General features: G+C 41.1%; 12 protein-coding genes and 1 non-coding gene across 19 annotated transcripts in view; 11 read left to right on the top strand and 2 right to left on the bottom strand.

Annotated features, from left to right (window-relative positions):
- Nucleotides 1-16,493, top strand: part of LOC111226900 (dedicator of cytokinesis protein 11-like) — a 68,305-nt gene extending 51,812 nt beyond the window's left edge. The window contains exons 41-53 of the mRNA XM_022752208.1: nucleotides 333-515; nucleotides 921-1,034; nucleotides 2,364-2,579; nucleotides 4,030-4,087; nucleotides 6,096-6,202; nucleotides 6,355-6,477; nucleotides 7,202-7,315; nucleotides 7,461-7,607; nucleotides 8,478-8,688; nucleotides 9,339-9,529; nucleotides 9,686-9,786; nucleotides 9,942-10,080; nucleotides 14,522-16,493. Of these exons, the coding sequence (XP_022607929.1) occupies nucleotides 333-515; nucleotides 921-1,034; nucleotides 2,364-2,579; nucleotides 4,030-4,087; nucleotides 6,096-6,202; nucleotides 6,355-6,477; nucleotides 7,202-7,315; nucleotides 7,461-7,607; nucleotides 8,478-8,688; nucleotides 9,339-9,529; nucleotides 9,686-9,786; nucleotides 9,942-10,080; nucleotides 14,522-14,611 (1,794 nt within the window). The 3' untranslated portion in view covers nucleotides 14,612-16,493. The remainder of the gene's footprint in view (nucleotides 1-332; nucleotides 516-920; nucleotides 1,035-2,363; nucleotides 2,580-4,029; nucleotides 4,088-6,095; nucleotides 6,203-6,354; nucleotides 6,478-7,201; nucleotides 7,316-7,460; nucleotides 7,608-8,477; nucleotides 8,689-9,338; nucleotides 9,530-9,685; nucleotides 9,787-9,941; nucleotides 10,081-14,521) is intronic.
- A 1,183-nt stretch (nucleotides 16,494-17,676) lies between these two features.
- Nucleotides 17,677-30,766, top strand: LOC111226972 (interleukin-13 receptor subunit alpha-1-like). Of its 2 annotated transcripts, none has more exons than XM_022752307.1 (10): nucleotides 17,677-17,990; nucleotides 19,587-19,738; nucleotides 21,199-21,355; nucleotides 21,456-21,555; nucleotides 23,930-24,105; nucleotides 24,285-24,412; nucleotides 24,733-24,868; nucleotides 26,437-26,536; nucleotides 28,027-28,111; nucleotides 28,225-30,766. In XM_022752307.1, exons 1-10 carry the CDS (start codon nucleotides 17,918-17,920, stop codon nucleotides 28,315-28,317), a joined length of 1,200 nt encoding a protein of 399 aa, XP_022608028.1. In that variant the 5' UTR covers nucleotides 17,677-17,917; the 3' UTR covers nucleotides 28,318-30,766. The 2 variants fall into 2 exon arrangements, with proteins under 2 accessions (XP_022608028.1, XP_022608027.1); XM_022752306.1 differs by having other exon boundaries at nucleotides 24,282-24,412.
- A 2,660-nt stretch (nucleotides 30,767-33,426) lies between these two features.
- Nucleotides 33,427-46,624, top strand: LOC111226971. Of its 2 annotated transcripts, XM_022752305.1 has the most exons (10): nucleotides 33,427-33,746; nucleotides 35,553-35,701; nucleotides 37,256-37,379; nucleotides 37,539-37,638; nucleotides 41,304-41,509; nucleotides 41,859-41,989; nucleotides 43,468-43,591; nucleotides 43,815-43,911; nucleotides 43,999-44,074; nucleotides 44,594-46,624. In XM_022752305.1, the coding sequence occupies exons 1-10, from the start codon at nucleotides 33,674-33,676 to the stop codon at nucleotides 44,699-44,701; spliced, it is 1,188 nt and encodes a 395-aa protein (XP_022608026.1). In that variant the 5' UTR covers nucleotides 33,427-33,673; the 3' UTR covers nucleotides 44,702-46,624. The 2 variants fall into 2 exon arrangements, 1 of the variants encoding a protein (XP_022608026.1); XR_002665322.1 differs by lacking the exon at nucleotides 41,859-41,989.
- Nucleotides 46,625-49,096: 2,472 nt separating this feature from the next.
- Nucleotides 49,097-49,170, top strand: trnar-ucu. The gene has a single exon. It is a non-coding gene; the product is annotated as a tRNA-Arg (tRNA).
- A 2,575-nt stretch (nucleotides 49,171-51,745) lies between these two features.
- LOC111226937 (kin of IRRE-like protein 1) lies at nucleotides 51,746-83,451 on the top strand. Its single transcript, XM_022752254.1, has 15 exons — nucleotides 51,746-51,857; nucleotides 66,137-66,286; nucleotides 69,962-70,111; nucleotides 70,202-70,359; nucleotides 70,481-70,631; nucleotides 70,964-71,069; nucleotides 71,377-71,525; nucleotides 71,805-71,932; nucleotides 73,325-73,451; nucleotides 73,695-73,795; nucleotides 75,776-75,992; nucleotides 76,925-77,032; nucleotides 77,267-77,394; nucleotides 77,720-77,797; nucleotides 82,236-83,451. The coding sequence occupies exons 1-15, from the start codon at nucleotides 51,812-51,814 to the stop codon at nucleotides 82,896-82,898; spliced, it is 2,460 nt and encodes an 819-aa protein (XP_022607975.1). The 5' UTR covers nucleotides 51,746-51,811; the 3' UTR covers nucleotides 82,899-83,451.
- Nucleotides 83,452-85,390: 1,939 nt separating this feature from the next.
- ndufs2 (NADH:ubiquinone oxidoreductase core subunit S2) lies at nucleotides 85,391-94,711 on the top strand. Its single transcript, XM_022752258.1, has 14 exons — nucleotides 85,391-85,531; nucleotides 86,515-86,618; nucleotides 87,114-87,304; nucleotides 87,792-87,912; nucleotides 88,422-88,534; nucleotides 90,072-90,146; nucleotides 90,480-90,557; nucleotides 90,677-90,762; nucleotides 90,892-91,011; nucleotides 92,982-93,111; nucleotides 93,401-93,496; nucleotides 93,763-93,846; nucleotides 94,302-94,359; nucleotides 94,502-94,711. Exons 1-14 carry the CDS (start codon nucleotides 85,425-85,427, stop codon nucleotides 94,537-94,539), a joined length of 1,401 nt encoding a protein of 466 aa, XP_022607979.1. The 5' UTR covers nucleotides 85,391-85,424; the 3' UTR covers nucleotides 94,540-94,711.
- Nucleotides 94,712-94,963: 252 nt separating this feature from the next.
- LOC111226944 (high affinity immunoglobulin epsilon receptor subunit gamma-like) lies at nucleotides 94,964-102,923 on the top strand. 2 transcript variants are annotated; one of them, XM_022752265.1, is made up of 5 exons: nucleotides 94,964-95,152; nucleotides 98,851-98,942; nucleotides 99,738-99,785; nucleotides 101,604-101,627; nucleotides 101,747-102,923. In XM_022752265.1, the coding sequence occupies exons 1-5, from the start codon at nucleotides 95,086-95,088 to the stop codon at nucleotides 101,798-101,800; spliced, it is 285 nt and encodes a 94-aa protein (XP_022607986.1). In that variant the 5' UTR covers nucleotides 94,964-95,085; the 3' UTR covers nucleotides 101,801-102,923. The 2 variants fall into 2 exon arrangements, with proteins under 2 accessions (XP_022607986.1, XP_022607987.1); XM_022752266.1 differs by lacking the exon at nucleotides 94,964-95,152 and adding an exon at nucleotides 95,584-95,743.
- Nucleotides 102,924-104,129: 1,206 nt separating this feature from the next.
- LOC111226943 (nectin-4-like) lies at nucleotides 104,130-120,248 on the top strand. Of its 3 annotated transcripts, none has more exons than XM_022752263.1 (11): nucleotides 104,130-104,508; nucleotides 108,433-108,618; nucleotides 109,175-109,342; nucleotides 110,371-110,649; nucleotides 111,219-111,336; nucleotides 114,991-115,145; nucleotides 115,253-115,412; nucleotides 115,742-115,814; nucleotides 116,159-116,221; nucleotides 117,424-117,615; nucleotides 117,768-120,248. In XM_022752263.1, the coding sequence occupies exons 1-11, from the start codon at nucleotides 104,454-104,456 to the stop codon at nucleotides 118,158-118,160; spliced, it is 1,842 nt and encodes a 613-aa protein (XP_022607984.1). In that variant the 5' UTR covers nucleotides 104,130-104,453; the 3' UTR covers nucleotides 118,161-120,248. The 3 variants fall into 3 exon arrangements, with proteins under 3 accessions (XP_022607984.1, XP_022607985.1, XP_022607983.1); XM_022752264.1 differs by having other exon boundaries at nucleotides 115,742-115,817; nucleotides 117,424-117,591; XM_022752262.1 differs by having other exon boundaries at nucleotides 115,742-115,817.
- A 425-nt stretch (nucleotides 120,249-120,673) lies between these two features.
- On the top strand, nucleotides 120,674-124,624 carry otub1 (OTU deubiquitinase, ubiquitin aldehyde binding 1). Of its 2 annotated transcripts, none has more exons than XM_022752261.1 (7): nucleotides 120,674-120,734; nucleotides 121,952-122,013; nucleotides 122,519-122,617; nucleotides 122,747-122,865; nucleotides 123,158-123,242; nucleotides 123,643-123,837; nucleotides 124,043-124,624. In XM_022752261.1, the coding sequence occupies exons 1-7, from the start codon at nucleotides 120,692-120,694 to the stop codon at nucleotides 124,238-124,240; spliced, it is 801 nt and encodes a 266-aa protein (XP_022607982.1). In that variant the 5' UTR covers nucleotides 120,674-120,691; the 3' UTR covers nucleotides 124,241-124,624. The 2 variants fall into 2 exon arrangements, with proteins under 2 accessions (XP_022607982.1, XP_022607980.1); XM_022752259.1 differs by having other exon boundaries at nucleotides 121,952-122,040.
- A 783-nt stretch (nucleotides 124,625-125,407) lies between these two features.
- Nucleotides 125,408-126,804, top strand: mettl12 (methyltransferase like 12). Its single transcript, XM_022752300.1, has 2 exons — nucleotides 125,408-125,561; nucleotides 126,067-126,804. Exons 1-2 carry the CDS (start codon nucleotides 125,480-125,482, stop codon nucleotides 126,747-126,749), a joined length of 765 nt encoding a protein of 254 aa, XP_022608021.1. The 5' UTR covers nucleotides 125,408-125,479; the 3' UTR covers nucleotides 126,750-126,804.
- A 4,966-nt stretch (nucleotides 126,805-131,770) lies between these two features.
- Nucleotides 131,771-134,564, bottom strand: LOC111226965 (ependymin-like). The gene is made up of 6 exons (XM_022752299.1): nucleotides 134,314-134,564; nucleotides 134,078-134,112; nucleotides 133,844-133,978; nucleotides 132,542-132,728; nucleotides 132,362-132,449; nucleotides 131,771-132,215 (listed from the first exon to the last, which is right to left on the bottom strand). The coding sequence occupies exons 1-6, from the start codon at nucleotides 134,378-134,380 to the stop codon at nucleotides 132,089-132,091; spliced, it is 639 nt and encodes a 212-aa protein (XP_022608020.1). The 5' UTR covers nucleotides 134,381-134,564; the 3' UTR covers nucleotides 131,771-132,088.
- A 1,964-nt stretch (nucleotides 134,565-136,528) lies between these two features.
- On the bottom strand, nucleotides 136,529-143,664 carry alpk1 (alpha kinase 1). Its single transcript, XM_022752284.1, has 13 exons — nucleotides 143,465-143,664; nucleotides 142,563-142,717; nucleotides 142,279-142,477; nucleotides 141,977-142,036; nucleotides 141,792-141,878; nucleotides 141,641-141,717; nucleotides 141,423-141,518; nucleotides 140,749-140,856; nucleotides 138,757-140,584; nucleotides 138,154-138,301; nucleotides 137,912-138,074; nucleotides 137,015-137,201; nucleotides 136,529-136,911 (listed from the first exon to the last, which is right to left on the bottom strand). The coding sequence occupies exons 1-13, from the start codon at nucleotides 143,568-143,570 to the stop codon at nucleotides 136,709-136,711; spliced, it is 3,417 nt and encodes a 1,138-aa protein (XP_022608005.1). The 5' UTR covers nucleotides 143,571-143,664; the 3' UTR covers nucleotides 136,529-136,708.
- Nucleotides 143,665-145,676: 2,012 nt separating this feature from the next.
- Nucleotides 145,677-184,392, top strand: rasgrp2 (RAS guanyl releasing protein 2). The gene is made up of 17 exons (XM_022752225.1): nucleotides 145,677-146,114; nucleotides 158,682-158,816; nucleotides 159,012-159,114; nucleotides 159,378-159,434; nucleotides 159,776-159,907; nucleotides 160,307-160,457; nucleotides 161,816-161,989; nucleotides 164,400-164,516; nucleotides 164,952-165,233; nucleotides 169,675-169,749; nucleotides 170,344-170,466; nucleotides 171,657-171,769; nucleotides 171,920-172,064; nucleotides 176,729-176,765; nucleotides 179,819-179,977; nucleotides 180,966-181,028; nucleotides 182,682-184,392. The coding sequence occupies exons 2-16, from the start codon at nucleotides 158,747-158,749 to the stop codon at nucleotides 181,022-181,024; spliced, it is 1,797 nt and encodes a 598-aa protein (XP_022607946.1). The 5' UTR covers nucleotides 145,677-146,114; nucleotides 158,682-158,746; the 3' UTR covers nucleotides 181,025-181,028; nucleotides 182,682-184,392.
- Nucleotides 184,393-202,500: the final 18,108 nt, after the last annotated feature.

Genomic DNA, 202,500 nt, shown 5'->3' with positions numbered 1-202,500 from the left:
AATTAAGACTTAAGTACATTTTTTATTGTAATTGTAAAACATCAACATTGTTTCTTTCAAGACTAGACAAAATATCTTAAAACATGAAAACATCTGAAGCGTATTTGGGTCATAAAAGTTTAATACACATACTCATTCTAGGACAAACCTAATAATTTTATGTGCATGTATAAAATGTATATAAACGCCATGACAGTCAGAAATGTGAGTCCTTTTTGGGTCACTCAGTCACTGCCATTTCCCTGCTGTCTCCCCTCCATACTTACAGCGTTTTCTAATCCCATCCCTGCCCACAATATGACCTTTAATACACTAACACTCTGTCCCGTCAGTTCCCGTCGGTGCTGTTCAAGGGCCGCGTGACGCTGTGCGAGGCCCTGTGCTGCGAGGTGCTCAAGTGCTGCGTCTCCAAGCTGGGGTCCCTGCGGGCCGAGGCATCTGCCCTGCTCTACCTGCTGATGAGGAACAACTTCGAGTACACCAAGAGGAAGACCTTCCTGCGCACACACCTGCAGGTAAAAGTGTTGGTTTTGTGGGGCAGAGGGAGCGTTGGAACATGACAGCCCTCTAAACACCTGGCCTCTGTTCATGCACGTTAGCATGAGACCAACCTCAGTCCTTATTCAACCTGATGTTCATCTTTGACCTTTTAGCTATTTTCCCAATACTTCAGCTGCTTTCATAACAGAGGTGAAGAATGTAAAGAGGGTGTTTAAACAGTTTAAACACAGATGGCCCGCTGAGTTTCCCAGTTTCTGGCTTCTGCTAGAACAGTGGCAGAGAGCTGTCCAGATTTCCATTAGCTCTTGCTGAATGTCAATACATGTACTACTGTGTCTAGCTTGTTTTCCCTTCTTATTTTCCTCTCCTTTCTGTCCACCCCTGCACCTCATCATCCCCTCGCTTCTCCCTCTCTCCAGATCATCATTGCAGTGAGCCAGCTGATCTCCGACGTGGCGCTGACTGGCAGCTCCCGCTTCCAGGAGTCTCTCTCTATCATCAACAACTTTGCAAATAGTGACAAGGCCATGAAGGTACGTTGGAGGTCAACACTCTTACAACAACAGCTCTGAATCCCATATAAAGCACCAAAGTGATAAATTCAAGAACATAAAGTGGCTGATTTTAGGTCCAATACACACATACATGTGTTTATTCTGAGATGAATCACTGGTGACAGTTATTCTAGTCAGCTGTGCATCTTCAGTAAAATGTGACAGGGCATTGGTTTCTATTCACATAAATGGTAATATGCCATCATACATCTGTTCCTCATTAAACTGGTTCCTTAGTCATTATCCGACCAGTTTAAGTGATTGGCTAATGCTTGAAGTCCCGTGTGCAAAAACTAATTTGTGAAAAACTGCTTTTAGTTTCTGTGCTGCAATCACTTGGGACATTTTACAAAACACATTAAAACGAAAGACAGTTGCACTTGTACTTCTCCGCTCTTGAATGTTACATTTATCTGAAGTTACCATGTGTATTTATTCCGTTTTAGTCATTGAAAATGAGGGCATGATGCTAATGATTTTTCATGATTTAAATAAAGGTTAAATGAATCCTCTCTTCAGACCGGCCACTGGATTCCAATTCTAAATCACTCTGTTCCCCGTGTGAGATTAAATCTGTAGCGCTGCTTGTTATCGTTTGTTTAGACTGTAAATATGTAGGAGGTGAAGATAACAAATATAAAACACCACAAAAGTGTAAAATATGGGACCTTTAAGTCATAATATATTTATGATAAGACTTTGTGTCGCTGGAAGTGTCAAATATAAATATTTCCCAGCATACAGCAGAATTATTGGTTGCAGCTGTCTCTAGATTATCACCTCAAAGTCTCTTGCACTTATATTAGATAAAGCCATCAGTCGTTCACCCAGCGTCACTTGCAGTTTAACCACATTCATGATTTTTATCTAGTTATATAATAGTAATGGAAGTTTGGAAGCACAATAATACCACTAATAATGCATAAAATAAGACTTGTGCAGAGGAGTCTGTTGCCACAATGCATCCTGGGAGGCTTCCCTACAAGACTGCCTCATGCAACTTAATCAGCGCTCATCCAATCAAATGAGTATCATATGAATTTGATTCTCTTCATGTTGTCATTATTTCAAAATAAGAGCATATTGTTTCAAGATCATTTCTACTAGGACTGAAACATCAACCCTCAATCTTCACTTAAAGAACTAAGATTAGCTGGATGAGAATTAACAGGTTCATTTTAGCCTGACAACAACATGTCAGATTGGTGAAGCCACATTTAAAGAACAGGACCATGTCTGTATTTTTCTAATAGATTTGATCATGTTTTCACAATAATATCTTTGTTTGCTCTTCTCTGCACGACGCAGTCTACGGCGTTCCCCTCAGAAGTGAAGGGTCTCACCAAGCGGATCCGTACAGTGCTGATGGCCACGGCCCAGATGAGAGAGCACGAGAAAGACCCAGAGATGCTGCTGGACCTCCAGTACAGTCTGGCCCGGTCCTATGCTAGCACCCCTGAACTGAGGCGGACCTGGCTGGACAGCATGGCCCGAGCGCACCTAAAGAACGGCGATCTCTCTGAGGTATCAACAGAGGCGCTTCACTTAATATCCGCTCCACTTTGTGCTACATGTTTACCTGTCTGTCTCTTCATCTTTTATTATTTTTGTTCTTCTATTGTTACCTAAAGATAACAATAAGGACAAGCAGACTCTTTGACCTCTAAATCACTTTTAGACATCTTTGCATATTTTGGCCTCTGGTTTTTTGTATCTCAGTTGCTGACTGAATTGTCTTGGTCTTGAATAAAAAGAGAGATGTTGGAGATGGAGCACCGGAGATTTGAATTGAATGGAAAACCAACAAGGTTTCAAGGAAGAATTACTCACCCTGTATCACTCCTGGTAACAACGTCATAAGCTGTAACAACATAACCACAATACAGTGTAATAACATCCTGTATTTTGATGCTTTTCTGTAGCATTTTCAATATTTTTATATAATCCTGCCGAACATGTTTGTTTTTGGTTACTAAGAATAGTTTTTGCGTAAACATGGGAGGCTGACACTCAGTTAAAAGTTTAGTTTCTACTTTATTTTTTTGGGGTTGTAATTACAATGTGTTTTTTGTTTTTGTTTTTATTGAAGGGAGAATCTTTTGATCCTCTCCAGATGGAGGTCAAGTCAGATGCAGAGCTGAAACCTGGGTGGTCCAGTTGATATAATATTTGCCTGAGTCCAAGTTCATTTATTTATTTGATCCGACTCACTTTTTCACAAACAAACTAAATGAAACAGCAGCAAACCCAGTTAATTTATCTAATGTAATCTTTTAGTTTTTTATTAATTTTTTTATTCAGTTTTATTTAATTTGTTTTTGTGTTGTTTTAAAGAATTTTGAATAAATAAAATAATCAGTTATTATCATTTATTTTATTTCGTTTTGTTTTAGTTTTATATTCTGTTTCAGTTTGTTTTATTTATTTTGAGCATTTTTTTTAACAATGCTTTTACACAAAAAGATAAAACCGGACATTGATAAATTAAATTCCTCATAAAACATTTGGCAACTTTCAGGCTAAACTCACTAAACGGATAAAAAGAATCCCCTCACTATCAGTCATTATAAGTAAAGACGCAATTAGATATGTCTTAGTAGGGTGAGGGTTAGGTTCGTAAAGGGAAACTGCAGTCATAAAAACAGGTGACCTTTTTCCTTCGCAGCTTTCAGGCCTTTGTGCATGATGTTGCTTCACAGGTGTTGGCTGTCAGTTTAATGGAAGGTGTGGCAAGTAGGTAGGTATGTATTAGTCACACAGTAATATGTTCAAAGCTGAAGAGTTAAACACAACAGATCTCTCTTCACAACAAATCAGCCAATTTAATGCCATGTAAAACGTTACGGTGTCTACAGTGTGCCTTTGTGCCACTCACTCTGTTTTCCCATTTCATATTTCACATAAAGCTGCATGTTAACGTGTTTTGCTGCAGAAACTAAATCTTCCTGTGTTTGTTGTTTTTCTTTCTCCACAGGCGGCCATGTGTTACGTTCATGTGGCTGCACTAGTAGCAGAATACCTGCACAGGAAAAGTAAGGCCCTGCACACTTCTACACGCACACACACACACACACACACACACACACACACACACACACACACACACACACACACACACGCAATATTTTACCTGCATTTGTGGTTTACACATATACTGTAACTAAACACTGCAGCAGTGTTGATAAAAAGGCCCTGTTTGCTGAGTTCATTCAGGAAGGACTTTGGAAAAATATTTGCTTAAGGAGTTGAATTACACACTTAACTGACTCGATGAGGATGTAATTTAAGGTAATTTAAGACCGCACACACAACCATACCATGCACCTCACCTTCACCAGGAAACATCCAGTGATCCTCCAGGAAGATTTGCCTGCTCTGGTGATGAACAACATGCCAGTTAGTTCACTGACTGTTGTTGGATACAGCATGCAAACACTCCACAGACTGATATTATTAGATCAGCGCAGTGACATCTAGTAAAAACAAAGCCACATAACTGCGGTTAGTGTTTTTTTTTGTTTGTTTTTTTTTTCTTTCACAGTTCATTTTAATCTAATGCAAAACCTGCTGTTAAATAATCCTTTAAACAAATGTGATAGTCCTTATCTTTGAGGCGTGTTAACGGACAAAGAGGCTGGAGGTGCAGCAGTTAGCGACTGCAGGCTTATCTCTAGAAAAATTTGTTTGGCATCTAGACCAGAGACGGCAGTGTGTATACAGTGGCTCTGCTTTTATCATTGGATTTATTATTAGCTTTCCCAAACCAAGCATTGTTCAATATTTTAGCTTTCTCTCTTTAACACGTGTTTTTACAAAGCAGGTCAAAAGTTAGATGATGTGAATGTGACTGGCACAGATTTGGATCTCGACTAATTTTCATTGTTTTTAGAGCCAGTTGCTGAGACGCTGCGAAACCTCAAAGCTTCCAAAACGAAATACAGCATTTGCCCGCCTGCCTTTTAAAATTCTTTTACTTGTTTTTAAAGCATTTCATGGTCTTGCACCAACATATATGTCTCAAATGCTTACATTCTGTGAACCAGTACGGCTCCTTAGCTCCTCTGGCGTGAGTCAGTTTAGTTGCTCAGGGCTTCCTTTGGCTTAGCAGCTTTTAGCTCTTAGTCTCCCTGAGGACCTGAGAGCAGCGGAAAGTGTTGAAATCTCAATCAAAATTTCAGCCTGATGTTTATTTAGATATGATTTTTACTCATTAGTCACTTTATTGTATTGTATCTATGTTTTAAATTGTATTTTATTCTATTTTTATCTGTTATTTTATAATTAATATTTTGTGTTATGTTATTTTTGCCTGTTTGTTAATGTAAATGGTAAATATCTGCATTTATATAGCACTTTTCTGGTGTTATTTCTAGTCTCATAGCGCTTTACCCTGCAAGCCACATTCACACACATTCGTATACAGCGCTTCTACCATACACACTCATACAGGGTTAGATGGAACAGCCTTCAGAGGCAATTTGGGGTTCAGTATCTTGCCCATTTTGACGACCTGAGCCACAGCTCAGAGCACATGTAAAAACAGCTTGAGCTGTAAAAAGGACATCAAAATAAATGTAAAAGTAAGTAAAACAAATGTATAAAATAAGTAAAAACATACTAAATATACTGCATACAGAAACATATTAAACATACCGACAAAAACAAGAAGCGCTGTGGAGCATATACACAACTATGAACATGACAATGGAGCTAAAAGGTTAGTTAGCCACAAAGAGCCAGTGAATAAAAATGTGTCTTTAATCAAGATTTGAAAATAGACATGGAGCCAGCACATCTAATATCTAATGGCAACTGGTTCCTTAATTCTGGAGCAGTCACCTATGAAATCTATTTTATTACATCTCATCATCATAATTTCTTATTTGTTTTGGCTTATCAGTCATCTGTGAAGCACTTTGAACGGCATTAACCTGTATGAGAAGAGCTGTACAAATAAAGTTTGATTTATTGCTTGATTGATTGATTGATTGATTGATTGTGAGGAAATGTTTGAGCTTTTCTTCGTTGTTCATTCATCAGAGCTGTTCCCCAGTGGCCTCGCAGCCTTCAAGAAGGTCACCTTGAATATTGACGAGGAAGCCGCCATGAAAGAAGACACCGGCATGCAGGATGTCTATTACACTGAGGTGTGACCTGCACACAATAACTTTCTTGCACAAGACATTCATAAGTGACAGAAGTACATTGTGCAATAATTAGGCAATCCAGCCATCCTGATCTGTGTTAACTTCTTTATTTAAATCATTAGTCATTTAATCCGAAATTTTGTCTCTTCCAGGAGGTGTTGGTCGAACACCTTGAGGTCTGTGTGGAGGCGCTGTGGAAAGCCGAGCGCTATGAGCTCATCACGCACATTGCCAAACTCATCATCCCTATTTATGAGAAGCGTCACGAGTATGAGGTAGCAACACATATCACACATAAACGTGCAGCCAATGGTTCTTCATCTTCACCATCTTCGTGCTCAAATAAACATATCTGTGTGACGGCATCGTTTGACAGGATTGTCAGCATATCTTCATCTCATTTTGTACCAGCAGACTGAACTGGTGGCATGACACCACATTAAAGCAGCCATGTCACTTGCACAACATGATTCCAGTCTGATCTGTCAAACCGCGCGTGTTTCAGTTTCTCACCTTTTGAGAATGTGGTTCGCTTACCCTCATCGAATTCTTCAGCTGTTGCCTCTTGCTATGGAAAACGCTGCTTGTCCTGTTCAGGATCATGGAGGCCTTGAGCCTGTCTGCACACACTGGGCAAGAAGTGAGGCTGCCAGTCTCTAATTTAAATAGCCTTTTAATCTTAATGGGTTTGGCGTACGGGAGGAAACCCACACAGAACATGCAAACCCCTGTGGATGTGTACCCAGGAGCGCCTTGTGGTGACACGACGAGCCACCTCCCACTATTGAGAATTACAAGTTTGGAAAACGCGAATCACTCTGTGTTTGTCATCTGTTGGTCTCCTCGTGCCTTTACATAAACACACACGTCCCCCGTTTTGTTGGGCTGTGACATAACTGAAATGCTCGTGCTTGTCTGTGCATGCAGACTGTCTGGTTGAGTCACTGAACAAACAGAAAGTTGGCCATATCTGATCCTATATTTGTCCCATTTCTCCAGAAACTAAGCCGGCTGTATGACACTCTGCACAGAGCCTACAATAAAATAATGGAGGTGATACAATCAGGACGCAGGCTTCTTGGGACATACTTCAGAGTGGCTTTTTATGGACAGGTGAGACCTACAAGCAGCTCCAAGAAAGAATACTTTAGTATTCATACTAATTGGCATGTTTCAATGAACAATTCTTCCAGCACACATCACTCCCATCATAACTGAACCATCAGTCAAATGAACAGAGTTGTGTGTTTTTCCACAGGGCTTCTTTGAGGAGGAGGACGGAAAGGAATACATTTATAAAGAGCCCAAACTCACAGGCCTGTCTGAAATCTCCCAGCGGCTGCTGACACTCTATGGGGACAAGTTTGGGCCGGAAAATGTCAAGATAATTCAAGACTCAAACAAGGTGCTGTAGCTAGATTGGAGAGAGGAAAGGGTGGGAGATGTTTGTATTTATTTTTTCATAGCCTTAATGTGTTTTTTCTGACTTTGAATGGCAGGTTGCTGTAGTGGTTGAAATCCAGTCAGAAATGAAAATAAGTAATTTGGCTTCACAGCCTGGCTTTCGTGTTTATTTAGAAAATATCATTTGTCCAACATAATGTGGGAAATATTCAGATTCTGTCCTGAGGAGTTACCATGAAGTCTCAGCTGAGAAGTTTGGAAAGAGATTTCTTTCACTGCTTTTATTGTGTGTGTTAGTTTAACCCCGTGTCTGTCAAATACTCACTGGAGGTGGATGAGGCAGCATGTGTCATGGCAGCCAAGTGTTTAGAACTGGGGACGTTATATCTCCATGGAGATATTAGGGAAAGATTGAGGTTCTATTGGATGATTACAATGGCTACAATCTGGAATGTCCCTGACTGACGGGCTGACTGAGTGATCATATTTCCACAATTGGTCAGCCAAATGATTGCAGTTTCTGGTGCAAATAGAGGGTTGCCAATTTAGCACATTGTCAATAGATAGAGACTTTTTTTTCAAACAATAAGCAGAAATATTTGCATAATATCTGAATAAAAGTCTTCATAGAGGCATATGTTCTGAACTCAAACCAAAAGACCATCTCAAGACTAATTCATAATAATTCATGTGTTTGGTGATGTGTCAGACAGGGTTCTAGTTATAAAATCCATCCATATACTAGGTTTTTTTATTATTCACTTTCAACAAGTCTGATTTAAGTCTCACCAATATTTAACTACTCTCCTGTTTGTTTTGGACATTTGTTTTGCACGCCTGTAGTTTATTAAAGCTGACCGCTCGCCCACAGGTTAACCCTAAAGACCTGGACCAGAAGTTCGCTTACGTCCAGGTGACATTTGTCAAGCCGTACTTCGAGGAGAAGGAGGCGCCGGAGAAGAAAACCGACTTCGAGAAGTGCCACAACATCAACCGCTTTGTGTTTGAGACTCCGTACACGCTGACGGGCAAGAAGCACGGCGGGGTGGAGGAGCAGTGCAAGAGGAGAACCGTGCTCACAAGTAAATGAAACACTCTCTCTCACACACACACACACACACACACACACACACACACACACACACACACACACACACACTCATAAACACTCTGCTGTAGTGTTTGACATTTAGATTCAACACTGATCCAACAGCTTCATCAAACCTGCAGGAGAGACTTGACAGTTTTCATGTGAAGAGACAGTTTATGTGTTATTTTTTTAAATGCCCTACAGCATTAATGTACTAAGTTCTCCTTTAATCACTCATTGCATTGTGCTTGTGTGCAGGGAGTAAACATTAAAACAGCTGGTTACTGCAGCAAGTGGCAGCTGGATGTTAGGATCCCTCCCTATTCAAGCATCTCCAGCTTATCTCATTCTATTGACAAGCACCGTCAAACAGTGTTTTTCTGTCTTGTTAAGCTAATACATGTCAGTCTCATTGCGTGTAGTCGTTGCCAAGTGAGACAACTGTACACACTATAGAGCGGGAAAAACAACAGATGCTTTTGCGAATTTTTCTGCTTGTTTACCGCAATGTCAAAACAAAACTTCTCCTTCTTGCCTCTGTCATCACTTTTGAATTCACACAACTATTAAAAGCGGGAGATCACATAAAGATGATCCCATGACTCACTCTCAACCGGTTTTGCCTGCACCTCTCATCTCCAGCTGCCCACGCCTTCCCATACGTGAAGAAGCGAGTGGAGGTGGTGGGAGAGAAGCAGGTGGAGCTTAAGCCCGTGGACGTGGCCATAGACGAGATGAAGGCGCGGACGGCAGAGCTAACCAAGCTCTGCTCCCACCAGGAAGTGGACATGATCCAGCTGCAGCTCAAACTGCAGGGCTGTGTGTCTGTGCAGGTAAAAGTTTGAGTCATTCAGAGTCACACTTAAGATCTCAAATCAGATAATATCTGGTCAGGGATCAGTGTTTGAGAGCAATGAGAAATCCAGGGTGGTACATGCTTGTTGTTGTCTGTTTGAGTGCCTAACATTTTCAGACATGTCTTGCTGCAGGTGAATGCAGGTCCCATGGCCTATGCGAGAGCATTTCTAGATGACAGTAAATCAAACCAGTCTGGTAGTAAGAAAGGGAAAGACCTCAAGGACATTTTCAGGTGCCTTTTTCCCCTTATAAATAAATTATCATTATTTTAATTATTCTGTAATTGTAACAATATAACAACAAAAACAGTTTATAAGTGATCTAATGAAAAAGTCATTTGTCGTTTTATGTTATAAAAGTAATTTAAGTTATTTGTGGTAATTGCAGGCGTTTCGTTGAGGCTTGCAGCATGGCCCTGGATATAAATGAGCGTCTGATTAAAGAGGACCAGTTCGAGTACCACGAGGGCCTGAAGGGCAACTTCAAAGAGATGGTGAAGGAACTGTCAGACATCATCCATGAACAGGTAATCATATTTGTCTGGTCCCAGCCCAGACATCAGTAAAATGAAATATTCTGGAGAGGTGACAATTTAGTGTGTATACCACACCCTGACCTCATCACAGCCAGACCAACGCCTTTTTTGTGTTCAAACTTGTTTTGCTCTGATTTGATATACTATTAGTCAGAAACATCAAACATGAGCTTTCTCTCTGTGGTAAATAAGATATCAGTTACATCAGCAGCCAGGATAGTAAAATCTCTCTTTAACACCAAGACCAATGTTACAAACTGTGTTTTCTGTTCATGGGTACAGAGGGATTCATTTGTTTGAGTTTAATATTGCGGTTGAGGCCTTATACCTGTAATTCCTGTCCCATTAAGTTACACATTCAGTTACAACATTCTTTAATGGGCCTGTAAAAAAGAATCAAGAAGCATTAGCTCACGTTAATAAAACCAAGCTCAGACATCACAAGACCATGAAAAGCTTGAAGGGCTCTGTTCACCCAAGTTACATGCAAATGCACTTTCTGACTTACATGTGGTGGTATGTCGCCCTGCAGATACATTTGAGTTTTCCGTCTTCACCCTGATACAATGGACATGAGAAGAGTTTTGTTAGTGGTGCTCACTGGATTAAAAAAATGTAACATGAATGTAATTTTTAATCTGGATAATTTCACTGGAGCTACCTGCCACCAAAAGAAATTGTCCTGTGTGTTCTCTTGATTTTCCAATATTGATGAATATTGATTAAACCGAAACTACCTACAGAGTTAGATGCCACTAGAGTTAAACGCTCAGTATGTAACTTCTCCTTGCAGGGATCTCTCGATCAACCGTTTGGTGACTTTGTGAAGTAGCGTGGGATCATGGAAGTTTTTGTCTTTACCACCTTTGTTGTCAGCTTCTCCCAGTTTGGATTCCTTCAGTTTTAGTCGTTCTGGAGGGTTTTTAGTTGAAAACGGCCGAGGTGTAAAAGGTGTATCTTAAAAATTGGGCTTAAAACTAGATAAAAGTCCATTTTGAGCATCTGGCAGACAAACACAACACTGACACAAGCACATGGGGGATATGATGCTATTGACAGGTGGGCAAATGAAATGGACCATTACCATGATTAAAATCACAGATTTCTCTAGATTGTGAAGTGCTTAAAAAAACTGGGATAATGTAAGAACACAACTTAAAAAAAAGACATTTTAATGTGGGAAAGTTACATTTTATAACTTTAGGTGCCAAAGCATGTTTTTTCTGAATTTGGGTGAACCGATCCTTTAAGAGTATCTATAAAGTTATTATAACACCACAGAATCCCATTAATGTTGCATTATAGTGAGTCATGCCCCATATCAAAGGCATGCCAATTAGGTTATTCAAATCCCGGTGGCACAGTGTCCATGATATTATTCTCTATCCACAGTTAATATCTGTTTTTGAAATATTTTTTATGAGTGACTATTATTCTATTGTAGTCTCAATTACCTCAAGCTGCAGCAAAGTTCATTGCTCTGTAGTTTATTTATATGAATAACTTACAATGCAAATGATGAGTGTGGGGTTGATAGAGCAATAAAATGCAACGAGTAGTCACCACGTGTCAGCTACTTTTTATGGGGGAACATAACTGGCATTAAGCCCACTGGTTGTGTTTATTAATGTGATTTCACAACTTGCCTAATGTCAGGTGCTGTGTAGATGTGGCCGTTAAAAATAACTTGCTGATACATCTTGATTCTTTGAACACAGCTCATGAGCAGACTTGAACTGAATCATAATCAGCTGCAGCGGAAAGCTGTACTAATGTAGCGTCATTGAAGACTGAATTTCCTATTGTACATTTCCTGGAAGAATTATTCCCAGAGCCACAAAAGATGCCTCACACACTCATCTGTCCCTTTTCTTAAAATCTTTGTGAGTAGAATTAAGCTGATTCAACCAAGGGTGAGTTGAATTGAACAGTGGATTGTACAGACTGGATGCTCCTCATGTTACAGTCAATTTGTATTCAGGGGCGGGCACTTAGTTTCACTGTTGCTCAATAAGATTGCATAGTATTTTTTTTGGTTCTCTTCCCATCAGTGGAATGTGTCATGGTTGAATTGCAGCACAACTATTTAACAACTACAGGTTCTGCTCGTACTATCAGGTTGGGTTTTGTTGTCTGATTGTATCAAACTAACTGGTGTGACTTTTTCTCTCCAACAATTGCTGACCTTAAGCTTTAAGGAAAAACAGGTAATGTAATCATTAAAGCCTCAGTTTGTCTTTTTTTTTTTTATTCAAATGAATTAATAAATCTGTACCTTCTTGTTGTGGTTAAAGTGCAAAGATAATTGAAATCAAGTCATCTGGATATGAAAAAGAAAACAGCAATCAAAGTGGAGAAGCTTTTGAAATGGGTCGTTATATAATTATAAACAAGTGACAGTAAAAGAGAATTTAAATCTGGGTGGCGCCCCAATGGATCACCTGATGGAGTCAATGCGTATAATAAAAAGGCTAGAGTCCTAACCGCAGCGGCCCAGGTTCAAGTCCAACCCGCAGCCCTTTGCTGCATGTCATCCCCTCTCTCTAACTTCCTGTCTCTATCTCACTCTATCAAAATAAAGGCAAAAACATAACTTAAACTTCCTCCTTCCTCCTTCCTCCTTCCTCCTCGCGTCACTCTCAGTCATGAAAAGGTTTTTACCAACTCTGGTGTTGAAAAACAAATGAAATTGAGAGATGATCAACTGATCAAACTTGTTTTACAGACATGCTAGCATCCTGGTCGAGGGATGGAAGCATTTGCATGTACACACAAGTGTAGAAACAAAGCATGCTGGTAGTAGACACACTGCAACCTCGGTTATTCCAAAACAAACCAGGATGCTGGTAAACAAACACGTCCACCCAGGTTTCTGCCTTCATGTCTTTGTCTTGGTGGCTGCGGTTTTAGCAGTAAAACCTGTCTGCTCTGGAGCAAAGAAGGAATCTCATTTTTAATCATGTAGAAATAAAATTAGCAACAGACTGACATGGGGAAGTTGTGACTGGGATGATGGAGAAAAGAAAAAAACTGAAGCAGAAGCAGAAAGGACACTGCAGTTGAATCATATATTCTTAGATATCCTGAATAAAGTCCCAGATAACATGAAGCTCAGTTTCCACATGATTCTGGTTTTGTATTAGATCTTTCTTTAAAGAGAATCTTCTACTGTTTCTTCCTCAGACATGTTCAGCTGAGGTATGGTTACTATAGCAGACTTTTGACAGGCTTTAGCAGAGTTCAGTTAAGTGAAACTCGCATCTATGGGCAAGTTGTAGCAGATTCAACCCCCGAGTTATTTAGGATTAAGCACGGCATGGATGAAAGCCTGTTGGCTAGGAACAATGTGATTTCATGTTGTTGCAAATGAAATATCACTTGCATACATCTACTGTGACAAATAGCAGAGGATCAATTTCTGGTAAATTCTTCTAATGATGGAAAAGAGAAGGTCAAAACTCCAAAAAGCAAAAACTTCATTGATGTCATAGTAGTTTTTTGTTTACAATTTTAAGTGGGCAGCCTGTTTGTAATGGATTGTTTTGTTTTTATTATGCCCAATGCTTTTGCTTTTGGTTTGAGATGAGGATGAGATAATGAGTAAAAAATGTAGTAATTGCTCTTCAAGCTACCTGAATGACAACCAAATATGTTGTTCAGAGGACAGTACAATAACAATTATCATATAATCATCCTGCTCACACAACCTGTTTGAAGACTCACGAGCGTAGCCTAGCAGGGTGCGCAAACTGTCCCGCACCAAATAAATGAAAGTGTGTTGTGTTGATGTCTCACAACGAAAACATCAAAATTAATAGAAAATAAAATATACAAATGTCATTCACCTCATTTCACCCTGTAGACGAGTGTCTCATGTCTGCAGACGCTTCTTGTTACACGACTCTACTTCAGCAGCAGCTGTTTGGAATAAATACAACTGTGTAGTAACTGCTTCCATAAACACAAGTAGCAGCAGTGGAAACCTCTTCCCAGACCCCTGATTCGCCGCCCACCTCTCAGATCCGTCCCCACTTCAATGTACAAGAAAGAGCTTGTGCGTACTGACGTGATAGTAAGATCAGAGAAAAAGAAGATAAGATTTTTATTGATAAGAATGAAAAAAAACAGTGGGGCAAGGACAGCGTGACTTTACACACAGCAGCAAGGAATACTGTGTGTGCATGAATTTCATGATCATATTTATGTTTGTTGTCAGGTAATTGTAGAACTGGTACTTTAATAGCTTTGTTTTATGTATTTCAGCCTGTAAACACTTTTCTCCCTTCAGCTTTTATTTGTAGAACCCCATAGTGTGTCACATCCTATCAGCCTGTGTAGTTGTGTGTGTGTGTGTGTGTGTGTGTGTATGACCCTTTTATTTATGTAAGGGCTGACACTCATCCTGTGTGTGTTTTTTTTGTTGACTCCCCAGATCTACCAGGAGGATATGATGCGCTCGCTGTTACAAAACTCGCTGCATGTGTTTCGTGCCATCAGCGGGATGTCCACCGACCTGGGTTGACCCGCCCACACCCAACACCACCAACCCCCACCCCCCCCCACCCCATCTTCCTTTATGTATATCCTCTCACCTCCTCCCTTAAGGACCCGGACCAGGATGATGACAGGGCAGCTGCCTGCCCAGTTACGCCTGCCTAAACACACCCCCAGCAAAGACGCCATCTGGTCGTGGTACATGGTCCGGGTGAAAGATCGCAGTACAGTTGGATATAATATTCAAACCACAGCAGCAGTATTTCTAAGAATGTATCCCGGCAACACAGACTAAATGTCAACATGTCAGGTTGACGTGTTATGCTGAGTCACGCTAGGTTGCATTGCACTTTTTTTCTGCCTCGGCGACAACCTGCAGGATTGGCTGTCATTTCGTTAGAGAGAGATACTGTACTAAAGCATTGTTTTTTTTTTTCTTTCTGTCCTCTCTCTCTCTCTGCAATGTTTCCCTTCAGATCAATGCAGGACACAACACTTTTAGAAGATGATAGCATCTTTCCACAGTGTTTGTGCGCCTCTGGCAGGATGATCAATAACCCCACCTTGACCGGTTCTGTAGCAGACTTCCAAACCGAAAGCACTGAGGTACTCTGTTAAGCTAAGGGTTGGTGTTTATTGGCTTAGCAGCACATTCCAGCCAGGTTTACAGATTGCCATAAACAGATAAATCATGTCTAAAGAGCAGCAGCTTATAGTGAGCACTGGGCCAAAGTTACTACCCTGTTTCTTTAATGTAAAAGCCTCAGTCTGTTCCAAAGTTAAAGAAGAGAAAAAAAAGACAGACCTCATGGTTGTATTGAAGCTATATGATAAAGCTGCTCTTAAGAGGTTTGCGACTTAAAAGCAGCTCAATTAAATTGTACATGTAAAAAAAAATGTTATTGGTATGACAACAGTGTGTTGTAGATTTGTAATGAATCAGTCAAACCAGGAAAGATTATGATACAAATTCTATCAGAGCTTTGCAACAATCATTGACACAGTTTCCTCTGTGGCCAGGACAGGACACACTGATCGCAGCGGTGTGATAGTATTTTCTTCAACAACGATTAAGTGTCGAGTTCCTCTCATCTGGGTTTAGATCCAGTGCCTTTGTGCTCTGCCTTCTGAAAAGACTCTCAATGAATAAGAACCACCACATGCTGGTTATTCACAGTATTTCACAAGTGCTACACTGAAATTAGCAGATAGATGAATAATATTTAAGCAGATGTACATAATTTGTTCTGATGCTGTAAATTGAATTCTGTACCCATGTATGTTTGTACGTACTGTATGTATGTATTTATATTTGTAACGTTTTGGACTCGTGTTCAGTCCAAAATCTGTCCAGCAGAGAGATTTTTTTTTTTTTTCCATTTTTACTGCGTTGTATACTAAAGTGCTGCTGCCTGTCAAACTTACTTTGTAAAGCCTTTTTCCAATAAAACCTGGAAAAGCTATTGAGCTCGAGGACAGTAAATGACAAAAAAGTTTAATAGCTGTTCTGGAGCTTTCAGAAGATCTTCCTCTCCACAGGCGGCCGAGTTGTCATGGACTTCACCACTGAAAGCTCCAGTACAGCCACTATAATTAACCAGGTGGTTTGGTTAAAAAGCCACTCAAACACACAAACACACACACACACACACACACACACACATACACACACATGCATATACACACCTCACACAAAAAATTCATTGTTGCCATACCCATAACATTTTGTGAAATCAGCCACTGAATCAACTCCACGTGGTCCTAAAGTTGTGGGATGGGGTTGACGTCATTTATCTGTCCGTCATTCAGGTTTCTGGGAAAACTCGTTTTTTTCTTTATAGGGTTGCCATTGTGTGCGGGGGCAGTGACTGGCAAAAGAGGAACAGAAATTATATATGAAACCTTTTAGAAATTGGAATATCTTCTAGCCCATACAAATAAGTATGTTTATGTATGTATGCTTAAATCGTAGACATAAATATGTATACATCCCAGAGCTTGTCAGTAAATGTTTATATTATATACAGTACAGTCCAAAAGTCTGAGACCACTTTACTAGAATGGGAAGATAGATATGTTATAAATGAATGAGAAATGAATAAGAAAAATATAAATTAGCAGCCAAATATTTGCTGTGGGAAATGATCCGGCTGAGAAATAATGTCTTGTTTGTGAGACCTCATACCATTTTTAGACGTTTTTTTTTTTTTTTTTTAATTCAGTCCATCAAATGACTAATTTTATACTTACTTACTGCACCCTAGGAGATTTCAATTATATGGAATTAAAGGGTCCAACCCACACAGTTATGTGCCCGAATACTTTTGGCCATATAGTTTGTACTTCTTCTGAGAGGTGTTGGGTGTTACCCAAATAGTAAAACATACCGATGCCTGGGTCCTCGGCCCAAGTCTGGCCCATTTACTGTACTCCCATATCTGGGTTGTTACCTGAAATTGACTGACAGCCAGAATTGGTCCAGATAGTAGCATTTTACAATCATGCTGTTTATGGGCCAGATTTGGGCCATGGAACTGGGCGTATACTGGGCCGGAAGAAAACAAACATGTTGCTCCAGTATGGGCCGGATTTATTTCTCTATCTGTCTAACTGGATCAAGCTTGTCATTCATCCTTACTCTTAACTTCAAAAATGAAGCTGTGCTAAAGATGCACAGTTTCTCATGGCTTTGTCTTCCTGGCCTTGATCCATCAGTTTGTCTCTCTATCGTTTGTTGCTGCACAAAGCCATTACCATACAGATAATCAGCTTAATGATTCACAGACTCATTTAGTTCCTGACGACTTCCTGGAGGAATGGATGGATCTCTTGGTGGTTTGTGATATCGCACTTAACATCGCACGCATGCGTGGTCTGCGTTCATGAAGAGAGGCTGTTTACTTTGACTTCTTAACTCTTACTCTCACTGGTCGTACCCCGCTGATGAGACGCTGTTTGAGATGAGCGAAGGTAGTTTTTCATTCCCACTGACTCACTCTCATTCCCGCGCTGTCATCAACAGCTTCCCTCCCACTGCTTACATCGGCCCCGCCCCTCTGTTCCCGGTAGACTACACACACCGCCGTCGCACCGACTTTAAGGAGGTGCGCTTGTTGGCTGTTTACCTTTCACTTAACCGTTTGCCCCCTGTTCATATTTTTTCTTCTTCTTCTTCTTCTTCTTCTTTCTATCTTCAACACTCGCTCCTCGGTGTTTATCTGCTGTATGTCTCTATATAGTCACTTTAACTGACTTTATTTACTGGGGGAACCGGAGGATCGCGGGAGTTGACCCGCTTCCAGATGGAATAATTGCTCAGGCGCTCGAGGACAACATGACTTTCACTCGGGAGTTCTTTGCCATCTTGTCATGCACCGCCATGATAATGCTGCTCCACTGTAATGCAGGTAAAGACCCAACTTCTTCATTGCTATCACTGATCTCTCATGACAACTGATTGTTACCTTATGTGAGATTCAGAGACAACAAGGTTAACATGAAATACTTTCAACCTTTTCTTTAAAATGGTGCATTGATTAGGCCTATTGATTATTTATTTCAGGCACTTTGGGTTGGAGATGAAAACATCTTAGTTTAATAATGCGCTATGATTTTTCAATCTTTCTTCTATTATTATTACTATTATCTATATTTATTATTCTATTCTTCTTCTTTTTACTATTACAATTATTATAATTATAATTATAATATTAATTCTAATAATTATTATTATTATTATCATTCTAATAAGGGCATCCTTATTTTAACCCCAACCTTAAGGGGGGCTTCTCACAGCAGGGGTCCTGTATTTACCTTTGTACGTTTTAGATTTTGACACTGATAAATCAGAGTCATGCGAGTACATTTTTCCGCTTTTAGGTTATGTCGAAGAAAAAAAGTTGTATCACCACTACAAATATTATTTAAAAGCTCTTTCCAGGTTCCCTAAACTGTTTTCTGTCGAGTTTTGATTAAAAATAATGATCTTTTTCTCCTCGCTAACGACATTTTACAAACTGCGATCGGCCCCTCACTTTGATTTTGATGTGGCACCTCTATTTCGCCATTACGGTGCAGGCGCTGAGCGCAACCTGAAGTTTCCGACCACGGCGCTGTATATGGAGCTAAAACCAGAGTGAGTTACTGTTGTAAAAAGGTGTTTCACAAAGTGGTGTCGCGAAACTTCCGTTTGGTTCTCAGATTTCTTTCTAGGGATATAAAATCATTTTTAGCTGTAAATCCACAATTTATAGATAGTTTTATACAGTGAAGGCACCAAACACAATGAAATACACACATGTATCTAGAATAAACATTTCTATCATTATATTGAGTCTACATTATTCACTGGATTCACTGTATTTGAGAAATATCAAGATATATTCACCTTTAATGTAAAAAAAAAAAAAAAACACAAACCAAAAAAGTCTTTCATCATATTTGAAGTCTCATTTAAAGTTTTCCTGTATGTTGTTGTGCCTGTCTATGCAGTTCTTCTCTATATCCATGACGTCATTTTACTGTAAGCTACCTTACTGGCCCTTTTACCATAAGGGTTCAAATATGAGGAACATTTGTAAGTTCAAAAGCTCATTGAGTTTACAGGCGATTTTGCCTGAGTTTTCTCATTACTGGTACAGTGAGATGACGTCATCTTTAATGTGGACATAGAGAGGATTACGCTCTTAGAGGAACGTAATAGGAATCTATTTTTGGGACTTACGGTAAAGCTGCCAAGGAAAGGTCTTTATGAGCCCTTCATTCCTCTTTGGTTACTAATCAACTACCGTGATTGTGGAATAGACAAGCAACAAAAACATTTAAAACAGCGGTTATATGCCCACCTTGTCCGCGCTGTGCTGTTGCGAGTTTGTTCAGAGGCAATCGTTGCCTCTGGACAAACCCCCGGAACTAACGGGAGCCCACCGTGGTTCTCTCTGAGCAGTATCGTTAATTCTGTAAAGGTGATGTGAATTTCTCCTTTTTAATTTCTTGTCCCACAGATCCCCTTCCTCCGCCTACAGATCTGTCATATAAGTGGCTAGACCCGTTTACTGTGAACGTGTCCTGGTTATGGCAGAGGCCCAGGAATCTGCCACAGGACTGTGAAATCATGTATGAGTGTGCGCAGCAGAACGCCAAGCCTGAAATCCGGGTAAGACTGGGTCTCTTGGGTATGTTTGGGAGGTCCCGGGGTCCCCTTGCAGGCTCTTCTTCACTGTTAGATTGATGTAGGCGATTAGCTGCAGATCACATGCATTGTGCTAAATGACATTACTGCCAACCAGTAAAATACATTTTCCTTCAGATTGATTCCAGGCAACTCATTGGTTTCACTTAGAGGGACACGCCACCGACTTTACACATCAAATTTAATTTACTCATTATGACTACCACTCAAAACAGTTGCACATTGCTCTGTACGGCTTTGGAGGCTTTTGTCTTGGCTTAGGTTTAGAGGCTACAAATTGTTTACACGTAGCCTGTGTTAGAAACCAGTGTTTGTGACACAGATGAGTGCATTTACCAGAGAGGGAGGTTCAAAGGAAGAGTGCAGTCGAGTTGCATTATGGGAAGTGTGAGGTCCAGGGTTTCTGGGACTAATTACACTATTGAGTTCTGTTTCACGAGTCCTTCATTTTTGTGGAACTGCAATGAATGAATTAATTTACTCAGCAGGAAGTATTTTGAACAATATTGGTCATGTGGCCACACATAACTGGTGATTATCATTGTTTTTAAACAATGTAATATTATGTCTGATATTCTTCAGTAGAGAGCAGATACACTTTCTCTGACAGCACTGCTTCCTTCCCGCTGCTGTCAGGCTTTACAGTCAACACTGCCCCCAAGACCACACATGTACAATATCAACGTATACAAAACAGTGCAATATCAATATTTCCTTTCTGCAATAATGTGATTTCAACTGTTCAATCTGTTTATTTGTTTATCTTATTTGTTTTATATTAATCTTGCTTATTATGTTGTTACCTCTGTTTACTTATTTTTTATTCTAATGATGCTCTTCCAAGTGCCATCAGGATTATCCTATTTTATCAAATTACCACCGTAATTTATGTTGTCTCGATATGAAGCCCAGAGGACACAAAAATATATAATTATATATATATATATATATATGTATATATATACACTGTTGCCCATAAAGTTGGAATAATTTTGTTTTCAGTTTAATTGTGGTTTCATTTTCATTGTAATATGTTTGGAAGAGATTGACTACTAAAGTTTTGAGAATAGATACACTTTATCTGTCTAAGAATAAATCACATTGTCACAATCATTTCATGGAAAGAGGTAAAAAATATTTTATTCCAACTTTATGAGCAACAGTGTATATATATATATATATATATATATATATATATATATATAATTGGAAAGATGGCAGCTGTGTAATGGGGAAAGCATATCCATTTCAAACAAATCTGAAGCCTGTTATGCTGAAAAGAGCTACTTGGTGCAGGATTTGTAAATTTCTGACTTAAATAATATTTAATAGTGGATCTCCAGCCTGTGGTGCTTGGAGGAAGAAGACCTGTTTCAGCAAATGTCATTAAAGCCCATCTTGTTTTCTCCATGTTGTTTTTAAAGCGCATAGAATCAAGAAATGTCAGTTGGAACTGTCTCACAGGAGAAACAGGTTCTCAGAGCTGCACCTTCACCATTCATACCGTTGGCACTAAAGGGTCATGTCTGGATTGGAAAAGCAAATTTGAGAACATAACCATCAAAAGCCCAAAGCCACAAGGTAAGAAAACTGAAATGACAAGGATAAAATCATTTATTTATGATGATTAAGAGAGCAGACTTGAATCTTAGGTGACACCTTTTCTTTTTGTCCTGTACAGCTAAAGTGGTGGAGGACTTCAAATGTATCCTTGACCCCATGGGAATGAACTGCTCCTGGATCCCAGTATATCCGGATTTCGATCTGACGCTCTCCTACAAGTGAGAATTATACACTATGTCTCTAAATTTCTGCATTAAAGTTTTAATGATGATGGGGTATTATCATCCGAAGCTTATTAGCATGTGGGATTTAGCATAAAGTTGCTTATTACGAAGGCCTCACAGTACAAAAAACGATTCATTTTGGCGTAATACACGCCATGTTGACCAGCGTAGCCCCTGTAGTTTCTCTTAAGGGAAGAGAAAGATATCTAATTTCTTTGTTTACTGCATTTAGCTCTTCAGCAAACACAAATGAAATCAGGAAGTTAGCTCTAGAATATATTCAGAATAAATACAACATCCTCTTTTCTTACTGCTCTGCCTGGAGTCTGTGTCGGCCCCATACAGCCTGAAAGCCAGCGATAATGTAGCTGTTGTTGTTGTTGTTGTTGTTGTTGTTGTTGTTGTTGTTGTTGTTGTTGTTGTTGTTGTTGTCTAAGTAAAGCACATAATTCCGCTTTCCCGATATGCTGGCTGGGTCTTAGTCAGCTCACTGAGCGCATCCATTGTGTTCGCTAAGGACCTCTCATGTCTCATAACAACAGAGGGATGAAAGGCTTTATCCTTCCTCCTCCTACGTATCTACATCAAAGTGCTCATGTGGCCATCAGCTGTGCAGGGTGAAAACATGTGGATGGAGTTTCCCCGCTTCATTCAGGGCTGCCAAAAAAACTAAATCCCATTCTCTGAACCAAAGGCTGAGCGGAGTTAACCCATTTATTGAATCAATCACCATTTTGGCACAAACATAAACAATTTTCTCCTCATTAGACAGAAGTTGTATATTTCATTTAATCTTTTTGCCTAAGCTCTAAACACATTTTCACTCAGTAAAACAGTTTGTGGTGGTGCATAATGGTAGCAGAAGTTAAACACAACTTGATCATGGCTCTAAATTGTTCACACTTGTTGCTAATGATGCCAATATACCAATATAAACCAGGTCAGAGTGCACAGGTTGATGAAGGTTGAACGAAACAATGGAGGAAAATAATCTGAGAGGTAGAGGAGGAAGAGGAGGAGGAAGACCAAGACCGAGACCAAGAACTGTAATGTTTAGATTCGAGCAACCTTAATAGACAAGGCTCCTGTTCATGGAATAACAATGACGGATGCAGGTCAACCCTCTGTCTCTCTCTCCATAATCAGGAGGTTGAGAGAAGAGAATGTATGTTGTCATCGAAGGTTTTCTGTACATACATACAGTAAAGACCCGATACCAGGGAAAACCTCCATTGGCCTGTGGTGACATAAATGCGGAGCCCCAACGGGAGTGGATCCAGCACACCAGAGGTCCGGTTTTTCCCTCATTACCTGGCTAGGGGGGAATATAGTCTGTGATGTAGACTCCAGTTTCTCTGAATTGCGAAATCCCTAAATTCCATTCTCTGAACCAAATCCTCAGTGATCGGAACCCATTCACTGAATCATCGCTCTTTTTGTAAAACCATAAACAGTACTCAGCTGTCACAAGTTGCAGATCGCATCTCACAAATGTTTTTTGCCTCTTTCCATGAAATGATTGTGACAATGTGATTTATTCTTAGACAGATAAAGTGTATATCTTCTCAAAACTTTAGTAGTCAATCTCTTCCAAACATATCACAATGAAAATGAAACCACAATTAAACTGAAAACAAAATTATTCCAACTTTATGGGCAACAGTGTATATATGTATGTGTGTATATATATATATATATATATATATATATATATATATGTGTGTGTATATATATATATATATATATATATATATATATATATATATATATATATGTGTGTGTGTGTGTATAAATATATATATACAGTATATATGCATTTGCTGATACTACTAATACTAGGCTGAATGAATCACTTCTTGAGTTTGATTTAGCAGTTATATTTACAGTGTGATGTATTTTTCGTTTGTCTTTGTCCTTTTTGCCATTTGTCACACTCAGGTTTTCCAGTTTGTAAGAGCTGAATCCAGACATTTATTACTTTACTGCTTACAGTTCTTAAAGTAGGTTATACTGTAACTGTTACTGAGTTGTGAATATTTTTTCAGAAAACATAAAACGCCTTTACTTTATCACAAAGAGTAAACATTTCTGGAGCTACATGCTCTGAGTCAGCGGTTTGGTGAATGTAGTTTGAAAACTGGGTTTTGTGTTTACAGTTTTGAGAAACGCATTGAAGGTTTTAAAAAGAATGTGATTGAGTGACTGTGAAAAAACTGTGAGCTGTGAGGGCACCTGGTGATGACTGGAGGAATTGTAGCAACCATAGTCACTACTAGAACAGAGAGGACTGTGTAGTTTTTATTTTGGTGAAATACATACCGGCTATAACTTTCCCTGTGTCCGACTTCTCCCCATTTTGTCATTGCAGGTCTGGTGGAGTTACTGAGGGAATTACAAACTCAAAAGACTGTCATCAATATTACAGCAGTGGAAGAAGGAATGGCTGTTACCTGGAGGTTTCTGATCAGCAACTGTTTAAAACCTGCATTCTTGTGAATAATGACATTGGAAGGAGCACATTTGAAGCCCTCAACACTTCACTCGGTTGGTGTTGTCTCTAATAATTAATTATTGATGTCATTACATATTGTGAAATCAAATATAAAACGTGCTGTTAAAAATAATTTTATTACCAGTGACTGAATCTTGTTTTTAGTCTTTTGCAGTAAGTAAAATGTTGGATTTTATTTTATTTTTTTGTCCTTTTACAATCCTTTCAGTAGTACCTTCACCAAAGCTGAACATCACACAAGACAAGCATCTCCTCAACCTGAGCTGGGAAACTCCAAAGGTCGGGAATTTGAAATGTTGGACTTATGTATTTAACTACACAGAATGCAACAAGTCCATGGTAAGTTGTCAATTTTTACTTTTTATCCTAAAATTTTAAAAGTTCTTCCTCTTTTCTGTAACTAGGTTTTACATTTGCTACACCAACACATGTTGATGAAATGTGTATTTTAAGCAACACAAATGTGTTGGATTTTTATAAATTTCTGTTTAAATGATTTAATAATAAATAATGATTTTTGATTTTTATTGTTAATAATTAAGAATGATTTAATTATCTAAATTCAGATGACTATATATTTTTATTTCATCAAGGGTACATAGTTTCTCTATGACTGACAAAGTGCAACACTGTGGTTCTGTGTGCTTATTGTTTTTTAGAAAAGCCAGAAGACGACCACGAACACTTACAGTATACCCTACGATGAAAACTGCCTCTATGAGATCCAATCCAGAGTGGAGACTACAAAAATTTGCCAAACAATGAGGAGCGACTTGAGTGAAGTTGTAACTTATGGTAACTGTCCAACCAAATGTACTTACTATGATTTCTTTAAATTTATTAATACATCAGAACAAGATTTGTTGTAAGTGACATTGTTTTGCATTGTGTTTTTATATCTTATTTAAATAAGCTTCAAGCTTCAAGCCAATTGAACAACTACATAATTCTTGATATCTCATGAAACATGCACTGAAAAAAGTGGAATGATTTTGCCCAGCAGAACAGCAAACTGTACAATAAACTAGAATATACAGTGGCTAAAAAAGAAAGTGAGCCCGTTGAAATTATCTCCATTTATGGATACATTCGTTTTAAAGGAGCTAATTGTAAGTTTTGCTCTTGCTACATTGCTAATGTTAGCATTAACAGCTGTTTACTTACCTTACGTAGTCTAGAAGAAATGTTGCGAGATCAGCATCAAACTTCATTCCTTTACTCACAAAGAGCTGTGTCCAGTGGTGGAAAGCATCCCACTTGTTTAGTTTCTATTTCCATCACTTCTTTTCTTCTGCTGAAGTCGCTTTCCGATACCAAGTCACTATAGCATCTAGGCTGCTCAAAGGACGTGTATAACCTCTTGCATTGTAAACACAACAATGACAAAACATCTACTGATATAAACAAAAAAATGATCTCAGAAGTCTTACATTCATGTGGATTTGCACAAAGCTGGTTAGAGTTTAGATACTCATCAGTCCACAGTCAGACAAACTGTCTATAAATGGAAAAGATCAGCTAAACAGCTGTCCACCAGCTGAAGCTCAGTAGAGGTCGATGTAGCAGGACAATGACCCGAAACACTGATATAAATCTACTACAGAATGACTTCAGACAAAGAAAATGTTCCTTTTGGAGTTGCCCAGACCTTAACCCAACAGAGATGCTGTGGAATGACCTAAAGAGAGTCGGCCAAAGCAGACATCCTAAGATTATGTCTGAGCCGAGGCCGCTCTGTGAGAAGAATGGTCTGAAATTCCTTCTGAACATTGTGTAGATCTGATCTGCAGCAAGGGAAAGCTTGTTCGACGTTACTGCTGCCAAATTGCTGTGCTGAGTATGAACACAAAAGATTACAACTGCTGTTGAATCAGTGTAGAGTTCGGTCATGGATAAAAGGACATTTTAGCAGACGCCAACAGAAAATGTGTCTTGCACTGCTTGCCACGAAACGGCCGTGTTTGTAATAACCTGTCTCTGGATGTGTTCTGCAGAGGTAATCATCAGCCAATGAAGTAATTCACTCACTAATATTAATATAATGTTAACATCAATTTACATGTTGTAAATCTTTCCCAGATTTACACTAGGAAAGGGGGAAAAAAAATATTAAAAACACTAATTGATGAGAAAAAAAAATGACATGCTGAAAGACTGCAACTATTGCAGTGGGAGTTTCTCCACTTCCTTGCATGTTGCAACGATTTCCTATCAAGTATCACATCAGAATTGATTTGAGCAATCACAATGATGCTGCAGGATCTAGTGAGTGGGTTTGGGTGTGGGATTTTAGTGTCAGTGATCAAATTTCTGACTTGAGGGAGAGGGTGTGGAAAAGCTGACTTCTCTGATGTTCTTCACAGGTACTAACCGGCCTCGTGATGGGACGCTGACCGTGGTTGCCATTGTCATCCCCATCATCCTGTGCGTCTGCGTCATCCTGTCCTGCTACTGCTTCAGGAAGTATGTTTGCGAAACAGAACGCTCGGCTTACGTCTTAGAGTTTCACCTATCTGCCACAAAGTCTCACGGTGTCCAAATTGCTTTATGCTAAATTTTGTGGAACAGCGTTTGAGATGTGCAACAACAAAAACACATAACCGAGGTTATTGCAACATCTGAACCTTGTTCACACCAAATAACAAGCAGATGCTAATGCTTGTGGGTCACATTAGCTAAACACCAAAGAGAAAAATGGCCATAACCTGCCACAAATAGACAAACAATGAATCTTAAAAGTCATAGGAAGTTGCCTTTACTTTTAACCTGACTTTTTTTGTTTTATTTAATTTATTTATTTGGATCCCCATTGGCCACTACCAAAGTATCAAATGGTCTTCCTGGGAAAATTACATCATAGTGCAAAAACAGTGTAAATTAAAATTAAAAAACAAAAAAGGAAACAAGAGAATAACAACAAATATAAACAACAGTAATACTACTAATAACGATTATGACAACAGTGACTAGTTCCACGCTTTATCTAAAGTAAAAGTAGAACATTTGATACAGCTCAAAAAACAATAACAACACTGAAAAAAGCATATATAGTGACTGAAGAATAAAATGAGGTAAAAAAAAATTAAAAAACAAAACAAAAACAAGTTCCTCATTAATGATCATATTCAGATATTATGTAGTAAAACGTGTCCTGTTTGTAGAGGGGCTGGTGTTTGGTGCAATTAGATATTTCTTTAAACTCTTCATTTACTTGTTAAATGTTGAAATATCTGATTGCAAACCATTCCATGTTTTCATTCCTCTGTACATAGCAGTAGCTGCCTCGCATTAGTTTTAGAGACAGGAAGTAAAAAACAACCTCTTGATGCTTCATATTAAAGTTGTGGCCTTACTACAGCATAAAAATAGATTTTATATTGTAGTAACATATATTGTAGTAACAAATTAAAAATGTGTAGCTCTCAACTCGCCAAGAGTTGAGAAAGGTTCAACAGAACTTTATTGTGAGATGATTGGGCCGCCCCACCAGCAGGCACAAGCAGGCAGGTAGGTGTTTCAAATAGAACTGCAATAAAAAGAAGAGTTATAAGAAAGGAAAGTGCATCTGAAACTACTTCAAATTCTGTTTTCAAATTAAGATTCAAGTTACCTGTGGTAAGTTGCATATTGGACCGTCGTCAGCTGCCAAGCAAGTTGTGATGTCATAAAATCATGTTTGCACATGCCCGTGAGCAAAGAGAAAGTTTCCCATTGCAAAAGCAGTTCTCTTACAGCAAACTGCATACATGCGGGGGGACAGGGGTGGTGGAGGAGGGCGTTTCCAATTCACCGGAGGCCGTTCCAGAGATTCATGTCCCGGTCTGAACTCTTGCTGTCAGTGAAATCTAGACGTCTGGACACATTAAAAAAAAACATCTGTCGGCATAAATATTGTATTTTGGTGGTTCCTCTTGCTGTCTGTCACTGACATGCTTGTTGTGTTGTGTTCGTAGGCACAGTAACATCCTCTGCCCCATCATACCAGATCCTTCAGCAATATTCAAGGAAATGATGATGAACGGAAACAAAGAACATAAGGTGTGTCTTTAGGAGGAAAAAAAAAATGCAAATGTGTATGATGTACTCGCCTACCCTCTCTGTGTCCATAAACACTCATTACACTGTTCTTTTTTTTTTTGTTTTGTTTTCAGACAGGGAGTCTGTACACGCCGGTGCCAGAGCCCGTTGAACCGTGTAAAATTACCCTTGCAGCGGAAACCAGCGTCCTCCAGCAAAACTCCTGACATGTACATGTACACAGCAAAAAGCCTGCAGTCCAACTGGACGGCCGCTCCGGGCGAATTTCTTAAGGAACGTTTACAGGCTGAAAACCTTTGTTTCACTGACCTCCTCCGTTTGAAAGCATCTGCTGCACATCTGACAGGAAGTGCGGTTGGGGTGTGTGTTCTGTTGTGCCAGTTTTCTATCACCATGTGAGTACTTCATCTACTAGAGGGCAGCAAAAGCAAGGTTTTCGGCAGCTATTACAGTTAGTTTTTTTTCTTACAGTTGCTTAAGCACCATTTTGAAAACAGTTTTTTTCAAAACACTTAACACAATTCATAAAACCAAACACCCAAAGTGCAAAACTCCTCATATATCCAGTAAAATGAAGCACTGCATTCATAACTGAATAAACAAAATCAAGCTTTCAAACACTTCTTTCATATTACTTCTCAATTATTGTTGTTCAGTTGGTCAGTCAATCAACCAATCAATCAATCAGTCAAATGCACAGTACATCCTGCATTATGGTTGTAGGAAAAACAAAAAACCTTTATCAAACACAACAAACAGAAAAGAAAATTTGAGAGGAAAATATACAGAATTTTTTTTTTAAAAAAGACAAAAAAAAGATAGAAAATATTTTGGCTGCATCTCGCCACCTCACTGGGTCTGTCCACAGCGCCTCATCAATATCAGCGAGGGAAGAATCATATCCAGTCCTGGACAGCACCCACATCAGTATCATCACATGACTCTTCCATTGCCTGTTGAAGAGCCACATGCACATAGGGCTGACAGTCATACACCTTCCTCCACCGTGCAGAGAAGAACTCAACTGGACTGAGAAATGGAGAGTAGGGTGGAAGGTACTGAACAAGAAACTGTGGCTGGTCAGCAAAAGCTGTTTCGGATCAGGGCTGAACGATGGAAGCTGACGTCCGCCGGTATTGGTCTGTGTTGTATCGACCAAGGTTGGCATGGCAACGGAGGACAACGCCATCTACGTTGCGAACGATGCGAACGGAGAAGTGATGGACACAGTGCGACTGGCGGAATCCCGAACTGCGCAGAGTGAATGGTGTTCTGGTTACGTACCTGTGCTCAAGCCTAAATGTGTGGATGACAGAGGTAACAGTAACTAACGTAGCCCCGGACTTCATCTGAAAGCTGGGCCCTTTTTTGTCCTCGTCCTCTCCCTCCAGCTCCTCCTCCACCTCTCACTCTCACCTTCCCTCCACTTCTTCCTCTCACTGCTGCTCCAATTGTTGTTGTAAAAAATGCACCTTTTTATCATGCTTATATCCTGATAGATGAGTCAACAATGAAGCAGTTAGGTGTTTGGCCAGGTGGCATGTGTATTGGTCAGCTGGTCGGCATTTGTGGCATTTTTTCCAAATGGCAAACAAATGACTTCATGTCAGATTCCTGTGTTTCACATAGAGAATTGTGCGCAGTGAATTCCAAAAAGTGTCATGTTGAATTGCAATTTGGGTGCAGAGGTGAAAATGCGTTGAGAGTTTTGAAAGATGTGAGCTGAAGTTTTGCTCTATGAGTGTCAGTTCCAATCATTAAGCTTTTTAAATGTCTCATTTTTGTGTGTTAGCAACTGAATAAAAAACTGTAAGTTACTCTCTAAGGATAATCCAGGGACACGCTGTGATGACTGAGTGGGCTATTTCAAGGGTATTAACTGTCCTACCAGTAAGTGGAGCTGTTGTATGCCTGGATATCCGGTGTACAAGATACAAGAGCTGGCAAAGGAATTACAAGAAAATGCCCACGTGACTGCCATCAAGGCAGCCACACAATAGGCAGGAAGCAATAACCTCTGTGGTGGGAAAGTACTGCCTTCTTTCTACTGAGGGTGATCCCAAGACTATACTGTACTGTAACTGCCCCCATATGAGGAAGAAAGTTTGTTGTCTTGGCATGGATACAAACACTGTCTTATATGGAACTGAGGGGGTGAGTGCATGTCAAGTAGCACGGACCACTGTCCACTGTCAGTGCTGGGGGAAAAAAAAAGAAAAAAAAAAGGAAAAGAGACTTCATTTCTCAAGTGAAATTCAATGGAGAAGTGTGACTACGGTGGAATTCTGAATATCTAATCTTGAGAAAAATCTTAGCATCCTTATTTTTACTTTATTTCCCCCGGCAACTCATTATTAGTGCCTATCAAAAGGAATTACACTTTGTTGTCAGTCAGGAAATAAACCTGACCTGCATGAACTTTGCTGGCAAACGCTGATATTTCTGACATCAGCGTCTAGATACCAAATGTCCTGTATATTTGGGATGCTAATAACAACTTTTTCTTACAAGAATTAATGTGACTTGTCTCTTCAAAATCAGACCTGTATTGTTAAGAAGTGTTTTCGACCTTTGTACACAACCTTTTGGACAGAAAAACAAAGATACATAGAATTGTGAAAGCATCTGAGCATACATTAAACTTATTACAACATGGCTGTTAGGTCTGTTGATTTTGTGTGATCTTCTGTCTGCTTTCTCATTCACCACACACCCAAATACAAAATGCCATTTCATCATTCATAATGCACTGTTACTTCCTTAAAGGTGCTATATGAAAGATTGTGAAGCATTTAATCGCTTTTTTTTATCGCCAATATATGTGAACAGATTGTTACATAACTTAAAACTTAAGACTTTCTCATTTGCCTATAACAGTATGTGGGCAGAATTCTATGTAAATGGCCAACAGTGTGCAACACTATAAGGCTGGGATATATGACTTTATATCAATATTACGATTATTTCAATTTTTTTTACCTCAATAACTTAATGAGCAATTACTTTGGTACTTATCAGACCTCTCTTTTTTTGAGCCATTCGTTCTTCATATTTGGCAATGTGATTCTGTTTAAAATGATTAATCCCATATGTTGCATTCACCACTGTCACGTAGAGTTGTGACAAATAAAACCCGATCAGAAGGCGAGCCTGGTGCGTCATTGTCTCCAAGGGTCTCTGTTCCTGCATGTCTGGACTCGGGACGTAGCCTGAGGCTCAGTGTTTGCGCTCTTGTCATGCATATCATCAGCTTTGCTTTGAGTAAACGCTGACTAACATCAGTTGGATGGGGCCGGGGCATGTGACTGATCATAACATAGTATTTTTTAAAGGGCACAAGTACTTGAACGCAGCATTGGGGAAAGTATCAACCGAAATAACCGACATAAGCAGGACTTCAGTTTCTAAATATCGGTTATCAGTTAATTATCAGTAGAACGAAGAACCAACTCCCAGCAAAAAACAAAACATCAGTTCTTTAGAACCTGTTATTTACTAGATTTTTTTTTGTGTAATAACTGTTGTTACTTTAGCGTTATCATTGTCTCAACCCTCTGCCAGACCTATAACATTACATGACAATATGAAAGGTCAGTTCTATTATGCTCATCAGCACAACATCAGCTCTCAGTAATGAAGTGTGCCAACACATTTATAATAAAATGCTCTCGCTATACGATCCCTGTCATTGTAAACCACAGAAAATGCAGACAGCGAACAACTGAAGGGGGAGAGGACCTGTCACCTGCGCCCAGTGTCTCTCGCCCCTGCTGATGTCTCTGCTTAATGTTCGCTCCATTGCCATCGCTGGCGTTCCTCCAGTGGTTTATTTATTAGGGAGTACTTTCTGTTTCTCAGTGAAAGTTTGCAGAGGAAGGTGGAATATTCACAGTGAATGCTGTCCTGCAGACTGTGCTTTTTTAAATGTTTGGATGCTATCGAGATTTGGATGGCTGACTTTGCTGCCTTTAGCTAAACGTTAATAAGACAGATGCTCTACTAAATTGTTCCCGAAATTCTATTTCCAAACATCAAGAGTTTATGTAGAAGCTCTTGTTTATTATTATTATTTAGGGAACATTGGAAAATTAAGATCTGGGATGACCAAGGCTGAGATGGAGTTTATATTTCTTCTCATTAAGCTCAGCCTTTCACTATGAAAGATTACACATGACAGCAGTTTTGTCCTGTCTCCTGGCTTCCAATCAAATTCTCCATCCATTTTAAAATACTGCTGCTAACCTTTAGAGCCATGTATGGGGAAACAGCCCTGACCTCCTTTTCCAGTTCCAGTTGGGCTCTTAAATCTGCCGAACAAAAATGACTGGCTTGTCCCTTGGACCTGAGGTGACTGTACTTTCTAAGCTGTACCATCCAATTTAGGAAATGCTGTCCTTATCAATGCCATTGCCAGACTATTGTAAAAGCATGAAGCAGCTGACAGTGTTTTTATTCAGATTGGCTTTTGGTTAGCCTGTTTGAATAGCTGCTCCATTTTATTTTATTGCTTTTTACTGACCTATTTCCTCGTTTGTGTTCGCAACTTTTGAACTCCTTTATTGACGTAAAGCACCTTGCGATTTTGTATCTGTGAAAGGTGCTATACAAATACATGTTACTTCCCTGCTTACTTAATAGTACAGGCCAAATAGAAGAAGTAAGGATTGTCAGTGTGTCAGTGTGTCAGTGTGTCCTATCTCTCTGTCAGACTATACATTTTGATTTGTTTTTCCTAATATCCACATTTTAATTTTCTTCCCTGGATTGTTGGGTGGGGTGTTCACATCTTTGTCACCTTTTCACCATCTCTGGCGGGGGATTACATGCCTCTGACAACCAAGCAGTGGCACATTCCAGTCTCTGCTTTTTTCTTTGAGATAACAGTTTCATTGGAAATAATGGACCTGTCACAGCTTGTAAATATTGTTAATAGATTTTTTTTGGTTGTCAAAAAATGACTAGAACATGGCACCTTTTAAAAATGATTTAAGAACTGTATTGAACAGTTTGATTAATGTTAATGAATGATTTACTAAGAACCATGAATAACTCGGGTTACCATTTGCCATTTGTTACAACTCATTAACGCTTTACTGAAGTTGCTTTATTAGAGATTGGTACCAAAAAAGTCATATTGTTTCACTTGGACTGCTCTCTTTTTGACACGCCTGTAGACTAATATTTCAGGGAAACGCATCATAGCCTTTTGTTATTCTTCTTAGTCGCAGTAACTGAAAGCATATTCACTGGCGTAAGTCCTCATCAAAAGAGAAAAAAAAAAAAAGAAAAAGAAAAAAGGAAGCACTCCGCCCAGCTCCAGCCCTCTGCAGTTACATGACCTTATCCGAAGAAGCTGGAAGCGAAAATCGATGTGAAACACTGAAACAAGTACGAAGACTTTCTTCCCTTTTTTTTTTTCCCTTTGCGTTTCTTTGAAACCGGCGACAACAGGCTGGACAACAGACCGCTGTCTGTTTACAGGAGCGAGCAAACGACAACGCTTTTCGTCCTCACAGAAACAGCTGTGGAAGAAGAAACTTTATAGAGGACGTCTCCAAAACTATGAGCAGGATGTTTAACAGTTTGGACCTGTTCGTCGTAGGCTGCCTCTTTCTAATGGTTGAATCCCAAACAGGTAAGGAAGGACACGTATATCTCTTGCCTTGTTTGACTTCTGTGAGATATTGTCCAGTTTTGCCTAAGAGTAGCCTACGTGTGTTTCCCGGTACTGACGTCACGACTGGTATCTGTCGTTGAACAGAGAATCTGACCAGGCTAGGCTATATGTAGATCTATGAATTTCAAACACCTACATTTCAAATGACCTACCTCTTAGCTCATCAGCCCAGGTTGGTGGTGAGATGGTCAAGTTTAGGGTGGATGTATTAGTAGTTACTAAAAGATGTAATTTTAGCATCCATAATGGAAATGTTCAAATGTTTTACATGAATTTCCCCGAGGGGATAAATAAAGTATCTATCTATCTATCTATCTATCTATCTATCTATCTATCTATCTATCTATCTATCTGTGTTTAAACAAATGCCATACCCAAATGTAATATATGCACATATAATGAATTCCCATATATGAAACATAAAATAAAAACATATGTAAAAAAAAATGTATAAACCTATTAGAAAATTGGAACTTATACTTATGTCTAACCTATACAAATGAGTATGTTTAGGTATGTATGCGTATATTGCAGATACTGTATATTTGTATACACCATGTTATACCATAAAAAAATCATCATAGATTATATGATATATGATATATATTTTAACATATGTACATATACAAACTTTACTATGGGTATTTCATATATTTTATAAACTGATATCTTCATATATCCAGGACATGTATATATGTGATAATAATACAGCCCCTTATAGATGACATATATGGCAACATCACTCTTGTTATACACACTCACTGGCCACTTTGTTAGGCATGTAGACATGGTCAAGACAACCTGCTGAAGTTCAAACCGAGCATCAGAATGGGAGAGAAAGGCGATTTATGACTTTGAACATGGCATGGTTGTTGGTGCCAGACGGGCTGGTCTGAGTATTTCAGAAACGGCTGATCTACTGGGATTTTCACGCACAACCATCTCAAGGGTTTACAGAGAATGGTCTGAAAAAGAGAAAATATCCAGTGAGCGGCAGTTCTCTGGGTGTAAATGCCTTGTTGATGCCTTAGGTCAGAGGAGAATGGCCAGACTAGTTCGAGCTGATAGAAAGGCAACAGAGACATCAAATAACCACTCGTTACAACCGAGGTATGCAGAAGAGCATCTCTGAACGCACAACAAGTCGAACCTGTAGCCCTTCTACAGCAGAAGAAGACCACGCCGGGTGCCACTCCTGTCAGCTGAGAACAGGAAACTGAGGCTACAATTCGCACTGGCTCACCAACATTGGACAATAGAAGATAGGAAAAACGTTGCCTGGTCTGATGAGTCTCGATTTCTGTTGCGACATTGGGATGGTAGGGTCAGACTTTGGCATAAACAACACGAAAGCATGGATCCATCCTGCCATGTATCAACGGTTGAGGCTGGTGGTGATGGTGTACTGGTGTAGGGGATATTTTCTTTGCACACTTTGGGCCCCTTAGTACCAATTGAGCATTATGTATGGGACAGGACACTGATCAGGCATGATAGAGAGGTCAAAGATAAAGGAAATAACATAGGGTGACATGAGTAGATACCCTGCTCTCCCAGGTAGGAATATCACTCTCATCTCAAGCTACATGGGAGTCTTTACTCAGTTTTAGTTTGTTCACGTGATGATTCTCTGGAAGCTGAGACATTTCCGTGAAGCACAGCTGCTCCTTTGGGTGAACACATAATACAGCGTTGACAGAACAGAAAGGTACACAGAAGTCCTATGTTAACAGATTTCTGTAATTTCTCTTTCTTTACCTTCAGGCCAAATCTTACCACCACAAAATTTGTCTGTGCTGTGGAGAAAGGAATTTCAACCAGAGTTTACCTGGGCATCACCGCAGCATTCAGTATCAAATTGCACCTATCAAGTGATGACACAAAACAAGGACGTAGGAATCCAAAAAATATTTGTAAGTACGAACATTATTTCCCCACTCAGTAAACTAATTCTGTCTAAAAGCTATGCATGTTGTTCATTAAAGGTTTTATGAATGCAGCTCCTTTAAATCTGCATTGTGTTTGACCGCACCACCTACAAAGTATCGCACCGGTTGTTATATTATATTAAGTGAAGGGTCCTAAGATACAGCAGTTTAAATATTTCCAGGATTTATGTATATCAATGCACTCCTGTGAGCAGAGCTAATTCAACTATAAAAGGGTCGTTAATAAACGTACACTATCTTTAGTTTTTGCATAAACAACCACAATGATTACAGGATGAAGCTGGCTTTGTTATATTTTATCTATTAATATACTTTTATGTTATTAAACTGTCTGTGTATAGGAGAATTCCTGTGGTAGACAGCAATGTACACCATTAAAATCTCTTCAAACAAAAACTTAAGCTACCAGAATAAGACGCTGAAGCCTTAAAGGAGCCATTTGTAAGTTTTCCTATCGCTACATGGCTAGCGTTAGCATTAACAGCTGTACTTAGCAGCCTAGAAGAAACATAGCGAGTTCAGCATCAAACTTCATTCCTTTACTCATCAAGAGGTGGAACACCAGTGTTAACCCTCCTTTCTAACACGTCTTTTCTTCTACTGAAGTTAGCATGCTAACCAGCTAACCCCGGCCCGTCTCGTCACTTTCTGATAGCAACTCACTGTGGCCTCCAACCCGCCTTGAGGACATAGTGCTACTCACAGGGCTTATTATAATCTTTTGTATTATAAAGACAATAATAGTTGAAGCTCTTGTCAAGCGGCAATCACCTCCACCTTCCTCAGCAGCAGAGAAAACTTATTAATAGCCTCTTTACATAATTGAGTAAATGTAGAAATGCAATAATGTAAAATATATTCCATTACGATTGAAAATTCAAATTCTTGAACTTAATACATAAGTTTCATTATTGATGAGTAAGCAGCATTTAAATGTTGCAGCAAATTTGAACTATACTGCTGGGTATTTCAGTCCGTAAGAAAGAGATCAGAAGCTGATCGTGTGTGTTATATGTAAAATCTTATTCTGCAGAGTAACTAGTAACTGTAGCTGTAAAATAAAAAAAAACACAAAAACAATGTTTGCCTTTGAATTAGAGGGGAGTAGAAGTAGGTAGTAGTTGCATATATACAAAATACTTGAGTACAAGAGGCTCAGAATTGTATTTAAATACAGGTCTTGTGTCAATGTACATAGTCACTTTCTACCAATGACTATATTCAAATTCTAGATTTTGTCATAGAACACCTTAATGACCTGCCTTTCTTACAATGCTTGCTTGCTCATGCTAAAAAAGGTCAATAACTTTTTTTTTTAATTAAAAAGTTTTTTCTGACACAGCTCCACAGCTGCCTGTTACCTGTAAAGTGCTAGATTGTCTCAGTGTAATGCTACTGATGATGGTTTGACTGTTTTTATTTTTATTTGTGTGTGTGTGTGTGTTTGTGTGTGTGTGTGTGTGTGTGTGTGTGTGTGTGTGTGTGTGTGTGTGTGTGTTTCTCTGCTGTTGTAAACAGTTGAACGTTTCCCCTCCCTGGTCAAGCTACATAGTGATGGAAGGAGGATTTCTGCAGCTGTCTGTTCAAACTGTCTGTAATGGCAAAGAAAATGAGCGGGCTTTCTTCAACGTCTCTTACCCAGGTAGCTCATTTTGCTCACCATTACGGTGTTATTATTGCTAATAACACCCGATTTTGTTTTCAAACTTTGAATGCTTTTAAGTAGCTTTTTGAGACACATATCAATGTCTGTGTATTTATTTGTTCATTGAGATGTGTGTATGCATCCCCTTCCTCCCAGAGATGGTGAAGAATTTGCAGTGCTACGTACGTTCCTCCAAACAAACTGACTGCTCCTGGGAGGCAGCCATTCCCACTCCTGATCTCAGTTTTTTCTATCGGTATGTACTTTGTTTTATATTGTGTTTTTTTATATATATATAATGTATTATACTTATTCAAAAAAAGTACAGTGTGAGTATAAGTGCTGTACATACAAGTTTCTCTCAGAGAAGTTAAGTAAACGGAAACTCACTATTACACAGTATGTGTGAGTAAGCTGTATTGCAATATTTCCTGCTAGACATGGGTAAACTTTAGTTTCCTAACATATGAGTCAGTGTGGACCCAAGTGTAAGTAATGAGCTCGGGTTCAATTATTAATGGCTCAGCTTGTTATCAGTCCAGGTGGGTGTCAGTTGTTTATTGACTATATGAGGCTTATATTTGTTGAGGTCCAAGCCATACTTGGTAATGTAGCGTTAACTGTTATCTCCAACCAGCCATAACCAAACAACCATTAGCATGACTACAAATCCAAAGCTGAGAAGCAGATTCATGATCAAATGTTTAAACTTATAGCATCATCAGCATATACTCCTGTAAAACTTTCAATATGTTCAGTTTATTTTTGAATTCACAAGGTTAAACTTATGCAAGCCAATCTGCAGTAAGTCACACATGTGCAAGTCACAAGCAAGTCCCAAGTTACTATGGCTAGAATCAAGCAAGATAAGTTGAGACCCTGCTGTTTATCAAGCAAGTCACAAGTGAAGTTATATGAAATTCTGATGATCAACCCCAGTTTCCACATTTAAATCAGTTAAAAGACGGAGGTCATGAAAAGTTTAGTTTTACTTTCAACATTAACAAAAACTGTTGCAGCTGCTTACACCTGATAAATCTTGCGCATATTTGACATCTTGTTGCAATATGTGGCATGTATGACTGCAGCCACCCACTGCTTCAATTATTATTATTAGTTCCACCCAGGATGTTATGTTGTCACCCATGTCTGTATATTTGGCAGCAAAAAGCACTGAACCGATTTGCACCAATATTGGTGGAGGGATGGGACATAAGCCAGGGAAGAACTCTTTCAGTTTCGATTTAGATCTGGTTAAAAGGGCGGATCCGGGAGTTTTTTATCACTTTATTTGATGTGGAGGATTGTTTGGCCTTGGTGGAGATATGTGCTCTACTTGTGTGCCATTCTAGTTATTACTATTACTATACATCTCTATGTGGAACCTGCATTGTGCTCTGTTCTCTTTCCTCCTGCAAAACTAATTTTAGTATTTCTGGACTTGTCATGATCTCTCCCCGTGGTCACCAGTTTGCAGGCATCACACTAGAAATCACCCAATCATGTTTCAGAAACAAAATATAAGTTATCTAAAAAAAATAGCTCTAGTAAAATACAAGTCAAAAGTCAAGTCTCAAGTCATAAATACCAAATCAAGTCATCAGTGTTGGTCAAGCAAGTCTGAAGTCCTCAAAGTTGTGACGTTTATTATATATATATATTATTTATTTATTGAAACCTTATGTATTGGTTTTAAACACTTTATATCTACTTGATATAAGGTGTTTTGTATGAAAACCCCAAGTTTTTAATTTTACCAAGTGTCCTGTATTACAAAAACATGTCTGGCATTTTGTAACAAAGCAAACCGCTTGAAAATCAGTTGACAAGGGTTATGATGATTGTACTTGTGGATAGAGTACAGCACCTGCCTGCATTAGGAGGCGCGGCTTCACTGTTACAAACCTACAGTAAAATCAGTCAGTCCTCGCCGTTTTACTTGGCTTTACGGACATCTGTTTTACCAGAACAACTTAGCTAAAGGACAATAAAAGAATGCTGTTGGATCACACTACTGTGGCCCATTGTCTTAATAGCACCTGCAATCGAATCCTCATCATGACTGACTGCAGTGCCGAATATGATTCATATCATAAATCAACAGGAAAGTTTAATCATCACTGAGAAGTTACTACAGGCTTAATGGTTAACCTTACTCCTCTTTTGGAAAAATCCAAAAAGATTTAGTTGTTTTTTTCCCCCTTACATTCTACCATTTCTCCCTGAACTCCTCCAACTATAATTTGAGTCACGCTATTACGTCACTCACTCGCTCACTCGCTGACCACTGACCATCAGACTCTGCCACGGCCATGCACACAAACACAGAGCTGTTATGTTACAAAGACTACAAGACTTATGTTAAAAATTATATCCGGGGCTACACTCAAAGCATCTGAGGCTTGTGCCCTGGTAAATTACTGACTCACTTTCAAACATGGTTGATGTTAATACAGTTTGTCAGTTGGTCAGAAAAATTCTTATCTTGCATTCATGAGATTACACATGGTGAGAATTTTTGACTCAATAGAAACAAAAGATTTGAGCTTTGGAAATCTCAGGTCACAGCTGAGCAAAAAAAAACAGAGTAACAGACCCGCAGTGTTCAGCTGTTTTAGGAAATTACTGAGCGCTTTTAAAAAAGTAAAGCCTTTGCATTGATGACCTGAATGTAATGACTTGCATCTGAAGTAGGAAGGGATGTGCTTGGAGCTGATGGGCTGAGAGCCACAGGCATTGTGGGAAAGCATTGAGTATTGAGAAACAGAGGGACAGAGTAACAGCTGGTCCTGAAAATAACAAAGCAACTGTATATGTTTAGGCTACTGTGAGAGATTAGTTATGTTATTTTTTTTTAACTATTTCCCAACTAAACAATGAGCCTTTATTCTCCCATGCTATCTGTTGATCAGTCAGTGAGCGCAACCAGCTAGTTGTTACTTTGTTTGGCCGCTCAGGAGCCGCGGAAACAAGTTGTGAACACAACACTGGCACATCATCACCTTTGTGTTAATCTTGTTTGAAAACAAGCGTTAATAGTAGTAGTATTTATGGAGCAACATTAGCATTCGTTTGGAATTGTGTCCAGTGTTTGCTCTCTTTTTTTTTTTTTTTTTAGCTCTGTGGGAAATATCAGGCTCTTAAGCTGCTAAATGCTCCACTGTGTTCACAAGCTAGTTGCTAACTGTGTCTGCTTGCTTATTGGTGCTGAGTTTACAGTAGAGCTTTTTTTTTTTTCCACTGAGAACAGCTGAATTGTGCTGCTGAAAGTTACACAATGAAACTATCAAAACACGAGCACGTTTACAGACCGGATTGATTGGCTGAAACTTGTAAAGCTCCAGAGCAACAGATTTTTAGTGATAATTCTCTATGAAAGACCACACTACCAAAGATTTAATGTGTGTGTTAAAGTTTCAAAATCTCTGCAGAAGAACTAGTTTAACCTCATTTATTGTATTTCTTGGCAGGCTGCACTAACTTCCTGGAGTGTTGTTATCAACATGAGGCTGCCAGGCAACTCGCAGAAACTCCAGGAAATCACTGCACCCTGTCAAGACAATAGTTAGAGCACCTAACAGTTGGGTGGTTTGGTTTTTGTATGGATTAAGTAAGATATAACATGTTAGTTATCGAGCTTAAATGTGATAGAAGGCTATATTTGGGTAGTGTAGCTGTTTGCCCCTGTTTTCCAGCTGCTGGCGATGGCTTCATATGTAAGAGACAGACAAAAGAGTGGTATCAGTGAATAATGAAAAAGCATATTTCCCAAAATGTTGAACGTTCTCTAACTTTATTGAACTAGTAGTAGTAAAATCTGGCCTTATTTAAACATGTGTTCATTTTATCAATTCATTGTTTAATTTACTTCAGTAGTGTGCAGTTTGAAAGTTAATCACTCCTTTTCTTTGTTTTTCCAAGATTAGTGGATGAAGATTTCACTGTATCTGTTGGGGACAAGTCCTTGCCACCCTTACGAGAGTGCCCATCGTACAGTTCCACCGAGGGCGTGAGGACTGGTTGTAAACTGCAGGCGAAGGTCACACAGAACATCCACATCTTTTTTAACGGAACAGTGAACAACACAGTCTACAGGAACACCTTCACAAAAGATCTTTGGGATGATGGTACGCAACAAGCAGACTGAGCCGAGCTAATTTGATATCAGGAGTTCCACGGAGGAAATATTCTGTTGAAATATGCTGCGCTTCCCCATTGAGTCTCACGGTCGCTCTCTGTCCTTTCTTAGTTATTGTGTGGTGAGAATGTGTGTGCGCATGTGTCTCTTTGTGTGCCTGTACTTGTTCAACAAGGGGTGTGACGCAATCCAGAACTTACAGCTTTAGACTACACAGATTGCAGCCATTTTAGGAGAGCAAAAATGTGTGTGTTTGTGTGTGGGGGAGGGGAGAGTTTTATGATTGGGTGACACTGGATTGTGGTTACTATCGCTCTGTCTTGTCTCTCCCTGCACAGTGAGACCACCTCCCCTTAACTGGACGGTCATTAAGCATAGGGATAAATTCATCATCAGCTGGATTCCTCCTGACACTGGAAATCTGACATGGAAGTTCCTAATTAATTACACTGAGTGTGTTAATACAACGGTAACTGTCTTGAAATTCATGCTGTGTTTTGTTTAGTTGTTGTACACAATAAGTCAATGGACACAAACAACAACCATGAATAATTTGAACCGAATACTTAATTGTCAAATTGAATCACTACTGAATAGTTAATATTAAAATTAAAACACCACTGAAGTTTTAGCACTGACATTTTTTTATTTGAAAAACCATCTAAATTAAATTATATGGTTCTAATTTCCTGGTATGAAATTTCCAGATGGTAACCCAGTGTTGCCATGTGGTGTACTGGAAACATCCGGTGTTTCTGTCCCTGATGTAAAAAACATGTTGAATTATTTTTCTTCCTTCTGAAAACATTTGCAAAGCTGATGTTTTTGATATTTTAAAATCCTTTGAAAATGGTAAATGGACTTGGACTGCATGTACATAGTGTCTATATAATGCTTTACAATATTGCTTTTCACCTTCATTGAGTTACCACACAAAGCATTGGCGAACAACTTAGGGTTTGGTGTCTTGCCCAGGGGAACTTTGACAGCCGGGGGGTCAAACTTCAAGCCCAACCCTCTGTTAGTGCGTTGCTATTTTTCTCGTAGCATGACCACCACCAACCGTTGATGAGACGAATAGTGTCCAACCAGCAGCAGCAATATGAATTGCCTTGGCCACATTTTCCTCATGTTTAGAGGATGATGCTCCCTGGCTTTGGTGATCACCTGACTTTTCCAGCTATTGTATGGATTGTCATGAAATCTGATGCACTGATGAGCCCTACTGACTTAAGGGTCCCATATTGTATAAAGGAAGATTTCCATGTCTTCTTTGATTACAAAGCAGGTCGAGGTTCTATATTAATACTGTGAAAGTATCAAAGCGCTCAGTCCACAGAGAAATGAACACAGCCTGTATTCAGACACTGAGCCTTAAAACCAGCCGTCAGGACTTGTATCTAAATATCTAATATCTATGTATCTATGTGATGGATCGAGACCAAATTTTGTAGCAGCATCCCAGAGTATGAACTTTCCTCTGAATTTTCATCGGGCGACATTTGTTTCTTTTATGACCAATTTCCTGCAAAACTAACTAAACAAACTAACACAGAGCCACCAGTGTGATTTTAGACTCTTAGTCTTGTTTCAATATTCTATCCTCATTTGTAAACCCTGAAAAAGCTTAAATCAATTTTTGGAAGTGACACAACTTGAAATTACCTAGAGAACTTTAAGACAAACAGCATATAATCAGAATACATAATTGCATATAGATTGTTTTCAGAGCAATAGATGTTAAATTTAAATTCAGATTATATAAACTTAGTGGTTACATTCACCATAAGGTATGAAGGTGCCTCTAAGCTTAATATTTATTCATATATATATATATATATATATATATATATATTCATATTTGCCTCTATTGAATGTAGTCATATTGCCATATCTATTATAGAGCTGATTAATCACTATTACAATCGTGCCTTCATTTTCTCACAGACTAAGACCATTGAAAGAAAAACATCAGCTCATCTGAACCTGGTTGCTCACTGTCAGTATCGCATAAGGATTCGAGCAGTGCGTGGAAGATCTAGTACGCCATGGAGTGACGAGAAGTATTTTGGTAGGTCATCGTCTCTCTCATCTTTATAAAGGAACTGTTTAGAGCCTCCATGTGAAGGATTTGAAAATGTTGCTGCCATCTAGAGGCTGCTGTAAGAATGATACTGCGGCAGAGAGGAAATCTATCCCCCGGAAGCTGCACTTGGGTTTGAAGTTCTCTGTAAAAGCGCTGGGTTTAAATTGTTACTTGAAAGCTGATCATGGTGCTACTGATGTTTTTGCAGATGCAGATACAGATCCTAAAGCAATGGTGTATCTTGCCATTATCATCCCACTGATGTTTGCTGCCCTGGCAATCCTGATTTTTGTGTGTTGCAGGAAGTATGTGAACTCTGCACCTTTTTCGCTTGGCTCCTATTGATTTGTAGTCTTCTTCTTTGCCTCTAATATTTGACTCTCACTGTGCAGGAATAAGGAACATATCTTCCCCAAAGTACCACAACCTCGGGACTTCCTCAGCGATATTTCCGACAACAATAATAAGGTGACTGTTTTTTCTTAAAAATTCTCCTGTCTCCTAAAATAATTACAGGACTAGTGAGACATTTTGGGAAGTGCACATTTTCTGTCTTACCCAGACAGTTAAGGATGAGGAGGAGGACTGTGAAAATGACACATTGTGTTATTGTGCCAGGTGCGGTAACTTCATGTAGTCTGGCTGCCTGGCAACCCCCTTAAAATAACATCGTATCATTTTTACACATTGCCTTTTTTTCTTTTTTCTTTTACAGATTAAAGTGTCAAATATTGACCTTTCGTCTTTGTGCTAAGCTAAGCAAACAGCAAAAAAAGGAAATGCCCAAAATGTCAAACTATTCCTTTAACAATGACATCAGTAAAGTTAGTTAGAGAAAAAGATGAACTGGACAAAATAAAAATAAAACATAAATATATAAATACAATGGTATTTGGTGGTATGGTAATATAATGGTTGGGTTTTTAAATGCAACACTTGAGTTTGGCTTTCTCTGACACACACATTTTTTCTTCTTCTTTTCCTCAGAGCACTGTTTGCGATCTGTACATCCCAGCAAAGGAAGAGGAGAACTGTAACATCACTCTGGTGATGGATCCCCAAATCAATAATACAGAAAAAAAAGACACACAATAAGACACGATACTGCCAAGTCTGCAGTGATAGCAGCTCGCATCTGGAATAACTTCGGGGGTCTCCCAGAGTCTTGTTGATCTGACTGACTGAAGAATGGAAACTTTTACTGTTCAATTGATGAATCCAGGCACAGACTTTGGACCCTTTTTTTTGTGGCACGTTGAGTGAGTCAAGGGAAACGTCAACCCGAACCTCCTTTGCACAAAAAACACTGGCAGCTACCACATTCAGGTGCAATGTTGTTTGCAAATTGATGCAGCTGAAATCCAACTTCACTCGCTATTATTTAGACAGGTGAAGTAAGTTACACTGAATGACACGGCACTAAGTTGAATTCACATTCTAACCAGTCCTCCAGTAACAATTCCAGTCCTTATCACCATGTCATGTTTGCAACACCAGCAGTACTAACCCATTAGTTACAGTAAATTTGTCCTTTTTTTTTTTTCCTCTATAATTCCACCTTACTTACATTACTATAGCACCCGTGACGCTTCATGACCAAATAAATATGTCTCCTCGGACACATGCAGTTGCCGCAACCGCAGCAGCGAAGCATCAGTGGAAATGGCCAGCAATGGGGAGTTCGGTAATACTGAATGAAGAACAAACTGTGATCTATTCCACACAACCACGTTGTCCCTAGAAGTTCTGCAGCAATACATTTTCAATGAATTTACTTTTTTTGGGAAATCAGTTAATTGTTTAAGTATCTAACAAACATTACATACGTAAATACTAAACATTTGCTGGTCCCAGCTTTGCATGAGGATGCAAGAATTTCTTGCTTTTCTTTTCTTTTCTTTTTTTTTAATCATATTAAATGCAATATCTTTGTAGTAACAGAGTCAGAGAACACAAGCAACTTCATCTTTTGCTTTGGGGAACTTTTATCAGTGTTTGTTTGTTTGTTTTTAAACATATAACATACTTGGTTTGATTCTATTATAAAACTAAGCTATTAAGGCTCATTTACTGTTCAGCTTTTCTACTGATTAATGACTGTCCCTGTCAACTAACCAGAAAAAGTCAAATAAATAGAATACCAAGCAAGCCAGTCTGATGTATACAAATATACAATACTTGTACATGTCTCAAGGCCAACATCTCCTCTGGTCTACCATCATCAGTTCTCGTCCAGTCATCCTTCCTGACTTGGGAGATTAATAAATATCACAATTACAGCGCAATAAAATGTTTTGATATACAGGTACATTGTTGGTATTTCATTGTATCCAATCCAATGTTTGTGGTTTAACTTCTCCAGGGATTTCCTTTATGTCGGTGTTTAGGTGTTTGTAGAGCTAAAACTCACCTGAAAGTGTATTTCATTTGCTAGGTTGAGAACACAATGAAATACGTATAATTAAATTAATTTCCTCCCTCTCATGTACCATGAATGTGAAATGACTGAAGCACTTCTGTGTAAATACTGATGTATCAATATTGAAATTGTTGCCAGTTTGAATGTCCACTTGTGAACGGTTTATATTTGATTTTACGTTCTTTTTTAAAAATATTTTTGAGTGTTTGCTTTGTTGTGATTTCATTTGCATGTGACAGTGTCCATGTGATAATTATGCATCCGGAGCCAGCAGCAGGTTAGCTTAGCTTAGCTTACTAATACTTTTTTTTCTTTTTTTTAAGGTTATGAAATAAAAAACAGTAGATTGGATTTGCCATCATGTTGAGCTTTTAACACGGCGTTAATGACTTGGAAGATATGCAGTGATACTTTTTTTTTTTTTCTTGAGCTGATTATTTGACACCAGTTAAAGTTGAGTGTTTTTTAAATGTATCAAACAGCATAAAGTGTTAATATATCCGTTTTTGTTGTTGTTATAATCACTTATGAGTGTTTATGTTCTGTTTACTTATTTTAAATGCAAATGATGATCTGAAACAATGTACTGCATTTTTGATTTAAAAGTCTAATCATTTATTTGATGATGTTTGCCCTCCCTCAACTTATTTCTGTCCTGCTTTTGACTTTTATTGTTGTTGATTTGTTTGTCAAATCATTATTATTACTATTATTATTGTTATTATTATTATTAATTTGTACATTCTGTCATATATGAACCAAATCCAGAATACAAAGTCAGAGTTACAGTCATCTAGTTTATAAGGTGGATAGAGAGTTTACAAGCCTGAGCTCACAAGTTTAGTTTTGTGACTAAAAATAACAAGGTGCTGTATGATAACATTTTCACACTATTCACAAGTTTAAGAAGTTTCTCATCCGCTTCTGCAAATCATGATACTAATGAGTCTCATCTCGGTGTCATTTCCTCGAATCAACTGCAAGTTTATAAGTAAGTCTGCGTGTGAAGCGTCCTAAGGATTATTGATGAATGGTGAATACAGTTGTTTCCTCATGCAGACCCATAAGTAACCAAAGCACAGCATATGTGGGTAAGTAGACCGGCGTAGAGCGTCAGAGCTCCAGTCTTAAGAAAACCAATTTAGACAGATCAACAGAGTCCAAAGCAAAACGGAAATTTAAGAAATTGAAGACTTGTAGATTTTCAGATGTTTGAAGGAGGGGATTTTTTTAGATAAACAGAAAAGTTTCACTTCTCCTCAGTTTAAAACCAATGAAACTCAATTGGTCAACTTTAAAGTCAAACAGGGAAGTTTTGAAACTGGTTTAAAATGACTACATTCTGGGTCCAGTGACTTTTCCAAGAACAGTTGAACGAGTGCATTCCTGAAAATTCCTGAGATGCTACTTTCTTTTACCAAGCTTTTTTTTCCTGCTGTGTGGACATACTGTAATCTAGATACAGTCATCTTACAGTAATATATAACTTATCTCTCTGGGCCCATGTTGTGTGACAGTGATTCAGCATCAGTGGATAACTCCTGGCAGGTTTTAATGATGATTTGAAACTTACTAAGGCACATGTCTGTTGTGGAAAGTCACCATCCAGAGTCATTGGAATAAAGCAGAGGCCAATTTACAGCTGTATGCCATAAATTACAAGATTCTTGGGTTTCTGTCTTTTCTTTTTTTTCCAAAGATTTTCAAAACACAAATAAGACCAGATCCACTCTTGTTATATTCAGGCTTCAGAATACTTCAGAATACTGCAAAAACTTACAGAACTTCTACCCAGCTTTGTGTGTGTGTGTGTGTGTGTGTGTGTGTGTGTGTGTGCTTATATTGCTGTGGCTGTTTTTCTTTGCTGTGGGTGTTGCTACTTGCTTGTAGTTAAATTGAAGCAATGTGTCCATTCGACGACCTGTAGTGCAAAGTGTGCTTATGCTTCACAGTAGAAATATCTGAAACGAAAGTCATTGAAATAGAACAATTAATAGTTTCTTTTAGGCTGGATTTGCAGGACTAGGGGGCTGGGAGACTGGATGAATAAGAAGATGACTTTAGAAGTGGAATTATACATTATAAATTCCACTGACACCGCTAAAAAGTATGGGATTAGACACATGAATCACCAAGTACAAGAATTTGCTGGCCTACACATACTACAGTGTGTGGACACATTACTACAGTGTGTTGCCTATATGCTCAACACTGTAGCTGCACCAACACAAACATGCTGGACAGAACAAAAACCTGGCTTGTTCCACTTGGGTGTTCTTGACATGAAAAGTAGAAACACAGTAAAGTCAATGAGGGTGTCACACTGCGGTGAAGGGCGCGTGGAGGGAGGTGTGTGTAGTAGCCTAATTGGTTATCTGATGCAATCTTGGTGTAACCCCACTACTCACTAGTATCACTCCGCACAGTGAGAATCCTGCACCATTTCCACACAGGACCTCTGTTGACCTACATGTGAGAGACTCCATGACTATGAAGAGTAAAAATAAATGTGACTATACCGTACAAAGGCTAACTATTTCTTACAGGGATATCAAGCACCGTTCGCTTTTATTCCTGTTAACTGGAAACACGATTTATTTTTCTGTGAATTGGTTCAAAATGTCCGTAAATGACGAAGAATCGTATAGAATATAATTCCTTTTTCACTTAAATCCGTCTACTCACCCATACACGTAATATTTCATATTGAAAACGGATAATAAAAAACTCTGACAGACACCATTTGGGCAAGTAGCGTTAAGATAGCCTGATAGAAATTAATTTCCTGATGGTGCAGTTTCAAAATCAAAGTCTAGCTTGAGAACACATATTGGAGACTTTTATTTTTGTAAAATTCAGACTCTTCACTTCCTGTTATGCACCTGCTAACCTGACGCAATTCCGAGGACCCTCCCACCTCAGCATATAACAACAGCGCCCTCTGGCGGTCGGCCCCGGAAGAACCAACATGTCGGCTCAGACTGGTCCTGATGCTGCAGGGATGCAGAGAGCAGCGTTATGAGAAGATGTGAAGTATGTAAACCGTGCCAGTCCTAGGTTATTCTGGCGCAGTCTCTGTGGCGCAATGGAATAGCGCGCTGGACTTCTAATCCAGAGGCTCCGGGTTCGAGTCCCGGCAGAGATGAGTCACTCTGTGTGCCGCACGGCAGACTTGCGAATGTTTTTATCATACGGACACAGTAATGATGTTTTGGTAGCAGGCTAAAACGATGAAATAGCCGCATTAATGTAGCTATAATGTGAGCTACAGTGAAGAGAATGAAATACAACTCCATCACCGTTCTTCTTTGAATAGTGTGTTCTTTTCTGCTATACTCAAACTAATAGTAGCCTAACAAAAAAAAAAAAACAATCTTGAGTATAGATTTTATTTAAAAATGTCGGTTCAGACTGAATAGAGTTACTCATGTGAGCATCAAATAAGAAATATAAATTTTAACCTACATTTTTTCCTTTATTTTGCCTGTTGTCTGACTTTATACCCCATGTTCAGTATTTTCAGCTACATCTGTTTTAACAGGGGTGACATGGATTAAAAGCAGCTCCAATGATTTTTGAAAATGATATCTTGTACAAAACCCTTAAAGATGACGGTGTGGTAGATGCATTTTCATTTGTGAACATAATTTCACAGAGTAGCTACAATTTTGGGCTTCAGCTTAGAAAATAACCACTAAACGTGTCAAATTATTAAAAATGTATTTTTCCTTATTTCCCTTAAAATATTCTGTACAGTAGATTATTAATGACACATTAACATATGAATTATTACTATATTTTATGTATTCACAGCTCCTCGCAAAGGTTCCTGTCAGCCAGTAAAGATGGACAAAGACCGTATACGTTTGTTAATAACAAGGTGAGTGTGTCATAGGCCTATTGTAATGGCTTACATCTGAATCCTGCCAAGCCAGCGAAATGTGCGTGAGTGCGTGCGTGCGAGAGTGCGCGCGCGCGAGCGCAGATATTTTGGGATCCTTGCTCCAGTTGTGCTGGGAGCACATGCGGGGTCACTCTTCGTCGAAGACACAGGGGGGCGCTCCAGCATCTCTGTAAAATCACTCTCTCCTCCCGGTCTGTCTGAGACGGGAGGAACCGGCTCACTGTGGAGACCTGCTGAGCTGTGACACCCACAGTTTCGCAGGGAACCGTCCCCTAAAATCGGTAGCCTATATTATGTTACAGGAATTAGGATGTGCTGTGTTTATTCGTCAGTCGTTCGGGCTGTTTTATTATGGTGACATCACTGCTTTATCCTACTAAATAGCCAATATTATTTTAGGGAGTGATGTAAATACTCCTGCATTGTTTATTTATTCTATGGGCCCAACTCCTTTACTGACAGAACACAGCATCTCCTCTAATTGTGATTTTTTTTAAAATATAGAGCTCAGTGTGACACAATATCACCTTGGAATTATGTGTAATATCAGTCTAAATTTACTGCATGTTCTGTATTTACATTTGATGTACATGTTCAAACATTTCCCATGATATTCTTATAGATATCTCTATGTTTACAATGTACCCTGCATATGAATTATGAAATGAGGTGGATATAGGCTTAGAGGTGAGTTAAGGTAGGCCTGTCTAAAATTACTTCATTACCTAATGCCACACTGTGAAAAGCAGAAACCAAGCAGTCTCTGCTACAGCAAATGTGTCAAAATGATTATGCCTCTCTAAGCTGGTTTATTATTATTTTTTTATTTCATAATGTATTTTTTTGCCGGTGGTGGACTGTGCAAGATCCAGAGGGAGAGAAAAAAGGGGGCAGTGCTGTGGTGATGCTGACGTGAGAGAGAGAGAGAAAGAGAGAGAGAGAGAGAGAGGAATGCGCCGCTAATGAGAATATGACGTCAAGTCAGAGAGATTACAGCAAGCACCGGAAGTAGAACGTGATCACTTTGGGTGAAATTTTATTTTATATTATTTGTAAGAGAGGCGTCAAAAATAGCTTTATTATTGTTTGAAGGAGAAATGGCAAAGCAATAAGTAGCTAATACAGATAAAGGTTTTAAAATTATATATTAGGGTATAATTAATTCAATTTAATTAGAAATTAAATAAATCATTCTTTAGCTGAGTTCTACCAGAATGCACATTCTCTAAAAAGATGTATTCCTTAACGCCTCCAAAACAAACAAAAAAAAAATTAGAAAGAGGATGAGGATGAAGAAAATATACTTTATTCTTATAGAAAATATAAATTCATTATGAAAATAGCACTAAGAAGACAATCTGTGATCCTGTCAATAGTTACTACAGTGTTTTGTTAAATGGCTTACATCACATAGGCTAGGTTTGGGTGCCAAGCAAAAGTACAAAACACTGTGAATGTAAGAACAAACGTATTTATGAAATTGAAAGCCTACTACATGTATTTATTATGTATTATTGACAGATTTTATTTACACAGATGAAACATATCTCCATCAGTGTAATCACATTCTTTCATGTGGATTTTACTTTGAATATCACGACCGGAAGTTTGCGCTGTGTCATTACCGCTCGCTTACCGCCTCGGTGTAGAGTAGAAAACGGACTGTCGCTGGAGAGCAAAGAAGAGGAGAGAGGTGAAAAAAGCAGTGAAATGGTGTAAAAGCCGAGCGCGTCCAGCACGAATCAAGGGACCAGCGAGGAGGAGCGACGCAGGAGGATTATTGTCGTTTGTATAATTATTGTTAAAGTCAGTAAACTCCCGCTTTTTGATGCTGTCCTCACGGAGGTCTGAGCCAATAACGGACTTATTGGTCGGCTGAACCATGCAGAGGCTGCTGCTCCTGAGTTTGGTGTTGAGTTTTCAAACTGGTAAGACTGAATTTCTCTCTTTTTAAGCGCATCACTAACAGCGAGTATGGTTCAGATAAAAAATTCTGTGAAGCCACAGAGGCTTTAAAAAACAATCACAGCCCTCCGTCGGTGATCTTTGAGAAGTGTGTGTGTGTGTGTGTGTGTCTATGTGTGTGTGTGTCTATGTGTGTGTGTGTCTATCGTGTGTGTGTGTGTTTGTGTGTGTGTGCGTGTGTTGTGGAGAGGAAAAAGAGAAAGACATATAACATGATTGAATAGCATTCCCATATGAACCGCAGCGGTGGATCACCTTAGGCGTATGTGTGCGCGTGCGCGTGCAGCTGCGTGAGAGAGAGAGAGAGAGGGAGCGCGCGCGTGTGTGTGTGACTGCGTGTCCGCACCGCAGCAATGGATCACCACACTTTTTTTTTTTTTTTCTAATTATGATCATTGTCGTCTGTACGCTTGCGAATACAGGCGGTCGATTGTGCACGTGCGTGCGTGCATCCAACTTGAACATGAGCGGTTGCACGCGCGTCCACCACCGGCCTAAATGACCTTTTGCATATGACAAACCCACCGGTGCCGTTATTCAAACGGGCCGTGGTGAGGCGCTGAGGACGTGACGGGAATGACAGTGATTGACCAGCGCTGCTCTACATGCCAGCAGCACTTCCACACTGCTATCGCGTCTGAATGGCTTGTCAGTCAATGAGCCCACTGCTACCAGCCCCTGTAGTGATCCTGTAGTGAAAGGCAGCTTCTCTCCCCAAGCCCCCCCCCCCCCCCCCCTCACACACACACACACACACACACACACACACACACACACACACACACACACACACACACACACACACCCCTCTTGTGCTCCTATCCTGCTGTCCTACCTGAGTGCTTGACCATTTTAACCCTCTCTGTTGCATTTCAACAGCACAATGAGGCTGTGCAGCAGCAGCAGCAGCAGCGCCCATGCATCTGTTCCCCCTCCATACCTGTGGGGTGCCAGGTAGACTGTTGGCTTATGATAATCACAGCTGTAGCCGAGTTGCTAGGAGACAGGAGGCTGAAGGAGGAGGAGGAGAGGATGGTTGTAATTTCTCTAAGCTACCTGTTTGATCGAGGCATATCTGTGTGTCGTCGTGGCGGCACAGCCATAGCAGACCTCCCCTCTTTTTTTTTTTTTTTTTACACACGCACACACATATATACACACACACACACACACACACACACACACACCCTCATTGTCTACCATGGGTGACCGGGAGCGTGCACGGCTGGCTGCTGGCTTGCCAGTCGACCACTTCATCATAGGTAGGGGGCGTGTTCGGGGAAGCGAAGGTATAGAAAAGGATGATGTCACCGTGTCTGCCAGGCTTTGTATCGCTCAGCCTGGCTCACCATGCTCAGCATCCACCCAAAGTGTGTTGCTGGGGGTGGGGGGTGTCACGCAAGCACATCTACATACAGTCAAGAGCACATTTATCCTTTTCATCCACATATCGGGCGCTCCACGAATCCACATGTGACACAATCTGGCAACCGTCGCAACACACAAACACACGCACAGCCCCTGCTCTTTCTCCATCGGGACCCCTTGTTTCTGTCACATGCTGTTGCCCTGTTTGTCCACTCATAAACCGTTCATGACACACGCACCTACATAAGCACACACACACACACACACACACACACACACACACACACACAGACCAATTACATGTGTGAAGCCATGTGTCCCATTGTCTGTTGTTGCACTGTAGCAACGGTATAATCCATTGTTACTCCATGTTGGGCTCTCAAACACAAACATATTTGCTTCCAAAGGCTTTCCCGAAGACAAGATTAGCAGGCTGTAAGATTTTAAATTGCTGTAATAGATGTAAGGTCTCAAATCATCCACTGTGGCTTTTGCGTTGGGCTATGAAAACATAAGAGGAATAGGCATAATCCAGAGAGAGCAAGAGTGAAAATTAACCTCAAAAGAGATAAAAAACTTACTGTAGGTGCAGGCGCATTTTTCCAAGGAGCACGCAGACCCTTATCTCTTTATTAGACTAGTAAAACAGTATTCCATGGCCTGCAATTTGCACACATGTAATTGCCTACCAGTGCTAATGATTGCATGGTTATTAGTCGAGCAGCTAATTAAAGCTGTGGTGAATCAGAATGTTTTTAAGTTATTTAGATTAAATGATACAGCTGCAACTAGGACAAAGTCTCTACTAGCAACACCACTGTGATTGATTTAGTATCCCGGCCTTGTATCTACATACCAACCTGGTAATAAGTCCCAAGCAAGCGCCACCATTAACGCAGCTGTTAAATGTTCCTGCATAATCAATCATTGCAAACACACTCCCTTAACTTCCTAATGAGCAGCAGAGCCCTGAGGTCGGACTTGCGGCACTGCACCTACAGGCCAGACGGTGGTGTGAAATGCTGACTCGGACAAAGGCTCCAGTGCAGGTGTACCATTTGTCAGCCTCTGTCCTTTTGTGTGGACCGAGGCCATGAGCTGCCGCTGCCGCTGCTGCCCTTACTGTACGCTCTGAATCACAGCGAGCCAGCCGTGATTCATAGACCTCAGACGGATTCCTGAGTTGTGCTCGGCAAAAGGAAATATTCAGACGCTGGAGGAGTCAGACACATTCGGGGGGCTTTTACACCCAGAGAAAGAAGGGTTCCTCAAGGGTTGTTTGATCAGGGAAGTAGTGGTTCTACTACTATATGTGTAATGTTAATGACTCAAAGTCGACTGTAACAGTTCAAATAAAGATGAAGAATTAGGGAAGCCTCATAAAGAATCCAGTTTGGTACTAAAACACTCTGTTAAAACTGTCGATTTACAGCATTTCCTGCGTTCTTGCCTGTAATCATCTGTGACATTTTCATCTAAATGAATCCCAATTTTTCCTATCTAAGTCATGTACAGTGACTCTTTTCCATTTGCTGAGGTGGGGGAAAAAAAAACAATCCTCTATCACACAGCAAGTGATTTCTTCTTTTGTTCTCACAATAAATAAAAGAAGAACTGAGCAGTTAGCTCGAGCTAATCCCACATAGCCAATCCTCTGTCTCATTAAGCTCATGCAGATCTGGAGTGTAACCTCTAAAGTTCATTACAAGAGGGATGTGGACACAGTTGGCTATAATAACCACTAAAAGTGCTTGTTTCTGCTTGGAGAGATGATGTATGAGCAGTAGTAGCTGATAGAGAAAAAAGTGCCACCTACATAAACTCAAACTTGTAAGGATACTCCAACGGATTACTGCTTATAGAACTATTTATAGCAACGTGAAAGCGTTCCGCCATGGTTTCAAGGCTAACGAACCATTTTTGCGGTGCTATACTGAACCCTCTGTGGCTCAGAGTGTAGATCTGGAGTGACATATGTAGCGAGGCAGAAGTCTGTTTTTAATTTTGATCCCGGCGAGCGAGATGTGACTCCAGTAGGAGCATCCTACCGTTAATATGCGAATTCGGGTCATGGTTTTTTACGGGATCTGAATGAAGCCTATTTACCGAAAAGCATCTCTAATTGACATCAGCCACTGAAAGCAATCACTGAACCAGCTGTAAAGCTCAATCTGGGAATGGAGCCCATAATGTTATAATGTACATCCACGCCTGTTGTTCCCCCATTGGGTTCCATTCAATCAACAAATTCTTGGCATTTCTGTCCCGGCGGGTGTTTGTCAACGTGTGACATGTTGATTGCTTCTCTCAGTTGATATGTTTGTTTAAGGGCATTCCTCTGGACACGAGTGTCCTATAATGCTTTTTGAAGTGGTGCTTGGGAGAACAAAGAGGCTTGCATGCATGCTCTCAGATGATCCAGTAAAAAAAAAAAAAAAAAAAAAAAAGACCCTGATAGAAGTACAGAAGTATTTAGTTGGATAATTCGTTAGCAAACTTGTGGTCAGAGATAAATTAAATCAAAAGTATACAAGTGTTTCCTTTGAGCATCTTCAACAGCTATGCTGTGAATGTTTCTCAAGTGAAGCCCCAGGATTTAAAGGCCCCATAATCTGATTGTGCTTGACAGGCCGGGGGCATCCAAGTTATAAAAAGAAAAATGAAAAAAAAAAAACATCCCCTTAAAAATGTTTCTTTATGCAGAGTCCCCTGAGCAAGAGAGGAACACTTTATCACATCTGACTGAATCTATTGGCCTTGTTTTCCCAAATTGCGCGGCCACATTTTTGCAGCGAGGACCAATTTGGGGGTGATGGAGAGAGTTGGAGTGGGGGGGGGGGGGGGGCAGGTTACAGAAAAAGTTGTTTGGAGAGGAGAGGTTGGCAAGGGGCCGGGGGCAAAAGGGGGTAGTTCTCGTGGGCAGGTGGGTGGAAGCCTGATCGAGATTGATTCGACTTTTTTTATGTTTTGTTTTGTTTTGTTTTGGGTTTGTTTTTAGAGGTGGTGATGTTGTGGGTGGGTGGAAATGGGGGGGGGGGGGGGGGGGCGAGTATTTGTAGGTGCGAGGAGGAGGGTGCGCTGGATGAAAAGAAAAAGCGAGCCCGGAGAGGGGAGAAGAGAGAGGGACGAGGGACGGAGGAGGAGGAGGAGGAGGAGGAGGAGGAGGGAGGAGTGGTCGGGAGGCCAGCGGCGGAGAGAAAGGGACTATTACTCAGGCTTGGCTGCTCCCTCAGTGGGGACAGTGAAGCTGCTCATTCAGACAGAATATGGTCGAGGCCGGTTCAAAGGCTACATTTGCGCTGGAATCGGGAGTGATTGAACCCACATCTGAGGTGCCAGCTGAGCTCTTCCCCTGCCCCGTCCCCGCTGAGGTTAATTGGCATTAATCGGAGTTGCTGTTAACTTTCTTTTTCGTCTCTTTGGCTCTCTCTCGCAACATGAGCCTCTTTCTGCTTACCAAAGTTCATTCCTTCTCTCTTTCTGTCCCCTCCTGGACTTTTTCTTTTTTTTTTTTAATCTGACTTTTTTTTTCCCTTCTTCTTCTTCTTCTCCTCCTCCCCCCACCATTACTTTTCCGTCTCTTTCCATCTACCCCTTTCTCTCTCTCTCTCTCTCCCTCTCTCTCTCTCTCTCCCTCTCGCTCCCTCTCTCTGCTCTCTAATAAGTTCCAGATGTGGTTCTTGCATTCCTCTGGTCGGTGGAGAGAGAAAGAGGGGTTGAAGAGGGAAGGGGGAGTTGGTATGAGTTGGTGGGGGGGGAGGGGACAGGAGGAGAAGCACATGAATTAAAACAGGGAGCGCATGATGAGGAAGAGGAGCGCATGTACTGTAACACACACACACACACACACACGCACACACACACACACACACACACACACAGTAACGTGTACTGGAAAACATGCACACACAAGCAGAGGGAGGGAGAAAGGATGCATTGGTGTGTGTGTGTGTGTTTTAGGGGGGAGGGGGGGAATGTCGGTCCTGTAACCTCAAAAGTTTTGGGACATTCTCCCCCCCACACCCCCACACCCCCCACCCCTCTCCTCCTCCTCCTCCTCCTCACCCCCTCCCTCCGCAGGAATGTGGCTGACGCTGATGATGTCACTTCATTTCTCCGCTCTCCCAGTTTCTGCTCCTCAACAGGGACAGGGCCGAGAGAGAGAGAGAGAGATAGAGAGAGAGAGAGGTATAGAGGGATAGAGAGAGAGGGAGAGATTCGACTTTCTCCATCCATCTTCCTTTTACAATAACAACATTAGGGTCAGCCGTCTAACTAAATCGGTTACCACAGCACCGCAATGCTCGCTGTCTCCTCGTCATGTAATATAACAGCCTGCAGGCTCAATTGTAATGAGTGAGCAATCTCTTGGTAGTAATAATCATCAATGGCTCTGAAGTCCAGTCATTAAAACAATATTGTGCAGATGCATTATTTTGTCAGAGACCGCCACTGCCAGCTTAATGCAACACCCTCGAGGCTAAGTTTACCATAACCCGGTTTACCCATGTTCTTAGATCCAGATTTGATTTATTTAATTTACATTAGAGGAAGTCATCTCAAGTTGATGGAAGATACGCTACATGGCCAAAAAGTTGTAGTGGGAATTAATCTGCTGCCTCAACAGCCTCCACTCTTCAGGGAAGGTTTTTCACAAGGACCTGGATCTAGAGATTTGCTCCTGTCCATGTTGGGTGATTGGACCTGGCTCACAGTCAGCATTCCAGTTCATCCCAAAGGTGTTGGATGGGGCTGAGGTCAAGGCTTTGTGGGGGAGCCATTTTTTAATAAACCTAGCTTTGTGCACATGTGGTACTGGCATGATGAAAGAGGAAAGAACCCATCTCCAACCTGTTGCCACCAAGTTAGAAGCACATCATTGGAAAAAAAACATTTTATGCTGTAGCATTGGGATCTCACTTAAAGGTCCCATATAGTATAAAGGTAGATTTCCATTTGTTGTTTGTTTATAAAGCAGGTCTAGCTTCTATATTAATACTATGAAAGTATCAAAGCGCTCAGTCCACAGAGAAATGCACACAGCCTGTATTCAGACACTGAGCCTTAATACAAACCGTTAGAAATTCTGTAACTTTGTGATGTCACAACAAAGCAGTCATAGCTCTCAGCCACACCCCAAGCCCTGCCCACCTGGACCCATCAACCAAGTGTTTCAATCACTCAGAAAACAGTCACCAATCAGAGGAGAGGCTCAGAGCCTCCTCTCTGCTGATTGGCTCACTGACCTGTTGTTACTAGAGCTCCAGAGAGAAGCCTGAGAGAGGAGATGTAAAACTACTTCTTAAAACCACAGATATATCTTCTTATGAACAACACTTCAAATAAAACACAGGAAAAGTGTAAAGTAGGGGACCTTTAATTGGAACTAAAAGGCCTAGCCCAAACTGTATGTGGACATGCTGTTTGCCATATATACAGTATAAGTCATTTTATAAGTCATGTTATGAGAGACTGCTCCTCATTCATTAAACAAGCTGTTTTCTAATGCTACCAAAGTTTAAAAGTCTACAGAGCTCAGCCCAGCTTGATTATTGTTGCTCTCTAGTCTTTTAGTGTCTTCTCTATCAACAAAGACGCCCTGCTCTTCAAAGTGACAGTATGCACTTGATATGGCGGTGATATTAGCAAGAGGCTATGTATGAATATTACTTCACTCTCGGAGGTCAAGGCCCCGGGCTTTTATTGGATGGTTTGTGACAGATGACATTGCAAGAAGCTACAGTACATACCAATAAAATTAGATTGCACTGGATTGAATTAAAGCAGACCTTGGAGGAGGTGATTTATCGACGGGATGCTGCTTGTAAAAGTAGTCCTGCTGGATTCCATCACTGCGCCATGCTGTAACGTGAGGTGAATTGGTGGACCATCTGAAAGCTGTCACAGCTGATGGCGCTGATGTGCGCTTGCTAGATCACGTGGCGTTTTGGAGGCAGAGTGGCTCAAGGAATGGGTCGCTGCCCAAAATCAATGGGGAACCACTGCTGTGAATTATTGATTCATTATGATATCGATTGTGCCAGTTGAATTCAGTGGCGACCCCTGCGCTACAAGCTACACAAGCACTCTACTGCGGAGCAGCAGTTTGATATGTATGTTGTTGAAGCTTATCCAGAGGACAGCTATTGTTAGTCCTGGTCACCCTTGGTTACAGCAGAGTATCCTTTGTCAGCCGCTTGGCATGTTAGCTGCACAAAGACTCGTGGATTACCAGCGGCACACCGGCTTTCCAGCGCTTGAGCATATTCATGTGCCCGTAATGTGTCACATACCTCGTCCATGAATTATCATATTACCCACCACTGATCTTGGGGTTGCCATGGCCACCGTGTCTATCATTGTGTCAGTGGTCCTCACTGGCTGTAGCCATGGTAACAATGTCTGTAACAGGTTTGGTACAAATAAAGCTCTTCAGATGTGAAATGCGTGTATGAGAGGAACCCCGGAGAATGAAAGGGTGGCACGCGCACACACACACACACACACACACACGCACAAACACTCTGCCTGCACAAACTCACATTCATAGAAAATGAGAGCGTGCACACCTTCATAGGAGCACGTGCACTCTCATGCACATGGCAGTATCAAAATGGACAGACAAAGCACAGCGCTAAATTTCTTCCTGCCATTTCCAAATAAAACTGTTTCCACAGCAACCATTTTGGTAGTAATGGAGAGAGGGAATGAGAGGGAGGACTGATGGAGGGAGAGAGAAGCTACATGCTTGAAGGTGGAAAGGTAGCCCTAGAAGGGAATGAGGAGGAGTGTTCATTTCTAAGTAGATGCCTGCCAGACAAAAGGAAGTGAATAGGGAATGAGGAGGGGGCAAGGCCACAAAAGAGAGGAAGAAAGAGAGAGGTCGCTGACTGCTAGTAAGGGGGAGGATGGCAAGGTAAGATGACAGAGGAAGGGAGCAGGCAGGCAGACAATGCGGCAAACAAAGGAAGGAGTCTCGGAGTCTTTCTGTTTCTGGCTCTTTCTCCCCTCGGCCCTAATCTTCCCTCTGCTCCGTCCCCACCTCCAGGAGTCACCTTTGTGTTTGACTGACACGGTGTCAGCAGGCTCAGCGGGTCGCCTCCTTTCACTCCTCACTTTTTCTCCCATCTATGGCTCTCGCTTGTTCCTATAGCGCCGTCACCGTGGCGACGAGTTATTATGGCCATCCTGCCAGGCGGCCATGTTGTCGAGAGGAGACGGACACAGGTGCTAGAGTTCCCACGGCCAGATGAATAAACGAAGAGAGTCGCATGTGCTTGTGTAGTTTGTGGATACAGTTTAGAGCTGAAATGATTGGTCGGTTTATTGATTAGTCAGCTGACAGATAGATCGCTAATCCTTTGTCAAGCAAAAATGCAAAAAGTTACTGCTTCCAGCTTCTCAAACACGACATTTTATAGACTTAATGGGGATTATGAGGATTAAAATAATCATTACTTACAGCTGTATATACATTAAATACAGCATATATTAGATAGACCATGCATACATGTAAATATGGTGCATTTAGCATGTGTTTCCCAAGTGTATTAAAATCAGATTTCAAGGAGCCGAAACAAAAGGCTTCATCTGTGTTTGGAGAAGTTTTCTGAATTAAAAGGGAACTTTTAAAGAGACAGCTGCACTAGTAAAGTCCAAACACTCTCATGCACATACTGACAAGAGATGCACAGACAGACGTGTCAGTGCACGGACTGACTGACGGATTGACAACTAGATGTATGTACAGTCATATACAGCAGACAGGGAGAGAGTGAGTCAGTGCCGCATGACTCCTATGGCTGCAACTTTGTCCTGAAACAATGATGTCATCCTCCTCCATCACACTTCACAGTTCTGTGTCTGTGGACCTCCTCGCCGTCTCTTTGTTCTCTCCTTCCTGCATCTCATTTTCAGGCAGCCCCTCCGTAACACCAACACATCGGCCACACACAGCGGCGATATGGAATTAGACAGATAACAAAATCAATTTGGAGCGGATTGACTAACAGTGAGGAGAGTGGGGCAGGGAGGGAGGGGATGGGGTGGGGGGGGTGAAAGAGAGAGAAATAATGAGAGACCAGTGTGGCTGCCTGACTATTAATTGGATAGGTGGAGGGAGGATGAGGTCATTGAAAAATGTTTTTTCAGAAAAATGGGTGTACCGAGCACAAGGGAGGGTTTCATCAGACACACAGATGCACATACGCTCGCAGACACGCTCGTACAGAAAAACTTTTTTTGGGCAGTTACTTTACACGTCAGCTGTTGCTATGGTGACGCAAGTCTGTGATCCAGCTGAAGCGCGGGATTGGCTGGAGAGGAGCGAGGGAGAGGAAGGCAAGGGGGTGGGGGGGTGGGGGTTTGTTGGAGGGGTACAGAGGGGTATGGGGAGGGGGCCAGACACAAAGATAATTAGATCGATGCATAACAATCCATACAAATGGCATTTTATTTAATAGCATCTGATTCAATGAGGCTGAATGCCACCAGTGAACCTTTTCCCAGAACTCATCACTTCCAACCTTGTCTCCTGTCCCGTTCAGAGAGGCGAGGCAAAGCCTGTGTTTAAATGCTGAAAAGCAAGCTTTGACATTCACCACCAAACAGCAGGGTGTGTGGCAAATTAAGGAATACAGGGCATATGAACAGCACGCTTGCTAAAAATAGCCCAAACATCTTTGCATGCATATACCCTTTCAGTAATTTTCAGCAACAAATTGACGGTTCATTACCTTGCTATTAAAACAGCATCGCATGGTGCGAGAGGTGCTCTCGGGCTAAATTGCTGTGGTGGTTCACACTATGGCGGCGTGTGGCCATGCTTTTGGTGAGTCACCCGGCGAGGCAGTGCGTGCTTGCCTTTGGCTTTGTGTCTGCTTTGACAAGCCGAGGTTGGTGTCACAGTGTCTGCAGGGGCTGTTGTCCTCGGCCCCAGATTAATCCTAATCCCTTTCCAAACTTTGACTAGGGCTGTATTTAATCCCAGACTAAACTGAGACCCGTTCCCAACGGAGACGGGGATGCTCCGCCGGCTTGACGGTTTAGTCCGAGTCGTGGTGTAATCTTATGTTCAGGAAACCGCCTCTATGTGTCGATTATATGTTTGGGGTTTAGGCTGGTTATGTTTGTGTGTGTGTTGACAGGAAATGGTTAGCCCATGTGGTGAGGGTTAGGTCATCTGTGCTGCCTGTTTTTTGTGTGTGTGTGTGTTTCCATGTGCACATGGTCATGGTCACAGCTCTTTGTGACCGTGGTCTTTGTGTGGACAGGGTGCTTGGAGTCTCCTGGTGGTATCTTGGGGATCAGTGACTCAAGGAAATCAGGACACACTCTAAATTTGTCACTGCAGCATAACCCACATAATGAAAGAATACAAGCTCCCTCGCATACACTCCTTCTGCCTTGCCTTTGCTCTGGCTGCTCTCTGCGTGTAGATTTCCTTGTTTGAACACACAGACACACACACACACACACAGAGAGACACAAGCACACACACCGTGTTGACAAGTGGTAACTGGGTAATATGGAAATCAGAAGGCGATGAGCACATGTTTAAATGAGTCAGTGTTTTCAGTCCTCAGCCTTTTGCATGGGTGTTTTCTCCACAGATTGTGTAGCCTCCACTCAGGAGTATTCACTTTGGATTATGTTTGTGGTTTACTGAGGCAGTTGAGGGAATACCTCCAGCTAGCATATCTGAGGTGGTGGAGGAGAGGATTTGCTTGCCCTCAGGCTACTGTCGAGGTTGCGGGGTAGTTTAAACCCAGCTAAACTCTCTTTACACCCATGTATAGCTGAGAAAAGGCTTCTCATGCTTTTTAAGATGGTATAAATCCACGCTGTATGTGCCAGTAATTACATTACTGGCTGCATATAGGAAATGAAGGAAAAAAAAATTCTAAAATTACCCTTTGTTTATAATGCAATTCTTCTAAAATATCTCGCTAATTATGAATTCTCCAACTCAATTACCACTTCATGAAAGGGAACACTAACACTAACAAACCCACAGAGAATTACCACCCGACTCCGGAGTCCCCCTGGATTTGCTGAATGTCTGAATACGCGACTGCTTGCTAACATGTTAAGCCTTATCGTCTTCAAATAGATAACATGTTAGGATTGTGTTTACATCTTGGTTCATCTGCAGAAAACAGTCAGTTATTGCATGTTGACTTACGTCTTGCAAAAATAGTGTGTGAAACAATGAGTCATTTAAAACAAATCAAGGCAAATTATTATTGGGTGAATTTGAAGAAGTCACTTTGGACTCCTACTGTTATTTGAAGCCAGTTAATGTAAGTTTGAGTAGGGGGCAGGGAGCAGTAAACTGGGTAGTAGTCATCGACCCCAGAAGTATTATTTATTAAAAATCCGACACTCAAAAACTCTGTGCATGGACAATGGCTTTTTACTATCTGAACCCCTTAAAAAAACCAGTAACAGGAGCACAAAGAATAAAAGGAAATACAGAGTTTTTTCATGCGAAATGACCAAACTGTTAGTAATTTTGGCAGAAAATTGTTCGTGCACGTAGGGTCCCATCCTTCATAGTAACAGGATGATTGAAAAGATAGGTTTTTAGGCCTTCTAAGGGTTAATCTCCTCATCATTTTCAAAAACCTTCACCAAGACACACATGAAATGAAGTCAAATAAACCAACCATAACTTAGTGTAAGAAATATATTGATTTTGTATTGCTAGAAATAAGTTGGTAGTACCTCCATACAGTCAGCTTCTTGTAGCCATTGGAAGAATCATATAACTGAACTAATGTGGTTGCCGGCTGGTGAAAACACGTACTCTTGTGATGCCTTTTCATAGTGTTTTCAGTTAAATCTTTGTGACTCATTTGACATGTTTTACCTCCAAACTTCTCATAGCCAAATGGCTGTTGCTATGTTGTTTGCTTTGTTGATCTTAATTCATTAATCCAGTTAATTTGGGCGTTCCTCAGGGAACAAATTAAGGGCCTCTGTTGTTTTTTTCATTGGTTCACTGCTGAATTATTCTAGGTATGCATGCTCCAAAGCTCCATCTGCATCTGATTCCCCCCCTTTTTTTTTACCAACTCCTCTATCTTCAGAATATTAATGTCAGAAGCCATTGTTGTGATTGGTAAGGGAATCTTTTTGCATGACTGGGTTCTTTTGTATTATCAGGCGTATTATACCTCTGCAGATCACACCAAATCTAACATGATAGGGGGAGAGTGCATGTCCGTGTAAACCAAAAGGGAGGGGTAACGTGAGAGATAGGGACTGAGGGTCATGATGGGGGTGGGGGGTGGGCAGTGGGGTGCAGAGGCATATGGCAGTTGTTAAAAAAAAGTGAGAGAGATGGGAACCTTCAGAAAAGCGCTGGAGGGCTCTGAGGGAGAAGTGTAAGGGAACGAGAGAGGGCGGGTAAGGGAAAACAAGTGATAAAAAAAGTGGAGAGGACAAGTGAGAAGGAGAGATGTAAATGGTAGGAGGTGAAGAAAGGGGAGTGAGGGAAAAAGTGAGAGAAGAAAGGGACGGGCGAACAGGGGAATGAAAAAGAGAGGGAGAGAGAAAGTGCTGGAGGGCTGATATTTAATGTGATAAATGAGTTGTGACAGTCCGCCTCTAACCCCCTTCCAACCAGCGAGGAGGAGGAACACAGAAATAGAAAGCATTATGGGTAAAATGACATATACAGCATTATATATGTATATAGAAAGAAGGAGGCATGTACATACTGGAATAAGGGAGAGGTAGAGGAAAATCAGAGTGGCAAAAGGACATTCATAGACAGCATTATAGATGTACCAAGTGAAAGAGGCGAGTGGGGATGCATACATATAGAGGGAAAAGCAGAGAGTGAAGGAAAGCAATTTGGGTAAAGGACATACAACATTATAGAGAGAGAACAGAGGGAGAGAGGTAATGGCAGAGGAGGAGGAGGAAGAGGAGGGTGGGGGGGTGTACAATGCAGCATTGGGTTAATGATCTACTGTACGATATTCTTCGAAATAACAAGTGGGAGAGAGGAGAAAAATGAAAGCGAGAGACAGAATGGAGAGTATGAAAATTTAAAGGGAGATGCAAATCCTCCACAGTGATTGCCTCTCTTCTATTATACGAGTGTCATGTCTTCAAGGGACAGCTAATTACAACTTGTCATCATACAGTGTGGAACAATAGCAGAGAGGGTCTTTTTTTTTTCTTTTTTTTCCCCTGGTATTAGACAGTTGGTCGGTGGGCCAGCACGGCGCTGGGCTATCTGCTGTGGCAGTGGACTACAGACTGGAGGGAGAGAGTCTAGTAGACAATGACAGCCACTGTAGTTTTGGTTTGGGGAGTGGAAGCCTGTGAGATGACTCATAGGGAGGAATGAAGAGGGGAGAAACAAGAGAGGAGAGGAGAGGGAGGGACGGAGAGTTTTGAAGAAATAAAAGTCAGGAGCGAGAAGAAAAGGGGTGTGAGAGACCCTATGGCTGAAGTTGTGTGTTTGATCTCCCAGCTCCTCTCTCTCCTGAGTCAGCATTAACCGCCTCTTCCTCTTCGTTCTCTCTCTTTCTTCTCCCCCAACTCTGTTCTGATTTCCTCTTCTTCGACACCTCTGTCTTTCCGTGCCGTTCCTCACTCCTCGGTGCTACGGTTAATGGCCGCAAGCCACCATGTGATCAAAGGTGGCAATCATGGCGTTCCACTGCTGCCGGAGGGAAACGCAGTCACTAATCAATTAACCACAAAACCAAAGATACAATAACATGCTATAACCTTGTTTTTGTTTTTTTGGGTTTTTTTTTTTTTTTTTTATTTTTGCACAAACTTTCCTGCAGTGTGTACACGAGAAAGTCGCTAACCTATCCCTCTCTTTATTCCCCAATCTCCTCTATCTCTCCAGTGTGGACAGCGAGGTTCTCTCAGGAGCCAGCAGACCAGTCGGTGGTGCGGGGCCAGAGGGTGATCCTGTCCTGTGTTGTCTTCAACTACTCGGGCATTGTTCAGTGGACCAAAGATGGCCTGGCTCTGGGCATCGGAGAAGACCTGCAGGGTGAGGCATCATAAAGCCTCCCCAGGCTTCCTTCACTGTGTTCAGCAAGTGACTAAGACGGGCTTTTCAAAGCTGATTATGATATCATTGGATGGGAGCAGCTGATAGGCAAAATGTTATGCTGCATGTTTAGAGCTAGAGAAGTTTTTTTTTCTTTCTGTTACTCTACGCCATTCACTCATTTATCCTGTTATACAGTACCGCATTTCAGGGTGCAGAGGGACATACAAAGCCTTTGACATGCTTGGTACAGTCTAACCTGAGCAGTATTTTTATTGTCACACTACCACAAAACCACCAGCTACAGTAGGCTGACACCCTAACACCATGCCAAGTGCATGCAGGCTAGTTAGCAAGAGAGCGGTCAAGTTGAGTTGGCAGAGTTAGCAAAAAGTGAAAAATAGTGTTAAGTAAATAAAAAACAAACACAGTTGGTGGTGACGATGACAGGTAGAGCTGGAATCTGCCACTGATTTCTAGAATCGATTCAATTCCGATTCACAAGGTCCCGATTCATGTTGCTTAGATATGACTGTGGTTCTCAGAGGAAGTGATGCTGTAAATTGAACTGCTAACCTGGTGCATTATTCAAAATGTATATTTGGACGCAGAATGGACGCAAAGAAGTTACATTAATGCACTTTCTATTTAACATGACCAACAGTTTTAGACACACATCTGAAGAAATAATAGACAGGTAAATAATGTGATCTAATCTAGCCTGGTGCACCGGCTACAGTGTGTACCGACGGCTTCTTCTTGCACATCTTGCGTATGGCTCTGATTTTGTCCAGCTCTTCGCTGTCTCTCCATAGTTTTTAAATGTGAAGAGCAACCACACATAGACTCGCAGGCGCCTTCGGTGGAGCTGCGCCTGCCATGTTTTTGTCTCTTCGCATTACCAGATCTCGTTGCGCGAGAAGGGTGGTCACGTGAGACTATCACACATTCAGAGGAGACCGTATGAGGCTCATATTAAAATAATGAAAGGCGAATCAATATTGGGTTATTATATTTGAATTGGAGAATCGATTTCTTCGACCCAGCCCCAATGACAGGAAACCTAAGCTCATGTGGCAGGGCGATGCGGGTACGCAGGAACCACTGGTTTAAATCAAGTATGATTGAACCTTAAGAGACAGGGAGGCGAAACAGTCATAATGGAAGCTGAGTAACTGTAATGAACCTCTGTAAGGTGAATAGTTACATTTCCTATGACTGTTTTTTCTGGCCCCAGAATTACAGACTTGCTGGGCTTTGCATTTCCACTGGCTACCATTTGATCTACAGTCCAACAAAAAACATCTTTTTATCAGCAGATAATTTTGCAAAGAGTTTTTTACTGAGACAGAGCTAACACTGCTCTTTGTTAGCATTTGGTTTTTCCCAAATGCTAACAAAGCAGAACTCTTTTGCAGCATTTTTGAATCATACACAGCCAGACCAGTGTTTGCATGACGTTGCGTGTTTGTAACTGCGGTGGCTAATGTATGCTGACAATTTTTTTTTTTTTTTTTTTTTTTTTTTTTTGTTGCTGATTGTTTTAGTTACAGCTAGATTGAGCCAACGGAGCATTTTTTCCCAGGAGATGATGGAGGCTGTCATGCTACTGAAAGACAGCTTAACTACTACAGCAGCCATCCCATCACATCACACTGTGACACACTGTGCACTTGTTTAGGTCGATGTTAAATTTGGCTGCCTCCTGCACATGCCCTCAAATGTTTTGAAGGGAAATTCTACGCTCCCTCGGGCAACTCGGTCGAGGAGCATCACATCATCACCTTTGTCACAAAAGCAGTGGGTGATACTGATTGGCTGATATCTGATTTTTATTGAAAGGCAGATTCATCGACTAATATATCACCCTCAGCTCTCTGCGCTTCCTCCTCTCTGGTCTTTCTCTTGTCCCCAAGTGATGAAATCTTGAGTTTGATTTATTAAGTCCGCCACTTTTCCTCCGTCTGTCAGCGACAGTAATAAGACACAGCTTCTCCGACTTTGACAAAACTTGGGGGAATGATGCATCTCCAATCGCTGCATCGCAGCATTTGCAGAATTGCACTGATTAGCCCAAAGGGGACTGTGCAATCACCGGTCAAAACAAGTGGGCATATTTTGAAGTGATTGGTCCAGAGGGAGCCTGCATCATTTGTGACATGCTGTTGCCTTGTATTTGTTTTGTCTTATTGTTTTCTCCCAGACTTTTGTGCTTAATATTCTTGTTTTTCTTTTTGTTTTTGTTTAATTTCCTCTCCTGTTCCTCTGCTTCCTCTGTTACTTTTCACCATTCTTCTTCGCTCTCCTCTCCTCTCCTCTCCTCTCCACTCCACTCCTCCTGTCTGTCATGCTATTCCTTTGTGACCTCCTCATCTGAGATCCCTTGTTCCCCTCTCTCCCTCTTGCTCTCCTTCTTTCTTGTACCTCTGTTGTACTGAGCCCTCTCTACTATTCTTCATTTAACTTCTCTGCCTTGTCTCTCTTTCTCTCTCTCTCTTACCTTCATCTTGTTTGACACACTCTCAGTTCAGGCTCTCCTCTCTCTGTCAGCCCCTCTCTCCCTTCTTCCTCTCCTTCCCTCTGTCCTCGCCTGTCCCCTTCTCCATTCTTTCTGTCTCTGCCTTCCCCTCTTTTAATCATATTGTTACTGTAATGGTCCAGTGCTTCAAGCCAAAGCTTTTAAATAAAAACATGTGAATGAGCACTGGCCGCTTCATGCACACATACACTCCAGTGGGTGTGCATGTGTGTATGTTTGTGTATGAGCCTCTCCCCCCCCCCCCCCCCCCCCCCCCCCCCCCCCTTTCTCTGGGCTTTTCATACGCTTTCTCGCTCTCCACATTTCACATGCAAATGCACGCATATACAGGGGCACACACATGCACACACGCATGCAGGAACAAGGACACACAAGGTTAGGCAAGCGGCACGGCTCAGTTCAGACGCCGCACATGGAAACAGCGGCAGGGGAATTTCACATGTGATCTACGTCTGGGCAGCAAACATGAATTCTGCACCATGGACTGGAGTCGGTTTGAGTCCTCTAAAACGTTGTTGTCATAATGCATTCATCCCCCCCCCCCCCCCCCCCCCCCCCCCCCCCCCCCCCCAATGGTGAAAGAGAGCGTGGGTGCCACCTAATGGTGAGAATGTACAGCAGTGACACAGCTGGGGCTGTGTGTGGTGGATGGGGGAAGGGAAAGAGAGGACTGGAGAGGCCGTGTTGTGTGTGAGTGCGCGCATGTGTGTGTGTGTGTGTGTGTGTGTGTGTGTGTGTGTGTGTGTGTGTGTGAATGTGTATGTTTGGTCATGCGTTTGTGTTTGTGCACATCTTTGGCATCATGTGGCCTCGCGTCTCTCTGGTGTCATTTACCCTGATGAAGAAAAAGTCGTGTTACTGCTTCGTGCGTGACACAGATCTGTTGTTGTCTTATCGGCATGAACTGCAACAAGCTGTGTGTGGATCCTGAGACGGGATGTTGTATTTGAAGATATAGTGACTTAAGATTCACTTAAAAACAGCATTAACACAGAGGACTAACAGTAGGAGAAAGTAAAGTATCATGATAATAATGTAACTTTAAAATTGTTATTAAAAAAAAACACCCAAATGTTTGTGTTGTGTTATAATTCAACTGTTAATCTCCTATGTGTGTGTGTGTGTGTGTGTTCCAGCCTGGCCCAGGTACCGTGTGTTGCGTGTGCAGGAATTGGGGCAATACAACCTGGAGATCCTGTCAGCTGATCTGTCTGATGACTCCCTGTACGAGTGTCAGGCCCCCGACGCCGCGCTGAGGTCCAGGAGGGCCAAACTCACCGTCCTCAGTACGTCTGAGCGCATGTGCGTCTGCGTGCGTGTCAACCTGAGATGTTGTCTGTTGTCTCTTTAACACTGCCCTTCTCTTCCTGCTCCAGTCCCCCCAGATGACCCGGTGATTGATGGGGGTCCGGAGGTGCTGCTGAATGCGGGGGAGTCCTACAACCTCAGCTGCGTGTCTCGCGGGGCCAAACCGCCGTCTATGATCGAGTGGCTTAAAGATGGTCTGCCTGTGGATGGGGCTGCCAGCACCACTGTATGTCGAAGCCACACGTGCACCCAGACACACTGAACGCACAGGTTCATGAACTGTTACAACATCTTGTCTTGTCTTTTCTTTTTTTTTTAACCTTTGTCCGTCTTCCTCCGCCCCTCAGGAGGTGCTTCCAGACAGGAAGAGGGTGACCACACGCAGCTACCTGCCCATCCAGCCCGTGGACACCGACACTGGGAGGAACTACAGCTGTGTGGCCACCAACCTGGCTATTCCCACCGGCAAAAGCACAACTGTCACCCTCAACGTCCACCGTAAGCAATGCTGCTACGATGTGATATCGTTTCTTTTTTAATATATTATAGTTTTCCACAATGAAATATAGTTATATGGCAAAAGAAAAGACTTATTACACGACCATTAAACAATTATGTTACCTTTCCTACGACTACATAACTTGTTATTATCACATCTGGCTCATTAAAAGGCTGAATGTCTTTATAGCTATTACTAAGTGATACACGGCAGCCATTTTGCATTAACCTATCCTCCAGATTGAAGCATACATTAGATGTAGTAATGCTGTTTTATGGGACTCTCCCTTTCTTTCTCTCTCTCTCTCTCTCTCTCTCTCTCTCTCTTCCAGATCAACCGACAGTTACCTTGTCCATTGAGCCTCGCTCTGTCCTGGAGGGGGAAAGAGTCACCTTCACCTGCCAGGCTCACGCCAACCCTCCTATTATGGGCTACAGGTCTGCGTCCACATACAAGCACGTTCTCGTTTTCAACGGGCCTCTTAAAGCAACAGTTACCTGTCCAAACTGCATGACAGAAATGCTGTGTCACTTTTTTGATTTAGCTCTAAAACACAGGTTTTCCATACGTGTTTTCTTTCTTTTCCTGTGAAAAGATTGGTATTCTTAAATCTGCATGAATTGGCCATAACATGCAAATACATGTAGAGTTTCAACATTTTTGTGGATTCTATTTGTGTCACATATTCATATAAATATATGTATGTTTTTTGGGTGCATTAAATGTTGTGTGTTTAAATCCTAGGTGGGCCAAGGGTGGCGTGGTGCTGCAGGGTGCCAGGGAGAGTGTGTTCACCACCAAGGCGGACCACTCCTTCTTCACCGAGCCCGTCTCATGTCTGGTTTTCAACGCTGTGGGGAAGACCAACGTCAGCATCCTGGTTGACGTGCACTGTGAGTTACTAAAATCCTGACTCATATCGCAGTATCTGTCAAAATGATCACGTTATATTTTGCGTATCGTTCAGCCCTACCGGTGAGTCACACAACACTCATCTCACCTCGTTCCATCACTTGTGGCCCACTTCACTCACTACAGTCTGGAGTCAGAAGGATAAAACACACCTTTGTTGTGTTTCTTTTCTCTCAGCAGCATCTCCTCTTTTAGTCCTACTGCATTATTACTCAAACACAAGAAAGAACAACCCTCTCGCTCTTTCTTTTTGTCTCCAGTCGGTCCGATCCTGTTGGTGGAGCCGCAGCCAAAAACAGTGGATGTCGACTCTGATGTCACCCTCAACTGCAAATGGGCTGGAAACCCTCCGCTCACGCTCACCTGGTTCAAAAAGGGGTCAAACATGGTAAGGAGCTAAGAGCCCACGCGTTACACATGTTTCCTCTGTTGCTGCGTTCACACTATTTTTACAGTTCGTCATCCTGTGTTTACAAAAGCAGCCTGAGTGTTACCCTGTCTGCACACCTAGATATCTCTTCTCTTTTAACCTGTCATAATCTCTTTTTTTTTTCATTTTCAGCTTCTCTTTTTTTCCAATATTCCTTTATCACTAAAGGTTGAATTAGATTTGACTGACTGTAATATAGTCCTTCTATCCTGTATTATAATATGTGTAATGTAGTCCTACTAAATTTGAATGTGGCGGCAGAAACACAGGGCAAAGTTTATAAGGATTTAAGATGACATCATACACTGTTTGGCAGCCATATTGGTGGTCTTGAACAACCATTTTTGACATTTAGAAATGGTATAAGTTCATATTTGTGTATGTAGGTATGTGTGACATATTGTCTATAGAAAGCAAGTTGAGAAAAGAAGGGTTCTAGGCCTTGCTGTTCATTTGCTGCTGACTTCTAATATTCTTGGTCGGATGTTCTCAGTTTTTCTCTAAGTAAAGAATTGCAAAAAAAAAAGAAAAGAATGAAAACAAAGAAGTATATTTCCCACAATGTCAAACTTTAGCCTCTTTGTTCTATTTTTGAGTTCAATTCAGTTTGAGTTTTGTAAAAATCAGTTTTTACTTACGTTAACCATCACTGTTTTGTCATTAGCATCTATTGTGTTACACCTGCCAGAAGCTAAAGACATGGCAAGTAGGTGTATGTACACGTTAGCATTGCTTGCTAATGACTCACTAGCTCGTTGACTAATAAACAGTCTGCTCAGGTTAACTTGAGTAGCATAGTAGAGGTTTCTGGCACAAGTTCAGCTATTTCCAGGTGCATGGAGGAAGGATACAGTCTAAATTCTAATTGGACTGACTTATGTTAAGCTAATGTAGCATTTTGTTTTAGATACCAGGACTACAGACAAGACATTTACACTATGTTCTGATTTGGCCTTCACCTACATCTCTATAATCCGTCTTGTTCACCTATTTCTCTCTCTCTTGCTAGATGGTTACATATTTAGCCATAATTTTCACACAGCTAATTTTCTGATGGATGTGGTTGCTAGGCAACTGCAAAACCTTTGTGACTGGTTAAAAGCAGATGTGCAGGTTTGCATTGTTAGCCAGTTGGGGTCAGAGTAGTACATATAACACATATGCTGAAATTAGGCCAGACATCCACATACGCAACATGAAATAATAAGGTATACAGGCGGAGGTAGAATAGAGCATTAGCCTCTCCTCTACTTATGTGCATGTGGGCTTTTGTTTTGTTTATCCCCTCCTGTTGTTTAGCAGATTTGCCTTGTTTATATTTGTGTCATTTTTTTTTTCACTCCCCCACAGGTTCTGAGTAACAGCAACCAGCTGTATCTGAAGTCGGTGAGCCAGGCGGACGCCGGCCAGTATGTATGCAAGGCCATCGTCCCACGGATTGGAGTAGGAGAGACTGAGGTCACGCTCACAGTCAACGGTCAGAAAACAGCCACGTAATTTAATGTATCGCTGCTCGTAGATGAAAATCTTATGCTTTCGAAAAGGTCAGCTTGTCAGTAATTGAAAAAAAAAAAAAAAAAAAGTTGTGTCTTCAAAGCGGAGGCCGTTTATTTTTTAAAGTCATACAATTTCCTCTTGAATAGGCCTGGTAAGGTTTTTACAGTTTGCTGTATTTTACTGTGACATACTCTCACGTGTCCTGTCGTTTTGACCAATGCAGGTCCTCCCATCATCTCCAGTGATCCAGTCCAGTATGCAGTAAGAGGGGAGAGAGGAGAGGTGAAGTGCTACATAGCCAGTACACCTCCTCCAGATAAGATTGTAAGTGAAAAGATGAGAAAATGTGAAAAAAAAAAAAAAAAAAGAAAAAAAGATGGCACCAAACACGCTATTAAAATTTCAAAATTCAAGCCCTGCATCATTTATTCACACTTAAAAAAAAATGTCAAACAAGGAAAAGCTTTGGTCACAAAGAGCATGAGGTTGTAATTTTCAGTCTTACAGCGATTTGTATTTTACTGTTACTGTACCTGCACTGCTCCTAAATGGCTCCACTCCTGCGCGGTAAATGCTTTTAGCCACTGTCCCCTTTTTTCGTTCTGAGTTGGTGACTCACCCTTAAACTGTCCCAGAATGTTCCTCCATCCCATCACATAAACAAACCAACACTAACACTAAGCCGGTCCGCTTTTAGCTCCTGCGTCAGAAATCAGCTCGGATGCTTTCTCCGCTCGGCTGTATCACACAGACGCAGTAGTAGTAGTTCCTTGGCTCCCAGGGCCTCTGTGACTGATCCATCCTGACTCGCAGTGCGCGCTCCTAATGCAAGTGGTAGAGGTGGGGACAGAAAAAGATTTATAAAATATAAAGGACGGGAGAGGAACAGTTGTCCCAGTAAACGCCTCAGCCAGGAGATTCTCCTTCTCTGGAATAAGTGGGCAGATTATGGGAACATGTGGGCTTATACATAATTAACTTGCTTTAGTACAGTACTTCAATGCTGAATAATAGAGCTGCTTTTAGTGGCTTTAAAGTTGGAGAATGTGCAAGATTCTCGCCGGCTCAGTCAGCCCCCCCCCCCCCCCCCCCCCCCCCCGCTTCTGTCTGCAGAAACATACAAACTGTTGCTGGTCCTAGGAAGTCATGCAATGTGTGTGTCTAACATGCAAGTGTGTAAATTTCTTTTTCTTCAATGCATTTCTACGGTTTGTGTCAGAGTTGGACAGTTATATATGGCCTTTCACTTAATATCATATCAACCAGTCACTCTGACATGAGGAAATACTTTAAACCTGTAATCAAATAGTTTTTTGATTTAAATATCCAGTTATGTTTTTTTTAGCCTTTATTTTGAAGATTTCTGAAAGTTATACACAATATATTTTATATGGGACACAAGATAACAACCCATTAAACCTCAAAGAAAGGAATTATTAGACATTCTGGGTAGCTTCTCTGTAGCTTCACCTTTAGCGTACACATGTGAGATTAGCATCAATCTTCTTATTTGACTCTTAACAAGACGGCGAATAAGCACATCTCCCAAAACTATTCCTTTAAAGCATTTTAATATTTTTAATAAGGGCTTTAAGTTTGGAGGTCTCCCCGATGTTTGCTTGAGTTATTGTTGCCAAATATTTCAGACATTTTATCTACATGAATCAAATGGGTGCAGCATAAAATTTCCCACATCCACATTACATCTGGGACAGGCTGAAGAATTCATTTGTAGTCTCAGATACACTGTATTCTCAAATTAAATGTAATTCCTGTGTCTACTTTTTGGCTGCTAAAACAAATTCATCCTCAAGACTCAAGTTAAGATCTTCTCCCCATGTCACTTATGTATTCCTAAATCAAGTGTTCATTAATGGCCTAGTGTATGTGTGGCTGAGTCAGTCAGGATCATGACTCAACATACAGTGTCACATGATGTGCAAAAGCTCTTTCATATTGCGTTTATGACAAGTGTGACATGTTAAATAAAGCACATTAATGTGTGATTTGGTAATTTACTGTCTACAGTGTTTTGTATTTGTGTATTACAGCTCTGTTTGAAGTGGGTTGGTTTTTACTGGTAGACTGAAGTGAGTGGAGGGAAATTCTGAAAGCATGTGGGTCAGAAGGGATTCAGAAAATTTGAATTATTTATTGTTATTAATTATTTAAATTACTAATGATAAATGGAATTTAGTCACACAACCTCCATGAGTATAATAAATGTATTCCAAGTATGTCTTAACTAAATGTGTGCGTGTGTGTGTGTGTGTGTGTGTGTGTGTGTTTGTGTGTGTGTTGCAGGTGTGGGCGTGGAAGGAGAACGTGTGGGAGAAGGAGAAGGGGACGCTTCTGGAGAGGTACACGGTGGAGCAGAGCAAATCGTCAGCCGAGGGCGGCGGCGTCCTCTCTACCCTCACCATCAACAACGTGATGGAGTCCGACTTCCTGTCCACCTACAACTGCACGGCCTGGAACTCATTCGGCCCCGGCACCATGATCATCACGCTGGAGGAGACGGGTGCGTTTTGAATCCCACACTAGATCTGCCTTGTGAATTTGGGATGAGACAACAGCAGCACGCAGTGGTTTCTTCAGGAAAACGCTTTTCTTTTTCAGTTCGACAGCAAAACATTCAAGGGTTCAAATTATTTATTACACCACCAATCAAACAATAACTTAAAAACAACACATATAGTGTTTTCTAAATGCAATATATACCCTGATTGTACACTGAGTAGGACTCCCCCTATGGCAATATTGGATTCTTGCATTAATGCAATGACGTATTTTGATCAATCAGGTACTCCATTCACGAGATTAACCAAAAGCAGACACGCCTGTTTCACCATCGAGATTGAGAAAACTTATTTGCGATATCAAAAGAAACAAACGATTCTGCAGGCGGTTGATATCGTATATTCACTTTTATAGTAACGTTCTGATCCTCAGACCTCTGTGGACTGAATCGCTGCACATGCATTTTGAGTTTACGATCTGATGCTTTGGTCTATGAGACTATTTGTATATCCTGATATTGACATCCCAATATAAAGTTACATCCTCTGTGAAATGTGAGATGCCGAAGTGGGAAAAGAATAGCTTAAATCTCAGGTGATTTGACTCAGTAGCGGGTGACGTCCAATGTCTCACTCTCATTGATTTGTCAGTGAATTTGCGTGATGCTTTGTACTTTGAGACACCAAAAAGACAAGAAGCAATTTATCTCATGTAGTCTGAATCTGAAATCCATTTGTACCCAACACCAGAATTTAATTTGGACAAATTAGCACAAATTTACATTGTCTCAGTAACTGGGGTTGAAGTACCTTTGTGTGATTTAAGGTTCATAAGATTGTGGTATTTCCCACATTAAAATCTTGATTGTGCAATCCCCAACTCACTATTTGTCTCTGTCTCTCTCTCTCTCTCTCTCTCTCTCTCATTTTTCAGAGGAGGTCCCGGTGGGAATAATCGCTGGCGGTACAGTGGGCTCCACCATCCTCTTGTTCATCTTCCTGCTCGTCCTCGTTCTCATCTTCTACCGGCAGCGCAAAGGCAGTGAGTCATACTCTCCATGCGCTTTACTCATAAGTACAGCAGAAGTTTTCACGCTTGTGGTTTTTAAATGCTCATCACTACACGTCGCAAGCAAAACCGAAGGAAACTGCTTCCCCTGCACCGTCTGGATCCAGGTCCCCTCTGAACTCGCTCCCCCGGCTCGTGAAAACACGCCGGCCCCCGGGATTGCGTGTGTCCAGCTGTATTCAACCTTGCCGTGTGTTTTGCTTCCAGGTCGGCGCGGGGTCACGCTGGGTAAGCCCGACATCAAGGTGGAGACCATAAACAAGGAGACCCACAGCTTAGAGGAGGACTCCGGCAGCGTGTCCACGGCTTCGCGCATGGTCAAGGCCATGTACTCGGTGAGCAGCAGCGGGACACTGTTTACACAGCCTGTAGCTGTAGAAAAAAACCTCAGATTAACTCAGTAACCTCTCCCTGCGCTACACCTTTTGACTAAAAACACACTCAATGCTTTCCCCTGTAACCGCCCCTTTTTAACACTTTTAATCCCGTTCTCTCTTTTCCTGTCACACTCTGTTACCTCCTTCCCTCCTCTCTTTTGTTATGGCACCTTCTCTCCTTTTTTTTTTTTTTTTTTTTTTTTTTTTTTTGTTTTGTTTTGTTTTGTTTTCTTGTTTGACGGTTTAGTTTCTCCCCTCTGTGTCCTTCTCTCCCTCCAATCAGCCCTTTAAGGATGACATAGAGCTCAAGTCTGACCTCCGCAGCGACACCCTGGACACCCGCCAGGAGTACGACCTAAAGGTGAGAGCACACGGATGCCAGAAACACTCACTTCTATCAAATCCTTCAGGAAGCAGATTTCTAAACAAACTGATTTTTTCCTACTAAAAGACTCACAAAAACACATACAAATGATATAGAGCCAGGATAAAGACAACACTGACATGAGAGTGGTCTTGTTGACTTCATTTTGGAGCAAGGTTTCAATCTAATTATACCTCAAAGGGCTGCAAATATCCTAATCATTACTGACATGGTGACTCTGAGTGATGACCTTCATCCAGTGATGTACAGTGTTGTTGTCACCTAGGATGACACTCAGAGTACCTTACAGGCTGAAAGAAACTGACTCAGAGGATCTGCATACTGACATTTCTCTACTGGAACAAACCCTCAGTTATAAATATTTGATCTCCAAATGAGTCCATTGATTGATTGCAGCATCTCGTGTCATCACTGCCGTAACGGAGGTGATCAATCACCCACCAGTGGAAGTATAAACAAGCGTTTCCATAAGTGAAAGTTCGTGGCAGTTTCACCACCATTTTTAAATCTTAAACTAAACATTTTCTGAAGGCTGATTCAAGAAATCCATTACAAAACCCTCTAGAGGGGGCACATGTGCATACAGAAGAGTCAGGAGTAAACACAGGAGAGGGATTTGAATAAACAGCTACAATCTGGTTTGGGCTACAGTCGTCAGACAGCTGACAGACATCAAGGACAGAATCAAACTGGCAAGTGACTCCCAGTAAAACTGGTGAACAAACTGGTGTCAGGAGCAAAGTTTGTACCAATTATCTCATTTCTAAATATTGAATATAAACAGTAGGGGTGTCGTTATTGATAATTCGCTCTTTTTCTTTCACATCTTCTCCTCAGAGGTTATTGTTGTTTCGCTCCAGTGGCTTATTAACCTCATGAAAAACCTCTTAAGTCTTTTATTGCAGTGTTTTAAAGCTGAGTTGTTAAAATCCTGATGATGATAAAACTAGCGTAAATGTTTTTCAGTTGCTATTGCCCTTCATTTGATCGGCATGGGCAGGATTTTGAAAATCTCTAAAACGTTGGCAGCCGACATCCGACCCCAGAACAATACAGAGGCCAAACGATGTCTTTCTCAGAGCGCTGTTTGTTCTAATGAGAACCATGGAACATTCAAGACTGAACTGAAAGCAGGAGAAACGTGCAGGAAGCTCCACAGCGGCTCATCACAGTGATCGCTTTTAATATGAGAGGAAAAAACACTGAAAAGAGTTTTTAAACATTCTTAATGTTTTTAAAAAATCATTTCATTTTAAAACATTTAATATTTATGTGTAAATTTCTTTTTCTTATAATTCCATTTTTAACCAAAATTGAACTGTTTTGCAAATGATTTGTCAGCCGACTTGCAATAACTTTGTGCCCCCCTGGTGGGCCGCAGCCCACAGGTTGGGATCCGCTGATCTAGTAACTATTTTACTGTACAGGAGGACTATTCAATCAAAAATCAAAAAGTTCACTTTGACCACATTTTCTCAAGCAAAGGTCCAGAACAATCTCAACATGTCCTCTTCTTTTTCTTTCGCTCTTCTATATCACTTTCCACACTTACTTCGTCCCTCACTGTGTATGTGTGTGTGTGTGTGTGTGTGTGTGTGTACCCCAGTGACTGACTCCTGTTGCAGCGATTGGCTGAGTAGCGTCACGTGACCTGCGCTGTAAAGGCTAGATGAGCTGTGCCAGTTAAAATAGAAAACGCTCCGTCAAAATGTAATAATTCTCAATAATTTACAGGTTATACTGTACGTCTGTTAGTGACCTCTGCTGTACAGTGTATATACAGTGAGCCTTGACTGCTGTGAGCCAACAAGCATGACTTATCATGACTATTCCTCCGTATCAACACAAACCTCCCTCTCAGCACAGCTGTGTTAGACCTCTGTCTGTCCTTTAGTTTCCCTCTTTCCACGGTATATATCCAGTTTGGGTTGATGTGTTTATTTATTGGCATCAGCTGCCTCGTTTTTTTTTTTTTTTCTGGGCAACATGTTGTTGGCTGTGAAGCAGAGAAGAAACCCTCACTAGAAGGATTTTTCTGATTTTCAGCCAGGTCGTCATTTGGACTAATCAACAAAAGCAGCTGATGAGGACTTTCATGTGCCGGTAGTGTGTTTGTAGGAAATCTTTAACCAGTGTCTGTGAGAATAACAGAGTAGGATATTTAAGACAGGAATGTTTTTGCAGTGCAGTCAGACTTTTTTTTTGTTTTAATTGCTGGATGTCCTTCTGTCTTCTCTGCCCTTCACTCTCAACTGTGAGGAAACTAGCTTCTCTGATTACTTAGAAATTTGGCTCGCTCATCTCCAAGATATTTAAAGACAGCACGGGAAAAAAAAAAAAAAAAAAAACTCAAATTGAAAAAGAACAAAGGAAGTTCAGGCGTATTATGCCCATTCAGCCGGCATGAATCATTTATACATTTTGACACCGTGGGGTTGGGCTAAGGTGATGAATGTATTTTCACGCGTGAAGCTGCCAAAATGTTCTGCTGAAACTCCCCCCCATGAATATTTTGTGAGGGCAAACACGCCACCCCTCTAGCTGGAGTGCTGCCTTGGATCACTTTGAAGAAATACAGACATGAATCCACCCCAGGAGGTGGTTAGATCACCCCGACAACAGCCTCAGCCAGACTGCTTTTCTTTTTTTTTTTTTTTTCTTCTCTTCTTCTCGCTGCCTGAAGCACCAAAGAAACGAAACAAAGTCGGGTGGGGGGAGAAGTCTGCGTACGTGAGAGATGATCAGATGGGAGAATCATGTCAGAAATAGCAGTAAAGCAACAGGGGTAATGAGCAGGGAGCGTATCCTTCCTTCACCCAGACAACCTGAGGTCGACCCTGCTTGTTGGCAGGGATCCACTCCGCTAAAGAGGCCTGGAGTAAAACATGGGTATTTAAATATCCGATTTTTCTTGTTAACCTGGTTATGGAAATGAAATCTGTGATCCATTTCCATGCAACATAATATAATATTTTAAAGCAGGTTTTGAGTATATAGTTTGCTCACACTGGAAACGTGACAAGTATAACTCAAGTTATACTTACAGCTCTGCGTACATGCCAAGAAATGATTTTTGAGAGTGTTGCTGTTGGAGCCTGTTTTTGAAAAGGAAATGAAGGGGCTGCTCACAGCCAGAACAAACTAAAACAGATGTAGATGTTGGTGAGACATCTCCTTGCACACGTCAGAAAACAAAAAATAACTTACTTTTCCCTTTGTAAGGTTTATTAGACAGTGTGTTTCGTAATTTGCCATTTGATTGATGTGCACATGCACAAATCTTGTATTATTTTCCTGTTAGTGCCAAATGGTACATTGATTTCTTGTGTACTAGCTGCAAAATCAGTACACTATGAAAATTTGTATAAACTATATACAGTATGTGCTATAAATCTTTATAGAGACAGCAGACATTTTTTTCAACGTCATGCTTTGGTAATTTTAATTCAAATCTCTTTATTGTTCTCTAGGAATATTTATTAAAGGTCACTAGAGATAAAGATATGCACCCTGCTACTTCTCACCAACGCCTGACATCATTTCGGGGGTTGCTCTGTGATCCCGGTCGTTGTGGATTACTCCTATAGTTTGTAACTGTAATTGTAATTTGCTTGTGCAGTTTTTGCAGAGCCTGTTTTATTCACAACTTTACTTGCGGATATTTCTGAAAAGGACTGAGACTCTGGTCTCAAGCAGCTGAGTCACAAAAAAAAAGGAGCCATCTGCCCTCACAGCACAGTCTTAATGAATCAGAACCTGGATGCTGACCAGCTCCAGGCGAGCAGTTCACCCTTACCTCTGACCTTCTACAAGGGCAAGGGGATCAGAGTTGACCATAATCATATTATAATATCACTATAGTGGTATAGTATAGTATTATATTGTATAGTATTGTGCTATAGTGTAGTATAATATTATTACTATACAATACTTTTGACCTTAACAATCTGTACACTGGCATATAAAAAAATATTTTGACCAGAACCCCCATTACAGTTTTTTCTGGAGCTTCTTTCTGGAGCTCAGGTAACAACGGGTTGGTGAGCCAATCAGAAGAGAGGAGGCTCTGAGCCTCTCTTCGCATTGGCTGACTGTTTTCTGAGTGTTAGAATAAATATATAGCAGATTTCAGGTAAACACTCAGAGAAACCAAATCCTGCAAGGTTGGATGATGGGTCCACGGCTTGCGGCGTGGCTGAGAGCGGGGACTTTTTTGTTGTGACATCACAAAGTCCCAGAAGTCCTGACGGCTGGTTTTAAGGCTCAGTTTCTGAATACAGGCTGTGTGCATTTCTCTGTAGACTGAGCGCTTTATTAATATAGAACCTAGACCTGCTTTATAATCAAACAACACATGGACATCTACCTTTATACAATATGGGACCTTTAATGCCCACTCTGTCTCTCTCTTCAGGACCCCACTAATGGCTACTACAACGTGCGAGCTTCAACCCACGATGAAGGCCGCCCTGCTTCCCGCTCCACCATGCACTACTCCGACTACCGCTCCCCTACAGGAACACCAGGGGGAGCTGCATCTATTAGCAGCAGTGCCGCCGGCTCGGGAGCCACGGCCAGCGGAGGAGCCCCCGGTCCCCCCGGTCCCCTTACCTCTCCTGGCCGCCCCCAGGCCTGCTACGACCCCCGACCCCCATCCAGACTGTCCCACATCAGCTACGCCCAGTTCAACACCTTCACCCGTGGGGGCCAGAGCCAGCAGCCCCCTGCCAACCCCGCCCCCGCAGCCAGCGACTTCCCGGGGGACTGCAGCCTCCTGGACTCCACTTCTCAGCTGGCCTACGACAACTACGGATACCCCTCGCATTACCAGACCTACCGCATGGGTTTCGCCCCATCCAGCCTGGCGCCGCTGGAGGCTGGCCCATCCTACGAGATGTACAGTGTAGGATCTGGGGTGGGGGGCCCCGGGGTTGGGGTCGGTCCTGGGGGCCCAGCTCCCTCGGGATCAGAGACTGGACTCGGGAAGTACGGCAGCTCCACTCGCTTCTCCTACACCTCGCAACACTCTGACTACTCCCACAGCCGACACACACAGAGGATGCAGACTCACGTGTGAGAGACGGAGACGCAGAACCACCTCACAGTCTTAGCTGAGCATGAGGAAGCATCTTATAAATAGCGTCACATCTAAAAAACACACACAATCACAGATTTACACGCACACATTAACACACCCTACTGAACACAAACACGACTGCAGAACACGAAAAGAAAAAACATCGCACACACCCATGCACAGAGTCAGAAGACCATGCCCATGAGACAGGGAGGGTATGAGAAACACAGAGAGACAGAAAGAGACGAGTGGAGAAAAAGAAGTTTTAGCGAGACAGGGAAGGGAAATTCCACACAATTTTGAATTCCCTCACTCCCGACGTGTTTGTATATCTGAGCTCTGAAAGAGCGGACGGCGCAAGTCACAATCAAGACTGGGAAAGAAGAACAAGAACCAGAGAGAGGAGGAGAGATCACAGATCTTTGGAGCCCATAGCCTTTGCTATGAACTGACTTTGTAAATGATGAGGGTTGAACGTCTTAAGGCAAACTGACTGACTGTCAAATATGGTACACACTGATCGGGAAAAACCTCAACCAGTGGAAGTCATTTCTGGCCGCCATTTTTAAATTTTTTTTTTTTTTTTTTTTTACTGGTTGTCTTATTCAATGATCATAGAGCACATATATATATAGTATCCCAGAATGCCCTTCTGTACAGTGGTACATGCCATCATGCCTGTTAGGCAGCGTGGGGGAGTGTGTTGGGGGCTGGGGATGGTGGTCGGGAGGGTTGTCATCATTTTGCACTGCATCTACAGTATTCGTGCTTGGACGTCCCTTATCTATATCTGTGTAATGTCTTCTTTTTATTTGCACACCAGACTAGAGCTTTGTATTCTATTTTTTAACATTACAGAATTATTTTTGTCAATGTAAAACATTTAATGTGTATGTATGGACCAAAAGTTTGAACGTGAGCGCACATGACTCAGGAGTTTTCCTGAGTGAAATCCACTGAGACGGGACGGGAGTGAGGACTTGTGCCAACAGCAGAGCCTGAAATCAGGACTGACTTCACATCAGAAGGGTATATCAGTGTATGAGAGAAACCTAGTGCCAAGTGTTCATGTTGTTCTTCACCTTAGACCATGTATATGCAGTAGAAGCTCCTTCTTTTGGCAACTGTTGCTTTACAAACCAGGCTTGAGTCATTCCCAGACATTTTCGTAGGCTGGAGCCTTTTTCTCTCAGCTCTTAACTACAAGCCTGGTGCAGACAGAGAGAAAAACACAGATGTTGGGTTGAGAACTGAGTGGCCTTACAGGGGAACATGTCATACATTTCCATTTTGAATCATTCCTCATCGTCTGTCTGCCAAAACGGCCAGAGGAGAATATGTATGGAGAGGTTTAATGAAGGCTTGTCCACAATATTGACATGTAGTAGTGTATGACTGTGTGAGTGTGTGTGTGTGTGTGTGTGTGTGTGTGAGTGTGAGAGAGAGAGATCAAGAGGGAGTGTGTGGGCGTTGGCGCGCACATCGATTTGTACAGTGTGTTTGTATAGATGTGTGAATGACTGCGTGTGTATGGGAAGGATACTGTAAACACGCAGCGCCCGACTCGAGTGTGCGCGCGGCATTGTATGCATGTCAGTGTGTATACAGAATGTGTGAGTGTGTGTGTGTGTGTGTGTGTGTGTGTGTGTGTGCATGTCTGTGTCCAAGTGTGCGGGTGTGTGTTTCAGTATATGTCCATATCATTTCTCTCACAATCCTTACAGTACTTTTATACCTCTGGTAGGACTGTATCCTGTATTATTGTGTCTTTGAATTTAGAAAAATCCAATGTTTATCTTATTGTACTGTTCTTCGTAGCAGAGAAAACTGTTCAAAAGATGTACAACGAACGTTAAACTCTCATTTTTTAATTTCATTATCTTCAATATTTTTTAAAAATGGTATGTAATTATTTTTCCACAGTATTACATAAATAAAAGCACTGTTTTTTATAAAATGCAGAGTTTTTTCTTCTTTAAGCAGATGGGTATTTTAACATACACCTGCTGGTATTGGGTGAATTTAAATTTTAAACCTGTGTTATATTCTTACACAGCAGTATAGAGTTTATTCAAAGAATAATTTTATATTTAAATATACATAAAATAGCATACATTGTGATTGTTTGTTCATGGCAATTTTACAGCATGGGCTACAAATAAAGCATTCAAAAATGTGTCAGGTATATGAGTGCAGGGACCTTTAAAAAGTGGAGATTTGTTTTTTTAATTAAAATAATGATATACATAATAGAAATAACATGTTTTTTTTCTCCTGGTAGTTGTTTTCTATGTTATTAACCTCTAGAAGTCACATAAAGGCCTGACAATTAGCCCATATTCATCACACATGTTTGAACCAGGTTTTATGAAAAACTACACTGCCCATAAACACATACTTTCTAAATTGGGGTACGTCATGGCGATAGGTGGCTGATAGGTGGCGGACACGCGCCCTACACAATTCTAAAACAACAGAAGAAGAAACGCATCTACGTCATTGGCCAGAGGCTGCCTGTCAACCAAGATGGCTGCCACGATGTTGAGGTCGGTTACTAAACTAGGACGTCCTTCAACAAAATTAATATTAAGTAATAATTTGCTGAGCCCTGGCTGCACTGTTCTGCAAAACAGGTAAGATAACAATAAAAAAGAATGTGACGCTTCGTGTGACCGTTGTTTTGCCTGCCATCTTCGCTTGAGCTCCAATAAAAATATGCACACCGAGAGGCTAATGTTAGCATAATGCTAGATAAGCCGATTTTATGTGATATAATAACACGAGTCGTCTGCTACTAAATGTACTTTCTGAATGGGAAACGCCTGTTTTAGGCACGTACATAAATATAATACGTATGACATCCTTAACAGCTCGCGTACGTCGCAGGATACGTTAGCTTTCCTGCTGTCTGGTTGTTACCTGTTAGCTGCAACTGCTAGCTGTCTCATAAGCCAACGTGTGTCACTGTTTACCACTCAGACTTTATGCACCTTCTGTGCTCAGTGCTCATAAACAAAACTGACTACTTTCTGGTAAAGACGGTGTAAATTAAATCACAGTAGAGCTGACTAATGTACAAGAGTAAATAGTGTCTGTCTGCGACTATGCTAGCCAACCTGAAGAATTTAACCTTAACAGCACAAAAGTAAAGTAAGCATTTAACTTTAAAACACTTGTAGTCATTAAAATCAGCTTTGACGTCTCTCTGAAATGGTTTTTATGTTTATGTGCAGCACCACAGTCAAGGTGACCATATAGGCTTGTTATAGACCTACTCTGACACATTAGGACTACACTTACTTGCCACTTTTTTGTGGCTATGTATTCCCATGCAACAATTAGCATTAATAACCTCATTTGTTATCATAGCGTGACATATACATTTTGTCTGTGCGTTTCAGTCATCAGACAGATTAGGTTGGCAGACACAGTGAAGCCCAGATCATCACCTGCTCCAAATGATAGCCTCAAAAAAATGAGATTAAAGCCTCTTTAACATGAAACATGCAGGCAGTCTGATTATTAGCATGTTTTTGCATCTCCACAATTATCTGTTTTGGCCCAGAGCTGACGGTCCCCAGCACAGCCTCACCTCATGTGTTCATGTGTTTCACAGGCAGAAACAATGGCAGCCAGATGTGGAGTGGACTGAGCAGTTTGCTGGGGCAGTGATGTACCCCACTGCCATTAATGAGAAATGGTCCCCACCCCCATGGAATGGTACTACCATCCACAGACACAGTCACACTTTTCAGACCACTGATTCCTGTTAATATTTTTTTTAAAAGCTATTATTTATTTACATCAAATGAGAAATGTTGCATTGTCAAAGGATGTGTAAAAGCTTACAACATTATAATTCATGAAAAACATCCCTTGACTTAAGTCCATGACTTACTTCTTACTACTACTTGTTGTTCCTGGTGTTGTCTGTCCACCTCCATCCTTTATTAAGATTCTATGCGTTTATGTGCCGTTTCTATGAGTTTATGGTTTTAGGTTTGATGATAAGAAATGCAGTGTTACACGCCATTACTATTTTTGGGATCTGACCTGTAATGTGTCACAAAGTGTCTGGGTTGTAAAAGTGCTTATCCCTAGTATGTAAACATGTGTCAGTTGGATGGAAAAGTCAAATCCCGAAGCAATACGCGTTTTTTTTACTCTAAAAGATTACATTTTCCTCATCTTCTACTATATTGTTTTTTCTGTCAGACAAGGATCCTCCTGCAGAGAAGGATGTGTCCAACCTGACCATCAACTTTGGCCCCCAGCATCCTGCAGCTCATGGTGTGCTGCGTCTAGTGTTGGAGCTGAGTGGAGAGTCTGTCAAGAAATGTGACCCGCACATTGGCCTGCTTCACCGTGGCACAGAGAAGCTCATCGAGTACAAAACCTACCTGCAGGTACTGATCTACTTACAATATCTGTTTATATTGTTTCTGTATTCTCGAACTCATATCTGTTTGATCACAGTTGAATTAGTATTAGTATTACTATGCATGTAAAGAAGGCTGTGAAATGAGGAACAATAGAAACAGTGGTGCTGTTCTTGGTTTTAACCGAGTTTAAAAAAACAACAGTAGTGGTTTACTCAAACAGTAAATTGCAGTTCAGCTTTTTGCAGAATGCCGCCTTCTGTTGTTTTTAATGCAACAGCATACTATGGAGAATGAATACTACATGAGTTTGACTGACCTGTTTAAAAACTAGATTGCACAAGAGCAATGGAGAACAACCCAACCTCTCCCTTGAAAATGACAAAATTAAAACTTGCCAACAGAAGTGATTCAGGAACATTTAAAAATGCGATTACCACGTGTCATGTGTTACTTACCTACTTGGAAATCCCTTATCCCATATGCTTCACTTCCACCTCTTTGTCTGGTACAGGCTCTGCCCTACTTTGACCGTCTGGACTATGTTTCCATGATGTGTAATGAGCAGGCCTACTCTCTGGCTGTGGAGAAGCTGCTCAACATCCAAGCTCCACCCCGTGCAGAGTGGATCAGAGGTACAGACTAAAAATGATCTGAGTGTGTGCAGATTCTGCAGAGGTATAAGATGTTATATCAAACTATTTAAAGCTCTAAATGTTTTTTTTATATATATGAATATATATCATAGAGGTCTTTTCCTATTATATTTTATTTTGATGCAGAACTCTGATCTGCCAGTTATTTTCTTGATTAATCGTTTGGTCTATAGAATATCAAAAAGTAGCAAAGTCCCCCTTTAATTTTTCCAGGATGCAAGTTGATATATTTGATTGTTTTTTGTTTTGTCTAAAAACCAGTCCAGAAACCCAAAGAGATCCAGTTTACTACATAGAAAATAAATAAAAGAAGTAAATCTTCACATTTGAGAAGCTAGAGCCGGTTAACTGATGTCACTTTTCCTTGAAAAATGATTTAAAACATGCATCGATTATCAAAATCGATGCCAGTTATTTTTTTGTCATTAGACTAATTGATTACTATTTCAGCTCTAAATGGCTGGATGTGTTCTGTGTTGTGTTTTTAGTGCTGTATGGAGAGATGACTCGCATCCTGAACCACATCATGGCCATCACCACACATGCCCTCGACATCGGAGCCATGACCCCATTCTTCTGGATGTTCGAGGAGAGAGAGAAGGTCAGGAGCGCTGCTGCTCAAACCTTTATTACACAATCCACCCCAAGCATGAGTCTGTTCTGTATTTGTTTATGTAGGAATGGTGATGTTTTCAGACCTTCCTGGGTAGGTTAGGTTTGCTCTATACTCCCTAAAAAAGATTATGTTCAGTCCAGTATGTTCTCAGACTGCTGTGACTCCAGAGCTGTACACTATAACGCCATCCCCACAATATCAAGCAGCATGTGAGTCATACATAAAAATAAGTAATGATGAAGTTACTGAAAATGATGCAACCTCATGGGAGTAAACAGAAAATGTGTGACCCAAAAAACTTTAACGAGCTGCAGACAGTGAAATGAGTGTAGTGCCAGTCTAAATCTGTTGTCTACCATATAGTTTCACCTGAGCTGTCACATGAGAATTAGCAATTTAGAAAAACTGCTACTTATTGATAGAGAAAACTATGCATCGTACCTTTTAGAACTTCATATAGACAAATACATCAGTGTTGTTCTGTCCAGAGATTCTGTCCCTAACATGCATGTTAGCAGCTTGGCTGGTGCTAGCGGTACAGGCGCTACAGATGCATCTACTCCTGCTGAAGCCAGTTTGTTTGAGCATTTGAAGCAGTTTTATGAACAAACAAGTGAAGACTCAGATGGATTATATTTATATATAGATTTTAAATGTAACTCATGTCTGTGATTCTTCAGTGGTATACAGTAGTTTGGGAGTGGCAATGATTTGGGGCTGGATAGAAGGAGGCTCTATTGAAAAAGAATATCTTTATTTATTTAAAAAAACGGAACAAATGAACGCGAATTAGTTCATTTTTGGAACTGCGAACTTAGTTCAAAATTTTAAGAAATGAACTATGAACCTGAACTAGTTCATTTTCATCTGTATGAACTGAACGTTGAACTAGTTCTTTTTAAGTGTGAATTGGCACAGCACTGCCTGTGAGTGTCAGCACTGAATGCCATAGGTTGTATAGTGACTGGGTTTACTTGTGTGTTAGCTAATGCTTCTTATCACGCTCCTTATCAACATATACCAACCGCTAAGATGCTTTTCATTGCACAATGAAACTGCAAACACACCTAGTTGGTTTTATTTCAGTACAATCCGAACAAAGAGCCCACGGTTTCCTCCTCTTTGCATTAGATCTTGCATACAAATTTTAACAGCATGGTTTTATAAGTTTTCTCTCTACATATATTTTGCAAAGAAGCAGTTGGAGTTGCATCACTTATTTTAAAGCAGCTCTTGAAACATTAATTGTGAAATATTTAATTGAAAGTATTTTCTTGTAGTTTCTTCTGAGCATGTTCTGCCCTGAGCCTTTTTCCCCAACACAGTTACTTTGATATTTACATTTAGACTGCCCTTTGATAAAAGGCCTAATCGGATACCCTGTGATGTGAAAATCCATCAGTGATGTTGTGAAGTTATAGACAGAGGCGCTTAATTAAATTATTCAGTCCCAAATGCGAAATACACCAAATACACTGAGTAGATTATTTAAACTGACTGTCTGACCCTTGTTCCCTCTCAGATGTTTGAGTTTTATGAGCGAGTGTCTGGAGCCAGAATGCACGCTGCTTACGTCAGACCTGGTGGTGTTCATCAGGTAGGAAGGTTCACTGAATAATTTGTCTCATTTGAGTTCTGTATTCACAGTCAGACCTGATGACGTGGTTAAGTAATAATAACAACAAACAGCAAAATAAGCTCTTTGGGAAAGATGTTTTGTTGCAACAGCTACAAAGAGCAAAAATTACATAAGACAAATGAAATACGCAGTTGTGCATTTAAACAATTTGATTTTAATTGTCAGTAATGTAATGTAATGTCAGTAGTATTACAAAGAAGTTTCACATATATGGCATGTGTAGATCACTTCCTCAATCATATTATGATAAAAATCATCCATGAAGTGCTAATGGTCTGAAATGTGTTCCAGGATTTGCCCCTGGGCCTGATGGACGACATCTACGAGTGGTGCAAGAATTTCTCCATCAGAATCGATGAAGTAGAAGAGGTGAGTGACTGTACTTTCTATGATTTTCTTCATCTCTCCATAAGCTCAGGACATGATTAAAGCATGATAAGATGTGGTGAAGATCCAACCAGTAAATGATCAAATCTTCCTCCATGCAGATGTTGACTAACAATCGAATCTGGAAGAATCGTACGGTAGACATTGGGGTGGTTACTGCTGAGGAAGCCCTCAACTATGGCTTCAGGTAACCTGCTAATGAATGTTGAAAGGCTCAAGTATTTTGGGGTACTCCATCTATGAAAAGTCTTAGGGGGATTTGAAATGTTAAAAATTTACCTACCTAAAAAAAACAACCCCTCCCTCTTTCTACCAGTGGAGTAATGCTGCGAGGGTCCGGCATCAAGTGGGACCTGAGGAAGTCTCAGCCCTACGACAAGTATGACGAGGTGGAGTTCGATGTCCCTATTGGAAGCAAAGGAGACTGCTATGACAGGTGTGAAGATTTTCAAGTCGCTGTAGATTATTGTTTTATTCTTCTGCCTCATTTTGTTTCTGAAGTCAGTTTCTTCAGTGTTAGTCAACGTTTCACTGACACAGACAGGGATCTTGTTTCTTAATTGAAAGTTTTGGTTGGATAATTTTATCTGGGCAAGTGTACCGTGCCTTCGACTGGTTCTAGAAAACACTTTTGCAAGCAACACATTTCACGGAGTTCTAGTGAATCCTGAAGAAGGACGATGAACGGTAACAATTAAGGAAAATGTCACCTTGTGCATTTTTCACAGTTTCATGACATTTTAAACTTAAGTGAAATAATAAATTGAAAAAAAAAAAATTTAAGGATCCATTAGAAATAAAAAACAGTGCCACTGCAAAGGACTATGATTTCGATTTTTTCTTTTTTACTGTGACATTGTTTTTGTCTTTATTATAATTATATCTAAAATGATAATAAAATAATTTATTTTAGATATTGATAATTATAATTATTGATATCTAAAATAAACCTATTTAATTATTCCATGCCTCATGAGGATTCATAGTTTAAATTTTTTTTTTTTCTTGGAAGTTGAATAAAAGTGATGTTAAAATAGCGTAAACGTCAGCTTTACGTTAAAACACTTCTAATGACTTGGCAACTGAACCTTGACTCCTCGTTCCCTCTCTGCTATTCTCTATCACCGGTTCCTTCCACTTCCTGTTGTTGTGCACGACTTTCAGACTGGACAAATTTACTGCATCTCGTCAGTAATATTAATTATTATTCATTTTTAACCGGCTGTAATAATCAGGTGATGTCTGCACTGTTTGACCTGCCCTCATGATTCTCCTCCTCGTGAACTCGCCTTAAAGTAATCATTGATTTGGATGCAACATGAATTTAGGGAACCTTGGAAACCCAGCTTGGACACAAAAGAAACAATAACCTGTTCGAACTGCTACAAAATATCAGGGCGGCTCCACTTGACACACTCCTGCTGTAGGGAAAAAATATATGCTCTTACTTAAATTCCTTGATGAAAATTTCAGCTCTTTCCTTCCTCTTCCACAGTTTTGTCAGTGTAATGCCGCAATTATAGCAATAAATGACAGAAATCCACAGAGTGCAACGCTGTTAGAAAATAGTGTTTTCCATGAAAACACCCGCTAGAGTTTGTTGAGAGCTGGAGGCAGCACAAAATTTAACAGAGGTGGCCGCTTTGTAATTCTTTATGCAGTAAAAACACTGAATTTTTATTTCTTTTCTTTTTTTTTTATAAATCAAATACAGCTAAGACTTTATGATTTATTTTGAAAATGTAGAGACACAGTGTCTGATTGAAGCATTGAAGCACATTTTGGCATTAAACAGATAATTCAAATCCTGTTGAGTTCAGTTAAAATCATCATCATACAACTGCTGATTTATTATGTAGAAAACACATCTGTCAGACATTAAGTTCTACAGCAAATATGCCACATGATTTAAACACAGAACATTCAGTCCAGCACTGTGTCTATTAGAAAGGCTTTTATTACATTACTGGCCAACCATGTGTAAATAAATCATTGTTTATATGCAGCCACAGCTGTTAGTGTGAGTGTGCTGCAGCTGCTTAATGATTTTCACTCGGGCAGTGTTTCTTATTACACAGTCTGAACAATGAATATAAGTGAGCTGTCAGTGCAGAATACGACACAGTAATCCAAAGTGTTTTATTCAGGGAAAATGAAAAGAAATGACCTTGTCTGTTTGAAAGGATCTATTTTCTGTTCACATGATCAACTCCTCAACTGTGACCTTTCAACAATGAATTATGGCGAATCATGAGATGTAGCTGATTCACTGATGTACACTGTTATCGGCATCTGTAAAGTAGCTTATGACTGTTGTGTGTGTGTGTGTGTGTGTGCGTGTGCGTGCGTGCGTGTGTGTGCGTGTGTGTACGTACGTGTGTGTGTGTGTGCGTGCTTGGGGTCCAGGTATCTGTGCAGAGTGGAGGAGATGAGACAGTCCCTTCATATCATGCACCAGGCGCTCAACAAGATGCCAGAAGGAGAGATTAAGGTGGATGATGCCAAGGTGGCCCCACCTAAGAGGTCTGAGATGAAGGTGAGCTTAGCTTCACTTTGTTAGATGTTTTTTTTTTTTTTCTTTATTTTTTTTTTTTCTATAATGCCTACAGGCTATTTAACCTTGAAAACATTGCACCTAGTTCCTATCTTCGTTTTCCCCTGTGCTTTGTTATTTCTCTGTGTTAAAACCCACTTTCATTTGGCAGGAGATCAGCTCTAGTTCACCTCAGTGTTACCATTTCACATGTCTGTCACAGACTCGCAACTTCTTAAACTTCAGTATTGCAACAGCTGTATGATGTTTTTTTCTGTGCTCCTCGTCCTAGATGTCCATGGAGTCTCTGATCCACCACTTTAAACTGTACACAGAGGGCTACCAGGTCCCCCCAGGGTCCACATACACAGCTGTGGAGGCACCAAAGGTGAGACTATTTGTAATGTGTGTAATAGTTGGACTAGTTGTACAATTCTGTATAAAAAATAACCTGTAGATGCTCTAATAGACTCCCCACAGATCAAGTTCACCTTTTTAACACAACAAACAAAAGTGTCTGACTCTGTATATCTTAGTACACAGAGGCTTTTTTGAGTCTTAATTAATTGGGAACCTTTTGTGGGCCTCTAGGGATTTGTTGTGATGTAATATGCTTACTGTGTATATTTCTGTGTGTGTGTGTGTGGCTTGCAGGGAGAGTTTGGTGTTTATCTGGTCTCGGACGGCTCCAGCAGACCCTATCGCTGCAAGATCAAAGCTCCTGGATTCGCTCACTTGGTACGCACTTTAATAAAAAAAATAGATAAATAAAAAAAACTTAAGACGCTGTGAAATATTAAACACACCGGGTATCAATTATTCAGCGCGTGTAACAACTCGTCCTTAAGGCTACTTTTAGTTCATTAAGTACATTTTATGAAGTACTATAGAACCATTTTTAAAAGCACACAGCCCCTCCCCCTCCCCCCTCTTCATCGTCCCTCCTTCCTGCCCGTCTCTTAGCTCATGGGTACATGAACTGCTGTTTAACGTAGTCATTTGAATTTTGGTCTTCAAGGCTAAAAATGTCTTTAAAGTTGCATAAACAAACTATTAGAGTAGTTAGTGCATTAACTTCAGGCTGTAATCTCATGAATTATGAATATTCACTCGTCTATGAGCTCATCTGCCCTGAATAGTGGTAGCTGGTCTTCAGTTATACTGAATGTTAATGCATGTTTTCTTCTTCCTAGGCGGGTCTGGATAAAATGGCCAAAGGACACATGTTAGCTGATGTGGTGGCCATTATTGGTAAGAAAGTGATTACCAAGTGACTTCTTTAAATATAAGACCGGCATGTAAAAGCACAATGATCAAGCTAAAAATGTATGTATGTGTAATCTGTGTGTGTGTGTGTGTGTGTGTAATGAGTCTTTTCTTCCTCTTCCTTCAGGTACACAGGACATAGTGTTCGGCGAAGTTGACCGTTAATGTGATGCTGCTAATGGGTTTCCCTGAAGAGAATTTGTTCTCCCCTTCACACATCTGCTAGTCAGGTTCTCTTCCTGTTCACTATTCGCTGTAGTGAAATACTTGTCAGATGACTCCTCTTATAATCAGTGATGTACAATGTCCAAATAAACCTAATAAATATTTTATGACCCAAGAGTAAAGTAGTGAGTTGATTTTTTTTTTTTGTTGTATATCATATATAGATTTATACCATCTTAAACACTGCGCTTTTTCAAACGCTTCATTTCCTCGAGTTGTCTGAAAACATGAGCAAAAAATCAAGTATAAACATGAGAGGCAGAGACCAAAAGCCTCGATGATATGTCCTTCCTCTGGTTTGGTGTTAAAGGGGGAGTGGTCTGATGAGATCTGAGACAAATGGACTTAGTGCTCAGACCACAACTTCCCCTCTTGGCTGTGAGGTACGCAATACCCAAGTCTTCACCAGAACGCATAGAAAAAAAAAAACACCACCCACAACTAGTCGTGTTTTCTGTTCGCTGAAGGAGCCCGGTCTGTGTTACAATGGCTGTGTCGGGCAGGAGCCCATTACTCGTGGTAATTCCACTGTGGATGTGTTTTGGGAGCGCTGGTGAGTTGTGACAATCTTTGGTTGTGACTTAAAATTCAGACTTTATAGAGCAGAAGCTGTGATGTTGAGTGGTAGGTTAACTGGAGTGGAGTTTGGGGGGTGGGGGTGGGGGTGGGTTGGGGGGGTCTGATATGATGATCTAGATTAAACACTTTGCTCTTTAGAACATACCCAGCCAAAACTATTCTTATACAGTTGATTGGTGTTGGCAGATAGGTATATATTCATAAAGCACGGTGAGGTTTTGTGCCATTCGACGTCACTTTTCTGAGTGTAGGCCGTAGAAACAAAGTCACGACATTACAGTTCCTGTGAAAAGAGAAGCTGACCCTGCTGGTGTTTGTCACTTGTGGCCGTGGGGACTGACACTAGTGTGCATGGCCACTCTTTCAATTCACACTTTTTGACAGTTCTCGCGTATACCCTACCCTGGACAAAATTAGGAAACGGTCAGGTTCCTTATTATTTCAGCTGCCTCCACAGTTAGTTACTGGCTTTACTCGAACATTTTGCTGCATATATTCTCTTATTATACACTAAAAAATACATGTACGTAATATACAGCTTTAACAGGTATGGACGCTTTTACAGGTGAGAAGATGCAATAATTTAATTTTACAACTTGTGTTGTGAGTGTATTTACCTTGTATCAGTATAATATTGGGCGTCCAATAGGTGCTTTAAGTAGGGCAGATACAGTAAACTATTTATTAAATGTTTGACAGAATATTAATTGACAACTGCTTGAATAATTAATCATTAATCAACATTTAATCAAGCTTCTCAAATGTGAATATTTGCAACTTTTCCTTGTCCCACATTATAATTAACTAAATACTTTGTGGTTGTGGACTGAAAAAAAGGAGACTTTTACCATTTTATAAACCAAATGACAAACTAATTAATCAAGAAAACAACTGGCAGATAAATCAGTAATGAAAATACTTGTTAGTTGTAACTTTCGAATTAAACTGGTTTATTCAGGCTAAAAGAGACGTTTCACTTTTAATTCCAAACCACCACTGACCATGGCCTAGTTATAGTGTCTGTGGTTGACAGTCTACAGGCAAAAATGGTGTGTCTGTGTGTGTCTGGAGTCATGAGAAACACATGCATCAGTTTACAAGAACAAAAGCTGCTTTGTTACTTAGTGCATTTCAGGCTCACATTTATCAATTAGGCTGATTTGTTTTGACAAAGTGGCGTTTTATTTGTGTAATATAATATCAGGGCTGTTAGTTATTTTAGGTACATTACATAGTTTTTGCTGTTTCCTTTTCACCTGCACCTAATGTAAGCTGCGGAAACCATAGATGTTGATGCAGATATCACACCACCGGTCTCAGGCTGACAGGCGTGGGTAGAATGCGCAGCTAATAGCTAAAACTGAGGAATTCAAAACTCTTATTTGATATTCAATCATTTTAAATTCTGTTTCAACTTACCTGTTGAATCTGCAGGATATTTATCCTTTCTGAACCCGGAAGACAAACCCCCCCCCCCCCGTCCATCAATGTTAGAATTTCTGTCAAGTGTGACAAAGCAAACGGATGCGGAATTCTACTGTTGCAATGTTTGATCACTGATCTCAGAACACTCATTCATTCCCTTGAATTTGTGATGATCAGATAGAAAAAATGGGAAGGAAGGGACATGACAGAACATGACGTTTGTTTGGGGATTTCTTCACCGAAGTGTCGTCATGGTTATAGTGGCAAAACGTGGGGAAACAAACTTTAGTTTTATTCATTGGTTCAGTTCAATTTACTGCGTGTTACGTTATGAGGTCCAAAACCGAGCTAAATTAAAATAATGTGTGTGTCTGCTCTGCTCTAAAGTTTAATGGTTTAACTGATCACATTTACATTCTGTAAAACTGTGATTAAAATAAACGCGCCGCATATTATCAGAAGTTAATATTACAGTTGAAATTTGTTTTAACAGTCTCCAATCAGTCTGAACAAGTTGGATATTAAAAGAACAAAAATGGATATATAACACATCAGGTATATGGCGCACTGGCTGCGCATTTTTAAGTCAGAGAATTAAGTGTGAGACGGAGCATGGTGGATAGACACATGAGCAAATCAAACAAAGACGTAACTTTTATTATTTTTACCTGATGGTCCGAAGACTGAAACATCATTAATAAAGTACGATGGAACAATAATTTAAATGCATATTTCATTAATAACTTAAAAATGTTTTAAAAAGTATAACTATCCAATTAAATACAGGGTCGAGAAAAAAATTCGCATAAATGAGATATACCTGTGCGATACACTGCACAGCCCAGACGAAGACATTGCTCAAATGCTTTTCGTTCAGTAACTGCTAACCTGTTCCAAACATTTGGACCGTGTCTTCAGAAATACCTCTAGAGCCAGTGTCAGATATTTCTGGGTGAAGACATAACCATGTGGCACTGTGCTTTTGTGGTGAGTTTGCTTGTAATTTCTGCAGCACAATTCTTTTCTGTACCAAGGGTTAAAGACACATAGAGCCCCTCTGCAGTGGGAGTCTTTCAAAGCGTGTGCTTGTCAGGCCAAGCGGCACTAAAAAGCTTGTGGCCATCGCGTTAGCTGTGCAAGCGACATTTCTTTGAGTAGTTGATGAAAAATGATGCATGACTCAAACACTGCATCTAGAGGGGACACGCAGGAGAAGTTAGCGTTATCCCTTGTGTACACAAACACAGCTCTTTCTTTTCGCAAATAAAGATGGTGTCCGTCTCTTATGTAACCTGTAACTTATAACTAATTTTTAAGAATTGTAATTATCTGTGATATCCATTTATGTGTTAACATGGACAGTGGTGGCAGCATCCATCGTATTTTTCTTTAATATCCATTAAACCTGGGTGCAAAGTTAAAGCTTATAGGGTTGCCTACACAGTATCAAAAAGTTGATCAGCAGAATGATCAGCAATAAAAGAAACGATCATCTGTAAAAGAGACAAGCTCCACAAAATATAGTAAACATCAAGTATTAACTTCTGTAGACAATATCTTCAAATGCAGAGAAATAATAATGAATCGTCATGCACCCTAACCCTCACCCATCGCTGTCTCACTGTTGGCCGGTTGTCGTGCTTTTCTAAATATGGCCGTGTAAAAGAATTTGTCGACCATTTCTCAGCAAAAGGAGATACCTCATTTTACTGGACTTATTCAATTTCCGTTTTGTTTACCCTCTGTATTTCTATCACAGTTAAAATAAATAGATAAATAAAAGCTGTTATGCCACAGTAGTTGTACATAAAGTGTCACGCTTATATCTTCTCTTTAAATATTTCTCCTGACTGTATATGTGCTATTCAAGATTTTATATGCAGTTTGCTTTGTACATTGGTTTTTTATGTAATGGCAGCTGTTACTGTTTGTTTCACAATCTGAAATGGGGCCACTGCCACTACTCAATAATAGAGTTTTGTAAATGACAGAAGTACCATCATTGTGACCCACGGACATGATTATCACATGACATGACACAATGTGACATTGGTGTACACCAGATTTCTTATTTCTGATATGCTGATGCAACAGTAAAGCAAAGTTTAAGATGGCAGAGCCCTGATTTGAATTTATTCCAGTCTGTTTTATGTAAAAACAGTGGATTATTAGATAGCTGTAACAACGATAATAACATATGTTGTTATGATTTTGCGCCTGATAAGTTGTTCTCCTGTGTTTCCTCAGCGGCTCTTGCAGAACCTGAGATCTGTTATGTGCTGGATGGTATTCTGTTTTTGTACGGCATCATCCTGACAGCTCTCTACTGCAGAATCAAGGTTTACATGTTATACATTTGCTTTTACAGAAACATACAGGGACCAGAACGGAACCTTTTCAATACATTTTATTCTATACTGCATAACACAAATTATAGATATGTGCAAGAAAAGAATCATTTCAAAAGGAAACAAAGCCCCACGAATCTGATACATAATTAATGTGTGGGATGACACCCGTAAAATAGGGTGTCATCAGCAAAGTAAAACATTAGAAACATTCAAAAAGGAAAACAAAAAAGTCTTAAAAATATTTTACCTGAATGTAGTACTGCCATACACTCATAGGGTGGTGTACAATAAGAAAGAAAAAAATATATTTTAATGTGAAATAATGATTGAAATTAATGAAACTAAAATGTTTGCTCCTAAAATAAAACTCAAATGAACTTCCTTGTCTTTTGAGGATGCACTGTGATGTATTCCTGTTTAAGTGCTGGGTCAATAAACTGAACTGATATAATATGAAAACTAGAGACTATCTTGCGGTGGGATCACACCAGCATGTCAACATGTCGACGTTTCGACCCATAAGTACTCAGTAGATATTACTACATTATTGCTACGTTATTACATGAGTACTCAATTCAGTTGTGATGGTATTGTGTTGACACAATCCTTCCACAGACATAAACACCACGTCTTTGGTAGTTCCTGCTATAGTAAGGGTCTCCGGGACCACATTTCACACACACACACACACACACACACACACACACACACACACACACACACACACACACACACACACACACGCACACAATATTGTCCCTAATTTGACCCTGTGTTTTACAGATCTGCAATGCAAAAGAGGCTGAAGGTGGGAAAGGAAAGCCAAAGCAGGTAAGAAAGAATGCATACAGACATAGACATAACATGGCATGTTTTCTAAAATACATATAGAGGCGTTGGAACAAATGCCAAATACCAGAGACACACAGACAACTCAACACAGCACAAACTAGAGGCAGTGCTCCTCTGCAGACAACAATAATGTCAATTGTCAGGTCAATCTTCAGTGGGAAACAGTGAAGGGAACATGAAGAATCAAATTAGTACTTCACATGTCCGCATGCACGCATTGTTTTTTTTTTTTGTTTGTTTTTTTTTCATCAGAAGGGCTGTACTGACAGGGTTTGTGGCAAGTCAGACTGCTGGGAAAAAAAAGTTTTTATTTCCTGAGATGACCAAGAAGAAGCAGTCAGACCCAGCAGCTGTCACATCACCAGCCACCACTGCACTATATATATATATTCCCTTCTCTCTGAAGAAGCCACACTTTCAGAATAAAACGGACAGAAAAATAAACGTAATTGTAGTTTTTCGAATACGTTTCAATTTTTGCCCATGTTTGCAGGTGGCTGGAAATACAAGTATGATAAGGAGCCAACATTTAGTATAGAACATTATGAAATATATACATCAACCAATGAGTAATAGTGAAGTTTTAGATCATTATGATGCTGCAATTTGAGTGTCATTTTTGCACTCCACCAATTTTGCATGTCAGAGTTGATCTAAGTGATCTCAGTTTGGACTTGGACACTTCTTCTTTTAACAGGAAAGACTTAGTAAAAGTTGGTTCAACTATGGTAAATGTAGGAAGCAGTTCTAATGGATCTTGGCTAATACTTATCACCATTAGAAAACATCTGCCTCTTTCACGATTGTCTTTCAAAAGTCCCTCAACTTCAGGGAAGTGAAACACTAAGCCTTTAATTTCCAAAATTGATCAACATGGACGGAATATAAAATTTTAGGTAACACTTTACAATCAGACTACCCTAAAGGATTTGTAAATTGTTTATAATTAGGATACTAATTTGGTTGTTAACACTTTACAAATCATAAACGAACAATTATAAACAAACACTGTTTTCATACATTGATGCAGATTAATGAGTAGTAAGCATTAACTTAATCTTGCCAAATAGTGAGCCTGCATCAGTGTATGAAAACTGTATTTATAATTGTTTATTTATGATTTATAAAGTGTTAGATTTATATACATAGATTTATAAACAACCAAGTCAATAATCTACTTATAACCTATTTATAGGTCCTTTATAAATGTATTCTTATTGTAAAGTGTTACGAAATGTTGCATAAAAAATACAAAAAGCAGCTTTAATAACATCTTTCACTCTTTCTCTTATGACCATGATAGTCATATGATAATCACGCTCTTGGTTCTAAGTCTAACTTTCTCAGTGTACAAAGCTAGTTTTTCTTTTTGTTGCAGGACCTCTAACCACTAACCTGCAGTTTTAATGCTTTGCCCTTTTTAGTCTATTATTTCCTATATACCAGCCACAAACTGCTCATAGCCCAACCCACACAGACACAGACACACACACACACACACACACACACACACACACACACACACACACACACACACACACACACGAACCATGCACACTCACGAACCATGCACACTCACGCACACACACACGCACACACACTGTGTAAAGTGTACAGATCTGATGTGGGGCTTTTCCTGGCATGCATCACTTCTCTTATAGCTTGTTCTTATTCTTCTTTTTTTACACGGTATTCATACATACTGTACATTCACACAGCCAAAACATGCAGAAAGACTCTTCTTCAGTTTTATGTGTTATGTTTACTGTATCTAATATTGTTCTTTCTTACCCCCAGAATGTTGAAGAGGGCATCTATATGGTGAGTTTCTAAATCATAAATGAGGTAAAAGAGGTGAAAGACAGCTGTTGAAATATTGAATAATAATGAAAAATATTAAATTACACCTATTTTCTCCCTCTCATCTGTCTTCCTGTCAGGGTCTGACCCCTCATGCCCAGGACACATATGAAACCATCGGCATGAAGAAGTGATGTGATGAGTCAAAAATCCAGGACAGCAATTTCCTAGCTAATTCCCTGTTTTATATTTCTTTTTATTCTATTTGATTTTTTTTTCATGTATTTAAATATTGCCTTTTATACTCTTTATACTTTATACTATGCATATACTTGGAGAGAATGTAAGATTGTGTGTAGCAGTGTTCATTTCCCGTTTGCTTTGGTAGAATCTGTGGAAAGTTAAGAAAGACGAGACAGAAACAGGGAAGTTGAGCCCAGGTCAGTTCTTTCTCAGAAATACTCACCCTTGTTGTGTAAGATATTTTTTTCATTTAACTGCTCTGTCATATTTAATTTTTGAACGTATATTTTTGTATGTGTGAATAAGAAAGACAAGAATCCACCCTGCCTTTATTATCTACCTTTAGGTTTTATCTCTTGCAGGGAATTGAAATCATCCTTAGTGCTTTACAGCACAGAACAGAAAGATGTTACTTTTCCTTCAGAGATGTCTCTAAAAGTATAGTTTTGGGAAAGATTACAGATTATAGATGCAGGTAAGGAAGTGAGCTGTATTTCCTCTACACCACAGGATGGCAGTGATGGTGTCTTTGGTGTGGTCCTTACTTGTCCACATTCACAACACACACACACACGCACACACACGCACACACACACACACACACACACACACACACACACACACACACACACACACACACACACGCACACACACACACACACACATAGAAATGAAAGAAATCACACAGACTGCTGTAAAAGCTATTTAGTATGTGAATCCCTGCCTGTATGAAGCTTAGAGTTGTTATTTTTATACATCTATGAAGTTTTCTATGTGCTTATGTGGCAAACCTTAACAGCCATAAACAACCACATAAATGATTAAAAGTAATAGTTTTCTGGTAGTGGTTTGACTACAATGAAGCTAATAAAGATTTATTGTATGTCAGTCTGAAAAGATTTTGTCTGTGTCTTTAACATGTAACCAATAAAGATGAAAAGAACTGCAACTGTGTGATGATGTGAGGAAAAGAAATGAAGCAAAAACCAACAGTGTGATGTGCAACTGATTTATGAGTTGGCTAAAGATGATATAATTAAATCTGGAATAAACCATTAAAGTTCCCATACTTTACACTTTTCCAGTGTATTATTTGAAGTTTTGATATTCATGAGAAGATATATTTGTGGTTTAAACCATCTCAATCATATTTTACATCTCCTCTCTCAAGCTTCTCTCTGTAGCTGTGGCAAGAACAGGGCATTTTGTGTCGGTCTCTGAGCCTCTCTTCTGATTGGCTGACCTTTTTCTGCGTGATGCAGGTAAGGTAAGGGATTGTAACTTACTACAGTAGCTTGGTAAAACTCACTGGTAAAAGCAAATGGTGATGGTCAGTCTGTGCTGAAATTATGTGGACAGATGACAGAAATTCAGTATTTCAGTAAAAATAACCTTTGCCACTGGTCTTTAATATGACTTTTTTTGGGGAAGGCTGTGCAATGATTATATTTGATTTGATTCCTGACATCCAATGATTGTGCAGTGTTTCTGTGAGATTTTGTAGCTATCCAGCTCAGTGACTGAATAACTGCTTGGTATTGTATTGTTAATAAAGTTAAAACAACAACAACAAAAAGGTTGGACAGTGAGTCCAGCTGGACCATATTGAGGGTGGTGACTACTTTGTAGTGACATCACAAAGTAACAGAGGTTCTGAAAGCTCGTTTTAAGGCTCAGTTTCTGAATCTGTATACTTGTCCATGGATTGAGCGCTTAGATATTTTCACAGTATTTGTTTAGCACCTAGACCTGCTTTATAATCAAAAAATAGATCTACATGGAAATCATACTTAATGTTTTGATTAAATAGTTGTATAGATTTGAGATTTAATGCTCCAAAACTGGGCAGATTGGTTTATTCCTGCTTATGTTCATATTTTATAACAGCACAATGAATGTCTGTGCTCGTCTCCTCGTCTCATATTTCCGATTATCCCCTTTAAAATTAAAGGATTAATTTGTTTTTCTCCCATGGGAGGGGACACCTTTAGCTTTGGCATCGGTCCGTCTGACGCAGTTTAAACGGACTCTCCATGCCTGCTTTTCACCTGCCTCTCCTCTCTGCAGAGCAAGTAAAGACGAGAAAATAACTGTCATGTTGCCCTAACCAAACCGGAAAGGTGACTTTTAGCGCGTGTGTGCGCGCTGAGTGTCTGTGGTTAGGTGAGAGAGAGAGAGCGAGCGAGCGAGCGAGCGAGCGAGATAGAGAGAGAGAGAGAGAGAGAGAGAGAGAGAGAGAGAGAGACAGAGGGGTGGCGCGGGTAGGGCAAACAGGTGTATCCAAACAGGTAAAGCTGCGCCTTCTTTCTCTAAAGGACAAACATTATGGCGTGTGCTTAACAAACTGAGGATTTACATTTTTCATGAGGACTTGGTGAAGATTAATATAGATACTTTTTTTTTTGCCCAGAACGGGACTTTGGAGAGGATCTGGTCCCAGAAAAACACCCTCACCAAGGATGATCCGGCAGCAGGAGGCATGAGTCCGCCTCAGTGCTTCATGCATGCCTGTCATCTAGGATATTATTACCTGGACTGATGAGCTTTATCCCAGCGCTGAAATTGTCCCAACTTGTGCTCAGTTAACAGTAACTCCCGGGGAGAATGACATCTCTGCTGAACAGACTCTCCCTGTGTCTCTTTGTCCTCCGGATCTTTGGTAAGAGGACTTCACATGGAGTCTGTCCAAACCGTATTCTTTCAAGGCTTATGTTTGTGTCTTTATGTTGTCTGCTGTCAGATACATGATATTACTTCTGCACTGTCCAGTAGGTCTGCTCATGATATCAATACAACAGATGTTTGTCAGGAGCATTGGAAATTAAGCAAAACTAGGTAATGGAAATGTTCTATTGAAAGAAAACTCAATTGCTTATGAAAGCTGACCAATAACTGTCCCATTGTATCTCATGCATATTCAGAAGCTGTAAGTTCTGTACATGTTGGGCAGCTTTTCTCAAGAGCAGACACAGCAGGAGCAGTGCGGTTAAAGAAAAACCCTTGTGGTGCTGTCTGATATTTCAGGAAAAACAGGTTGCTGTAGAGACCCTCCTAGTGTGTGTGTGTGTTGTTTAAGCCTAAATATATGTGTCCATGTGATAAATGCTGTAGGTCTATGCATGTCAGCATCAGAAAGTCTGTCTACTGTACACAGCGTGCTGCACTGTATCAACCTATCACTTATTAATTAGGTAAAGTCATAAATATATTTAGCAAAAGACAAAAACAGTACTTTCACAATGTCAGACAATGGTAGATACAAGTGTGGCATAAAATAACAACGTTTAATTCCATACATAAAAGCAGCATAGGCTGAGGTGTTATTCCAGTAATGCAGCACAGGCAGATTCCACTGAGTGACAAACACACTCATGTCGTTGTGAGAAAAACACACACACCTGTCTGCAGAGTACACTCATCAGCTCTGATGGTAAATGCATGAATCACAACCTCACCGCTGACATATCTGAACAGATTCTCCCACATCACGTACTGAATCAACACCTGTAAGAGTTGCTCAGCACTCCCTCTCTCTCTCTCTCCCTCTCTCTCTCTCTCTCTCTCTCTCTCACATGCACACACTACTTGCTACAACTTATGGTGTCTGTGACAGCGGATTTAATAACTTTTCCAGGGAAATCAGTTTGGATTAACAGGACGGATGGGACAGATGATGTAACACTCAGCTCTTGCAGTGTTATCAATAAATGCATAAGCAGCACGTTAGTGCAACAAAAGGAAACTACACTGTGAAGGAATTTTTTTTTAAATTCAGTTATCTGACTTTCTATTTTTTAGTAGCCACATGACCAGCAGCTCTATATGGGCGGAAGTGTTGGGCAGTCTGCTGGTTGGTTTTTCCACCACCTCGGTCCAGGATGTAGTGACATGCAATTTGACATTCATGATCCTCAGAGGATGAATCTTAACGACTCTGGTGATTGCCTGTCATTTGGTGGTTTTGAGTGAAATGTCTAAATGGATTGCCGTGAAATTTGGTTCAGACATTCAGGTTCACCTCTGGGTGAATTGCAACTTTTGCGATTGCTTAATTTTCCATATATATTCCATATATTCCACCATCTGGTCAAAAAACACTTCACTTTATGACTAAATACATGCAAAACTAACAGCATCCGGCCTCAGCATTACTTTGTGCTACATATTAATAGTAGCATGCAAACACACTAAACTAAGATGGAAAACTTGAAATGTTTTTTCATTGTGAGCATAGCTTAAAGCATGATTGTGCCCCTCAGAGCTGCTAACACAGCTGATGTCCTCACTCTGTCCAATACTTATGGTCAAATACCTTTAAAACTAACGACAATCCCATCATCCTCAGCTTTTTTCGTAGTTAGTGCTATCAGCTAATGTTACCATGCTAACACACTATACTTACATGGTAGCCTTATACCTTCTGAACCGTGTGCTGACGTTGACGCATGTAGCTCAAATCACTGCTGTGCTTAAGTAGCCTCAAGTTTCTTTTTGACATCGATACTTCCGACTGAAAAGTACCTTGAACTGTACGTTGATACTTTCAAATACATGCAAATTCTACACGTAACAAGTCAAAACTAGATGTCGACAGTAGCGAAACTGAAATAGTAGACTACCGTGAGCAATCAGGGAGCGATCAGTAAAAACATGTTAGAACTATTGGCTGCAGCACAGTGACTATTGTGTTTGTAAGAGCAAACAGCAGAGCAGCGATCAGAGATAAACACTTTTTCCCTAAGAGGTCATTTTAGGGGCGACTGATAAAAAGACCAGCCTGATTGTGTTTCAGCTTAGACACACATGGCCTGTCATGTTGTGTATTGATATATCATTAGAGTTTGGGAGATATCCATTTACTAAAATTCATTTTCTTTCAGCTTCAATCTTCTGAAAGTAAATCAACCACCAGCAACACGAGCCCAAACCAAAAGCACCGATATGATAATATACTGTGATCACATTTGTTTCCATTAGCAGAACTTTCACAAAGCGTAATTCAATTTTATTTAAGCACCGTGCCATGAGAAATATCCCTTGGAAACAAACAAACTTGCAGGTTGCAGGGATCCACATGTGGTGGCTGTCACACATGTGACTGTGTGTGTGTGTGTGTGTGTGTGTGTGTGTGTACGTTACGATTGCTCGAGGACAGGAGGAGATAAGGTGACACATTAGTTTGTCTACATCAGACAAATGTGATCTGTAAACAGACAGAGAGAACAAAACAGATTCCTACAAGTGGGTATCTGGGTGTTTGTGTTTTGCAGTGTTGTTGTAATGTGAGACACACAATAGGCTACATAGACTTTATGATACAGTATGTCCTGTGTTGTATGTTTCCTGGGGCCTTGTTGAATGTCTCGCTCTCTCCAGACACTGAGGTTAACTCTCTGTGAGTTTGCTTTTAAGCTTATCTCGAGCGACTAGTTAAGCGACATATCTTCACTTGTGCTCACCTCTGTTAGACAACCTGTTTTCTCTCTCCTCCCCCATTTCTGTCTGCGCTGGGTGGACTCTTTGACACCCATCTGCTCTCATCTTTCCCCTCAATTTCGACCACAGGAGGCCTAACTTGTATTTTCATGCACAACATCATGTATTTTCCTGATTAATTCTGTAAACAATAAAGATTTTTCCATCATGTGTAGCTCACACAAACTTTACTACTAAAACTTTGGTTCAGTCACAAACAATAAAAATATTACATTAAAGGAATAGTTTCACATTTTTGGGAAGCTTATCTCTTGCTGACAGTTGATGGGTAGACTGACAACCTGTATGTTGTGTGGTGAATATAAGAGACGGGAAACAGCTAGCCTTACTTCCTGCGCTTGGCCAAAAAGTATGTCACCACCATAACCTCACAAACACCACAACTTCGCCTTTTTACACTTATATACAATACAGTCAGTCAGGTTTAGAAATGCTGATAGGAGGATTATATCTTAAGACACAGCCAGGCTAGCTGGGTGTACTGGTGACCCTGTTAGCTGCTTTTCATAACCACAACTTCAAGCATACGTTATTCAAATGTAGCACTATTCATTATTAATGAATTGAAAACAAGCAACCAATGTGTTTACACTGAGAAACAATGATGGCTCCTGGTAATGTAGCATTATTCATGTTTTTTGGGAAATTAACTTTTTGCTTACCCTCCACTGCCTCATGTTTTTAGCCATAGCAATAGACTTCTTTGAGGCTGTGATACATAATCATGGAGCATAAGCCAGAAGTAACTTCTTTTTAGCTAGTAGCTAATGGCTATAGTTTAAATAATAGATGTATTATGGTTTGAACTTGAGGCGTCAGCAAAGATAAATTAATAAGGTCAGACCACATTGTTCTATTCTGTCTATCTATTATCTATCTATCTAGCGAATGAGATGATTTCCCATCTCCTACAGCTGTTGCAATATGGAAGTAACTACAGGTTTTTTCTGTCACAGGTCGAAGGTCACTGTTGGGCTCGGTGTCACTACACTGCAGATTGAAACATAATTCATCATAAAACCAATTAGCTGCACATGCTTTATGGCTGAGTAGATGGATTTACCTTCCTGTCCTTCTCCTCTTTCAGTTACAGTGATACATGGAGAGTTTATGGGGCTCCCTCCAAATGGTTCCCTACGCTCCTTGGCAGAAGAGGAGACCGTGTTGCCCTGTCGCTACCAGCCAAGTGAGAGCGGTGTGGTGGTGGTGCAGGTCACGTGGTATAAGGAGACAGAGCAGATCATCACCGCACACCACATTAACGGACAGACAGGTCAGTTGGCGCAGTGGCTCCAGTGGCATTCTCGAGTCTCGCTTCACATTCTCAGCTACATACTAAAAGAGTAACTTATTCCTTTCCTCACAGTGAGAAATCGCTTCTATATCAGAGCACTCACTCCTATATGCTAAATCCAGTGAGCACACTTTGCTGCTGATTTGTCAGTTTCAGTGTTGGTCGGAGGCTTTTTTATATAGCTTTAAGACGAGCGCTCACAACTATTTAAAAAGAACAGTGGACTGTCAAAAATTAGCACTTTATTTTTGGTTTCTTGTAATATGTTATGATTTAGTAAATGAAGCTTACATCCATTGTGAGCGTGAGTCATGTGGGATGAGACTGTGAGCTAAATGCCCAGAATGTAAATGTAATTTCAAGCATGAGTTCAGGCGTGGTGTATGGAGGTGACAAAAGGAACCCTGAGGTGCCTTTTGAACTCACTGGACTTAATCTTTTGTGTCACATCCATCCTCACACTCTCCTTTAACTCTGTCGCTCCTCATCTCTCTCCCATGTCTTATTCTCTCCCTCTCTCTCTCTCCGTCTGCAGCATTTGGGACGTGGTCTCGACGTGTGCGCTTTAGAAGCAGCGAACCCACAGTGGACTCATCTCTGGTTATCATGAGCACGGACATCTCTGATGAGGGGAAGTATATCTGCCGCATCAGCACCTTCCCCTCTGGCAACTTTGACAGTGAGATGTCACTCATCGTATGGAGTGAGTCTCTCCCTAATGCCTCTGCCATACAGTGTTATCACAGGAGCGGTAATATGTTGTACAAGGATGAAGACTGATGCTAATCCCAAAAGTCACTCCAGTCACAAAGGGAAGTGATATAACTGTCAGTGGGCTGGTTGTTACCATTCAGAGTTGCACAATTTAAGTTGTGTATACTAAAGCATGATAAGTTTTAGTACATGACTAATAATGAAGTGTCACATAATAATAACATACTTACTCATCGCCTTATGTGTCAATAGTTTTTCACACAATAAATTCATTCACTCCATATAAGGCAATAAGCACTCACACAGGAAGCAATAACTCCTGATAATATTTTATTAAGTTTTCAACCTATTTAGCTTTTTAGAGACTTGTCTTACTATATTTTTTTAACCTTTTTACATTATTATCCCACTCCAACAATTATAACCCTTATATTAATTTTCCATTTATTAGTTATTCTATTTTTAACTCTTATTCAAACTAGACTATGTAGCAGGCCAGCAGAAAAACATATTAAAAACTGAGGGTTTGCTCGTATGCAAAGAGCAAACTGTGAAGGTGATAAATGACACCAGTTTAGAAAAAAAGTAGTAACTAAAATTATTATTATTGATAATTTACACACAACACACACAACACACCTTCGTCTGCTTCATCAGGTTTGTGTGGGTGGTTTGATGACATCACAGCAAGTGACCCCACAAATGTTATCAGATTCTGATTCAAGTGTTTCTAAATTGACATTGGTGCGTGACATTAGTGACATCACCTTTCCACAACTGAACCCCGCCCACTTGAAATCAGTGGAAAAAAAAAACAAATGTCAAATAACCACAACAGTTCAAACTCTGTGAGAAAACTGTGTTCGTGTGTGACCCATAGCTCACACTAAGAAGATAACTGAGAAAGTATGTGTACAGGACCTTTTAAAGATCTCGTTAAGTCTATGTGTGCACTCATCAGTAATTGCTAGGTGCGTCGACTTATCATCACCTTCACTCTAACCAACATCCCTCCAGCCGTTCCCATCTCCTCCATCGACCCTGTGATTCTGGTGGAGGGACAGTCCTACCGACAGGCCGCTTCCTGCCGCTCCATAGGCCGCCCACCCCCCCGCCTCACCTGGGACACCGACCTGAATGGCCAGTTCACCAGCCGCTCCTCCGACAATGGGGCTGTCTCCACGCAGTACTCCCTGCACCCCCTGAGGAGCATGAACGGCAAGAAGCTGGACTGTCTGGTGTGGCATGAGACATCGTCCACCCCCCGCAGGCTCAGCAACCGCCTGGTCGTGCACTGTGAGTATACATGGACTCTTACACAGAGGTGGTGTTACGCGACAGAAAACACACACTTTGGGCAAAGAAATCGTCAAATTCAAAACATGCAAAGAACAAGAATACAACTGGAAAAAAGAAAAACATCTCAACATTTGTAACACTGTCGCAGCTTCACTTCCTTTTTTTTTTTATCACTGTGAACATCACTTCAAAGTAAGAAGAGACTCAATAAGAACTTGATCGCTTCAACACTACGCATTCCTCTCTGTATTACTCATTTTGACTGCCCATATTAAATTCCCTTTCGCTGAAATTGTCACTGTGAAACTGAAAAATGTACTTCTCTTAATTTCTCTTCTTTTCTTAAATCAACCAAAGAGCACTCTGGGATTACAGGATATTGTCAGAGTACTGTGGGTCTTTGTTATTATACTGTTGGTTTATTGCATTCATTGGAAGTTGTCCCTCATAAGTGCATCAGCTTGGATATTCAGCCTTAGCATGAAATGATAATGATAATGCCTCCTTTTTTTCTCTCACTTGCCTCGATTGCTCTAAGCACGTACATTTTTTCTTCTCCCCCCCAGTCCCTCCGCATGCAGAGGTGTCTGGCTACAATGAAGACTGGTCCATTGGTATGGAGAACGCTGCCCTGAGGTGTCTGAGTGGAGGAAACCCCAAACCACAGAGTTTCACCTGGATCAGGTACAGTAGGACTCGCCTCCCTCGCTGGCTGTCTGGTACTCGTGTGACTAACTGTCTGATGTGTCTGGTCACTGTTATTTTTCTCGTAACTCCCGGAGTGTTTATGGTAATTACTTAGAATGATTCCACCAGGGAAAAGTTTTAATGGGATGTTCAGCGAGGTTATCTCAGGTCATCCTCAGGGACCAAAAAATGACAAATTACAATTAATTTTATTCAGTAATTTTACTTTTAGTAGATTGTCTGTAACAAACATTAGGTTATTTTTTCCACTTTTATTTTTCTTTAATGTAACAGTGACAGTATCAATTTAAAGAGACAAGTTTGACAGTTTCATATGAATCCACTTTGAGAAGAATTTCAAAACTTATAATTATGACATTAATTCTAGTGATTTCAGATCCTGCTGAAACAACTGACCTATTAATGGTTAAGGCCATAGGTCCTGATCTATATGTTTCCTACTCTCTTCAAATTCCCACTAAAGGCTGAAACCAACACGTTCAGCTTGTCTGTGGTTTCCAGACACACACCCAGTCTTTTCTGCTGAACATGTAAAATGTTCAACTCATCATGAATATACGCTACATCTAAACAACAGCTGGGAACTGTAGTTTTTAGCAAATATCAATCCAACAAGGATAAATAGTGCATTGTTTGGGGACTATTTTCATCTATTTGAAGTTCTCAAGTGATAGATAGATAGATAGATAGATAGATAGATAGATAGATAGATAGATAGATAGATAGATAGATAGATTGATAGATAGATAGATAGACAACATTCTGTCCTGCCAGTATGTTGTGGAGAGGGTGGATGGTATTGTCCATGGATGGCCTCCATCTTACATTGCATGCGTGTCTCCAGTTAACAGTTCATTCAGTAAGTCCTGCATTACCTCAGCTAATAAATTCTTCCAACAAAGTATTAGTTACTTTTAAGTGTAGCTTGGTCACTAATACACTTGACTGAAACAACCTTTCACAGTGTAGTGGGGGAGGATCTCCACCCTTTCCACATGACTTAACCAAACAAGCCCTGGCATTGCCACCTCCTGATTCTGCTGCCTCAGTGGAAACTGACAGATTGAAACGTTGCGTGTCATTTAAAAATCAGTGGCTTTAAACCTCCGACAAAAGGTTTCGCTCAGAGGCCCAACTTCTGCTTGAGTCACCTGGTGTCATCTTTAAGGCCATTTCCTCTTGGTGCATGAAAATATTCTCAGGGTGTGGCGGAGAGTTTGGCCAGAAAAATGTGAGACACGAAAAGCGTCTGGGAGAGAAAGGGCTCTCATCGGGTTATGAGAGGTGACAGTTAGACCCCCTAGGGAAAAATTCCTAACACAAAGATGGGGTACGGGTTCTTAAAAATGTAAAGAAAAAATACGTTTGGTGAGGTTTCTCCTCATCTGACTTGTTTTTGCCATATGATGATGTACGTGTTACCTGTTAGTCATAGGAACACACCTTGGGAAAAGAGGCTCTGTGAGTAAGGCTCACCAGACACACACCATGCATACAGGCTTACACACTCATGAATGAGCATGTATACACACACACACACACACAAAACCAAGTCAGCACCCAAAATCTCTAGTTACAGTCAACCTCTCCTTACTCGTGCACGCTCTTTACATGAACACACACATACACACACACGGATACAGCAGTCGACAAACCTGTTGGATTTGTCAATAAAAGGCGGCAGGTGAAGTAATAGCTGGTGTCAAAGTGTCATGTTGCGGCTTGTGCCAAAAGCAGACAGATGAGACGGTTTCACACGAAGGAGGGAGGATGAGGGGGATGAGAAAAAAAAGGGAAAGGGAAATAATGAGAGAGAGTGAACTAAATGGGGGAGGGGCAGGAGGATGGGTAAGGGGGTTGCGGTGAGCCAAGAGGAGGAAGAGGAAGCAGGACGTGTGGATTGGTGCGAGATGTTATCTCAATGGTGTGCGTATGCTGCATATGTGAAAATAGACAGTTCCTCTTTCCTGCGAGAGATAGGGGCTCACTGAAACACAGTGCGCTCAAAGTTGGAGTCAGCACTTTGAATAGAAAACTCAGGTTCGTTTCGGAGCGTGCTGCTGTAGTGGCGGAAAAAACAAACCAGGTATTTCTGGTTGAAAATGCAACAGGCAGACATCAATTTCAAGTCCGTTCAAGGTGATTAGATCAAAACAACAACACTGAGGCAACACCCTGGACGGTGTTGTTCATCAAAATTTCTTGAGTCACGCTGCTAGGAAATACAGTATATGGTTTCCAAACAACACACACAACACAGAACTGAAAAGCTCATTATAAAAAGTGGCATCTTAATAGAAATAAATGTCAGTTTCAATTCAAAGGCGCCTAATGGTTATTGGCATGACAGTTTGAGAAAAAAAGCAATATTGCCAAAGTATCAAAATATAATTTTCAAAAATACTAAATACAAAATGCAACAAACAAAACCAAGATCGATTCATATGTATACATTAATTATATATACAGTACATTATTTGAGTGTGTGTGTGTGTGTGTGTGTGTGTGTGTGTGTGTGTGTGTGTGTATGTAGGTCGCTCACCGTTCCTCAAGTTGTGGCATGTTGAACTTGTACTAGATGTCATTTAGTTTGGGATTGCAGGACTGAATTCGTCAAAGTAAATTTTCCTTATTTCAGGGAATGACTACATTCTGTTTTTCTCTCTCACTGATTAAAGGGTGAGGTGTCTTATGTTTAGGTTGAAATGAAAAGCAGAAATGGATGTTAGTTATGATCAGTTATAGGCAACATGGCTGAACAAGAAGGAAGAGTGCACCATCTATGGAAATTTGTATGATTTCTTTTTGTTTTGTTTTTTTTTTGAAGGGAGGGTTGAGAATTGATTATAATCTCTCCACCATCTTCTGACATTTTTCTCTGACACCTGAACATGAAGCAAATTGACATCCAAGTTCCAAGTAAAGGGTGTCAAAGGCAAACTGCCAACATGTAAGTGTCAAAAACTGCAGTTCCTCTAATAGCCACTTGAGGCTGGTTCCAAAAGCGAGTCAATCCCCATAGGCTCCCATGTTAAAATGTCCAACTTTGTTGTTACAGTCTAATACAAAAAAAAAGGTTTTAATGGCTATAGCTAATGACAACTGTACAGGGGACTGAATTTTTGTATAACTCACCTGATTAAATTTTATTAAGACTTAAGGTTGGTATAACTGTGGGCGTGTTGCCTTGAGTGACAGGTGACCGGTATGCTTGCCACAAACCAGCATGCAACAAAGTTTTAACTCCACACACGCCCTACCTCTTTCACCATTTTTGGATTAGTTAGGTCAAGTCAGACACCGCCAAGATGGCGACAGCTAGCAGGCCGCTCTGAGCTTCAAAAACCGATCTTCAGAAAACTGTTGTTACAGAGGCTACGGCCAACTGTATACAGTCTATGGTCAAACATGTAAATATAAAGCAACAGTGGCAGCTCTTGGTTCAAAATAAGACAAAAAGTTTAGCTAAAAATATTCAGTAAACAGGATGCATTGTTTTGTTAAGTTTCCCACAATCGCTGATTCCACCTCTGCTGTGCGATGAGGTCACGAACAACAACCCAGGAGGTCCATGTGTTGATCTAAATGCTCCGTAATGTAACTTTGTCTTGTATCTTATTGTGTTTGCAGAAAAGGTGGACAGCTGCCAGAAGGTGTGATCGCCCACCCTAACGGAACACTAGCTTTTGGGCGACCCCTAAACTCAACAGATAAAGGCATCTACGAGTGTGAGGCGAAGAACGAGGTGGGAGTAGGCAAGGCGGAGGTGGAGATTGTCGTGACAGGTAGGTGACAGCACTGTCGACATGACAGATTGAGACTTGTCATAATAATAACACACAGGTATATACATCCATCTCATCCTGCATATGTCCCTACTCACTCTCTGCAGACTCTTTGGGGGACCACGACGTGCCCGAAAACATGCTGATGCTCATCGTGTTGGTCGTGTCTGTCGGGCTGCTGATCTTGATGATCGTCATCGTCATCACAGTCACGTGCCACCACAAGCGCAAGAACCTGAAGCTGGAGAAGGAGCTGACTGAGAGGAAGTATGTGGATATAACACCATGTTTAATTAAGATGAGATAAGATGAGATCAAACTTTTAATAGTCTCCGTAGGGCAGAGCGAGGCAAAGAGGATGGAGCGAATCGGGGCTTATTAAGCCTATTACAACTGACAGCTACAACAGCAGTGTGTTAAGTAGAATTAGAGGAGTGAGAAGTGTGATATTCAGCTGATAAATGACTGTGTAGGCGAGATGTGCAAAGTAACAACAAGGAAATGGAAACAAATGAAAGAAAGTATGTACATTATGGGATTCACTTCAATCATTTAAACATCTTTTTGCTTTTTTCTCTCCGTCTTGTTTCTCACAGGGAGGAAATAACTACTCTCTCCAGGCAAGCCTCTTTCAGGAGAATGAACTCTGTCAGCACAGATACCAGAGGAGCGGTACTATTACTGAATTATTCTTTTCACTCTGCAGCATCGTCTTGTGCTTTCTCTTATTTCTGCACGACCTGATTCAGGCTGTGAGACTCTGATCAAAATCAGTAGAGTGTTTCACACGATTATTTATTCAAAGATTCCTCAGAAATCCTCCAGATTTCACTGTGATGAATACTTAATTCTGTGCTCTATGAACATGGCTGTCAGCCAGTTGTGGAAATGAGTGAGTGGGTTCGGACTCTTTGAAAGGGGATGATGTTTTATGCACAAACTTTTTTTTTTTTTTTTTGAGTTATCTTGAGTCCTCACAGCTAAATCCTTCCTTCTGTTTCTTTGACTTGCAGACAGAGGAAAACATCCCTCTGAGGGTGGAGGGAACCCTGAGGACCAGCCTGTCTTCCCTCGGGGTCAGTCTAAGTATCTATCTAACTCTGCATGCAGGGCCAGGGCCGGGGCCGGGGCCGGGGCGGGGGGCGGGGGGCGGGGGCGGGGGCCGAGGGACTGGGGCTTTACTGTCCAGAGGCCAGGCAGCTGGTATGTATTTTATGTAATTGTTTACAGTTAGTTTTATGAGCTGGAAACGCCATTAAACGCCTGGTATATAAGAATGGTACTGCCCCTATTTCAAGTGAATTTTCATTCAACAGAGATAAAATTCTTAACAAAGGATTTAAATCTCTAGTATCAAGCCAGTTATCAGTTTCAGAAAATGCTTATACCAACAGTTCAACCTTATGAGAAATTCACCAGTTTGCTTTTTTGCTGAGAGTCAGATGTTGGAAACCAGAAAGTAATTGCGTGCGGCCAAGAAACAGTCCAACGCTAAAACTTCGACATGTTTTTCTTACACTTCTGCTTTTTCATATATTTATATGACATGTTCATTTGTGGTCTGAAGAGGGGCTGGACAAAGCTAGGCTAAATGTTTCCCCTTGTTTCCAGTCTTTATGCTAAGCTAACAGCCTCCTGCCTGCACACAGTTATCCATCTTCTCATCTAACTCTCAGCAAATAAGCATATACGTAAAACAAGTTGCATTAGAGGTAAATGAAGTTCTCTCAGTACGACCTGGTGGGCCTGCTTTAAATAAATAGCACTCTATCACTAAAGACACGAAACTTTAAAGGTTCCATGTAAAGGTAGATTTCCATGTCTTCTTTGATTATAAAGCAGGTCTAGCTTCTATATTAATACTGTGAAAGTATCAAAGCGCTCAGTCCACAGAGAAATGCACACAGCCTGTATTCAAACACTGAGCCTTAAAACCAGCCGTCAGGACTTCTGTAACTTTGTGATGTAACAACAAAGCATGCACCGCTCTCAGCCATGCCCCAAGCCCTGTCCACCTGGACCCACCATCCAACCTTGCAGGATTTGGTTTTTGTGTTTTACCTTAAATCTGCCATATATTTACTCAAACACTCAGAAAACAGAAGAGAGGCTCAGAGCCTCCTCTCTTCTGATTGGCTAACCGACCTGTGGTCACTAGAGCTCCAGAGAGAAGCCTGAGAGAGGAGATGTAAAACTACACTGAGATGGTTTTTACACAAGATGGGCACATGACAATCGGAACCAACCAATTTATCCGTCTCCCGTTCTGCACTGACAGGAGCAGACTCACTGCCGTGACAGCCGATCTACTATCTCAGGTGGGCGTGGAGGAGGAGGGGGAGCTTTTGACTACCTGGGAAGACCAGTCCTGCACAACAACTCGAGGAGGGGGAGAGAAAGGCTTCTGGATAGAGATGAGGATACCCGACTCAGAGTGGAGACATATGTGAGAAACAGCACTATGTCTTTAGTAAGTGTGTCTCTGTGCGTGTGCATTTCTGGGCATGTCAATACGTGATTTCACCCAATTGTGGAATGCATCTCACCCAGCTTATTAACCTCTGCATATTTAGCTGATGATGATGAAATTACTAAGTGTGTGTCCGCTCTTTGTCTTTGCAGCAGGAAACCCGTTTCCACCCTCCTCTCACGCCATCGGCTTTCCCCATGGTGCAGTCCACTGAGGTTGTGAGACAGCTAAACGGCAGCGCCTCTATCCCGACAGACGGGGGCTCGCGGCCAGGAAGCGTGGCCAAAAATCACCAGCACCCTCCCATGAGCTGCAACTACCCACCAGTGACAGACGATGAGGATGAAGTGGATGAAGGTTTGGGGGGTCCTGCCAGCCAGGAGCATCCCGATGACCAATACAGCGAGACTAACAGCTCCCAGGTGTCCGAGGCTCACAGTACACGCTATCAGCAGACTAATGGCACGCTGAGGCCCAAACCCCGACCGAGCCCCACTATGATCAGCCCCCACGCCTCCCTGATCCACAAGGCTCAGATAGTTTAGCAGGAAACATAACACGTGAAACCGCAGAACTGACTAGCTCTGGTCCTGGAGGTGGTTAAAACCCAGAAAACCAGTTTGTGGTTCCTTATGAAAAATCTGCACCTCGACTACAATGATGCGTCTTCTTTATTGTGTGGGAACACGGTGCAAGACAACAAAGTCCTTCAGGAAAAAAAATATCTACATCTGCTGCACATTTCTGGATTTCTGATCAGCAGTGTTGTTGTGTTTACTGGCACAATCAAAGACAAGGTCGCAATATTTCCAGCGCAGCTACTACAGCTTTGATCGCACACAATATTCCTTGCTCATCTTTCACAAATACACTATCTGCCGCGCTAACAAGCTGTAACTAACAGGTCAATGCCACTGACATACCTCCTGTGCGGGATGTCGCAAACACTCAAGGGCACATACAGTATGAAATCAGGAAATGCAGGTGATGGCTGTGGGAAAGTTGGTACATCAGAGAAGTAGATTGCAACACCTCAGTGCTGAGGGTGGATACTTTTTTTTTTCTTTTTTTTTTTTTTTTTTTGCTTCAGTGGTATTCAGGACCTGTGCCTGTGTTGAATTCTCTTACACAACACGGCTCGGGATCTGATCTAAACCATGGGGCTGTTGCTCTCTTGCCACACCTGCACCATGCATACCTCCATATTGTCTTACTGTTCTTGTGCCTCTGCCTTAAGCACTGAGACAGTTGGGATCAGATAAAGACTTCATACGACCAAAACATACCTAATGTGTTCTCTGTAGTGATTTGTAAATCTGCACAAATACACAAATGATTTTTTTCTAAACTTTTTGAAATGATTTTTTCTAACACTTAAATTCAAGTAAGTAAATTAACATATCAACACATTCAATATATCTACCCTCTTGTTTCCGCATGTCCCCAATTCCTCACCACCCTCAGATCTGCACCTGCATTCACACATACACCTAAAGTAGATAAATAATGAATATACCCTGCTGCTGTGTTGCAAGAATAAAAACTGAAACACTGTTTTACATGTTAAATATGTACATACAACATGTAGCTTCATGAAAGCTGGAAAAGCCAAATATTTGTAAAATACATTCTAGTGAGTGTTTTTTTTTTTTTATTATACATCACTGTATTGCTTGTAATGGCTTCTTGTATAATCTGTACTCACTGGAGACCATGGAAACAACATACTCAGTAAGTCATTACAACTGTGGACAGACCCTATCTGTACCTTGTAAAGTTTCTTCTTCGACATCCAATGATGACAGGACGATGCCCCTCCAGGATTGATTTGTCATTAACTCTAACAGTTACAGTTTTGGTACTGGTACTGGTACTGTTACAGTTTTATTTTTTTTTTGTGTTTATGTGTTCTGAATATTACTGGGTTCTGTTACAGCCCTGATACGGGAATTAATGTGCCAAAGGGATAATACAATAATAATAATAATAATAACAACAATAATAATAATGATAATAATAATAATAATTGCTTTTTTGGCAAATATGAAGTATTATTTTATTACACATTGGTATTGTGTTTCTATAAATACAGCTTTATCCTAGATGAATGTCGGAAGTTAGAAATGTCAGGTTAAAAGTCTGCTGTGGCAAAAGCAATGTGCCATATTATCTGCTAGAACCCAACAGGTAAGAGCAGCAGACAAATGGTATTATGTTCAATGCAGACTGTATTTGTTGCAGACAGTGCCCCCTGATGTGTACTGCTGGAAAGTGCAGGGACTTGAATGAGCCTACAAACTGCAAAACTACTGAACTATGAAAGACTCTGCATTCCACTGTGACTTTGGAAAATGATCTTCCTGGTGACGTGCCTGGATTTTCATTTATTTTGAGGGCTACGTATTGGTATCAGCTTGTATTGATTGGTTTGAAATAAATGTGCATGTTCTTTTTTAAAAGTACACTGAAACTTAAATGCTAACACAGGCTTTTCGATAAATACTATTTTCTTGATCATCCAAATATGGGGGGTTTACACTGATACTTATTCTTATGTGCTTAGAAATTGAGTCGAATCCCTACACACTACACCAATTAGTGTGTCAATTAGTTATTATTATGTATTCAATTAGGCATTTCTATTACACACAAATTCATTCAAGAATAAGCACTATGTAAGGATCTACTACAAAATGAAAGGTATTAAAGCTACATTTTGATGCTTACCATTGTGACATAATGGGTTACAATGGGAGGAGTGGCCTTTATATTTTTTCTTTACATTGTGCTTTAGTATTTATGTTTCACCAAAAACATCATACCCAAGCAAATTGATTGTTTACCCACTTTAACTGGATGACAATCCGGTTGTGGCCCTCTGTCCAGTTCGGGTATTGGGTTCTTATGCAATTATTTTTTTAATGTCACACAATAAACAAATAAGTAAGTAACTAAGTAAGTAAATAAATAAATACATTTAAATAAATAAATAAACTTTACTCTTTGTTAGCTACCGCCCGGAAGTGTGTAATGAATGAGGTCATGCAGAAGGAGGAAACAGATCTCGACAGCTAAGATGGCGGAGGAGCAGCAGGAATCATCACAGGGAGAGATGGAGGGTGAGAGAAACAGTTACGGCGCAACATATCCAACAAACAGCGCGGTCATTTCGCGTGTTAGTGCAGCTCGTACCCATCCGAGTGTCTGCTCGCTGTTCGAGCCCCTGCCCTGTCCCGGGGTAAAGTGTGCTGACATGCAGCGATGCTGGGGAGCCAGAGAGGCCAGAGCTTGTTGGCTAACGTTAGCTAGCTACCATTGCTACACAAAGAAAAATAGCCTTGTTTAGTTACTGACACGGCGACAGTAAATGACAGTCGCAGAGTTTTTCACCTAAGGAAATGTTGAAAGTGTGGGCTTAATGGTAAGGATGGTGCAAGCCATTTTTGTTAGCTAAAAAGACGTTATTCGTCGTGACTCGAATTTGTTTTGTTTTCGCACAGGTCGAGCTAGCCAAGTTTAGCTGAGTGACGGTGGCCGGTGTTGTGGATTAACTTGTTTTCATGTTAACTGCTGACCACGGCCTGAATGCGTCTGCTCGTGGTGACTGCAGATGTTGAGTACAGGAAGAGAAAATATAGCTGCTGTATTGTTGCCTTCATTTTATTTAATATTTAAAACATTGCTTAACCCCATCTGATTTTATTTACCTGAGTGCAGCGGTTTCACCAACCAGAAAAAAACTCACCTGTCCCATTTTAATGTCAAATTAAAAATTGAATGTCAATGGAGACTAATAAACAAAGTCTGCTCGATGTACATATTCGAAGAATAATTCCGGAGAGAAGAGTTAATATGCAAGATGAATCAAATTATTAAGTTGTTGCTTTTTTCATGGACATGGTCAAAACGCATTGCAGGTGCATTATGCTTGGATAATATTACAAGACAAAATCGAGCTGTATTGTTTAAGTTGCATTGGCACAACATCTAACACCTGCATAAACGCACTGTATAGAAACTACAGTGCATGTATGCAGGTAGCTCAGTCGTTCCCTGATGATGCGCACACACACACCTAACTTTATACAGCTGAAATACTTCATTAACAGTATTTAATTGTGTCATTTTCTGCTGTTTGGTGCCATATTTGCTTTATTGTAAATCTGCAGCACTGACCTTCCAACATTCTTCTACTCAAATTTTGACCTGACCAGACCGGTCTTCATTCCTTATAAACACTGGCCCTGTACCAGCTCTGCATCATGCCCGCCTATCGAGCTCCCTTTTGAGTATCTATTCCTGAAGCCTGATTAATTTCTCACCTTTTCTCTTACAGGAGTGAACTGCCTCGCATACGACGAGGCCATAATTGCTCAACAGGACAGAATTCAGCAGGAGGTGAGAAATTCCTTTTCATTAGGAAAGGTAATATAAACAAAGTCGACTTATCATTATAAATATGCCTAGCATCAGCATTAACAAGCTTCCAGATTCAACTCATTGTCATTGTCTCATTTCTTTGTTTCCCTAATGATTTGCTTTTATTCAATTAACAACTGATGACCTGCTGAAGCTTTTTAAAGCTTCCTAGTAATTAGCAACCTTGACCTCAACCTGTCGAATTATTAAAAAATTGATGATTAATGAAATTGTACAGTTGTGACCTAATAATAAAATGAGGTGTTTTGTAAAACAAAACAGAAAACAAATATAAACAAACCAAATTTTAGTGGAAGTTTTGTTTAATTACATTTATGAATACACAGCTATTTTTTTGTTGGTCAAAATCATCATCCTTCAAGAGTATAAGCACAGCCCACAACTGGTTAGGACAGAATCACTCATGAGTGAAGTTGTTTACAGTGTATGTAATAAATTTGATTTTCTTTGTGTGGGTGTCCAGATAGCCAACAGTAACCCGTTAGTGTCGGACAGACAGGACCTGTCGGTGCTGCAGAGGGAGTATGCTGAGGATGACACGGTTTATCAGCTCAAGATCAAGGTCAGTCAAACTGCATCACCTGCACCCACATCATGGTGCATTTCCTCCACAACGGATTGGATGTTGCATTGTTTCCTCCAGGGCTACAAAACAAAATCATATGGTGTAATTGTCTTTGTTTTGTTGCAGGACCTATACAAAAAATACTCGTACATTCGTAAGACGCGACCAGATGGGAACTGTTTCTACAGAGCCTTTGGTTTCGCACATCTCGAGTCCCTGCTAGATGACAGCAAAGAACTTCAGAAGTGAGTGTCACAGTGCTTACTGTTTGGGCTGTAAGTGGTGCTGCTCTCTAGACTGAAATTCACACCTCTGTCATCTTGGACTGGCAGAGTTTCATTTTCTCGTGGCTGCACAGGGTGCCCAGATATTTTTGCATGAACAACAGTCAGCTAACATTAAGGTGTACTGTTGTTGTCTGTTATGTAAAAAAAAAAAATGCACTGTTTCTTTGTCAGTTTGTCCTGCACTTTTTTCTGAAATATTAAGAAGCATCATGGAAGATTACTGACTACATGTTTTTTTTTGTCTCTTGAGGTTCAAAGCAGTTGCATCTAAAAGTAAACTGGACCTGGTTAATGAAGGCTTCACTGAGTTCACCATTGAAGACTTCCACAACACTGTGAGTTTCCTACACAAGAAGAAAATACATTCATTGTTTATTGCTAACTGACAAACCTAAATGCATTATTCTGAGTTTACTACAGAAGTAGTAGATGATTATTCTGTATATTAAAGGGAACTGTATATATGATGAAGCTTTTTACAATGCTGTTGTTTCATTCATGGTTTATTCTGGTTGTAAAGTACATACAGTATCTCTTGCATTCTTTTGGACACATTGTTTGAAATGTGTTAGCAGAGTTTACTGTAGTTTGAGCGTTTCTCTGCCACCTCTGAATGGCCACCTGCCAAGTCAGCTTAAGCAGACAGACACTGGTTTTTGGCCTGTTGGATTGTAAGTTGGCAAGCTGGACTCGTACATATCAGTCTAATGATGTCAATAATGTCTCTCCTCCAAGTTCATGGACCTGATTGAACTGTGTGAGAAACAGCCGAGCCTGCAGGAGCTGCTGAGCTCCTTCAATGACCAGAACGTGTCGGACTATGTGGTCGTGTACCTGCGGCTGCTCACCTCAGGCTACCTGCAGCGAGAGCATGGCTTCTTCCAGCATTTCATAGAGGGAGGACGCTCTGTCAAGGAGTTCTGTCAGCAGGTGGGTTTCAGAATTTTCACTTTGAAGAGCTTAAAATGAACTTCTGGTTCATGCAAAGGAAAATCTGGGTCTCATAACCATTTTCCTGAACCATTCTTTGGTAAACAAGGATGAAAAGTGTACGATCACAATGTACAGTGTCTTTACCATTCATGTTTTACAGTGAAAACTAACTCGCATGCTTGTTTTTTTTTTCTTTTCCAAGGAGGTAGAGCCAATGTCTAAAGAAAGTGACCACATTCACATCATCGCCTTAGCCCAGGCCCTGAACGTATCCATCCTGGTGGAGTACATGGATAGAGGAGAGGGAGGAACAGTCAATCACCACGTCTTCCCCGAAGGCGGTGACCCACGCATCTTCCTCCTCTATAGACCTGGCCATTATGACATCTTGTACAAATAACACTCCTGGCCACAGCCCACCTCATCCTCCTCCTGCTGAACGCTACAGCAGTTGGTTAAAAGAAATAACTTCAGCAGCCACTTTGATGAAGCATACATCTGTGTATGAGATTACACTCATGTATTTGAAAAAAAAATAAAATTTAAATCACATTACATGCCTCCCTTACCCCTTTTCGCCCCAGACTCCCAAGTTTTCCCCTCAGTCATCACAAAATGGTTAATTAAAAAAAATCTTTGGAAAAATAGTGACTCCAGGCATTTAGAGTTGTACAGGTTTTTTTTTCTTTTGTGGTTGTAAATGTTATCTACTTGCTTTATGTTGGATTCTTTTCCTTTGTTACACTGCGTTTCATTGAGTTTTATTAAAGGGATTTACATCTTATCTCTTGTGTCATGTTTCCTTTAGAGTCAGGTTGAATGTAGATCTGATAATTTGCATCATCAATTCATGGCTTTTTTTATTAATTGAGAAAAATTGGAAATCTACCAATTTCTCTGAAATATCAATGACATCTTCAAATAGCTAAATTTAATTTTGCCCTAAGATATTCGATTTACAATGATATAGAGGTGTGGAAAAGCAGAAAATTATCACATCTGAGAAGGTGTTGGTAATTTATGCTTACACAATTATCAAAATTGTTAACATTCTCCTAATGGAATAATCGACTGATCATTTTAACACCTCCAAATGTAAAAAGTATAGGTGTACAAGAATAGATGCTTCCATTAAAGTAACACTTATTTGCAAGGCAGTAAGATTATCATCCTAAATCATGCAGGTTCTTTGCAGAGTCGCTGCTGTACATTAAAGCTTTACAGAATCAAAACAAAAAAAATACCATTAAGTACAAAGCTAAAGACTTTATTATATGGTTAAATCTTGAGATCAGCCACATTACCAAATAAGATAGTCGCCTGAAAAACTTTTATTTTGGTTACTTGATAATCACGGTAATCTGCAGAAGTGACTATCGCGTAGTTTTAACCACAAGCATAATGCAGCAGTTAAGTGAGTTCAGAGTGCAGCTGCACTTTGTTTATACTTTCAACCACACATGCGCAGTCGCGTCATGCCGCATAACGTAATCAAAGATCGTCGCCTCCATCAGCAGACGCTGTCTCGCTATCGTTTTGGTGGACGCCAGTAGTCACTGTTTTTGGTACTGGGAAGTATGCTCAGAGTTAGAACTCCTTCCTATGACAAAGTGAAGACAAGCGAAGTCCTTGAAGGAAAATGTTTCCACTCTCAAAACCTTTGACATTGTTAAGATGGCGAAGAGTTGCAGCTCGTGTACGGCATCACTCTTCTCTCACAAGTAGGTTTAAACCTGGAGCCGCTGTCTAATTTAAGCTAGCTACGTTGACTGACATGTTTCTGTGTCGGTTACTGCAGGTACCACACGGCGCTGCAGCTAACTAAGCTAGCTAGCAACTACAGTGGGTTAGCTGTATGTGAATGAAGCCATACATTTAAAAGGATGTTACTTCATGTTAACTGCAATTCTGTGCTGAAGTCAGTTTCATTCAAGAGTTAAAGTATGTTGCTTCTGTTTATGTCCACAAGCAGTGTGAATCATTAGACAAACTTCAAATCACAATAAAATTACATTGACATTTTCATGCCAAATCCAGTAAGATCCAAGGTCCTTAGTAAATGTCTTGAATCTTGTGAAATAATGAAATAGTCTTTTTATAAACATAAGACGCATTGACCTCCCAGATTGAAGTCCCTCAATATGAGGGACCATGCAGGCACAGAGGATGGTTGTATCTGTGTTTCACTAATATTCACTAAATCTAATTGTCTGTTTTTCTGTATAGCTGAACTGATAGAAAACATGGATAAGAAAGCAACCTGGGACCGTTTCTACACTGAGAACAATAGCAGGACACCCACCTTCAAGAACTTTGAGTGGTTCTTTGGCTTTGATTCTGTGCGAGACTTCATCATGCCCCTCTTACAGACTAAGTCTCACCCAGATGCTCTGCTCCAAGTCCTGGATATGGGCTGTGGCACTTCAGCTCTGGGGCCCTGCATTTACAGACATTCTCCTCTTCCAGTCCGGGTCACTTGTGCCGACATTTCCCCCATAGCTGTGCGCCTAATGCAGGAACACATTCAAGCTAAAGCCATTCAACCTCACAATGTTTCCTCTCAGCTTGAGTTTGTAGAGCTGGACTGCACACATATTCACAAGCACTATGGTTCTAGCAGTGTGGACCTGATAGTTGACAAGGGCACCACAGATGCCTTGTTGAGGTCTAAGGAAGGGAAAGGGAAGGCTGCCCTGGTGCTGAAGCAGTGTTTGAAGGTGTTGCGGAGCTCAGGGTCTCTGCTCCAGTTCTCTGATGAGGACCCTGATGCCAGACTGCTGTGGCTGGAGACAGAAGCTCAGGAGCCGGGTGTGATGGCAGCAGATGTTGGGGTGCAAGAGGTTGGGGAATTAAGGGGAGTGTGTTACTACTGCTACCAAGTGACTCCTCGCTGTATTGTACAGGAGTAACTTTCTATGTGTGGATGGTCATAATGTGAAATGAATAAATTATTGAAAATGATTGTAAAAAAAATAAAAAAAATGGATATATCTTTTTTCTTGACTCACTTGCACCACATTATTAATATCTGTTTTATCTATATATGTGTCAACTCCAAGGCAAATTATGTGTTTACGTACAGTGTAATACATTAAGGCAAAATACATGTCTTTAAAGTCATTCACAAGGAATGCATATAGAGTAAGTGTAGAGCAAGCACTCTCATTCCTTCTCATTACTTGGTACACACTGCCATCTAGTGGCCAGCAGATGGCAGGACAGTCTCATCCAGCAACCTACAATTTAAAATACACATGCTTTTTCTCATGGAGGCATAGGGAGTTCAATGGACTACAAGTTACAAAAACACAAGCAAATGGACCAAAAAAGATGAATAAAAAGAAAGCATCACCACTAGGACAACATATAGAGTATGTCTATTTAGTCTTCACTAACATAAGCTGCCATTATTACCATGTGTGGCTATAGCTATAGCTTTCTATTTTTATCTGTCCTGAGAAAACTTTGCAGAAGCAAGGTTAGTACCATGGGAAAACATGTATAACATTACATGTAGAAATGAAATATGGTTACTCAAGGACTGATTGGGAGGGGCTTTGGGGTACTGGTCAGGGTGTCTAAGGTGCTGAGGATGGTCACAGCCTGAGGGAAGAAGCTGTTGCGTAGCCTGGTAGAGGAGGTCCCGATGCTCCGGTACTTCCTGTTGTTATGGTAGGAGGGTGAAGAGGTTGTGGTGCTGAAGACTTGCACTGTACTTCACTGATATGCTGTTTGGAGATACTGTAGCTCATTACAATTTGTCACTGTTCAAGGCCAAATGAACAACTTACCAATTTTATCAGACCATTTAAAGAGGTCCATCATGCCAATTCTACTTGTTTACCTTCTCCTCAATAGTCTGCTGGTCATAACATAAAGACACCAGGAGACATGGCCTGCCCTCCTCACTTTCTGTGTCCTCATCCTGCAACTCTCATCCTGTTGTTTGTGTCCATCTACGTGTGTAGTCTGCTACAGTGCATCAGGTATTGTCTATGCTGGAATACTCTTAGGTTCTGCAACCTGACTACGGTCAAGAACCCCATTGTATGGTGTTTTTATGCCTTACTATACTATGATTTTTTATAACTTACTGTAGTATGACATTTTTATACCTTAGTAAGGTATAAAAGGTGATACTATAGTATGACCTTTATACCTGACTATACTTTGATGTTTTTATACCTTACTATAGTATGACCTTTTTATGCCTTACTATACTATGACGTTTTTATACCTTACTATAGTATGACATTTTTGAACCTTAGTAAAGTATAAAAGGTCATACTATACTATGACGTTTTTATGCCTTACTATAGTATGACCTTTTTATACCTTACTATACTACGCCTTACTATACTATGACATTTTTATACCCTACTATAGTATGACATTTTTATACCTTAGTAAAGTATAAAAGGTCATCCTAAACTATGTTGTTTTTATGCCTTACTATACTATGTTGTTTTTATGCCTTAATATACTATGTTGTTTTTATGCCTTACTATACTATCACGTTTTTATGCCTTACTTTACTATGGGGTTTTTTTATGCCTTACTATACTATGGCATTTTAATACCTTAATATACTATGTTGTTTTTATGCCTTACTTTACTATGGGTTTTTTTTATGCCTTACTACACTATGGCATTTTAATACCTTAATATACTATGACATTTTCATGCCTTACTACACTATGATGTTTTTATGCCTTTCTATACTATGGTGTTTTTTATGCCTTACTATAATATGAGGGATTAATGCCTAACTATACTATGACTTTTTTATGCCTTCCTATACTTATGACATATTATAACTTACTTTACAATGACATTTTTATGCCTTACTATACTTTGATATTTTAATATCTTACTAAACTATGACCCTTTTATGCCTTACTATACTATGTCGTTTTTATGCTTTACTATACTATGACAGTTTATGCCCAACTAAAATAACTATACTAACTATACCTAACTAACTACTTTGACCTTATGCCTTATTATTGTATGAATTTTTATACCTTGCCATGCTATGTTGTTTTTATAACTTACTATATTATTAAGTTTTTATGCCTTACTATACTACGACATTTCAATAACTTACTATACTATGGTGTTTTTTATGCTTTAGTATACTATGACATTTTTATACCTTACTATACTATGTTGTTGTTATGCCTTACTATACTACGAAATTTCAATAACTTATTATACTATGGGGTTTTCTTATGCGCTAGTATACTATGACGTTTAAATGCCTTACTATACTATGATATCTTATGCCTTACTATACAATGACGTTTTTCTGCCTTACTATACTATGACATTTTTATACTTTAGTAAGGTATAAAAGGTCATACTATACTATGTTGTGTTAATGCCTTACTATACTGTGGCATTTTTTTTGCCTTACTAGAGTATGACCGTTATACCTGACTATACTATGACCTTTTTATGCCTTATTATAGTATGAATTCTTTATACCTTACTACACTATGACATTTTATGCCTTAATATATTTTGATATTTTTATGCCTTACTATACTATGACATTTTAATGCTTCACTATACTATGAAGTTTTTATGCCTCATTACTCTATGACCTTTTTTTGCCTTAGTATACTATGTTTTTTTTGCCTTACTATGTTATGACATCGTATGCCATACTATACTATGATGTTTTCATTCCTTATTATAATATGACTTTTTACGTCTCATATGGTATTTTTATGCCTAACTATACTATGGTGTTTTTATTCCTTACTATACCATATTTTATGTCTTACTATACCATGTCATTTTATGCCTCACTAAATTTTGACAATTTTAGACCTTACTATTCTATGATGGCTTTATGCCTTACTATACTATATACTTGCCTATCTGTGTGTCATACTGTGGGGTAGGTAAGAGAACAAAACAATTGTGCATTTTATGAGTAAAGCATGAACATTTCAGCATAAAATCTACATACCCCAAGGTTTTATTTCAGACGTGAAGGCAATTTGTATCTGACCTCTGGTGACCTTGGGAGGTCATTGACATCTATTGCATTTTTCCAGTTTTTGTCCCATTTCTCCATTATAATCATGTATATCTTTGCAAAAATTGCATAAAGATGCTTATTTGCTGCTGTGGCCATGTTTCAAAATTTTGCTAAGAGCACCAATTTTGAAGGGGGGACTGCAGACCCCACCATTTCTAGGTGTTAAGGTAGCTATAGATTGTTAAAAACACTGACATCTACTGTGTGTTCTGAGTTGATACATCAGTAACTACACACCTTAACTCGGTCTTTCAAAAAGCTTTTAAGTAGTCAAGTGAATGCACTGATCAGGTCATCACTTATCCACCTCTATGGTATGAAACAGAGAGCTGACAGGAACACATCCAAACTCAGTGACAGTGCTCATCTAGTTTGTTGCAGAAGTGGATAATAAGGAAGGTGAGGCAGCACAACCAGACAAGCAGGTTCATGAGCTATAAACATAAAGGCAGAATCACAGAAAGTCATGTGCGGCAGTACACCACATGACTTTGTGATTTTCTGTCTAATTTCCTCTTATTGTACCATTTCTCTACATGTCCTGGGCCAGATGAGCTGCCCAACAGCAGGTTGAAGTCCACATTCAGTGGCCTCTTGCAGCATAAGTGATTCTTGTTGTTAAATACATAACACCATGGAGGACAGGATGTCATTATACAGTCTTTGTGCTGTACATGACATTTTCTGTAGATATCACTGCAGTGCTGTAGAGTAGAAGAACATCAAGGTGGAAGCTCTTATTGTTACAAGAGCCAAACTCTCAGGCAGATGTGCTTTCCCATGTGCAATACTGTACTTAGAGAAGACTATCAGCTTCTCACTTGCGGTGGACTTTCAATACTTCCCACTGAAAAAAAAAGAACTTACCACAGAAAGGCCTCGGTTCAGCAGTGGTGGGGATGCTGACAAAGTTAAAGAGGTGGTTTTAATCCGAGTGGAGCATTTGCAACACATTTGTGTCAAAATGGCAAATTAATCATTTTATATTCCTCAGAAATAAAATCAAGAAGAGAACTGCAGTGAAAGAGTGAGACTGAAGCCATCTCTCAGAGGAAAATCAGATACAGTTTACTTGCTGAGGCCACTTATGGAGAAGCAGACTGTACTGAGGAGTGCCAGGGGTGCTACCGCCCTGTTACCTCAGGTGCAGCACAGCAAACATCACAGCAAAAGTGGTGCAAACAACATTCATATCACAGTGCTTTTACTCACATGCATTAAGTGTAGGGACCTCGCCTGGGGTGCATAGCCTCCCAGCAAGATGGCATGCAAAAAGGACTAATACAAAAAGTAATCAAACAAACAACTCAGTTGACTGTACGATGGAAGCAAATTCAATGCAGAAGCAATACAAACCATAAGGAAAAGCAAAGCAAAAAGGAGCAAAACCAATAGCGACAAAAACAGCAGCGGGTGAACCTACAATGGTCATAATGCTGCAATAAAAATACACGGTTATTGTGGCCCTACTCACCACCTCTGGTGTGGGGCATTAATACAGATACCCAAGGGAGGGCAGGACAGCAACCAGCAAAACTAAAATGGAGGCGGTGATTGAGTAAACAGTATAAAATGCTGAGTTTTGCTTGGCAATTGACTTGAACTACATGTATCCCTGAACAACAAACACAGGCCCACAGGTGCTTTATATAACCTTGTCCTTAGGGAGTTGGATGGAGAAAGCACCAGGCCTGCGAGTTGCGTTCACAAACACTACCCACCATTCAACTACACTAGGGGAGCGTTCCCCATCACAAAGGCATCAGTGCCAAAAGGAGAAGGAAAGGTCCAGATTTTGGCTTTTTTGTACATTGTTTTGTTTACATGTGTGTGTTGTACATTGTCATTACGCACAGAGACAAGGTAAAATAAACACATATCTTTAGAATTTTTATATTTTTAATTGATAAAAATGCATGTGGTCACACTGTACATTGTTAGAAAATGGGAGACAAAAGCCTGTTTATTTAGCAGCAATGTAGGTACAGCCCATAATTTGGGCCATGTTGGTAAAGAAAACTGACAACCATAACTATGTATGCCTGAGAGAAGGTGGAAGTCATCTGGTATCAATTTTTTTTTAAAGCTGCATTAACTGATTATAAAAAAAAATGTGAAAGTTGTTTGTAGCAGGAGTAAATTTAACATACACCAAAGCTCTGATTCAGTAAGGTTTGAGAGATCAGTTAAACCAGGCCTTTAATGCTTTGTAAGGAACAAGCTAAGAAAGTCTGCTGGCTCCTCTGTACTGTCCTCCGTCTCTGGGCAGAAGTCTGGAGGGTTGAGCTGACTGGGGTCCGAAATCCCAATGACATTGTTAAAGAAGCTAGTGAACAGAAACACAGTGACATAATTATCACTTGGCCAGATAGAAATATTTGTGATTTTCAAAAGTCGGTTTCTGGCCTGTCACTATTATACTGCCTTTGCTGCCATATCAAGTGGTTTTTACAGTGTCGATCTAAATCTTACTTTGTCATCATCCATCCAAACTGGTCAGTGTGGTACAAAGTGGTGATAGGAATGCATCCGAATTCAGTGACTGTGCTCATGAACTTTCCTGGAGGGACAGAGACGAAAATAACTGTGTCAATAAAATGGCATGGATCAATAAGCAGTGGCGACAGTTTGAACCGCTACATCCTCTCTCACCTTGTTTGTCGGGCATATCCCCGATCCAGGTGTTGACCAGGAGTCCTTCTCCGGGTCCAGACGAGCTGCCCAGAACAGACTGGCCCAGCAGGGATGCAGTTTTTGGGATTCCCAGAGGCTGGAAGTCTGCCTTCAAAGGCCTTTTCTTGCATGTATTGTTGTGTTTGAAAATCTCATACATGGTAGCCTGAGGGATGAAAGTTGTGGGATGAGGGTGACTGTTGCTTATTTTGATTCAACTCTGTTTTCTTCCTTTTACACGTGGCTTTTAAACTTATATTAACAAATGGTGCTGTGTACAGATTTAGCCCTTATGTTTAATTTAAACAAAAAAACACAAATTGCAGAAAAAGTGAGTGGTTTTAATGCTGTTGCAAAATCACTGTATGATTATCATAGAAAAGGTGGATATTAAATAAAATAATAAAGGTCTCAAATTGTATAAAGTGAGATTTCCATTTATCTTTTGATTATAAAGCAGGTTTAGGTTCTAGCTCAGAACTCTGTCCACAGAAAGATGCATACAGACTGTATTCAGAAACTGAGCCTTAAAACAAGCCATCAGGACCTCTGTAACTTTGTGATGTCACAACAAACACAACAAGTCACCAATCTCAGCCTCGCCCAAGTAAACCCACCATCCAAACTTGCAGGACTTGCTTTCGTTGAGTGTTTATCTTAAATCTGCTATATTTTATCAATTAGAGTCAGCCAATCAATCAGAAGAGAGGCTCAGAGCCAATCAGAAGAGAGGCAATTTAAAACCACAAATATATCTTCTTGTGGATCAACACTTTGAATAAAACACAGAAAAATGTAAAATATGGGACGTTTAAATGAGTTGATATTAAATTTGAGCATTTAAATCTGTACATTCACAGAACTACTTACACCTGGATATAACACACACAGTTTGTCAGCCATGGTCAGATAACTGTGGTTATTGTGAACTTTATCAAGTATAAAAAAATATGGATTTGTTATTGTGTCATGTGTCAACCAAAGGATCTCTCCTTGTATAAAGTATTTGCAAAGTATAATTTTGGAGATGAAATCCCTCAACTCGTTTAATGGCAGATCTTATTACCTTCCATTGAAATTAAAACTAATGATTCCTTAGTCTTAATTTGTATTTTTGCTCTTCACTTCTCTAAAATTAGAAATTAAGTTTCAACTTTGACTATACTGATGGAATAATCTTCCGATGAGGATCCCTGTGCCTTGACTTCAATAAAATAATTTTTCCCCCGTGATCAGGAGTGACTGCTCTCTAAAATGAATATTTTGGATTGCTTTGGTCACCTCTCTGTAGAGCAGAAGAACATCCAAGGTGAAGGTCTTATTGTCATACGAGCCAATCTCCTCGAGCCTTATCCGTCGCCCCAGTGCATCATACAGGTACCTGGCAGTGGCCCACAGCTTCTCATTCTGTGAGGACTGCAGAAAGGTTATATGAGTGAGTTCACATATTGTAATTGTGTTTAGTCCTGATGCTCAGGTTCTGCTTTAATGTGCTCACAAAACACAAACACTTACCACAGACAGGGCCCCGCTCAGAAGAGGAGGGCTTGCTGTGTAGAGAAGATGTGTAAAAGTATAACACTGCATTATTTAACTATTTAAATAATGTTTATATTTAATTATTTAAAGGTACACACATTTTACACAGTAAAACAGCATGTATTGTGAGAGCATAAAATGACAAAAGAACAGAGAAATAAAACAGAATCAGAATCATTTTTGTCCATATATCTATCTGGTATTTTACTTACAGCATGGGTGAGGCCTCTGTGCCAGGCAGCCTGCCAGTAAACACGATAAAACTACGAAAAGTTTCATATTTTCAGTTTCCACGCTTCTGCTCTCAGGCGACTACAAACACTCTGGTGCTTGTGAAGAGTGACTTCCTTATAAACAGCGCCACTAAGGCGCTGGGAGAAAGTCCTGCCTCCAGGTTTTATTTATAACTCTATGTAAAAAAGGTGCTCATACGTCATTGAAAGGCTTCTGCTATCAGGCTCACAACACCATAAAAGCATAACACCTGTTCTACTTTCTGCTCTATAAACTGGTTAATGTTTGTCATGGAGGGGACAATTGAACAGCAGGTTTTGTAATTGAAGATTATTATATCCACACAAATTTTACAACCAAACGTATAACATATTCAAAATACACAATGCAGTACATTACAGAGACTGCAAACATACACTGCGTTTAAGTTACAGATGTTCAGAAAAGCTCACTTTCAGACAGTGCTTGCAGCGGGGTGGCTGTGAGGCCTGCCTGCACTGGGTCAGGGGTAAAGAATGCTGTTTGTGTTCACAAACGTAGGAGGCCATAAAACCCCGAACTGGATTTGTGGTTGACTGGAGCGGAGGGATCACATGTGTCAATAACGCTGTGTCACTGTCATATGATGTGGAGGTGCGTGACTGCTGTCATTAGATAGGAGTACCTGAATGTCACAGGTATGTTCTTCCCTCACTGATTTACTCTGTTGAGCTCATATACACACTTTATTTAACGACAGCATTACACTGTTTATACACATTAACATGGTTCTTTATTCCCGTGATTCGATATTTCACATTTCAACACTATGCAAAAGAAAGTGTTGCACTTTTAAGTTTCTAATATTGCATTTGACTTGCACAGTAAACGTTGAGCTCATAGATTTAACAGTGTGTCCGCATCTTTGTATTCACTTTCACTAAATCACAACCCCATTAAGTTTGAATAAAGAATACAGTATATCTTAATATCTTATTCATGTGCAACCTGTTTACATTCATTTTACAAGTCATGTCTACAAGGTTATTTTTGTTAACTGCAGTTTAAAAAAAAAAGGTTATTAAATTATTAAAAAAATAATTAAAGTGGAAAAAAACTAAAGTACTTAACACAAGAGTGTGAATAAAGGCAATGAAAGAACAGATCTACTCAGTGCTGAAGAGCAGCTTTACACAACATTGGTCACAGTGTCAGATGATTCCTGCTGTCAGTCCAGTTAGACAGCAATCTAGTCTTTCAGAGACAGTGAAAGATAAAAAAAAATACTTTGTCATCCAAAATAAAAACACCACAAGTATTCTATTGCAGTCGTTTTTTTCATGATTTAGTGGTTTTGACAAGTGCTAACATGCATTTCTCAATACGGAGTTCACTTTTTCACACCCCGGTCTACATAACAGCGGTCACTGTGGACTAAACTGTGTATCCCCTTTCGTTGCTTTAACGTGGAACGCAGTCAAAGGCCACATCTTTCAAAATTCAGACACTGTTTTCTCACTCAAACTCAACCAGCACCTACACTCACAGGTTTACATACCATCTTTAAAAATGAACCTAACATAACAAAAATGTATTGATGATTAGATTAATATTAGATATATTCTGCTACATCTAAAAAATAAAAAAATGCATAAACTGGGACAAACAAAACTGTGTGCCTGTTTTCATTCCTTGATGATCTCTATGAAACTGTGATGCCAGCTGAGCAAAGCGGAGCAGGTGAGGCTGAATCCAGAACATTTTGTAAATGTACGGAACAATATGTTGTTCTCTCACTGTTTTCACCCAGTCACAGACTAGTTTATAGCCCATCCAGGATGGCGTCATTTTTCCTTCCACCTTACTCTCCATCCCTCAGTCCTATAGAGGAACGCTTTCCCTAATGGAGGTGGAAAGTGTATAGGTTTATGAAATGTTTTGGTTGCATTAGTGTCTTTCTGGATGCAAGATTAAATGTTGTGCTGAGCTTCATGTTGGTAAAGAGAACTGTCTGTACAGTTTTTAAAAAAATGAACTCAGTATAGAAAAATGCGTGATACAAACAGTAAAGAGTCAAACAGAAATAGCATCAATGCTTACGGTTTAAATACTGTGTATAGTACCACAAATAGAATTTAGTTAATCTATATTCATAATTTTGCTAATTTTACCTTTTCTCAGTCTGCAACCCCCCCCCCCCCAAAATCCCCCTTGTGTAAACTCTAATCATTTTTCTGTCCTTCATTTCAGTAGTATGTCTGATAGTATGTCATTGAGGCTAACTTATGTAAACCTGTAGATTTCAGAAGCTTGCATCAAAGTCATGTTACTCATATTCAAAACCATTAATTTTTCACTTAATTGTGAATGCAAACACTGAATATCAGCAAGTTTCTAGGGAACAACATGAGGATGTCTGACCACTGGAGGTAGTTTGAGCAGCTGGCAAATGCCATTGCACTCTGGTCCATGTTGCTCTTCCAGGAAGTACCTGAGGCCTCTGGCGCCAAAGTTGGACGGGCCTTTAGGGGTCTTGGTGGAGTGGATCTGGGGGTCGGTTAAGTAGGTCAACCCTTTGCCATTGGCTGTCACCCATCCTGTGAAAACGAAAAGAATGCACAAGTTGTGGAAAATCATCGTACACATTGGTGGTTTCGGTGACACACACACACACACACACACACACACACACACACACACCTTGAAGGTCTACAACGACTTCCTGGTAGCCAGAGAACTGGTAGGTGAAGTGTCCAAAGGCAAGGCCATATTTTGTAGCCTTGAGACTCTCGTCCTTCTTTCCACTGTTGTTGGTGAGTTTGACAAAGTCTCCGAGCATGTAGGGCTCCACCGTTACACAACCCACGATCTCATTCCCATTCAAAATCTATCCACAAGGGCAAATTAAGAAAAGTTTGAAGTCTATTTTGACTTGTACGAAATCATTCATATTACAACAAAATTACAGTTGTGTATTTTGTGCTATTACGGTGTAAAAATGAATGTTTGATGATGATTTGTCACTAGAGGTGATACTCAACAGTATGTTGCAGTCTTACAATATGGGGTTTATATTCAGAATTTGTATGCATGCTAAAATGGTGAATCATTGAAATATATTGTGTGGTTTGCACTCAGACAGTTGCATATTGTTTTATTTGATTTGATTCATTCAGAGAGGAGCAGACCCAACTGAAGAAACACTCACTAATATGCTCTTATTTGTATTGTAATTTCCAATTTCCCCTTTTAAGCTCATAGTACCTTCTATATTAATAACCAAGAAAATATTGGCTTTACTCGTGTCACAGGAGGGTATTTCTAACTATAAACTGACAACCGGAGGCTGTATTACATTAGAATTTCAACCAAAACTGCTTCAAGGCTACTGCAGGCAGTACTGCACTCTGCTGACTATAAAGATATGGAAGTATATGTGTAAGGGGTCCTATTAAAGTACTGTTTATGAATGAGGTCATTTTAAATTAGTGCAACATCTGCTATTTCTTCTCCTCCTCAATGAAGTAAACTTTTATGCATTTGTTTAATGTTTGGTGTGTGCTTTTAGTTCATTTCATCTTTACTATTTGGCCTCACCAACAGCGCCTCTGAGGGAATGAAGAAGATCTGAGCCATGACGTCTCTGTCGAAGAGACTCTTATTGAATTCAGTCACATAGTACTGGGCTGTCATCTGTCTCTCCACGTCTTTCAGGTGAAACTGGATCTGCTTTGGCTTTAAGTAATCCTTCCCCACATAACTAAGGACATACATACACAGACAAAATAAGACTTAAAGTCATCATATTCAGGTTGTGGCGACAATGTGTAGTTGCTTACCTGCTTAACCTTTCCTCCTGGTGTAAAAACTGTACCCATATTGCTTCTCTCTGCCCGCCCTTCATCCCCATTAGCTCTCCGATGTAAACACAGGTCTCCCTTGCTGTCCACAGTCCTTTTGCTTTGGAGAACTTTAAATGAAGAGCACCTAGTGGATATGACATTCAGAGATTAGCAGTTACAATTTTATGCACTCCTGAAGACAGCTGGGTTTTTTCACTTAAACTTCATTACGATTCATCCTTTGGGAATCATGAACGTTTTTTTTTTAAACAACAATCCATCAACCATATTTTAATGGCAATCCATTTGATAAATGTCAAGACATTTGCTACAACTAAAACCCAAAAACGTCAACCTCATGGTGGCACTAGAGGAAAAGTCAGGGGATCACCGAAGCCAGAATGCTTCATCCTTTTGGTACCATGAATGTCTGTCCAAAATTTCATAGCTATCTATTCAATACTTGTTGAGATATTTCAGCCTGGGCCAATGTGGGGGTCAGACTAACCACCACTGCCAGCCCTTGAGCCATGCTGTTAACGTGCCTAAAAAGATGTCTGATGAAGACAAATCTCAACAAGAATGGGACTTCATACTCACAGTAGGCGGTTCTGTGTTCCTTGAGTTTGAATTGTGCCTCATCACTGTGCAACCTCTTCAGCAGACAATCATGACAAATTCCAGCAAGTAGGGCTTCGTAATCCTTCTGTGACAACAAATACTGTTGCTTAGGGAAAACACTACCTACGATGCTGTGCTTTAGGCAGCTGTAGCACGAGGGGTTCTTCCTCTGAGGGCCATTCACTTTTTCTGTAGAAGAGCCTTCACTGCATTGGTGTTCACTTTGACTCTCCTCCAGCATCTCAAATGAACTCTCTGTGGAGGTTTCAGTGGGGGCACACTGGAAGAGGTTTGGGTGTGGGGTTGCTAAGGAGCTGTTGCTAGGAGGTTTTACAGATACAGAGTCAACCTCAGTGTCTGTATTTGGGTATACATTAAGGCTCTCCAGGGGTTGTGGCTTGGATGAGGCTTTGAATTCCCATCCGGATGCGTTTTTGTACGTGACATCATGAGCTGAATCACTGGTTTCATAATCAAGTGTTTCCAACAGGAAGAAGTTCCCATCGGACTCTGATGACTTGCTGCTTTGGCCCGTTCCTGCTTTTGGCAGGCTGGATGGCTGAGGTTTTCTCTTTGTGGGGGGGTTAAGGTCAGCTGAGATTTTTTCCCATGATGACTGGGAACCGAAACTGTCACTGAGGGAGCTGGAGGATGATCTGAGAGTTAGCTGGGATAAGGATTGTGGTGCTCCTTCAGCTACTGTTGGGTTCTGTGCCACACCAGCAGCATCAATCATACAATCCTTCTCAGTGCCCAGTGTCTCTATTCCAGCTTGTATCACCTCAAACTTTTCTGAATCACTACTCGCATCGGAGGAGGAAGTGGCAGGTATCGCGGATTGTGGGACTGTATGGGAACTGGCAGCAGAGTTACAACCATGTGACTCTTGCTTCTCGTTTTCATCAGTGAATTGAAGCATGCTGTCTGACCTCTCATCATCAACCTCAGTGATCACACAGCTCTGATTCCTTGCATTTGCTCCACCTTCAATGGCACTACTTCCTGCGTAGCCACTGCTGCTGGGCCAAGAAGACCCTGAACCGCTCAAGGAGAGGTTCTGCCATGATGAGCCAAGGTCATCTGTTCTCCCTCGAGTGGTACGCGTGTCTGGCTTTTGTGGTGGATGCACAGATGAATTTGAACCTCTCTTATGTGGCTCCTCTCCTGTGGGTGTACCTTTTGACACTTTGCAGGCCTCAGTGCTACACTCTGTGTTGAGTGTATCAGGGGTTGTCCACAGTGCAGTTATACACAGCCTTGCCCCATCTATCTCATCTTTAGTCCCCTTACAGTTTGGGTTGGTGGTATCGCACAGTGACGCATTATACTTCTGTAATCTCTGCATCACCTTAGTGAAACCTTCCAGAGTAAAATTTACTGATGTATCTTCAATGTTTCTGTAGCTGTCAGGAATAAAAGACCCCTTGTCTGAATTAAGGAAAGGCTCCACTCGCAACAGAAGCTTGACTTGGGAAACCAGTTTCATGATCTCAGCACAAAGGCTATCTTTGACTTGGTTCTCTGCATGACAATAATCATAGAAACTGGCTAAAGCTTTCTGGCAGGCCTGTGTTGCCTGTGCCACAACCTCCTGAGGAGTGCCGAGCCATTTGTGAGCGACAGTAAGGGAATAGGCAGCCTTGAGGAAGGTGTGAAGCTCCTGCTTGCTAGTGACTTGCTCGCCCTCTGCTTTGGTGAGCAAACCAATTGCAAATGCCTCTCTGCCCTGCAGGAGGAAAAACTCTCTTTGAGAGTCAGGGCACTCCACAGAAAAACTGTATGATAACAAGCAGGTCCCTTGAGTTGCCTAGAGAAAAAATAGAGTCTGTCAGTAGATATTTCTATTGGCTCTCTTCTATCATGAGCTATCTCCCTTATCTCTGTTGATGCTATGACTTCATTCATTTCTGTTATCTGTCAATTGCAGGCAATCATGAGTCATGCTAGAGAGCAGTCTATTGAATGACTTACTACATTGGTCAACACATAGAGTGAGGTGTACTGGCTGTATACCACGGCCATCTTTGCTGCCTGGGCTGCTGAAAGAAGACGATGACTCCCATCCCCAAGTAAGGACTTCTGCAAAAACACAGAAACACAGAATACAAAATACAGAAAACACTCCACACAAAGGACTTTTTCTGTACAACAACTCAAAACCAACCAAACCAATCCCATCTCCTCACTTATATCCCCGGGCCATTACAAGCCAACAAACCAAACCGCTTCCAACTCCCCAGTACTGCACACTTCTCCCACCAATGGATGCACCCAATTCCCCCCACCCTCCCTAGCAAAATAAATAGATACGGGAATACCTTACACCTTATTAGTTTATTTCCTATATGTTTTTCTGTTTTCCCTCCCTATTTCTCTCTCCCTCTCAAATATATACAAATCATATATCTAAATCTATAGCAATAACAAAAAGCTGTCAGTTGTACTCTGTAGTAGTGTACACCATTATATTATGTTAACTCTTGTTATGTTAACTCTTGTTTTTTTACTTTCGTCATTTTGTCTTTATCTCGCTTCACCATATGTGTATGTGTGTGTGTGTAATATATATATATATATACTAATATATAATTAATACTATATAAAGCCAGTATTATATTAATTAGCATTATGTCAGTTAGACTTACAAATTCAATATCTGGATTAATCCTAAAAGCATGGAAGTCCTCATCATTCATAGACACCAGTATGTTGGCCAGTATGCCAAGAGAAGTTCCAATGCCCTAAAAAACAAAGACACGTGCAGAGCAAAGGTTTATAACAGTGTGTAAACTGGGTCATGCATGTACATAAGCTCATAAAGTGGCAACTGTGAAATTTACATTGTGGCTTTGCCTCAGTTTACCTTTTTATCAGGTTGAGGAAGTGAGAAGTAGCCAACCAGAGAGGCCCAGATTAGCTCTGCAGCCTCTAACCACAGGCCTGTAAAGATAGTGAGGAAAGTGCCAATAGAGTGCAGTGTCAGTATTCTTTCATTCAGTAAAAAATGATCTTACCTAGCTTTTGCAAAATCATTCCCCGCACTTGAACGCTAACGGCCTGCACAAGAGCCCTGTCACTGTCAGAGTGGTACACCCAACAACCTGTGTATTAGAAATGAATTATTTGCTATTTATTTAGCTTGTACTAAACAGAATAATCCATCATTAAAGGCAATTACAATATCATAGCAAGACCTTACCTGTGGCCCCGCTATTGTTAATCAGACTGTTCAGGATGTACTCTGCCTTCTGCAGTTTGCCTGTAGTAAAGATGATGATTATATTCACGTAATCACAACAAGTAATCAAAGATTAATTTTCCATGTTATAAGTTTGCATCAATCACTATCATTTCCCAAAACAGTGATTATGTTGATGTATAACATGTTACTTATTCATTCACATTTATTCAGTGCCAATGGCTCAGCACAAAACTAGAACTAGAAATGAAGTATGATCACCAGTCCCACATGTTTAACCCCACCCCTCCGCCACACTGTACCAGAGTTGAGGTACACCCTGGCCTGTCGTATGACCAGCTGGGGGGCCACAGGGGTGTCAGGGTGGCGTCTGTGGAGCAGCTTGGTGATGTTTAACAGCCGGCTGGACTCGTCCGTCCAGTAGAGGAAACGGTCCACTAAGAAGACCACTGCCAGCGCTGTGCGTGCTTCCTGAGCCACGATGGAAGCCTTTAAAACAGCCTGGCAGGAAAATAAACATCTCTAGTAAACAAACAGGACACACAACAAGGAAATAACAGCGGCCACTCAGCTCCGTGATTATTACCAGTAGCTGAGGTAGGTGCTTGCTGATGAGGTCACTGAGGTTGGTTTTGTCGTTGGCGCCGACTGACAGCTTGTACTGCCACTTCTCCGGCACGAAGGGCCACTTCATCTCCATTGCCTCCTCCAGGAGAGAGGCCAGTTCAGCACACAGTGAGTCTACGGGAAACAAGAGTAAGTGGAGTTTTCTAAGTCCAAGGAAACTGTGTGGCAATGCAGAGAATAATGGACATGAAATACCTTTTAAGTACCTATGCCCAAATAAAATGGGAAAATACTTGTTTAACTTTATTTGCAGGAGGGATTTATTTTACTTAAAGCTACACAAGAATAATTTGTAGATTAGCAACAGAAGAATCTGGACAGACTGCTGTTTTTGCTCTTACTGTATCGGGCTACATGTTACTCCCTGTGGGTGGCAATATCTCCTTACTTGACAACATAATTAGCAAAAATACTGAGAACAGTTTCTAATAGCGGGGAACTGATTTCTAACATGCAGATTTTATTTTAGCCATTTTGCATGGTAGATTTGCATCAGTGTTATTATAGGATTAATAGAGGGACACAATTCATGTTAAAATCAAAACATTTTATTTGGTGTTCAACTTTTCTGTTGTTCCTTGTTTTATCACCTGTTATATGTGGGCCACTGGGAAGGCAAGGGACTGGGCTATACTGAGTTTAGGGGATGACCTACAATGAAAACTGTCCCAGCTTGTGCCACTGAAAAGCTGAATTCCATGTTGGATTTGCTGACTATTTGTAAACAACGCCTTCGTCCCTAATTCTCGCACAAACGTGAGCATAATCCCACCACAAAATCTCTGATCCTCACAAATCCCAATCAGACTTTCTCTGATGCCCAAATGAAAATTGACTAAACAGCACCATGTTGTGTCTGACCTCTGCAGCTGCAGTGGTTCAGCCTCTCTGCCTCAGTGGGCTGGATGGACCATTGAGCTTCTCTGAGGCACTCCTCCAGTAAACCTCCCACCTCCTGACTGTCCATTCTGGTAAAACTGATAAAGTTGTTGCCTGGTCCTCCTCCTTCCTTGGCCTCTTCACCTCTGTTCCTGTATTACAGTGATTCAAGAAGGGGGAAATTCCATGGAATGACCAGAGTGCTGTTGAGAAAGGATTGCACCAACACGTGAAGTTTCAAAATATGGAAAAATGCACCTGATCCACAAATCAACTCAATCTCAAATCTCAATCTCAAGTATAAATTAACATGTAACAAAAATAAAACTAAATATATCTAAATTTAAACAACAGTCCTGGTGTTTTGCAAAGTGAACTCCAAATATGATTTCTTACAAGTATATGTACATGACACATTTACTGATGTGCCTACATTCTCTTCAGGTAATGAAAATCAGTTTATAGCCTTTTAGGACAAGAGTTACAATGTGTCTACAACATTTAACAATGAATTTATTGTGACAGAAACTTTCAATTAATTCAGATTATTATGATATTCTGCATTATATTTTCAGACATATATGCAAAAGTTACTTTAGGCGTTTACTCCCAATCTAAAAGACAACTTTCACCTGAAGTGACCTACAGAAAACACAATGTTGTGTCAATAGGAGGTTGAGAGTTGATTCACTATCACCATGGGCATCGGGTCAGGATGCAGGGTGAAAGAACGAAGGCCACCAGCTAAACATATATACAAGATTTAGAAGAGAAGTATTTAACACAACAAATCAAAATAGTCTCATTACGTACGTAAAGAAATAAGGATAAAGAAGGTTCCCCCGAAACAAACGATAAATAACAAATTATAAGAACTAAAGAGTAACAAACTTTTCTTAACAGAGACTGCAGCCCCATGTGAAGCTGGAAAAAAAAGGTGAACGAGAGGAGAACAGCCCTTAAATAATCTTCTAGTGCCCAGGTGAACTCAATCAGGTAAATGAGGGGCGGAGTGAGAAAACAAGAGCCAATCGGTGATAAGGACAGGCGAGGAAGTGAGGCAGGTGAAGAGAGGAAGAGAATATGAAAGAAAATAGGGATATGTTCTAGAAGTGCATTATAGATAGACAAATGTTGTGACAACAGAAAGGGTGAAACCAACCCACAGACAGATAACTCAGCGGCAATAGAAGTTGTTGTTTCAGCGTCCATGTCGACACGTTTCATTTATTTCCTCTAGCCCAAGTTAAAGTTCAACATTAGCCTACAAGGTTGTCACGTTAGTTCGACACATGAAATATAACTTTCATACACGGTAATTAAAATAAACGCCAGCTACCGTGTCTTCCAGTCCTCTTCGTCTTCCCGTTAGGGCAGGACTTCACGACGCTGCCTTTAAATGTTGTCGGAAATATCGCAATTTTCCCAAAGCACGAACGTGCGAGTAGACACTGCAGATCTGACTCAGAGGTGATTTTTTTAACCAGAAAAATGTCTCTCTCTCTCTCTCTCTCTCTCTCTCTCTCTCTCTCTCTCTCTCTCTCACACACACACGCACACACAGTGTCACTGCAAACCATAAGACTGTTTTTTAAACAACGCTTAAAAATAAACAAGGAAATAGTTACAAAAGGAGTCGAAGCGGATGTTATTTTACTCAATAATCAACAACATGAACTGCATTTGCCCTTTCACATTTACATGAATATCTTTTGTGAAAATGAAGTGAAACTATGTTTTTATACACACACAATTGTTTAAAAATATAACTAGAAGCTAGTAGGCCTAATGTCTCAATATGTTATGTAATGTAGTGTAATATACAGTGACTAGATTCATAAATAAATACACTTTGTATTCCCAAGTCGGCTAAGCCACTGCAGCAGCACTGTGTCCTCCTGAATTAAAAATAGGCATAAAGCGTTTGTATCAAAAACACGTAAAAACTAAGTTTAAGGAGTTTGTTGAGGGGTTGCCATGTCTGAGAATGTCGGGGGGAGGATTTTGACTGACAGGACGCGCTCATATCTCAGAGCAGCCCGTGGACTGATGGATTGTTATGGTGCCTAATGGTGCGTGGCTGCTCGTACACAACGAGCATGTGGACAGACCGTGGTGTTGCTGTGATGCTACCAATAGGCGGGACTGTGGCTCTGCAGTGTGATTGTGAGCCGCCACAGCTGGAACGCGAGCAGAAGGCTGGCACGCGGTCCAGCTGCGACCAGATGACTGAGCCCAGCTCAGCTCAGCTCAACTGCCTCTACAAATTCAACGCACACAGCAACACATCACATCCATAAGTTTGCATGCGAGTGCGCCACGAGAGAGGACTGGGACGCGTTGCGGGGTTAATGTGCCGTAAAAATACCCGCATAGTCCATTCAGAGGGGGCGCGCCAGCATTAACTCCGAAGAAGGAACCGGGTGTTTCTCCTCTTGAGGAGTTCCTTTGGGTTTCGATCATTGCCGCCTCTCACCGCAGGAGCTGCGTGTTCCCACTAGACAACCAAACAGGCGCTATGAGTTCGGCGATGCTGGTGATGTAACGCTTTTCATCTCAGCTCTCACTCCAACAACTGTGATCACTGTAGCCTCTCCTCCTCTCAGAGCATGGGGCCCTTCAAACTCTAAAGGTAAGATCTGTCTCATAACTCGCATGTTGGAGCAGAACTGAGGCTCTTTTGGACATTTTTACGCATGCCGACTCTCAGATGTGATAGCTTACTTAGCTTATTTGTTGCAGAGGAAATCTGCAACAGTGCCTGTTTTATTCTGTTTAAAAAAAAAAAAAAATCCACCACTTGATCGATTGATAAACATCAGTGCACAGTTGTATTGCAACAGCAGGTGAGAAGATCGCGAATGGACTTGCCCGCTTGCACCATCAACCACAGCAGCCTGATATTTTCACGTTGACTCATGAGGGGGGGGGGCACGTTTTGGATGAGCTTTGTACTTTGTGTTGGAATAACTACTCACTGCTGTTGTGCTCAGACTTGAAGAAGACATGTGTTGCTTTCTACAGCTGTTAGATGTATGTTCTAGTTGAGCAGTGTTAGTGATGTCATCAGGTTGGAAACAACAGCTCATATGTTGCTCATAAAAAACCCAAATGACTTGGTGGCTGTGTGGAGGAATGGATGCAGTGACACATTATCTTTATTAATAAGTAACAAATACCATATAGGTATTATTACCATAACGTGATCCTCAGGTGTTTAGAGCTGTTAAAACACTGCCTCATGGCGAGTCCATCACAAATGGAATTAACAGTGGTTTTCAGGAAGGAGGAGCATCATTGAGCGGAGGAGAGGACGATGGAGGAACGCCTGCGCCTAAAATTAGACCGAAGGAGTGGCAGGGTCTTTATCCTGCTTTGACTGGTGGGGAGAATGATGGTAAACAAAAAGCCTGTTGACATGCAAAGTTATGCAGAGGCTCAATTTGAACCTGTGGCGTCAGCCATGGTAATGATAGCCACATGGCTCAGAGCCTCGCTGAGGTGTCCGTCAAAATGACTCCGGACCCATGGCAGCTCCTCTAATTACCGATGAACACCTGTGCGTCGATGAGAATTCAACCCTGACTGGAGAGAGTGACACACAAGGCCACGTCCCAGCGTATTGTGATTCAGCCTTGGCTGCTAAATTAAACAAGCCAAAGAAGTCAGGCTTCATTCAATCAGCCCCCTCATTAAGTGTTTTTCTTAAACAGGCTGATGTGGTTCAAGGCGATTCTCTTCCACCACCCTCAGAACGGCGGGGATAAAGAGGCATCTTTGAATGTCGGGGCTGCTGATTACTTTCTCTGCAGCTTTTTTTTTTTTCCCACTCCTGCACATGTTCTGCTGTGAGAGCAGAGGGATTTGACTTGTAAGCCTTGACTGACGGCCTTCTCTAGACATCTGAAAGTCTTAGCAGCTGTAGTTGAGCAGGAGACAGAAAAGTCACTTCGGTGTGTTCTCGGTGTGGCTTGACTTGACCGGAGCGGCATGTCGCTGATTAACTGTTCCTATTTTGAATGTCGGACAAGCTTGCTTTGTGTGCACTTGTTCATCCAGACCGGCATCTGATTCAGGGAATGCAAATGAGGCAGCCATCAGCATCAGCCACCATATGTACAGTGCCCACTCAAACAAATCTGTCACCAAAGAAGGAATCGATAAAACAATTAGCCTGAAGTCCATTTAATCAGATGCTGGCGTATTTGATCATCAGGTACCTCAAAGTAACCCATGGCCTCTGTGATCTCGCGTACCCAGCAAGTGAAGTGGTGCTTGACTTGAAAGGTATAGCACTAGGAAGAAAAGATTTGAAGGATTCAAAGCACCTACAGAATAGTGGCAAAATCAAGCAGAAGAGATTTAAAAAAAAAAAAATTTAAAAAAAAAAAAAAAAAAAAAAAAGCCTCTGCATCTCTATTCCACCTTTCTCTCCTCTGCTGCTGCAGTGCAATTACTTCAGGCCTCTGGAGAGGCCACCTTTGATATTTAGCATTACTTCCAGCCACCTCAACATGCAGCAGTGTTGCACTTATCAGGAAAGCCAGCCATAATTGGATTTGTTGTGAAGGGCTGCTGCGTTATGCCAAAAGACCAACAGCAACAAATCTGGGAGGAGGGGGGAGGAGGAGGAAGAGGATGAGGAGGAGGAGGAGGAGGAGGAGGAGGAGTAGAGGAAGGAATAAACTATCAAGCAGAGCAGAAGGACAGAGTGAGGAGGAGGGAAACAAAAATCGATCTACGCAAGAGGAAAATCAAGCAAAGAAGAAAATAATTACAGAGAGCAGACAAGAGCAGCCGCTCAGACACGTGTGCTGGATGTTCGCCATCATCGGGGTGTACGGTCCAGTGCACTTTCTGCACCGTCTGCCCTCCCCATCTCATTTTTCATTGGCTAATCCCATCTATTCCCCCCAGAGCCCCTGTACTACACTCCTAATTACCTGTATCATCCTTTCACACTCTCCCTGCTCCCTGCTAGGTCGCATTCACACCAAGCGAGTCATTCATTTGAACTGTGGAGTACTCACTCCTTTGGCTCACTGGCAAGTGACAAAGATGGAAACTATACAAACAATACTGCGCCTTCTGAACTATTTGTTAGGAGCGTGTTTATAACTGATTCAAACACCATAAAAGAGAACGTAAGGACAGAGCTGGAATCACATCGACTTAGATGACAGTAATCCTAAAACTCTGACATAACATGGATGTGACATCTCTGTATGCAAACAGGGTCATGTCTAATTGTGCAAAGAAGCCTTACAAACTATTTCAAAACTGCAAAAAGTAAACTTTCCCCCGGTGCTTCAGTCCAGAAATATTAAAAATGAGTGTTTCTCTGTCCCCATCTGTCAATGCACTCGGCTCTCCTCACCTTTAAAGACAGAGCTTGAATGCAGAGGAGAGAGATACAGCAGGAGGGGGAGGTAGTTGGGGAGGGACTGTGTTGGACCTGAGGAGCTATAAATCAAGCTGCGGGTGGAATTAAATCAGTCAGGCTGAAACACAGGAGCGGATGAGCCTGGTGGGAGGACGGATCGAAACTCACTGATGCTGCATCTTAGCTAGTGATTACTAAAGGCGGTAAATTAGCAGTGATAGTGATTGCACGACTGTGATTAGGTTTCAGTTGACTGATCTCTCTGTGCGACAGGTGTTAGGCGTGCCTTACTTTCACAAAGGGAATCGAAAAAACTACGCCTGCGGCATCCTGCACCTGCAATAAAAAAAAAAGAAAAAAAAAAGTGCGTTCATTTCTCCACCTTTGTTTTCATACTACTTCTATTTGCAGTCTATAATCTTTCACGCTCTTTATTTGCATAATGAATGGTGTATTATGATGACAGGAAATTATGGGGTTTGTGGTCTCCTCAGGGATGCGAGCTGTTTTAAGGAGGAAATTCAACATAAACAGGAACTAGCCAGAGCTAACGCGGTTAAAACGGGGTAATGAAGAGGCCAGCTGGGTGAATGTGAAACTCCCAGCATTCACACATAACATGAAGGTAGTTGAGAATGACTGATGTATAAAACCACCGTGCAGCTCAACAGCACAACTCTGACAGGCAGGAGGAAATGAAACAGATAAAACACTGTGCAAAGAACAAATTCATCACCAAATGTACCGCATGTGCCCTGCTCTGCAAGGCATTTCGTAGAAAAGCTGTCTTTGTGAAAATTAAAGGATTTAGCATCATATCACATCACAGCCTAACCAGAGGCTGTTTCTGGGTGGATTTTTTCCTGCAGTTATACAACCATACGTCCATGTTTCTGCAAAGAGGGTGGTCTTCTGGTGCCTCTGGGCAAATGAAATTGCTTACATTTGCACTTGGAATTACAAGGTGAAAGTCTTTAATTAGCACTGAACACAAAATGTATTAATTTGGATCCTCAGTGTAGATTATATTTACTTTTAGTGACTTTTACTTTTTATGTTTACTAACTACAATTTAAATTACTTGACTTTAAACATATTATTTGCTTTCTTGATGACAGTTAGATAAAAGGGGATGGGTATCACTCATGTATTATAATGGAAAAGTTGTAGCCAGCAGCTGGTTAGCTTAGCTTAGCATAAAAGACTGGAAACAGGCTTAGTGGGTCCTCCACAACGATACTGGTCCCAGTTGTTGTTTTGAATTTAACAACAACTTAAACTCACAAGAAGTATTATGTTAACTGGTTGGCTTTAGAGGTGCTTGTTGGTATTTTTTGTTTTCCCTTGTTTCCAGCTTTAAAGGGAATGTTTGACATTTTTGGAAATATGCTAAATTCTCTTTCTTGTTGAAAAATAAAAGATTACTTTCTTGTCTGTACAGTAAATTTTATAGCTATAGCAAGCAACACTTAGCTTAGCATAAAGACTGGAAATAAGGGGAAACAGCTATGGTGGCTCTGTCCAAAGCTAACAAAAACTGCCAACAAGCACCTCCAAGGCTAAAAATAGCACATTTTCCAAAATATCAAACTTTTCTTTTAAAGTTGGAAACGGGGAAAATAGCTTAGCTCTGTTCAAAGGTAACAAAATCCGCTAATCTAAATTATTTCAAGCTAACTGATTGCTGGCAGCTTTACTGTTCAGGCGTTAGAATGGTATCAACACTCTACAAATTACTAAGCGTGTTCAAAAACCAAAGAGCATTTCATAAATCTTCCATAAATCTAATGTCTGATATTACATTCTCTTGCAAAGAGCAAGACTTCAGATTACTACACCATCATTTCAAGGAATTTGCCCATGATGAATGAAACATTCTGTAACAACAGGAAATGAGACTCCTGACTTCAGCATATACAGGAACGGCAGAACATGAACTCTGACCGTGGCGTGTTCAGAAACTAATAGACGGTTGGCAGAAATCGCCTGGGTGTACATTGCAAGAGACAAACCCTAATGTGCTGTTGCAAAAGATGGTCTATCGCGTTTGCTCTTTTACACAATACGCCATGTGCCCTCGTCTTTCACTCATCGCGCAGCCAGTTATGTGCGTGTCAGGGAAATTACCGACAAAGTGAGGAAACGCTCTTTTGTAGAGAAAGAAAAATGTGCAATGAAACTCTCTTTATCTAAAAACTGCTGACTATTTATTACCCTTATAAAACAAACAAACCACATTCAAGACTATTTGTGACAAGAGTGCACTCGCTGCATTTCACACACGCATACCAAATACACCCTTCCGGTATTTGTTGTGAAGCAAACTATCACATCTGGTAAAAAGACAGTAGTTTAAGCAGGAAGCCTCAAAACAAAGCAGTAAAAACAGTGTGACACAATGATACATTGTTGTTTTTTTTTTTTTTTTTTTTTTTTTGGAGGGGGTGGGCAGGAGTCAGATATTGTAACGGCACATGGAATCTGTAGCGGGGGCCCTTTTCTGTTTCACACATTCCCCTTCTCATTTGAAGTCAGAAAGTTGAGATGTGAGATATGAGAGTGTGCCAGATGTGGAACAGGATGCGTGACTTTTTTTTTTTTGGTTCTGGAGGACATAATAAAACATTACACTCTAGCAGCTGCTATGTCCCAGCAAGGCATTGTGAAATCTGCATATTTTTCTTCCTCAAGTTCCTTCTGTTGTTTCAAGATTATGAAAAAGTGCTGCTTACCTCCTCTGCATACAATGTATTAGTAGGACTCCATTTTTTTTTGTTTTTTTATAGACAGATCCTAGGTGCACTTTTTTTGTTCAATATTATAGACCTCTCTATTTTACCCCCCCCCCCTCCTTTCAACCAACAATCTCTTTCCATATTTGACTGAGCTGAAGCGAAGTAGAGTACACTCTCCTTCTTCCTCCCAGTCTTTCTCTTTATCTTTCGTTCTCCCATTCCTCCTCTCCTCCCTCCACTCCCCCTTCCTCCCTCCCTAAGGAGTAACTGTAGCCGCTAATCTCAGTTTGCAGCCGGTGCCCCCCCACCGATGTGGCATTCTGCGTGTCCAGGGAAAAGGAAATGTTTCCCTTCCTGCTCTCAGTACCCTGCAGTCTGTAAATAGAGCCTGCCACCAGCCGCTCTGTAGGCCCCTCTGGAGAACTATATCTGTCCCATCATGCAGCACCCTTGCTACAACTTCCTGAAACAAACTAGGGGGTGTTGGGCAAGAGATAACAGTGGTGTGTGTATAATGTGAAGAAGTGCTGTTTGTAGGTGTTTTTTGGCAGTCTTGTAATTCTAGCCGCATGGCCTGACGAGGACAGCAAGATAAGATAAGCTCCAAAGTCAGGATTACTGGCCCTCACTTCTGAACCTGAGGTTAAATGTAATATGATAATCATTTTAGACAGTTTGTAAAAAATAATCGTAATATTTACCATGAAAGATTATTTTGCCTCAACCAGAGTGTGTGCCACCGGATTTGTTGTTGATAATCTAAAAGCGTTTACAGCTAATATGTGTGGCAGGTGATGACAGGTTGGAAAAACGAACTCTTTTGCTGTTTGTTTTGCTGTAAAATGACAGTGAAATCCACGGTAGAATGGCGTGACAGCAGGGAATGGGCAGGCCAGAAAACAAACTAGGACTGTGACAGGAAGCAAAGAGGTACGTGGCAAATGTGGTCTTCATTTATAGAGACACAAGCAACAACACTGCGACTGGTGTGAGAATGAGGCCAACAATGTCACATTAAAATATTTATGAGAGCATTTGGCTTAAATATAGGCCTATACCATATAAATGCATGACAATCCTAACATGCTGGTGTTTAGCACAGGGGTTTCTGAGACTGTGAGACCCCCCTCAACCTTGGAAAAAGGTTCCACCTCACCTCACCTTAGTTTACTTGCTTATGGGATCATGATTATGTTATTTGATCTAATAAACACTAAACAATTGATAGCACTATTAGGCAATATAGCCTAATGCTGCTACTGCTTATGTTTGACATAACCTGAGACTAAACCAAATACATAAAAAAAGGTCTGTGCTAAAGCTGCTATTTAGTTTCTGACTCTGGTAAAGTCTGAATAACAGTAATATTCCCCGAAACTACTGTATCTGTGTCTCTTTAACAAAAGCACACGCATTTAGGATAATTTACGTGATTTCCTGTTGATCACTCATAACTAATTCACTGAGCCTCTCTTGAAACTGTTTGCCTCCCACCTTGAAAACGTGTTTACCATGGTCCCCATCTTATTTTTAGTGTGTTAGCATGCTAACATTTGGTAATTAGTACTTAACTCATGGTACTTCTGAGGTTGATGAGGATGTTATTTTGTAGGTTTTTGGATGAATTGTTTCTGCCCTGACGGAGGCTGTAAATGAAAAGCCAGGGAATCGTTTTTCATTGGCTGCCTCACAGCTAATCAGAGTGAATGAATGCATCCACATCTTTTGGCCCAGGACCATTATCTATAAAAACATCAATCCGGCTTGTTTTACCCAAATGGCAGTAGGGAGAATATAAAACTAAATCAATGGCTGTATGGAGACTGTGCATTAGATTGGGGGTATTTACTAGCATGGAAGAGAGCCCATTATGGGTTTATCAATAAGAGGATGGATATCATTATCTTGTGTGTTTGTCAGTGTCTTATCATTGATCAGTGCTAATGTTGATTTTAAATCATGAAAGGGCGACAGAGATTAATATAATTAGCCAATTCCCTTCTAATGGGCCTATGTGGGAAATGTGAGAAAGCATAATCAGCATGACCTACTTCAATCGACAGAATATTATATACTGACTTCAGATAGTTATAGGTCAAGTTTGAACTTTTAAGTAAATTTGAATGATGTTTTGAAAAGGTGTACGCTGAAAATCTGTCATTTAATTGATAAGTTTATCAGCAGAGAATTAACCAATGGCATTTTTGATGATCAAAATATTATTTTTTTCATTTAGCAAGTAAAATATTAAACTGTATAGCTATTTTTTTTTACTTTTTTCGAAGACAAAACAATTTGAAGATGCACCCTTGACTCTCAGTGTCTTGTGTGTCGTAGTGATTTTGTACGTTAGTTCCATAAAGTTTAAAAAACAGCGGAAGCCAGGATACCCTGACTTTTCAAAAAACAGTTCCTACATTTGCCATAATACAACTGGATAGTGTCTTTCATTAAACCCCCTTTGCCTCTTAATTGTCCACTTCTTTCACGCCCCATGTCTCCGGTTTGTAACTCAGACTTTATCTTAAAAATGATAAGCTTTATGTTCAAATTTATAAAACTTATATCTCCAAGCAGTTGTTTAAACTGGTTGACAAGGTGACAGATCTATGGTGTGACGATATAAAAGGTCAGTGTTATATTTTAACAGACAGAACAGTGATGACTGTAGCTGCTAATGTCACAATTCACAAACAATAACTAAGTAGGACATGAACATTTTGAGGACATATTATTTATATAAAATGAACAACCGAAACTCACTAACCCTGAATTCTGTGCACAGATCTGGATGACTGTCTTTGAGCTGCTTCCATAAGTTTGAGGTGTTTTCCTCTTGTGGCGCCTTTTGTCCCTGATGATCCGCGTCGCATACTAAATATCTCCATACATCAGTCGTGGTGCGTTTTCTTTTTTCCCCACCTGACCTGTTTACTGTGTCCGTCTTCTTCTTCTCTCCGAGTTTGATGTCAGACTAGAATACACGTAGTGTTATTATACCGCTATTGTCAGTCCTGGAGGAGTCATATGTCCTAGTATCTACGGTGCCTTTGGTATTTACACTACTGCAGAAAAACAAGTAGTAGTATATTCATAACACCAAATAAACTTGGTACCGAAGCATTGGTACTCGTGACATCCCTGTGACACCGGAGCCGTGGATGATATATCACAGCGGACTAGTTCTTCTCATGATAAGCAAACTGAGCGTAATTTGCAAAATCACCGAGTGCTCCTGTAATAGATAATGTAAGTAATTGTCAGTTGCAGCCCTGCATTTAACTGTCCAACGCCACAAGCTGTGGTCAATCTAATGCATATCCTTGATAATAGATATTTTTCAAGTCAGACAAGGAATACACTGTAATTCAAAGTAAGCAGTATTTGGTGAACAGTGTTCAGTGTCGTTTAGCGGCTGTAACGGTGAGAGTGGAAAAGGCCGCAGTGAGAAGGCGTCTGTCTTTGTCTGAGCAGAGGATGTGACATTTACATTGCCCACTAAACCGGCAGCACACAGCAGATTCTGCATGGCCAGGATTGACCAGGCACCCGTCAACTTCCCTTTATCCCCGCTGTGCCCCATCCCACCCCCTAATCTGCCCTGATCGATGGCCCTGGATCGTCGTCACCCGGCAACCAAGGATGACACCAAAGCGCTCACAGCGTGTGCTACCTAACAATCAATGTGCCGCCTCACAGCTATAGAAACAATATCAGGAATGGGACTGAGGGTGAGATACTTCAAGGAAGGCTAGAAAGAAAGGAGGATGGGTGGGTGGGGGGGGGGGGGACAACACAGAGCTCCTGTCAGCGGTATGATGAATGGTGTACTCGACTGGATGGCAAGATGGCATCATCATGCCGCAGTGCCAGACTACACTGGGTTTAAAGCAGGCTCAGGTAGAGAAAAACACCCCTGCCTTTCGGTTTTGTGTTGGGCGTAACGACCTGTGAGGGATGGACACAGCAGGTCCTTAGATCTGCAGAGAAAGTCGGTTTTATATCCTCATTCGGCTCCTGAGGACAGGCCGTTCTGACCTGAGCCGTAAAAATGACGAACTGAAACAGATGCTGATTTGTCACAGTGAAATCCATTTCAACATTAGAACTGGATGACTCTCATCAATAATGAGTTCGGCGATAATCGACTCGGTGGCCACACTTGGGGGGGGGGTTAGGATTAGGTTAGGGTCTTGGCTTGAGATGTTGATATCATAAATAGTACTGAGCGATGTGTCATGTCTAGGTGTTTTCTTTCTTTTCTTTGAGGTTTCAGACTTACGGCACAGACACACACTTCCTGTGGTGACCTTAGCCTCCCTCCGAGGAACTTTCATGTCTATCTATAGAAATAGCACATCATTTGTATTGTGGTAGTATGTCACTTCTTTACACTCTACTGCTCAGTGAGCTTACCATAAAAGCACTGATTTAAATAGGTTTACTATCAGACCTTTTCTTTTTACTTCTCATCTTTCACTCACTCTCACTCTGCTGCTTATGGTGTATGTACCACGATTGAAGCTTTAGGGTAATACTCCTCTTTCTCCCTCTTTTTCCCTCCACCTCTTTAGAAACGTGTGTGTGTGTGTGTGTGTGTGTACGCGTGGCTGAGACAGCTTGTGAAGCCTGTAATTGAGTGTGTCCGCCCACCGCGTTGCAGCAGAGACAGCGCAGTGGAAGACTTCATTGTGTAGGGCACAATAGATACGTACACATACTCATCACACCCGTGTGCGACTCTTGCCACAGAACCACAACACTGAGGAGCCATTAGCAGATGGCGACGGCACGGTGTGTGTTGTCGTAGATGTTTGCGGCCTGACTTTGCCACTCGAGCGTCACCTCAGCGTTACCTCCAGCGCTTATCAGCAGCAAACCCGAAAATATCCTTTTATCTCTTCCTGAGCTGTAACCTATATAGGAGATAGGATCAGTTTATTTTACCTCTTCGGACACACTGAACGTGTTTAGGATTAGAGCACAAACTGTTTCCCTCGGGCTGCTCTTGCTCTTAAAACCACACTTCTCTGGGTAAAAAACAAAAAAACATGCATTTCTGTGCATATGTGTTGTGTGTAGAGGTGTGTGTGTGTGTGTGTATGTTGGGAAAGAAAGTGAGACTGGACTTTAAGCGGTGGTTGCTATGGTTCCCTGTTGCGAGGACCCACTCAATCACCATGTACAATACCAGTATACATTTTTTTTCTTTCACCACACCCGCTGCAAGAAATAGTCTGGTCGAGCCAAGTGTCATCATAGACTGTATGTCCACGGGTTTTGCTGATATGATACCGGCCGCACCGGACCATGTCGAGAACAGATAATAAGTTGTGGTTTCCTGATGTGTGCTTGTGGCTCTCTATCAGTTTTTCTGACAAACCATATTGAAGTCAAATCTGTTGTCTGAATTGTCATGCTGTCACGTTCTGCCATCAGCATGACCTTATTTGTAACGCTGAATTTGCATCGGTGCGACACCATGCCGGCCCGAGGGCTCCAAAGTTCATAGTCATAAAGCAGGGATGGATGTGTGTGAATGTAAATTAGATTTCAGGCATTAAGGGGTTAAGTTTGAAGATGCAACGCAGGTAACAATATCACTTGAACTGAAAGTGCCGGTGAATATTTTAGATGGTATTTAAGTTTCAAATTCTTCTGAGTGATGTAAGGTGGATTCATACTTGAGTCAAAGTAGCAGTAGTGCAATATAACAATGCCCAATTACACGTAAAAGTCCTGCAAGCTTGTATTATCAGCAAAATGTGCTTAAAAAAATCAAAAGTAAAAAGCACTCAATATGCAGTGGAACAGGCCATTTAAGTGAAATTTTATTATATATATATATATATATATATATATTTTAAAGCTTTGGTGTTGCTTTGGATAAAAGCACCTGCCAGATGAATAAATGTAAATTTACATTTTTTGATTTAGCTTTCATTACCGATTCATTTAAATGTCATAGCTTGTTGAAGAGGAGCTATTTTTATGTCGTGCTGTGTACTTTAACCCAAAGTGGCAAAGGCAAAGCATCATATTTTATAAACTGATTATAAGTTTTATATGTAATATCATAACCTGCAAAGGAACTAGTAACTGTAAGTGTCAAAAACATGTAGTGGAGTAATATTATTTCCCTCTGAAATGTAAAGTAGAAATACTCTAGTACAAGTTCCTTGAAATTGTACAATTGTGTTCAAATGTACTTAGTTACATCCCACTGCTGATTTTAATGTCAGATTTTAGAGCTGGGTATTGAACCTTGATGCTTTTTGAGTATGGACCAAAATGTGGCTGTAGTGTGAAGTATCAAAAAATGTAGTGAAACATAGAAAATAAATACTCTTAGATCAGACGTCATGTGTTTTCCTGTAAGTCATAACTTTGCAAGTTTTATTCTGTATGGAAGCTTGTGTCAGCACCCGTCCATTAGCTATACTGCTTATCCTTTGAGGGTTGTGCCCTCGTCCTGGACAGGACAGCGGTGTATCTCAGGGCAGACGTATAGAAAGTAAAAACAACCATTCACACCTACGGGCAATTTAGAGTTGCCAACTAACATATCCTGACCTGCATGTGTTTGGAGTGCGGGAGAAACCTTGAGGAAAACCCACACAGGCACGAACATGTGAACCTGCAAAGTGCGCATGAACACAGACACAGCCAGATCCTTCCTGCTGACGTCAGTGTTAACGGCTGCGGCACCTTGCTGTTGACATCAGGGAGCCAGATAGGTATTCTTCTTGTAATCACTACTCAGTTATTTACTGGCATCATACAGAATCAAAAATTTACATAATATACATTTCACCAAGAAATGCAACGACCAATGAAATGACGCTCTTTCAAGCTAAACGAGTTTCTGAGCGAAAATACCACCACGCCAGCCCTGAATGTAAACAACCGCTGATTATCTCCCTCTGACTCACAGCGAGGAGCGGCATGCAAAATAACTTGACCACACAACTATTCCAAACATGCGGAAACGGACACACACACAGAATTTCATTTTCTTTCTCTCTTTTGCTTCATAATTGACTCTCGATCCTGCCTCTTCTGTCTTCTTTTTTGTGTTCAGTGAAAGGCACGAGAATCAATCCAGCCAGAGGTTAACGAGGGGGAAAGACGAAGCGCCAAGGAACGATGGAGTCCACATCATCGGAGCAGTCGGCCACAGTGGACGAGCTGGTGGAGGCGTGCATTCAGGCCTTCGGTCGGTCATTTGAATATTGTCTCTCTGTTATGAATGATTAGTTTTATTCCAGAGTGAAATGAAACTTTGTTCATTTTCACACCTTGACTGACTTACACATTGACTATCAAAATAGATACAAACTAACTGACGGCAGGTGATACTTGCCCTGTATAGCTTCCTAACGATGAGTGGTGCCCTGTGTTTATGTTTCAGATGAGAAGGGCACTTTGAAGGATACTTCCTTGGTCCGTATGTTCCTCATGATGCACCCTTGGTACATCCCTTCAACGGACATGGCTAAGAAGCTGGTGCTCAAGTATCCTTCATCTTTGTTTTGTGCTAGCCAGGGACATATTTATATTATTTATATATATATTTACAGTATGTATGTATATATACTTTATATACACTGCTCACGGAGCCATTAAATCAAAGCCACATCCCTTGTAGGGCTTTGGGATGGAAAGGGACCTCGAGCCCGACTGTGTTTTTCTGTCTTTTTGGTTCGCAGTCTTGATGAGATTTCAGTCAGAGATGTTACAATTTTGTAGCCAGGTTGCACCTTGACTAGTGGATCAGAGATCAAGAGGAGAGCTGCACCGCTGAGCGCCGAACAAAAATATGCCACCTTGTCAAGTAATGAACTCTCTTGTCTGTCTGACTTTTACCCCTCTAGTGCTTTTACTTTCTGAACTTTAGTCTTTCCAGATGTGATTTCTAATTTTCTTCCTACCCTTCCTTGTTTTGCTCTGTTCTTTTCTTTCTAATATACTTGATTTATGGTTTTTAGTGTTTCCAGTTGAATAGTGACAGTATCAATTCCTACAGAGACTGTGTTTTGTCGTGTTATAGAATGGTTTTAAACTTAGTGTTGGCAACAGCCACATTATTATGGAGATGTAAACAAGTCTATCTTCCTCTATTTTTCTCAGTATTTTCATCATCGTCTCTCTGAAAGCCTTTGTTCTGCCTTTCAGGTACTGGATCTCTGAGTTTCCAGCTGAGTTCAATCTGAACCCGGAGCTGGCAGACCAGATCAAAGACTATAAAGACCTCTTGACCACCGAGGGCAACGAGAGGCAGAGTCAGCTCATTGACCTCGAGAGTGTGTGAGTGAATCGGCTGCAGAAAGCTGTGTGTGCTGTTGACAGTTGTGAATGCGCCTTTCTGTCTGTGGGTGTTTATCTCAGCGTGACCTTTCAGTAACTGTTCTCAGACATTGCTCGGCTGTCGCTATGCGGGGGGTCAGCGACTTCTCCTTTCCCCCATAAAAGACATTTGTGTGACTTCCCTTCAGTGCTCCATGAGGAGATTCATTCTATAGAAAAAGTTGGATAGTTTTAGCTGCTTCATGCTTTGCAGGGCTTGTGGTATTTTGTTATTGTGCAAACTGTGTGATACTAGTTTTGCTTTGATATCCAAGACCACTGTAAGTGCAGCTCTAACCTGAGCAGTGCCTGTAAAGCTGATCCTCATCATTTTTTATGTGCTTTTACGGTCCCTGTCAGGCCATCATATAAATGGAAGCGGCAGGTGACTCAGCGTGTCCCATCGGTGTCCAAAAAGAGGAAGATGTCCCTGCTGTTCGACCACCTCGACTCCTGCGAACTGGCAGAACACCTGACTTACCTGGAGTACAAATCCTTCTGCAAGATCCTGGTCAGTTTCACGGCAGCCTGTGAGGAAGCTGTTGAAACCGTGTGGTGTTTACAGCTCTTCAATTCTTTGAATTCTCCAGTAATTCAGTGTTTACAAGCTGGAAGCATGTTGTAGTTGCTAAGCAATAGAGGTTAAAATTGACTTTTAATGGCAGTAATTATATTTATTGCTCTTTGAGTCTTATTTTGGAAAGCAAAGAAAATGACTGGGTTTGTGCCGATTTAAATGGTAGATTTGTTTTGGGTTTGTCTTTGTGGCTCTTCTAAAAGAAATTCTGACTCAGTATAAAAAAAGAAGCTGCAATAAAGCAGAGCTTAGTGCTCCAAATGTGCTGTAATGACAGATTTCTGTATTTAGACTACGTGAAAACACATCAGGTTTCTCAGGTTAATGATTGGTTTAATCAGTCAGTCAATCAGATAGCTGGGTGCTTTGTCATCCAAATTAGCGTCCGTAAAGGAATAATTTGAAATTTTGGGAACTAAAAATAAATATGTAAATGTGGAGCTACAGCCAGAAGCCAATTGGTCATGCCACTTATCTTAGAACAAAGACTTGAATCAAGGGGGAAACAACTAGCCTATCCAAACACAACAAAATCCTTTGGGCAGAGACAATAAAAAGGCCAAAGCACATGACCCCACATAACCCCATGTAAACCCCACGCCATTTTTAAACTTTGTCTTTTTTGTATGGATTAAACATGCTAATCAGTTAGCATTAGAGCTGCCGGTAGGTGGATTTAACCTTAAACGTTTGGACAGAGCCGGGCTAGCTATTTCCTATGTTTCTATTCTTTATGCTAAGCTAGGCTAACCAGTTGCTGCCTAGAGCTAGATGTTCACTGTACAGCCATTTCAAGTGGTGTCGGCTTTCTCATCTCACTCCCAGCAGGAAAGCAAATAAGCATTTTTTTTCCACAAAGTTAAACCTTCAACGGGGCATGCTGGAGATGCAGCACTTCCATTAAACTGGGGAACAAGGGGACATATCGTCTTTTGTTAGATCTTCTCTGCTTTCTCTTTAAATTCCTGTGTTTTTCAACTTCAAACCGCCAATTTCTAACACAAGCCACAGAGGACAATTAGTGGAGTGTCCCTTTAATAATAAATTGACGGCTGGATGTAAGTGCTTCTTTAGTTGTGTTAATTAGTCTGCAAGTGGTTTTCAGATATTTGTTTTGCTTTTGTCCCTTATATTCAACATTAGGCCTCTTTGCTGATATGGTGAAAGCAAACATGAACATTTTTGAGGATATAATCATCAGAGTTTATAAAAAAAAAAAAAAAAACATTGTGCAAACACTGTATTTCCAAGAAATGAAATAAAAGTAATCAATTCTCCATTTCTCCTTTTAGTTTCAGGACTACCACAGCTTTGTGATGCACGGCTGCACGGTGGATAACCCCATCCTGGAGCGTTTCATCACGCTCTTCAACAGCGTCTCCCAGTGGATTCAGCTCATGGTGCTCAGCAAGCCCACCGCCCCGCAGAGAGCTGACGTCGTCTCCCACTTCATCAGAGTGGCACAGGTCTGTCTGCCGGGCCCTCTGCGGCTGTTTACTGTGAAAGTTTGAAGACAGAGATGGTGTTATGGTGTCTGTTGTCGGGCTCAGGGTGCATGATGGAGCAGGCTGATAGGAGATGATTGGCTGGGGGCAGAGAGAAAGAGGAGAGAAAATCATTAAAAGGTAAATTAAAGATTAAACCAAGAGATATGGAGAGAAGGGGGACTTTGATGACTTGCACGCCCACACACACACACACACACACACGTAAGACGCTATCATTTCCAATTAGGTGGCACATTTTGTGAGAAAAAGTGAATTAAATTTAAAAAGGCTTTGGAAGTATTAAGATGTTAAGGTGACTACTGAGAGCTCTTTAAGATAATGCTGCTGTCACCTAGCATCTCTAATAACAATAAAGAAAAACAGTCCAGTTTTAGCTGGGCGATGATGCATTTTTTGCTTTATCCAAAGCCTTTAATGAGCCTAAAGGCTTTGTAAAAATTGCTTCAATTGCCCATGCAGGATTTGGTTTCTCTGAGTGTTTATGCTATATTTTTAGTCGAACACTGAGAAAACAGTCAGCCAATCAGAAGAGAGGCTCCGAGCCTTTTGGTTTTTGGTTCTTTAAAACCACAAATATATCTTCTTATAGATGGACACTTCAAATTAAAACACAGGAAAAGTGTAAAATATGGGACCTTAAACATTAGTTCTAGCCCTAATGAAGGTTAAACAATCCTGTCCTTCTCCATTCATCCATGTATTCCCTCATGTCTACACTTACCGACTGAAATCATCTGCGGTCATCTACAGGTCAAGATTGTTCTAATCCTAATCTTAATTTAATCTGGTCTCTCCCTGCCAATTCCCAAACAAATCTGCCAGCTCACTGCCTTATACGGTTCTCTGAGCATGCGTCTGGAGACTGTCGCCCGTTCACTACAAAAACAACCCTTTAAATGGCGTCCCGGGCTTTGCAGTAATTGATATCATTTCAGCTTGATGTTATCATTTTTGCTTTGGTCGGCCAGATGGGCTGGGGGGGGGGGCTGGGCGACAATTCGCTCGTCTCTGCTCTGTGTGGGAGCTTCAGTCGACCATAGAAAGTGCAGACGAAGAATTTTCATCCTAATAGCCTGTAGCGCTCTGCGAATGCATCCTCATTACTGATTGAGCGTCTACTTCAGGATTGTTTTCATCATAATGGGATGTCTCTGCAAACTTCACCGGCTCCGACTTTATTTAACAGGGTCTCAGCAGGTTTCTTCACCTCCTTCTGTCAGACTGCACCCCCGCCCTCCAACACCTCAGCAGGGCTCTTGTCAGGAGAGCCCGGCGCAGCTCTCTTAAGTGTTTCACACCCCTTTATACCGAGCACCGGGTGAACAGAGTGTCCAGAAGTCATTTCGGACCGTGTCATTCATGCAGAACGGGTTGCCGCACGGGCAGACACATCATCACAGCTGGACACTCCCTTGTTAATTTTTTGCCAATTTGAAACGGCACAAACTCCGCCAGTCAGAAATGAAGCCCAGCGCGAGCGCACGCGGCGACAAAAAAACATGTTCATGCTGATTTCAAATGTATTCAGAGGCAGCACAGAAGGTAGCTTCGACATACTTGACATTTCCAAACGCTTCCTCCTCGGGGTGCGCCGGTTGTGTCCCATTTCAGCTTCCTATTGGGAGCGCATCACAAATGACTCATGTTCATTATTTATTTATTTATTTTTCCCATTTGTGCTATGATTCAAAATGCTAAAATGGCCCCAATGCTCTATTCCAATGCATTTCACAGTATGTTCTCTATATGTGTGTGTGTGTGTGTGTGTGTGTGTGTGTGTGTGTGTGTGTGTGTGTGTGTGTGTGTGCCTTTTGGCTTTGATAAAAACACCACATCACCAATCACCAATGGTTGACATCTCCCAGCCCTATCATATACACATTTATCATACACCCAGTGGAAATCCCTGTTATGCTGACAATGAAGCTTTAACCAGGCCTCTCCGCCGACAACCACATAAACGTGCAAGCGCAGCCGAAAACCCCCTCTCTGGAAGTCCTGGGCTGCCTTCCACACTTGCATTGCCAGTTGATTCCAAAGGGTGTTTGAGCTGCACCAAATGATCCCCCTCTGGCAGCCCTCCCACACAGCTGCGACCCCATTGATTTTCACTGAGATGCCAGGCAGGCTGAAGGGCAGCGTGGAGCCCTGCAGAGTGCCATTCACAAAGTGTTAGTTTAACTTTGACATAGACAGGTCAGAACATTCAGTAATATCTTGGTGTAACTCTGTGCATGTGGGCTGCAGACTTCCACTATCTACTCCAAAAATCCTCCTAAAGCTTTTATTTTTCTTTGCCGTATCTTTCTGACCCCCCCTCCCCCCACACACACACACCCCTTAATATTTCCTCCTTCTCCCTTAACAGAAGCTGCTGCAGTTGCAGAACTTCAACACTCTGATGGCGGTGGTGGGCGGCCTCAGCAACAGCTCCATCTCTCGTCTCAAAGACACGCAGGCCCACATCAGCGCTGAGACCAACAAGGTGCAGGAGTTAATGCTGTCCTCTCTACCAATCGCTGGTCTATTTCTGGCATCCGCCACAGCCAAACACAACCAGACAAATCCAATGCTCGCTGCATATCGATGCATTTAATGAACAAGTGATATTGAATCTTGATTCTCTGCTGTGTGAGCTGCCAAAGCTCCTTATCTGTGCCTGTTACTCCTACACTGTGGCTTTTTAAAGCTATGAATTTGAGCCATATGACAGAGGAAAGATAAATGCAACAGTTGGGAGAGTAACAGTGTCTTGTCGGTTATGTAAGTCCATCTGGAGCAAAGTTTTACAGAATGTTTTTTGATTCTTCTCATCAAATCTCTTGAGACAGACTCTCTCTGTTTCCTGCCAACTCTCATCTCATCCCATTCTGTTGTGTCCATCCTTTCTTCTCCTCCCCCTGCATTCACTCAACTACAGGTTTTTAACAACCTGATTGAACTGGTGACATCGTGTGGGAACTACAGCCAGTACCGCAAGCGCTTCTCAGAGTGCTCTGGCTTCCGTTTCCCCATCCTCGGCGTGCACCTGAAAGACCTGATAGCCGTGCACGTGGCGCTGCCAGACTGGGCAGACAAAGAGAAGACACGGGTCAACCTGGCCAAGACCCAGCAGCTGTACGCCATCCTTCAAGAGCTGTCGCTGATCCAGACAACGCCGCCCCACATCGATGCCAACACAGACCTGCTCAACTTGCTTACGGTGGGTGCAAGGAGTGGACACCATGTGTATGTGCAGAGTCCAAGCTGAATGTCTCGCGCAAAGAACGGACAGTGTGCACCAGACCCGGCTGTGAAAAACTTTGAGAGGGATGAACACTTTGTGTCCGGTCCTCTCCTTTCATTCTGCTGTGATTTGATTGGCTCATGGTCAGAGAGGCTGCACTGTAGCCAGCTTGGAAAAAAAATCAGTGCACAGACAAAGGCTAGAGAGTATATGTAGCTCACCAGAGCATTCAAGGCATAAACATTCAGGATCAAAGCATTCAGATGTCCTAAATAAATTTGGTCCAGAATGGTCAGAACAGCCAGTATATCTGCTTTGAGTAATAAATAATATATGAACCTAGAAATGAGTCTCCTTACGCTATAAGAATATTCATTATGTTGAAAATGACAAGAAAGACTTCAACCTATTTTAACAATAAACACGGGTTGAAATTATGTTTCTATGGGATAATATATTGATAATTACTGAAATACGATGAGAAGCTCAAACTAAATGAATACATATACATTTCCAGCCCAGTTTGTAAACAGATTTTAAAGAGGAATGAGATTTTCTGACTTTTAGTCCCAAGTATGTACGTTTCCCATAATGCAACTCCATACCAGCTTTTATGCCCCCTGTCTCCGAAATGTCAGCTTCTTTTAAAACCTCCAGAAGGATCCGTCTGCAGGCTGCAACACTTACAGTTACGGCCACTTCATATTACATCACAGCTCTGTGCCTCCCGGGTTTAGTTTGACAGGGGTTCGAGCGCGGCAGCCATCCTAACTAGCTCCTGAATAAGTTTTAAAAACATACATTTACCCACGGGAGCATCTCGCGCGGAGGCTCCGGCACCAACAGCACCAACCCGCGGGTCGAGACGCGACGGATCCATTTCTCCAGTCTGCGCGGCGGCTAGCAGCTCACTCTCAGTCCAAACAGAGAAAGTTGGAGGAGGTGGCGGGGGAGCGGGATTGGAGAGGGACTGCTGCCCCTGCGACCCGGAGTTATTTTTTAAAGGTCCCTCCTGAACCACAACAAACATTACACAACTGTTTCCGCAGGCTGTGCTGTGTACAAAAAAATAGCATTAATAAATAGCAACATTCAAGAATATAGAGAGGACTAAACAAAGTATTTAAATCTTTATCTTTGTTTAAACTACTGTAACATTTTTGTCTGGTAGCCATTGCGCTTTTATCCAGAACAAAGAGTCATGGCCCCTGTTGCAGCATCTCTTCACTGAACTTTAAATTGTTAACCTGCACTGAAACTTCCTGTCTGTTCCTGTATCCTGATTAAAGGCTAAAGGGCTTTTTTTTTGGCTTTGAAATAACCTGAAAGGGGGTCTCAGCAGAATCACTGTTGCCCTTTAAATCTCAACACTTCTGCGGTAAAGCCTTTTACTTAGGAGATCACAATACTACATAGTGACAGTTGTCCTGTGTTTTCTTTTCTCTCTTAGTTATACGGTACTTTATGAAAAGGGCTATTGGAATAAAGTGTATCATTATGATAACACTACCATTAATCTGTAGTGTTTCTCCAGAGCAGTAATTCTGTAACTTCTTCCGCAGACTCTTTGTCTGACAAAACATTGCCCTCTCCCGCCTTACATTGCACTGCTGTCAATCACCAAACACCAACAGGAAGAAATGGAAGCCTGCACCAGGATATAAACCCTCCACAATATGTTGTTGCCTCATCAAATACATTCAGCTATAAATGTGAAATATAAACTTGATAGAGAAAACAGTATTTTGGCTTTAAGGCCCCACATTTTACACTTTACACAAAAACCATCTCATCTCTCTCAGGCTTCTTCTTGTAACAACAGGTTGGTGAGCCAATCAGAATTGGCTGTCTGTTTTCTGAGTGAATGAATAAAAATTTTTATTCATTCAGATTTCAGGTAAACACTCAGAGAAACCAAATCCTGCAAGGTTGGATGGTGGGTCTAGGCGGGTGGGGCTTGGGGCGTGGCTGAGAGCGGCAACTGCTATGTTGTGACATCACAAAGTTACAGAAGTCCTGACAGCTGGTTTTAAGGCTCAGTGTCTGAATACAGGCTGTGTGCGTTTCTCTGTGGACTGAGGCTTTGATACTTTCACAGTATTAATATAGAACCGAGACCTGCTTTATAATCAAATAAGACATGGAACTGTACCTTTATAGAATTTGGGACCTTTAAACTCAAAGTGGGAAAAGTATAATTTGCCAGAAAATGACACTTTTCATATTTTAAGTGAGAGTTTTCTATGTTTGAGCAAACAGTGTAGTACAGCTACAACTTAAATACACTTGGTAGGAGCTATACTGAGATACTGATGTACTGAGTGAGACTGATCTCAACATGAAAGCTCAGGTGGGGTTTTAGCACTTCACATAACTGTGTGTATGTGTGTGTGTGTGTGTGTGTGTGTGTGTGTGTGTGTGTTTGTGTGTGTGTGTGTGCACGTTGTTATTTTTTTGGCAGATGCAGATAAGAGTTTCCTGAATGTGAGACGGGGAGCTTTCTGAGTTTAAACAATCCCAAGAGATCAATTACTCAATGTAGCTGCAGGTGTTTGTGTGAGATTGCAGCTGCCTTCACTCTTTTTTTTTTCAGTATAAATGAAAGACAACAACTTGACAGGTTTTAGAGCTCAGGGGCACCGGGGAAGTTTGCTGGACAGAGTCAATACCCAATTATCTTATGCCAGTGCTTATTGGAGTTGATTTAGCTTGAGTCCTACTTGGCTCAGAGCGAGGAGAAGGAAATAAGAGTCAATAAATTCTTCAAAAATAATGAAAAACTGAAGGCATGCCTGTGTACAGAGCTGAAAATAAGCAAACCACACAGGTTTAAAGTATTCTATCATCCTGAATGCGGTGAACAATTTCAGTGACCTTTGCCCTGAAATACTGCAGGCGTCTCTACTGTAAATCAGAAGGACAAACAAGAAAAAAAAAACAAAAAACTTTTTCCTTCCGCACTTACGTCTCCAACTCAATGAAACCCAGGAAACACAATTACACTAAGAGAATAGCTCAGAGGAAAATAATTAGGGGCCAACAGTGGATGCAGTGGATGATTACATGTGGCAGTTGGCTGTGATGTGTTAACTGGAGCAAAAAATAGACGCCGTTCTCTTACCTGTTGCCATAGCGGCTGCGTCAAAAGACGCCTCTACTTACCAACTCAACAATAATGAGCAGGTCTGCGTGTGAGGGGGAATAGTGAGGTTTGTGAAGCTGAAAAACGAAATAACTGCTATTGTCATTGCATCTGCAAATTCTGATTGGAATTTTTCTTTGTATGTGCAGGGATGCACAGTTAGATCTTTGCCCAATATCCAAAAGCAAACAATGTTTATATTTACAATATTTTATCATTTCGCTGCAATGCAAAAGCTTTTGTTTAGTTTCCAGTATACAGTTCAGTGGAATCCAGTTTGCTTGGTGCAGATTCAGACCTTTAAAGGGTTAGTTCACCCGAATTATACAGACACATTTTCTCTCCTTGCTAATGTAGTATGTAGCCATGTTTTTGGTTTTATTTGGCCAGGTCCTTGTGATTGGTGGATTTTTATTTGTGAGCCGTACTCAGTCACTTTGTGTCTATGTCCGTGAAGTTTGCAGTTGCTTCTGCCTGACATCTGTCCAGGAATGTGTTTATTTTGTGGTGAAGATGAATGCTGTGGATTAAGAGAGGCTAAATCCTGTTTTAACTTTTCCAAAACACTCCAAGATTCCTCTCCTCATGCAAACTGTAGAAAATACAGCATTGCTTACTGGTACTTTGAGCGTGCACGTTAATTATTGAACTCGGAGAACGGTATATGTTGCATCGTAACTAACTTCCTGAGCTTTCAAACACATCTGAAGGTCTTCAGTCAGCGATTGGAGCTGGTTCAGGTGTCATCATGTGATTGTAACCAGTGTCTCAGTTTAAGGATGCAACAAATTAACTACAGGAAACTCATTTCCTTGTTTAATCAAAGCTAAATCATTGGGGATTCACTGCGTCTTTTTTGATAACGTCACTGAACAAAATGCTGTTTTCCACAAGAGACATCTATTTGAATGAATATAATCCTTTTTCCAGGGGAAAAGCACAAAAACACATCTGAATGTAACATCAGATGGTGTCTGTCTGGACCAGAAGTCTCATATAGGCTAATTGTAAGGTAACAGTGTCTCATAACCACAGATATTTAATAGTGAAAGCCCTGATAATATGTAAAAGGTCAATCAGATATCCATGGGATGGACACTGGTGATTCATCCTGGGATGCAGCAGAAGGTTCATTAAACCCACATAAACTCTTGCGCTAAATGTTTAGTTTGAGTTGCGCCAGTGCAACGTCTTCTTCTTCTTCTCCTTACATGAAGACAGAGACGTTTGAAGACAAAGTGATGAAATGAATGCTCTGTGCTCTGGTCTGTGCAGGTCTCTCTGGACCAGTACCACACGGAGGAGGAGATCTACCAGATGTCTCTACAGAGAGAGCCACGAAAGCCAGTGGTGAGCAGCTCACAGATTTACACTACTCGTCCCATACTTTTTTTTTTTTCTTTTTTAGATATCCCATATTTGGCAGTGATATATGCTGCTCTCCTCCTGTCCCGGTATGATGGATGGTCCTGATTTTCTTCACCTTTTGAGAGGTGTCACCTGCTTTGTGAAGCTCCTCACACTAAAACTAGTGGAGAGGTTTTGAAGTATAAAGTATAAAGTATAAAATTCTGTGGGATTGTTTGAGTTATTTAAATAGAAAAAAAATTGACGCTAAATATCCCACTATCCCAGACTCCATATCTGCCCTACTCTATAATACTGTAGATGCTGTTACAAATGTATATTGAGTGGTATAAAGAAAAGTGTCACACAGGCATATTGGAAATCTTTACTTTCATTCTCTTGTGACATTTAGATCCACTGCACTAACCCTTGACTGCTGCTCTCCACAGCAGCTGCTATCTTTTCTCTTTTCTTTTGCAAGATGACAGCACCTTCTTCTTCTTCTTCTTCTTCTTCTTCTTCTTCTTCTACTTCTTTTTCTTTTTCTTCCCTGTGCTGATATTGATCTCTTGCTCTTTGGTTTCTCGCCTGCTGCAGCAGAACTCCAGCCCAGCCCCCGCGCCCGACCCCAAGCCCACGATGATCGATGAGTGGGCCGTGTCGGTGAAGCCCAGCGCCGACCCGACGATCATCAAGAAGCACATAGAGAAGATGGTGGAGGTGAGTTTCTCAGCCACTTCACGTGCCTCTCTTTCAGGGATAATTGTAACTTCTGGGGTCCATTGTGATGGCGCTGGGAAGCTGAGGATGAATTATCTGCTGTTATACCTCTCCACCACCATCTTGACATGATGACTGTGAAGTGATCTAGGCTCTTTGGCCATATTGGCAATAATCTTACACCATAATTACCAAGGCTGCGTCATTTGAAAACCATGCAATATAGTGTTTCAGCCTGAACTGCTGAAATCCTGTCACACCCCGAGGGAAGGTTTCAATAATACATAATAAAGCTAATTTCTTATCCTTTAAAAAAGTGTATTTTTGGTGCATTTGGCAGCAGGAGCATTAAAGGGATACATTACTTACATAACTCACCAGGAGACATGTTTGTAGTCTCCTGCTTGTGGACACATTCCACTTGCTTTCAGTCAGGTCAGTAATGAAGATGTCATTAAAGTTCCTCTCCAGACGTGTTTTAAACTGTGTAAAAAAAATACTCTGCTACGATTCATATTTTATTGAACATGATTTTCCCACATAAAAAAAAAAACAAAAGCAGTCGGAAAATGGGGGCTGGAAGCTCATCTACTCTTACTTCCTCAATCCAGAAATCTGGATCAGGTCTTGAGCCCCGCCCACCACCTGCTGGCTCCAGGTGGACAGGTGAAAGAGCAGAGAGTATCAAGATGGTTAGAGGAGGAAACATCAGAGAGACTCAGCCACATGTTTGAGCCTCAGTCAGACCCAGACTCAGATGAGGAGTCTGAGACCAGAACCAGAGACTAACAGACGTATCGGAACGGTTAGCGCAGTTAGCATCTTTTATTTGTTTAATTGGATAATCAGTGCACCCAAATTGTTACATAAGGCTTCATTTACAAAAATTACGAAAAGATTTTCACATTGCAGAGCTTCAAGTTTTGCTCACGGATTAAATTGTTATTTATTAATGTAAATTATATGTTTTATAGATTATGTTAGAATTCATTTTATCAGCATATTATTTGACCTTAAATATAAATACGTCAGATAGATAGATAGATAGATAGATAGATAGATAGATAGATAATTTATTTATCCCCTAGGGGAAATTCATGAATGTCAGTTTCATGGGTAAGGTAATGACACTGTCAGGAACCAGCACTTTAAAGTTGAATTCATGTTGACACTCTCTCTCTCTCTTACAGTCCGTCTTCAAGAACTTTGACACCGACGGTGACGGCAACATCTCCAGGGACGAGTTTGAAGCGATCAGGAACAACTTCCCGTACCTCAGCAAGTTCGGAGAACTGGATAAGAAACCCTGAGAGCTTGCACATTTGTTCTCTCTCTCTCCCTCACACACACACACACACACACACACAGACAGATCCACACACACCGAGCCAACAGTCTGCACACTGACCCCAATCTGTAGCAAAACTTTACATCTCTGTCTCGCTCCCTCTCGCAGAGACGGGAAGATCAGCAGAGACGAGATGATAGACTACTTTATGAAAGCCAGCTCTCTGCTTAACTGCAAGATGGGATTCATCCACACTTTCACCGAGACCACCTACGTCAAGCCCACGTTCTGTGAACACTGCGCCGGCTTTGTGAGTAAACCCCCCCCCCCCGCACTCACATGTGCACGCTAATCCTATTTTGAGCTTGTGTTTTTTTTTGTTTTTTTTTCTCACTATAACTAACAACAGTTGATAGTAAAATTACACAAAACACCATATACTTTATAGATTATTTTTAATACTGCATCAGCTGTATGATTTCTAAACCCTTCAGCCTCCTGAAAAAATATTGATCTCTCTTTTGTTTGCTTTTCAAATGCATTGATTTCTTCACTATCCCAATCGGTGTCATAGCTTGTCAGAGGTCAAAGGTCGGCTGCGCTCAACCTGCCATCCCACAGCTGTGTAGCTGCACGGGCGTCATTATTTGTCTCGGCAGCGAGCGATAGCCCCCATCTCTCAGAGGTCCCTCCTGTCAGGTCAGGGCAACGCCAATTACTTTGAGCTATAGCCACACGCTGCTGAAGTTGCATTCTGGGAAATATGGGAGGAAGGTAATTGGGGGAGATGATAGCCCTCCTCTGTTGCAGTATTATTTGTGTGTGTGTGTGTCTGTGTTTGTGTGTGTGTCCTCTGGTCCTTAAGTCCCCCAAGGAGCTCTGTGTTATTTAGACACCGTGCGTCAGCACTCAGCCGTAATGAGAGCAGGAATAGGGCCCTCGTGTTGAACTGGAGACGCAGAGATGACATCCCATTCATTTCTCCATACTTGATATGAGCTGGAGAGAGATTGCAATGCTCATAAGAGTGGTATGTCACATTAGCTATAGGTATGGGCTTTGATTAACACTCAGATGAGAACACACTCTGGCAGACAAACATCCATTATCCAGGGGAAGCGCAGACATTTTCAAACCGTCATGAGGGGAAACACAGAATAGAGAGCAGGGAAAGATAAGGACTCTGACAGCATGCTTCTTCCTTTGAATATGTCTGTGTGTGTGTGTGTGTATGTGTATGTGTCTGTGTCTGTGTCTTTGTGTGGCAGAGGTAGATACACCAGCCACTTCCTCATTTGCCTGCTTTCCTCTTGGCTCCTGTGCAAAAACAATATTATCCCACAGCTCCTTTTTTTTTTTTTTTTTTTCCAGCACTTGCTTCCAAACACGGCGCACACGCCAAGCCTCGTGTAAACACGGCAGAGTCCACTCACCTCCAGTGTCTCGCATCAAATCTTCCTAATCTTGTGCCGTTTTCGGCCCGCAGCCACCTCTGGCCTTACGTCCTAATTAACGGCGCACAAATGAGTTTTGCTACACGCAGGACACGCAGCGAGCTAAGTGTGTGTTTTTACATCTCGGGAGGATACAGCAAAGTGTTTAGCTAGAGGCCCAGAACACTTTAATATGAGAGACTGCAGCGTGTGATGCATGAGCCTCTTTGGGTTTATGACAGTTTAGCTTCATGGAATCAGGAGTGAGTCGACACAGATCTCTTATTTTTTTTTACTGCTGGGGTGACAAAGGCTCTACTTCACTGAGAATCAGTCAATTAGAGCTTATAAATGTTTTCTTACTAGGAATATGAGTCTCTCTCCAGGGTTGTCAAGGCAATCTGTCCAATAATAAAGCAACAAAATCCGGTTCATATATTATTCTTTTCTGTGATCACACCTACCGAGTGATTTCCTCGCTCCAAACTGCCGTGAGCTTGCCATTAAGGAATCTGTTGCGTTTAGGTTGCGAGCCAGCATGTTGTAAACAAACCTGACATGGACATGTTTGGGTGACCTTATCCTGCCGGCTCGCAGGCTTTGGCAGTGGAGAGGGGTGTGTCCAAACAAATCTGTTTCCAGTCCCTGTAACTTCAGCTAAACACGAGGGACGTGTCTGTTCTCTTGGCAGCAGTTTTCCTCCTTTGGTGTCCACACAAGTTGAAGACGCACGCTGCATGAGACTTAATCAGAAGCTCTGAGATCACATGTTGAACTCATCAAGTTGATAATTGGTTATAGATGATGGCACCGTCTATTAGTCAAGTCAGCATCATGTCAGCAACATGTGTTTCCGCGCTGGATCTGTTCGGTCCTGTTTGAGTCATGCACTGGAGGAGGGAAGCTTTACACTTCAGTGACAGTGATGACTTTCTCCCCTGTTAGCTCATTACAGCAGTTAAAGGAATAGTTCAACATTTTTAAGACTTGCCTTCTTTGTTGCTGAGAGTTAGAGTGAGAAGATCGATGCAATCACTCTCTTATGTATGTGTCCACTAAGGATGAAGCCGCAGTCTGCCCAGGAGACGGTGGCCTGTCCCTGTTGGTTCCCTGGCAACCTCATTGGTGACCAAAAGACTCCAGGAAGTCACTGCTGCCATACAAGAAATAGTCACAACAAAATACACTGTCAAACTGCAACGTAATATTCAAGCAATATCAACACGAGAGGGATTGATGTTGTACTGAATATCAGTCTTCGGTGATCTGCCTGCAGCGTTGTACCTACGACCGAATCACAGCCGTGCCGATAATCAGTACAACATCTGTCAGGTGTCAGGGAAAGTTGGACTGAAAATGCAGACAACAAAAGGGTAGGTGGAAAGAAGGAACTTTAATTAACACAAAAGTCCAAAAGCTTACAGGAAATAGGTGAAAAAGTGAAGTCCAGGGAGGAAAAAAACTTAACTCCGAAAATCCAAACCAAGGTCATACAAATGACGAAACTCAGGAACAATCACGGGGGCACAAGAGAAACTCGACAGATGAACGGACAAAGACAAGTGGAAGACGAGACTTAAATACAGAAGGGAGGCAAGGGCTAAATGAACACAGGTGAAACACATTAGGGCACAGCAGACAACCTCCAAGCTGGATGCTAAAAATGTTGATGTGAATGTAACTAATGGCGAATGGAAACTATCCTCACTCTGTCTGTTTGCCTGCCTGTACTCTGAAGCGGCTCGGGAGAGCAGGAACAGAATGTGATGTCTGGTAGGAAAACATAGAAGTCATTTGTTTTAGAGACAGTTTTTGTTTCACAAAGAACACAAGGTCTTTACTCAAGAGTTGACTTTCCATTCAATTAAAAAGTTTTTTTTTCCCCTATCTGAAATCTCCTCTTTAGGATAAGGAAACATCCGATATTGCATCAGTACTACCTATAGTAGTTAAACAGTAATTAAATACACACTTACTTTTCAATAAGCATTGACAGCTGATGTGAGACTTCAGTAAAAGATTCCACAAATAAAAGCACATCTCACAGAGTGCAGCCTTTAACATTACATGTGTAAAAGTAGCTGTTCTCTAAAAAGCCAGCAGCACAAGTGTCAAAGGAAAGTAACAAGTCAGTGTTTGCAGCTCTTGTTTGTAGTGCATTGTGTTTTACAGTCAGAGTCAGTAAAGGTCAGTCAGTGTAGGCAGACCTGTGATGATAGTTGTGTTGTGTAGTTGTGTAGATGTTCTGCTCGTACCCAACTTCTCTTTGTTGTAGAGCCTCCGACTGTGCTCACGGTTTCCCACTGCGTCCGCGTGTGTGTCTTTGTTTGTGTGTATATGTGCCTCTGCTGGTGTATGTGTTTGCATGCATGCATGTAGGCTTGTGTGTGTGTCTTTGGTGTGTGTGTGTGTGTGTGTGTGTGTGTGTGTGTGTGTGTGTGTGTGTGTGTGTGTGTGCGAAGAGGTCAGGATATTTTGTGCCTCCTCAGATGTGCCAGTGCTGTGTGTGATCTCCAGCTCTGCTCTTTCATGTCATTGTTCCCCCACTGTCTGTGCGCTCCCTGCGTCCCGCTTGATCTCGGTCCCCCTCCACCCCTTCTGTCCCGCCAACCTCCTCTCTCTCTCTCTCTCTCTCTCTCTCCCCCTTTCTTCCCCTCTCTCTCTCTCTCTGTCACACTTGCCCTACATCTCTCTCTGTGCTCCTTTCTTCATTTGCTTTTTTTCCCTGCACTTCCTTGGCATCAATGGGGTATATCAAGATGTGAGCTACATGGCTGTTTTAACATGTTTTAGCCCATTAACTGCTGATTGTGTGTACTTTCTCTTTACTGCCAAAGCATACGTTTTGAGACTAATGTCCTATATTTCATTCCAGTTCACCACAGACCCAGACTTGAAACCTACTTGAGATATCTAACAGTGTCAGAGTTGTTTGGTTTTACAGTTGCGCCTTTTTTGTTTATTAAAAGCTGTGTTTAGGCAGCCAGCGCTAAAAATGATGGAGAGTTCCTACACAAACATGCATTTAAACAAAATCCCATATCACCATATTACATTGTAAATTATCTTTAACTTATAGACATAGAATAAAGTTAAACATGATGGATTGTAAGTCTCTACAGTCACACTATAGTGAAATGAACAGAAACTAATGACTATATGGGAGGTAAGAAAGTAATTAAACATTATATGGCATGTTTAATAGTTAAGTATATGACATTTGTAGTTAACAGACTAAATTGTCTTAAAATTTGTCATTTCAATTAGAAATGATACAAATCTGCTGTTTTGCTTCATTCCTTTTTTTTTTTATTTGGTGCAGCAAGACAAAGACAAAGAAAGTGACATAACATAACTTACAGTGTGTGGAGTATTTGAATTCCTGTAGTGACCTGTTGTTGACCTATGATTCAGCTTTGAATTTTTCATTTCAAAACTCTGTAATAATTGCATCACAATCACCAGTGGAAACAAAATGAAATATCATCTTAATTAACATAACCTCACTCTCTTTTCTTTCTCTTTCTCTGTCTTTTTGTAGATCTGGGGCTTCTATAAACAAGGCTACAAGTGTAAAGGTAAGAGAGCAATTCTTTTAGTTCCACATCTGCTGCACAGATGTGCATGTTCCACCCAGATGAGTACAGCCTTCAAAAAATGAGTTATTCTTTTTGACACCTTCAGTCCCCTGCCATCACACATACATTCTCTCTCTCTCTCTCTCACACACACACACACACACACACACACACACACACACACACACACACACACCCTCTGTAGTTAAAGATGCACAGAGTTAAAGCGCTGAGTAAATGTAATCAATACAGAAACAATGGCATATATATATATATATATATATATATATATACAAGGCTCTGTTCACTACACAACACAAATGTACTTACACACAACCTCCAGCACCTCCCACCCTCTCATGGTCATTATCTTCAAAAACACACACACTTACAGTAGCTTCCTCCTCCTCCTCCCTCCCTGGCTGTGCCGCTGCTGGTTTGTGCTGATGCTAGAAATTAAGTAGTCATGATCTGCAAGACATTCAGCACTCAGACAAATTTGCACTACATATGTTTCCATCCAGATGTCAAGCTACGACTTTGAAAATGATGCCAAATCATGCAAGTTTCCATCTGGTGGAGTCTTTCAGGAAGTGATTGATTACAGCTCGGCCTCATGAATGGGAGAAGTTAGTAGTTTACATCGGTATCTATAGCACAAGATGGGGGGCCGGGTTGCACCTTAACCTTTCAACGTCTATGAGAGTCTGAGAAACAGAGTGTTTGTGTGTCAGAGGATGTAATGTATTCACCTCTTCCTGAAAGAAAACAAGCATTTCAATTACCAGCTCTCTCTGGTCCATTCTTATTCTCTATATTAACTGCTTCCTCATTCATTCAGGTTCATCTCAGGTTGGCTAACACTAACGCTTATTGAAAAGCTTGCAAGTTATCATCAAACATTGGAGTTGCATAGCAACTAGAGTAATTAATGCTCCTTGGGGCCTTTGAGGTCCTGCTGTGTGTTACTCGCAAACGTTCACAGCACCCTGCATCTTGTGTTTGAAAGTTAAAAAGAAAAGGCCTCTCTGATCACTGCCTAATTTCTTAATTAGCAAGACATATTCTATTCGAAGTGGTGAAGTCTTACAAAGAATAGAATAGAAGAATTTTAGCTTTTATACACAATGCTCTGAAGGTAATTCAATTTATAAAATACAAACATGGCCACATGATTACTGCTGTTGAGACAAAAGGAGGAGACAATGGCAGGGAGGTGAAAAGAGCGAACACAAGCAGACACACACAAACAGATTCATGCATGACTTTGCACTACGTGTACACACAGAATTCACTTGCACCCACAAAAATCCCGACACTCACCCATCTTTCCTCCACTCAGAAGGAGTGTCTGATGACTGGGAGTGTGTGAGTGTTCCAGTGCATTAATGAGTCCAGAGGAAGTCAATGAAAGAACCCCACAGCCATTCATCCCCATCACCATTGTTAGCCTGTGCTCAGGGAGGTAGACAGAGCGGCAGGGACATAATTGAAATGAATCACCCCTGTTGAGGACTCTGAATGTGGGAGTGTGAGTGTGTGTGTGTGTGTGTGTGTGTGTGTGTGCGTGTGTAGCTAGACTTCAGATATTTAGACATAGGTATGAGAGGCATCTCAGTGTTTTTTAATGGGTGCAGTGCTGTCACTATACCAGTATTCTACGGTGGCCCTAAGAGCTCAACGCGCTGCAACTTAAGAAAACACAGGCAAATTCAGAAAACATCGTCAATTTGACACACAATGTGCTGCAAATAACACACAACACAAGCAGGTAGTAGCAGCTGCAAGTAGCACAAACGACAACGTTAGTGTTTCCAGGGGACACAAAAAAGTGAGCATTATACAAATGCGTCCCAGCTGGGCTCCTCACTTTTCCAAATCCCCATGGAAACACTTCTGTTGCTGTCTGTGCTACTTGCAGCAGCTACTTGCATCTTAAATATCAACACAATATGGCTATGATATGACAGCAACAAGTGCTCCTGTCTTTGTCCCTCTCTTTAAAGGAATATCCCAATATTTTTTGGGAAATATTCTTATCCACTGTCTTGCTGAGAGTTGGGTGAGATGACCAATATCACTTTCATAATCGTCCATTGAACATGAATACTAGCATACAGAGAACTGACATCCGCCCACCTTCCAGTCTTCCAAATGCTACAGTATGCTAACTGGCTGTAGCTTCATATTTAATGGCTAACTAGGCACTGAATGCTACAGCGTGCGAACAATCCAAGAGAGAAAAGTGCAGTGAAGTTGAACAAAAGGGAGGTTTTTTTTAAATGGCTCTGAGCATTTCAAGGTAGACAAGTTCATCAAGAATGAAGCTGGGTACTTGACCTCTAAGGGAGAGGAGGGTAACACACTTCCTGGCGGAAAGAGAAAAAGAATTTTGTCTTTTTTAAGTAGCGTATTAAACTGTCAACAAATGGTAATGTCATGGAATTTAATTAGCTTAAAACACCTTTGTTGGAAGTCAAATTTTAATAAGAAAATAATCTTTTGAAGTGGTGTCAAGGGAAAGTGATTTTTTTTGTTATCGTGACAACACTAGTAAGATGTGTGTGTGTGTGTGTGTGTGTGTGTGTGTGTGTGTGTGTGTGTGTGTGTGTGTGTGTGTGTCTATTGAGGTTCTTTGACTCTCACATGTTTTTCTTGCTGTGTTGCTGGATGACCCGTCGCTCCTCTCCTCTTAGACCCCTCCTCATTGACAAAGTTGTTGTCAGGCACCGTCGGCCTCACTGTGTGTGTGTGCCAGTGTTCGTGCGTCTGCATGGCGTGTACAAGCACGATCCCGTCGCCTCTAGCTCTTCCGTTCGCCCCGATGTTTCTGTTTGCACCCATCCCTCTGTCTGACCCTCTCCCTCTCTCTCCACCCACCTCCCCATCCTCCCCTCACTCTTCTTGGCCTTTCCCTCCCCTCTTCCCCTCTCGCCTCCTCTCTCGACGACTCTCCCTCCCTCTCCTCCGGCGACCCCGCCGCCCTCTCCTCCTCTCCCGGAACCTCTCCCTGCCGCCGTCCTTCTCCCACCACATGGATGCTCTGGGGTCAGCCTGCGGGGTGAACTGCCACAAGGCCTGCCGGAGCCGCCTGGCCGTCGAGTGCCGGAAGAGGACCAAGAGCATCAGCCACGAGACTCCACCGGCTCTCCAGGCCAGGTCCTATAGCTTCCCTCCACCTGCCAACACTCCACCCAGCCTCCAGAACACAGGTGAGGGGGCTCTGCTTTTTAAACTAAAACCAAAAAACTTTAATTTGCATTGGCTTGGCAGAGATTGCTGCGCTGAAGTCATAGGAGAATACACAAACACTTTGGAGTATATTGGAGGTCTTGTTTTGCAACAAATTACATGAGTTGCTTTCTCCTCTCATGACATTTTTAGATTTTGATCACAAACTGGACGTCGTCATCCTTGTTATAATGACTTTTTATTTATAATTCCTTATACACAGGAATAATACCAGTGGCCTGCTTCGTAGTACAGGCCTCAGATTCAATTATGTTCTTTATGGTGACATCTAAATGTAAAATTTATTGTCTTGAAACCTGAGACTTAACGACTGGTGATGCCTGGTATTTCTTCTCTGTTTCTTCCTTATGATGTAAATGCAGCATAAAATAGTTTGATCTTGATGCTAGCTAAGACACAATAACACAAGAAACACCCTCGCAATCCTTAAATATGCAAAAACACCAGCTGAAAAATACCGTTTTCTTCTCCAAAACACAGTCTAATGTAGTCATCCTCTCAGAAAAAGTATAGCTCAGAGGAATTTCTCTCACACGTTTGCAGCACTTCTTGTCACCACTGCAACACCTCCACTTTTTGAAGGGTGCTTTTGTCTCCCTCCGAGCATATGGCGCGCTGACATTCGGGAAGATATTCTCAAACAATAGAGTGTAATTTGCAATGGAAATGTGATTGGTCCAGCGCGCGGCGAGGCCAGTGACTCATAGATGCCGTGTTTTCATCCGAAATTAGCACAAGTGGTGCCCTGCCTGGCTCTGTATTCGTATCAGTGTGAACTTGCTTCACCGGTGTGGACTAGACAATAGTTTCCACGCGAAATGAATTGGTGAATGGGAAAACAGACGGAGGCCACACGTTTCATTAGCTTTCGGTCTGTGTTTTGCATTTCCATTTGTTTGATAAGTCTATTTCTCGTTTCTTCACCCTCACCCTCTCTGTTCCCCTCAGTAATTGCTGAAGAGGATATAGAGACAGTGGAGGAGGGAGTGTTCGACGTGCACCTATAACCAGGTGAGAGAGATGATCGCTCCTGTACCCTGTGGATGTTATTGACGTGTGTCCTCACCTTCAGCGTTCCTAATTGATTTTAAGTTGAGTTGATCATTTTACCCAGAATGACTCCTGGTGTCCTACACAGGCTTGACTTAACTCTCGACTCTTGCTCTGGATGTTAGCAGTTTTGAAAACATGAAACACTTGACTGTGGATTATACATTTTCATTATAGCTACCTCCCATAATCATTTTAATAATGATGCATGACTCGCGGCTGTGATACAGTTTGTTCTATTAAAGCCACTGATGTTAGAAGATCTACATCTTAACATCACCTAAAATAAACACGCAGTTAATTGTCATCATGGTGGAGTTAGTGTTAGCTGTTAAGGATCAGGAATGTATAGTTAGGATGAGAATGCAGAGACACATAACTCTGGGCCTGGCACATAAATAATGAGCTTTGGACAGAGCTGGAGTATCTGTTCCCCCGCTATTCCTTTAAAATTGGACTATTTACATGAAGTGATAAAGTGAAGCTGCTCAGGAAATATCTTGATGTGATGTCATCTGCCAATATTTTTGGCCTCTGACTTTTTAAAACACAGCAATGCCTACTTACATGGCTGCATGTAAGTATCAAAGTAGTATCAAAATATCGAGAACAATTTTCTCTTCTCAGTTTGTGTGATTTGAATCATGTTTACAGGCTTGCAGTGTCCAGTGTCTGGACATTATGGATTTGTCAGTGGCAAAAACAAGCACTTTTAGGGGATGTACTTTGACGCCCTGTTTATTACACTGCAGCAGCTGTTTTACAGTTAAACCATTCTTGCTCATTAGTGGACCAATTGCAAAGATTTCTGCCCCTATAAATCATTTACGCCCCAAAACACGGGAAGATAAGGTTAAAAAATCCCAGAGTTCTCTTTTAAGGCCAACGCATGACTTGGCAAATGACCGACTGAGCAACAAAGCAGGTCAAACTACAGCATGTTCCGACCCATGACGACTCAGCAGTTTTTACAACATTATTATATAACTACTCAGTACTTCGAACTCAGCCTTTGATTCTGATGTCATCTACACACCTGTAAAGTTTTATGACTGTATCTTTCACAGTTGCTAAGGCGGTGACAACATTCGTCAACAGACATACAAACACATGCCAAAGTACTTAAGACCACCTCGGTGGTAGTTCCCACCACAGTGGGTGTCTCCTTGACCACATATTGCCACGATGACTGACACACACACACACACACACACACACACACACACACACACACACACACAGACTCACAAAGTGAAAAAATACCAGCCCTGCTGTTACGGCTGGTGAGAATACAAGAGACCGTGCTTGTGGGCCCTGGAGCAAGAATGAGTTGTTAGTTTGTGGCAATTTGATTAAACAGAAATGTTATTAGGGTGGATAATATGAACTGTATTTTGAAACAGGCACCCTCTACAAGATGCTAATTGCCACCTCAAGCCATTTTGTGTCCCAGGGCTGTCACCTGCTTTGCCCAGTCGGTGATTCAGCCTCGCGAGAGACACTATTAGTATACAGTTATACACAATGCTGATGTGTTTTCATGTGTCTATTTTCCTTGAGCACTGAAACCTGTATCACTAGATGTATCAGTCATTGTGTGCCAAATCCTTGCAGGAGCCTTGAACTGAAGTGTGGTTTTGATGCACAGGCCAGTCTCCAGCTCGCTATTTTAGAATCCCTCCCACGGTCGGTGTGCAAGAAGCCAAATGAGCGACTGTTGGGAGACAGACGCAGAATGTGCTACAGTATGTCAGTTTTACTGCACCTCCTCATATGAGGAGAAATTGCACTGAACACAAGCCAGGATACCTACACGGTGCCACACAGTGGACGCACACTGCAACAGCAACTCCACTCCACACCACACATGAATGTGATGACCAATGTGAATGGAAATGTCTTTGTATGATTTCTATGTCAAATCTCTACATTTTGATTGATTGATGTCGGCCAAGTGTTACTGTAAAAACTTAGTATATATTCTAAAAAAAAAAAAAAAAAATTGAAAAAAAAAAATCCACAAAATTGTATTTTCTTGGTGGAATGCTAAAGTCAGTGGAGTTTATAATTTGAGCACACTTTGCTGCAGATTGGAATGCCTGTCTACATTTTCCTTTAAAAAACAAACAAACAAACAAACAAACAAAAAAAAAAAAAAAGAAGCAACATAATAGAGGTGCTGTTATTGCCAAGAATGTAAAACCTGCCACCCAGACTAAGCTACTGTCTCCTTTATCTGAGAATCTCTGCTTTTTATTGTTTACCATCTTGTTTTGAAATACATTTCAATGGGCCAATTTCAAATGTCAGATAAAGTATTGTCGATTTTGCGGTGCCCGTCTGAAACGTGGAGCGACAAAAGCATAACCACTTCTCCAACAAAAGAAACAGCTGAAATGACTGTGCGGACAGTTATAATTAGGGTGGACTTTGATCAATGTTTTATTTCTTTTGTCATGTTTTCCTGAATATCAGTAACTGTCCTATAGCTGTTGCTGTTGTGATGTTTTTTCCGTATACAGTACTGTCTTGTATACCAGTGCACTGATAGGTGATCTATCCTCTCGCAGTACTGTGAATGTAGCAGAAGCAGCTGCTGTCAGATGAAGAACCCCGTCTTTTCCAACAGACACTGTACATTGACAGCGGAGAGCAGGGAGCTGGATAACTTCCCACTGATCCCTCTGTTAGGTTTTGATGTTCTTAGACTGTCACTTGAAACACAACAATCAAAAGAATAATACCAAAAAAAAAAAAAAAAAAAATACAAAAAAAAAAAAAAAAAAAACCAAAAAAAAAAAAAAAAAAAATGGAGTAATGAGGTTTTTCATTTGACAGCAGCATCTTATAAAAAAACATTTCCCTGAGAATCTCTTTTGATGCAAGTTGTATTTTGCTGTTTCTATCCTGCATGCTTCTCTCTCCACAGCTCTATTCTCCGGCCAGACTGAGGATTTCTTCTTCTTCTTTTTTTTTTTTTTTTTTCTTTTACGTTGCATGCCAAGTCATCATTTATTTAGGAAACATGAAGTCTTGAAATTCCAGACCGAGGAAATGTTTCTGTTGCTTTGTGCCTGTGCGGAGATGAATTCAGACTTCGAGTGCCATATTGTTAACTGCTGGATTGTCATTGAATGAGACTCATCACTTTGCTGGTATTTATTTTTCTGTATAAATAGCTAAATAGCTGCCGGTCCTTCTGTTTCACTCCCTGCCTGACAAAGGATGTTTGTTGCTCTTCTGTAAATGAATCTTTCAGACTGATGTCATGCTACTTCCTGTGGTTCCCAGATGATTCCTCAGTATTAAATGCATCTTTCTAATATGTGCTCTGGTTAAGAATTTCTGTGACTAATAAGAATGTTACTGAAGAAAAAAAACAAGGTTTTGTCTTGTCTTTGTGAAATGGGAATTGAGCTTTTTTTTTTTTCACTTTTGCCAAATGAATCAAAGGTATATTCACACAGATGTTTTTTTCAGCTGCTTTGATCTAAAATAACTTTAAATTTTTTATACATTACTATTCATAGCGGTAATCTCTGGTGAAGGCTTGGCAATTTTAGCAATTTTCTTGTTTTAACTTGAAGAATTAACATGAAAGAACAACTCTCTCTGGAAAACTGTGAATTACAGCTATCACAATCAAAGCCATTTCGCTCACTTCCCGGAAAGGTGACATTTTGGAGATAAGGCTCACTTAACGACAGTGATAATGCAATTGTTGTACAGCCTGAATCTGTCCCTGCGGTGAAAGCAGAAGTCAGAATAGTTCAGTTGAATGTAACATAAGACAAAGAATGCCAACACTGTGGCAGGCGTGAAATGGTAAATGGACTGCACTTAGATAGCGCTTTTCTAGTCTTATCAACCACTCAAATGCTTTACACTACAGGTGTTTTTGCTATCACACACACACACACACACACACCGATGATGCATTGGGGGCAATTCAGGGAACCAGTGGTTCTCAAAGTGGAACTAGCAGTGGTTCTTGAGGGGAATAAAAAATAATTTGTTTTCACTATAACTCCATCTATAAGTATATGGCATAACACAATAACAGAATGTATGACTATTTTGGTCGTGGGTTTCAGACACGCTCTGTAATAAAACATCTAAAAGCAAAAATCTCTTCAGGTGGGGGACACTGGTACACAATCTTATCAAATGGGCGTCTGTGGGGTCCTTGGTGTGAAATAGTTTGTGAACCAATGATGGTGACGCTCTAACTACAATATTGATTAACAGCAGGAAAAAAATATTTTAAAAAGTAATAAAAAATAATATGAAAGTAGAATTACTGCCTGGTGGTTGTCTGCCTCTGATACTAGTTTCAGATTACATCCCTGTTTATCCAGAGTCATATAAAATATGAACCTTTGTGTGAAATGACGTCATAATTGCTGTGTGAAGTCTTGACTGTGTTTTGTGCTGACCATGACCTTTGACCTTTGACAACCAAAATCTAATCAGTTCATTCCAAATTTGAAGAAATTCACTGCGCATTTTGTGAGGTCACCATGACCTTGACCTTTGACCTTTGACCACCAAAATGCAGCTACGGCCGTTGCCGGCGCTGAGCCATAAAGAAATATAAGAAATAGTCTCTTAGAATGTTACCACTATAGTCCACATCACATTGTAACTTATTGATGCAACTCATTTCCAAGCTCCAACCTTTCCAACAGAAGATAATTTCACAATACAGCATTGAAAAGTAAAAAATATCTTGAGCCGCATCCACTCCCAAAACAGACTCATCCAGATGTTGAAATCGATTCTACAACCACCACCACCTCACACCTCCACCATCCCTCATGCGACCATGATCCAGTGTCCTCTAGCGTTCCACTGTAGACATTAATAACCAGCCCCGAAAGAGCCTTGGAGTCGATGCCACATCTAATTACTCTCAGAGATGAAGTCAGCCTGGGCCTCTGATTGCCTGACTCCCCACCCTGTATGTTCTATTCAATGGGAGGACATTGATCCGGCTATATCCAGCCTTTGAGTTGGCTCATATCTCATTCAGTGCTATGATACCGTTGAACACTCTCATGTGGGACCGTGTCGGCTAACAGTGAGCTGATGAACTGCAGAGGTGATGTGTTCATAACGCGGCCTATCGACCTCGGTCACTCGCACGTGGATGCATTCGGCGTCAACCGCACGATTCTGCAAATGTGATTCATTCATTTCCTGTGGCTGCAGGGAAACACTAGGTCCATCATTGATAAATAGACAAAAGAAAATCTATCTATTTTTTGTTTGTTTGTTTTCAATTGAGCTGACATTTATGAAGCACCAAAAGAAATCCACAAAAGGACAGGATGCGTGTGCAGACTCCACTCAGAATGGACCAGGAGGGAGAATCAAACAAAGAGCCTTGTCGTTGTCGTTGAGAGGTGACAGGATCTGCAGTGTCCCTGCAAACAATAAAATCAATTTTGAAATGTCCAGATTTGTGTCTTTGCCTTGATAGTGCTTGATAGAAAAAAAGAAGCAGCAGCAGCCATGCCGTAAACCTGACACTCTAATGCAATATCCTCTTTGAAATATCACCTTCACTACTGTTCCTCCGGAGCCTGTACGACTCCTGCGCCCTTAAAATGTGTGTGGTCATCGCCCTATAACAGCATTGAACGTCTCTTTTAGCCCGGTGATTGATACCTCCCATTCGGCCATAGAAAAGCCCTCCTAGCAGCGCAGCTATTTAGCCGGCAGCCTGAGTGATATGGATCTGAAAAGTCTGAAATGAGGGAAATTGAATAGCACCGCAGCTAATTACATAGTAATGAACGCAGGAGGGAAATAACCTCACACATTGTTAGCGCTCACACTGCGACCTTGATTGCGAGGAAAGGAAAGATTTGAGGGCCTGATGCTTGAAACACATTCAAGGCTAAGATGTCATCCCCCCCCCCCCCCCCCCCCGCTACAGTTGCTATTTCTGTCACAGATATTGGCAGGTAGGCATTTTTAGCAGCTATTGATACACATGAAAGGTTTTCATGGATGGAGGAAAGGATTTGGCATAATGAGTAACAGCATGCAGTGTTGATTTGTTTGAACAGGAGATCACTCTTAGATTTCCTCTTGTAAGGCTAATGAACAGATTATTGATTTGATGTCTGCTCATCAAAAACTGGGACCGCGGCCAAGCTCTGCGACCGCCTGACGTCTGCTCATCTTTTTGAACCCACCATGACACCTGCATCTGCAATGCCATCCCCCTTGTGGTGCGCTGACTGCAAGCATCTGGAGCTGTTAACCTCATGTTTAAAGTGAGGGAGAGAGAGAGAGAGAGAGAGGGGTAGGGAGTGATGGGGGAGGGTGGGCATGGCAGTTTGCTCACCACTTGGTGGCACTGTTGAGCTGCTGAATGGAGCGCGTGCAACGAGGAAGAGCTCCTGTGAGGAAGGTGGGAACGCTGCCAGTGATGTGGCAAAACAAAAAAAACAAAAAAAAAAAAACAGAGCCACTGTCAGGGTGTATGGTGAATCACAATGCAGCATCACAATGCAGATAACAGCGGCACAATTCTCTGTCGTTTATATGTTACTTCCCATAAAATCAAACCTATGTGTGCGCACAAGCAGATACACTTTGTAAATCAAATGAAATGTTGCTTCATGCTTGTTTTTCATAAGCTGGCAGTGCTCTTACAGTGTCTCTTTTGCCCACACACTCACACACACACACACACATACACACACACACCGACAAGCTGAGGAAGATCCTACAATATCACTACAGCTACAACACTTTTCTTGCAGATTCTCAGCTGGTGTTTTGATCATTTTATCATTTTTTTTTGTCCTGAAAAAAAAAAAATACAGTCGCCCTTTTTTAAAAAAAAGAAAAGAAAGAAAAAAAAAAAGGAACGTATTCTTTGAATTCAGCTGGATAAACAAAGTTGATGGCAAGTAAAACAAGTCAAATAGGCTCCAGTGAAAATGCCCCCAGCACTCGAGCCCTGCTTATCTGGCTTTGTCCACATTTAAGAAGCAGCTGGGCAAACAGTCTCTCACAAAGTCGAAGGAGCCGCAGCCTTAATTGCATTAAGCTCATTGCTGACTCTGGTGAAGCTCTCGGCACTGTAGGGGGTTGGAATCCTCATTAGAGTAGAATCAGTTATGATGAATATTGCTTTAAGAAAATTTTACTTATGCCAAAGAAACCCAGTGGGATGTAGCCCGGACCTGTTAGCTCTACCGTGCAGCATTAAAAAAAAAAATTAAAGAAGCACATCTATCGTCAGGTTGAGTACTGCAGTGTCAAGTCTCCAAGGCTTTTAAATGACTTTCTGAATTAAGGAGAACAAGAGATGATAACCAAGGTCAAACTTTTCTAAATGCCTTGAGAAGCCAGTCTAAGAAGGAGGTGACAAGACAAATAGAGGCACTTTGTGAAGCTCGGGCACAGAAATCCTTCTTGATAAATATTACCCAACTTGCAAAAAAAAAAAAAAAAAATGAAGATAATCAGAATGAGAATCCATCCCCCCCCCCCCACCTCTTCTCCTCCTCCTCCTCCTTCCCTGCTTGGAGAATTCTCATTTAGCCTTCACTGATACCAAATCAAGTTACTGCGGCCTCAGGATTGACACAAAATCAATGGCACTGCATCTGCAGTGGGAACGGCACGCATATTTAATATTCCTGAAACTGCAGGACAGGGGGTGGGGGGTGGGGGGGTGGGGTGGGGGGGCTCAGCAGCAAGCTAGTGTGTTTTGACTGATGGACCTGTAGATTGTATACTGTGACCCGGGCGTCAGCGATAGCAATGCGCTTCAGACTTATCTATGTACAACCGCCATCGTTGTCAAGAGTTTACTAAAAAAAAAGAAAGACAACAAGCTTCCCTGTGTGTACTTTAATGTCCCTGTCTGGCTTTCTTTCTTTTTTTTTTTAAAGATCAAAACCTCTGCTTTGGTGCATATATAACATCCCAGCTTTGAGGTATTCATGAAGGCACAGATATGACTGGCTATAAAAGTGTGCATGCATAAATGACTGCAATACAGAGCTTTCTCTAAAGGCAGGGCCACTGTATCATCTCTCTCAAAGGTGAGTTATACTGTATTTCATCACTGAATGCATCAGATAGTCTACTTTCAGTCCAGAGCGCCTCATTAATCCCCTGATTTTATGTCCTTCATTCATTTATTAATTTTCTTATGTGTGCTTATACTTGGAGGTCACGCAGCTGATTTATGACTGGAAGACATGAATTAGACACTTTTAGTATTTACCTACCATCTATCTACCATTTATCTTTGGTACCTTTTGAGTGAATGTAATGGTAACTGTATTATTTCAACTAATACAAGGATCCGCTTGTATTAATTGCAGGATGGTGCAGTGGTTAGCATTGTCGCCTCACAGCAAGAAGGTACTGGGTTTGAACCTGCATTTTTGTGTGGAGTTTGCATGTTCGCCTCAGGGGTTTCCTCCAGGTACTCCGGCTTCCTCCCACAGTCCAAAGACATGCAGGTGAGGGTCATTGGCGACTCTAAATTGCCCAAAGGTGTAAATCTGAGCGTGAATAGTTGTTTGTCTCTAAATGTCAGCCCTGTGATAGACTGGCAACCTGTCCAGGGTGTACCTCGCCCTCGCCCAACACCAGCTGGGATTGGTTCTAGCCCTGCTGCAACCCTGAAAGGATAAGCAGTATGGAGAATGAATGAATCCACAGATACAGCATATACAAAAAAAAAAAACACACTAGAGAGCTTTTCTGTCAAAGGGTGACAAAATATTTAAAATCTTAGTTTTGGCTAAATGGCTAAAGAGTAATTCGGGAGCAGTTTTTCACACAGTTCCCTTGACCATCCCTTTGCTACTCATTAGTACTTGATACTCATGAGTGCCAAAGGGATGGTCATGCGCCAACAACTATCCAGATATGTAGACATCTCAGAGAAGCATGCCGTCCACTTATCTAAATAAAACCCCAGTGGAAACTAAATTTAGTCCTGGATTATTTGATGCAAGAATTTGTTTCTGAATTATGCATAGTGTATATTGGTGGACCCCAAACATATGAAGTGAAATCAGAACATGCCTCATTCTGCTTCTTAAGTAGACTGCAGAAGAGTGCATTATAAATAAGTTGAACCACATCTCTCAGTATCATGATATCTTCTGGCCAGAGCTACTCAGAGCTGGAGCCAGACGGTCGGTCTTTGTACCTGGTGGCCAACCCCACCGAAACCTGCCGGATGAAGGAGCCGTCCAGCTGAACTGGAGGTCTTGGTGGAAATTTTGGCCCATCTTTCTGGCAGAGGTCATTGGAGGTAGTTAATCTTTGTAGGACAGTGATGGACGAGATCTGGAAATTGCTGGGCTGTCTTGGTTTTAAAAGCCAGTTCAAGGTTGCGGTCGAGGACAAAAACAGTGGTATCAAGAAATCAAAACGAGCCTCCTCACACAGGGCGTCTCGGCTCACCCTTAGGGATGTCTGGAAAGCGCTTGTAAAAAGACTGCTGCCAGTTTTGGCTTTCTCCTGAATGCCTACCTGTGGAAGTATAGTCAGGCAATCGGGAGACCTGGGGCAGACTCAGAGCACACCGGAGGGATTACATATCCTGTCTGGCTTGGGAGCCCCATGGGATCCCCAAAGAAGTGCTGGAGGATGTGGGAGGAGGATTTCTGGGCTACCTTACTGCAGAGACCTGGACCGGGAAAATGGATGTACTCAGTCCCCCCCCTCCAGTTACAATTTGTTTTCTTTAATGTCTCCTGTGCAAATGTGGTTGCCAATTCCTCTGCTACTTTAGTTTTTTGTTTTGTTGGTTTCTTTTTTGTCTTTTTCTTTTCTTTTTGTCCTGGAGGCAAGGCGCCTCCTCCTTCATGCCTCTGAGGAAAAGACAGCTTCACTGCCCAAAATAGTTGCTTTGTCTCAGCCTTTTCAGTTGCGTAACCCACCTTGACGATGGGGCACAGAGTGGCAAAGCAGTGGAACTAATATACGTATCATAATGCCTCAATTTCGAAGAGGCAGCACTCATAAGTTATTCACAGATCCTACTCTTTCTCCTGTTTTTTTCCCCTCTGATCAAATCAAGCTCACGACAAATATAATCATGAGATGTGGAGTGACAAGAGAGGAGTGGAAAGGAAATGCAGGGGCAACTGAGGATACTAGGACAGAGCATCATCTTAGGGCAATTATGCAAGGGTTATGAGGCTCTTGGAGGCACAGAAAACCTCATCTTGAAACATTCACAGTGTCATTGCGGTTAGAGGAGGATGCTAAGGCTTTACAAGCCCATAAGAGAGAATGACTCGCCAAAACCTTTTGGGTTTTTATGTGAAAATGCCTGAGAGGCATGTAAAACCTGCCTTTATTAAAGACCACTTAAGCTTTTCTTTTATGATGCCTAACAGCACTTGCTGATGGATATAGGCATAACCTTGCTTCATGCTGGTTTATGAGGTTTATGGTTTATGAGTAGAATGGCTTTGGATACAGTGTGAAGTCAGACGCTGGAGATACAGCAAGGACCCATAGCTAGTGGCTTACTTGGGGCGAATTTGGCCAACATGTTGTTGGGATCTGTTTTTGTTACACCAATCATTCTTATGTGGAGTCTGGAGCGTATGCAGCAGTGGGCAGGTAAACACCCTGCAGGGGTTAACAGTCCATCACAGGGTAAACATGAAGTAGATAATCCTTTAACCTCACATTTACACCTGAGGGCAGTGTGGTATCTCCAAGCCACCTGATTTAAACATCTTCGCAGAGTGTGAAAGGTCTGACAGGAAGTTACCGTCACAGAGAATTAGACTAGATATTAAAGAAGACTTTCACCTTTCTTTCTTTCCTGGGCCTTTCGTCTGCAACTTTTTCACATGACTCAGAGGGACGGAAAGGCAGAGGATCACTACCCTCACTTAATTATAGTTGCATCATCCTCCAGAGAGGTTTGAGCTGGTCTCCAAGGCTTGAAACCCAGACAAGGGACTCCCTGACCTGGGGAGCTGATTCTGTTCAGGGTCCCCTGTCCTACAAGGCATGAAAGCTGACTGTACAGTATGTGACTGCGCAGCCAGCCAAACCCAGTGGCCTTGTGGCTGGTCAGGCCTCTCTCTCTCTCTTTCTACCTCTCCATTTTTCTTCTGCTCTCATCCCATTCTTATAGCCTCCGTTTTAATTGCTTTGAAGCTGTGTGCTTACCTCAGGGAGCTCAACAGGATGTTTTACAGAGCTTTGGGGAGACTGACTATTAATAAATAATACCTCCCTCTGTCCTCTTTCTTCACCTCTCTCTCTACACAACAGCAGGATGGAGAGGCAGCGTGGCAGAGAGGTAGCAACACCTTTTGCTAACCTGCAGTACTCTCCCTCTGAAGGTTAGGGGGTTAAACCAATAACGTAATTCCAAAAAATTTAAGGGGAAAAAAATAAAAATAAATTGCTTGCTGTTCATCTGGTAACAGCTGCCACCTTTGTAGTCAAATCAGCAACGTTGTGCGTTGGCTATGAAATACACATAGTAATTAAATCCACCCTTATCAGGTGTAATATTTCAAAGAACTGTGCCCCATGTATTTCATATCATAAAGTCGAGTATTGTTTTTTAACCTTGTGCTGCCAGTTAATAGATTCTGCACTGTAAGAGAGAAAGTTTAATCACATCAGTTTGATTAAACCATCATCAAAACAGTATGTATAATTATCATTCCAAATGAAACTGGCATCACCTCCTGAATAAAACAAAACAAAACACAACCTTTCAGTACATCTCCTTATTCTTTGCTCACTCGCTTTGTTCTTACTTACAGTGGCTTTCTTACAATACAGAGTTCTCTCTTTGTTGTATCGCTACAAGACTTTACACTCAGGTTTTATATGTGTGTTATGTGTCTCTAAAGCTTTCATAGCTGCACTGACCTCATAACACAGCTAAATGCAGAGGAAACAATGGCTCTCAAATGGCCGCACTAAAAACCTGCCCATCCATATACTTTCATTCACCTCTACCCAAAGAATACGACTTATCTATCTCTTAAAGGGAACATCCACTTTAAAACTGTAATAATATCAACACAGCAGCTTTTGAGCCCTGAATATCTTGACCCATTTTGTTGTTTGGGGGGTTTCTTTGATACAAGCCTGTGCAATTTCAGTTGTTTCCAGTGTGAATGAGTGTAAGTTCCCTTCCAAACAAGTATGCAAAAAAATATTTTGTTCACCATGGTTTTCCCACATGAAAAAGTAAAAAAACAAAACAAAAAAAACCTCTGAATGGGGCTGGAAGCACATTGAGAAAATCCAGATCATCTGGAGTCTGTTATGCAGTCAACTAACAGATGCATCAGAACAGTTAGCATAGTTAGCATCTTTTATTGTTCATTAGCTTTTAACCAACAGTGGCTAACACAGTGTTAGTGCTTGTGCTAATGCAAAATCTCTCTTTCTGTACTGACAAGGTTTCAGGTGTATTTAGACCCGCCCCTCATCCCCACAAGTTGACAGGATTGGTTCCTTAGGTTTCTGACGTATGAAACCATGGCTGTCTAAATCTGTTGTTATGAGACTGTCATTGGTTCACTGCAGGTCAAGGTGGAATTACACAGTCATGGTGTTGTTTTGCTCATGCAATGTCTTGTACCATCAACTTGATTGTCATTGGAGGAGGGGCTTCAAAACAAGACAGATATTTGCAACAGAAAATCTCATTTGAGTCCATTTGTACTTGAAAGGTGAAATAATCTCACCATATTTGCAGAGTTTTGCAATTGGGACAAAAAGTTAATTCAAATTTTTTGCAGTGTAGAAGCAGCAGATACGTCCATGTGTACTGACCGTATCCTCAGTGGACTCAAATGCAATAGCTTACAGCAATGATGCGCATGCAGCAAATATGCCAATGCGTCCAAGAAAGAAAAAAATTGGTGTTTTTTCTTGGGTTTGTCAAATGCATACTGATATACAGTATAAGAAGTAACCACCACTAATGTGATGTACGGTAAGGGAGAACACGAAAGAAATGTTAGTAAAACACATTGCTGCATAACTGATGTAACACGGAATCTCACAATCTGTTAATATCCAAGAATTTTCTTGACACTTTTCAGACACTTTCTCTCACTATATGTCCTTTATACTTCGTGTGGGTATATGGGATTTTTTATTTTAATGAAGACTTATCTATACGACAGAAGCCTACCTTGAATGTAAAGACCTGTTACCCTGCTCCAGTTCCACTCCCCAGGCTATGTGACTAATTAGATGCTGTAATGCATCATGATGGAAGGGGGAGATATTGAAGCTTAAAAAGGAAGAGGGGATGTGAGATTGATCTGGTCCTAAATGATAGAGGAATTGATCACGCCTTGCACGTGGCGGAGGGAGAGGAGCGGATAGCATTCCCTAATGAGGAAGAATAGCCATTAGTGACAGAGTTAACAGATATGTGGGCAATCTCTCACGCTGATTAAAAAGGCTTATGAGCGCTGTGACGCGTTTGTCCTCCACAATCAGCGGAAACATGGGGGGAGGGAAGGAGAGAGAAAGAGAGAGAGAGAGAGGACGGTGATGAAGCCATGTAGTCAGGTGCAGATTCAGATTTTACAACCCAACCTGTGGGATTTTAGAAACACGCAGGGAGGAAAATAACATATTAGCTCCCTGATTTGTTCGCATAGCTGATAATCACATGGTGAAAAAAAGCATACTAATTGCCCGTTTTGCTTGTAATGGAAATAAGTAAGGATTACTGGGCTGGGTGGACAAGGCAGACTGTTCCAAAAGTTATGCATAAAAGCTCAAAGAGTATATTACGGTTCCTCGTTGACAAAACAATTCTTGTGCAATTTATACATTTTGTGTCGGTCACATTCATTTATTCACCTAATTGTCTCTGAGATGCAAGGACCCAAGGCTCACACACCCTGGAGAAACGTAGGTGAAATCTGTGGTCGATACAGCCGACCGACAACATGAAATGATGCAAAATATACCGGTGAGCTATAGTGTGATGCAGCGCTACTGCTACAAATTAGTTCACATCAAACACGCTTCCCAAAATCTGCATTTCATGTTGCCCTCCCTTCCCCGGCTATAGCTGGCTTTACCCTCGTCTCCCCTTCTTTTGAGGTTTTCGGGTGCACAGGACTCTTTAGCGAGACCTTGTTTATTGTTGTCATTCTCTTTCAAACCATCAGAGATGACAGATGGATGACGCAAGTTGATGACATGTCTCTGCTTAAATGTGTTTTTTTTCCTCTTTCCATCGCAGTGCCACAGTGCATCTGGCCTTCTGACATGCAACAAAACAGCTACTTAGCATTTCTTGTTGATTTTTGATATAACTGTGTCCAGTATAGTTCATTTACTCTGTGGAAGCTTTTTGTTTAAATTCATATTATGATTATTATGTGGTTAAAATATTTCTAATCAGGGGCGCATTGGTGGCTCAAATAAATAACCAAAATATTACTTATTTGAATGTCTAATTGCATGTGGAGAAAGAAAATCTGCTGTACTTACCCTTTAAGAAGAGAGCGCTGTCCCTTTAAGAGAACCAGAGACACATGCTGTGTTTAGGCTGAAAGGAAAAGTGTATCATCATTATAAGTTCATGTCATGACCATTCAGTTTGGCTATGCAACACAACTCATTTATTATTTAGCTTCAGACAAATTGGTTTGAATAGTTTTAATGGCGACATTAAGTCACATGGTGGTCTAATAGCGTGGTCACAGAAACAGCCATATCTGCCATGATTGCATAATCCACCCTGCTCTGCTGAATCAAAAGCAAAGTCGATAGCTGCGTTTACACTTTGCATCCATTTTGCCGGGAACCAAACCACAACCACAACCAACGGTACCCATGTCCTGCAAGTAGCCATTACATCACCAAGCCTTCTACCACCTGTGCCACTTTCTGGTGTGATCGGGTGCTGATGCTGTTTTAGAAGCTTCAAGGTGAGTAAAAATATATACGACTAAAAACTGTCCACAAATGCTGTTCACAAATCAAATCACATTCATCCCATTATTCACAAATGTTATTGACTGTTTCCCTAACTAACTACTAACTAACCCCCCCCCCCCATCCCCTCTCTAACCTTCCTTTGTTGTGAGCTGTATCTTGCCTGACAACCCACTGGAGCTACATACAGTACCTCTCTGGGCTCAATAATGTGCGAAAGGGGTTGTTGTCAGGACAATGTTTTCACATTCACATCCGCACATGCACACACACAAATGAACACACACACTGATCCCCGTGATCCCTTTGCCCTTTCTTTCTAATGTCACTGTGCCACGGCGACAACTTGCCGCTTCCTGCAAACACACACACACACACACACTTCTCAGCTCTTCACATTGTTAAGCTTGATGTTTGGAGATAAATTGACTTTCCACTTCCCGCCTCTGCTCTTCTCTGTTTACTACTGTTTAGGTTTACTGCTTTAATGGGGTCAAATAATTGCACAGTGCAGACATCGGTATTCACTGCGCTGCATTATTTTGTGTGAGAGACAGTTTGAATTTACGTCTTTCATTGAGGCCTCCACCCTAAGCTTCCCATTTAATGAGATTGATGTATCAGATACGACCACACACACACACACACACACACACACACACACACACACACACACACACACACACACATACAGAAAAACACACGAGGAAAATCAATGCCCTGTTGTTAGCTTTTATATGGCTTTTGCTTGAATATCGCTAGCTAGGAGGGGGGCCTGCAAGCAACAGGAACAAAATTAAAATAAGAGAGGTTGTTAGCTGCAGCAGGTGATAGCCGTGAAACAGACTTGCAGCAATGTTGTCCACTTAACGAAGCCCATTAAACACCACTCCAGACTAAATGGTTGGTGTTTTAACACAGATTCACGGCATTCATAAATGTTTAGTGTCACTTTCAACCAATCGGCGCAGCCAGGATTGAAGCATTATTTATTCACGAGCAAATGCCGACTGTGACAAATATAGATGCTGATTGAGCCTCACTCCATAGGAACGAGACGAGATGTTGAGTCCTGATTTACCATGTTAAATATTTCATTTTGCCACGTGAATCCCTGCTAATAGGCTGAGGAAAGTGCTTATGGATTGTCAGTGTTATATAGGCCAAATTTAGATCACAGGTAGATTTCAGAGCCTGTATCAAATTCTCATCCTCTCTATGTCTGTATCCCCCCCCCCCACTGCCTCAGTAAGATTGTAATATCCTGACTGAAATCTGGATGGAGAGAGAGAGAGAGAGAGAGGGAGAGAGGGAGGAACAGTATAAAAAGAGATGGGGAACGTGGAGACTGAGCATAAAAGTGAAACATAATCCATAACTATTGGTGCTAATCTTTTGATTGGGCAAATTTCCTTCTGCAGCGGAATCAAAAGGTCTATTTGCATTTTTTTAACAGATGCGGTTTTAATTTTCACAGTTCTGTGGATTACCTCAATTCAAAGCTCCCTGTCAGAAATGGAAAGATCTCTATCTTCACCCTCCCCTCTCCTCCTCTCTCTCTCTCTCACACACACACTCTCCTCATCTCATCTCACCTCCTCTCCTCTCTCTCTGTTGTTGTTTGTTGTTGTCGTTGTTGTTGTTGTTGTTGTTGTCTGTACTTGTGGATGAGAAAGAATTGGGAAAATTAATAATATAGAGACTGGGTTTCTTTTGTCGTATGCTAGGTTCTTTTCATTCATTATATTTGCATGGATTAGCTTTCTCTTCAACTGGATATGCAAATGATACACTGCATTTTCTTCATACACGCTGGTGGAAGAAAAGAGCAGGCAGAAAAGGAAAGATTTCACACCATCCTCTCCAACAGGTATACAGCCAAACAGCCAAACAGGTCAGACCTCTGATAATTGAAGTTTCTAGTTTATATATATATATATATATTTATCATTCTACAGGCGTCAGTTTTGGCGTGATGCTCCAACACAACAAATCTCATTCCTTGGAGGGTTTTCTCTCTTTTAAACAACAGCCTCGGCTTAAAGGACGAGAGGAGTCCCCTGTTGCACGGGACTGAGGGACAGGTGGGGACTGGGGGGGTGGCAGCAGCAGCCGAAAAGCAATTAACATTCACAAATAGCGTCAGGGAAGCTATCCGCTGAGGTTACGCAGGTGCTGAATGTCACCTACTGCCTGTGCCCAATTCCTTCATTAAACCCTCCCATAAGGGCAGACACACTTAAATACATATTTGCATACAAATGCAGTGATTAACCCTCTAAGTGCATTAGCTCTGGCTGCTTCTGGGAACGCCGGTGCTAATATCTCACTCACCGTTTGTCTACGTGTGCTTGAAATGAGGTGGAATAATGATGCTTTATTGACTTTGTTGAATTGACTTGACATTCGTTTCCTCTGGCTGTTCTGTTTATGGATTTCTGAGATACATTATTCCTTTTCTATGCCAATAAATCACAGTGAGTTTTCAGTTTGCATTTGACATTATGACACTGTGCGCTGTTTGATTTAAAGAACACATTTCCATATTGTGTGTGATAAAGCAATAATACAGTGAAGCAAAAAATAAATAAAAATTAAAAAAAAAAAAAAAAGTTAAATGATCCCAGTTGGGGAAACTGTCATTACAGTGCAAATACTAATGGATACAGGATGTAAAGTATATATAAAGAGCAGAATAGAGACACGGGGTTCATCGACTAATACTCCAGCAGTAACAGTAGGGGGGTGGTAATTGGGAGGGTTCACTGTTCACGCTGGTTTGGAAGCATGGACAGCAGCAGTAAAGAGAAAGGTGGACTTAAAAGAAACTAGATTTAGTTGTCTGCCTCGGCCACTCAGATTAGTTTCAGATTACTTCCCTGTTTATCCAGAGTCATATAAAATATTAACAATTTGTGTGAAATTTTGTCGTAATTGTGTTTTGTGAGGTCACCATGACCTTGACTTTTGACCTTTGACCACCAAAATGCAATCAGTTCGTCCTTGAGTCCAAGTGAACGTTTGTGCCAAATTTGAAGGAGGAGATATTGTGTTCACATGGCCATCATGTTTTGTGAGGTCAACGTGACCTTGACCTTTGCCCACCAAAGTCTAATGAGCTCATCCTTCAGTCCTAATAAATTTTGAAATTTGAAGCAGTTCTGTCAAGGCATTACTACGATATTGTGTCCATGAAAATTGGACGGACATACGTATCCATGGACATGATGGACTGGAAAACAATATGCCTCCAGCTCTGGCAGCCGCGGGCGCAGAGGCATGGAAACTGGAGGATGGTGCAGATAAATGTTACAAAATAACAGATATATTCCGAGCAGCCAGTAAAAACCTGGTGGGTGAAATGCTAGACGACATTAAATGTGGCTAGTAGGCTATAGCTAGCTACTACTTTATGCCTGTATTAGCTGGATATTTTGCTTTGTGTGTTATTAACAGGCAGCTCATGCAAATAATGAAAATATTAAATGTTAACATTTATACGTGTTGTTCCTGTTCTTCTTCTTCTGTAGCCCCAGAACTGAGTCAGAGTCAGCCCAGTGATGCTGATGAGACAGGGCTAAGAGAAGGTAGCAGGGAAACCACAGCTACAGGTGTGCACACTGCCACTGCACTATACTATAAGTGCAAAGGATGGGGTGCACCTTTTAGGGGCACGTTGTAATATTGCAGAATTATATTGAAGGAAATGGAATGATTGCGACGTGTAGAAATCTCAGACAAAATATGCTATAATATGTGTTACATAGAGAATGAAAAATGGCTCCTAAAAATGAGAGAGAGAGTGTATGACTGCTTTGTTGCATTTATAGCAGATGAGCAGTGACATACGGGGGGGGGGGGGGGGGGGGGGGGGGCTACTGAAGATGCCAAAGGGCTGATATGTTCCCATACAGCTGCTGAGGTTAGAGGCCTGCAAAGAGCAAACACAGAAGAATAGGACAGAAACAAACTGTTTGGTGCTGAGAGTCTTGATCCCTTTTTCACTCATACTTTAAAAAGGTGTGCCTCATGACCTCGGAGCCTCGACTCCAGGCTACAACGGACAACTCCCCTCGGAGTCAACAATAACAAGAACATGAAAAACAGAAAATATCGCACAACCCAGCCAAGGCTAATCATTACTGCCCCCCCCCCCCCCCCCCCCCACCCCTCTCTCCCCCCCCCCCCTCTGCCACAACGCACATCACATCTTCAAAAGACACATCAGCGAGATGAACTGTGTTTAGCCCAAGGCTGCTTCCGCACCACTGAAAGTCTGACTAACCAGCAGGCTGGATCTTACTGTGGTCAGATGTCACTGAACTGAATACTGCTATTGTGTTGCAACAATGTCAGTACTAAGACAGGGTGAGGCCATGCTGCTGTTTCTAATGGGAACAGATTAAGGGCGGGGGGCAGTAATGATTAGCCTTGGCTGGGTTGTGCGATATTTTTCTGTTTTTCATGTTCTTGTTATTGTTGACTCCGAGGGGAGTTGTCCGTTGTAGCCTGAGTCGAGGCTCCGAGGTCATGAGGCACACCTTTTTAAAGTATGAGTGAAAAGGGATCAAAGACTCTCACACCAAACATGTTTGTTCTGTCCTATTCTTCTGTGTTTGCTCTTTGCAGGCCTCTAACCTCAGCAGCTGTATGGGAACATATCAGCCTTTGGCATCTTCAGTAGCCCCCCCCACCCCCCCCCCCCCCCCGTATGTCACTGGCTCATCTGCTATAAAATGCAACAAAGCAGTCATACACTCTCTCTCTCATTTTAGGAGGCCATTTTTCATTCTCTATGTAACACATATTATAGCATATTTTGTCTGAGATTTCTACACGTCGCAATCATTTCCATTTCCTCAATATATAATTTCTGCAATATTACAACGTGCCCCTAAAAGGTGCACCCATCCTTTGCACTTATAGTATAGTGCAGTGGCAGTGTGCACACCTGTAGCTGTGGTTTCCCCGCTACCTTATCTTAGCGCCTGTCTCATCAGCATCACTGGGCTGACTCTGACTCAGTTCTGGGGCTACAGAAGAAGAAGAAAACAGGAACAACACGTATATAATGTTAACATTTAATATTTTCATTATTTGCATGAGCTGCCTGTTAATAACACACAAAGCAAAAATATCCAGCTAATACAGGCAAAAAGTAGTAGCTAGCTATAGCCTACTAGCACATTTAATGTCGTCTAGCATTTCACCCACCAGGTTTTTACTGGCTGCTCGGAATATATCGTTTATTTTGTAACATTTATCTGCACCATCCTCCAGTTTCCATGCCTCTGCGCCCGCGGCTGCCAGAGCTGGAGGCAATATTGTTTTCCAGTCCATCATTCCATGGATACGTATGTCCGTCCAATTTTCATGGACACAATATCGTAGTAATGCCTTGACAGAACTGCTTCAAATTTCAAAATTTATTAGGACTGAAGGATGAGCTCATTAGACTTTGGTGGGCAAAGGTCAAGGTCACGTTGACCTCACAAAACATGATGGCCATTGTGAACACAATATCTCCTCCTTCAAATTTGGCACAAACGTTCACTTGGACTCAAGGACGAACTGATTGCATTTTTTGGTGGTCAAAGGTTCAAAATTCAAGGTCATGGTGACCTCACAAAACACAATTACGACAAAATTTCACACAAATTGTTAATATTTTATATGACTCTGGATAAACAGAGGAAGTAATCTGAAACTAATCTGAGTGGCCGAGGCAGACAACTAAATCTAGTTTCTTTTAAGTCCACCTTTCTCTTTACGCTAGCTGTCCATTGCTTCCAAACCAGCGTGAAACAGTGAACCCTCCCAATTACCACCCCCCTACTGTTACTGCTGGAGTATTAGTCGATGAACCCCGTGTCTCTATTCTGCTCTTTATATATACTTTACAATCCTGTATCCATTAGTATTTGCACTGTAATGACAGTTCCCCAACTGGGATCATTTAACTTTTTTTTTTTTTTTTAATTTTTATTTATTTTTTGCTTCATGTATTATGCTTTATCACACACCAATATGGAAATGTGTTCTTTAAATCAAACAGCGCACAGTGTCATAATGTCAAATGCAAACTGAAAACTCACTGTGATTTATTGGCATAGAAAAGGAATAATGTATCTCAGAAATCCATAAACAGGAACAGCCAGAGGAAACGAATGTCAAGTCAATCAACAAAGTCAATAAAACATCATTATTCCACCTCATTTCAAGCACACGTAGACAAACGGTGAGTGAGAGATATTAGCACCGGCGTTCCCAGAAGCAGCCAGAGCTAATGCACTTAGAGGGTTAATCACTGCATTTGTATGCAAATATGTATTTAAGTGTCTGCTGCCTATGGAGAGGGTTAATGAAGAATTGGGCACAGGCAGTAGGTACACTTCAGCACCTGCGTAACCTCAGCGGATAGCTTCCCTGACGCTATTTGTGAATGTTAATTGCTTTTCGGCTGCTGCTGCCCCACATCTCTCTCTTT

Source organism: Seriola dumerili, unplaced genomic scaffold (genome assembly GCF_002260705.1).
Source record: "Seriola dumerili isolate Sdu_G_001 unplaced genomic scaffold, Sdu_1.0 BDQW01000167.1, whole genome shotgun sequence".
In the NCBI taxonomy this organism is placed as follows: Eukaryota; Metazoa; Chordata; class Actinopteri; order Carangiformes; family Carangidae; genus Seriola; species Seriola dumerili.
The sequence above is the reverse complement of the archived record's forward strand: the minus strand, read 5'-3'. Positions and strand labels throughout refer to the sequence as shown.

Excerpts from the sequence above, each read along its gene's own strand:
- LOC111226972 (XM_022752306.1), top strand. The coding sequence starts at position 17,918 with ATGACTTTCACTCGGGAGTTCTTTGCCATCTTGTCATGCACCGCCATG. Across the intron at positions 21,356-21,455 it reads CAAAAGCCCAAAGCCACAAG|CTAAAGTGGTGGAGGACTTC; the intron begins GTAAGAAAACTG and ends TGTCCTGTACAG. Across the intron at positions 24,413-24,732 it reads CAGAATGCAACAAGTCCATG|AAAAGCCAGAAGACGACCAC; the intron begins GTAAGTTGTCAA and ends ATTGTTTTTTAG.
- LOC111226971 (XM_022752305.1), top strand. The coding sequence starts at position 33,674 with ATGAGCAGGATGTTTAACAGTTTGGACCTGTTCGTCGTAGGCTGCCTC. Across the intron at positions 33,747-35,552 it reads AATGGTTGAATCCCAAACAG|GCCAAATCTTACCACCACAA; the intron begins GTAAGGAAGGAC and ends CTTTACCTTCAG. Across the intron at positions 43,912-43,998 it reads ATTTTTGTGTGTTGCAGGAA|GAATAAGGAACATATCTTCC; the intron begins GTATGTGAACTC and ends CTCACTGTGCAG.
- LOC111226937 (XM_022752254.1), top strand. The coding sequence starts at position 51,812 with ATGCAGAGGCTGCTGCTCCTGAGTTTGGTGTTGAGTTTTCAAACTG. Across the intron at positions 70,632-70,963 it reads TGTCACCCTCAACGTCCACC|ATCAACCGACAGTTACCTTG; the intron begins GTAAGCAATGCT and ends TCTCTCTTCCAG. Across the intron at positions 77,798-82,235 it reads GCCAGGAGTACGACCTAAAG|GACCCCACTAATGGCTACTA; the intron begins GTGAGAGCACAC and ends CTCTCTCTTCAG.
- ndufs2 (XM_022752258.1), top strand. The coding sequence starts at position 85,425 with ATGGCTGCCACGATGTTGAGGTCGGTTACTAAACTAGGACGTCCTTCA. Across the intron at positions 85,532-86,514 it reads TGCACTGTTCTGCAAAACAG|GCAGAAACAATGGCAGCCAG; the intron begins GTAAGATAACAA and ends TGTGTTTCACAG. Across the intron at positions 86,619-87,113 it reads GTCCCCACCCCCATGGAATG|ACAAGGATCCTCCTGCAGAG; the intron begins GTACTACCATCC and ends TTTTTCTGTCAG.
- LOC111226944 (XM_022752265.1), top strand. The coding sequence starts at position 95,086 with ATGGCTGTGTCGGGCAGGAGCCCATTACTCGTGGTAATTCCACTGTGG. Across the intron at positions 95,153-98,850 it reads GATGTGTTTTGGGAGCGCTG|CGGCTCTTGCAGAACCTGAG; the intron begins GTGAGTTGTGAC and ends GTGTTTCCTCAG. Across the intron at positions 101,628-101,746 it reads TTGAAGAGGGCATCTATATG|GGTCTGACCCCTCATGCCCA; the intron begins GTGAGTTTCTAA and ends TCTTCCTGTCAG.
- LOC111226943 (XM_022752262.1), top strand. The coding sequence starts at position 104,454 with ATGACATCTCTGCTGAACAGACTCTCCCTGTGTCTCTTTGTCCTCCGG. Across the intron at positions 115,413-115,741 it reads AAGGAGCTGACTGAGAGGAA|GGAGGAAATAACTACTCTCT; the intron begins GTATGTGGATAT and ends TGTTTCTCACAG. Across the intron at positions 117,616-117,767 it reads GAAACAGCACTATGTCTTTA|CAGGAAACCCGTTTCCACCC; the intron begins GTAAGTGTGTCT and ends TTGTCTTTGCAG.
- otub1 (XM_022752259.1), top strand. The coding sequence starts at position 120,692 with ATGGCGGAGGAGCAGCAGGAATCATCACAGGGAGAGATGGAGG. Across the intron at positions 122,041-122,518 it reads ATTCCTTTTCATTAGGAAAG|ATAGCCAACAGTAACCCGTT; the intron begins GTAATATAAACA and ends GTGGGTGTCCAG. Across the intron at positions 123,243-123,642 it reads TTGAAGACTTCCACAACACT|TTCATGGACCTGATTGAACT; the intron begins GTGAGTTTCCTA and ends CTCTCCTCCAAG.
- mettl12 (XM_022752300.1), top strand. The coding sequence starts at position 125,480 with ATGTTTCCACTCTCAAAACCTTTGACATTGTTAAGATGGCGAAGAGTT. Across the intron at positions 125,562-126,066 it reads GCATCACTCTTCTCTCACAA|CTGAACTGATAGAAAACATG; the intron begins GTAGGTTTAAAC and ends TTTTCTGTATAG.
- LOC111226965 (XM_022752299.1), bottom strand. The coding sequence starts at position 134,380 with ATGAAACTTTTCGTAGTTTTATCGTGTTTACTGGCAGGCTGCCTGGCA. Across the intron at positions 132,729-133,843 it reads TTCTTCTGCTCTACAGAGAG|GCTACCATGTATGAGATTTT; the intron begins GTGACCAAAGCA and ends TTCATCCCTCAG. Across the intron at positions 132,450-132,541 it reads GGATATGCCCGACAAACAAG|GAAAGTTCATGAGCACAGTC; the intron begins GTGAGAGAGGAT and ends CTGTCCCTCCAG.
- alpk1 (XM_022752284.1), bottom strand. The coding sequence starts at position 143,570 with ATGGACAGTCAGGAGGTGGGAGGTTTACTGGAGGAGTGCCTCAGAGAA. Across the intron at positions 140,585-140,748 it reads TCTATGTGTTGACCAATGTA|GCAACTCAAGGGACCTGCTT; the intron begins GTAAGTCATTCA and ends TTTTTTCTCTAG. Across the intron at positions 138,075-138,153 it reads CAGGAGGAAAGGTTAAGCAG|TTATGTGGGGAAGGATTACT; the intron begins GTAAGCAACTAC and ends GTATGTCCTTAG.
- rasgrp2 (XM_022752225.1), top strand. The coding sequence starts at position 158,747 with ATGGAGTCCACATCATCGGAGCAGTCGGCCACAGTGGACGAGCTGGTG. Across the intron at positions 159,435-159,775 it reads AAAATATGCCACCTTGTCAA|GTACTGGATCTCTGAGTTTC; the intron begins GTAATGAACTCT and ends TCTGCCTTTCAG. Across the intron at positions 164,517-164,951 it reads TCAGCGCTGAGACCAACAAG|GTTTTTAACAACCTGATTGA; the intron begins GTGCAGGAGTTA and ends ACTCAACTACAG.